We start from the raw sequence: 288,358 nt of genomic DNA, 5'->3' as shown, positions 1-288,358 counted from the left end.
TCATACCCTAGTCCCTTTGAAAGCCAGGTGCCCCTGAGGACAAGTACATAACTGTTTACACTGTCGGTATCATACTAATCGGCTCTGTAAGTGGCAGGAACATACTGTGCCACAGACTTCAGACCATGTTTTGCAGGTGTATGGCATGGTCACTTCCTGTGTAATCAAAAGCAACTTCTTCAGACTGTGGTTGACAACACCTCATTGTGAAGCCAGGTGGGTGAAAGTACATTACCTAGTTCAACAATGTGAGCACTTAGCATGATTGTGACAGTTTGTGGGGTGGACAATTGCTTCATTTTAGTTAACTGAAGTGTCCTTTTGTGAGTTTTAAATGAATAAATGCATTGACACATAAAATAATCCAGGGACTAGAGAAACATCTGCTAAGATCACACACTGTCCAAACACAGTTGATATAAATAACTGCCCTAATTTCAAGTAAATTCTGGTTTCGACTCACAGATTCATATACGTCATCAGTGTTTCAACCTACTTGTCACTTTTTAATTACATCTTAAAAACAATGAAGCATTTTGACCTAGTATCGATGCACACTGTCCTCGCCCACACATACTTGTGCACTACACATGCAACAGTGCTAATGATATGCTGCATGTGACCGCAGTGTGCCATTCATCATTTTTGTGACAATCCAACAGAGTTACACAAATATGAGTTCTGATAATTACAGATACAGTCTGACAAGCAAACAAAAATATGATAATTAAATAGAAGGACTGGCAGTGTGTTCAGAAGCCTTTATGTAAAATCTTTCAGGTCACGTTCAAAGGAGAACAACTTGTTTTCATGAGTACAAAACTAGGTTCCCTTAGAGCCCTGCAGGCTCTGGAGGACTTCCAGAGCTGCCAAGATCAAGTTCAGGGTCATTTCCCTAGCCTCCAAAGAACAATGACTGCAACTGACATTTTCCAAGTGGTAGTGTTAATTTTGACAGCTATTTTACATTACATCCTTGTCTTTCGACGAAAATGGCTGTTAATTTTAATCATATTTAACTCGTTGATGGCCCTTACATTTCAAAACATTTTAGTCGTTACTTTTAATCAAAAAAGTCTAATCGATTTAAACTCATTCATTATGCAGATCAGAAACTGGTCCAAGTGTTTAAACATGTGCACGTGTCACTCTTAAACTTTTAATAATTTAATAATAATATCTTAGCTGGGTAATTTAGCCAGGACTCTTCAATCAGGTCAATGCTGCTGTGCTTTCCCTGCTGAAAAAAAGTAAGGCAAGGAAACTGCATTACACACAGATAAAATTTGCAATATAGAGGAGTGATAGTTACAGCAAGTCAAGAAAAAAAACACTCTTTTTCTGACTTCAAATAGAAGTGCTCTGAACACATATGTATGTTCATAAAGAGAAGGTCTGTATTGCACTTGTACAACAGTCCCTAAATGTACTTACAGTGACAGAAGCAGACAGACGGTCAGTTCACTGCACTCTGACCTTTATCTTCATCTTTGATGATTAAGAGTTGATCAAAACTACAAAACATCTTACTAAATACATTTTCTTAACGTATTGCCAAACCAGGAACAATCAAGGCTTTGACACAGAGCTATTTACCGTATGGCAATTGTCAGCATTAAAGTGATATCATCCAGGTGGCTGGTTGTGGCTTTGTCTCTGACATACTTTGAGACAGAAGAAACATCAATGAAAAAGAAAGCTGCATGAAGGCACATAGAATATCACAGCACACTTGTAGTTAGTGCAGGTAAGTGGTGAAGCTTACAATGTGCCTCTCAACTAACTCAGCTTGTTACAAGAATGCATCGCTTGTACTCACACTGTTGGAAATACATCATGGAGTCTTTGACAATCCGCCACTAACATTTTTGTCTCATCATCGTCTTGCAATGAAAAACAAAACATGTCCATCAGAGTTTTTACCACTAGTTAATTTTTTTATTTTTTTATTTCGACAGGGGCAATGTACAGCCATTAAGCTGTACCAGAGTTAGCTATTGGCTAATTTACCTCTTTAGTCCCGGGGCAGGAGACAGAGACAATGCCTCAGTTAAAAACAAACAGTACATCATACGAACAGGTACACAACAGTACAAACAACAATACATTAGTGATGTATTTTTTTTAACTCATCATCATCTCATCTTCATTGTGGAAAAAAAAAAAAGACGATTCTTTTTTTCAATTTAATTTTGGTTGATGAAATGAACACTGCCAAGATGCCAAAAATAATGTTTAATGCAAGCAGTGAGTATGCTCTGTATCTAAAACAAAATGCAGCCAACGCCAAACTGTTAAATCTGTAGTTCCTCCAATGGCTATTTGAGGCTGGCTCCAAAAAGTGGCTCACTTCCCATAGATTCTGCACAATAATTAGACATTTCATTGTTACTACAGTAGGAGCATTCACATTTAAACACTATGAAAAAAAATCAACATTTATCACGATAGAGGAAGACAGAAAGAATATGGTATGTAGAAAAACAATTTTCTCATACCGTTTTGACGCCATCAGATGAAGCCTGACACCATGACCCAACGGTATGCGGCTCAAGTGACGGAACAATGAAAGTGACTTCGCAAAAAAATAGGCTTGATAACATTTTTTTCGTTCTGAAGTGTTCATTTAAAACAAGTGATGTACCAATCTGACCCAGATTCCGTTTCCCTCCTCATTCCTGCTGTTTGCAATTACAGAAATGATGAGCGGTTAATTCATAAAGTTCAGATGACGAGTGACCAGAATGAGACTTCCTTATTTGACTAAAAAGACCTAAATTAAGTGACAGCTGGCTGGAGGAAGATCGACAAGGCAAAAGGGCCAGTCATAACATTTTTGATTGATTCTTGATTTTGGCTTTTTTCTCACTCAACATAGCTTGTTAGCGTGTTTTACAAAGTACAGACACTGCTGCATTAACAGTGTACAGCTTGAAGTGTTACAACATGATACAACAAAAAATAAACTATAATAATGTTCTTTACCACAACAATTTCTTAATTATACTAACGCTCGATAAATCTATAAACAGTCACTAACAACCGGAAACACTACTTTGCACCATACAGTGTCCTTAATAGTTCATCTGTGTAGTTTCATTTTGTAGGTCATTCAGCATGCCACCCTTCCCCATATGCAGGCCATCACATCATGTGTAAGAAGGGATGTAATATGGGGGAGAGAAGGTACTCTAGGGGCCAATGACTGACATGGGCCCTAGAAAACAGTGAAACGATAAATTTTTTTTAACTTTTAGAATAACACCATGACAGAAAACTTTCCTCACACTTTATCAAATCCAATAACAGTCTCTTTGTCTTTTGTTGTTTTTGGCAATAAAGTAACCTCGCCCAAAACGTGGTGTATGAGAAGTGCCAGAGCACGTGTGCCTGTGTTGTGCCTTCACATGTGTAAACATTGGGGCCCGTACAGTGTACATATTAGGACACCTTCAAGTCTCAGAGTGAGGTGTCAGACCTCAGATGAAAAAGCATCATGTCTCCAGAAAAACTCCGTCATATCTCCGGAAAACCTTCATCATGTGTCAGAATTCAGATGAAATGGCGTCGGACTTAACAGCCTCCGACCTCACAGCATCAGGCAAAACGGAGTCAGACTAAACGGCCTCAGACTGAAAAGGATTTGATTAGTTGCATCTGTCACATTCAGCATGCCACCCTTCCCCATATGCAGGCCAATACTAGCATGTGTAAGTAGGGATGCCATATGGGGGAGAGAAGGTATTCTAGGGGCCAATGACTGACACGGGCCCTAGAAAACATTGAAACGATACATATTTTTGAACATTTAACCTAACACCATGACAGAAAACTTTCCTCACACTGTATCAAATCCAATAACAGTCTCTTCGTCTTTTGTTGTTTTTGGCAATAAAGTAACCCCACCCCTCTACCCTGCCCAAAATGTGGTGTATGAGAAGTGCCAGAGCACTTGTGCCTGTGTTGTGCCTTCACATGTGTAAACATTGCCTCAGACTAAAGGGCCTCAGACCATACAGCCTCAGACTAAACAGCCTCAGACTAAACTTAGTCAGACTTAACAGCCTCAAACCATACAGCCTTAGACTAAACGGCCTCATACCATACGGCCTAAGACTAAAAGGTTTCAGAAATAAATAATTTATCTTATTCTGAAACACAATATTATTATCCTTATTAGGACAACCCTAAAAAGGATTTGCCTAGTTGCATCTGATTCGTCAGATTTTGTCCATAGTAGACAAATCTCTATTTCCTTCATGACCGGGACCTTATGACAATAACACATGTAACCGAGCATTTTGTTGTGAAGCCAATACTTCTGAACACAAAAATATTAAATGAGAATATTCGTGCTATAACAAAAAATAACAAACTTTAAGTTGTTTTAAGAGAACAGGGGAGAGAAAGTCTCTGTCTTTTGTTGTTTTTGGCAATAAAGTAACCCCACCCCTCTACCCCGCCCAAAATGTGGTGTATGAGATGTGCCATAACACTTGTCAATATCGTGTCAAGATTCCAGAGAGAAAGAAAAGAAAAGAAAAACAGGAAGACCAAGAAAAGTGTGTCAGTATGCCACCCAGTATCTCGGAAGAAAAACAGATCTCGTAAGTAGTGTGAGAATTAAACCAAATAACTAAGTCCACATGAAATAAAGTTGTTATGCGCCCCTGAGAATAATTACCTCGTATATTAGCTTCCCTATGAAAAAATGGTTTGATGCTAAAATGATATTTTTCAAGATGTATTCCAAATTGAAAACAACAACAGAGCTTATTATGTTTGAGGGGTGCAAAACACTGAAAACCCCCCTTTTTGCTGTTTTTTTTACTGAAGCGGAAGTTCGGTTCTTGTCTCTTCAAAATAAAAGTGATTTTATCAAAACGTGAAATAAAGCAACCCAAGCATAAGACGGTATATACAGCTAAATAAAAGCATAACAAAGAACTGCTACATGAGACAAACTCTTTTAACATAGATAAGTGGGCTACATATTAATTCATTCACACAGATTCCTTGTGTCTGTTCTTTTTGGTAGATATTTGATCAATAGAGTCTGAACTGATACAAAGTAGGCTTTAATTTAGATTCTAGCCACACATTTAAAAAAATCTGCTGATTTCATACTTCTGTTGCATCACTTTAAAGATTATAATTCATTTGAATCAAATAGGTTAATGTAATTTCAGTTTTATTAACCTTAAGTTGAAAATATAGCAAAGTAGAGTTTTCCCATAAAAATCAAATCATGAAAATGACATTTGAACTAGAAAAAATGGCCTCCAGCACATTTCTTAGCAGCCATCAAATAATCAAATTGTGAACTAGCCGAATAATGCATCTATGTCTAGACAGTGTCATGATTTTAAGATTGGTGTAGAGATGGGTTTGGGGCCCAATTTAATATTCCTTCATGAGGCCCAAAATCCCTGGTGGCATCCTCTATGTGTACTTAGGTCGTTTTTTTACTTCCTGGTTATTCTGAACTTGTGCCAGTATTGATTAAGCTCAGCTGTCTGTCCCAGATGTAGTTCAGTAATGTTTCCACCTTTGGTTTGATCGTTTGGACACGTCTTGTAATTAATATCAAGCTTCCTCCTCACCTGCCTCAGCAGCTGTAGCCGATCACCAGTGAAATAAATGAAAACCCCAGTTTATGTTTCAAGATGATGTAAGAGTAAATTCAGCTGACGGAGGAAGTCAACAGGTGCACACAGAAAAGGCTCAAAACAAATTCTGCTGTTGGTCCCACTTTTGCCGGAGGCATCCCAGCCAACATATGTGAAATGCCTAGTAGCTGAGAGAACCTTTCCAAGCTGTCACACATACTTTGATGGTTCACTAAACTTTGGAAATTCCCTCTGAGAGAAGTTTAGTGTCTGTGTCTTCTGCCAAAAACTCATGAGCCTAAGTCCAGACGCTCTCTGAAAAACTGATGGACATCCAGAGACCTTAACAGAACTCTTTCAAGTGTTAACCCAGGTCAAATAGACTTTAATCCTTTCTTTCACTCTAATGCTGGGAGGCTGTAGTCTTGTGTTGGTGCTTGACTCTGTGCTCTGCTTTCCCAAAACATTCACAACTAGTGCTGACAGCTCAAGGAGGAGGGGATTTCATGGCCTCATGATGTTTTTGCATCATTCTGAATTACCATCCGAACATTTCAGAAAGCTAAGGGCGGCATAACCTCATGGTGTATGACAACACAATTTAGAAGATTTTATTTCAGCCTTTATAAAGAGGAAGCAAGTGAGACTTGAGGGAAGACTGTTCCTGAATAAAACCAGCGTATATTTCAATCTCAATGCTGAAAAAATCAGATACAAAAGACTTACTAAGAAGACAGAAATATGAATCAGTGAGCAAGCCAAAGAATCATGAGAGCTTTCAATTTACAGTCTGCATTGCTTTCATGTGAGTTTTATGAATGATCATTAATTATTATTTTTTTTAATTTATCAGCCTTCTTTGTTTTGTTGAGGTTACTCAACAAAACTTGTCACACACAAAGGGTATTGGGATGGATGTCAGTTTATTTGTCCATGACTTTGGCTGTAATGAGTAAAGAACAGTGTTCTGTGATCAGGTCATTATACAGATTATAATCCAGATAGGGTGAGCAGGACCCTGACGTGATAACCACTTGTTCTCTGTACACCAGAGGTGTCAAACATACGGCCCGCGGGCCGAAACCGGTCCACGGGCCGAAACCAGTCCGCGGGCCGAAACCGGCCCACCAGAGGTTCAAATCCAGCACACAGGATGACTTTTGAAAGATAAGACATTAACTGCAATTTTTCAATAAAAGTGACTTCTATTTCTAATTTGTCCTACAATCAAACAGCTGACAACGGGCACCTGAAAGGCACTCAGTGACTTTCTTCCTCAAAGTGAGGAATAGGAATATTTGCAGTTTGCATAATCCGGTGGAAATTCATAGATTTTTTGGACCCCTGCATACAACACCGTCCAGCAAGCAAACTGTTCATGCTGGAGCTTAGGGGTCCATATTAATTTTAATTGCTCATAACTTTTTAATAATTGGTATTTTATAGGCTCTTGTTTGCTTCATATTTTTTGAACTGTCTACTTTGTTACTGTGACACTTGAATTTCCCCGTTGTGGGACGAGTAAAGGAATCTCTTATCTTATCTTATCTTCTAATAGTCAACTTTACCTTCTTCATTATTATAATCTCTGTTCATTTGATGTAAACATTACACTCTGTGTCAGATGAATTGGAAACCTGCGTGCTTGGTGTGTTCGCATCAGGTTTCAGTGCCTAAAGAATCTCATATTTGGCCCCACTATGAGACTCATTATGGCGAGAAATACAATAGCTGTTTTTGTAAAACTATAGTTCATGTAATGTTAACATTTTCAGAATGTACTTTTTTGCACTTAAACAAAGGGAACAAATTGGAGTTGTCCTTCTCTATAGGTTAATATGTTAGGATTTTACAGGTCCGGCCCACATCAGATCAAATTCAACTGTATGTGGCCCCTGAACTGAAATGAGTTTGACGCCCATGCTGTACATTATGCTGCATTACGTAATCCTGCGGCTAAACCGACAGATTCCACAGACAGTAACGCTTATATGGCAACAGCTTCCTTTCAACGTACTTGTGAGACAAATTGACAGTAAACTGAACGTTTCAATCAACAGTCCAATAAAACATTAGCATGCTTATTTGTTATACTTACAATACTATACTTCATAATGAACTGAACATTTCCATTAAAGGTAAGGTTAGACAAGGTCAGCGGGACTTCTGAAGGAGTATTTATGTTGACACTTCTGTCCTCATTCAGCTCTCCTTGGTGTCAGGGCTTTACAGTTGACACACCTTTAAGTATAAATGAGGCAAATGTTGCAACTTTTGACAGTGTTGCTGTCACTACCTCTTATGGTTTGAGTAGACTTCAACTTAGAGATGCTCACCAGCTGTGCTGTTGTTGCCTGGATTGCAGGACAGGATATTTCTCCACTTTGCTTATTTCAATCAGGAGAGACATAGTTTGAAGATTAAATGTTATTTATTACAACTTAATGAATAATGAAACAGAAATCTTTGGCTAAAGGACTCTATGGGGATCATTTTGTGAGCGTAGGATATGTGAATTTGGCAGCAAAGGTGAGCTATTGAATGAGGAAGAGGAGAGTTAAACAACTGCTGTGATTGCTTTTATAGTCTTCCTGTCTGAACATTCGCTAGAGCTACATTAGAGGTAGTTGGGGTTCAGTACCTCCTCAGGCTGCTCTCACATCTGTACCCACTAACAGTCATTATTTCCCAACTCAAGTCTGGGAGGGAGCTATTGATAATTAATCACCATTGTTAGGGGGATTTTGACCAAGCAGAATGAAGTATATAACACAGCAAGATAATAGAACATTTTAACATAATTCCGGTTTGTACAGTCTTCATTACAAAAGGATGAACCAACCAATTTGGTAATCCAAACAGAAAGCTGGGCAAATTCTAAACACATTGTGGTGTGATTAACATCAAGTTTGATCAGTTTGGGATTTTCTTCTGGACTAATTGGATCACCTGACTTTCTGTCCTGTGTCACTATGAGGTTGACATTTAAGGTCTTGGTTAAATACTTGAGATTGGATGTATTGCTCTATGAGGGAGGATCATATCTATCATGCATCACAAGAGCTACCTGTAGGCCTACTTCGCCTCACAGAGAGAAGGGCTGAGCAAGGGAACATTTTAATCTAAAAGCTGACCTCTAGATATCGCTAAGTATTCCCATTTGTACACAGTGTACCTTTACAATTAGTGAGAATATTACTCCCATGATTAATTCTAATAACATTTTCCTCCTTCTTTCTGTCTGCCATCACTTGGTCAAAATTTCCTTCACAAACATTTTTGCTTTTAACTTTTTGCTTGCTACTTTCTTTTTATACACACAACTTATTACATGAAACATATAAGCATCAGCTTAGACACATAAGCAACATTATTCAGTATTTAACATTAATAAGTATTATTAAGATATGTATCCTCCTGTTGTCTTCGCTTTATTGTTACTTACATGTTTCCAATTCTTTGAGGCTTAACAATTATTTGCAGGTTTTCAACATCAATTACAAATTCAGAAATGAGACTCTAGAGACTGGAGGTGTTCCCGAGGTTTCAGGTGAAAGGTGTGCTCTATCACAAAGCAAACTAAACACATGATTGATTTATTGCTCTTGGAAACATGAGTATGATTCTTAAAAGAATATGATGAAAAGCTTGTACCCATTGTCCTTCGATTACTTCTGACATGGAAAAAATATTTTGATGTGTTCAAACTAGATTCAGACAGTGTTTTGGTGTTTTCCTTCTCCATCACAGATTAGAAATGATCCCAGGCGCCAAATAAGGGATTGTTTTAGCAGGTCTTATCAGAAACGTCTGCCCTGAGGTGATATGTAGTCGAACTTTTAAAAAAACGCAGTGACCTGACTCTACATTGTGTTAACAAACCACTGTAGTTCTTCATCAGTTTCAAATTATATTCTCATATGCTAAAAGAAAAGTGAAAGACAAAGATAAATATGAGAAAAATGATGGATATGCTGTCTTTCATTTACAGAAAAGGGAAACAGGCTTGAGATATTTTTCTTGCCAAGAATCATACTCTGTTGACTTTAGTAGAGGCCAAACTAGATTTATTGTGTTTACACATAACGACAAGGAAATCTAAGGTGAACACTGAGTCAGAAATGTGTGGCTGATGGGAAAAGACATACTCTTTTATTGTTTGTCACACTTTTTACAATCACAAGAGTAGTTTTATGTGTATATAACCTGTGTGAGTGTGTTTGCGTGACTTTGTGTGCGTGTGAATGAGGCTGTTGAAATTACTGAATTTACTGGAGCCTGCAGGAAGTGGCATGAGTAATGTTAAAGGCGTGGACATTATAGGGTCTATTAAACACAGACTATTGTGTACACTGTCATCATCTTTGTGTATAATTACCTTTGATTCCTATAGACATCCTCTTCTCACATCTCATGCAAAAGATGCATTGCTTTTATTAAATTGAATTGCATCTCAAGGAAGGCAGAACATTTTAAATGACTTTCAAATAAAATGCAAATTGCTGTGTCTTCAAAAAAAGATGTCTTTCACGTGTGTTGTATCTTGACCGCCCGTGATGTGTAGATGTAGAAGGAATCTTCGTGACACTGACTTGCTTTGTTTAGTAATGCATTTATTACAAGAAAACAATACCAGTATCGGACAAGCACTGCGGAATGCCTGGAAGACAGCTCTGCAAATCTGCTGACTCCCAGAATGCTGTTGACCAGCACCTTTTATAGGTCTTTGGGCCAATGACATAGCCTACTAGAGAGTCCAAACTTATCTTAACCTCTAGTTATTCATTGTTGTCCCCTTTGCTCTGCTAGCCTAAGGGTCACAAAACTTATCCATGCATGTCGCTAAATTGGAAAGGGGTCTCAATCCAATTTCCTTGAAAGTCTGGGGCAACATAGGTTTCTCCTTGACTTGCTTTACGTTAGTTACTTATTTCCTATCAGATACTTCACGTGCAACACATTCAGTCAATCATTTGTTTGATGATGATGATGATGATGATGATGATGAGGTCATTTAGTTTGAACAAATAAGACTTCACAGCTTCCTCCTTCAAGGAATCACTCTTTTGTATCAAATATCCTTCTTTGAACCCATGAATTGTAATTCTATTTATAGCTGCAGCTTCAGTATGAAGTACAGGAATTAAGTTGTGTTGAAGAAAAGAGGATATAAAAAGTTTTTAGCCTTTATGCAAGAGTTAGTACTGGGTATATCAACCAGGAAAGGTTTATAATCCGGATGTTATTTAGCAAGCAGTTTACATGTAAAAAATGACTTAAAATAAAAATGTTCTTTGCGGATGGATGTATCTAACAACAGATTAATATAAAATTTCTTCATGTGAAGAAGTATTCTTAACTATAGACCTTTTTGGGGTCCCTGAGCTCCCTTGTCTCGTAGGTTCCTCTGAGTCGCTGCAGTAGATGCCCTGCTGCTGTGGATGTGCCAGACTACAGCTGTTATGGATGTGCCAGTGGCTACAACTGCTACATCTCCCTCTCTCTCTTTTCAACTCCCTATATCTCTCTTTCCAACTCTAACGCGGTCGAGGCAGATAGCTGTCTAACATGAGTCTGGTTCCACTCAAGGTTGCTGCCTTGAAGTTTGTCCTTGCCACTGTAACTTGCTAAATACTACAAAGTGCTCTGCTCATGGTGGATTAAGATGAGATCAGACTGAGTCCTGACTGTAAGATGGGACTGGATCTTATCTTGTCTTCATGTTGGATCATTGTTAACTCTCAACTCAACTCAACTTTATTTATAAAGCACTTTAAAATGACCACAGCCGGAACAAAGTGCTGTACATAAATAGACAAACAACGCAGGCATAAAAACAATTAAAACACAGGATAATAAAACAATAAAAACAATAAAACAATAAATAAAAACAAGCCATAAAACACTAAAAACAGGAGCAGAGTCTCCTGCAGGGTTGAAAGCCAAGGAATAAAAATGGGTTTTAAGATGAATTTTAAAAATGGACAGTGAGGAGGCTTGTCTAATGTGGAGGGGAAGCTCATTCCATAATTTTGGAGCAGCAACAGAAAAAGCTCTATCCCCTCTCAGCTTCCGTTTTGCCCTCGGTACCTCCAGGAGCAACAGATCAGCTGACCTGAGGCGCCGAGTAGGAGCGTAGGGGTGAAGGAGCTCAGAGAGGTAAGGCGGGACCAGACCATTTAAAGATTTAAATACAAATAACAGAATCTTTAAATGGACTCTGAAGTGGACAGGTAGCCAGTGGAGGGAGGCCAGGATCGGAGTAATGTGCTCCCTCTTACGTACTCCAGTTAAGAGGCGAGCAGCTGCATTTTGCACCAACTGGAGACATGCGAGGGAGGACTGACTAACTCCAATATAAAGTGCGTTACAGTAATCCAGCCGAGAAGTAATAAAAGCATGGATTACTGTCTCAAAGTGCTGCTGTGCAAGAAAAGGCTTCACATTTGCCAGCTGACTAAGCTGAAAAAAGCTGGACTTCACTACTTAATAATATAAGACGGAGTATGGTCTAGACTTGCTCTGTTTGTAAAGCGTCTTCAGATAACATTTGATGTGATGTGGTGCTACGTAAATAAAGATTGATTGATTATGGTCAAAAATTAAGTTCCTATTCATTTTATTCCCACAAAATTATTATTTTCACCAGAATGAAAAAAATTGAAGATAAATTATGAGATGAGCTTAAAACAACTATTCAAAATCATTATAGAGCTCAAATATGAATAACATCTTGAACCTTATGACAAAATTACACACTATTTTTAAAATATCATTCATCCCATTGTTTTTTTTTTTTCTTAACATTTTTTTCTGTTTCCTTATCCTAAAAAATGTTGATTAAAACATATATAAACAATTTTCGGTATCTGAATATGAATATGACAATATTAATAATCATCAAAAACATGGCATGACACAAAACAAAATGATAAATTGTGATATTCTAGGATACCACACAATACAGTACGATACGATATAAAATTAAAAATTTTCGTCCCTTTTTTAGAACAGTCCTGTCAGACTACTCACATTATTCTAAGCTGAAATGTATTAATGCAGAAGACAGTATTTGTGTTTATATGAACCCAGGATTAGGTATCGTGAAGTTTCATATCAAATCCAGTTCTGTCTTGCTGTATTGTAGGTCATGGTGTCATTTGTTATGGTGTCTGTGGCATTGTGTCATGCATCACAGCGTATTGTGTCATATTGTCTTGTTGTCCTTTTCTTTCTTGTCATTTACTATAATATATTTTAACTTCCGACAAAAAAAAAGAAGGAAGGAAGTGAACAACAATAGATTGATGTCTGTCTTCAAGGTGAGTTACATAAGTTATCTGTTGGGGCTTTTTGTTCAGCCTGCTTGGATGCCTGATGAATGTAATGAGGTCAAAAATAACCCTAAGCTTAATTTGATGTCTGTAAGTTACACAACTACAAATGAATGATTTCACACTTGAAAGCATGTTCGTGTTTGAAGTCATTGGATCATGTTCAACACATACCTGTACAACTACATAATGACACCAGTCATAATGTACGCTAGTATTCCCGACATCCAGTGAACACATCACTAATGAGCCAGCAATCAGCCTTGACTGTGTTGCGCAACCTGTTGTGTAAAATGCTGATAAAAACAGAATTTGATAGTTTGCAAATCGTTTAAAGACAATATTTAATTGGAACCACAGTGCAAAGACAATGTATCGAACTGATTACACTGAAAAGTTGTATTGTTTGATAAATAAATATGCTCAGTTTAAATTCAATGCAAGCAACACATTTTTAAAAAGTTGGGACAGTACCGCCTCAGCACTGAACTAGTTGTGCAATGTTCAAAAACATAATTGGAGGAACATATTCCAACTAACAAGGTCAATGTGCTTCAGGCTAGTAACATGACTGGGTATATGAATTCCAAACTTTGAGAGCAAACAGTCAAGCAATTACAGAATAATGTTCCTGAGCGTACAAATGCAAAGAATTTCGGGACCTCCTCAATTACAGTACATGATATAATTTACAGTCTTAGAGAATCTGGAGAAATCTCTTCACAAAAGGGACAAGGCAGAGAATCAATACTGGAAGACTGTAATCTGCAGACCCTCAGACAGCAATGAGCGCACACAAAAGACAGAATTGTTCATGTTATAGGTAGCTTACTCATCTGGGACACACACATCTGCACCATTAGTGCTGAACAATATACCCAGACAATTCCTTTTGCATTCTGCACATATTACAACGTCATGTCTCTGTAGTGGAAGAGTGCCAATGTGGCCTGTTTGCAATCCTGACTTTTCACCCATTGAAAACATTTGGCACACAATTAAATACAAAATACATAAAAGGAGATCCTGAACTGTTGAGTGGCTTAGCCCCATATCAGGCAAGAATGAGACAACATGTCACTTTCAAAACTCCAGAAACTGGTCCCCTCTGATCCCAAACGTTTACAGTGTCTTTAAAGAAAAGGTGACGCAACAAAATCTTAAACATTTTGTCGAACCAAATTTAAAATGAACATATAGTTTTCACCAAACAATTCATTTCTTTCAGCTTCAACATTTGATATATTTTCTTTGCACTGTTTTTAATTCAATACATGTTTTGTAATTATTGGCAAATCAGCAAATTCTGTTTTAATACTTTACTGTCTGAACTTGTTTGAACTGGGGTTGTATAATTTATCATATTTTGATAAAGTAGTTGGTTTTTTTTAGCATTAGGGTCTATCATCAAACTACAGTAATATGCACTTATTTACATCAAGGGGCAGTTTGTTGCTTGTTTTAATTCTGTCTTCAGAAAGGTTTTAGGTTTCTTCAAACCTTTCCTTATTTAAAATGTATTCCTTTATTTAAGAGAGTATATTAAGACAATTATGCTGGAGGCAGGTAACACCTTGTTAATTAATGAACAGGTGCTGCCCTCTATTGCCTGCTTTAAACTCTACCTGGTTTAAGGTAAATGCACCCTGTCAGCAGTTTTAGTATCCATGAATGCCTCTTTATTTGCGAATCCCATCACACCAGAACAGTATGTGTCTGCAAAGGTAGAGACGGTTTCAGAAAGTGTTATAAAAGCTTGATCTTATTTTTAACTTTGACATGAAGACGACAGGTAAAGTCCAACTGTTAAAACATGCATCAACCATCAACTGTGTAAAACACTTCAGTTTAATTCCTTCTTAAAGGCTTTAGATATTATGAGTGATCATGGACTGTATATAAAGTCTATGTGAGTGTTTCAGAGGAGCATCCGATTAAAAACTATCACATTTTGGACAATGTACAAAAAGGTTATACCAGAAAACCACAACATAAAAACTATTAAGATTTAAATAGGTTGTTAAAGTAATATAAACATGAGGCCTTCTAAATATGAATATATAAAACATGATCAAGTCTAATTTCCTCACGCACCCACATGCAAGTCACAGCAGCAGAACGAGGTGACGTTTGATGCGAGGTCACTTTAGGACACAAGGTCTCATTTTTTTTTTTTTTTTTAAGTTATATTTTTGGGGCTTCTTGCCTTTATTATATAGGACAGCTGAAGAGAGACAGGAAATGTGGGGAGTAGAGAGTGGGGGAAGTCATGCAGGAAATGGTCGACCGGCCGGGAATCGAACTGGCGACCCCTGCGACGAGGACTGTAGCCTCTGTATGTGGGGCGCTTAGACCGCTAGGCCACCAGCGCCCCACAAGGTCTCATTTGCTCTAAGATAAGATAAGATAAGACACTCCTTTATTCGTCCTGCAACGGGGAAATTCATGGAGTTACAGCAGCAAACAAGAAGGTGTACAGTACAAGAATTTCAACAAGATATATATATGTATATATATAAAAGAAATGTTCATCAGAGATGACAGCTTGGCCATAATACTCCTGTCAGCCACCACCTCCACAGGGTTCAGGACTGAGCTGGCCTTCTTCACCAGTTAGTTCAGTCTTGCTCTCCTGTATCCTGTCCGACCACAGAGGGAGAAATCCTTCCAATGTGGCGTTCGTGTCTGCTGTTAGCTCTGTTAGCATGATGCTACTCTGGTGCTGGGTTAGCTCATCCCCAGATAGATCGTAGATAGATCTTACATTCCCCATCAAACAATCCCCTCTGAGGCCAAGGTTGTTTGATGAGAACGGCTCCCACTGATTCCTGACTGAGGAGGAAGGCTGATAGTTCTTATTGGAAGAACAAACCACATATGGCGTCAGAATGGGCTTCTCATCTTGCAGGATCATTAAGACCCACAGCAGCTCTTGAGACTGGCAGGGCTGTTGACCCCCCAGGAAGCGTCATGTACCTGGACCTAGTGTTAACTTACATTAGCAGGGATATCAAAACAACCTAGTTCTAAATCCTGAGCACTTGCCTTTGCATCTGGCAGGGCAGTGACATCCCCGGTATAGTGTCTTGCACCAGGTCTTTAATGGACAAACTCTATGATTTAGGCACGATGGATGATCGACATTTCTGGGATCATAGAGACCGGTTTGAGCGTCTAGCAAGATCGGTGTTGTCTCATGTAGCCCTTGTGTCTGGCAGGGCTGTTGACACCAAGTGCATGGAGACAGAAAAGACCGTTCAACACGAATCCCAGGACCCTCAAATATGGACAGACACGACCTTATGACATTAAGACTCTCAGAAACCCTCGACATGAAAACAGACAGGAACATTCGACATGGAACATTTTGGAGCCAAGGGATTTTTGTACCACACCAGCCTAGAGCAGCACTTTGGACTGCGTGCTTACATGTACTTTGACTACATTGACCACCTCTTCAGTTTAACATGACAGATTGATTGACATTTCTTTGACCCTGGGGACCGATCTCTACCTCTGGCGGAACCGGCGATGCCTCAGGTGGCCCTTGCGTCTTGCAAGGCTGTTGACAACTTGTGCATAACGACAGACAGGAACCGTAGGCTCGGACATCTGGGTAGACAATAAAGAAGACAGCTGCGACAATATAACAAAAAGACTATATGAGGACTGATGAACAACTGCTAAAATGCTACAAGCAGCCTTCCCAAACACAACCCAAATACTTGATTTCAAATTGGGTTCAACGACCTCTTACAAGATAAATAGCCAATCATGGTTCAGGTTTTTTGGTGGCAGATCAGATATCCAATTTCCTGGCCTCCCTGGCCCACACACCATGACTTCATGTAGTCCCTGTCTCTTCATCCGAATTATGCTGCAACAGAGCACATTTTGGCTTTCACTTTAATGGGCAGGGTTAAAAAACGTATGTTAAAATATAAGTTCTTCTTCCATAAGATACATCCAGCTCTATTTCCTGAGTTTTGGCTGTCAGGAACATTAACAATAGTTTAGATCAGCTCAGATAAGTTAGCCTCCATAGTCAGCAGAAGAAACTGAAACTAAATCTGTATCAATCATAGAACTCATTTTAAGGTACACAGGTTCAGACACAACTTTTGAAGAAAATGCAGATTGGATGCTGTTTTATTTTAAGACTAAAATATTTTATAGCAGTGTTAAGGGACTTTCATTATCATAAAATATTTTAGTCTGGGGACTTTTTTTCCACTGCTAAAGAATTACATCCAGCTCAGCAACGCATCACATCTTAAAACTGTTTTAAACCCTAACTGAGGCGCAGTTTAATGAACCATACTGCAAATAACTCAGCTGTATCCCACAGAGTGACATGGGTGCACACACATAAACACACACACACACACACACACACACACACACACACACACACACACACACACACACACACACACATCATCACACTCATTGCCCATGTGAATTCATTTTATGCATCAGGACGTTCTCTCTGCCTTTGCATTTCACACAGGCTGTTTTTGTATCATTTAGATGTTGTCATCAGCTTTTTTGTTTAAAGGCAGGCTTAAATTATTACTGAATGTGTCTTTTGTCATGTAACCTATCATGCAGAGGTTTGTATGTGGATAAATACTGAGGCTAATGAGACTTAAGAAGTTATTATAAGTATTTTGGGGGTCTTTAATTTGAGGCTAACTGAACAAAACTGTAAATGTCCCTAAAGACAGCTCTGAGGATTTTAGTTTGTGAAAATGTTACAGTAGCTCCCAGCATGACAACCATAAGGATCACAGAGGCGCATGACTTTTTCAACTTTTATTGATTTGTATCCATCTTTTATTCAAAGTGACACTAAGCTGTAAACATCAGAGCAGCATTATGCTCATGATATGGGTCATTCACATGTAAACATTAGCAAAAGGTTTCACTTATAGTTGTTTGTACAGTAAGCCTCTTACATCCTCAATCTGGAATCAAATCCTTGACTTTCCATCACATCTACAGCACTGGTTCCGATATTAATACAAGGGCTAAAAAAAGAGTCCACTTGCTTCGGTCCAGAGAGGCTCTGCCTCCCTTTCGGTCTGTGAATATAAAATGTGTTCAATCAGCGAGGCACTAGTCAGACTCCGCCCCAGAGACCTCAAGTGGGATCCTCTCGATGGACTCAGTGGATGAGCTCTGGGACCTCTGAGAATGGGAGGATGCACCCTGTGATGCCTGGGGGCCTTCCATCCCAGCATGCATCAGGGGCAAGTAGATGTCGTCCATGTTTGGCAGAACAAACACTTTCTGAAGGAGGAAAATATGATAGTGAGAAAAAGGACACAGTTCAGAACATGATAGTGTTGTCTGTTTTTCTTTCTTCTTTTTTACCTGGAACTCATCCTGTAGTTTCTTTTCAATCCACTCAGTCACATGACAGAAAGTCACCTCCCTCTCCCCCAGTTTTGGGCGAACATGCAGATCCAGCTTGGGCGGCACACAGAAGCTGTACCTACAGGGAGGAGATCACAACACCATGAAATCAATCACATCTTTATCTGATTGTGCCATTGTAGAACTCAGTCACGTTTCAGTCTCATGTTTTCTCAGCAGCAGACTCAGTACTGACCTAATATTGATTTTTAATAATTAATGAATGTTCTTTGTCTGATGACGTGGGAAGCATGTGTCACAACACAGAGGGACACAAACACAACCTGTTGCTTATCTGAATGTCGTCATTAAGAGCAGAGCTACACCGATAAATCAAACAGGCTGATACCAGCTTACTGCCGACATGCTTTAATGCAATGAAGAGCAAATACTGCAGAACAGGAATTTCAGGCTTTTTTCTGGGGTAGTTTAAAAACAGTGTAGCAATTATATAGATTGTCCACTAGAGAGTGCAAATATTTTACCATTAAAAATACACCATCAATTTCAACCCTTTAACTCAAAAAACAATGAATAAATTATAATTGGTACAAAATTCAGCAGCAAGACTTTGAACTAAAACCAAGAAGAGAAAGCACAATACTCCTGTTTTAATGGCCCTCCACTGGCTGCCCATTGCTTTTAGAATAGATTTTTAAGGTTTTACTTCTCACTTTTAAAGCACTTTACGGCCTGGCCCCTGAATATATCTGTGATTTGCTGTCACCCTACCAGCCCAGGCAGGAGCCTCCTTTGAGTTCCTGTCACAAAGTTAAAATCTAAGGGTGGCCGAGCGTTTGTTGTGCAGGCTCCACAACTGTGGAACGACCTGCCTGAGGATCTCAGGCAAGCTGCATCAGTATCTTCTTTTAAATCACAACAGAAAACATATTTTTATCGAAAGGCCTTCCTGTAATATTGTTTTATCCACAATGTTACATTTATTTTATCTACTTTTATTCACTCATTGTTTTATTTGTTTTACTGATTTTAATTGTTTTATTGTTTCAATTGCTTTTAGTAGCTTCTCTTTTCCTCTATTTTCAGCTCTTCCTCTTAAATTGCCTTGCCAGTCCATATACCCCCCCCCCCCCACCCCCCATGCTTTGTTCTCTTTATTGTGGGTTTTTATGGTGTAAAGCACTTTGTAACGTCTGTTTTAATAAGTGCTTTATAAATAAACTGTATTATTATTATTATTATTATTATTATTATTATTATTATTATTATTATTGTTGTTATTATTGTTATTATTATTATTTGTTCGAAAATATATTTGTGCAAAGACAACAGATCAAATGCTGAACAAAAAATTTTTTTTACGAAAACTATATGTTCATTTTGAATTTGATGCCAGCACCATGTTTTTAAAAAGTTGTGACAGGGGAATGTTTGCCATTGTGTCGCATCAACTCTTCTTTCAGCAACAAACTTTAAATGTTTGGGAATCAAGGAGACAATTTTTTTGGAGTTTTGAACGCAGTCACATTCTTGCCTGATATAGGATTTCAGCTACACAACAATGTTGGACCTCTTTTGTCATGATCTTTGTGTGTCATGAAAGGTCCAAAGGTTTTTAGTAGGTTACAAGTCAGCACTGCAGGCAGGCCAGTTTAGCACTTGGACTCTTCATACTACACTGTGCCATGCTGTTGTAATGCGTGCAGAATGTTGTTTGGTATTGGCACAAACTGTTCACAGTCAGTGGTTTTTGGATGAGATTTTGAGCCCATGCGGTGATTTCCATTATAGAGCCATGTCTACTTTCAATGGAGTGCCACCTGAGGGCCTGAAGATCACAGTTATTCAGTATTGGTTTTTGGCTTTGTCCCTTTTGTGCAGAGATCCGTTTTACTTCTGACAGATATGACCTCTCTGAAATGCTCTTTTTATACCCAGTCATCTTATAAACCTGTTGCAAATTAATATAATTAGTTGGGAGATGTTCCCTCAGGTGTTTTTTTCAGTGTTTTGTTGTCCCCTTGCCAACTTTTTGAAACATGTTGCTTGCATCAAATTTAAAATGTGCATATCTTTTTTCATACAACAATAACATTAATCAGTTTCAAGATTTGACCTGATGTCTGCACTATTTTCAATTAAACACAGTTTTTAAATGATTGGTAAACCATCAATTTCTGTTTTCATCAACGTTTATACAATGTCCAAACTCTTATGGATCTGTGATTGTATTTTGGTAACATTTTCAAAAAGGAATTCTAACTTTTCCGTATCAGAACTTTTTTTTTTTTTAAAGGTGACACATTATGCTCTTTTGTAGACATGCCAGGGAAACATATTTCAGGTAGAGAACCATTAAAAAGTTGATTTTGCATGATATGTCTCCTTTGATGCTACATATTAAAAATAATCACTATCGTCTAATGTGACATTATATTTTTTATAAACTCCCAAATATCAACATCCATATTGGCATGACATTTCTGGTAGTGGCTATTATCCAGAGCCATTACGTTTGGAAAAAAATCTCTGATTGTTATATTCAGAATTAAATACAGTTGTTATGTGATTTTGACCAATTAGTCAGAGCTCCATCAACCTACTCCAGCTAGTTCAGAAGGCTCTGCATATACTACTACTTGGTGTACTACTGCATAGTAGACATGTGTTTTGTTCCCCCAGCAGTTACTTCATATCGGTAAGTTTAATAATTAACTTAGATGCAGTGAAGTGTAATTATTTTCTTCAGTTTATTTCCTAATGATAAATAAATCTGCAATATGTGTCCATGTATATCTACTTGTTTTTTCTTCTGCTCTTCTGATTAATGTGTACTGTTAATGTTCAGTCTCCATGAATTGATTACCTCTTTGGAGCAACTACTGATGAATCAACACATTTCAAGGGTTGTATGTTTTTTTTTCGCTGTGTAATTATTTTACTCAGAGGCCTCATCCTTCTTAGTTTGAACAGACATGCTTTAAAACCATGTTCAAGCCGCTTTGTAGCTAAACTGCATCAATACTTGCCATATCCTGTCAGTAGGAGGTGGTGGGATGTTGACGACAAGAGTCCCCGACAGCTCCTGCACCTCCACTGTGAGCAGCAGGGGTGTGTTGGACATCTCCTCAAACTTCTTCTTAATGAACTCATTCTCCGCTGCCTTCTGGAAATACTTGGATTTAGCGATTTTGTCCACAAATCTTAAAATCCTCCTTCCCGTCTTTCCACCCCCTGTGCTGTAAAAGAGGATCAGAGGAGAAGGGAGGAGGAATTGAAAGTAAACATCCTTCTGGAGTGCAATGTCAGCACAATTTAGTATCTGTTCAAGAGAAATAAGCATTCACAACACAGCAGGCCATAAGTAACACCTCATGGTGTTACTTTAGTAGTACTCAAAATAAGAAGGCGATGGCACATTTTCATTTGTTATCTCTAATTAACTCGATTCCTTTTTTGGCATTGACTGAAAAAAGTAACACGATTCTTCTTTAATGACGTAACATTTACCCATCAGTAGCTGGTGCAGGTCCCTTCTCTCCTACCGGTCCCTGAGGCTCGGAGAGAAGCAGCTCTTCCTCATCTGATGAACCAGCACTGGAGGACTCCTCATCACTGTCGGCCAACACGCTGAAGATTGGCCTGCAGCCGAAGTAGGAAAGTGAAGATGGAGGAGAAAACTGATGTTCAAACAAAAGCATCTAATATTGATTTTATTTATCATTAAAAGTGGACATTTAACATCACAGATTGTAAACCCCCGTAAATACCTGTATGGACTTATGGATAAATTCTCATATATAAGGAAATCTTGAAACTGAAATTGTATCAGTGGCTTGAAAAGATCAAAGACATCAATAAACACAAGTTTTCCCTCTTTTTGCAAAGCCTCAGATGCATCACGGACAGCTCATGTAAAGCTCTGACTGGGCTGTAATCCCCAGCAGAGAGGGTCTGTGACAGGCGGTGTAACACTGATCAATGTAATGTGAAGCTTTACTTTAGGGATCAGAGTCTGCAGGGATCAGAGAAAGACAGGGAGGTGTGTAGGTGTGTATTTGTGTGTGTTATGATGAGACTGAAAATACAGGATTTTCCGTTATGTGGGCAATCACTCCTGTTACTTGGTCCGGGTAATATGATGGGATTAATTTAAGATTATGGAAAACTAACACTTAATGACTTGAAGGGGGTTTGGGTTTTTTTTTGTAAAATGAATCTCACTCATCACCTGAACTCAGCAGTGTAAATGTCTGTCCCTTTTAGAGGTACCTTTCCTTTTTAAAGAGAAATACCTCTAATGGTGTCATAATGAGCAAAAAAAAGACACCATTAAGTCCCACTGTCGGGAGGGTTTGCCTCCAGGATTTTTTCAGCCTGTCTTAGGACTTGCAGTCCAGATATATCATCCGTCTATGATGCTTCCATTTTTACCATCTTAATAAAAATCGGTCCCTGAGTTTTATTAAACTCACAGCTTTACAGTAGGCAATATCAAATAATTCATTTCATTTCCTTCAGTGTGTTTTGGTGTACTAAGACAGTGTGATCTTTAATAGAGATATCAGCTCCATATCAGTACCTCTCGGGGTACTTGGTCGTGCTTCAGGCTGTGTCTGAGAACTTTTTAAATGTTAACTTAAATGTATCTATCTATCTATCTATTTATCTATCTATCTATCTATCTATCTATCTATCTATCTATCTATCTATCTATCTATCTGTCTGTCTGTCTGTCTGTCTGTCTGTCTGTCTGTCTATCTATCTATCTATCTATCTATCTATCTATCTATCTATCTGTCTATCTATCTATCTATCTATCTATCTATCTAGAGAATAGAAGAGGAAATTGAAAAACTGTGAATATGATCTTTTAAGTTGCTAAAACTGAAATAAATTCCTAGTTAAAAAAAGCCATCTATGGGCTGAGTGAGCTGTTTGTCCTTATTCTGGTCTTAAGTAACTTTATTTGGCTACCTGAAGAACTCTGAAAGAAAGCTGGACACCATGGCTGTCATGAGTTGATCTTTAGTTTGGGACATTTCCTTGTGTTTCTTGCCTTGTTTCCTACCTGTTTGTTTTCTGTATTAGTTATATGTTATCCTATGTCTTCCTTGTGTTATAAGTGATCCATGTTTTGGGTTGTATTCCTCTGTGTATTTTCTTGTGTTTCTTAGTCTAGTCTATTGTGTTTCCTGTTTTATTTTGTAGTACTTTATCCTTGCTTTCCCAGTTTATTTTAATTTCCTGCCTTTTTGATTAACCTCATTAGTTTCACCTGTGACCTGTGTCCACACATGTTGCTCGTTACCCTGTGTGTATTTAGTTTCTCAGTTTCCCCTCTCCTATGTTGAATCATTATGTCTTCCTTGTGTTCTTCGTGTGTTGCTATCTCCCAGTGTTTCCTTGTGCTCGCAGTGTTTCCTTGCAGGCTTTTGGAGTTCTGTTGCTTGGACACTTGTTGAGTAAGTTTTTGTATGTTCTTTTGTCTGTCTTTTCCCAAATGTGACAGTGGTATGTACAGTTTACGCCTTAAACCCGGTTTATACTTCTGTGTCGAATCAACTGCATAGCTTACGCTGCCCCCATACCCAGAGGCCTACATTCGTAGCTGACTCACACCTTGTCTGAAATGTAACTACGTGTTGAATCGGCCCTGTGATTGGCCTGCAGGGCAGCATTGTATTTCCTGCATTGACAGCACTTCCTGTATGTAGTGTATGTAGTGTGTGTGTGTGTGTGTATGTATGTGTGTGTGCATGGCTGTACCAATGTAGTACTGACCGTGAGCTACCACTGTCAGTCGTACAGTCTGCCTCCAGCCTGCCATCTTTTCCAAGCTTGGACAGGTTAAACTTAGTCTGCAGGGTCATCTGCAGGGCGCCAGTGTAGACCAGTTGCAGCTCCACCCACAGGCCTACAGGGGACAGCACACAGAGGTCAACACCAGACCACCAAAATTAAGACAAAGCTTGTGAAGCCTCGCAGCCTAATCTGAACACACACACACCGTTTAGTGGGCAGATTAAACAGCTTTCAGTGTGATTATCCAGCCTTGAAATTAAATTTATAAAAAATTAAGATGGATTATAAATCCCCTCTGGAGCAAATGCACGGGCCGAGCAGAGGAGCTGGAAACAGGATAATTTGTTGACGGGCCGTTGTGTAACAGCAAAGTGGGCGGAGAAAAACATGCTGACACACTTAAATTATCCTTGTTGTAAGAATGTGGTCTGCCAGATTGCCTGATTTTAAAACACACACACACACATACACACAGACACACACACACACACACACACACACACACAAGCCTACATGCTTTAAATGTTGAACGCTCTGTGAGATTACGACGGGATAACATCGTCTGATCTGATGCTCTGATGCACTCAGATGTACGCACAAAAACAACCTCTCATCTTCTCACACATATTTTCTGTGGCACTGTTTGTGTGCTTGTGTGTGTTACTGTTTGTGTATTGATTATTTGTGTTTTAGCAGCGTTTGATCTCCAGTCTGCTCACCTCTGTGGTTGACCTCTGGTCTGGAGGTAGATGTCATTTCCGGCACAGAGCAGCCCATGTCCAGCTCAGTGAGCTTCAGCTCATTCATGAAATAAGGCAGCTGTGAAGAGAATTTATCACAGTCTTAATATATCACATTAAAATAAATTGATTTCTTGAGTGTGAATGAACTTTCAGCAAAACAGCTTGTACTTTGATTTTGCTCAGCTTCTTCTGGATCTTATGGGACACCACGTCAGCCCAGTGCCTCTCTCGCAGGAAATCCCAGAAGATTCGGCCAATTAAAGCGTTCACCCAAGCGGTCTGGCTTGTCTCTGGGTACTCTGATAGATCACAGGTACACTGCAAAAAAATATGTGTTGGTTAAACAAGGACAAAAAAATGAAGGCTTGGTTCAAATTAGATGTAGTGGTTACTGCCTTTTTTCAGTCTGAAATTATGACATACGTGTCCTTTTAAGGTGGGGCTTGTCTCTGTGCTGCTGACTCCAGCGCTTGAGAGGGGGGTCAACTCCTCTGTAGCCAGGAGACGAGCCATATAGCTGGGGTAGTCCAGCAGTGAAAGGCCCCTGGTGCTGCTGGAGGTCTGACTAAGAACAGGAGGGTTGGAGAGGACTGGAGGTGAGGACGGGGTGTCATCGTCGTTGCTGCCCACTCTGCTGGGGCCTCTGCTGCTGGGGACATTAGCTGAAGTGCTAACACTCTGTGCTGGTGCAGGGTCACCTGAAAGCATACCAAAATATTTACCTGGTTGTTAGACAATATGATCAAAGTGATTTTTTTTTCTTTATTTACCTTTGACATTAATAACCCCTACAGGTTGTAGGAGCAAAAGAGAAAACAGCATTACTTAGTGTTACGAGAAAGCGCCTGTGAGAAGCACTCTATAGTTGAGGTAGTTGGAGCTTCCCAAAACAGTGTTAATGGACACAGGCAACTAACAGAGCATCACAAGACAGGTTATGATGTAACCTACGTAGAAGTATAAACTAAGCTTTTGTGGTTAAATGGTGTGCCCCATGTACAAAGGGCTAAAGTTCTCAAAGCAGCCTTGGTCTGATTCTGGCCCACAGCCCTTTGCCTCCACATTCCCCACTCTCTCTCCTCAGTTACGCACCCTACCCCACTGTCCTATCTCTCTCAATGTAGGCAGAAAAAATCCCCCTAAAGTTAAAATAAACTAGAATGTGGTAGGAAACAGAAGGAGAAAATGTAACGGATGAAATAACAAACATTTGAATTTATAAAGAAAGAACATGAGAAACATGTCTGTCTTGCATCTCAGATATTCTCTCTGTATCAAAGCTTGTGCCTGTACTAAATGTTTTTCTAATCCCTTTGCCCTGACAGGTCACCTAACAACTGTGAGACCTGTTTGTTCCCTTGAAGGGGAATGGCTTAGGAATGCAAAGAATTGGAGCAAATAATCCATAATCCACACATATACAGCCGTTGTATAGATGCTTTATGTCAAAGCTGTCTTCGCTCTAATGCATTATTGACGTCTCTTCATACCCGATCTGGACACACATCTGCCAGGCCTCTGTCTGTCCCTCTCGTGTTCCCTCTCTGTATCCATGGACGCTAACAGGAAGTGATGAAACCACTCTTCTTTCTCTCGTCCCGTACGGCCGAAGAGGTACAGAGTGGTGGTGAGTTCATGGTTCTGTTTGGAGGAAGTTTGCTGTGGACTTGATGGTTCGGCTCCGGGCTCCTTTCCTCGACTCTCTTCTGACCTTCCTCCCTCACCCTCCTGGGAGTTCGCTCCCCCTGCCAGTTGGATGCAGATGGGGTACTTTGGGTTCCACACCCTCTTTCGAGCCAGCACAGATGGCAGCAGGAATACCTTTAGGGAACAGTGGCAGAGTTTTGTTGTGTCAAAGCAAACAACAGCTGTAAGATAGGTGATGCAGTGAGAAGTCCCAGTTATGAATTATTGATTAATGCAGACAAGAGAAACTGCTATGAGAAAGTTAACTTTAACTTTTTCTTTCCATGGATTTTTAAATTTAGATATAATACTTCATATTTTCCTACGAATTAACAATAATTTCAGGCACGTTACTAAATACAAATGTTTAGGTGCATTTCGACCAACAGTTCCAGGTTCTTTTAGCCCCCAGAACTACTTTGCCCGGAACAAGAATGTTCCTGTGCCCCCATTGTTGTCTGTGTTTCGACCGCGGGCTAAAGTCCTGGGTAGATTGTGCAAATCAGGCCAGTGTCGTATGGAGAAAAAAATAATTATATTAAATAATATTTTGAAATCTTAAAAAAAAACTAAACTAGTATGCATTCCCAGGAACTCCCTCTGTGTTTCAACAACTGTGTAAACTCCACAAACACCGTTATGTTCAACCGAAAGTCCCAGGACCTTTGAAAAGTACTAGCCCCCAAGCAGGGGCTTTTCAGGGGGAGATTATCTACCCCTGAACTAAATTTAGACCCTGGTTCCTTCGGTCGAAACGCACGTAATTCGGGGGTTAAAGTCCCTAGTTCCGGGGTAAAGTTCCTGCGGTCGAAAAACGCATTTTGTCATTTGTCCTAATTCTCTCTACATACAAACAGCAGGAGATAAATTCACACTGATATGTGTCGCTGTCACAGACCAAACAAGTTCATCAAAATCAATAGTTTCTGGATCAAAATGAGGAAACATGAAAATGAGGTCAAGTGCAAACATTGCTGGGTAAAACCAGCATAAAACCGGCACCCAGCAGACAAAACAACAATCAGTGGCAAACTTTGTCACCATACAAAGCCAACCTAATCCCAAAGATGATAGTGAAGGACACGGCTCGCATCACCTAGTGGAAGGTGAGGGCTTTTGTAGGTTGACTGAACTCGTTCAGCCAGAGTAAACACTCCCATCAAGAAAACTATTACTGTGAAACTGGAGAAACTGTGTGATGACAATGCACGAGAGCTTCACAATCGCTTAGAGGCGACGAGTTAAGTTGTGAAAAAAGTAAATGGGTCTCTCTCAAGTTCTTTACAATGCTACCTGACTCTTGCAAGTTTTACACATTTGCTTTATACTTGCACAGTTGACAATGACCGTTAAAAGGCTCTTGCTAACAGATTACTTTTTCAAGCATCTGATGAGTACCAGCTCCACATGAGTTGAACCTGAAATATCTAATCAACTTTTGGTAAAGTATTCATGAAGCCCAGAGAATGAATACTTGGTGACTTTTCCTTCAGTGATCATGAGTTCATGATTAAACAGAGATTTTTTTCCTCCTCAGTTTAACCTGTAAAGACTTGGGTGATACTCTGACCTGCCATCTAGCACAATCAGGTCAAAATATTATTTTTGTTACTGTACTGTACTTTGCATTTAGCTAGCAAAGCTTAGCATGCTAGCACACTAAATAAGGATGTAAACAGATGACATCACTTTGTAACCCTTACTTTGTCTAGGCCTTTTAAGCACCAAATTGCCTTCATCAAAAGTGGCTTTGATTTTGTATAAAACCGCACAACGTCCGACTGACTGCGGACAACTCACTACAGTTTTACCCTCCTTTCTATATCTCAATAAAACAACCAATGGATACAGGACACATAACACACACACTGGGATCATACTTTGCTCTTTGCAAGCTGAAAGGAGCGTGACTTGATGAAGGTGGCCTCCTGGACTCTCTCATCGTACGTGGCCCTGCGGCTAATGTTGTTGCGCGGGGAGTCCAGACGGAGACAGGAGCCCTCCAGGGTGGCTAACACAGAGTGAGTCATAGCTGGGTGGCATGTTTCTGGGTCATAATCTTGTATCTCATTCATCCAGCCCTGAGGAGGCAGAAAAAAGGTGTTAATTCAATCATCACCATGAACAGATATAAGTGAGTGATGAACAGTCCATCTGCTTTACTTTAAACCTTAAAAAACCTGGTTTGGCTTGTGGAATCGACTGTTTTCAATCTGAATTTGTTGATACATGTTAATAAAAAAGGTAGATCCACCTTAGTCAGATTTAGAATGAACCATTTTAACATGTATATTCTAGTTGTGTAAGAAATGCCGTACAGAAGGTGAACCGAGGATTTAGAGGAGTACTCATCCTGAATAACATTATTACCAGAGAATATGCATGAAACAAAACAAAAATAGCTTTTGTTTTGAGGGATATTCTGCCCTGGATTTGACTTTGCAGGCAACACATGCTTCCTGACTTCATAACTGTTCTCAACTCCACCAATCAGAAGCTTAGGTTACAGATGTAAAGGTCAGGATTAGACGCAGGGTCGGGATTAGGGTTAACGAATCCTTATTAACAGAAATCAAAGCAGATATCCTTCTAAAACTTAATATATTTACTGAGCACACAAGCTCCTATGAGAAACAAAAATCTCATCAGTGTTTATTTTAGCTGTCAAATGTTTAACTCATTTGCTGTAGAAGATGTTAAAGGTCCGTTTCTGCCGTAAGCTGTTGATCTCTTCATCTTCCAGTGTGTTGAGTTTAGTTTTACTTCCCCTCTTTATGATTGTCTACACCTGTGTCCCCTTACTCATTACCATGTGTGTAAATAGTGTCTATTCCATAGACTAAATAATGGACCTAGTTTACTTGACGTCACCCATTTGTTTCTGAAGCACTGTTCTGAGGCCAAACGGCGGCAGCTGCCATAGTGCTGCTGTCGACGTAAAGAGGCGGGCTTTGAGCCTCCTAGCCAACATCTACAGTGTACCCGCCTGTCAATCAAGTCAGCTGTGTCTCTCATTGGAAGACGCGTAATCTCAATATCTTCGAAATTGCAGCGTTAGAATTTGTGTGTATGTGGTTTCCGGTACTTCCAGAGCCAGCCCCAAGTGGATCCTTGATGAATTGCAGTTTTTAGCACTTCTGCATTGGACTAATATTTTTAGGCCGGAGGTTGCCACTTGGTCTGTTCTCATGTTTCTCATGTTTCCAGTGGATTTGTTTGAAATAAGTTTCTGTTTTTCTTTTGGTTTTTTTGTTAATTAAACCTTTAATTTTTGTCTGCACTTTGGATCCCCTTTTTGTTTCTGGGCACCGTGATAGGGTGGCCTGAAAAGGGTCCCCCTTGAAATATATAATACCCAGAGACCTAAAACCAAAATTTTTAAATCAACTTAGAAACTTGCAAAGAGGTAAAGCTGGACCTTTAACTTTCTGGCAATTACTTAAAACATGCCCACCTATCCATGAACTCAACCTAGCCTTGCCTTTATATGAACTTAACAAATGCATTATAAAACATTCATGCCCTGCTCAGTGTGTGAGAATAAAGAAATGAGTGACTTAGACCACAACCGTTGTTAAACCAGGCTGTACACATGTTTATTTCTGCTGTGAAGTTGGGCATTTTATCCTGAAACCTCATGGAGATTCCTTGGCTTTTGGAGACAGCCTCAGGTGGACACTTTAGGAACTGCAGTTTCTTATACTTCTACACTGGCTTCATTTTAAATATTGGGTGTTGCCGATTAGTCTTGTTTTACCCTGAAGGGCTTAACACAGTTGTGTAGCAAAGTAGGTTAACGAATGCCAGAAGCTTCGAGAAAACAATCCCATTATTTCTGAAATTAATTATATTATTATGACTCTGTAAATCTTAAAAGGAAGAAGCTTTGGTCTTCTGTCTGATATACATGCTCATTTAGTTTAATGCTCCCTCTTAATACTCTAATTAACAGTTCATCAATGCAGTACAAATAATTCATCTGAAAACACGTATTACTGGCAGTCACCCTCATCTTATGAGTGTGCCCACAATCACAGATTAACCTTTGTCATTCTGTCATCCCTCAAACACACCAGACTTAAATCAAGCTTCTAGTGATTAAACAACAGAATTTTCTTCACTCAGTGAAAGTAAACTCAGCCGTTGCCACCTCTTTTTTTCTGTAACTCACATTCTGACATTAAAGCTTCCTCCTGCCCGTATTCTCGCTAATTGCCTCTGGATCTGACAGTGCCGGCATGGTGGCTGTCCTCTCCAGTTGCTCTGAGTCAAACTCAGCCAGGAGAGGAGCAATAATTACCTCTGCTGCCCGGGCACTTTTATTATTGAAGGTTTTAATTGCTTTCTGGGCACCTTATGAAGTTGCATACCACTTTCTGAGGCTTTTACTTGTGAGGTAAAAAGTCACAAGAGGTGCTGCAGTGACAAGATTGATGCTGTTTCTTTTCAGAGCAAATTAGCATGGCTGAAAACCAATTACAAGAACCCTTGTTGCTGGAAACACCTTTTAAAATGCCTTTTAGAGTGCATTCAGACGTCATCATTTTCACTAAGTAGGCTTTCAGATGAAAATGGCAGTGTGTTTTTCTATGAAAGGTTGTAGGTCAGAATGATCTGCTGTAATGCTGTTATCGCACAGCCAAAGAGATTAAATGCCATTTTTTTTCCATCCTTTTTTCCTTTCCCTCAAAAGGCAAATTCATAAGGGCTCTCCCCATGTCCGTCATTGTTGCAGGGTCAGAGCATCTCTGAATAGGGGGAAAAAAAAGGTTGGTATGATGCATTAATATCAATATGCTATGGCAAAAATCTCACAGTGGCTGTTTCATCATGACCAGATAGCCTATGTTCTATAGCAGTAAAAGCATATCCATCTGCACTGTTGTATGTGCATTTTCAATTTGTGCATGAAGAAATCTGAGTGGAAAAAGCAGAGATTTCTTCTCTCGCTTCATCTTCCTCTTAGCTTCTCAAAATCTGCAAGGGAAAAAGTGTCCCCCAAGAATTACTTTAAAAAACAAGAACAAGTGCCACCAACTGTTCATCACGATTTCAAAATTTGTACTGAATTGGCCATCTAGGAAGAAACTCTACGGCTCTGTAATGTTCTTTTATATTTTCCCCTTCTGTTCCTCTACTCTTCTAATTCAGCACAGATCACTGCAGGAGCCTGCATTTGTCAACAGAGCCGTCAGTCAATCATCTTTTTAACATCAAAGAGCTGATTACGACTAAGCTTTTCTGAATAAATGAACACTTGCACATAAATTAGCATTATAAGAGCTAACAGCTGTGACACAAAGCATGTTTGAGAAAAAAAAAAAGTGCATGTCCATATGTATTTTAATTTTCTACTTTGACCCATCTGTTACAATGGAGAGAGCAGGCTTTAAGACCTGTAATGCAGCCAGTTACCAGGGCCTCACCGGGAGGGAGCTGTTGTACTGTCCGTATTTTATGCAGTCCATGGTTTTTAGTCCAAGTAGTAAACTGTGTTCGACCAGCTTTTGGATTTACGCCTTAAATAGTGTGTTTGGAAAGTAAAGAGGCAGAATACACTGCCTGCTTCTAGGCTGCATGAACATTAAACAGAAATGACAGCTGGGACAAAGGAGACAGCAGACAAAGAGTGCTGAAGTGACAGAGTAACTATTAGCAGGTCAAAAATGTGTGAATTAGAAAACACTAACCATCTTAACTTAGTCTCCAACTTCTACCTTGAAAATTGTTGGCGTTTTAAATTTTTTTATTCAGATACACCAGGGCTAGCTAGTTAGTAGGTTGAAAGGAGACAACTGGATGTGACGTAGCATATGGAAGTGCCACTGATTAAACTAATGTGCACCATTATTAAATATGGATCTTAATGCCAGTTGTGTCATTAAAAATGAAGAAAATGTTTAGTCATCTATGGGGCACCGTTTGAAAAGTTGTGCACACCCAAAATAACAGCAACATTTCTCCACATTTAGTTCCAAAACAAACAAAATGGAGTGTGAATTTTTAAAGGTCACTTTTTAAAAAAAAATCACATTTAAAGGAATATTTGTGATTTTCTTCACATTTAATCTTGTTGTGCAAAATATATTCAGTTAAAATCATTTTTAAATTCAAATGCTAAATATGAATTTAAATGTTAAATATAAATCTAAATGTTAAATATAAATCTAAATGTTGAATATAAATCTAAATGTTAAATGTTGCTCTGCGATCCTAAATATTACGCTGATATGCAAATTCACACTGCCGCCTAGCGGTAATACCAAAATAAAAACTTCATAAATCGATACAGACTTAGCAATAGCAACTTAGCTTATCCGTACCATAGACTGGGTCCGTTCTGTCTCTGGGCGCTGTGAAATCTCTTAATAGCCTTCAAAACTGCCTATCCAGCATTTCTACAGTGGTCAGTCCGGCTATAACCCGTAGGAGTCAGTACTGACCGACTATGGTTGGGATATCTGTATCGCTTTATGAAGCTTTTATTTTGGTACATCTGCTAGGTAGCAGTGTGAATTTGTATTGGGCGCTGTTAGTACCAAAATAAGAGCTTGGATCGCGGAGCAACATCTAAAATTTAGGTGTACATTTAATATTTAGATTTATATATAACATTTTGATTTATATTTAACATTTGGATTTAACAATGATTTTAACTGAACATATTTTTAACAACAAAATTAAATGTGAAAAAGATCACAAATATTCTCTAAATGTGATAAAAAAGTGACTTTTCAAAATTCACTCTACCTTTTTATGACATTTTGGAGCTAAATGCGGAGAAATGCTGCTGTTATTTTCAGTGTGCACAACTTTACAAACGGCGGCCCATAGTCATCTGCAGAAGATAGACCTTAAGCTTTTAACTACGAGCCTGTTAGAAGTCAAAGAGAGAGTGAACAGGACAGGAGAAATAATGACAACAGGAGACATGAAGATATTTAGCAATGAGACCCAGCGGGAAATGATGCAGGCGCGATGGTGAGTGAGTGGCGTTAGCTAACCATATCTAGTATTGTGTTCACGTCACAGGTTGTTAGTTCAGAATGAAGCAGTGAAGATACAGATGGTTTATAGAGGAGACAAGAAGATATAACATGGATCTGACCGTGTATTCGTTTTTGTCGTGCTTTGTATCATAGTCTGCAAAGGGCACAATCTATCCTTTAGTCCTGCATGCAGTCCACCACATCATTTATGACATGATCTACATCTCCACATGTTTTAACTGATACCATCAAGAGGTGAGACCCACGAGCGGTTCACTGTCGTCAATAATTACTCATTGTGGTGAAGACAGACATTTTATAACGTGGGCTGTGCTAATCACATTAATTATTATGTCTGTTTCTTGCCCTGTAATCAGGGACTACAGTCTGATTATGCAGCTCTTGCCTTGTGCATCAGCATCTCTGTCTCTTTTTGTGTATGTGTTTTTTAAGGCTGATGAAAGTGAAGTGAAAAGAGACAGACAGAGGGAGATACAGAGAGGGAGAGAGGGAGATTGATGACAGTGTCTGAATACTTTGCTTTATAGGTGTTTCTGTCGGAAAGTCAGCATGTATTTTGCCTCCTACTACTACTCATTAAGCAGAAGCAGAGAAGGACAACCTGGGTCCCCGATGAGACGAAATATGACACGATGTTGAAGAAAAAGCAGTTTCCAGTAGCATAGCTAAAACAACCACTTTTCTTGAAATCTGCACCCTTAAGTCTTGTGAAACATCCAGAAACAATGTAACTTTCTCTATTTTCAGACAAGTTATGTATCAAAAAGTTGTAAAAAATGTAACCTGCAAGTGGCTCTTAAAATTGATGGGCACATATCAAAGCAGTAATTATTTTTCATCTAGCTGTTGATCAAAAACTGAATAAACATACTTCATGTGTTTCAAATAATCTATTTAAGAGGACTCAATTTGATTAGGACATTTCAGAGTGCAGGGTAATAGAGAAAGGAGAGTCTGTGGATTTGCTATGACGCCTTTAAGTTGTTTTTTTCTCAACTGCTGTTTATAGAAGATCTGAAAAATACGTGAGTGTTGGAGTGAGACCAAGGTAGCAGGAAAGGTGAGAGCAAAGGTGACAATCTCTGTCTAAATGCTTTATCCATTTACCTTGAGGGCGTCAGGTCCAGAGATGACAGTACCTCCTGTTAGAGTTCCCTCTCCGAACAAAGTCTGCCCGGGTCTGTAAGATGAATCTGATCTGCAGCAGGACCTGGAGGATCCCATTCTGATGAGCATCAATCCTAACAAAAAGCCCAATGCTAATCCCAGAGCAAGGCCAGAGAAGTACGGACTGAGAGGTAGGATGAAATATCCGTAGGACAGCACCGCCACGCAGAACAAACTCATGCGGGGTAGAGGATGAGGGGGTTGAGAAAGGGTAGAAGTCCTAATCAGTGGGGCAGGTAGTTTCTTAACTTTCCTGTCAGTCTCAAGAGCTAATACTTGCATCGTATCACCATCAGTACATATTTCCAGTTCCACGTCTCGGTGACTTTGCCTGTTGGGATGCAAGGGGCACGAGCTACGAGACCTTCTCCCTGGAGATTTAACAGAGGGCCAGTCAAACACAGGCAACACATCAGCTTCGGGTTTTCTAGGGTTCCTCACAGGAGATTCAGAAAGTACCGTGTCTGTGCTACTTTCTCGTCCCAAACCTCTGGAGCTCCCCTGAGTCTTCGCCTGGTGTTTGGGGCTTCCTGTGCTCTCCTCTCTCCTGATTTTGCTGAACATGCTGCTCAGAGGCTCCTGCACCGCCTCCGAGAGTTTCCTCTTGGTGTCCTCTAGCTCCATTTTGAAGAACCCACCTTTTGAACCCTCACCACTTGGGGATAGTGAGCAAGGAGAAGGGGGAGCAGTACGGGAGTCGCCATTGCTGCGGGTTTTTGATTGGGTAAGCTGCTTCCACAAGTGGAGGTTGAGGCGGGAGTCAGATTTGGACTGTGATACCTCAGGTTCTGAGCGGGAAATCTCTGTCGAGATTGACTTTACGAGGCTAAGAAGGGGCCTGGGTCTAAGGGTCGAACCTTCTTTTGGTTCCAGTTCTGTGGAGAGGGACTTAACCAGACTTGCAAGGGGTCTATGACTGGGGGAAGACGGGCCCGGGGACAAGAAGCTTGGGCCAAGAGTGCAGCAGTTTCCCAAGGAGCCAGGCGATGAGGGAGAAAGTGGGACGTGGAAGGCTTGGGACTGGGAGTGTCTGTCATCTTCATCAGAAAGCATCCTCTCCTTGGAGAGTGATATCGAAGGGTAGTCCTCATCGCGATCAAGAGCGAAAATTAGTTCACTTTCATCAAGACTGTCCCACTCTCCTTCTGTCCCAGTCAGCTGGATCACAATCCCTCGAGGGAGGTGTCTCTTGTTCCCAATGGAGGAGGTGCCAACTGGAGAAAGACCAGGAGCCGGGATGTGGGGCTCCTGGAGAGTTCCTCCACCTCTTCTTCCTTTGTCCTGGCTTTCTTTTTCCCCATTTCTTCCACCCTCTGCCATTTCTTGACTTCACATCGCACAGCCAAGGCACCTAAGTGTCAGTCAACAGGAATAAATGAAGAACATGGTCAGCTACATTATTAAGCCTCTGGGGCAGAACAAATAAAAGCAGTCAGGGAATGAGCCGCTGAGTGGGGGTGGAAGGGCATCTTTTCAATGCTCGTGCCTGATTTTCACAGGAACTGCCTACCAGTGCAAACTACGCATTAGAGTGTGAGTGTTACGTGGTGTGGCTGTGAAGAGTTGTGGAGGTCTAAATGAATCCTAAGACTAGTGAATCGGATCCAAGCGAGCACCTCTCCCATCGCTGTCGTTCCACATCCTGAATGAGTTTCAGAGGCATGCAAAAATAGACAAGACAGGCTGTCTCCCCCAAATGTTGCACTAACTAGGGCAGCTCAGGCTTGGATCTAACATCTAATGGGCTCCTTTGATTCTTTTTAATGTTCAATCACGTGCAGGAGCTTTCTGTGCATGTGAGGAATCTAATGAAAAAGTAGAAATAGAGTAAAGATGCAGCATTTCACATTTCCACTTTGCCAAAACTCTCTGAACAAATATGTGATATTCTTATGGAAAAAGCCTTACAAAACTCACTGACTGAAGGAATATTCTGCATGTCATCTCCCAGAGGAAAAAGCGACAGTGTCTTGCAGAGTCATCCCCTGGAGAGCTTACTGTCGGCCATGAAAACCCAGAGGCAGAGGGTTTCTCAAGCCGTTTAAAGAGTTCCTTATGTAACCCTGAGCTGGGTGGCGAAGGAAGTTCAAAGATATTTTCTGTGTAATTCTCCCAATGTGGCTTTTGTGTGTCATCAGCGTGGCATGTTTCTGCAAAACACATTAGACATCCACCACCTACAGAGCTGTCAAAATACAGATGGCAAAAAACAGAAACAACAGCAGAACAGAGAGATGTATCACAAGCTGTCAGTGGGAAAAGAGCAGTTCTGGATCACTGGACAGAAGCAGGGAAACAGCACAAAGGCCCAGCTGGGACCCTGTGGTTTTTGTTTCTGTTTCTCTCTCTGGGTCAAGTGCCTTGCTCTATATGCAAGTTAAACCCTACCTCCCTGACCCTGTTGGTCAGATTTATGTAACTGCATTACAGCCATGTGTGGCACAATTTCAACCAATTCCACAGCAGCTGGTGGATTCTGACTAATCTGCTCGCACCCAAAATGGACGTTGGGGAGTTAAACCTCCCAGGCACACATGCAGCCAGGCGACATTGGACCTTCAGCATAGAGTTTCACAGGGTGGGAGGAGAGACCGGGACCTGGCACATAGATTAGACACGCTAAATTACTGTTAAGCTAACTATATTTTGTCCAAGCTAGCTCTGGATCACAAGTAGGACAGGCCAATGTTGGTGTAATGTAAGACAGGTTTGGTAACTGCTGCTGATAGACTCCAAATGTCACTTCAATAATCCATGTGTTCTCATTTCAAATCACCAGGTCAACCTTTTTGCAAAAATGACTCGCAACTGGTTATGTAATGTGTCACCTTCTCAGGGATAAATTAAAGTTGTACAAAGCTACATCTTTTGGTCTTTAGAGATACATTTTAAAGAACTTAATCTTGTTACTAGAGCAGATGTAGCACAAATTATTTTTGATTAACTGTAACAGCGACATTGCAGTGCTGGGTGAGATTGCTTTTAGGTGTTAATTGTAATTTCCTGCCAATGCAATTCAGGTGTGTAATAGAAGGAACTGTAGAAGGGAAACAGGTTTTCAAATAAGCAACAGGTTGATTAGCCTGTTTGGTAACGAAAGGAGCAATTACATCATCCTCATTGAGAGGATATGAAAGTATCTGATGGTCACTTGCTAGCTAGTAAGCTTTCAGTAAGTAGTAACAAATAACAACAGTTTTTAGCCAAGCTAGCAGCAAGCTGAGGCTATGTTCTGCACACAAGCACTAGTAAAACATGCCGATTCACACTCTATCTTATAGATTTCTAATTCTGAATGCTAACATTTTGAACTAGCACTTAACCAAAAGTTAAACCTTTGTTTTAAGCAGGTTATAAAAAAGACTGAAATTAATATTGAAGATATATTTCAAGCTACAAAAGCAGACATGACCATTAGTATAGAGATTGACTGTTTCCACAGGGTAGGTATCAGACAAGGGGCGTGGCCAGAAAGGTGGCTTTGGGATGGCATAGGCAACCCTTGAAATCTGAATATAACACATGTATGATGTCTTAATGTTAGAGTGGAAGGTAGATATGAAAGGGTAAATAAAGGTTCTCATTTGTGTGTGTGGGCCCACAAACATCGTGCCACATCTGCATAAATCAGTGCTTGAGTTGGGTCACCCCAGTCGAAAAAGCCTGAACACGCCCCTGTCTGACGAAGTAACAGACATCATGCTGCAGAAACAGCCCTTTTCTTTGACATTATCAAGGGCAAAGAGCTTCGTTTTACGTTTGACTGTTAAAAGATGGCAGAGATGTTTCTTGAAAAACACCTCTTTCACATGAAAAAACAAAACACAAAAAATTAGACACTGCTTTGTCCAGAGGGGGCACCAATATCACAGACCAACAGTTCTTGATTCAACAGAATCAAGAATGACCCATATCAGATAAAGATTGATATGTGAAAAATTAGGGGATCTATAATGTTATCATGATTTATGTTGTGGGGTCATGAATGAAGGTGCAAAATTTGAAGGATCCATTCAATAGTAGAGGCATTTCACCCAAAACCAGAAACCACACGCTCACGTTAAAGTCAAAGGCAGGGGATCAACCACGACAATTGGATTAGATTTCCCTAATATGTTATAAAAGGTTTGTGTGATCTCTGCTGACTTCCCCCACGCTGTCCTTTGGGTTTGGGTTTTACTCCATTCTTGAAAGTATTCCTCTGTGACAAAACCCAAGGTCATACAAAAAGGACTAAAGTGTGGTTTAAATGAGGACAATCAAAAGAAGGTGCAGTCTGAATGAAGAGTGGGTAAGCACAGTAAATAGGATACATGAAAATATTTGTTTTAACCTATATGCAGGCTCCAGAGACAGACGTTTAAGGTTCTCAAGCAGCATGTTATGTTTAATGACAATTTCATGTGTTGCATATGGAGTGATCGTGTGACAACTGTGGCACGAAACACATCACACATCTGCTCTGAGTGCACTGTGATGTGTTTGATCAATCCATTACATTCTAAATCAGTGGCGGTATCAGCCGAACATGCCTGTCACTCAGTGTGTGTGTGTGTGTGTGTGTGTGTGTGTGTGTGTGTGTGTGTGTGTGTGTGTGTGTGTGTGTGTGTGTATAGGGGGTTTGTATGTGTTTGTGTGCCGACCTCCAATCGGGCCTGGACAGTAACAATCTGAGATTAACATTAATGCAGGGTTTTACTGTGAAATCTGACAAATCACACGGCTGGATTATAGGCTAAACCAACATTTGGAGGGTTATGTTTCCAAGCTAGCTCATCTCTGTGACCCACTGTTGATAAGTTATTAGAGACCAAAGCATACTTCAGGGTCCTTTACTGTCTCTTATACTTAAGGTCATATCCCTAAGTATGTTTTATCCCTGAGTGGATAATCTGTATGAGTAAGATACAAATGAAGACAGTTCTTTACAGGGCACAGGGGGTCACTGAAACAGCCATGAGTTTGTAAAAAGGTTTTGAATGAAATCCTTTTTAACAGAAAATGAAGCTACAGAGTGTGTAGGCTCTACACTTAATATGTCACAGCATGTCAAAGGTAAATAATAATAATAATTCTAATAATAATAATAATAATGATAATATAATAAATTTTATTTATATAGCACCTTTTAAAAACATGTTTACAAAGTGCTTTACAGAGTGTAAGACATAGCGAGTGAAAACACAAAAGCACATGACAATGGTTTAAGAGAACTAAAATAAATTAAATAAAACACAATAATAAAGACCATGCAGAAATTAAAATTCAGTGATGAGTTAAGAAGTAAAAGCACATTTAAAAAAGTGTGTTTTTAAAAGAGATTTAAAAGAGGACAAGGATGTGGCTTGCCTGATCTCCTCCGGCAGGTCATTCCATAGTGACGGGGCCCTGTTATGGTTATGGAAGTAACTGAGTCTGGTCAATATGAATTTAAAAAACATTTAACATTTCATGGTTTTCTTTTTTTTACAACTTTATACGTCTTAAATTTAGAAACTTTGTCGCACTGCATTTATCTGAAAAGTCTGATTACTTTTAAAAGTAAATTTGTTGTATTCAAAATTTTTAAATTAAGTACTTTAACTTTTGCAACTTTAAAGCTCCTGTGCCATCTCCTGAACTTTTGTATTGTGCCGACTTTGGTGCTCCCTTTGGACAAAGCAGTATGATTTCTATGTTCTGATTTTGTCCTGTATGTATAAGTAGTGTTTCCCCTCTTTTAGTAAAATGTTTACAACCCACGCTGAATCTTTGCTGAAAGAATTTACAACACCCATTATGGGCAGCCTGTGCTTAAATACCATGTCTGACACCTACCCCATGGCAGGGTGACAGGCATGTGAAATGATGGTATATAAATGATATATCTTCTCTCTGATTGTGTTGTTTTCTTTTTTTGGTTTTATAGAAGCATTAGTGTTGATTTCAGACAGATTCATCAAAAGATAAAATGTCCTCACAGGAGCTTTAAGTGTATTGGTATTTTCACTACTTAAGCACAATTTTAAATCCCTGACTTAAGCTCAGTACAGAGTGTTGTTACACTTTGATGTCACTTCTTCATAATGTGAATACTTCTAACACCCAAGGGTGAAAAGTTAGGTAAATATATATCATTTATTTATTTATAGCCATTACATTTTGTATATAAAATCAGCCGTATCACAGATGCATCTTTTTGAATGTGTGCACCAGACAGTCCATCACACTTTGTAAAACATTAAAGCTTCTGTAAAGAATTTTCAACTGGATGTGAAAAACATTTTAATAAACACTGATGCAATTTCATTATCAACAATAGCAAACCAGACCGTCAGCAACTTACATTTTGCAAATATTCACAATGAGTTATTTATTCAACTGTTATACAGATGTATGATGATGAGGGGGTTTTTTTGTCAGATAATTATATTGGCATGTACAGGACAAGATCAGCAATGTGATAAGATGAACATCTTTGCCCACAGGGGCCTGTTGCACCAGCTCTGTGAAGCCGTGTCTGCATGCAAAGTCCGCACTGAAGCATAGTTGAAACTAGTTAGTTTGTAACTAAAGTTGTTTCATTGTTTGATTGCATAATGCAGAGATAAGGTTCATCTTAACTAGAATAGCATAGCGTCCAAACCAAAATATTTTTCAACCAACATAGGCTATGTTTGAACTTAAACATAGCTGCATGGTTCAACACAGTGTTTGCATGGCCAAAATGATCATACATGTTCTCTCCTCCCCAGTGACCAACTGTACCAGTTTTCGTTCTACTTTTTAATAATTACACTGCACTAGTAAATTTGTAATCTGCTGTCATGAATGATTTGTTGGAGCATCTCTTCAAATTTAAACGTGACGTCATCAGTTACCACTCTGTGCAAGATAACTACATGGTATTACACTGTACGCATTACTTTGAAAAATACTAAAACAATTTACAACTCTGAAAATTATTAAATCACTCAGGACTTCTCTGAAATACCGGTTTCACTCCATCTTTTTTAACAACCAAAATTGTTTAACGGTTGCTGGACCTTGTAAAATTAAGAATGTATTACTTTTTGTCACATTATGACAGTCTCGGTATGTTAGAGATGTGGCATAAAATAAAGTTGGTGACATAAGTTTATGTTTTAGGGTTCTGAAAAGTTGTAGGAGACACATTCTCTGTACTTTTTGACACATCACTGGCCAAATCATTTGCTTGATCACATTAATATACGACAAAAAAAACATTAGTTATAGTCCTCGATGTACGTGAATTGGTATACTGGATCTTTTGAAAAATGTCGACCGATTCCAGAAACGTTAATTATATCACACACATCAAGTCATACATGACAGCACGTGCTCCTTCCCGACTTGTGCAATGTCTACTTCAGTATTTTATGATATAGAATATAGACAAGAAGTACAACATGCATGCAATGAGTTGAAGCTTTAGTGAACAAGAACGTGTTGCAAAACGCTTGCAGTGTGCACTGTAGCATGTATGCATTTTATGCCCATACGTTCACATTTTTAGTTTTTGTTAAACATTTGAAAATATTTATAGGGCTGACGATCTCCTGCAGAGAACAGCTACATGCATGTAGATAAGGAAAGCATGCTTACCTGAAAAATTATTTTGTGCATGGAAATGTGGCTATACCCGCCGATCTGTCTGCTGCTTGTTCCATCTGTGTGCGTAAAGACCGCGGAGTGAGGACTATCAATGCACTCTCTCTCTCTCTCTCTCTCTCTCTCTCTCTCTCTCTCTCTCTCTCTCTCTCTCTCTCACACGCAGTCACACTCACCTCCCTTTAACCGACTGCCTTCATCCAGATGTGTCATACGCTGCCGAGAATCACAGCTCACCCAACTGATTATGAAAAGCATGGCCGCGCTGCATGATAATCCAGATTATGGGTCCTGCAGCCCCAACAGACGCGCATTCAGACTCACCCACACGAGTATGGATGCAGGGTTTAAATGCTGTCTAATTGCACTCAACATTGTCACAGCTGAAGCCCAGCATGAGGGTCCAATTCACTCTCTGTTGTGAGGAACATTCATGCAAAACTACAGTATAGTTATGAAGAGTGTCCAAAAGTATCTGTGGACTTTAACTTGAAATACTCTCATGACAGAGAAAAATACGGAGGAAAAGGGATTGATTCAACCCCCCACTCCTCTTTCTCTCTCCATCCCTCCCTCCATCTTGGCCTACATAAAACACAGTGAAAGCCCCAGAAATGACAATATGAAGAACAGGGCAGAGTGGTGAGCAAGCTGCAGCTGGGGTGAGAGACAACAACCCCCCATCCATCACTGACTGAAGGAGGTGTTCCTGAACCGCCTGGCTGCCAACCCTCAACACTACATAATAATGTGTACAGTGTGTACAGGCTGGTGTTTTAAATATTGTACATTTTAATATACTGCTAAAATACTCTCTTATTCTTGTTTTATAATCTGTTGCCATTGTGTTGTTTCATTTTCCTGCTGTCTTTATACTGATTGAATAATTTTTTCTACATGCAGAGTAGATTTAGAAAGGGAAATACCCAGAGCCCTAAAATGCCCCAGTCAGACCATCTCTTGTACACAAGGAAACCATCATATTACTTTGCTTTGTTATAATAATGCCATATATGATTAACAATCTCTTTGGCTGGCCGAAACATGACAAGGTAAGAGAGATTTAAGACCCCGTACAGGGCAACAACTCGATCCCTATACATCATCCTGTTTATTGCACGGTTACTTTCTTAAAGCTCCTGTGAGGAGTTTCTAGCTTGATATGAAACAGGCTGATATTAATCCTGATGGTTCTCTATGGGCTACAAAAGCAAACAAGACCATCAGCATCAAGACTGACCACTAAACTGCAGCCACAGTTGTCAGAAAAAGTGACTACTGTATTGACCCAAATATAAAACAGGGTTTTATTTCTTGAAATACATCTGAAAAAAGTGGGATTGTCTCATAATACACTATAAACCCAAACAGTACTTCTAACTCATAACCATTAAAGGTACAGCACTCAAAACCAGCTATTTAGTTGAACCAACAGTTAATTATTGAGTTATCCAAACGATTAATGTTGTTTTAATTATGTGTGGATCAATTTTATTGAGTTAATATCCATGTGCAAATAACAACTTTTGAGTGTACAGAGGGCATATGACGTAATCAACGTCACCACGTAAGTCTTCACACACTTGAAAAACCACAATGGCTGTGCTTCGCAAAACGGCAAGTAACGAGGAAAGACAATACCAAACCGCTGTACCGTTACAGGGAAGACGAACAAAGATCCAACAAGGGAAACATAGCAACTAAATACACATAGTAATCAACACAGGTGTGAACACAGGACACAGGTGAAACAAATCAATCAAAAAGGAGGGAAACACACAAGGGCATGACGTAAAACTAAACTGGAGACACAAGGATTCAGAGCTACAAAATGAAACAGTAAACACAAGACTGGACTAAGATAACACAACAAGAGACATGGATCAATAAACACAAATAGGCATAAAACACAAGGACAAAACTGAACTAACCAAACATGATATGTACTCAGTTTCATCTAGTATGTATGAATTAAAAATAAAAATGTAACAAATAAATTTGAGTTGGGGAAACTTGCAAATAAAAAAAAAGAAAGAAAACAATTAGGTAAACTGAAATCGTATTTTATATTTTCAGTTCTACTCAAGAAAATATATATATTTCCACTACTTAAAAACTCTTATGTAATCAGCTACAACAGACATTTTGAGTAATAACAACTTACACTACAGTGTAGGGGTTTAGCAAATACATTTCTGTATACATTACGACAGACAGTGCCTCCACTGAGGCCAGCCGCCACTTGCGTTACATTTCCAACGGGATGAAAGATGGAGTGAACCATAGGACAAATTAATCAGTAACTGAGATGGAGTTATGAGGCCTTTATTTTTTCGAGCAGAGACACTAAACAACAGTCAATCAGACAAGGAATATGATATCATAGACTTTGTTTAAATGAAAAACTGAAAAACAAATTAACGCTGTCCATAAACACACCTGTCATCCATCCAATAGACTGCAGGTTATTCTTATTATTACATGATAAAATACTGATACTGTAAGTGCTTCATTTACTCATTCCATTTAAATGTGACAATTCAAATTTAGTCATTCAATTTGTTTGTTTGATCATTATTGCAACTTTATTCACGTTTTTTCTTCGTAAAAAAAAAAAGGCCTTTAAAAAGTATTTTTTTTATGAAAGGGTTATTGTAAATTTGGTCCCTCTATATTTGGACTAACACTGTAACAGAATACAGTGGACACTGCCTTTTATACATTTTCAGTGACAAATATTCTCAGTGAGTGAAACATGATCTCAGTTATTTTATTATAAACTCTCTCATTAAAGTATCTACACTCACATAGAGGACAGAAACAAGCACAGTCTTCCCATGACACCTCTGTGACCAACCAAACATCAATTGGCTACAGCCCTGTCCCACCTCAGGTCCATGCTTTGCAGCAGACCTCTAGATTACAGTTATAGACTACCAAAAGAAGCAGCTCTCAGTCACACAAACTGGATTCAGACTGATTTCGATGATGTTTTATGTTCAGTCTGGAGTTCTTGGAAGACCACCTGGTACAAAGCATCAGAAGGCATGGCCTTATAATCAATAAAATAAGGCCATGCCTGGTGGAAGCAGAGAGCTGGCTACTCTGTATCCAGCCTATCCTGGAGAGTTGGACTGTGACGTACTGTGCAGCATCACAGATAATCAGTGCCAGCCTGCAGACCATTTGCTGGACCATAGAAATGGTACAGATTTTAACTTCCACAGACACAACGGCAGCCTGCAGCCCAGGAGAATTACAGCCTCAGTACAGCCTGGACATGAGATGAGTTCTACTCTCAGAATGAAAGATACATTAAGTCAGAATCTAAGAGACTGTTCAACTTAAAGCTTAACATTCATGCAAGAGTAATAACACAGAAAAGAAGAGTGTTGTTGAAAAATGAAACAAATTGCTCTTCATCGACAACCAAACAAAAATGTTTCCATCAAATAATCTATCAATAAATTCACTATCACTATCACTACCATGTCAACTACCTTGACATGTAGATTTGAATAGTCAGTATGTAAGGGATAATGTATAGTGAGCAGGTTACTTTCCAGGGAAACTATCCTTTCTTACATTATCTCTGTTGTATAATTCTTCCATTGAAAGTACTCTGATATGTTTACAGTTTAAGCTGTGTCCATAATAACAGTAAGCAGTGATATAATTAGTTAACCTACCTGTTATTACACATTAACATTAAACCAAACATTTCCACTGATGGTGAAGTAAATCAAGGTGAACAGGAACGCATGAATTATAAAGGCAACTTATTGAGTTTCACTGTCAGGGTTTGTGACATCATCTTTACATCTATCAGTCTTTCAACACCTCTATATCCCCTATCATGTTATGTTAAGCGCTAACATCAGGCGGCATCTTCAACTTTGCAGATTTCTCCTTTGTAGCCTCCAATTTATGTCTTGAACTTCTCTCGCCTTTTTTCCACTGCTTTCGTCTCTTTTCCACCGTAAACAAATTGACAGCAAGTTAACCAGATTTCTTACTGATATGATTACAGTTGGTCCACCAGCTGCATGTTCTTCATAGCAACAGAGTGCTATCTGGAATTAACAGAATGGCAATCTCCAGTCTTGAGAAATGAAGCCTATATGGAAGTGCTGAAAACTGCAGTTCCTCCAGTGTCAACTTGAGGCTGGCTGCAAAAGCACCAGAAGCCATACACACCCATTCAAAAAAGCCCATCTTTAGAGCCAGATTTAACATACAGACACACTGCAGGGGAGTGAATTTTTCAATAACTCATTAGTTTTTAAGCCACTATGGTTACAAGTTTTGCGAATTAGAGGCAGTGCGCTGACTTGACTGACAGGTGGGCACACTGTAGCTGTTAGCCAGGAGGCTTAAGTCCCGCCTCAACTCTTCCTCTTTGTCTCATGCTAAACGTTGGGCTGAGTCAGCATTTCCAATCTGGCAACTGTCGCCCAAAGGCTTCAAAACTCTGCTTCAGAAACCAATGGGTGACGTCACTCAGACTATTGAAATAACAGACTGTTGCTATGGAGTATTGACCAATCAGAATCAGATATTAAACAAAGCCATAGAATTTACCTCAAGTGTAAACCTTGAAAAATGGTATAATAATATAACACAATGAAACTACTTAATACATTTATCCAGTCTGCTGAAATTCAAGTGATGCAGTATGCAGCAACTGTAACTCTCAGTCACATTAAATGAACATAATGAAATGTCTCCTGGGAGTTCCCCATTCTTAAATCTAATGCCTCTTCATATTCTCACGCCATAATTCCATTATCAGCAAATCTCTCCAGACCTCTCTATCTTGGTGTATTACTTTAATTGCTGCTTTACATAATAATGGAATCCAGACTGTATTTTTTGTGGCAGGACTATATTTAGAGTGTAGCTATGAAAGGCCATATGGTGTATTATGATAATTATGCACTTATTACTTCAGTACATGGGTTTGTGAAATTGAATGAGCTCCACGGCCCAGGAGGCTTTGTTGCTCCCGCTAACCCTACTTCAATCTCTGTGCTTGTCTGGTGCATGAGAGTGACTGTGCATGTTGGCCACCCCCCTTGACACACACTCTCACACACGCATACCTTGCCATCTGTTGACACGTGCATCTGTTCAAAAATAGCCCCCAGCAAGAAGCTTCTGGAGTGGCCCACAGATAGGATCTTGTTGTGTGTATTCATTTTGTTGCGTCTCCACTGTGACCATGGGCCGGCCAGCAACAGTCCAGAAACTGTTAAAGACTGTTTAACTGGAACTTTTCGGTGAGTTCGGCTTTGTGTGTTGTGTTTTCGGCAGCTTTCCAACTGGGGATCTCTTGCTAATGCAGGTATCTGTTACTTAACCAAAGTAGCCCTTTGAATCAGTGCAAACTCAACCCAGAATGGAGCCATTTTCTGACCAATTCATGGAATTCCACCCAATCCATGGCACCAATGTCCAACTGGACAACTCAAAAACTAAAGCCACACGGGTGGAGAGCTTTGCTAACGGAGTGTGTTTCAGCCATCACCCTCTCAAGCCTGGTGAGATTTTCCTCATAGAGATTGAGGAGAAGGAGCTTGGCTGGTGTGGGCACCTCCGTGTTGGTCTGACATCCAGGAACCCTAGGGAATTAGAGGTGGTGCCTGAATACTCCATCCCGGACCTGACAGACATAGGGGACAGCTGGGTTTTCGCCATCACTCGCAACCACAACAAAGTCATAGAAGGACCTGCCGCAGGTGGTCAGGAGGCTGAGGAGGGAGGACTGGAAGGTGGACACAGGCTTGGTCGAGCGGAGGATGAAGGTGGAGCTCGAGATGAAGGAGATGCAAATAGGGAAGTGAAGGGCCACAACAGCAAACCAAAGACTTTCTTCACTGACACTCACCTGTACATTGACAGTATTCGAATCCCAAGAGACAAGCTTGTTGGTCGCAGCAGGCCTGGATGTTTCAGCCACATTCTGGACGACTTGTATAAGACCAATGCTCTTCCTCCAACAGCCAGACGTAGCAGGATAGGTGTTCTGTACGTTCCAAAAGGAAAAGACCAGGCTGACATGCACATAATCATCAACGGAGAGGACATGGGAGCTTCTGCAAAGGGAATCCCCGCCATTCGGCCTCTTTACGCTGTGGTGGACGTCTTTGCTGCAACTAAGTGTGTCCAAATCGTCCAGGTGGAGTATGGATGTAAGTGTCACAGTGGTACTTTTAGTCATAGTTGAATTATTAAATAGTGGGTCTCTTTGCACAGACAGTTTATGTGTTTTTCAGGAAGTTAATAGGTTTTCATCTAACCCTCCCTGCACGATTCATTCCCTGAGGCTGTGGCTCCATAACAGTCAGGATTTAGCGATATGTGTAAAACGTCAAAAGTCTTTCATTCAGTCCACATTATTGAAGTTACTCACTCGACAATGTGGACCTCAACTCTCCACTCGAAGGCAGCAGACTACACACTGGTGGTAGCCACCTATCATTAATTATGCATCTCTTTGTGAGTATGGTATGTGCAAGCTTTGTGTGTATGGTATTGCTATTGCTAATGCTAATTAACTTTAAAAACAAATATCACAAAACACAAAATAGGAAGTTATGGGATACATTAAGTAATCCATTCACAGTTTTACTTTATCCTCATTACTTCTTCTTAGTTTATCTCCATCTCTGAACTCTGTTAATCCCCTGTCCTCTCTTTGTGGTGCTTCAGTCTCGTCCTTGCAGACATTGTGTAGGAAGGCGATCCAGAAGCACATCGTCCACAGGATGGCCATTGACTGGTTGGAGCTTCCTGAAGCATTGAAGCAATACTGCAAATATGAATGAAGGATGCAGACCTGAAATGGACAAGTATGATCTCAGACTCCGAGCTCAACCCCAGTATTTAACAACAAGAAGATACATTATTTCATGATGGAACTGAGTGTTTTATTTATTGAATAAATCTAGAGGATGAAGGGTCTTCAAATATGCCTGCACTGATAACACTGACACCATTGTCTGAGGTGACAACTGCTGCTTAAAATAAATTCACAGTATTTTCAGGGGGCGTGTGTGTGATTCCACTTCCTCCTCACGATGTATGTGTTAGGAATAACTGTGAAATGAATCATCATGACTTTGTTTCAAGAATCTGTAAAGGTAAACAGTTACAGGGGCATGTCCATAGGGGTGGAGTAGGTGCCATGGGCCCACCTCGTAATCATGATTGGCCACCCCAAAAACTATTATCGTCTTTTTGCCTTGTCAAAGGCGGGATTCATGTAAAGATCAACAACTTAGGCTGAGTTTGAACAGGCTGGTTGTATTATTCTTTGTATTTGAATGTGGCATATTTTTTTGTTGTTACTTAATTGTAGAAAGAGTTCACACATCGATTCCTTAGTCAGGAGGGGAAAGAATTCAATGTTGCCACTCTGTTTCATATCTACTTTTTAAATTAAATAATTATACAAAGGAGTATGGCATCAGTATGATGATTCACTATCATAAGTCAAAGTAGATATGAATGATAGTTATAGAAAGGCTAAATACATGCCTGCATATGTCAGTGCCCCTTTTGGGCAACCCCAGTCAAAAAAGTCTAGACACACCCCTGTTTACCTCTATGGTATCAGTGAAATAACTTTGTATTATTCTAACCCCAGTTAACAATAATTGCTCATGTCTGTGGTGTTGGCAGATTTATTTTAATCACTTATTTTACCAGTAAAATTAAGTTATAGTGATGGCTTTGGCAATACATCAAAATAAGACATTATAGTAATCTCTTTATGTTTTACCAAATCATGATACTGTATCATTCACATCTTAAAGTTAAACTTATCCAAAAATCTTTATTTATAATGAAAAATGTATCGTAATCCCAGGGCGTTGGTATGGCTCAGGTGGTAGAGCAAGCCGCTTCATATATAGGGGTCACCATCCTCAAGGCAAGGCTGCTGGTATGACTCCAAGCCTTGTCCCCTGGATGCATGGCTATCCCACTCATGCTGTGGTTGCAGCAGATGACTGTTCACCAATGAGTCTGGTTCTACTTCACATAAGAAAGTCAGTATTTCCACATTTTTGCTTGGCATAAGTATAGTTTGGGCCTGCTTTTTATACTGTATAAATTGTAATCATATAATGTTCTGTTAGGGCAAGCACAAAAAAGTAAGACTATTTTTACTGAATAAAATCTTCATATGGGTGTTCTAACTTTCTGTCCAAAACCCCAGGAATATCACAAAAGCACATTTCTTTAACCCTCCTGTTATCCTTGGGGTCAATTTGACCCCATTCAATGTTTAACATCTCTAAAAAAATATGGTTAACATATACATATATTTTGCTTCATATTTCATGACTTTTCCTAATTCAAAGGGGACAACTGGATAAACAGAAAAATTAATATGATGGTATGTTCCAATGTCCTCCACACATTTTATACGCATTCGTGTTCCTTGGGGTCAACTTGACCTCTGGCTGTTTTAGCTGTTTAAAACATAAGAAATATCAACTTTTTAAACATTTGTTTTGGTTGTTTTTGGATGATACTGAGGTCCCCATAACATACAATTTTATTATCTAGAAAAACCTCCCTCTGCTTTAGGGCCCTAACCTGACATCACCATACCTGTCATACTGTGAGAACTTCTGATAGGTCAAACAACACGGGACTGGGGGAATTTCTTTCCCATGTGAACATTGATATTTGCTGTACTGTGGGGTGGGAAATATTTTCCTGAGAAGACATTGATGATTCACACAACATAGGGGTGGGGCTGACGTATGGAAGAATGCATATCTCATTAAAATGTAAGAATAACAGGAGGGTTATGATTGGACTTTGCATTGACTGTTAAAGGCTATTAGGTAAGTGCCTTTGGGACATCCACGTCCGCCTGCTTTCTGTTGTCAAACACCGACATCTAGCGTTGCAGCAGAGAGCATACAGGAGTGGGCGGAGCTTCCTGTAAATCTCCAGACAGGATAAAGACACGAGAAGAGAAAGACAAGAGAGAGTCCTGCATCGGTCCCGCTCTTTGAAGGAGAAATAGGGTGAATTTAAGGTATTCTTTTTCACTTCAGCCTTTCCGTGCACAGCCTCGTCATGTCTTTCTGTCAGTTTTTCGGCGGTGAGGTCTACAAGGATCATTTCAAACCAGGTGAGGAGGAGACGGTGGTGGTTGTTGCAGTCAGCAGTGATGTAACCTTAGCATAGGATAGATTATAGAGGACAAGATTAACATTTCATTTCTGCTTTCACTGCTGTGTGCTTTGTTATTTTTCCGTTGTAAACGACTATTATTACTCAGTTGTGTAATATCAGTGGTACATGGATAGGGCAACACCTGTTAATTTAAAATATACTAGGCTGTCACTGGTTGTGGATAAATCTTCCTAAAGTGTGTCTTCTGAAAATCAAACATCATTGGCTATAAAGTTGTGGTACAAAGTAAGTGGAACTCATTGCAGTATTTTCAATCTTCTTTTAGTTTGTACCCCCCCCCCCCCCCCCCCCCCCCCCCCCCAATTAAATAAATTTGGGACCCTTTTACAAGTGAGGGCACTTAAAACATGTTTATAAATGTTCAACCTTAGTGTTTTTCCCATTAAGATAAGTTAATGGCAAGACTTGAAGAAAAACAACTAATATATGAAGAAAAAGGACAAAATCTAATTAGTTTCCTTTAACAAATGAATGCGTAATACCTAGGTTAGGCAGATATAACAACAACAACAAATAATAATAATCACAAGAAAAATTTGACAAATTTAGAAGAGATCAAAACTATTTAAAAAATTGTTGGCTATAAAAATATTGCAAAATAGTTTAGATAAATGATATAAGATAAGTATCAATGCCATGTTGTTTTGAATGTTTCTTTCCCTCTCCAGGTATGTATGTGTGCTCCAAGTGTAACCATCCACTGTTCTCCAGTCGGTCAAAGTACGCCCATTCGTCCCCCTGGCCGACTTTCACTGACACCATCAGAGAGGACAGCGTCACCAAGATGATGGAGAGTCTCACTGCATTCAAGGTCAGACGTTACAGCTAAAGCATCACAGACCAAGCATTTGTTCAGAATATGACACAGGAGGATTATGTGACTGTGTCTCATGTGTGCAGGTTCTTTGTGGAAAATGTGGAAATGGACTGGGTCATGAGTTTGTAAATGACGGCCCAGAAGAAGGGGTGTCACGATTTTGAATATTCAGCCACTCGCTCAAGTTTGTCCCAACCAAAGGTAAGACGAAAACAAAATGAAACATCCCCGTTTGCTCAAGATGCATAAATTAAGGAGAAATCTGAAAATTGGTTCCAAATGGGAAGTTTTTCAGCCAAGAGCAGAGACAAGAAGGAAGTGTCTGGGGAGAGCTTCTGTTTCTCAGGATGTGTTTTTAGGATACTCAGGGCCCAAGTCACCAAAGAAGTTCCATTCACCCCTGTTGCTCTGAGGTTGCAACAACAGAGAAATGGCAGAGACTTGAGTAGATGAAAAATGATTCTTAAAATAGATGTTAAGCATGGCTAAAAAAAAGACAGGTGGGATGTGGAGATAGAGGGCTTGAAGATTGATCATGTTATTGTGAAGTTTTATTACACTGCCTTTTTAAGAACTTGATTCTGAAAAAGGTTCTGGAAATCAGACTGCTACCATGAAGAACACACTATTGCAAGGGATGCACAAACACACACTGCAGGACTAAGTGTTATCGTATAAATCCTTAGAAGGCACGTTCATTTGACATCAGTTTGTTTAACATGGGAAAACCAAGAAATGAGAAGAAAACAGCAGAGAAAGGGCAGGATGGGTTTAAGCAGACAGGGAAATATACAAAACTGAAGATGGTGCATGAAGTAAACACTAAGCAGACACAGTGTGAGATACAGTGGTGTTTAATGACTGATAAACAGAATAATAAATGTATCAAACACTGACAGGGATACAGCAGAAGATATGGTGTTCTAGAAGAAAGAACAATAAAGATAGTTGCCTCAGAATAATATTAATACAATTTGAATTCTTGGGGAATAAAAGAGTGCATTAAAATGTTGAAATATCTCCCTTACATGCCCAAATGAGCACAGCTTTTACGTGAAAAAATCCTGTAAGGGTCAACTTTCATCTAAAATAACTTATGTTAAATACAGATTATTTCCTCTGACCATAAGATGACGTTTTAAAAGCAAAGCATCATGTTATGTTCCACTTTTGGTTTGATTGTATTTCATTTCATTGAATTTTCTTCTTTCACCAAACATCCCTGCAAAGTAGCTGTGACTATGTTTCACTTCTGTCTCTTTCCCAGGCAAATAAAGAGCGAGGTTTGAGTTTTCTCTCTAACTGCTGCTTCAGTATCTGCTGCTGGGTCCAGGATCAGTGCACTGGTCAGTCAGTGTGTGACGTGGACAGGATAAAAGGCCTTAGAGGGACGTCCTGTCTGCTGATGTTTCTTTGACTGGCCTGTGATGCTGTAACTGGACTACTACCAATGTTCCTTCACCAAAAACATGTTGCATTCCTTAAATACCTCATATTTAGATACAAACTTAATGGGTCTCATTTTCCCACTCCTGATAAAGTATGTCTGTAGATTTATACAACCATAGTTTTATTCGCAGGCACTTACCAGTTATTGCTGCTATTGTATTTCACCGTTTATTGTATATGAAACTGCCCTTTACATTCCAAAGAGAAAATGTAACAATATTATCTATGCACTGAAAAAGACTGCCTGTTTTTTTTGCATTTAAATGCATGTTTATTTCAAGAGTAAGCAATAATCAAATCAGTAGCCTTTCATTTCCATCCCTTTCAGTCATGTAGTGTAAGCAGATTTACTTGAATAGATACTTTTTGCCTGTCTCTCAGATCTTTGGTGTATTTGCATTTTGTTTTAAAACTTTAACATTTTAGTCTACAGTTTAGAGTAGTAAGAAAGTATGATGTCATATATGTTTTTAATGTACAGATGCAACCAATTAAAATAAATAGTTTCATATATTTTGGTCTTTGCTTTCATAATTTATCCTTTATCAAGCATAATAACAATATATAGGTTCCCTGTTATGCAGATGACACACCGCTCTATACCATATTTAAGCCTTGGACCACAGATATTTCTCACATCATGTCCTCGCTCGCTGAAATCTAAACTTGGATGTCTCACAATTTTCTACAGCTGAATGACTCCAAATCTGAATCTGAAGTCATTGTCATCACCCCCCTCTGCTCCTCTGGCTACATTAATGGTATAGCCCGCGACCCCTAAAATATAGGTGCCAAAGGCTTGTGACCCCCACTATCCCTCAAAGTGATTTAATGTGGCTTCATTTAGCTGGTCTGCAGAAAATTAGCCTGCCTATATGAGCATGTGGCTATGTTTCCTGTGCTGTGTTATGAATTAAACTAATGATCCTGATGCTTTTGATTATTAACTGTTCCCTAATCCTAAACTTTGGATTTATCTGGCAACAAAGAAAGGCAGAAAACCCATTACATTTACTACTTTCAAGGTTCTATTTAAAGTTTAGCTACTATTTTTGTAGATATTTTTTACTATATTGGGTAAAATGTACTATTTTTGGATAACTTCAACTTTTTGTTTTGCATTTTTTCAATTAACAGTACAAATAAAAAAAGGAAGATAAACATAAGAAAACGAGGTAAATAAACTAAAATAAATAATAATAATAAATACTTTTAGATAACTTCAAAAAAAACATTCTGGAAGACCCCCCATTTGTGTCTCGTGACCCTCCATGGGGTACCGACCCACACTTTGGGAACCCCTGCTCTATCTGATAATGTCTGCTGTCAAAGAGGCCTGCAACCTTTGGCTCATTTTTGACTGACCTTTCCTTTGACACCCAGGTGACGATACGCAGTCCTGCTTAGCTCAGCAGAGACAGTTAACTTTACTCAGGTCATTCCTCTCTCCTGGCGATTTAGAAAAGGTCACCCATGCATTTGTTTCTTCCCTACTTGACTATTGTGTAATACACTTTTTTCCTGCATCAGCAAGTGCAACCTCAAAGGCTATGACAAATTCAAAGTGCTGCTTCGAGGCTTTTAACACATATCAAGCAATGAAATAACACCAGCCCTTGCTGCTCTTGGCTACAGGGTATACCTGTGATTTTCTGAATACATTTTAAGCAGTTATAGACTATTCTTACAGTGCTGGGTAGATACACAGGCTTAATTCATAAATCTTCCTTCATTGTTAATTTGTGAAATGTTGAGTATTTAGAACTGTCCTGGAAATGATGCTCCCTGAAGCGAACAGTAGATGGCAATCTTATCCTGCTACATCACATCCACTCCTCTATAAAAGTGAAGGTTCAACACTTTGATGTAAACAATATGTGATGCCATTTGTTCTTGTTGTTTGTAGTACAATTATCAAGTCTGCTTTTTTTAAACACAATGTGTTTATGTTTGTTGTCTTGCATTTCGCTTAATTATGGATGTTGGTGGTTTCTGAAGTACAGGGGGCTCAGGCTCCTTCTGTGGCCCAGCTGCAGGCCATACTCTCTGGGCTTTGGGGGTTGGCAAAGACCCTGAGGTTTAGATGAGTAGCCTGGCCGCCTAGAGAGAGACCAAGGGCTATCATTACAAAGGAAGTACTCGCACACACATGCAATCCCAGAAAAACACATACCAGTCAACACACTACCATGCTACTATAGCAGCCTCATATAAAGTATCTCTCACGCCTATTTTCACATTATGTTAACACGTGCATAAATGCCTTACATACAGCATTGAAACATACACACATAAGCCAAAGTACACTCAAAAACACCCCATGCTCTACTTTATTGGTCTCACCACAGACAAGTTAAGTTTAAATCATATTTTCTTTCAAAACATCGCTTCTTGTAGTGTGCAATTACAGAAGGTCATCATAACATTCATAGAAGTTGTTGAACTCTCAGCAGTATCAAACTTTCAATATTCTGCAGAACCACTCCACATTCATCCAACTTTACTGCTACACGCTGCCAAGAGTATTGAAATGAGTCTGAGCCCTCAGAGTGGCAGAGAGGCCTGACCTCACAGTGAGGTTGTTATGGCTGAGTAAATGTCTTCTTGTGTCGTCTTGGCAGGCAAACCTTCAGCAGTTTATTCTTTTAACAGTGAGTGAGTGTGTGCATTTTTAGCATAGGTGGTCCGTTGGTAAACTTACAACCTTGGCAGCATTGTTTAGGCTCTGACTGTCAGACTCTGAAGAGGTGGCTATAACAGATAATAATTAAGCAAATAAAGATGGGGATGTTATTACTCTATTAGAAAGCAGAGGCTAAAGAAACTACTCATATTCCATCAATATGAGACATTTGGTGCATCCCAACCATAATTTACCTCTCTGATTTACTAAACTTGAAATGTAATCAAGGTTGCAGTGGTTTTTCCCTTCAACTAAATTTATTTTGAGGAGACTACCTCCTTATTTTTTCCCCATTCTTCATTTTCTTTCTGTCTTTACTCTTTATTCTATGTTTTCTTTAGCTGCTTAACATGGACGTCCTTTAATTGAATAAAAAAATGTACAGCTAGTAGCTGCTACTTACCCGACAATGTTTATAGTACATTATGCTAACTACTATTTTCATCATAGCTTTGGGTAGTTAGGATGCATGGTAAGTTTTATGTTTTTACAACAGGCAGAGGTCACTAAGCCAAAGCTTTTTACAAATTATATAGCAGGCAACTGATGAGACACCAAGAAGAGTAATTTAAGAATCAAATTGTTAAAACCAAAAATCCCAAGTCAATTTAGGCTTGTATTTCTATGATGGCTAGCTCAGTTTTCCACCCTTCTTTAAGCTAATGCACCAATCAAAGTCAGGCATTTGTGTTATTTGTAAATGTTTAACTCTGGAACTTATAAACAGATTTTGTTCAGCTGTCAGGATATGGTGGAGAAACATGTTGCAAAGTGGGAAGACTATTTGAAATATTTTAGTAATGTGGATTAAGCTTGAACTCAGGCACATGTACTGCATAGAAGTATACCGCTGCTATGAAATTGAAGTAGATCATGGTGCATGTTTGTTTTTGTTTTCTGTTTTTTTTTTTTTTTTTTTTTTTTGCAGCAGCAGCAGCAGCAGCAGCAGCAGCAGCTGTTTTTTTTATTTATTTCTAACTATGGGTTTTGGTTTCAATTATTATTAGTTAAATTTGCTTATTTTAATCTATCTGTTCATTTATATTATTATTATTTTATTTTCACATATTGTTTCATGTAAAAAAAATGTGATAAGTCTTCTGTAAAAATAAATAAAATACTAGTTAAAAAAAAACACTGGAAAATTCATGTTTTTGGCCAAAACATCCATTTACACAGCAACGGGTGTGCAGATGTTAGCTAGTAAGCTAGCAGTCATGATAACTTGTGTTCAAATACATGGGTGGCATGCTTCAAAGGACCTAGCCTTTGTAGCATGAGTAATAAGTAATAAGTAAGTAATAAGTAAGTAATAAGTAAGTAATAAGTAATAAGTAATAAGTAAGTAATAAGGCTGAACTGAAATGAGACTATCTGGTCTGAAAAGGATTTTCTGTTTGCATCACCAGCTGTTCCCATCCCTACACTTTTGGTACTAAGTGCTACTCCTGTCCCTTAGCAACCTTGTCGGCTAAACCAGAACTAGCTCATGTAACTATAGTCTCATAACTCAACTTAAATTGTTTGCTATTTGATTGAGTTGGAACCACTTAAGTGGGGTACACGCTACAAGATAATTGGGATGATTTTGGGCCTAATTCCACCCTTCTGAAAAAAGTCAACAAAGACTCGCCTTTTTGGTGTGAGGTGATTTTACTTCTCCAGATCTTTTTGGAAGATTGTGACGGCACCGATTTGAAATCATATTAAACATGTTCAATATCTCATAACAGCCGCATTTGGAGGAGCCTTCAAAATGGGACCTTGAAATGCACTCTTTGAAGGGATGCGGCCCCTGACTTGTGACACAGCATACAGTATGTTAGCCATACAATATCTGCCCTCAGTCTCACCTTTGCTCTTCACTCTGTTGTTTTATGGAGTTGATTCATTCATGTCACCTGGTTAAATCTGAAATAAAACTTTATGATATGCTTCAGTAGATGATTCATAATGTTTCCAAAATGACTTCCTCTTATCTTATCACCTACCTCTTTAATTTCCTCTTTTTGCATTACCTGACTTTACCTGACTATATTTATTATGATGCATCATCACCTGTGGAAAAAGAAAATACAGCTTCCCACTCAGTGTTTAAATATCTTACTGGGTTTTGCTTTCAGAGTGTAGCAGATAAGTGATAGTATGCATGCCCTCAGTGGTTTACAATTCTAATTCTCAGGAATCCAGATTTGAAAGGAGTGTTTTGGCACTAACAAAGTGGAATGCGTCTGGACCACAAATACGCAAACTACCAAACTGGTCTGAAAATAAGTTGTGGTTCATAAATTATGCTTGATGACAACGAGACAGATACATCAGCGTTAATTTATCTTCCCATCAGATGTTACCTTCTGCATGAGTCATAACTATCTTCAGATCCATGCTGCATTCCAGTTTCCTCATGTTTGGAGAGTAGAAATGAAAGAGTGGACAGAGAGAGAGCAAAGCAGTGTGATCTCAAGACACCTTTTTTCACAGCTGAACTTGAGGTTAATGGTGAATCTCCCCAAAGAGCACTGACACTGCATTAACCTGCTGCCCTGAGACCTTTGAAAGACGGATTAAGTGTTTGATGCAGAGGGAGGAAATGCTCTTGGGTAGGCGTGAAAGGGTTACCTACATAATACAATGAAAGGAGAGTGGATTCAGTGGATAGCTGCACGTTTAAAGGGTCATTTCTGTCCTTTCCACTCTGGGCTCTGTAAGTGTATCTTCCATTGAACATGATCGGCTTGGGTAGAAACCCCCTTTCAGACAATGATTGAAAGGGTAAATGAAACCAAACTAGTTTATTCAATAAAGAGAAATGTTTTCTTCTAAAAAGCAAATACTTATTTAAGTCTTGATAATTGTTATTTTAGTGGGAAAAAAGTGGGTAAACCCCCGGAGTGTGTTGTTGTAGACGGCTTTTTACATTAATGTTTTGTAATATCTTTGGGTTTCAGCTCATGAACTCCAGATCAGATAAGATGATTATACAAAATTACCCCATCAGTCATCGCCACCCCCGGGCACAAAAACAGGTGGATGACATCACAGCGATTAGGGCATATTAGAGCAGCCTTTCATGCCAAAGCACACACAAACACTGGGAACACGTACACACACAGCTAAACACTGTCATCTAGATCAAGATAAGAGGTAAGACTAAACCATTAGCATTCAATAAACGCCTCCAATCCAACAGGCTGCTGCGTACACCATGATATTCCTATCCCACCAGACCAGGATGCTGCTCCTACCTTCGTTTGCAGGAGAAGATTCTGACCAGGTTAAAGGTAATCTGTAACCCCTTCTCTTTCTCAATAACAGGAAGACAAATTCTGCAAGATGCAACAAACATGATATAATTTGCTCAGGAAACCAGGCCTCAACTTGTGTGATGTCATTTTGCAGTAAGGTAATTATATGTTCTATTGCTCTGGCAGCCAACTAACTGTTTAACTTTGAGGTGTGTCTGTGATGCCAGTGTTGAACTTCACTCTCTGACATTGACTGTGTATACAGATGGATGATATAACTCCCCCTCCTTCATTTTAAAAATAAAAAAGAAGCCAAAATACCCCCCAACATGGTCACTGACATTCTGTGGAGCCTATGTCTGCATAGCAAGCATCGTCTGGTGGACATCCATCCCTGTTGTCAGTACAGTCCATAGCAAAACAAACTACTGCGTGCGTTTGAACAGGTACTCACAGTTGTGAAAAGTTAAAGAAATGTATTAATGTTTGAGCTGCCAATCATGGGGTTATAACTCTCTCCACAGCACCAAGTAACAAATCAGAACCATTGACTGTATAATGGAAATCCCAATAAAAGACCGTCCCAGTTAAATGCAGGGTGCCTTTGAGTATCCAGGTGTGGCTGTACATTATGAGATATAAAGGCTGGCCTTAAGTGGAGGTCCATATAAATTAACAGTTTTTCTGGCCGTAAAATTTATGATAAAAAAAGACACGTAGACATAAAACTGCACAATAAGAACAAATTATATTGGCAGAAACCATGTCTGAGAGGTATTTATTTATTGTATATTCAAGATTTTGAAGTTTAACTTTATCACATCTAGTAACGCTTAATGATAGTTGGACATTGGTGCAAATGAAAATGCTACAATGAACTTAAATTTTAGCAGTTTTGCAGAGCACTGATCAGAATCTGTGATGTAATGTCGTTACATATTTTATTAGCCAAATATCCACCAAAAAGTTTAAAGTTTGTAACTTCAGGCTTTTCAGTTTTAAAGGTGACATATTACACTCTTTTTCATCAAAATATATTGGTCTAAGAGGTCCCCGAAAGATGTCTTTAAAGTTTATGCTCAAAAAAACACTTTGTAATCAGATTTTGGCATGCCTTTAAAACCCTCTTCTTCAGCCCTCCTCAGAACAGACTGTTTTCTCTCTGACCACGCCCACTTAGGAAGTGGATGTAGCCTCGGCTCTCCAGCACGTTGATCTAATGTTTACATGTTGGCTGAATATACACGGCTGACAGACCCGCGTTACTTGAACCCTCTGAATATGATCCAGAATCTGATCCTGACGGAGAGGCGCCTGAAGCAGGATCTTTCTGAACGATTGGTCACAGATTTAGTGTTTCTTGTTGTTTTATTTGTCAGTATGTCGACGTGTGTCTTGGTACACAGCTACAGCTACGAACATGTAGCTATGTGGCTATGCTAACACTTCTCCATGAAAAATAAAAATTATCCACTTGATCTTCAAATCTGCAGACGTGCGGAGTAAAACCGACCTTTGTGTTTATTAAGACAGCCTACAACTAGCATGCCTCCCTCCTAAGCTCCTTGTTAGCCCACGTGTGCAGGTAATGAAAAACAGAGGAGGAGTTGAGTTGTATTTTATACAGTCTATGGGCTGAACAAGCTCCGAGCTCTGACTTCCGTTACAGACCGGATGTTGTTGTGACATAACAAAAACACGGAAAACTGAAACACATTTACAGAAATTATCATTTTCGAGGGGTTTGTAGACATGCCAGGGACACATATTTCAGGTAGAGAACCATTAAAAAGTAGATTTTTCATGATATGTCACGTTTAAAGTTTGTAACTTCAAGCATTTCAGTTTTAAGACTAAACAATAGAGCCAAATCAGAGATTATCCTAAAGGCATTATTCAAATGTTTTAGCTGGCTGAGTGCCACATGACAAATACATTTATTTACATCTCTGTCATCTCTAATAATCCTTGGAACCGCCTCTAACAACAAAATGATAAAAAAAAAATTTGTTTTATCACTTAGAAGTGGCTTTACTGTTTTCTTGCAGAGCTTCGAGGTCAGACATTTGGGTAGGAAATAAAGAAAATGCTGAAAATATGTCAGAGATTTTACAAATGTCAACTTTGTGACTGTAGAAGTGTGTGATATTAAGGTTTAAAGTCAAGCGGCAGACACTGTCCTTTTGCAGTTCAGTTACCAGTCCATCACTGAGACAAGGGACGCTCAGCATCTGGGCTGGATTATTCTCTGTCCTCTGGACACAGAGCAAATCTCTACCATCCATCTTGGCATCCTGACATGTGGTGCCTGTTGACTGTAGCGCCCAGGTCCCCAGGTCCCGCTGTGTGACGCCAATGTCATCTCTCATATCCCTGCAGACCCCAACATGTATCATGCATCATACTCAGAGATCCAGAGCATTGAGCTGCTGCTCAATAAGTCAGGTAACGGGCAGCACAGACAAGAGAGGTATCGACACCTCGCAGCTCAGAGGGGATTTGAGTTGGAGGCCAACAAGGGAACCTGACTGTCTTATTGCCTTTCTTCTGAAATCTGTCACAATGGTTGTATGGCAGTGGATGATATACTATTTTAAACAAGAGTTCAAATGTAACTAAACTAACCCTCTAACAGATAAAAACAGAACCAGCTATAACCTGATTCTAAGTTTACACAAAGCTTCTTGGCGTTTCAGGCAGCAGCAGGTAGAAGCACCTCTAGGTTTCAGGCTACTTTCGCACAATCATCAGCATCTGCTTCGCCACATTTCTATTTCACCACGAATACCACCTGACAGCAGGGCTCACTGTTTGTAAACAGCGTCTCTGAGCGCTGTCTAACTTTGTTATCGTCAATCCTGAGAGCAGATAACACGGCGACTCTGCCTTCAAAGCCGCTGAGCTCCTTGGGCCTGGTAGACGCACGCTCCAAAACTATTTAATCAGGAGCTTTTCTCCTGGCCTCTGCTGCAGACCTGAAACTGTGATACGCTCTGAAAGCAGCTCGACATTACTGTGTGTGTGAAGGTTGTTTGTGTGTGTGTGGTTGAAGTGGTTAAGGGGGTCATGTTTGTTTAGGCTGCCTGTCTCTTTCAGTGGGTCAGGCTAGAGCTCATAGAGGTATAATTTCGTGGTTAGGCTTCAGAGGATCTCAGTAGTTTTCAAAGTTTTTCTGAGGCCCCCTTCGTGTTACAGTTCATTCATTTCTGCTGTTTAACAGTTCAAGTAATCAAATAGTGAATTCAAAGGCATGTTGATGGAGTTAAAGCTCCTGTTTTTGAAGTTAAGGCATCTTCAACTGCTGGCATTAGTCATTTTTATTTTCTCCTTGGGTCTGAGAGTACCTATCAGATGGTCAAACAGCACAGCTTGCCTCCATATTTACAGCCCTGTTCGAGCCTTTAATACATCATCCTCCTCTGTGGAATTTCATCGCAGAGAGGCCAAATGACCAGGATGATTACAGGCCAGTCTTTGTTGCATGAATGACATCATGACTGTAGATCATGGAATAGTATGGTTTTGAAATCCTCAATACACGGAGCAGTAAATCGCAAGGTAACTGTAGCATGCACTCCAAGATTCTTGGCGAGAATGTTTGACTTCAATGCAGAGGAAAATGTAAGGTCAACACACATACCGAACTCGACTGAACTGGGTGTGTGCAGTAATGTGTGTGTGTGTGTGTGTGTGTGTGTGTGTGTGTGTGTGTGTGTGTGTGTGTGTAATCAGCACATTTTACAGGGTGGCCTTATTACCTTAAGTTACACCTGACAGATAAGTTATCGAAGAAGCTGATTGCTCACTGCTACAGAGTGCAGCACAGATCAGCTGATAGTTCTGATGTCATTAAAAGGACCTGACGTCAGCTGTGCTGTAACCTCATTCCTGTGTTTATGACCTAACTTGTTTTTGTCTTACTTCACATGAAGACTTTAATCTTAAAAAAGGAGTTTAAAATCTTACTAATTAAATTGATAAAATCTTGTGCTGAGTGTTTTTTTTGTAGTTTATTTTTAGTTTCTGTTTGTTTGTTTGTTTGTTTGTTTGTTTGTTTGTTGTTGTTTTTTCTATGACCCTTGGTAATCTATGTATGAATTTTACTGCACAAATGAAAATAAAAATTTGATCACAAAAAAATCTTGTGTTGAGTCAGGTGAGAAAATTATTTTACTGTCATAATCTGTTCAAAATTAAGATACAGCAAGGAGCCAGTTAGCTTAGCTTGAATCCTGAAGTAAGCACACTTACTCAGGCACTTCACAGCATCTTTAATCTATTTATTGATTTATTTTCTACCTTTTTTGTAACAAAACTCTTCCAATTCTTGCCAAAAGGTAGGCAAGAAGATGTATATCAATGTCATGTCTTCCAGTAAATTCTGAGTCACTGCCAGCAGCTAGTTTAGCTAATACAAGAAGAGAAAGCAGAGGGGGAAGAACTAGTCTGGTCCACAAACTAAAACTTAAAATGTTTACACATAAACATTCTCAATCTTGTCCCATCCGTACAAAAAAACTAATCAATACAAAAACAATGTGGCAAGGTTTTTTTTTCTTTTTTGAGCCAACATTAGTTAAGCTAGTCTTATTTTTCAGTCCTCTAAATTTGCCCAATCCCAATGATTTTAGGCCCAAATGTCACCAATTTTCTCAAATAATCCCCAGGTTTATGGTGTAAATACAACTATTTTACTGACTAACAACGGAGTTGGAACATCCCTAAACTGGGATTGTAAATATTGAACATGTTTACGATTCCAGATAAGACCGCCTCTGACGAAATACCTTCAATAACGAATGAGATCAGCAGACTAGGAAGTGTCACCAATCGGATATTGCATATGTTTACAGTTCACAAAAATGGCAGCCGACACAAACAGCTTGCACCTATAGCGTCTTCTCAGTCAGGAATTAACTTTTTTTCCCTCCTTTTTCTTTTGTATTTGCTGCAAAAAAAGAACACATGCCACAACAGAAACCTGGTGACGTCGACTGTCCTCCATGTCTGTTTGTCTTCTGTCATGGTTTCTGTGAGATCACATATCTGTGGAATGGCCACTGTGAACTCATTTCCAAAACATGAACATGTATACACATTGGAGAAATGCACCATTTAGACCCTATACCAATTTTTGTACTAGACTGTTCATATGTTTATTTCTGCTGTAAAAGAAACAGGCATTCTAACATTGGTTTCATTGGGGATTCCTTGGCTCTCAGATCAGTCTCAATTGGACACTCAAGGAACTGCAGTTTTTAGCACATCCACATTGACTTTTTTCACAACCAGAGATTGCTGCTTGAGAACAACACACATTTTGTGTCAATGTTTTGTTGAAGCTTGTCTACGTATTCTATGAAGGCAGGAAACTGTAATTGCCTAATTGTAATTGCGCCTCAGGTTACCCATTCTTTAAACACAGTCAGCTCAAAAATGCACACAGCTTGTGACTGCCGTTTCCTTCCAGTTCCTGAGAAGTTGAATCCTTGTTAACTTGTTTACTTGTACTAGCCAGTACCATAAATCTTCTATGAGAGACATACATGTTTTTTGTACAATGTTCGTTTCAATGTACTTTCGCATTGCAGGGAAAACTCTCCCTCTCCTCATCTACATTAAAGTAACATTTTTCCTGTAACCACCTTCTTCTCTCACTCTGGTAGCAACAGAAATGTCAGATGTTAAGAGATAAACTGATTTCTCTCCATGTTGTTGTGTCTGGATCTCAGCACTGCATGACACACCTGAAGACTTATCTCCCCCTGCATTGTTACTCCACAGGGTTACGAGTGGGTTCTAAAAGCTAGAAGCACAAGATCTGTCAACACAGATCAACAGATCAGTATGGATTTTACCCATACACATAGAGTACATTTACAATGACCGACAGGCTCAAATATTTGCTTAAGTGCAAAACCAGAACGTTTCCACTACGCAGGAACCATCTGATGTTCATTTGTTACCCTCTAGTTACTCATGTGCTTTTTTCCTCAAAGTTAGACCATGGAGAAAAAGTCTGCTATGGAACCCTATAAATAAGCAACACATGAAACTGTGAGGTTTAATCAGACACAACAGCTATGACGACCTGCTATAAAAGTCTAAATATGATATGAGGCATCAGGTTGGGTTTCAGCCTTTTCTCTCCGTAATGACTAAGCTTCAAATAGGTAAACAGTTTCATAATTACCCTCACATTTCCCTGTGTCACACAGTAAGACAACAATCCTGTGCAGGCATGCCTGGCACTTTTCGTGCCTTCTTCAATTGAAAACATTTTTTTTCAAGCAGCAAACTCGTAGCCACACCCATGCGATAATGTACAGTGCTGCCGTGCCCTATACTTACCCAGCTGGCCACAGAGCTCTGCCCTGCAGTTAAGGCTGAGGATATGGCCCTGCCACTGGCTTTCACACAACACACAGTCTCGCTGCACAGATGCTGGGTTTGTTTAGACTCTCTCATTGGTTGGTTTCTGTGCTCTGTTTATGTGTGTAGTTTTAAAATGGTAATCTGCTGGGGTTTGTTTTCTTCATACATCTTTGGTGCTGATCACAGATTCCTGCCGCGTTTTCTATGTTGAATGAGAGCAGCTGACAATAACAGTGTTTGTCCAGTAGTAGCTGTAATTTTTTTTCTCCCAGATGGAAAAAAGGGAAAGAAATATATCCAGAGAAGTCTATGTACCAAGTGTGACACAGGATCATACTGTAAAAAGGGGGTTAGAGCATTAATATATTAGAATCATTGGATACAACCAGTAAAACAGCATTTTGATCATTTTAAAAAGTTGGCCTCACTGAGCCACAAACATAACTATAGATTAGAAACCATAAAGATTTAGAATATAGTTTTATTTACAGTAGGCACGGCCAGAATAACATTTCCTGCAACTGTCTTCTGTACACTGTATAAAACAGGTTTGGAATGACATTACCCAATGGTTTCTCAACGATGGTGGTCGTCATATTGGAAATGCTGCTTTCGCCAGTAGGAGCTTTATATTCATTCTTCTGAGTATAACACTCTTTGTAAATACTTTTTTTAGTCTGCTACAAATACGTTGTTCTCTTGTTATTTGGATTGAATGTACATAGTCAAAGAGTTTAAACTCAGTTTATCTAGCTTGAGGATGCCAGCAAACAGCGAAAGCTAACATAAATTGACAGAAGCTACAGTATAATAAAATCTGTCACTAAATTTGTCTTGTCCTAACTGGCGATGCAACAACACTTTACGTTAATCCCTCATTCTTATTTTTTAAAGTTATATTTTTGGGGCTTTTTGCCTTTATTCAATAGGTAGGCTGAAGAGAGGCAGGAAGCGTGGGGACGAGGACTGTAGCCTCTGTATGTGGGGCGAGGACTGTAGCCTCTGTATGTGGGGCTCTTAGACCGCTAGGCCACCAGCGCCCCAACCCTCATTCTTTATTAATTTATTTGAACACCAAGAGAGTTGAAGCAACCAAATGATAACCATGGTCTCCACTGATGACTCGTACTATTCATGACTTTTGTTTTCTAAAATGAACAAGCTCTTTAGGTATAACAACTTTTCCTGAACTTTGAATCACTTTAACTGACTCTGACTCCTTCATGTAACCCATCCTTTAATCCATACTGGCCTTTCATGTTGATGATGATGATGTCTTTTGGAGTTTGGTGACGGGTTTCTGTTGTGTGTGTGAGGCAGAGACATTCCATCCAGGTGAGTTAACAGGGCATTTAAAGAGCAGCTCTTTAGCATCTAGTCCCATGCATTGTATCCTCAAAGATCCAGCACAATAACAGAAAAGTGCTTTGTGTTCTCCTGTGGGACAATGGTGGCTACACCCTTGAGGGCAACCTGAGAAGTCTGGTGTATTCATTTTGACCTGAACAGGGGATTAGCTATTGTGAGAAACAAAAACAAAAGGCCTTTACAGTAGGCACAAGCCAGAGAGTCCTTGAAAATCTGGCGGGTATCTTTGCTAGCCAAGTGGATGAAGTTGCTAATGCTGAAAGTGGTGTAAAGGATTATTGAGACTGTTACTTATAAAAAAAGCAACAACATTGTTCTCTATATAAACATCAGAACTAACACTTTCTCTCATTATCATCCACCATGAGGTTTAACTGCATTAACCTCAGGTATGACCAGTAACCTACGATTGTTACATTAGCTACATTGGCTAACGTGAGTCAGTCAGTGCTGTGTTACTGACACAAGTCAGTAGCTAGTTCTACTTGTGTGTGTACTGTTAATTAGTATTTGTGACAGGTGGTTACAGCTATCATTAAAATATAGCCATGCTGACAGCCTGTAGACATGTGCCGTCATTATAAATGTTTGACAGTGGTTCATCTCCAAGTTGTTTGAAATTCAAACTGATGAACTAGTCTAAAAGCAACAAATCACTCAGAAAACACTCAAAATTGAGCCCAATTTATTCAACAACATACAGGAGTACAGCGTCCGAAGGTAAATTGTTTCAAATTTGTTTGATGGGTGTTGCTAAAATAATGTGTGCTAGCACCACCAGTCGTCAGTCCTCTAGTGTTGCGTTCACACCAGACGGGAACGATCGCGCTACTTGTGTGAATACAGACAGAAGAATATTTTGTGTTTACACGCTCTATTCAAGTCAACATCGTGTGTATACGAGCTCTCAAGATGCGAATATTCGCGAGGGGGGGTCCCACGCCAAACTAGTCTGTTGTTATCAAACAAGGTTAAGCTCGCGGACATTGAATGGGGAAGCCGGTCATGCTAAAGGAGGCAGAGCTATGTTCCCACTACAACCCATAGCTGACAGACAAAGTTTTTCACAACTCACTAGATAATCCTCCTCACACTCTGTCCTCACAGTGAGCTCCTCTTTATTCCTGAGCCCATAAAAAGTAAGTAGAGTCATAGAGTTTGGGGAAGCTGCACAGAATGTCCCAAAAATTCCAGATGAGTGAATCTCCGCTGGTCCATAGGTCTTTTTTTATTGTAAATATTAACAAAAAACTGCAAACATATCCACAGAACCGGAACCAAGCTCAAGCAAACAGAAACAGAACCAACTCAAGCAAACAGATCCAGAACCAACTCAAGTAAACAGAACCAAACTCAAGCTAACAGAACCAGAACCAAACTCAAGCAAACGTTATTAATGTCCTCAGGTTGGCATTGAGAAAAATCAGATGCCTCAGCTTGGATGGGCTGATCCGATTTCTCCTCTCAGTGAGTATTTGCCCTGTCTTCGAGAAGACTCTCTCAGAAGGAACAGATGTAGCCATGATACACAGCCTCCCCTCCATCACCTGTATCCTATATCCTCACATGTGATTGGCCGCATGGCCGCCATGTTGACCAATCAAAACAAAGTTCTGCTGTGAGCAGAGCTGGGGCTGAGCACTGTGAGAGCTAAGCAGCGAAAGGATAAAACTGGGAGCCGGCTCTCTCTCGATGCGCCTCAGCTCTTCTGATTCACTATAAAGCATCAGCTCTCAGAGCTGCAGCTTTTGACCATGACACATCACTTCACTACACTACTCGTGTCTATTTGCATCTCTACATTGACTTTACGTGTACTTCATTCGCACAAATGATTTTATTCGCGTTTGGTGTGAACACCCTACTAACAAGTTAATGTCCACAAGCCTGTGCTGGTTAAAAATTGATCAGGTTCGGTGATTATATGCTAGTGAAACCATTCTACATGCAACTTTATCTCCATTTTGCAGATCAAAATTCTGCCAAACTGCACCACACTATAAGATTCCATCTCTGCTTGTTTACATCTGCGTAGTAGAGCATGAAAGCATTATGACAGAAGTCAGTAACTGGAGCTACAGCCCATCTAGTGTCTACAGTTATATATTTTCTTAATGATAGTTTGTTTACGTGAAAGGTAATTCTGGTGCTGACCAGACAATGTTTAATTGTTTGGTTAATTAACACCCACACCCCTAATTGTCAAAAGGTGGAAGACTTTTATCTTTGCAAAATAGTAGTCTTTTTGGAGGATAAAATCTCCCTTTCAAACATCTGATATTAGAACTACATTATTTTGTTACAAGGTAACAAAAAAACAGTATGTGTCTGAGTTGGACATTATTTATTAATGGTCCTCCAATCCTTTTGAGTGTTAGCTCCAAGAGTTTTCTAAATTAGTACTCCAAACTACTTGAATCTAAAACTGGGGTACTTTTAATACAGTATGGCTTCCTGTCTTTGAAGCCACCACAGGTCATCACAGGAACTTGAGAGAGAATTACAGAGCACAACAGGCACGGCTGAGCTTTGTACAGCTGTCTACCTTCCCACAGCTTCAGACCTTACACAGGTGGGAAGGAATTCAACACCAAGGATGTCACTCTCAGACACAGGTGTGTGTGGGAATGCCCAAGTTCAGGTGTTCTCCTGTAAACTGTCAAAGAGAGTAAAGTTCCCATACAGTAGGCTGTCATTCAGGATTAGCCAGGTACTGAAAGGGATACCTAAACATGGCAGATTTTTCTACTCTTTTTGTCTGCAGGCACATATTTATTTAATGTGATAGAAACCCATACTTTTTTCTTCCCTTTTTTTTAACTTTAATCATACATTTCTTTTTTTATCTTATGTTATATTTCTGCTAAAATTGTAATGCATGTGTTTCACATTATAGTTAATCGAGTAGTAGCTAAACTTAATCATGGTGTTGGAAAAACAAGAAAGAAATAACTCAGGATCACCAACTTTGTTTTGAAGCAGTTTCAGCTAACAAGGCAAAATGGAGATTGTTCATTTATAAAATATACATTTTGTTTGCAGGTTTGATTTTGCTCCTTTAATTGTAAAAAAAATGTTAAAAAGAGAAGAAATCTCAAGATTGTTAATCTTGCAAATGCAGTTAGTGCACTTTTCATGTAAAACTGTGAAAATAGCCAAATCTGATCCCTATACCTGTAGTATTAGAAAAACAGCTTTGTTTGGCACACATTAGAACAAACAAAGCAAGCCACCATTATTGATCACTTTGACTATAGAGTGGCACATCTCCGATTGTTTTTCAACAACACAGAGGATCAATATGGAGGAGTGCTCGGAGAGTACAGCAGGGTAAATGATGCCTTCTCCGTTTAGAGACTTCTGGAAATTGACAGACTGCCAGGTTAGGAGAGACCTGGGTCGATTGATACCGTCATCCCCTTCAGATTTATCATCCATATGGATGTGCTGCCATGTAGCACCTCACTTATATTTCAACATGTAAGATGAAGATGCCAATACAATTTGATTTATACTGTAACACACATATTGTCAAGGTGTATTTGGAGAATGGGTTTAATGTCGAGACGCATCCATTTCAGAAGAGTGAAGGCTCATTGGGTTCGTTATTAATAAATAACCAGAGGACATCAACATTTTGTAATCTTTTCAACTCTTACAAGAACCACAAATAGAAAAAAAGAAGAACAACTTAAAGAAGGTTTTTTTTTGTTACTGGCAATTTACATACATGAGTAGAAAGAGTTGCTGGCTGTTATAACAAAAAAAATAATTTTGTCTACATCTGCATGAATTGAACTACCATATGATCAAATAACCCGAAAGATTCAGGCTGCAGTCAAGTTGTTTGAAAGAAAAGCACTGAAAGAATGTTTTTCATGTTACTGGCAATTGACATACATGCAAATGCAAACGCCACAACACGAAAGCAAACGACACACACAAATGCAAACGCCATGTCACGAGGCAAATGCCACAGCACGAACAGAAACACCACAACACAAACTCAAATGCCACAACATGTTGGCAAATGTCACAACAAAATTGAAAATGCAGCAACACGAACGCAAACACCACGACACGAAAGCACATGCCAGGACGCGAACACAATAGCCACTACACGAACATTAACAACCCCAATATGAACACAATGGCCACAATACAAACGCTGTGACACAAATAAATACTCAAATATGTAAATTTAAAGACATTAAAAAAATTGCTCACTTGATACTACCAAAAAGCAATAGTCATCATAGTTGAAGTTGGCAAACAAAAAATGTTTTACTAAGTTTCACAATTTCATCCATGTGTCCATCGGGAATAACCGTCCCAGAGAAACACTGGCGTTAATTGGTTTATTTTAACTTCTGTTGAGGTAATAATCATGTTGTGGCATTAACATCTACGTTGTGGCATTTGGGTTTGTGTTTGCCATTAATGTAAAGTGTTTTTTTTTTCATTTTGCAAATAAATTTGGATAAGTAATTTGTGCTTGACCTCGAGGTCAGATAAGCCTGATGTGACATTCTTGTAACTGACACCAAACCTGGTCTAAACTTTTGATGATCTTTGTAGGTCAAGAAACGTCTTATCCAAATTATATTTGAAAATGTCATGTCAGGTTGTCCAACACAACCACTGTTAGATGGGCATGATTTTTCCTTCTTTTCCGCATCAGTAAGAATGCATTTTAATTTAATTAATTTCAATCACAAGTAGGCTTTACATCATGTTTCAAAATAATCTCCTTGTCATGCCAGTCAACAATGCTGTATCACAATGTGGTGGCACAAATTACAAGCCTTCAGGGCTCTCTGTCCGAGAGTTCATGCTCTTTCACCCAGGAGATCGCTGTTTGTGTTCCGTGTGAAACCAAAAGTCAATATTGATAGATTGCTCCAGCCAGAAACATGACCTTTCCCTAAACTCATGCAGTTTTAGGCACCAAAAGTACTTGATTAGGAAAAAACACTGTGGTTTGGATACATTATGTACATTAAGCTGGGTTTGGTAACTTTAGAGTAAACAGAGAGGGAAGGCTAGACATTAGAAGTTTTCAGTTGCAACATAGAACAAAAATATCTCACCTGAGTACATGAACATGTGCTCTTCCTGCGCAGATACATAGAGAATCTGGAAAGCTGGTAGATAAAACTGTATGGGAAGCAAATATCCAACTACTATGATTTTTCCATTGTGAGAGGATTTGATTTAATGGATGCTGTCAAGATGTGAACTGAAAAAGACTTAAGTTGTGTGACTGTACAAAAGTGTTGTAAGCTATGATGATTTTTGGTACAAACTAAACTTCACAGAGGGTCTCCTAACAAAATGACTGTTGATTATTCGACCCATGTTCACCCTCCACCTTAGCTGTGGCTGACGTCCCTCTTTATACTACAACACCAGTTTTAAAAAGGTGTTGGTGTTGAAGTATAATTTTAATATAACTCCAAGTGGACAAAAACGATTATTTCATATATTTCTCAATTAACACACAAAAAAATGCAAACTTACTGTTCTATAGCTTACAATTTGAATAGTCCAAAAAAAACAACAACATTTGCGTGGATATACACAACTCCATTTTGTGTATATTTGCACATTTCACAAACTGCCGTGAGAACAGGCTGTCCAAAACCACAGGCCACAAGTACTAAGCTGGAGTAAGCATTTTCAACATACCATCGTTGGGCATGACATCACCTCTTCAAAAACCAATGTAAGATGTCACTTAGACTACATCCATGTTGTATTCAGTGTATAGTTGAATAATAAAAAGGGGGGACCAACAGATTGACAAACTGTAAATGGATCAATATTTGTTTCAGACAAACTCAAACCTCTTTTTAAAACTAAATTATATGAACTCCCACAGCTTACTGAAATGGCCTAAAGGGAATGTTTCTAGTGCTTTTGATTAATTAATGTTACACTGCAGCCACACAACAAAAAGATGTTACTATAACTTTGTAGCTGCCTGAGAGTGAGTTCTAAGGTAAACATAGGGACTATGTTGTCTCAGGAGGCGGAGTTGTATATGAGCCTGGAGTCTTATCTGCCCGATGTAGAGTAAGAGTTCAGTTATGTAAACTTCCTGTGTGTCAATAAGCTTGAGGCGAGTCATAGTTGGGGACACCAAGAGAAAACCAGCCTATATGAAGACATATTTCCCACTACACAATATTCTAAGTTTCTGCATTAATTTAAATTTCCTAAAATGGCAGAAACCTTGTATCTCAAAAACCACTACTTTCCAGGAAGTAAAAAATACCTTTGTTTTTCATATAACTAAACACTGCATGAGATACAACCGCGAGCTTTTTTTAAATACTTTTCATCTGTTGAGTTTCAGAAAGCTTACTAACACACATAAAAGGAGATTGATTCATGCAAAAATTAACAATTATAAAACATGGAGATACAAGGTTTCTGTCCAATGGCGACAATATCCAAATTGTAGTGAAATTCATGTTGATTTTAACATTTGAACAGACAACAACTTAGAACACTGACATATTATAACAGCAGCAGCAAAACGACACTGATCACAGATGTGTCGTTCATGAAAAACTCAACTCTCGTTTGTGAACGTTATGAGCCAGCTTCCATTTAAGATCTGGTTTCCTCTATTCCCCCTTTTTGTTGTTATCTATTACATGACAGAATAATGGGACAATCTTCTCTAAAAAACAATTTGCCACAGGCACAACAAGTTCAGTAGACATGGGAATGGTGCTTGATGGTATACTATTTGAATGTTTTTTATACATCATGTTAAATGTTTTCTTCTTGTTTTTCTTCTAATTAAAATGAATGATTTAAGTTAAATTGATGCACACATATCAATCATAGGTCAAAAAATTGCAACAAATGACTGATTTGATAAAAGCCAAAATGGTACTATAAAGAGCTGAAGAGAGGTTTTGTAGACGAAAGAGAAAGCTCTTACTGCTGAGCAGAACAAAATGATCTGGATCAGTGAGAAGAGTAAGAACTCACTAAAACTAACACTGATGTCAAGTATGAAAACAACTCAAAGATGATGGGATAGTGAGACCATTAACACATTTCATTGATTAAACTGAGATACATAAGGGCTGGATTTTTTTCTTTTTGCCTGCCCCCTCGCTCGTGCTTATCCATATGGAGTTCCTCTTTTTTCTCTTTCTCTAAAATGATCTCTCAAATGATCTACCAAAACTCTACATTTTACAAATTATATAGAGATACTTTAAAGGAAATAAAATGAGAAAATAAGAGCTAAAACCACACTTCATATGCCAGTCTGTGGTGTCGGTGTACAGTTGCACTAAACACCACCTCTGACGTCATTGCTTACTTTTCATTCCGTAGACGAAACTCTCAGAACCCTCAATGTGTTCAAAGAATCTGTAAACATCTGACTTGCTACAGGTTGCATCACTCTGCAAAAATATTATGAGCTATTTATGGATGTTAGTTTAATTAAATAAATATTCTTATCAAAATACATAATGCAAAAAAGTTTGTGGGACACGGGATCCAGCAGTTAATGCATCCAGGTTTCAGAAAGAAAAAATACCACTGTATAATTTGAATGTTTTTTCACAGCAGGATCTCAAGAAAGCCTTCCAGACAATTGCTGAAAATATAATATGTATCCTCAGGGTTCATTGGAAAGACACAGGCTCAAATAGCTAGACTTTCTGGGGCCATGTACAGGTTTTCATTCTAAAATGGGCAGCAAATATCTCACAAAACTTGTGATGGTCTTAGTCTAAGTCAGGCCCTGATACACAGGGTAAGGAGGAAGAGAAAGCTGATTACACCTGTCTGCCCCTGTTTGGCCGGAGTGTAAAGGTTATATGTGGGTGTCATAGCTGGCTCCATGGGGTATGTGGTCAGGAGGGCTTGCAGACAGCAGGTGGCCACGAGTCCTGTAGAAAGCGAACATCTCAGGAAATGTAACCAAAAGCAGCAGGGCTAGCAAATAAAAATAAAGCTTCACATTAGATGTGGTGAATTAAGGGGAAATGAGAGGAAATTGCATCCTCAGCTTGCAATCAAAAGCTAATATTCCCTCTTCATCATGCTTCAAATTGTGCCTTCCTCCTCCAACGCATTAAATATAATCTACGTAACGACTTCCTAAATTGCTTTCAAAATAAAGTGATATGCGAGCTTCTCCTTCTCTGTCAAGTCAGAGAGGCTGTTAATCATTTTTGCTGTCATTACAGTGTCTCACAGGCTGAGGTTGGAAGAGGGGGCGTGTGTGTTTGATAAACAGGGCGTGGATTTGGCAGTGACAAGGGAAGGGGTGTTCAGGATTTTCTTACTGTAGAGACGCTGCCAAGGAGCCACAGGAGCGCACAGAAGGCACAGAGCGCTGCGGGGCGCCAATTCACAACCACCTTTAATGCCTTGACTTCGCTCGTGTTATTTGGAAATGTACAATTTGTCTGTCTTGCTTTGACAACTTGAAAGCGGAAACGGGATGGAGAGATAAGAGAAGGAACATGTGAAGCATTTTGACGCGCGCGGGGCAAGTTTTGCGCCACTTGCTGCTGTGGCACGAGCGCGCTGGTTATTTCAGAGCCCTCTTCGTTTGAGGAACTTTTAAGTGAGTAGTATGAAGTCCTGTGTCAGGGCATGTTTCCTGCGTTGTGTCCTCGTGCTCAGGATTGCGACTCATGGGATGTAGTAAATGGAGAGCTGCGTTCAACTTTGGACACCTGAAGGTGCAGTCCAAACTGTCCGTCTTCTTTACCATGATAATACTCTTCACTTACCTCTTCTACTGCCTCAACGGATATTGTGACTCCTTGCCAAGGCCAATTTACGACCGCCAAAGCAGTTACCAAAGTAAAATGGTCCTTAAAGATGGAGAGGAAGGGTCAACGCAGCAGCATAACGCGTCTCAGGTGTCATTTGTCCGGGGACAGCTGTCGGACTTATCCAACAGAGATGCGTCATCTAACATCTCTATAGCCAACACCTTCGGAAGCAAAAAGTTTCCTCAAGCTATCATCATCGGGGTGAAGAAAGGGGGCACACGGGCTCTGCTGGAGTTCCTGCGCATCCACCCGGACGTGAGAGCGGTCGGAGCTGAACCGCACTTCTTCGACCGGTTCTACGATAAGGGACTGGCGTGGTACAGGTACGAAGTGAGCTTCACTTAGTTATACAGCAGTTCTTCCAATGTTTACTTTAACAGTGTTCCTGCTGTAAATGGACTGGAGTTGACGTGAAAGGTTGGGGTCAAAGGTCAGGGCGGGAGTCGCGGATTGGAAGCAGCTTACTGTCACTTGCTAGAAGGAGATGCCAGGTCGAATAATCAGAGAAAATAAAAGCTGTAGACTTTATTTTTATCCAAGAAACATGTCAGGAAAGCCTATCATTCTTAAATATGGTTAAAAAAAATTTTTTTTTTAATGAAACATTTACTTTAGAGGAACTGAATCAAAACGTATGATTTTATTTCTGTAAACGACTTTAAACATCATTAATGAAGTAGTTCTTCACAGGAAGAACAAACCAGTTCAGACAGGTTAATCATACCAAGGCCCTGCTTCATGTCCTAAAAAAGTCCCCTAATTCTTCCGTAGATACTTTTAGGCTGCTTGTAAATATGCTTTGTCATTCATGTATGGCTTTTCTCCTTAAGTATTTTTAGTTCATCTTGTCAAACCAGTCTGATGAGGTGGATTTATGTCATTCAGTTAAACACTCAGAGTAACATAAGGTTTAAACAGCTTCATTGGTGTGTATTGGAACTTGAAATACATATATGACAAGGCTTTGAAAGTGAAAACTGTAAGTTTTAAAACTCTTTTTAGCTTTTAAGATATTGTTCCTATCTTCTCCTTATTCCATTGTAATAAAAAAAGATTGAAATGTGTTTTCTTAAAGCAGCAAATGCACACAGTGCTTCGACACTGGGTATTGGAAGTATTGAGGCAAGGGAAAATATATTTGTACAGCACATTTCAAACACTGGATCCATTCAATGTGCTTTGCCTAGAATTAAACCATAATAAAAGGCATAGATTTAGAATTTTTTTTTAAAGTAAAAGATTGTAAATTATTGAAACAAGTCATTCATTTAAGTATCAAAAGTGCCCATTTCAATTAAACATAATGTATTTTGAATACATTTTGTAGAAGGTAGGGTATGCAGTGAAAAAAGAAATGTTTTCAGCTAACATTTAAGGGTGGTCACACTCAGGGCCAGTCCAACATCATTAGGGACATTATTGCATGTCAGTGCTGCATAATCAAAAAATGCAGCATCACCTTTTTTGTCCCAATTTTGTACCTTTATCAGACCAAGTAATGAAATTTCACAAAGTAAAGCCGAGTCCAACATCCTATTTTTATTTTTTCCCTATGATCCAATGCCACAGTTATCACTCCCACTCTTCCTCTTCCTCATTAATAGCTCTCAGCACCAATAAGATCTTCTGCTGATAGATTCCAGGGATGGCAGGGATATTCAGTCCCCTGCCAATAAATTGCTGTTTATTGAGCTGACACGCTGCCTCCCTAAGTGTCCAGTGTTGGTCCCCTGAGGGCCTTCCTACAGGCTTGATCAGAGGGGGGAGGATTGGTGGTGGTTGTGGATGGTGGTAGTGTGGATGACCCCACGCTCAGTCAGGTAGTTTGTTTTTTAAGGATTTCAAGGATCAACTCGAAAAGACTACTGAAGGCTCAAAGTGACAACTAGCCTCTTTTTTTGAAGAAACACAGACAGCTCACATGGTTTATTAGTTTAAGATTACAATCTATGTGTTAATATTTAAATAAAACGGGTGAAAAAACATTTTCTGTAATACATAAACATTTGCACGTGTTTCTCAGCTCTGCATTTTGCTCAGAAATGACATCCTGAAATCGAATAGCACAGAGACAGAGGAAAACCATTACAGAGGAAGAATGAGGGGGGGAAGTATCTGGAGATCTGGGGAGTAAATGACACTGTGATAAAGAGACAAACAGAGGAGAGAGGAGAACACAGAGGTGTAGCAGAAAAATGTAGCGTGAGAGAAGAAGAAGGCAGAGACACAGGGGGAGATCAATACAGCTGGGTAATGATCGGTTCACTGTGAGGCTCAGGTGGAACAGCGCTAAGTGACAGCACAGATCAAAGCCAGTGTTTGTGTGCACAAGTGTTAGTTTGTCTTCTTAACACTAAGTTTGGTTTCAGGAAGAGGTTGAGGTGGGGGGTTTCCTGCTGCAAATGAAAGCACATCAAACTGTCTGATGTAAGAGTGATGATAAAGTTATGAGTGATGTGGGCAGCAGCATGGCAGGGCACTGTAACTCATGATTTAATTATGAATTAACTCTGAATTTCTTCAAAGCTGGCATGGGTGTTTTAGTCATGTTTTGTTAACTTGGTAGAAAAGAGGTTTCCCGTCAGATCTCAAAGATGAAAAAGCAAAAGAACAAATAAATAGTGGAGTTATGACTGTCACTTTAAGTCCTACATGTTAATAATGAAATAAGATATGGCTGAACAACTTACAATTATTTTCTCATTTAGTAACGTTTGCATTTTCATTTTCAGCACAGAGTTTGGAAAAAGAGGATAATCCATGTTATTACCCGGTTCTCTTACTGATCTTCTGGCTGTGTAAGATGCTTGATTTGGATTGGTCAAAACCCCTTGACAACCCCTTGACAACGGTTATTAACTTTCACTTACATGAGCAACGCCAGAGGCAAACTGCTTCACGTCGGGGTCTTGTCTCAACCTGTCTGGATTCTATTTCCCATAACCTGCTAACCATACATTATCCCTCACTTATTACACACAATCACAGGTGGTCTTAAATCCCACCATCAGTCCAAAACCCAGAGTTTTCTGTCACAGAGCATAGAAGAAGCGGCAAATCATCACACAGAAAATATGAAATATGAAACAAATATTCATTTTTGTCTTGACAGAGTTTTCTATTTATCTGAATATCTGCAGATCAATGTTGTCTTTGAGACAAGCAGTCTATCCATCGTTTGACAGCCCGTCTCCTCAAGAGCCTTTAAACAATTAATTTAATTTAATTGCAGAATTACAATAGTTAATTGCAGATTCAAATGCATGGTTAAAATGCCATTATTTTGCATTCCAGTCCTTTTTAGGTACGTACATTTTCTTGCCAGTGTTTTGATTTGGGAATCAAATGATTGTAATGAAATGTGTACAATATGTATTTGATTTTAACATTTATAGTTCAAATACATCCACTTCTACATCAGTGTAGTCTCGAGAGTACTTATTCTGCGAGAAGCAGTGGTTATTTTTTTAAAGGGTAACACTCTTACACATTAAGAAACATTAAGAAGTGAAGAGTGACGTAAAGTCGACACAATGAAAAACTGATGAGTCAGTTATCAAAGCTTGTATCATGAAACTAACTAAAATCTAACAGAAACCCTTCAATTTAAATCACAGGAATGAAACACTAGAGGAAGATTCGCATTTGGCTTATAGAAACAGAAAAGTTCAAGTCAGCTTTCACAGCTGGATATTTAACCTACAGTCAGCTCCCACCCACTTAGCAAATGCTGGAGTTAACTTCTCTGATTAAACTTAATCCACAGGTTTGCACACTCCCTAAAAATGCTATGACAACTTTTGTGATGCGATTTCTTGCTGACATCAGTCTGAGTAGCTGCACCTGCGTGTTAAGCTTATGGGTGGTAGCTCAAACTCAAAGTATTGTGGTGATATTTTAATTCCATTTGACACAAAATGCATTTTACCTTTGACCTTTGTCAACTGAGCCATGTGTGAGCTTTTTAAAGTGAAATGAGCCGTTCAAAAGTGCAGCAGAGACATGTTTCTCCATCACAACTGCAGGAGGCATGATGGCTTAACTAACACACTATTTAAAAACAAAAGACAGTGTGTTCATTTCTGAATTGTATTTACATTGGCAGCCCTACTTTAAATTAAACTATCTAAGATCCATGACAGATTGTTCAAAAATTAAATAAAATGTCCATAAAATGATGCACAAATATCACAAATTTCAATGTCACATGCACACTTGAGGCTTTAAAAAGGCAGAAAATTTAGATAACGGTTCTTGTTGTTTTTTTATGACTTTTATGTTTGTATGACTCTTCCTGTCTTTCATTACTCACACTTCCCAGCCTTATAATCTTTTCCTCACAAATGTTTTCAGCCAGGCTGAAGATTTTTACCCAAGTCTAAATAGGATTGGAGAGTGGAGGCACAGAACCCAGAAACCAGAGATAGACAAAATTAACCCTTCCACTAACTTCTTTACATCTTCCTGGAAAAAATGATTGCTGCCGTTTTCCAAATACACATGCTGCTCAAATCTTATTGGGCACATGCTTGCGATGTCAGCATATTTGGGTAAATGTAATACTGAGTCAAACCTTTGGCAACATAACTTGGTACAATATTTTCGTTGTGCTCACCACAGACTCCTGTAGCCATGTTGGAGGTGTATGAGACTGACTGCAAACTTGAAGGGGACTGACTTTTAGTGAAAATAAAATTACAGTTTTGTTTCTTTTATATAATATTGTGTTTAATTTCCAGGGTATCTGCTGCAGTTTGTTGGTATAAAGTGTATTTTTAACTCGATTCTGGGGTGAAAAGTGTAATTTTAGTGTCAGGGTCAAATACAAGTTTAGCACAAGTTTAGATAAAATCTGATGTAGTGTGAAACAAAACAAACTTTTTAGGACGTGTTTCTTGAGCTGCAACACTGCAGCGTCAGCTGAATGGTGACAATGCAGAAGTGAACACCAGAAAGGGTTAAAGGTGACAGAACCAGAGACCTTTACATGTTACTTTTAAAGCTCTCTGTTGTTGTGAAACTGACCTTACCTTGTACTCTCTTAACTCAGACATGACATGCTTCCTCTCCGTCTCTCCTTTGAAGGCATAATGAAACGTGCTTTCGCTCCGTCCTAATCCGCTGACAGCTCGTGTCAACACTGTGAGAATTGGACTGGTGTAATGACAGGTCAGGCATTAACATGGACTGCTCAGGGACATGCTGAGTGGCTGAGAAGGATTAGGCCCACAGTTGCTGTTAAGCAAGGCCTTATGAGGCATTAGTCAACACCCCCATCCACCCACCTCTCAGACCTTTTATATGTTCAGCACTTCAGTATTTCTAAACCTCAACGTTTAGTACTATAGGGGAAGCTTATTGTACCCAAGGGCTGTATAGTTCACTGGCTCACAGACAAGTAATAAGAGTTACACAGACTTTTTTATTTTTATGTGGGACAGATGTAAATGTACGAACAAGTATCCTATAGTCCAACTATTCCCAAGCAGGGATACTTGCACCCCAGGGTGTGCTTTTATGAGGTTGTATGTGAAAGATTTGGAAAAGTGGAAGGAATATAAAAGAACAGGAACTAAGATTTGAATAAAAAAATGCACATACTAAGTTAGCTCTGTAACCCTGCCCTTAAAGGAGGTTAACAAAATTCATAACTAATGCAAGTGCCATGTGACAACAAAAAACTCCACTGGCTGCACGATTTGGAGGCAGGCACATCAAGCTGTAGGTATTCTGCTTGATGTGCTTATGATTTTGGTCGATTTGGACAAACATTTCCCATTTTATTCTGTTACGGTATGTATTTGAATGCTCCATAGACATTTATTTGAACTTTGTTTGTATGGCTGTTCTAGGTATCTCAGAAACCCTGTAAAACTGTGCTGCTGCCCATCTTGGCCGGGACACTCTTGAAAAAGAGATTTTAACCTGGATGACTTTTTCCTCCTTTAACTTTACTTTCAGTACTGGTAGTCTTTGTTAAACTAACCTGATGTGTGGCTGCATTTAGATAACTTATCAACTGAAAAACAGGAATTGCTTTTAACAATGAATGAAAACTAGCAAGCAAGCTAACAAAGGAGCAGCAGCTAGCTAAGAGCAGAGGTGGGCACAGCCAATTAAAAATGTAATTGTTAACCGTTAACACATTTTTGTTTCGGTTTGTCTGTAGTTAACAGAGACGTTAACTTCGATAACAGTTAATCCGTCCGTTAGTGTTAAAACCAGTTGAAAGTCTGTCAGGTACTTGAGTTGAGTTCACCTGATGTGGTGGTAAATTAGGCAAAAAATGTTGGAAAAACCTTATCCAGTTTATCTTCTTGAATTCATTTCTTCCTTATCTCCAACTCAGTGTTTCACATGTTACATCATACATATGTTTCTAAAAATATGATTGATTTAGTGTAACAATATACTAAAGACTGTATGAGCAGATGGACAACATGACAGGTCCCCAAAAAGTGAAACCAAAAGTCTTAAAGCTCCCCCTGCTTACTGGTTGCAGCATATGTCTTAAAGCCCCCCTCCTTCATGTTGATAGATAGGACATGAGTCAAAATTAAAATAATACACACTTAATCATTTTTAGTTTGGTTTTGATTATTTGTTGAAAATTGGGTGTAGTGACATGATTGACAGCTCTGTTGACAAACACTAACACAAGAGTCATTGTGCTTCATAACTTGGAATTTCTTCTTCAAACTGACACAAGATCATATGACCAGAGGGATATGTCAATTGTGGGGGTAGTTTGACTTCCCTTTTGTACAACAGGAGGAGATGGAGTCACATCATCCATCTTTATATACAGTCACTGGGAATGCCACATATGCTGATGGCTTCTTAAAATTTGGTAAATATATCTGACTGTCTTACCTTATCTTCCCTCTCTGCCCTCTTGACTATTCTATACTTCCAGATATCATATTCTTACAAAAATATTGTTCATTTAGTGTAATTACACACTAAGCACCTAGTCATTCACATATATCAATTTGCAACAGAAGCGTTATATGTGAAGCCAACAACATCATTTGAGACTGGGCTGGAAAGTATCACTTAGGCATTTATTTTCTGACAGCGCGCTTCATTTCAGTGCTGTTTGTGTCTTTGAGCTCACAGAGGGCTTTGGCCGCTGATTTCAGTTGCTAACCAAGTAAAACACATGGACATCCTTAAAGGAAGCATTTGGCAAATTGTTTTAGAAAAAATGCTTATATGTGGAAAAGCCTCAGCTTTGCCATCTGCTGGAAACGATTCTGTGGTTTGGTGGTCGGGAACGAGGTTTCAGACAGCCTGGGTGTGCGAGCACAAGCGTGTGTGTGAGGTCGGACTCTATCACACTCTGCATCCAGCTCTACCTGAAGTGCATCCATTCCCCCTCATCTCCTGCCAGCCTTTTCTTTTCACTATAAATATCCCACAGATATAAATGTCATTTCCTGATATCGATCACCTAAAATAGGTCCTTTCTATTGATCTCTCTCTATCTGCCTTTATCGCGCTGTTGCAGCAGAAATGAATTAACTTCTGAATATTCCATCTTGTTGACAAGGAGCTGTTACTCCACTCGCCTGCTGACATTTATACCCCACTGCCTGAGTGTTGCTGGAGTGGATTTATTGGCTGGTTCGGGTCACTTAAACTGTGTAATGCAAAGCTGCAGCACAAGTCATCGCTCCTGTCTCCTTAGAGTTTTTTTTCTCCCTGTCTCTAAATCTTGCTCCTGATCGACTGATTTCTTTGTCTTTTACTCTCCTGTCTCTTAGGAAGCTTGTTGTATAATTCAGAAGAGTCCTGGATGTGCTACCCAGACAGGAATGTCCAGGTTTTATCTCCTGTTAGACTCTTCTACCAATCACAGGGGATTCTCCGCTTGAATTCCTCTGCTCACATTCTTGTCAGCGGCATGTTTTGGAGGATGTTTTCAGCCTGATGGAGGATTTAAGGAAAGATTTTGGGCAAATCGTAAATGTATAGATCTTAAAGAAAGAAAGAAGGCTTAGTGCAGATGACAGGGTTCAATGCTTTGTGAGTGTTTGAAGCTGCATCAGTGTAGGAGTGAAAGACTACTCGGCTACATCCATAAAGATGAGCAACACATCTGTCAAAGCTCATAAACATAACATGACAGGTGCTGCTATTTACATGTAAAGAGATTTTTGTCTGATTTAAAACAGTATGTAAATTAACCTGGAAAACTTTGAGGATTTAATCAAACCTGACTTGATGAATTGGTGCACGGAAGGTATGGATTTTAATTCAATATTTAAAAAAAATCCTGATCCAGCTCAGTCATCAATATTTTGATAGCTTGTCACTGGTCGACCTTTCCCCTCAGTGTGCCACGTCTCATCCAATCAGAAATAATGAAATCGAATGACTGGTTAGGATGGCACGATGAAAGAAGATCACAGGGGAAATTCTTCAATCACAGCTAAGAAATGCAGAGAAGGATTTTTAGTTTTGATTTTGTAGGTTCCAGACAGTCAGACTAATATTTACTGAAAAGACTTAGAGCATGTTGTTACTTTTCTTCTGCTACACACCCGTCAATGTCTGTTTTTCCTTCACAGATCACAGATAATCCTTCATGTGTAATGGGTGATACCTTCAACCTTCTCCTCTGTACATTATCCACTTGTATTTTCTCTCAAACTCTTCTTTCCTCTGATCTTGATAGAATGAGCAAACTGTAAATCAGTAAAAATGGAAAATAAGTCCAGGGAAATTTCTGTAATTTCAGAAAATGAGGAAGTGACAGAAAATATAAGGTAATCATGACTAATAAGGTGCCTTTAGAAAGATTGGGTGAGGTATCTGTGGTTATGGAAAGCAACTTTTCTAAAGTGCTGCAAAGTTATTTTCCAAGGGATCTTCAGCACTGATGATTAGTGGTCGACGATATCGGTTTTCAGGGGCCAATGCCAATGTTGATAATTAGAGAGCAGGTTGGTCAGTGGCTGGTATATAATAGGGATGGGACATGATTTTCTAATGCTCGAATATTTCATTTATTAAAAATTGCAGAGTTGATGCGAATATTATTTCATTTTGAAAGTATATTTACATCGTTTTCATCGGTGCCTGGTTGTAATAGGGTATTCCGACCGGACGGTGCCATAAAGCTGTTTGTTAACCGCATTAAATAACAGAAGAAGAAGAATGCTAACTGCATTAAATAGCGAAAGCAGTCGCAAAAACATTTTCATGCTGGAAATACGTCTGTAGTTGTGAGAGATTCAGAAATGGGGAACACTGCAGAGACTGAGCATGGCTGTAAATTATAAACACACACGTCACGCTGCTGCGTCACAGAAAGAACGGCAAGAAGGTCAAATAAGACGTTGCCAGTGCCCGCTTCGAGCAGTGCCTTGTCCTGTTCGATTGTAAATAATCACTGAATAGATGCCAGTGATTATCAAATAGTATTTTGGCTTGAAATACCAGCCCCAGTATACAGGGCTGATATTTTTTTTGTATTTGATAAAAAACTATATAATGATTATCCATCCATTATTCCACACACATAACAACCTAATATAGATGATAATAAAACATAATAATACAAATTATTTTCTCAGCTAGCAACATGTTTTAAATGGACTGTTAATTCATTCATGAAATACAAAATGAAATGAGGTTATGTTATAGATTTCAGAACATGACTGATATTTATGTCAGAAGCATTATTAAACTAGCCAGCAACAGTTTTAGATTTGATATGCTGTCATTTAAGGTTCAAGGTTCAACGTTTCTTTATTATCCCCGGGGGGCAATTTGTCTTTCAGTCTGCGGGGACATAAACAAAAACAATATAACAAATTACACAGACAATAAAACATTTAAAACAATAACAACATAAAAACAATAGCTATGTGGCATCATAAAACAGGCTAGCTGCTACCGGAACAAAAGAGTTCCTTTTTCCTTTTGTCCTGCTTTTTGGCATTGCGAATCTGCGGCCTAAGGGAAGACGGCAAAATTCACAAAATAGAGGATGGCACGGGTCAGCCAAGATGGACTAGGCCTTGCTGAGGGTCCTGGCTCGGTGAAGGCTTGACATGTCAGGCAGGGGTATGCCCGCAACCCTGCTGCACATCTTCACAATAGCCTGCAGTCTGTTTTTATTTTTCAGACTTGTCGACCCATACCAGGACACCGTTGAAAAAGTTAAAAGTGATTCAAGAAAACAGGAATAAAACATCTTCATAAAAGTTGTGTTTAGGATTGGAAAATGTCATCATCTGGAAAAGATGATGGTAACGGGGTAATGCAGAATAGCAAAATGGACATAAGAGGAAGTGTCAATATTGCCACCCTGATGAGGCTCCCTGCAGTGTCAGCAGACATTCTTTTTAATTTGTATTTATTTTTTCCTCCCTTTCCACCCAACAAAACACAGACAGCTTTCTTCTCTTTATACAAACAGCAGTGCATCCTGCCACGCCTCCTACTGTTTCCCTTTCTGTATGTGTGTGATCCTGACATTATCACAACAGGTGATATGGATGTGGAGGAAACTTGTTAAAGATGTATTGCATTTATCCCAATCTAAGATAGCGCAGAACAACATCAGCAGCACCTAGCTGCCTATAACTTTTAAACAGCGTTATGAGAAGGTTCATTTTTATAATGAGACATCACATAGACAGGAAGGATGTACAAAAGGACCTCCCTCTCTCTCCCTCTGATATCCTGCAGAGCATGTGTCAGGTGCTGCAGGTTGTCAGACACGAAGGGCAGAGAGTGACAAGAGAGCAACAAGATTATATTTTGGGGTATTTAAATGGATACATCTGGAGGACTTTAATGAGTATCTTTTGACGTAAACAGCTGTTAGTTAAATTGAATAGCAATTAACATAATGATGAAGCAGTGAATTGTTTCAGCAGTTCATGCAAGATATCAAGTGTAAACGTGTTGCTGCCTGCAGGCTCTGTTTTTCACCAAAAGTATCAGAATACACTATCAGTCACTTTCTCCACTTACATCATTTCCATAACTAATATTTGGGTCAGGAAAAAAGATACACACTGACGTCGTTTTATTCTGTTACATAGTTACTGCTGATTCGTTTTGATGGACAGAACAGATACTTAAACCCACACCCAGTTAACCATCACTGGTACGTCTGGAGAGACAGGTAATTATTGACTGTGTGTGTGTGTGTGTGTGTGTGTGTGAGTGTGTGTGTGTGTGTGTGTGTGTGTGTGTGTGTGTGTGTGTGTGTGTGTGTGTGTGTGTGTGGTCGTCACAACCGTCCATCTCTGTTTAATGTCTGACTGCCAGGGTGGGAGGGTCGTGAGAACCTGCAGCCACCCTGACAGTCCTGCTGTAAAACACACGTTTCTTTGTTTGTCATAAAACTGGAGCTGAAAACTCCTGAACCAGCTCAGAATATCTTTATATAATGTCAGTGGTATATGTGCTGTTTGAGAGGAAATTAGATTACTATTACTTATCTATTGTCCAGATATTTAGAGCTGCCCTCATCTTGTCCATCCAAACTCCACTCCATCCTGTGTGTTTGACGTGTGTGTAAACATACTCAAGGCCGACTGAGTCCACCCTGATGAACCTGATAGATGGCACTAATAGCAGACCGCAAGATGAACTATTTCCAGTTGTAAAAGCTGTGTGTCTGCCAGCAGTGATTTCCTCTTTTCAGCTTTAGATACTGTTAACAATGAGCAGACAAACCACAAGGAGTGGCTGGCTATGGTTGTAGGGAAGTGGGTTTTATAAGGACCGGACAGTATCAAGTGTTCTCATTGGTTGTAATCTGGGGAGTTGCCAGACGAACAGAAGTCCATATTGACATGATTATAGAGAAGGTGTGTTTGTGCATGTGTGTGTGTGTTTACTCATTTAGCAAGGTTGTTTAATTAGTGAAACATGGCTATTTGTCTGTAAACTTAGAGAGAGAGGGGTAAACATTGAAGTTTGTCTATAGTACATCATGTAAAATGTATCTATCTATCTATCTATCTATCTATCTATCTATCTATCTATCTATCTATCTATCTATCTATCTATCTATCTATTTGTTGACAATATGGCTGTATATCAGTTTATATCAATATAGTAGAATGAACATAACATATCATAGTTGCAATCTATTTGTAATACATTTCTAGATAAGTAACTATTGACATTTGTATCATCATTTATCCATAATATGTATGTAAAAGCATTATGTGATGTACAGTCAGAATAATTGCAGGTATTCATAAATACCTACAATTCTGGTTACTAATTTTTTCAGGATTTTGACACAAGTCTATATTTAAGACATATTCTCAGATGATAAACACACCCATTACTATCATGCTTGTAGTATATTTTGAATCAGAGACAATTCTATAGAGAAGAAGTAATGTTTGATGCACTATAAGCAGCACTTTTAAACTGGTTCTGAAACAGGCTGAAATTTAAATCTATCCCTTTTTACGGCCTACAAAATCAAGCAATACTATGAACAACAAGACTGACAGTTTTTGTATTGTAAATAATTTAATAATTTTGTGCCTAAAACCAATGCAAGGGGTCATGTGTTCGGCCCCTTGACTGACAGTACATTGAAATAAAATATTTTTTTCCAAAATGGGGGATCCATTTGTCCGTTAAAAGACAGCAGGAGAAAATGTTCTGTCAGAAAACAGTATTTACACAAATAAAGTACAAAATCAGCAAAGAGATTAGAGGTACTGTACTTCTTTGTTCATCGGGGGCGCCAACATTGACACAACCATTACTCAAAAAAGCTTTAAAAGTGACTTTTTAAATCTCACCTTGCTTAATTTCAACAGTAAAGTGCATTACTCATCAAAAATGGTTGCCTTAGAAAATGTAAAAAACAGGCTGTTTCATTTCCATGTAGTACAACCAGCACCTACCTCAGCCAGTGGTTTCAGTCTTAAAAAATAACTTTGAAAGAAATGTTTATGCTGGTAGTCTAGTTTGCCTTCGTAGGTCATAAAGAGGCGTCAATATCAATTTCAATCTGTTTTCTAACCAGCAAAAGATTCCTACCAGGAGCTTTACAATTCTGTAAGTGTTAGTTCATTATTAAAAGTATGCTTTCTTCCCCACTTCAATATCCTGTAGTTAGACCAATCAGGTAACTCACTGTTCAAGCTTTATGTGCTTGTTGCATAAAATGATCAACAGAATAAATTGTTAAATACAGACCATATACATAACAAATCATCCTTATTTTACAAACAATCCAATTACGTAACAGTAGTGAGGGCATCATGACCTTACAGGGGTCAGGATCTAACCCATCTGTACGTCTGTCTCTCCCACCGTCCAGTGTTCGGGAGAGCGGATGAAGGGGCAGGGTGCGGCCCCTGAAGCCTCTGTCTGCTCGGAGATAAAGCCACACAAGTAGGCCGCTATGGGCCCGGCAGGAACACAAATGCAGATTTTCCCATTTGATAAGTCAGGAGGGGTGGGAGCAATCAGTGACAACGCACACAGGAACACACACACATACGCACATTTACTTATATTCTCTCATAGGACCGCACTCGTACATAAATGTCCAAGCACACAGTAGGCTTTGTCTTATTTCCTTGGTCCTGTCATTAAAGATTGCTATGCAATCAGAGAGATAAAATCACTGCTTCCCTTCTTCCTTCCTCCCTGTAGTCATTTATAAGTATTAAGTATTTCAGGGACATGTTTGGTTATACATTATTGTTACTGTCACATTTTTGTACTTCCTGGAGATACAGTAACTACCGCCCTGTGATGCCTCCTCTCTGCTTATTTTTGTCTCTGGAGTCATTTTTGAAATGGTTACCTCATTTTACTGTTTATCTGCTTAAAAGCAGACTGAAGGCTCTTGAGGAAGATGCCTCCGTTTGTAGATGCTTTGATTGATGACTTTTGTTCTCAAACCCATAATGTATTGTAATGTTTTAGAATTATATGTTGTTTGTCTGTAACTTTTCCGGAATGTGCTGCTGCTGATTTTGGCCAGGACACACTTGAAAAAGAGATTCTTAATCTTAATGTGGTTTACTCCTAGTTAAATAAAATAAAATAAAAATAAAATCTAAAATGACAAGTTTAGAATATTTTTGAATAGTAAAATAGGGTAGTTTGACAGTTTTGGTGGATAAGCATGCTGGCTTTCCTGACTAAAAGTTAAATGAATGTGTGAGTGTAAAGCAAATACGAGGCAACTGCTTGCAGCTTGTTGGCTTTGCACTAGGAGACATAATAGGGGAGATGCTGTTACCTCTAGAAACTGTATAAAACTGTATTAATATTTTATATTTAATCTTTTTTGTAACCAATATTAATTACCACCAGAGATGTAAGGCTAGCTTACCAGTTGGTCTTTTCCCCTAAGCTAAGGTAATACCCACCGGCACTGGCTGGATATTTAGCATAAAGATGTAAGACTAGTATCAGTCTTCTAATCTAAATCTCACCTAGAAGCCTGTAATGTCACGTTCACACCAGTCGTGAACAATTGCGCTATTCATGCGAATACAGACGCAAGAATGTTTTGTTTTTACTCACTGTATTCACACGAATGACTCACTCAATTTTTTACGTCAAAATTGGGTGTACACGAATATTCGCAAGGGGGGGGGGCCCCGTTTCCCATGCCAGAGCTGTCTGTTGTCATCAAACAAAGTTGAGCTCGCGGACTTTGAATGGGGAAGCCAGTTATGCTTAAGGGGGCAGAGCTAACTTCCTACTACCACCAATAGCTGACAGACTTATTTGCACGAATGATTCGCATCATTCCTGCAAATCACGGCATTTGCGTTGCCCAATTCGCGCGATTCGGGCCACCAAACCTATTTGCGTCTCTACATTGACTAAACATGTAATTCATTCACTCGAATGAATTTATTACCGTTTGGTGTGAACGCCCCATAAGAGTATTTCCCATTAATTATTTTCCTGTTAGATTGATTGTAACCAAGTTTCAGAAAGAGCTAACAGTTGCGAGCTACTGCTAAGTGTTCAAGTGGTGTAAAATGAGTGGTTTGCTAACATTTACACAAACACACAAAAGCACACTCTTAGACCTTTCTCTGTCATTAAGGCTTCCCTGATTTCTGCAAGGAAACTTTGACTGACCATCCCTCCCTCACTCAGCGCTCTCAGGCCCTGTGATGTCTCTATTAACTGTTACGCCTCTATTTTCCCCTCAGCTGCACACATTCTTCAGCTCTTTCCTACCGACCTACCCCAGTGATGCAAACCTCCTGGGCAAAAAAATACTCCTCACCACCCTGGTGTGTCTGCCAAAGGGTAACCTTCAGAGTGTGTAATAGTCCGCCACACACACGGAAGTGAGCTTCATATGAGTTAATACAATACAGATATCGTGTAAAGGGCTGACGGATAATTATGTGTGCTGATATGTGGTGTTGGAAAGTGTATCTGCTGGCCTTGTGACATGTTACAAAGCATTGAAACAAGCTGTTAAAGGCAAGTAAAAATTATTGAATAGTAATAGTAATTGTAGCTATTAAATTTGACATACATGTCAGCAAACTAATTTTTAAGTAAATACATGCCAGCCTATTTAACAATGCTGCTTTTTACTTACTTTTGACAAAAATCCTTCCTTATTCCATCATATTGTATCATATCATGTTTTATCATCATATTGTATTGCAACCACCAAATATCTTCTTGTTTTTTTAAGGTAATATTTTCGGGCTTTCATTCCTTTTATTTGGAATCAATCCCAGGCCGCATGTGACATGCAACTTAACCACTATGCTACACTGGCACCTCCAAATATGGATATTTTAGAATAAAAATTAGACAGCCCTTCAAACAGATTTCTCTTCCAATTCTACTCATTGTAAGGCAAGGCAAAGCAGCTTTATTTGTATCGCGCATTTCATACATAAGGGCAACTCAATGTGCTTTACATCAAAAGATTAAAAGCATTGGAGACATTCAGACAAGCATAAAAGAACACAAAATGACAAATATAATAAAACAGAAAAGAAAAGGAAAATTAGAAATATAATAAAAATTACATTAAAATTTTAATTTAAGGTGAGTTGAAATAAGCTAAGATAGGAAGGCAGTGGCAAATAAAAAGGTCTTAGTCTTTGATTTAAAAGAGGTGAGAGTTGGACCTGCAGCTTTCAGGGAGTTTGTTCGAGATATGTGGTGCATAATGACTAAACGCTGCTTCACCATGTTTCCTTCAGACTCTCGGGACTGAAAGCAGACCAGTACCTGATGACCTCAGAGGTCGAGATTGTACCACTACTTCATGACTTATCTCAGTGGAGTTAACAACATTATCCTGCATGCACGTTACTTTCAAGGTCTTTTTGTACACTTAAATAAATCAGATATCATGATGCAACATTATATGACTGCCTTGTAACTTCTCAATTCTGGCAGAATTGCTGTATCGTGATATTACCGTTATTGTGAGTAATTTCTCAGGTGCTGTATCGAGTTACCCTGGGTTTCCAACCTCTGTTTAACAAGTCCAAATATTGTTCTGAAGCATCCCTAACTACTTCAGTGGCCAACAGACACAAAGAAGAGTGCTACTTTACCTCCTCTTTTATTGAGTCACTTACAGTCCGCCGACTTCTAATCAGCTCACAGCAGCTCCTAAGCCCTGTACTTGCCGTCAGTAATGACAAACCTCTGCCTCCACACAGCAGCTTTGACAGATCTCTGAACACACACAGACAGAATCTGTATTCATGTGTCCCTCTGTAGTGGTAAAAGACGTCAGTGTGTTTTAGATTTCCTTCACACAGGTCAAATGTACTCAACAGTTTTACTTTGAAGGATACAGCGGAGGTCGAGTTGAGGCTTTGGAGTTTCGAGAGGAAGACAGAGAAAAGTGGGGAAAGTAGAGGTGAGAGAAGAAGAAATGGAAAAGAAGGGGAAACCTCCCATGTACAAGGTAGAAATCTGCACATGATGACATGTTGCATTACATGATCCCCTGTTGTCCTCGGTGGTCTCGCCTTCCGAATCACAACCACATGACTCCGACCTTCAGGGTGTAAGAGTCCATTTCCGAGCGATGCAGGCTGGTGGGGATTAAGAGGGTCCGGGGGTCTGGCCTGTGGCCCAGCAGCGCCGGTATGGATCACAGTTTTCAGAGCTCCAAAACCCAGGGACCAGAGGGAAACTTCCTAAACCAGAAACACTTCCCTCATCTCCGCCATACACAGTCACACACACCAACACACATGCACATACTGAGGACTTCATTGCTCCCAGATGTGAATTCATCCTGTGGAAGGCATGTTAAGAAGATTAGTCTGTGTGTGCGCTGTGTTTACATGCATGAGTGTATATCATTGTAGAAGGAAAAAAAAGTGGTGTGTGTTCTTCAGATGCGATAAAAGCTGCTGTGTTTACAGTACCGGCAGGTGCCCTTTTTACTTTAAAATATACAGCCACATTAAAGAGGCACTTTGGTGGAACCCTTCATTGGGAGCAGCCATCTGCCCGACAAAATAATACAGCAGTGACTACAGCAACAGTGATGGAAGAAGCTGCAGAACAGAAAGTTAGATTACAGTAAATCTTTATTTTCCTCTTTAACTTGTTTAAGAAATAAGCATATTTTTAACAGTCTACCTTGTAGTTCATGGTAATCTCTGATTTCATGCTAGTGTCTTTTTTAGGAGGAAATGTGTGTATACATAACATTAATATCCAGACTTTCAGTGTTAAATGTCTAGTGTTAGTCATGTTGCAATCAAGGTCCAAAAATAACTCTTTGACTCTTTTGATTTTTTTAAATCACAAGCTCTTTTTCCCTCCTTGCACACCGTAGTTAAGCAGCCACCGTGTCTTCTTATTTCCTTCTACCAACATGATGGATTATTTACACAACCTCCCTTTTGACTGGCACATTTCACTTTAAAAAACTCCCAGATAGCTATGTTGACAAGTCAAAAGTAATATGCACATTATGTTAAACTGAATCAAAATACTACTGAAGTACTTCAGTAGCAGTAGTCTGCTCACCCATTGTCTGCCTTACTTTCAGTTCAAACACATGAGCTCATATGCATTCAAAAATGCTTCACTCAGGTGGAAATTCATTACTCACATTACAGAGTTAACATCTTAAATTTTCACAGGGTAGTATTTCGCATTGCCGTTGCTTGTTGTACATGACACTGGCAAGAATACCTTTATGTTGTTGATATAGACTTTAAAACTGTTTTGAAATGCATAATAACAGAAGTTTAAACATGCAGTTTAAGATTCAAGCAATGACAATCAATTATTGGAATATCATATAGGAGTGATTAATCATGATTGATACACTTAGTCATTTAAAAGCCCTAATTGAGATATAAATTACATATATATTGAACTGTTTCGTATGTTGTGTTTTGGGTTGGCTATATACTTTTGCATAGTGTAATGTTTTTTTCACACCACTTTGTTTGCCTAGTAAAGACATGGACTCTTTGTTCAAACTCTTCTGTTGGTAACGCAGACTTCATGTCTATGACATGTATGTGACGTGTGTGTCACATGTGTCTTCAGTTGTAAGCTAAGATAACCCTGATGACATCACTAGGGTATTTTTTGAAACCTTTTGGAATCTCCTTCTCAGCCTCAGGGGGTCACATAGTAATACTAATGACAGATAGACAGAAATATGCTAAATGTACGAAATTTCTTGAGTTTGCTGAATATCATACGGTTAGATAGCACCAAGCTACCTCTATTTTTCTGCGCTATGCTAGTTACTCTTTAGTAGGACTAGCCAAACTTGAGCTGACCTTCTTTCCCATGACTGTATTAAGCTATTTCAGCATTTATGTGTGATAGAGACCTGAAACAAAGATCTACATTTGTTCAAATCGACTCTCAACAGCACAGAAAAGTAAGTCCTACATGAGGAAGCTTAGCAGAACTTGGTTATGTGTGGCTACCTTACCACCGGCTAGCTTTAAGTAGATATAGCTGTTTCTCAGAGACAGAGAGTGCAGAAAGGGACAGTTAGCCATGCCAGAGTGTGGTCTGGCTTTTATTTAACTCTTGCCCTATTTTGTAGTAGCTGCAAATTCTGCTTAGTGTCTTTATGGAAATGTTAAATTTCTATGGCATATGCATTTTTCATATTGTAAAAATGTCAGAAGAATCTGGCGTTAACTCATTTTTGGCCAAATACATAGTTACCTCAACTTGGCTTTAGGAGAGAAATGGAAAATGCTCTTGAAATTATCTGTCTGCACGATTCAGCTCCTGTTTGTCTGCTACTGTTATTTTAATCCAGAGCCTGACATCGGTCTGAATTCCCTCATACGTCATTGTATTGTAGTCATAAACAGTAGCCTGTTAGCCTTCAGTCCTTTAAACAGACCCTAATAAAGTTCAGGCCACCCACACAGAGCACTGCTAAATGTGAGCATGTGAGAGCGTCTGAACACATTTGCATGCAGATAAACGCACATCTGTGTACACTCAAAGCTAACTGCATTCCTGCTCCAGATGCTAACGGTGAAGGTGTGATGAAAACAAACATCAGGTCCCTAAACCCTCTTTGGAAATCACTCATAGGCTGTGTGGCTAACTGCAACTAGTATCAGATACAAAGAACAAACACTGTTTTTTATCGTCACGAGAGAAAGAGATTAGATGCCTCTGAATGAGAGGATTTCATGCCTTCTTCAAGTTAATTCTGTTTTTCTTCTCTCCATCTGTGCTCTTACCCCTCGTTCTCCCCTTTCCAATAATTCTCACCCAATCTTCTCCTTTTCTGTTTCCCTCTTGTACACTCTCCTCTCTGTACTCCACCACTGTGTGGCCTCCTCCTGGGCTTTTTTTTTGTAGCCTGGCTATTCTGTGATCACAGGCTTGTGGTCCAAGATGTAAACACAAAGTCAATGGAAGTCCCACTCAGCCTGGAATGAAACACTTTGACTTCCATTAGACTGACGTTAGCTACAGACACTTTTACAAAACACTAAACAGTGAAAACCAAAAGAAACTCTTGCTGTTAGGGTTTTGTGTATCGCTGCCAGAGACCACAAAGGAACACAAAAACTAAAACATATTCTGCACTTTTGGTCCTTATCTTTTATCTATTCCTATTCGGATAAAAACAATTTTGAGTGTCACACAAAAGGGAGTGCTGGTGTTCTACATTTCTGCACTGATGTTTAGTAGAACAGCACAACCTAGAGTGTGATATCATTTTTATATAACAGTGCCAGACCAGCTTTTTTGTCGATTGAAAAAATAATTTGCTCCAAAAAGACAACTTGTTCAGCAACTTGACAAGACCAAGCAACACTAACAGTTTGCTCTGGTCTTTCAACTTTCTGGATATCTTCACAAGGGATGTGCACGTTTAGTCAACTACATGATTTAACGTTTTCACCCTCACTTGGTGACACCAGAATTACTAGAAGGTTAAACAACATCAGGCATCTATTGTGTCTGAGCTGTAGGGCAGCCAACCGCCATTAGCCACAACTAGCTTTGATTGATGCCGACTTCCACAAACAAGCACAGATGACAGATGGCACTCCTTAGCGTGGTGTTGTTAGGCATATTTTGATTTAGAAAATGGAGGTAAAATTGTATGAAAGCTTTTATCTGGCTGACCTGAACAGAGTGACTCGTAACAAAGAGGCACGTAGGTGTCTACCTGCAGGGAGGACTGATGGCTGGTGCTGCTACTTCTGCTGATGTTAGCCACACTTAGCAAGCCTGTTGATATCTTTACCCACTGACTTTGTGATCCAGTGTTTCGCCGTGGTAGATAAACTGTGCTCAGTTTTTTCTAACCTTTACACATGTCGACTTGTAGAGATTAAAATTTCCATTTAAACCTCCTGTTATGTTGCGTGTCAAATTGACCCTTTTTAAAGTCTATTTTAGGCAATATTTGCCTTCGAAACCAGCTAAATGCAGCATAAAAATCTGGGCAGCATGTGACAGATGAGGTGTCGTGTTAATTTATCAATATCACTTAATAAATATTAAAAAAATTAAAATAAAATGAACAAAAATCTAAGTCATGTTAAACTTTTGTATTTATATTTAGGGTTTTCCAATGTACATTTAAAAAAGTTTTTACATTAATTTTAATGAAAAACGAGTGAGTTATCCTCAATGAACATTGATCTGTGAGAATTAAAGAACACCAATGAACTGAATCTTAATTTAAACGGTTATTAATGGAGTTAAAAATTTGATTTAAAAAATGTGTATTGGGATTGTTTGGGGTTCTGACACTTTTGGATAATTGAATATGCCCCGGGTCAAATTGACCCAGGAACATTATTGCTGTTTTAGAGAAACGAACATAACAGGAGGGATAAATAACTAGCAAAGTAGTGAAAGTAGAACTTCCCTCATCGTCAAATAACCTCTTGACACACTCGTATGTATGTTGATTTATTTTCACTCACATTGCAAATATGAGTTTGTAGTTGCTTTGGTGTCATGTACAATTCAGAAGTACCAATTTGATCAACCTTGGTAACAACCGTTTGCTTAGATAAGACTCCAGACTCCTTTCGACAGAATGATTTGATGGCATGTGTGAGATCTGGTCTGTTGTGATGGCGTTTTATCAAATCCAATTCAAGTATTAAACACAACAGAATGACTAGTAGAAAAGCAACATTATAATTATAGTCAAACGGTCCTCCAGGATGCTCCTTGTCTTATCAAATGAATCTGTTGGAAATAACTTATACTTTATTAGAAACTGAAGTTTGACCACTAGTTTTCCAAATGACCATGACAACAAGTTTTGAACAGGAGAATAATGTCTCACAACCTAAAACATCAACGGTAACAGTCAGTTTTAATTCCAGTTTCTTTACAGCTGAGAGAGAATTTCTGCAGCAGTGTTTTGCACTCATGTTCACAAGCCACAGTGGGAGAAAATTGTCGTAAAAACGCAGACTCCACTGACAGTTCCCACATATCGTGGGACCCGAGTGTATTGCGGCCAAAAATATGCTGATTAAAGGATGCTACTCTCCCTCTGCCTTCACTGGAAATACTTAATTGCTCAGGCATGTTCTATCTGGTAATGTTGCTGAGAGTCTGTGAAATGTAGCAAACACAGGTAAACAAGGGAGGCTGAGGAGAAGTAGATGAAGCGAATCAGCATGAAGTTACCACAAAATAGCCTCACAGATTGATGACATGTGAGAGTTACTGTATCTAAGGGTGGGATTTCCTCTCAAAGCCAGCGTGGTTAAAGCTGTCCTTGGATCTAAATGAGAATTTTAGCTTCTTTTTTTTTTGGAATTGAGATTCATAAAATCTTTATTGCCTCTCACGTCATGCGGTGACCACAGTTGAAACTTGGCTCCAGACCTGAAGGTTGTAGCTTGCTCTTTGGAGTGGAATACTCAATGTAGCTCATATTAATGTTAAGAGTAATCACAGCGTTGTTCTCAATACTTTTTCCCCTTTGGTATTTGCTGTGATCTTCTCAGTTTTGTTTAGCCCTGGCCCTTTTCTACTCCTTATGAATACCATAAGTTGTATATTTGGTGTTACCCTCGTAGCTCCATGCCAGGGGACACGCCGGACTTGGATCCGACTGTGTGTTTTGGATGAGGAGAAGAGAGGAACAGAGTCAGCTCCATCACCGCACACCAGAACTCGGAGCCTCATAAGCCCTTCACTTACAGACCAACCACGAAGAGTCTGACTCCCAACCATCGCCACATGTCTGCAGAGGAGGGAGGAAGGGAAAGGGAAGGGAAGCATGGAAATTAGCTGAGGGATCTCTCACAGTTACATTTCTATAACACAAGCCGAGCTCGAGATTCAAAACTGCTCTTTATGCACAGAAACGGACATTTTTTGTTTTTGTAAAGGAGGAAAACTGGCAGGACATGTTTTTAAAGGGATGTTATTAGGATTTATTGTAGCGTTACACGAGCATTTGAACGAAATAAAGGACATGAGATAAATAGGTTTTCCTTTCCCTTCCATTTACCTCCTTCTGTATACAATCTGCCCTGGCGTGAAATAAAGCGTCTGAGTCAAACCCAGACTTCAGAAAGGGCTTGTTGAACTTTTTGAAGGCACTACTACGTCTTCTATGCCTGTGAGTCATCTAAGTAGGGGTGAAGATCAAGAGGAAGAGGGAAGCCCAGTCCTTTCAAAGCCAAACTGTGCCTAGAATACTCAACCACTGATGACAATAACAATCAGAGGGCCAAAGGCAATAACCAGGATTGAATGCGAACACATGGCTACCTTGAAAGCATACAGAACCAACCTATTTGTTAAAGGATACTTTTGGACCTCTGCCTGTTTTTAAGTAGAACGTACTTGTACGACGACTGCAGCCAAAATAGTCAATAAATTAAGAGATAATTTCAGTGAATTTCAACTTGTGTCTTATTTTTATACAAATGTCCATTATTTCTTCCAGTAAAAATAACATTGCACACTACAAGTTAATTCATGAGATAGGAGAACGAGGCAATAACTGTTGTAACAAAAACCAGCATGGCAGGAAACGTTGTAAGACAATCAGACAGGGTTCCAAATAAGACGAATGTTTGTCAAATTATCCAACCCAGTTTATTTGGAGGTAAATTTGTGCTTCGACCAAAGTTAGAATAATAAGAGAGATTTATTTTTAAGTTCCTTAATTTCTGATCAATTGTGTGGTGTGCCTTGGAAGACTACATTTTAACATTGTGTCCAAATTCCCAGGCATCTGCAACAGGTGTATAAGGAATTAACAAGGAAATCATGTTTGATTAACCTTTACAGATTCTCAAAACAACTGAATAATGTAAATACATTGTTGAGTCAATTTGCCAGTTACGTATTTAATTGTTGAATCCATACGCCAACATTGAACTATTTAAATCTCCTGTGAGGAACCTTCTGTTTGTGTTGATTTTGGCGCCCCCTGTGGACATAATTATACCTCTCATCTTTTTGCTGATTGTGGCCTGTTCATGCATAAGTCATGTTTTCTGACAAAAATATTGCATCCCAAAAATCACTGTGTGGCCAATCACCCTGTCTGACACCTACCCACGGTCTGTTTCAAACTCCTCACAGAAGCTTTAACTAAAATGGTATGCATATGATGATGTGATCTTTGCACCTTGTAACTTTGACTTTTTTACAGTAGGATGAAACAAGACAACATATTGCCAAACCTGCAGTACTGACATAAATCATTTTGAATTGAGTAGTAACCACTCTGCCATGCACTTAATCACCATATTCTTGCCTATGCACAGCCGAAGCAGTAGATATTTTCACTGAATACAACTTGACAGGTCCAGGAGGACAAAACATTAGTACAATTACTAATATATATATAAAATAAAAATGCCTTAATTCCATGTAGCTTTTTCTGTTTCATGGTCTACACATACTATGCCACTTGAATGTATAGAGTCAATTTAAAAGTAATCAATTCAAATAATTTTTTTTCTTCTATTACAAGTTTTTCTACCTAAAAAGGGACTGTAGCTTGAGGAGTGTAATCAGTACACTGTTTAAATATAATGAAGATCAAGAGCCAAAGATGAGAAAAAAAAATCATGGTTGCAATTTGCGTACTTAGTCAAATAAACGATTTAACATCGCCACCCTTGGTATTCATCAATGACTCATCAATGGTAATGTGTAACCAGCACAGGAATAGATACAGTCAACGTTTAAATATCTCTTTCTTGTAGTTAACCTGCAATCTGCTTCTATTATGTGTGAACTGTTGTAACATGTAACTTGGAATTCAGTAACTACGGGTTTTTTTTCTGGGTTATGTTTTGTTAGTTGTTAGTATTACTCAGGGGCAAGAGATTTAGGAAGACAGCTTATACAAAAGAGTTACGATGTGTCTCCTGGTAACTTCAAGGTTTGTACATTTTCATATAGCCCATTCTTAGCTGTCTTGCTAGCCAGGATTTGGGAATTACTTGGAGTAATGGCTCCTGGCTTTGGCTAAGTTAAATACATCCAGTCAAAGTTGATGTAAATTGCACCATAACATATGTGGTCTTCCTTTTTGTTGTTGTTTGTACACTTGTTATTTAAAGAATGCTGAGTGAGATGGTTTTGGAAATGTTTTGAGGTTTTAGAAATTTGTATCTGTTGCTGTTGAGTTACAGGAAAATTAGAGTTTATAATTCATCAATTAGTTTTCAATGAGTAATTTAGCAGTGACTTATTTAACAGTAGTGTTTTAGAGATTGGCCCACTCAAAGGGAATAGAAAGGAATTCAAAAAATACACAAGTGTTGACAGCAACTTATCCAAACACCAGTGGCATGACAGTGATATGGCTATTATTATGCAGACCATCTTCCTGCTTTGATGAAACAAGAGCAGAGAGAGTCTGGGCCGTTATGAGTGTGTTTAGAAGAAGGCAGCGGATGAGAGGAAATTGCTTTTCTGGGGTTAATATAGTCTTGTGGTTTTCCTACAGTAGCCGCTCACAGAATTCCCTCCCAGTCTTCGCTGACATGGTCACTCCATCAATGCCAGCAGCTAATGCCATGTTTATCTCGCTCTAATCATAGATTTAGCCCTTTAATTACAAGGAAAATCAAAAAGCCTTCGGGGCACTAAGGTACCATAAAAAGGAATGTTATGAAAACTATGAGAAAATGAAGGGAATGGATGTCATTTTTATGATACGGGTGTTATTTTTATAACATAGAAAGTACACAATGTGATATTTTCTCATGGAAATTTTAAGTACAGTTTTATTAATCGCAGTCCCTCTTTTTTTTTCTCTTACGCAGGAATCTGATGCCTCGTACTCTAGAGGGTCAGATCACAATGGAGAAGACCCCCAGCTACTTCATCACCAAAGAGGCTCCTCGTAGTGTCTTCTCTATGAGCCGCCATACCAAGCTCATCGTGGTGGTACGCGACCCTGTGACCCGGGCTGTTTCTGATTACACCCAGACTTTGACGAAATCTCCCGGGCTTCCCTCCTTCCAGAACCTTGCCTTCCGCAACGCCACCACAGGCCTCATTGACACATCCTGGAGCGCTGTACGCATCGGCATCTACGCCAAGCACCTCGAGAACTGGTTGCACTTCTTTCCGCTCTCAAGCTTACTCTTTGTCAGCGGTGAGCGCCTTGTCACGGACCCGGCAGGTGAAATGGGCCGTGTCCAGGACTTCCTTGGACTGAAACGTGTCGTGACAGACAAGCACTTCTACTTTAACCAGACCAAAGGTTTCCCCTGCCTAAAGAAGCCGGAGGGGAGCAGCAGGCCGCGCTGCTTGGGGAAGTCAAAGGGCAGGCCCCATCCCCAGATCCCCTCAGAGGTCCTGCTCAGGCTTAGAGACTTCTACAGACCCTTCAATCTCAAGTTTTACCAAATGACTGGCCATGATTTTGGCTGGGACTGAGCAGCTACTCACCAAAGCTTTTAAAAACTCTTTGTAGCGTTCTTGTTCAGCTAACTACCAAAACCAGACACGGATACCAAGGAAACATTGCATTGATCAAAGGTTAAAGTGTGCAAAACATGCCTTTTCTCTGTTTCCTTTTCTAGGACAACCCCTGATTTCCTTTCGATTTACAACAGCCATGCCAACACATTTTGTGAGTTTTGATCCTTTGAGCCACTTCAGAAAGCATTTCTAAACAAAAGCTTTGCAGAAGTGCTTGTTGTGGTTCACACTGCTGCACTGTGATGAGCACAAGCCATAAGCTTAGAATGGGAACTTCTAGTACTTGGCACCCCGAGTGGCAGAAGAATCCTAAGCTCTCATTGCTGTCCAAAACACTAAAAAGCATAACCTCTGTATTGCAGAAAATAACCCCAGCAAGATGCCAACAGTGCAAGGACTTTGGTTTAAAGTGGCAGCAGAGTAACAGGATGTGACAGCAGGGCAGAGCTACAATAAACCAAATTATATATCCAAGACACGCAAGCTGTGATACAAGCAGCATTGACGGTGAAAAAAGGTTTTGAATTATGCACAATCAAGCACAATCATACAATATATATATATACATACATGACTTAGATACTCTTACATACAGCATTGTTCGGTTCACCTCTGGGTAAATGTTCTCAAATGTTTATAAAGCAGATACCAGATTATGAAAGCCTTTTTTTGTCTTCTTACAGTGTACATTCTTTTTCTGGACTGTCATACCATTTTATCACTAAAAAGATGTAGCAAATGGAGAATAACAGGACAGCTGTGGCTGTTACAGAGAAAAGTAGCAGAAATGCAAAATGCAGACCATCATGTGCTGTAAATGTGCTGCCATTGTAGCTACACACATCTGTAAATGTGATGTCTTTCTTCAATTTATCAACACTCACCTCCACAAATGGTACTTACATGAAACTGTATATTTCTGAAAGCATAATTTATAAGATGACATAGTATTGTGAGACTTTTGTATTTGAAATTCTGCTGGAAATTCTGACTAAAACTTCTGTACTGAAACCCGTGTTTGTGCTCATTTAATCATCTCTGTGTTTGCTCCGAACAAGTTCATGTTGCTGCTGCTGGGAATACAAGATACATCTGTTTAGCAGATGACTTTAAATAGAAGTGACCCGCTGGACATCATTTGATCAGGAAATAAAATAAATTGAGTCCCTCTTGTATGTTTTTAGGGATGATTCATGGATGAATATGATCAATTACTGAAAGTTAACACACAACCATTCCTGTGGTTGTGTCTCCCTACAACATCTGCATGTTTGAATGCAAGATGCCCTTAGAGGTGAAACATTCTACTTTACCTTCACTTTCAATGTCACTTTACTTAATTTAGTCTCCTCTGTATGAAAGTAACCACTTTACACAGACAACTAAAATAAGCTTCAGAGATTGAAACCATAAAATGAAACTGTTGTCATTGATTTCGTCCCTCTCTGAGTGACCTGTAGATGGTACTTTGTTGTTCATTGCCAGGGGATACATGAAATTATCCTGTATTTAACATTCCTCTTAGTTAACTGCATGTAATCATTTCATTCCCCCTGCATCAGTAAAAGGAAAAAGGCTCTAAATGAATAGCTATAAAAAATGTATTTGCAATGACACAAGTCTGTGATGATTAAAAGCAGCTGTTAACTGACTAACGAAACCGCATCACTGAATAATGTTATATTACACAGCACTTCATCATAGATATGTGGCGGAGAGACACGTTTTTTCTCTGTTTTTCCATTACCAAAACGGTCTGATGTTGTATCCAGAATCTTACATGATGACTCCAAATAATATTTTTATCATCTGATTAAGGTACATTCATTTGCAATATTTCTGAAGCAGCAGACACTGAGTTGCCACCACAGTTATGGCAACTAAGCAAGACGACCAAATACTCCAAATGCTCGCTAGATGTGTCTTTTGGAAAGCTGACATTTATTTAGAGTAGCTAAAAAAACTGTTTTCTTTAACCCATAACCTTGCAATTTACATGTGTATAAAAAAACTGATTTTAAGAAAAATGACAGCATGGATACATACTGTTCTGATAAACAAGTGTTGCTATCATGGGCTAGTTGCTGCTTACAATTTATGTTATCTTAGATTAGCATAAAGAACTGTTGGTCTGGCTCTCTCTTGAGACAAAATCCATCTTTCAGCACTTTAATGTCTAGGTAATGACAATACATCCATAACATCCTTCCCTGTTTCTCAAATTAACCGTTACTTCATCAAGCTTCTGTTAGAACATTTAATCATTATGCTAACAAAACAAAGTGTGGTAGAAAAATCAAGATAAATATTGCTTTCATCAGAAAATTGACATTTTGACAGCATTTTATTATCAACCTTCCAGCTTCCAGTCAGTAAATGAATACAACTTGGTTAGCATACTTAACATGAAGCTATATCCAGCAGCTTGTTAGCTTAGCTTAGAGTGGAAATGGAAAAGCTAGCTTAGGTTTGTCCAATAAGATACGCTGCATAAAGATGTTAAATCCTGCTTGTGTTATTAGGGTTTTGTTACCTTTATGACATAGCTAAGCTTGCTACACTTCCGGTTCCTGAGATAAGCTTATTCTGAGCTAAACTAACTGGCTGTGGGTCAGTATTGAACAGACATATAGGAGTGGTATCAATTTTTCTCATGTTAATATAAGCAAGAAAAAATAAATGTTATTTCCCTGAATGTTGACTAGAAGTAATAAATGAGTGGTCAGTCAGCCCCCAGGGTGCAGAGAGGGGAAGGAGTTGGCAGTGACAGTGGGCAGCGTTTGGGGTCATGTAGCTGCAGGCATCCAGAGAGCTAAATTTGAAGTTAACGCAGTGGCTTTTCTGATGTGTAAGCAATCAATTCACTGTGGTGATTGGAGACCTTTGGGGATGGCAATCTTTGACCTCCTCGCTCCCCCTTGACCTGTAAGCCTGGTCGCCATAAACTGCTGACCACTAACACCACACTGGTTAATGGAGTCGCCCTGCATGAGCTATGAGTGAAGCTGAATGCTCTCACACACATGCACACACTCACATACTGATAAACACACACACACACACACACACACACACATACAGAGGTATACAACAACTCCCCCCGATCCATTAATATTGCATTCCTAACCTCTGGGACCTCCACTGAAGGGAGAAGGCCCGGATCAATAGCTGCCTGTTTAGTTTATTGGCAGCAGGGATATGTGCTTATACGTACCATGTCCCACTGTCACTTTGATTTAACTCAGGTCGAGCATGGGTTGATATCATACATTTGTAAAATATTATTTAACACCTGATATATCTTCCATACATTGTAATCGATGCAGGGCCCAAACACATACACAAGGATGAGCAAGGGGGGGCTCATTTTTCCATCACTGTGTGGCGGTGAGGTAAAAAGTGGTTCCTGTTTTCTCTTCTTGATCACCGTTGGGGTTTTGTGGCCACTGATGTAATCAAAGAAAGGACTGGGAATCTGGAATCATGGTGGCAAATGTATCTGTGAAGGTAAAGCAGTGCTGATTCTTCTTTTTCATTAACAGATCAAATATTTTTTACCAGATACACTTTCATTTTCCAGCCTACAAATGCACTGATTTGTTTTGTTATCTACTATTCTGAATGAGATGTGGGCTTCCAATTGTCAGTTCAGAAAAATATATGAAATTAATTAATATGAAACAACTTCTAAATACTGTAATATACTGTGAGGAAAAGGCAATTGTGCACAAAAATGACATGTCTGCACACTGGAAACAACGCCAGGGGAGAGGGAATGATTATGCATTTTTGGGGTCGACTACTCTGAATCCTATTGGACACAGGTGCCATAGTATGTTAGGAAAAAAAAGTCAGCATTAATAAAATTAATAACTTAAATGTCAGAAATTGACAGCAGCTTTCAGAATCAAACACGTTTCAGTTGTATGTTTTATCAGCGTTTCACCCTCAGCGTTTCACCTGCTTGGTGGGTGAAACGCTGATGACGCTGACGACAAGACTTCTTCACTTCACGTCGGGGTCTTGTCTTACCCTGTCGGGATTGTATGTAGTATAACCACCCATTCACTATACATTATCCCTCAAAAGGCTATTTCCATGTTTCTCTGAGATCATGTTGATGCAACTAGTCCCACACAAACAACAGACAGGCAAAGTCAGCAATGGAACATTTTGCCGCTAAAGAGATACACATGTCAAGATATTTATTTCACTGTAGGCGAAAAAGAGCTAGGAGATAGAATAATTGTCTAACATTTACCAGATGTCCAGACACAACTCCAAATGAATGATAATGTTGCTCTGTGTTTTCTGGATATGCAGATAAGGAACCATTTGCTAACAGTTTAATAATGTGTTAGTTGTGTTTTATGGCTTGTCCCTCGAAAGAAAATCAACAACATCAAGACAGCTGGGGTCAACAAAAGTTTTGTTTTGTAAGACTTAGGAGCCGCTTTCCAAGTCACCAACAATTTCAGATTGGACTCTATGTGATCCTTGCTGTTTTGGGGATTTTTCGCAATAACTTGCTCGTATTTGACAGGTGGGTGGTGTTCATTTTCCACCCCGTAAACCCTGAAGTTATAGAATATCCTCAAGTCACACAACTCTGTTCATTCATGGGTGAGGAGCGCGCAAAGGGAACCAGCCAGCTATATCGTTGAGTTTCCCGCTGGTGAAAAGTTTCCTTTATGTCTCCCTCTGCGCCAAAGAGCCCTGAGACTCGAGATAGCAGCAAATCTCTCTTTCATCAGCTGACTGAAGTTATTCAGGCCTGAAGGTATTGATATGCAAACAAGATGGTTCAGCCGCAGGTCTGCAGAACAGGCCTTTATCCAAAAAGCCTTGGCTCCATTCCTGATACATTTCTCTGTTACTCACACAATGACCCTCCTGTCGACAGTCTATGTGAGCCTCTGGCCCCACTGTGGGTGCAAAAGGATCCAAACACATACAGATTTTACCAAACCCGGATATTGGTATGGATGGGCGAATGTCACCCCTTCAGATCTTTACACCCCAATGAAAGTGACTGCTGACCCTTACTGAAGAGGTCAAGTGTCCTCACTCGGGTGAAAGAGGATTGGCTGCCAGGCTGCCAGCCTGCTAACAACACACTGCCAAGGTTTAATCAGGCATGGATCAGCTGGAGGAAATGGAGAAAAACATTTGCTAGGAAGTAATAAACTGACCAAAGCACGGACTGTTTGTCCAATCTCTTGCAAATTAATCTTTGTGTATTTGGTGAGATTTCACCAACCTTTCCAAAATGCAGCACTGTGTCAATAACAAAGCTTATTTGAGGATATTGCCTGATTAAGTGTCTTTTCCACATTAAAAAGAAAACCACCAAGTTACTGATTTATAGAAATTGGACGCCTCATGTCACGCATCACATGACCACAGTCTTTTCAGTTTTATCAGCAATACTGTAAACATCATCTGAAGACTTCTTTTTTAGGTTTTAAGCAGAAGCCTTTTAATACAGCAATTCAGCAACATCACTGTAATGAAGCTCTACTTTACGCCACGTTTGTATTTTTACTCTGAACCAAAAAATCCAGCCATATTGCTGCCAAATTGTTTGATTCAACACAGTTTTTCTGCAATAAAGGGGTTAAAGAGGCATCGTGTTAACAAGCAGTGTCAGAATCACACAGCAGTGACCCCATTTACCAGACATTTATTGCCTCTGTTAGCCTCCCTAGCCACCTCGACTACTGGCTTAGAGCTGAAATATTTTGCACTAACTTTCCTCAAAACCATGAAATCCCTGTGTAAAAGAGGCTAAAGACAGTTGTGGATTCCCTCCCTGAATATGGAGGGAATGACTAAGCTAACTTTGCTTACTGTTGAGCGTTAAGGCTGGTGAGTCAATGCTCTGAATTCAAGTAAATGTTAGCATTTGTTGAAAAGAAAAACTAAGATTGTTTGAGTGTTTGAGGTTAAAAGTTTATGAACAGGTCATCCAGTCAGTTTAGTGAAATTTTTTAATAACTGAGTGCAAAGGATGTGGTCAAAGTTAGTCCAAACAACGCTGATGGGTTTATATGGTTTAACAAAGATGCTAGCAAAGCCACACAGAGAATAAAATAAACACTGCAAAAATCTGAGATAGGTCAGACTACAGTGTGTCAATGTTTATCTTGGAGCCTTCTAGTTATGACTAAATAGAGAACAAAAATACACCTATTTGTCAATTGTTATCTCCAAAGACCTGGTAGTTATTTCTCTTAGTTTGCTAGGAAGTGGCTGTTGTTGTTAGCATGACATTACAGCGATTTGGTCTTAAAGCTGTAAAATCATTGCACTGAAGTTCTTTAGAACACTGAATAAGCACCAAAAGCAAGCCGGTTGTGTCCACACTGCAAAGCACTTCACATGTACCCAAACGATAACATAAGATATGAAAAGGTAGGGTATGAAGAAGAGGACCCAGTACATAGTATAATACAGTATAATACTATTCAATGCGATTTGATACGATGCAATTCGAAACAGAATGAAACAAAATAACACAAACAGATTTGAAACAAGAAGATCTGATACACAACAATACAACAATAATATACAATATGAAAGAGTAGGCTGTGACACGTTATACAACAAGACACAATATAATACGACAGGATACGATACAATGCAATTGGATACAATATGATATGAGACAATATAATTTGGTATGATTTGATAAGATACGATGAAATTGGATACAACACAATAGGATAGGATAGGATACGATACAATAAGGTTCGATATGATATGATATGATACGATACGATACGATACAATACAATAAGGTTCGATACAATAAGGTTCGAGATCATAAGACATGATTCCACATGATACAATACAATTTATGATACAATAAGAAACAATAAGATAAGATATGATACACTACAAAAACAATACGCTGTGACACAATACTATATGAAAAAAATTGATAAGAAAAGCTACAATTCAATACAAAACAACACAATACTAAAGTAATGCATTTAGTTGCCGCCACAGTTGGAATGATAAATTAAAGCAACAATCAACAAAACAATGTCCGTATTACCCTTCAATTACCAAAACAGCATCTCCTCCAGCTGAAGTGACTGGAGCAACTGGTCACTCGTCACTGTTCTGCTTCATGACTGTGGAGGTCAGGATCAGCCCTCTGGCCTTCCCAGGGGTCAAAGTTCAAAGTACATTCCTCTGCCAGTGTCACCTCTGGTCATTTGACCCTCATATTCAGGGTTGTTCCCAGACTGATGAGGGGAAAGTGATTATAATCTGTTACTGCTGCTGTAATGGACTCATTTATTGTGAATGATGGAGTTAAATTGGTCATTACTGAGGAAAATGTTGCTGGAGAACATTTCTGTCGACATTATCATGCCATTATGTTTCTTTAGATTATTCTTAGTGTGACTGTGGCACATCAATACATCAGTTTAATGACTCGGTGTAACATATCCTGAAAAGAAAATAGATTTAATGCAAACAACTGTCTAACAGGAGGCTGTCTTTGTGGGTGGGGTCTGTGCTGGTGGTCATTTAATAGAGGAGTCATCTGTTGCCCTTTGACCTCAGTGTATGGGGTAAGATAGTGACAGGACAAGGAGTAGTGGGCTTTCAGTTAGACATACCTGAGTCTGACACCTTAACTCCAGGACTCTCAACACTGTGATTATTAACATGTTCTACATGCTGTAGGTCACTTATCTACACACAGCCTGAATGATCTTCATTAGGCGAAGCTTGCTACAAGAACTCAAATGATGCAAATTGAAAAACACATGCAAAAGTACAAAAGAATGTAACAGCAGGAGGCCGCTGCAAATGAAACAATCCTGCTGCAAAAAACTGAAAGAACTGCATTATAGCAAACAAAAGCAAAGCAAATACACAAATAATGCAAGTAGTACACAAAGGTTGAAAGCAATGGCTAAAGATAAGCGCTGCAAATCAAGACTTTTTTATGGTAGTGCTCCAGGCCTGTATCGGCACTAAAGGTGCATTCCACGAGGTCCAGCCTGGTACAGTACGCAATTGTTGGTGTTCCACTATCAAAAGTTGATACCAAATAACAAATTGGTACCATCCTAGTTTTTTGGCATCCTTCTGTTGGGGTACCAAGTGTCCCCATCCAACCCTAAACGTGGAGCTAGAGGCACTGTTGATTGAGAGAGGAGAAGCAAAGAGAGATCATATTGGATTATATCTCTCCTAACCTGATATTACTTGATCAATAAAATTATGTATCGCAATTGATTATGATTCTGTTCTATGTATTTTTTATTCATACAGTATGAGGGAAAGCTTTCGAGTGTTATACTGGTGTCCGGGTTGGTCATGTCAGGAAACCATCTTGTTAAAAACAAAGGGTGCAGACACCAGCTGAGCATATTCAACCTGCTGTTAAATGATTAACATAGTTCACCTCCAACCAACGTAACTGTCCTAAGCACATCTTCAGAAGAAAAGCACTGTGTGAAATCAAAGGGGGCTCTTTCCACAGAAAAAAAGGATCGGGTGTTTGCTTTGAAAAACATTCCAGAAGCGTGTTCATGCTATATTTTCTATGCTTTTAACATAGGTTTATCTGATACAAAGCCAATACAGACCAGAAGTATCATTTTTTCTGACCAAGATCAGATTATGTGCAGCTTTCGGAAAAAAACAGGCTTTTATTCTCTTGATTTTCAGCCTTTGAGACACATGTGAGTGAAGCGTCGAAGGGTACATTTCGTTTTGGAAATGCAAGCAAGATTCAGTATTTAGCGGAATAGAATCTCTTCAGGGTGGAAAAGACCCCTTCGCTTCATGTCAGGTCTTGTCTCACCCTGTTGGGATTCGGTTTTGCTAAACCACCTGCAAACTATACATTATCCCTTACATATATATATTTTCTCACTAAATCTTAGCCTGTCTAACATTCAGATGATATTGAGCATAAACAAAACTTTTTTTAATCCAAAAATGTAAAAGGAAACTCAGTAATCTTACAGGTTTTGGCCATCTGTCGCAGGTCATTATCAGTTATTATATTGGCTTAGATTATGTTATGCGTCCCTATTTTAAACCCATTCAGCTGAGGTCATTTTGAGTTAATGTTTGGGCATCTTTTGACTAACAAACTGCAGGTATTTATCTATGTGTATTGTTTCACCTAGAGTTAAAAAAAAACTTTATTTGGCAATGATTAAACTACACAGAACTACAAAATCATATTTTGGACAGTGTTTATTTTTGCTAGAACTATGCAGAGTGGCCCCCCATTCATAAGCTCTACACACACTCATAGATGATCCACTCTGTAGTAAATAGTGGCCAGTCTTTCTGTTTGAAAAGACTGCTGAATCTCACCTGTATCCTGTTTACAAGAACTCGGTCAGCTTTAAAGGGAACTCAAAGCCTTGAACATCAAAAAGGTGTCCTTCAAACTCCCACTCTTGCTGTTGTGTGTTTATCTGGAAGAGGCCAAATCATACAGCCTGTGATTGCTTTAATATGAGGCCTACTCTGCTTTGACAAGCTAGCTTCAAATTAGCTGAAAACACATGGTTTTGGCTGCGAGAGCCACATTCCTCCAGTGAAGCAGGGAGGATTAGCACTCGAGTTTCCTGTCTAATTAGCAGATTGAGTCAGGAACAAAGACATGTAGCGTACATTATCTGCAATTAAGTAGGAAATAATCCGAGATCCTGTGTAACATGCTCATTTATGCTGTTTTCCATCGGAGCAGCCTCCTGATGACAGTTTTCCCTCATTGATTGCCCCATATGTTCAGCAGAGCTGGCTCAGTGAGGTTTGTGTTGGATGCAAGATGTTCGGCTATTTAACATTTCATAAAAAGAAGGATACAGAGACATTGGAGAAAAAGCCAGATGAGCAGATTATAAGATCTGGATCTAATATGCTTTAATGACAAAAAAACAACAGGTTGTCTGAGATAATAATAATAACAAAAATAAGCTTGAGTGAAGAAAAAGCAGGAGAGAGCACGGCAGACAATCTCCCCTCAGGGAGGGTCATTAACACCTAATGAAGCAGACCTCACAGTGGGTATCTATGGATGACCTTTGACCCTTAATGTGCACGTCAAACTCCTGAAACAAGCAAATTCTCAAAGAGGGGCAAGTTAACCCACTGGGAACATGAAGTTATTTAAGGTAATGAACTCTGGGTATTAATAATTAAGACCTTATTGAGAATTTTATAAGAAAACTTTATTTCTGATATCTTAGAATGATTATGCGAAACATTAAAAACTATTTGAAGTAAGAAATGTATCTATTTCTTATACGGTTGAAAACATTGTAGGTATAATTATACATCCACAGCAAGATTTATATTGTGAAAGGGAAATCTAACAATGTAATAACAACCTGTGTGTTATGTATGTTGAGAGGAATTTGATTTAACATTTTTACCCACAATTTTGACAACAGTATTGTAAATTAATTTCAGCTTTAGAGTGTCTGAGAACAATCAAATAAATTGATTTAATCGCCAAAATGTATTGAGAAAGGTGGGTTATATGTATGTGATTGCGTTTAATTCATTTAAGAATTTAATTTTTTTTTTCATTTTTCTCTCTCACTACCTCACCTTCGTGTGTGCATGTGTGTGTGTTTGTGTGTGTGTGTGTGTGTGTGTGTGTGTGTGTGTGTGTGTGTGTGTGTGTGTGTGTGTGTGTGTGTGTGTGTGTGTGTGAGGGAACTTCCATTACACAGCAGTTTTTTGGTCCTGTGCTCTGTAGCTCTGTAGGCTTAACTTTGATAATCAAACAGGCTATTCATGTGTGCACCAGAGACTCTCTGTGACATCTCCTTCAGTATCTTTTTGCCAAGTGACTCTTGAAGTTGTGTTTTTCAGGCTGTGATTGAAAGTGTGTCAGCTGTAACGTATTTTCAGCTATTACAGCTGGAGTTGCTTGACCGTCTTTGCTGTTTAAACGGATCATAAAAACTATCATTTTCTGTGTATGTTGAGTCACTGAATCACCCATAGCAAAATGTGTCACAGGCAGATGGGATTGTTAGGCAGAAGAACACATACACATAAAGACCTATATTTCCCAACCACAACCCCTCAGTTAGATTCCACCTCCTCCCTCATCATCTTTTGTTTTTCTCTCTGCACCGTGAGGTAAATTAGATACCATTCCACTTAACAGATGTCTGGGGACATTGGTCTCCTCTTGTTCTCTGGGGTGTCCCTCTGAAGGCTCTCTCAGGTCAGATGGAGTTTCCTCTCATCTCTGTTGTGAAGAGGGAGAATGTCTTCAGGGACATGATCATCTTTCAGCAGCCTGGCTGTCGATGCAGGGAGGAGAAGTATGAAGTGAAAAGTCTTGCTTGTATGGGAAAAAGTTTATTTTCTCAGGGCTGCTCATGACTGTAATTTTGACTGCTTTTACTGCTGCTGCGTTTTCTTCTTTCAGTGTGTAAAGAAAGTGGTTGGTGATTTTTTCATTTTGGAGGTTTTCAAAGTTGGCAATTATTTTTGGATTTTTATTTTAATTACATTATTGCGTATCCCTGACGAGAGTGAAATCAATGCTTATTAATTTGATCTTTTAAGACCACACAGGGAATCCGTATGGAACTGTCTGAGAACATTTCAAAATTCCTTTTTTAATTATTATTTTTTTTTTTTAAACTAAAGTACACACATACTAACTCATCTGGTCTAAATTTCAGTAGCTAAGCAAATGCTATCCTTTATCATGGTAAAAGTTAAGCTATCAATTCCAAGTCTGACAAAAATGGATAAATGTCAGAAATATACTTCATTTCATATAAATGATCAAAAATAGAGTAAAAGCAAACATAGCCTACAGTCTAGTTTCATACTCCTCAGCTTCCACTCAGTCTCTTTTTGCACTAGGGATTCATTAATTAAATTAACTGAAAAAAAATCTTTATTTCATTTTCAACTTCAAGATCCTGTTTGTGGCAATGTGTGTGTTTTATTACTAGAGCAGATGAGAAAATGTGAAGCTAACTTAGTTAAAAACATATGTTAAAAACACATGTACAGCACTAGTCTTTTAAGCTACCTAGCTTAAGCTTAATTTTGTCATAGAACGTAAGTATGTGTATAATGTTTTATTATGCTGTTACAGTACATATACTTTTGACGTAAGCTAGCATGCTGATGTTAGCTAGCTTACAGATTTGAACGTTCACTTTAACTATATGCCTTTTTCTAGTAATTTCTCTCATTTTCCAAGACATCTCAGTAAAAGGTTAAAAAATTGAGTTCTGTTCATTCCTAAAAACACATTAAAATATTTATTTTTCTTTAAAACTGAAGTCATTTAAAGTGTTCACATGCTACCTCACTGTTGAATGACTGTCAGTAGCTATGGCTAAACAAATACTAACCTTCATCATGAGAAAGGATTATCAAGCTTATTTATCCTTGGTGATTATCTGTGAACATTGGACACAGCATCTTCTTCCTGTGTACTGCTGCTGGCCAGACTTTCATTTAATTCCCACTTGGAGCCAGAGATGGGAACAATATCACTTCTCATCCCTCGAGGGGCCTGACAGGGGACCAGATCACCTCCCCGAGTCTCATTATTTAATATCAGAGTGCTTTACTCAGAGGCTGCATGGAGGTCAGAGATTTACAACCGCTGTTCAATAAGAAGCTTGTCCCACACACTAGAAAGCACGAACACACACACACCAGCCTGAGATTTACAGACAGTTTGGCTGCAGTGCGGGAGAGGAGATACAGATATTGATGCAGACTGAGACGGTTAAGGATGATTGGGAAAGAGATGGAGAGCAAAAAGAAGAAACAAGTGATTAGTAAGGGATGTAGAAAGATGGAGAGAGTCCAGTGTCCAGGTCAGGCCTTCAACACCGAGAAGAGAAATGAGAAGAGCCGTCCCAAGAAAAATAGAATTCATTGGCCACACACATTTTCCATCTTTCTTCTCCTTTCCCTTCATCACAGTAAATACAGACACTGAAATAGAAGTCACTAACTGTAACTACAAGCAGATGTAGTTAACATTTACAATTTAAATCAGCAAAGTAAGGATATGATGTGAAGACAGTTACTCTTCATCAGCTCTAAAATATCACAATGTGTCAAACTAGACTCTGCAGTTTAGGGATTTCTGTCACCGTAAGTGTTCAGACACTGTGCGGATGTTCTTTGGTTTGAGGGATTAGACAAACCAGGAATTAACACAGAGAGATCGTGTATCCATTTAGTTGTCATAAATCAAAAAGACTCACTGCTGTATTCAGCAGAGGAGAATGGGTTGGAAAGAGAAACATTACATGTGATATCATTATGATTTAATTATAGAAAATTATGTATTGTGACTGTTGAAACTTAGGGGTTCATGGTTTACTCAGTGAATTGAAATAAGTCATTGAGCAACTGTAGAAAGAAATGTTTGAGTTTAGGATAATATAAACAGTGATACAGCAATTATCAGGCCTAAATACACTGTTCATTTTTAAGTCTGGTCCCGTCAAGAGGTAAACCTTTTTCTTGGAAGCAGCAAACAAAAAGGTCATACAAGGAGAGAGTATAATACTTGACTAATATTCTTCAATTATACATGGATGATAAGATTTTAGTTTATTAATTGAAAAAAGACATGAGTTCCTCATTGTATCTGGATGTATCAGAGTTATCCAAAAAATGTACTCTATAGAGTTTGGTGGATGCTTCGAGATTCTTTCAGACTCTGACTGCTGTCTTGCCCTCCTTGTTCTTTCCACCTGACCTTTGTCCTGATGTCATTACATTGTTGGTGTTGCTGTAAAAAATAGAAAAATTGAGAAAAAAAGTGCTACTTTTGCTAGTTGTAAAGTCACTATAGGCTTTTACATAACCTGATGAGCTAACAGGAAATGTTCTTCAGGTGTGCATCATCCCCAGAGGATACATCCAAAATATGTACTTGTCATATATAGTGCCAAATTGAAGTCAAGCTCAGTTGGGTTTCTTGCAGCCTCATCTGTAGTATATTATCATATTTGTAAATTTGAAAATGCTAGCTAATTTTAAGGTAAGAATATAAATAAATTCTCAGCTGTATTAACCCTCCTGTTATGTTTGTTTCTCTAGAACAGCAATAATGTTTCTGGGTCAATTTGACCTGGGGCATATTCAATTATCCAAAAGTGTCAGAACCCCAAAAAATCCCAATACACATTTATTTAAATCTAATTTTTAACTCCATTACTAACCATTTAAATCAAGATTTAGTCCATTAGTTTTCTTTAATTCTCATAAATCATGGTTCAATCGGGATAACTCAATCATTTTTCATTAAATTCATGGTAGAACTTTTTAAGGTTTTACATGACATAGATTTTTGTTTATTTTATTTTGAATTTTGAATACATTTTTTTTATGGAGTGATGTTGATGAATTAACACGACACCTCTTCAGTCACATGCTGCCCAGATTTTTATGCTGCAATTAGCTGGTTTGGAAGGCATATATTGCCTAAAATAGACTTTAAAAAGGGTCAATTTGACTCGCAACATAATAGGAGGGTTAAAGAAGTGGACATAGCAGCATTTACAACCCCACTGGTTTGTGGAGTACCATTGGACAGCGCCATGTTGGTTTTTGTTGCCAGAAATGACCATATATGGACCAGAAGGTGATACAGGTGCTTTGTCTTTACATGTGTTGAGAGGATGTAGAGGTTATGACTTGTCCCTCACAGTAGCCATCCCCCAAAGCTTGCCTGATGTTTTGTCTAAATTGATCATAAATTTATAAAGTAAATAATGCTACACTGAAGAAAATAAATTTGAAGCCAGTGATTAAGACGATAAATATATGAACTTCATGGAAATGTTTGCTGAGGTGACCAATAAATTGAAATGCAGGGTCATCCGTTGCAGTTGCCCCCTGCTGGCCACCAGAAGGGATGCAATTTTTAGGCACTTCTACAATGATTCACATTTCAAGGCAAGACACCCTTTGCTCAAGACAATGCTCAGCTGAAGTACAGCTTTACAGAGCTACTATATAGACTCTTCATTGACTTAAAGCCCCATATGAGGAGTTTTTTACTGGTTCTAAAACTGACTGAAATTAATACAGATGCCTCCATGTGATTTACAATATTAAAAAATACGATCACAGACAAGATTCACAAGATTTATAAGGTAATATTTAGGGCTTTTAACTACTGCCACAGGGTAGGTGTCAAAAGGCTGCAGAAATGGCCTTTGTTTACATTTCCACAGAAAAGACTTGCAGTGATGTATTTGACCCTCAAAAGAAACCAGGACGAAATATTTTTAATCTGAAAACTCTCTTTTCACATGGATAGAGATTCAAGAAATAAAAACTATTGCTCTTTCAACAGGGGACACAAAAATAAATGCAAACACAGTTCCTCACAGGAGCTTTAAAAACCAAAAATGCAGTTTGCTTAGACATGTTAATGTTAAATTGTGCAACGCTGCAATTTCTGGAGCAAGATAATGGTGAAGGGGTTGGAGTGTTTTTATGTTTTGATGATGATCCAGGGTGTCATTTTAAACATAGCTTTAAAATGAACTCTTTAGGGTATTTAAACGTGAGAGTAAAATTTTACAATTTGCTTCCTTCCACTCCCTTTACTATCAGCCTTTATAGATCCAAACCTAATCCATACATCCAGTGCTGGCCACCATAACATGCTCCATGAGGCTATAAGACGTCCATCTGTACCAAAGACACTTCACATTCCCAAAGATCAATGGAAGCCTGGACAAACCATAATAAACCCCCCAAAAAACCACCCCCACCCCTTCCATGGTGCACAGTCAATCCAGCACCCGGTGTTGAGAGGCTGACACTAACACACAGGTAATAGAGTACATCGTAACCAGTGCATGAACAGGGGCTGCAGGCGTGATCAATAGGCAGCTAAAGGAACAGGTAATATGATATTGATGGAGCTGCAATTACAAGGATGGTGAGCAGATGTATGTGGTTTTATGTCTGTAACCCCCCGTGCATGCATGTGTTTCTGAGTTAATACATCTTTGTACAACACAAATGTATCCTTGGCCAAATTGACATGCATTTGCATCTGATACAGACACTCTCCTGGCTGCAGCTCACTGGGGCTGATCAGTCAGACACACTGTATAGCCATGAGGCCTAAAGGAAATCAATCACACAGAGACTAGGTTGTTGATATCAGGACTGCATCCGCACTTATCTGTACATGAGTTCCCATTTACACATATATTGGTCATTATTGAGAAGTAAACAAGCAGAGCAAAGATGTATTAGCTGTCAAGCAATCTGTATCAAATTACAGTGTAACTCTTGTGTTTTATGTTCGACTTAACTCGACTTTATTTATAGACCATCTTTCATACAAACATGCAGCTGGGGGCTCCCTGAATAAAACAAAAAGACAGATAATAAGAACAACATTTATGACACAGTGTGCTGGTTTAGCTCAGTGATTAGAGCACGTGCATCACCTGAACTCCCTCGTCCCATATATCTGATGTTATTCCATGTTCCATCCAACAAAGGCAGAAGCAATTGGAGTATGAAAATGGGAGAGAGAGAGAGTGGCACACAGTAAAGGGACGTAGGTTGGAATTGAAAATGGGCCACCTGCTTGGATGGTGCTAAGAAGTGATATTGATAAGTGCAGCAGTGTTGCAAAAGTTGAATTATTTTAAAGTGACTGCTCTGTACATGTACTAATTTTTGCGCTGAGGACACTGAGTGCTGAGCGCCGAATCGCTTTTGATTTGAATGAACATAGGCACTGTCAGCACAAAAAAATGATGTTAGTGGACACAGACTCACAACAGAATAACATTTTTAAAACAACAAGGACAAGCAGGCAGATGAGAGCCTCTTTGCAACTGTATGTTTACAGTGAAACCGAGACTCACCCGAAACAGGTGAATCGACACGACAGTCTTGGGGGATGTGATGAACCAAGAAATTATGCGCTTACTCTATCTCCAGATATATCAGGAGGGGTGAATTTTACTTCACTTTTGATCCGAAAACACCAGTATGAAGTTTCAAGCTACTTGCAGGGCTTAAAGTTAAAAAAAATCCTGATCCTGAACTTTTTTCCGGGGAACGGGGTTGTAGTGGATACGAGACATACGCTAGGCAATTTGGCAAACAACTTTTTCAGCGCCATTTATTTTTAAGGCCCTTGTCAGTTCAGACACCAGTTTGGATTGTTGCGTTCAAGACCACTCAGAGATAATTGAGAACTCATAGCGTTCATGCTACAGGTTGACAAAGTGTAAAAGTATATTTTTTACCCATCAGACACATTTTTTGCGGGTGACCCTCTTGTACCGACCCGTTGCAGGGCTCTGTTTGACAATATCCCGCATCAATTTTTTATTTATTTATTTTTTGTTAGTGTTTACCTTTTTTTTTTCTTTTTTTTTTTTCTAAATCGCCGTCAAACGCCACACCTGGAGATCCGGCATGGTGCCGGAGTACTTTAAGCCCTGTAACAGTGCATGGCACAGGAATGACAGCTGCTGGCTCCACTGGATATAACAACACGTTAACTATCTTCCCAGTTTTATATTGATGATAGCCTAGGATTTTCCAAGATTGATACCTTGGTGACCTATCTGGAATGTACTAAAGACAGATTTGCTTACAGTTCTAAGATTACATTACCCAGTGTTGTTTCTTTACCGAATGCGGGAATGAACCTTTTTTTTATTGAATTAAGGATCGAGCAGCAGCATTCTAAAGTTGCTATAGTGTTTTTCACAACTTGCAGACCTTTCAGGTAATCCAGTTAAAGTCTACAAACACTGTACAAGTTAACCATTTCATCTCACAGTGCTGAACTTCAATGAGCCCTTTCAGTGGTAATCCTTCTAGATGTAGTTATTCCTACATAAAGGTATGTAATTCTGGGGCCAGAGTGAAATACCAGAAGTCCAACTCTGGTGGTCTGAGGTATAACGTCACTGACAGTGAAGGGGAAAACGACTTAGAGGTCAATATAAATGTCCCAAAAAGAGAGCGGGAGAGCAAATCAGGCGAGCTAATCCAAATATAACAGACGTCTGCATAGGTTCAATGAAACTGATCGCTTTTAAAGACAGACAGAGACGGTGAGTCGGCATGGAGGTCCGTATCAAGTCGCAGTAAAAAGGGTGAAGGAGACAAATTGTCAGATTTTTGCTCAGAAATAACCCAGGCAGACTCCGGTCAAATACAAGCCAGCTGCCTCCACAGACTGAGGCTGAAGCAGCGACATACAGGTCAGATTAAGAGGATGTGATGCCACATATCAGACGCTACACTTGTCCTGATGGAGCCATTAGGATTCCCTGCATTGCTGTAGGTCTGAACTAACCTGTCATCTCCTGCTCCTGACGTGTCATTGCATGCTGAGACAGGAGTTAGGGACAGGCCCACCCACCCACAGAGCCACCAACAGCGCCCACTTTTGACCTCAACCTCTCCACTCATGTCTTCTTCTGCTGTGTAGTTCTCTTAATTGAGCTAAATTGATTTTTAGCTTTTATATAAATAGACAAGAGGCAATTAAGATGGTAAGTATTTGAGTGACACTCCAAGGTGGTCTAAGTGTTGGGGTTGAGACCCCCACCAGAAGTCAAATGCAAGGGTGAGGCCCCTTAAGTGTTGAGACAACTTTGTTAAATGGGTTAAATTGTTGTATTTAAATGTGTTATAATACATGTAGTTAATTTTATATCTCTGCCTCTGTCCTCTATATGTAGGCGATTTTTCTTTCCATATGAAAAACAGCAAGAGTCCACTTACAGAGGAAAAGGGGACCCACACAAAGACAGGAAGTGAGTGTGAGTGATCTCTTTCTATGGTTTTAAAATGAGATAGAGAGTAAAACGTTTTCTAAAAGTTTGAGTGCTTTTTTTTGTTTTGAAACATTTATTCCTGGTCAGTTTGTTTGAGAATAACAAGTGCTGCTATTGACTTTTCTGAAGAAAATTGCAAAAAAGATTGTGTTCACCCACTTATATGTGATTTTAGTGCATCTTAGCTTTTGACTTCTTGCACTTGAAAGCAACATGTCATCTTCTTTCCCCTTAAACAAAGTATCAGGTGCTTTTGACACCTCACCACTGAGATGCGCTGCATTCAAACAGTGCTGCATTGAAACACTGTTATTTTGTGTTGGTCAAGACTTGTTTGTACAAAAGAAGATCACGGCCACATGAAGGATGAAAAAAATGAGAGTTGTAATATTGGGAGAATAAAAATGTAGGAAATACAAGTTGTATGCTTGTCGTAAGTCGTACATTTATGAGAAAAAATATAATTAATAAGACAAAAGCTATAATTATTGAGAATTAAGTTGAATTATTTTGAGGAAGAAGTTGTTATTAGAGTCTATTGTTAATCCATTATATAAAAAAACATATGGGGGCTATCAGAAGAGCAGCCAACCACCTGCACCAAAATAAGGAACATAAAGTTGTACTCAACAGCTGAGGACAGACAGCAGTTGTAGAAGCGTTCACAGGCTATGTATAAGCCTGCCCTGTTTCAGAATTAACTCAATGTTTTGCACAATTTATTCATAATCTTGATACTTAAACAATGTGGTGCTGATGTGCTAAAATATGGGGTATTCAGTTGTCTATAAACCTGAAGTAAAACATTACAAGATGCTTCATGTTCCTCATTTTAGCACAGGGGGCTGGCTGCTCTTCTGATCTTCACATTCAAATTTACATATAGATGAACCATAGTCCAAAACTATGGCATTCTCATAATATTATGAATAAATAATCAGAATCTCAGTTATTGTTTCTTCTCATATTTGCAAATGCTAAGTGACTAGAAAAATAAAGTATATTAAGTTAAAGAATATATAATGGTGCAGTTAACCCTATTGTATAGAAGTCTGTCTTTACAGTCAAAAAGCGTTACCATTTGAAGTCTCAGAACTTGTTTTTGGTTCTTTTTGATTCCTTTTCTTAACCATTTTTCTTACTACCTCTTTGGGTGATCCAAATCTCCAAACATAGCTCCACCGCTTGAAAGGACTTTAAAGGATTTTACATAAAAACACCCAGCAGAGCAATCTTCTAGTCTCTTTGATGATTATACAAAGTCTCTAACTTTATCAATCACTTACTCTTCAAGTTAATAAGCCGTCTTCCGTGTAATTTCTCTTGTCTCCAGTTTTACATTCCTGCAGCTCTACATCTTCCTGTTTTCCTCTTATTTCCAGTGAATTCTTCTCTATTTAATCCCCAGAGATTCTGCTTTCCCATTATTCGCTTATTTAGCTGAGCATTACATACTCTAACTTCCATTCTAATCAAATCTCAGCTTTACAGTCTTTGTCGAACTGCTGTTGACGTCCCCTTACCACGAGCTGAGTCTGTCTCTGTAATGCCCACAGGCTAACTCTCTCTTTTATATCTCTCTGTGTGTTCCCCCTCTTCACCGAAGCATCAAACCCTCAGAGTCTAACTGGTCTTTGGTGGGCCCTTCTCAGTCACATGCTCTCTTTTCTCTCCCAGTTTCTGCTGGTCTGGACTAGCTGCCGAGGCCACGCTAATGTGCTGCAGTTACATGATGGTCCTGGCTGGGATGGGGCCATAATTTGTTCCATTCCTTTTTATTAAACCCATAGCCGCACTGTTATTAGTGCTCTCTAACAGCATGATGTCTTCCATATGGGAGGTTAGTACCATCCTAAGGAGAGAGGACTGGGAGACACAGATGAGACTGAGCCTTTTTCCTCTAATGGTGGATTTGGGTTTGAAGAAGGCCTAAGTGACATCCAACAGGATACGGGTTCAGAGCAGCAAGGCTCTTACAGGCGTCTAATAAAAGACTCATTATGACATTTTCTACTGTAGCATTGTTAAAGTCTGCCTTTGATGCATTTCCTCTGCATCTGTCTTATGAGTGTTCTGAATTCAATTTGTGTTTCAATTTTAGCAAAAACTCTACAGAGGGAGTTCAGACAAGTTCTTTTTATAGAAGTTTAGAGCCGCTAGTCTCTTTCCCCTGTTTAATTTAATCTCAGATGGGTAGTTACAATTGTTTTTAAGGTCTATTTTCAATTTGTGATACAAGAATAACAATAAGTTTCAGGAAATATGCCATTTCTATCTTTTTACCTTGAGTTAGCTGAGAAGATAATCATCACTTTACTTGTTTTGCATATGAAGCTAAACCAAAAAATAATTAGCCTAGCTTAGAAAGATAAGTTTATCCTAAGAAAAAGCTCCTTTGTTGACACTTTCAGAAGTTTATCTGCCAGGAGACATTAGATGTAAATTAGCTCATAGCTAAATTCAAAGCATTTTAATGGCTGTACACTGTCAATTTCAATTCAATTCAATTAATTTTGCTTCATTGGCATGAACAAAGACATGTTGTTGCCAAAGCACATAAGATTCATACACATATACATTACATATTATATATATTACATATTTTATACGCATTAATGAACAATGGTGTCACTCATACAGCATATCTCAGTGTCCTCACTTGATGCGGTGTGCTCATAAAACCTTCACCTAAAATCAGATATTATGGGATGGTGCGTCCCTCAGGCTGCTAAAGCAGACACATATTTAGCAGCCAGAGTAGCTGCTGACCCTTCCCCCAGGAGAACTGACAGTTTTTCTTCTGGGGTTATTGTTGGGAAGTTTGTTACTATTATAGTAATGTCCCTGTAGTGGGAATCTCTTAGTAAAGAGAACTTGCTACAGTGGGGGAGGAAGTGCATCTCTGTCTCTATGTCCCCTGTAGAGCAATGAGCACATAGACGCTCCTCTCTGGGCAGCCATGTCTGCCTGTATCTCCCTGTCTCTACAGCTAGCTAGTGGTCACTCAGCCTGTATTTGGTCAGGATACGTCTTTGTTTTGAATCTCTGACACTGTATAGACATTCAGATAATTTATAATCACGGTTTAGGGTCAAATAACAATTCATTCTACTTTGGGTCTTTGTTTGGTTTCTCCAGTGTTCTAAATACAGATCTTTGGAGTGCTTCATGATGAGTTTCATTTGGTTGTGTTTTGGATCAGTGTTGATGATAGTCTGGCTGATTAGCTTCCTCACCAGCTGACTAAGGGGACCTGTCAAAATGAACAAATTAGATTAAATATATGACTAAAAACTAAATGTCTCAAAAACACATCAAAACTCTGTTAACTAAAATGTCTCTGATCCATCACTGTCTGTGAGTTACTGTTACTGTCAATGAATGACTCTTTCAAACGTCCTTTGAGTAGCAGCACATGGTGTTTTGCAGAGGACTATTTTTAATGGGCAGAATAACCGAGATCTTGAGACATCACACAATAGATCTGGTTGTCTCTGTTATTCTGCACATTAAATCTCTCAGTAAAAATATCATTACTAAGATTATTAAAAGGGAAAAACTGAGGGGAAGGGAAACCAAACAATGAGCATAAACAATGGATATGTAATAAAAAAAAGACGGATCAGATGATTCATATTTAGTTTAATGTTGTTTTATTAGATTCTTAAACCTCCACTGGGCACTTCTAGCCATGGCAGCAGTAAATTAGAGAACAAAAAAATCTGTGTCCACATATTTGAAAATATACAAATGATTCATACTGAAATCTTTGGACAAACAAAGGCAAAGAACAATCCAACATAATGGGTTTTAGTAAGCATATGACCTGATGTCAGTACCGTTAAAATATTGCATTTTTCACTGTATAATTAAACTCTCCTGATACAATATTCTGCAGTAAATAATGGAAAAGCAGTATGTCTGTGTGTTGAATCTAAACAGATAAGGCATTTACATGCATCCCACATGCCGTTAAATCATCACCCTAATGGAGCAACCTTGAAATCATGAAACAATCAGCTCATAAATGCCGTTATAGCGTGAAACTGTGTCCTGCTTTGTATCACTTTTAGAGCTGATGCTCTGGAGTATAAAGATTTCATTGTTCAGCGCAACACATGCGTGAAAAGAATTGAAAGCTTCTGTTTCATAGATCACTCAGTAATAATTGAAAAAATGTGCTTCTCCCCTCATTTAAGGCAGAAGAAACACCTCAAAGATATATTTTTTAACATGGAAAAAAGGCTCCAGAGGTCATATCTAGTGAGAGATACTTCTGTCACTGCTGGTCAGAGAGAAACTACTGGAGTAGTGGACATTTGTGAAGACATATGTGATGGACTGAGACACCAGAATTGGCTTTGATGTCGCTGAAATACAGCTCATGCAACTTCCACGGTTAAAATGATGAATGAATGAAAGTGTCTCTGGGTTACATTAAACGGACAGAGGTTGTACAGTATATCAGCACTGACTATGGATTGAATGCTGCTCTGTGACTCCATTTAAACTCCAAAAACACAGACTGGAAAATAGATAAATGCAGACACGTGTACAAACCACAATGAGATACACTAACTCTTAAACAGAAAATCTGATTTATGATGACGAAAACATTACCCCACAGTTGTTTCTAAAATATCTCATATAAAATCTATACTTAAAATTCAGATCAGAAGGTATTGATATACCGCACAGAGCTTCATTCAATGAGTTTGTTTGGAAAGAATGTCCGTTGAGTTTTAGCCATGCTCATAACGTAGCCCCAGGGATAGCATAGCTAGCTGCAGGGCATTAAGGGGTCACTAAATATAAATAATAATGACTACAGTGATCCAGTGACTGATTGTAATGCGTTTTCACAAAGGCACCAATGTATTCCTCCTAATGAATTACAAAAAAATGGGTGATACCATTATCTGGTCAAATTTTACAAAGCGAACAATAATACCATTAGCATCATTTGTACTAAGTTGACGCTAAAGAGCCAGCAAGGTTAGCTTTGGACTATTATATCATTATACATTTGAGCATATTATCAGTGACACTGTGGACATGTTAGCATGCAAGCTTTAGCACTAGTCAAAACCATAGACTGTATAAAATATGGACGTAGTATCCGTGACGTCACCAATCTGTTTCTGAAGCGCTTGTCGAGCGCTTGTGACGTAAAAAGGCAGGCTTTGAGCCTCCTAGCCAACTGCTACAGTGTCCCCGCCTGTCAAGTCAGCTGTGCCTCTCATTGGGAGACTCGTAATTTTAATATCTTCGAAATTGCCGCGTTAGAAAAAAATTCAACCCCTGTACAGTGTGTGCCGATCGAGAAATTAGCTATCCAGACCACACTCGTCTTTTGTACCAGGCTGTAAACATGTTTATTTCTGCTGTAAAGATCGGCTTTTTTGAATTGGTGTGTATGTGGTTTCCGCATTGGACTCATATTTTTAGATTGGAGGTTGCCGCTTGGTCAAAACCTAAATCTTTGTCCCAATTTAAGAGCTGCTTGCTTGGAAAGGTGTTAGAAGACCAATTGCATCACAACAGCATGTCAAAAAGTGTCCCTTTTCTAAGGCTGCTTCGATGCAGCCAACAAGTGCGTCTTACTTCTCTTAAGCTGTGAGGGATGCTGCGTTCTTTGAGGCCCAACGTATCCATCGCACACAAATTATAGGTTGAGTTTCGTCATGTTAATTATGTTGCTAGTTCCAGTGCAGCTGTTGAGGTTGCTTGGTGACAGAAGTGGCTCTTAGTACAGAGTTTAGAGTTGGGACAGCTGGTAATCAGGAAATCCTCTGCAGGCCACATTGTCGTATTTCAGTTAGGTTCACTCAAGCTACAAATGCCAGGTTCTTCGAAGGATGCTATCTCTGAATCCCCAAGACACAGCTTTAGTAAATAGCATTTATATGCATTATGCTTAGTTTAAATATGCTTTTAGTCCAATGTGAACACAGTACATAACTCAAACCAGATATGTGGTTATCGATCATATGTAACAGGGACATGCTGATGGGCTTGAGGTTTATACAATTTTTCAAATTTAATAGCTTGTGTTACTTGCTACTGTCTGTGCTTGGCCAGAACTTGACATTTCATGCATGATGGCACCTGCCAAAGCAAGGAAAGAGATCTTATTTCTCTACCCATCCCCGATTGGCTTTAGTTTTGTATGAAGACACCGTACGTTTGGATTAAAGCCATAACTGTGCGAGGTAGACAACAGAGGGATAGAAAATATGCCTGGGTTGGGTGTGTAGGTGGTGGTACCTGTTTTGTGCTCATGGCAACAAAAGCGCTCAAACCACTGCAGCATAATTTATTAGTATATTTGGTAACAGCTTGAAAATGTTCTCAGAAAACTTGTTCCAACTGAGGACAGTTTTTTTTTTATTTCTGTCATGTTTGTTTACCAAAAAGTATTTTTTTCCCCATCATTACATTTTATTTTATACAACTTAACATTTCCTGTCTCAAGGGTCACAAAGAGATTTCTAGCAATAACATTTAGAGTACTCCACCATTACCTCAGTATGATGGCATAATGATGGGAGCTGACATCATGCATACCACTGATTTCTTCCTTTCAACAGCATGTTATTAACATCATTTAAGGTTTCATCCACAGTTGTTGGTACACCCCCCCTTCTTACTGGACATGTGGATGAGGAGACAGACTGCATTGTTCTACCAGAGCCCAGCTGGATCCAATGTCTCTGCAGCAGCTACACAGTGTACTCAGTCACACAGGTGGCAGGGAAATTACAACATACACATACTCCCAGTTTGGACGTCCTCCACCTCTGGAAGCCAATAAAGACTGCACAAGCCACTGCCAAGGACTGCAAAACTTATACTGTTGAAGTTCAGGCAGTGCCAAGATATTGCTCATGAACCGAGGAACATATTTTAATGATCCGATTCAATAAAAGAATGATGATTGGTTCCATTAGATCCTAACAAAGTGACAGAACTTATTTCATATTTAACAAAGGCTTCTTTGTCCACTGAATGTGTGTCTGTGCACTCAGTAGATATGTGTGCATGCTTGCATGTGAACTCAAACCTTTTCAGACACCAACCTAAATACCACGACTTCTCTGCCTACATCCTATACAGTAAATAATCCTGCAAAACCTCAGTGTGTACTTCCTAACTATAAATGCTCATTTGAATTAAACCATAAGCAGCTCTTTTGTGACACAAAGAAGGAGCACACAGAAAATGAAATATGTTGCTGTCACACCAGTTCACTTGCTGTGGCTCTCAAAAAACTGTAGCTCTGTGTTGTCTTTGTGTTGCCATGCCTCTGAGTAGTCACCGGTGTCTATACTTCTTCCTCTCTTCTCATGTTTTACGCAGAGAGTGCAGCCGAACCGCAAACCTCCTGTCTGGTGCCAGCGTGGAGGTCTAATGGATGACTGCCTGCATAAAATAAAAATAAAAAAGCTCCAAGCACTAGACCAGCAAAATGTACTCAAAGTATCACAAGTTGAAGCACAGGTGGCGGAAACTGAATCCCTGAAAGATTGAAGTTTGCTGAGGTTTGAATCATGTTGTTTTTTTTATTATTGGTCGATCAAGAAGTTTTTAAATTTTGATTTGGGCTATTTTGTAAGCAGCACTAAAATATTGTTACTGTTTGAACTGTTTTAGTTAATTAAAGCTCCTGTGAGGAACTTTCCATTTGTGTTGATTCTGGCGACCCCGGTGGACAAAGTGGTGCCTCTTATTTCTTTGTAGATTTTAGCCTGTTCATGTGTAAGGAGTGTTTTAATCTCATCCAGCTTCATTTTAAAGCAGGATAAAATGTATGACTCATATATGAAAAATGTAAGAAATAAACTGTTTGGCAGTGTGTAGTTAATCACTACTAACACCTACACCACGCCAGCAGTTTAGACATTAAAAATTAAGTATAAAGTAGTGCTCAATCTTCATATGATGGTCTATTTTGCTTTCGTACAGCATTAAGAGGTATCAGTGTTACTTTCTGCCTGGTGCGTAATGAGCATCAAACTCCTCACAGGAGCTTTAATCAGTTTTGTTTTGCAGCAGTGTTCTGTAACGCAAAGATGCACTTAAATACATTAAAAATAATATCTATGAATTTAGTAAGTAAATTATATTTCCCAAATTTGTATTTATATAAAAGTTCAAAGGAAACACCCATAATGCGCTTCAATACACTTTTTTTTAAATGGAACCACTACATGGTATTTAAAAAAGAATGTATTACCTGGCTGTGTTAAATACTTGATGCTGTTTGGTTAAAACCACATAACAACTGTGATAATTTCTCAACAGCAAAAGCAACATAAGGGAGAGCCTGATCACACACATCGTATCAAATCAATCAATGGAAAGGATGCAGCACATTTCACCTCTGCCTGTTGACACTGTGGCAAAAATGTTAATTTCGGTCAGCATTCTAAATAGGTAAATCTAGAATATAACCACAAGGACATTACTATTTGTTTCAGGCTGGTCTTGAACATAGAGAAATAATGACAGTAACCAGGCACTGGTATGAGAGCAGCCTGAGGAACTACTGGGCTCCAAATGTCTTGGGGAAAAAGAAACCTGGAAAGAGATTCTGTCCTGCAATCCAGGCAACGGCAGCAGAGCTGGTGAGTGCAACCTCTTCTAACATTCTAATTTGTATAACCACCCACTATTCATTACCCCAACATAATGACATAAAAGAAAAGCACATAATTGTTTCAAACCGTCTTCTTCATGTAAGATATTAAATGTAGCAGATAAACATCTGGTGAGAAGCTGATAATGTGTTTCTGAAGGTAGGTTTTCTTATTATTAAAAGAAGCTCAGGTTGTGCTCTCTAAAAAAAATCCATAAGTATGTGCAATACATGTCCTCATTACAATCCCTCTGTTTAATTAAGTTGAAATGGAAAGGGTTATAATAACCTACTTCTATCAGCTTAACTAAGTGCTTGGAATCTCCAATATGGCTGCTTGAAAGGCTGAAGGTGAGTTATTGTACACTTCAAGGCCCTCCAGTATTTCACAGCCTCGAGAATATTACCTCTGAAGGCCACAGTGTAGCCGCAAACAACACCTAACATCCTGTATGCTCTGACATGCAGATCTATGAAAAGTAACAAATAACAGCACTCTCGCTCACACACGATGAGATGATGTATTAATAGCAGAGGAGTGGTCAGACGGCTGCAGAGCCTCGTGGGAGCCGACCTGCAGCAGTGACGCCGCCCAATCACATCACCTTCCTGTGGTTTGCAGGGCTGCAGATATACTGTGAGGACAACAGGAGAAACAGGGAAGACCTTACAAGTGCTTACCATACAGATTATTTAATATGTTATTTAAACCATTTCAAAAAGTCCAACTAGGTATTGGATTAAAGTATGATTGATGATGTATCAACAGAGGCCATGAATTCATTATGGATAAATCACTGAAGCAAAAGTAACTTTCACTTGATTTATCTGATGATGCTTTACATTCCTGCTGTGATTAATGGACTCACAAACTGTCGTCAGAAACAGCAAATGAAATTAGAATTTAAGATTTTCTTTCATTTGAATAAGCAGGCGCTGGTGCAAACAGCAAATCAATTCCTCTGCGTATAGGAAAATGTATTTAATCAGTCCTGTTTCACATTATACAACATTATACAAAGTCCATCAATACATTGATGCAACACACCCTGATGTCTGCTAAGGAATAAACTCAACATGCCGACTGTGTTGTTGTGTGATGGCTGCCACTGCTTTAGAAACATATTAAGTGAAGAATAACGCCAAAACACACGTTTCCTGAATATCAACATCAGTCACAGGGGCGAGATGTAAGATTCAAAAGCCTGACTCTGAGGATTAGTCACTGTGTAGCAGCTGAATGAGGGTTTACTGTTACACCTTTTGATTCCAGCCCAGGTGAACGAGGCAGTATCACATGTCAGAGCCAGCTTTGTGCCTTCAAAACAAACCAGGAAACTGTCAGGATCATCCCAGCAAAGCCGTCTGATCCCTGCTGTGAGTGACGACTGGGATGGATTATCAAGGTGATGTCAAAGTCTGAGGTGAAGGGATATTGAAGAGATAACACACATAATGTACAATGTACAAACATGTATGTGTGTGTGTGTGTGTGTGTGTGTGTGTGTGTGTGTGTGTGTGTGTGTGTGTGTGTGTGTGTGTGTGTGTGTGTAACTGACAGCTCCCTGTTTGCTGAGCTGTAGAGATGTGCAATGTGCTGGATCTGTGTTTTGTTTAAATTGTGGATTTCATTACATAGACAACGTCAAATGAAGTGAACCATAAAATAGAATGATTCCAAACCACTTTCTGTAATAGCCTTGTTTTAAAATATCAAAACAATAAAAGACATTTAGCATAATAAACAGATATATTCTTATTTTAATATTTGTTCTAGCATAAAAAACGTATCAGAAAAAACACATGGGGCTTACACAAAGACTGTTTTTCCCTGGATAAATGCACTTGAAATATGAGTTGTGTTGATCTTTGAATGCCTCTCATAGATTTAACCCCAAATAAGCCAGCACAGAGCTTATAAAGCAATAAGGACATAGTGGTTCAAAAGTATCTGAAAAGCAGTTGCTAGGTTTTGTGAGGGGCTGTGTTACGAAATAATTCAACATTATAATTGACAGTGGCCTTGTTTTTTAGTAGGAAACATTTTTTATGAGGATGCTGCAATATACTGGCTGAGTATGGAATCAGCTCTGTTGACAGATATCGGCCTATGGGCAAATAATTTGGCATTCATGGGTTGCAGTGGCTGTAACTTGTAGGTTGCATCATATTAATTTAATGATGGGATTGACAAGCTAGGAAATCTCATGTCCACTATAAAGATTTTGCAAAAAATAAGTGAAAACAACACAAGAGCCCCATTTAGGTTTGTAAATGTTTAAACACTATATATTTTTCTTTATTTGACAGTTTTTTTCTAACCATCTGTGCATTAACTTTAATTGTAACACAACTATTTACACTTTCACACAAGCTTTTTGTTGAACCTTGTAAGTAATGCAAAAAGCTTCTTGCTGGGGTTGTGATTGAAAACTTTGCAAAGAGTCTGTCATAGCAGCTTTTTTAAGTAATATCGTCTATATGATGGAAGGTTGCTTTGTAGGTTGTTTGTAAATTTGGATTTTTACTTTGTGCTCCCTCAAAAAAGGTATTATGAATACCTGAATGCCTCTACATAATTTCACTTATGTTTTCTGGGTGTTTTTAAAAGTAAATTTAAGACTTACCTTTTTAATCTAGCTTTTAATTTGGAGTCATTTATTTTTAAGCCCTGGACTGCATTATTATTAGTATTATTTGTATTATTATTTTAATCATTATTGTTTTAACCATTGCTTTAACCTTTATTTATCTTATTCAATTATTCATTTATCTATTTTATTCATCTGATCTTGTTAACACTACCTTATTTTTAACTTTTCTTTCCACTTTTAATTGTTTTATTAATGTTACTGTCTTGATTTGATTTGATTTGATTTTTAAGTATTTTATTTATAATCGTGACTTTTTATAATTTTACTATTGCTGTTGTTTTCTGTCTCTCTGTTATTCTGTGAAGCTCTTTGGGCTGCATGTTTTTATGTATGAAAGGTGCTATATAAATAAAGTTGAGTTGAGTTGAGTTGAGTCTAGTTGTAATGATAATTAATTTGGGTCCCTGCTCCAGATGAGGAAATTAACAAAAACATTTATTTTAAAACAAAAGCAAAAACTATTTATAATTGAAAAAAATGGTCAGCTATCTGCTTAATTTTTGTTTTTAATCTCTTAATCTGTATTGACTCAAATTGTCTTAATCAGGTTATCCTTAATGTTATTTAGACAAACAAATATCCTGCATAACATAAGATATTACACAAACGAGTTTATATTATGAAACACTTTGCATTCCGGTCAACCTCCATACTTTCACCATGACCTTCACTTAAGCAGTAGGCAAAGATGTATATCCTACTGTCATTGAAGGCAGCATTTGAGTCCCTCGGTAGCTCTCGCGTGCTGCTAGGACCTGTGGTCGCGTGCAACAGCTTTGCCGCTAAAACTTGACTGAAGCGAAGAAACCGAGCCAGGTAAAAAAGAAAGAGAGGCTTGAACAACGTCTAAGTTGAAGTGTTTATTGCCTATTTTAATCAAACTAGGCGTAACAAATGTTAAGTTCTCCTCAAAGAAGATGAAGAATCAATAATGCTCAATATCAATGTTAGCCAGTAATGCTAGCTTACTATCAAAATATGTGCGTCACTTTGAAAGTTGCTTCCTCTCAGTGATAACGTGTTTTCCTTTTTTATCTCATGAAATAGCTTCACAAACGTTAACTTTAATAATGTTGTCTTGCCCTGTTTAACAGAGTCTGTTATCCCAGTAAAGACTGACCTAACAGATGTGTTATAATTAGTAATGGCTGCTCAGACCTTCATAGCCATCTCCGAGCTGCATCCCAACTTCTCCCATCCGGTGAGTTTATCATCATTTCAACTTTCTAAAGCGATATTTAGCATTTCATATTTTTCTTTCTCTGTCTATCCTCTGGGTCAAGTTCTTGAGACAAAATTAGTGTCTAACAGTGTCCAGGAATAATTTTTTACTTGCTCTATATTGCTAGAAGTGGATGTATTAAACCCTCCTATTATCCTTGAGGTCAATTGGACCCCATTCAATGTTTAGCGTCTCTAAATTAATGACTAACATCATTTTTTTGGCTTCATATTTCATGACTTTTCCTAATTTAATGGGGACAACTGGGAAAACGTAAAATTAAAATGTTGATATGTTCCAATTTCCTGTAAAAAACATTTACGCATCAGTGTTCCTTGGGGTCAATTTGACCCCAGGCTGTTTTAGCTGTATATAACATAAGAAATATCAACATTTTACACACATTTGTTTTAGCTGTTTTGGATGATATTGAGGTCACTATAACCAAGCACACTTCCGCATGTGACTGCAGGAGTTGGGATCAAACCGCCAACGTTGATTGAGATATAATATTTCCAGCCACCTTGTCTCTAAAGACATTCAATGAAGTGTCCTGTGTCATACGTTTTGATAACATAGAAACAAGGCAGGGCTGATGAGAGCATGACAATCTCACAGCAGTTTAATGTTCTGTTTTACAAATAAAGTCCTTCTGAATGCTTTAAATTGTGTTTATGCTTGAAATGTATTTTATTTAAAGGGCTGTTTAGGCAGTCAACAAAGAAACATGAAGTACCTGACACATAAACCTGGGTAACAATCAGTTTCTGGAGGTTTAAATTGCTGGGGTCAAATTGACCCCAAGGATAAAAGATGTTAGTACATTTGAGGGTAACAGGAGGGTTAAGGCATGGTTAGGAAGATGTTTTGAACTATTGAAATATAGAAGTCCTCATATTTTCATTTCTCCTTGAAATGCTTTCAGAAGTTGGCAGGCATCATCATTGGGAAAAGTGATGTCAAAAGTTTTCCTGACAGAAAAAGTAAGTATCACTTTTGCAAATGCACCTTTGCTCTTAATTTGTAAAGACAAACTGTTCCTTGCACCTTTATATCTTGAACATCGGCTCCCTCTTCTGGAGAAAAATAATAACCGTCTTTCCTCTGAGCTTTTCTCTCTGGTTTCCACAGAACTGAAGAAGTAACCCGCTTGTGTGTTTGAATTTCAGATATTGGTGAAGACAGATACACATTTAGCTTCACTGTGAAGGACTCAGCTGACTTCTTCATAAACGTGACAGCCTGGGGACATGATGCGTACATCATTGGGCTCGCCAACAGCTTCAACGTTGGAGACTGTGGTGAGGAAGTTCCCACAAGCCTTAAAAAACATGTGGATTTGTGGATTTGAATACAGAGCCAAAGAAGAGGTACCATTTTTTAAAATTCATATTTGTGTTCCAGATTAATAACAATTATAACATATATATTTTTTCAGTTGTCATTGAAAATCCTTTAGTCACCAACAAAGACCCAGAAAAGGGGGATAGATTCTGTCCTACAACACCAAGGTATTTCAAACATGTTTCATCCTAACCCTGCTTTGTTGTTGAGATTCCCGCAGTGTAGTGATGAAAGCAAGTTACAAAGCTTTTTTAAATACGATGTAACAGTGTGGTAATGTGCAGTGACAGTATATTGTATCTGCTGTCTCAGCCTCTACAGACTGATTGTGTCAGAGGTTCACTCTCAGGTGCGTCTCTGTGCTGACATGCCCACCATCGACAGGCTGCTGCCTCTCATCCACCTCCCTGTGAAGGACCCTGGAGACTTCTACTCTCTGGGGGACATTGTGGCCAACGGGCAGAGTCTGGACGGCACAGTCATAAACATATTGGCTGCTGTGAAGTCGGTAAGGCTCCCTCAGGCCACAGTCTCTCTGGAACATTCACCTTTGAATGTGTTCACACTTAAATCCATTTGAGTTTCAGTGTTGAGGGTGAGATAATTAACTTGTTTAGTTTACCTACATTCTTCTCAACCTGTCTCGTCTGTTTTAGTTATGCAAGTTATTTTCTACTCTCCAGTGGAGAAAGTGCTCCAATAGATGAGAGCAATCCATCTGAGTACTTAGCCCTTAACTTGTAGCCTGAATCCTTTTGGGAGAAAGCAGTCCATCTAAAAGGACTGGCAGTAGATAGAAATCTGGAGTCTTCGGTAATTTGATGACCTAAAACTAGAAAACTGTATTATTTAATGGCTATCAGACAAGTATGAGAAGCTTTTATGTTAACCCTCCTGTTATGTTCATTTCTCTGGAACAGCAATAATGTTCCTGGGTCAATTTGACCCAGGGCATATTCAATGATCCAAAAGTGTCAGAACCCCAAAAAATCCCAATACATTTGTGTTCTCTAATTCTCACTCGTTTTTTATTAAAATTAATGTTAAAACAGTTTTTTTAATGTACATTGGAAAGCCCTAAATATAAATACAATAGTTTTACATGACATAGATTTTTGTTTATTTTATTTTAGATTGTAATTTTTTTTATTTTTATGAAGTGATGTTGATAAATGAACACGACATCTCTTCTGTCACATGCTGCCCAGATTTTTATGCTGCATTTAGCTGGTTTGGAAAGCATATATTGCCTAAAATAGACTGTAAAAAGGGTCAATTTGACCTAGCAGGAGGGTTAATGTAGATCTACTTAAGCCAGCAAAGAGTTCATATTATAGTCATATACATGAGAACTGTAAATGCTGCTGTTACACAGTGCTGTGAACAGCAGCGTGTAAGGACAAAACACCAGAACCAAAGATTGACACATTTATCCTCTTACAACCACAGGGCTTTTCTTTTACCACCCTTTGCTCTTTGAGAAAGAACAAATTAATTTTTTTATTGTTCGATGTGCAAAATGCTGTACAACAGTTTACAGTCATGGTTTCTTATCTACTGCCAGTACTTTATGAGCACTTGTTTGCACCCAAATGGTGATGCAGTTGCTCTTGCAAGGGGGAGGTGATGTTTGCTCTCATCCACGTAAGTTTGACAAAAACAACAGTCTTTATGTGTGAAACCTGGAAAAAGAGACAGAAATAGTTCCCCCATTCATGTTGTTGATTAGAGTGTGCAATGTGAAGATCATTTTTGCTCTCATGACTGTTAATGTTATGTATTAACCAGCATGAGCTTTGCCCACCACCAATTCTTGCACCAAATAACAGAAAACTATGGTGTTTGTTTAGATCTGCAAGCACTTAAAGCTGCTGCTGGGACTTTTATTTTGTGTACAATTTGGCACCCCCTGTGGGAAAGGATGAACTAAATACTTTGCTCATCTTGTACATGCACAGGTATTATTTCATATCATCCTGCTCTCTTATAAACAGTCAATGTGTCCCTCACTGTGAAAATTTGCAGTGGTTTTGGGCATTAAAATTACAATATAGATATAGACAACCTTGTTGCTGATGGCTTTTGTAAATGGGCATTAAGTAGTATAAATCTTAATCTGTTTCACAACCAGTTAAAAAATCCTCACGGGCTTTACTGTCCAGGTAGAAATTTGAAGGTATCACTAAAATGCAAAATAATTGTGTCAGCACTTTGCTCCATAAAAGCTTATAAAGACTCTAGAAGTAGGGGTAGATACTTTATAGTTGCCTTTTTTAAGACTATGATTCTTTTAATGCCACAAGGCCGTGTTCTGAAGTTTACAAAGTAATGATATTATTTGTTCTTTTTAAAATTCTGTAATATAATTCACTGAGTCTTATTTAAAACAATATTTGTTTGGCTCCTGCTGCGCTTATATCCGAGGGCCAACTGTCATCATTATAAAGAGTAAATAAGAGCTGGTTATTTGATCAAACTGAAGTTCAAAATGGAAAAGAAATAGTCTGAAATATCTCTGACTTTTAAGAGATGCTTTTCAGGAAAACTAATGGACCGATGAAGGAGGAAAAATGTCTTTGCAGTTTTTTCTCGTGCTTGTTGATTTAACTTCTGATCTGTTTTTCCAAGTTGTCTTGGCTTTGTTATATAACAGACTCTGGAGTTTACAATCAAATTTACAAGAAGGAAGGAAGGAGTTATAATTTAGTCCGATGTCCTTTTATCAAAGCCAGCTCTAAATAAAGTTATGGAACCAGTCTCTTAAGACCCGATAAGGATGACGTGGGCTGTTTTTAACCATGCTTGGAGGCACTCAAGAATTATCACTCCACGTTACTTTCATAACACAAGTTTGATAATCAGGTGTATAAGTTCATTCCTTACAATGGCCTGATAGACGACATTGTGTCAGTCGCTCTCTGTGTGTTTACGTGGTGCTATGCTTGTTTGCCTGGAAAATTCTCACTCACCAGAACAACCCTAAAGACTGAGAGTTCTCAAAGAGGCCAACGTGTGCTCTCTAACTCGCTGTGTTCTCACAGGAAGGGCAGATATTGAGATTGAAACTTTATATGATTGTGTTTACGTTTTCAGATCGGAGAGCTGAAGCAGTTCACCACTTCAGACGGACGCAGAGGGCAGAGGCTGGAAGTGAAGCTCTTTGACGACTCCGTCTCTTCCTTCCCTCTCGTTTGGTGCGTCACACTCCTTTCTAATTTGGAAAGTGAATAAAGATTTATAACCCGTGTTGCTTTTGTGCCTGATTCCAGCTCATTGGCCCTTGGATCACCGCTGTGTATCTTTAAGTTACCGCAAATTTTCTCTGGTGGCAAGAAGCTTTAAATTAACCTGCTTGAACTCCATGTGTGTTTGATTTTCACCACACTCTCACCCGCTGACCTCTGCTCCCCCTCACAGCTGGGACAGAGAGGCCATTCAGCTCGTCCAGACGCTGATACCGAAGGAGACGGGTAGGTTAGCAGCTGCGGCTGGTTCTGGACCACAAAATGAATTTTTATTTAACTGTTATTCCAGTCTGTCATGTCGCATTAGCGCACTGTACCGAGAAACATGGAGGTGGATATCTGAGATGAAAGTGTGTGTTTATGTTTCAAATTACTTTCTGTTGTTTTAACTTTTAGTCTTCTTTTTAAAGTGCTCTTCGTAACTGACGCGAAGATCAGCTTTGACAGTTTCCGCAACGGCATGACAGCAACAGTTAACTCCAAAACCATTATCACTGTCAATCCTGGTAAGACATCACTGCTCCATTCATAGGAATAACAGATCTGATACAGCTAGCCTCTGTGCAACAGCAATGTTTAAACTGTTTGGGAAATCAGCAGATTAACCCAGTTGTTCAGTGTAAAACAATATAGGAATGGAAGTTTTGTCCTCTGAAATCAGACACCAGAGAGGCCAGCCTGCTCTTCAGCTACGCCAAAGAAGCGGCTGAGTCTGGTGCTCTGGATCAAGATGAGAAACCTGAGGATGTGCCAGGTAGACTACAGTGAACAGTTCTTCCTCCTTCTGATACTGTCTCACTTTGACTGTCTCACTTTAAGAGGATCATAGGAATTTCATTTTTCCCTATGTCAACAAAACCACAAAAAGGCTGAAACAAACAATCAGTTGATTGACGCATCAGATTCAATTCAGTCAAAATAGTTGACTACAGTGATTGAGAAAACTTTTAGAGTCAGCAAAGTACACAAAAATATTCTGGGGAAGGTTGAGGTCGGATGCAGCAAAGTGTTATTCTCTTCCAGCGAGCAAAGGCAGCAGATAAATCCAAACAAACAGGGTTCCCACGCGTCCTGGAAAACCTGGAAAACCGTTGACCAGTTTTCCAGTACTGGAAAACACCTGTAAAATGGGAGAAAAAGTCAAATGTCCTGGAAAATCACATATAGTCCTGGAAAATTATTCCAACATGACTGCGTGCGACCTGACCCTATTAACAAAACACATCCCCATTCATTGAAAGTTGAGTGCATGCTGTGCTGGGAAAGACAGCGACACTGCACAACTTTTTTCACATCTTTTCTCCTTCACTTCATAATCATGCATTCACAGAAAACGGGGGTATATTGTCTAGTTTTATGGTACATGAACCTTGTAGAGTGCTCTTTTGATTCAAAGAGTCTTATATTTAAGTTATAGTGTGACCAGTGGAGTCGGGCAGAGAGCTTGGGGGTCTGTGCCTCACAACTTTCTCTGCAGGCTGAGAGCTCAATTACCGTGCTCCAGCTCAGTTGTTCTCAAAGTGGGGTCCTGGGACTCCTGGGGTCCGCGAACCATAGCATGGGGGTCCGTGAAATAATTTGAATACATTTCAAATAAATTGTCAAATTGTGCTGTCATTACCAAACAGCATATACACCATTGCTTTGATACCATTTGGTGGGGATATATGAGTCTTGCTAATGTTAATTTTCTGAAAGCGTTTAAGATCAATTACTTGAAAATAATAAATGCTGTCATGTTGAGTCCACAAGGAATGAAATGACCCTCTGTTTTAAAGTATTCAAGTGGTATTTACTTGATTCAAATTGAAGGGTTATCTGTTTATCACTATGGTACAGGTCTGAAGTATTTACATTGATACGTTTTACAATACAAATAGTTCCAAGGGCAACTAAGAGTGCAATGGTAGTAAGCATGTGCTTTAGTGATGGGAAGTTCGGCTCTTTTCAGAGAGCCGGCTCTTTTGACTCGGCTCCCAAAGAAGAGCCGACTCTTTGGACTCCCGAACGGCTCTTAATTTAGGATCTTTTGTAGCCGTATATTTTACCTTAACTTTGCAAAAACTAATGGTTTGTGTTGAAAACCCTTTTATGTACAGTGTTTTAATGAGCAGCCTTATAATTGCCCAATTTTGTGCATTTATTCTTTTACAAAACCATTCTTACCCTGATCCTAGGGTTAGGGTTAGGATTATGATTAGGGTTAGGATTAGAGTTAGGGTTAGGGTTATCATTAGGATTAGAGTTAGGATTAGGGTTGGGATTAGGGTTAGGGTTAGGGTTAGGATTAGGGTTAGGGTTAGGGTTAGGGTTAGGGTTATGATTAGGGTTATGATTATGATTAGGGTTAGGGTTAGGATTAGGGTTAGGGTTATCATTAGGGTTAGGGTTAGGAATAGGGTTAGGGTTAGGGTTAGGATTAGGGTTAGGTTTAGGATTAGGGTTAGGGTTATGATTAGGGTTATGATTATGATTAGGGTTAGGATTAGGGTTAGGGTTATCATTAGGGTTAGGATTAGGGTTAGGATTAGGGTTAGGGTTAGGATTAGGGTTAGGATTAGGGTTAGGGTTATGATTAGGGTAAGGATTAGGGTTAGGATTAGGGTTAGGTTTAGGATTAGGATTAGGGTTAGGATTAGGGTTAGGGTTAGGGTTAGGGTTAGGGTTAGGGTTAGGATTAGGGTTAGGGTTATGATTAGGGTTATGATTATGATTAGGGTTAGGATTAGGGTTAGGGTTAGGGTTAGGATTAGGGTTAGGGTGAGGGTTATGACTAGGGTTAGCGTTAGGATTAGGGTTAGGGTTAGGATTAGGGTTAGGGTTAGGATTAGGGTTAGGATTAGGGTTAGGGTTAGCATTAGGATTAGGGTTAGGGTTAGGATTAGGGTTAGGGTTATGATTAGGGTAAGGATTAGGGTTAGGGTTAGGTTTAGGTTTAGGATTAGGATTAGGGTTAGGATTAGGATTAGGGTTAGGGTTAGGATTAGGGTTAGGGTTAGGATTAGGGTTAGGGTTAGGGTTAGGGTTAGGGTTAGGATTAGGGTTAGGGTTAGGATTAGGGTTAGGGTTAGGATTAGGGTTAGGGTTAGGGTTAGGATTAGGGTTAGGGTTAGGATTAGGATTAGGGTTAGGATTAGGGTTAGGATTAGGGTTAGGATTAGGGTTAGGGTTAGGGTTAGGGTTAGGATTAGGGTTAGGGTTAGGGTTAGGATTAGGGTTAGGGTTATGATTAGGGTTATGATTATGATTAGGGTTAGGGTTAGGATTAGGGTTAGGGTTAGGGTTAGGGTTAGGATTAGGGTTAGGGTTAGGGTTAGGATTAGGGTTAGGGTTAGGGTTAGGATTAGGGTTAGGGTTAGGGTTAGGATTAGGGTTAGGATTAGGGTTATGATTAGGGTTAGGGTTAGGGTTAGAACCAGAACTAAACATAAGCAAACAGAACCAGAACCGTACCAGAACCAAACTCATGCAAACAGAACCAGAACCAGAACCGTACCAGAACCAAACCCAAGCAAACCCAACCAGAACCAAACAGAACCAGAACCAGAACCGTACCAGAACCAAACTCATGCAAACAGAACCAGAACCGTACCAGAACCAGAACCAAACCCAAGCAAACCCAACTAGAACCAAACCAGACCCGAACCAGTACCAAACCCAAGCAAACCCAACCAGAACCAAACCAGAACCGAACAGAACCAAACCAGAACCGAACCAGAACCGTACCAGAACCGAACCAGAACCGTACCAGAACCTTACCAGAACCGAATCGAACCAGAACCGAATCGAACCAGAACCGAATCGAAACAGAACCGAACCAGAACCATACCAGAACCGAACCAGAACCGTACCAGAACCTTACTAGAACCTTACAAGAACCGTACCAGAACCGAACCAGAACCGAACCAGAACCGACCCAGAACCGTACCAGAACCTTACCAGAACCTTACCAGAACCGTACCAGAACTGAACCAGAACCCAACCGAACCAGAACCAAACCAGAACCGAACTCAAGCAAACAGAACCAGAACCAGCACCAAACTCAAGCTAACAGAACCAGAACCAGCACCAAACTCAAGCAAACAGAACCAGAACCAGAACCAAACTCAAGTAAACAGAAACAGAACCAACTCTAGCAAACAGAACCAGAACCAAACTGGAGCAAACAGAACCAGAACCAAACTTGAGCAAACAGAACCAGAACTAAACTCAAGCAAACATTATTAATGTCCTCAGGTTGGCATTGAGAAAAATCAGATGCCTCAGCTTGGATGGGCTGATCCGATTTCTCCTCTCAGTGAGTATTTTCCCGGTCTTCAAGAAGACTCTCTGAAGGAACAGATGAAGCCAGGATACACAGCCTCCCCTCAATCACCTATATCACCTATATCCTCACATATGATTGGCCGCATGGCCGCCATGCTGACTAATCAAACAAAGTTCTGCTGTGAGCAGAGCTGGGGCTGAGCACTGTGAGAGCTAAGCAGCGAAAGGAAAACTGGGACTCTTCTGATTCACTATAAAGCATCGGCTCTCAGAGCCACAGCTTTTGATCATGACACATCACTAATGTGCTTAATCTGTGTTACAATTATGAAGAGGCCATGGACAATTTTCTCCCTGGCTCCAAAAAGTTTGAGAACCCCTGCTCTAGCTAGGAGGAGTGCAAACTCCCGATAGTGAAAACAAACGGAACAAAAAGAGCAACACAGCTGCACAGAAACTCCACGTTGTAGACATCGTTGATCATAATAGACATCGCCATGCAGGAAGACAGTTTACATTTTTTTTAAATCTCAGAGAGATCTTCAAATACAGAGTGCGTCTTTACACGGGTGCGATTTTTTCAGAGTTTACGGTAACTCAAAAGAAAAAAATGTGACATTTGCTTTGTTTTATATCGACCACTTAGCAGGATGAATATCATGATTAAGCAGGTATATTTTGAGTTTGATCTGAGTTGAGAAACATTTGTGGCCATTTTTGTCATTCAGTTCTATTTAGGTCATTAAAGCACTGATCCTCTGATCATTATTATTATTTAATTATTTCAGTAAGGCAGCTTCCTGATTCCTTTGCAGGCTCTTTTGTTTTTTTTTTAGCTCATTTTATATTTTTTGAGAAAAGAGAAAGCTGGAATGTTGCCCATCATTGTTACTTGGTTGCACTAATAAAGTGAAGGGCTGTACATCTGTGGTTGCATCTATTATCAATTTGCCATAATTTTTAAGTATGTAAGAGATGATTTCATTGATAGCCATAGACTACATGTTTTTTCAATGTAGACTTCCACTGAGAGGAACATATTAGACTATTTAGGAACTAAATTAGGAACTAAATTTAGACTGTCATACCAGCTTCATCATCAATGAAAATGTCCTGGAAATGTCCTGGAAAATGATCTCTGGAAAAGAGTGGGAACCCTGAACAACGCTGTGAGTCAGCAGATTGACAAACATCGTCTAGACTGTGGTTTTTTACAATTTATATAACTGTTACTCTCCATCTCCGGTGGATGCTTGTGTTGGAGGATCGTTTCACAGCACTACAACATTTAAAACGGATCATATTTATGGGACATTTTGTGAAAGTGAGACGTCTACAGAAAATGCTGAGTCAGAAAAACAAATCCAGCTGTATCACGGTCTAACCACTCAACCCCTCTCTGTGCACCTGCTCCCTGGTCTTCTCTCGATCAAGTCCTACCTCTTTCACCCAGACACTCAGAACCATCTGATTTTTCTGATTATCCTTCAGCCTAAATATGATGCATTGACACTCAGTATAATTTCGTCCCACAATACAGGGATTGTTATAGTTTCAATCATGATGAATTACCATTGTGTCTGAAAACTGACTGAAGAATCCATTGGTTATGATAGCTAGAGGTTTTTTAAGACACTACTGTGAATGATCATAACAAGTACCATCGTACATTTATAACTTAATGTGTCTTATTCTCTGTCTGTAGTCTGGATCTGATTTGTTCCAAAAGCTACTGTAATGAAAATTAATCAGTGATCAGGCTCTTTAATATCAGAGTTTTTAACTGTGTCCTGATGTAAGTCATATCTGGGATATAATGTATCCAAGGAATATGAGGAAACTTGTTATTAATTTCCCTGTTTACATGATGATGACAGCATTCACCTCCATTTTCATTAGTGTGCAGTCATTGCTCAGAACTTGACAATTTAAGTCACTATGCTCTGTATACTTGAACAGTAGGGGTGCAACGATACGCAAAATTCACGGAACTTTCCATGCCTTTTTTTACTTACCAGACATTTGTTTCAGCTCAAAAGCACAGTTTCTAAATTAAATTAAATGTATCAGGGGCAGCTATATCTGACACATGTTCTGCTGTGAATGGGGGGTTGTGTGTGTGTGTGTGTGTGTGTGTGTGTGTGTGTGTGTCTGAGTGTATGTGTGTCTGTCTGCGTGCGCATCTGCTGTGCGCGATACAGAGTGCAGAGAAGAATTGTGAACGCGTGACCATGTAGAGACAGAAATGACATCCCGTCATGTAAATAAGATAAATGACTTAAGGCCATTTAGTCTGTTAAATAAAAGAACAAGGTATAGACTTGATCTATGAGAGAGGAAACCTTAAATCACTTCTGCTTTGACTTCCAAGGGGGGGCGGGACCCGGCGGGTGCTCCCCCGATATAACGGCAGGGAAAACACTGTCCGGTATCAGGCTGAAGTCTTACACAGCATGCAGTATAAGACCACAAGTAATGCATATACGAACTTTAAACCATATCACCCAGTAATAACCACTACAGGACCACGGAACAACTCTGCTCTGCAACCAAAGAGGAGGTGCGCCCTTCTGTGGGCGCGTGCTCACACACACACATACATGAACATATGAACCCAGCAGACCGTCGTATGGTGAAATATATATTTCCAGATGAAGCACAGTTAAAACAAACGTGACCAGCTTGGACTGAATGAATGTGGGAGGAGCCCGCAGTTCAGTGGACCTGCGCTCGACAATGCGTCAGCTCAGATCCACTGAACTTTCAGCACAGAGCGCCTCGTCAGAAGTTGATGAAATAAATATAAAATTGTGTATTGTTCGGTTCATAGAGCGTACCGAACTGTGGCCACTGTATTGTTGCACCCCTATGGAACAGGTGTTTATATGCCACAGTATCCTGGTTTCTTTTGGAACAGTCCAGGCAGCATACCTGCATTTTTTTATCCATGATTTGATGTTTAAATGCTCAATATATCTCACCTGATCATAAGAAGGATAGTTGTGCAGATGTAATGTAAAACTCACTCAGCCACACTCTTTGTTTATGTGTTTAGAGATTGAGTCAGTCCCATAATACCATAATATGCAAATAATCTGCAATGAAAATAATCCCTCATAAAACACGCTGAAGTCCTGTTGCAGTGAGGTTGGTATAACTGTATCCTGCTCTTTTAGGAAATTATAACCTCTTATATAAGAGTTTTAAATGATTGATAACTTCATTTGGTCCATATGGATCTTGGTAGCTATAGATTTTTTATTTGTAATGCATGTGACTTCTGTGAGTGTTAATAGTCAGACTTTCAGCATTACTTTCGGTTTTTGATTGAATTTGTTGACAAATATGTATAGATATATATCCCTACCGACTTTCTTTTTCCTGATATCAAATCAAATTATTACCAAGTGCAACAACAAAGCTGAAGATATAAACGTGGTGCTGCTCGTGTCTCTTCAGTGGACTCCATCACTGACGTGTACACAGTGAGCCAGCTCAAGCAGAAGGCCCAGGAAACTCCTGAGGCGTTCTTTGGCATCACATACAGCTTCATCTCCAAGCTCGACCTTGACTCCTCTGTTTCCAAGGTCATCAAGACACGCTGGTGAGCTAACATATTGTGTAGAGAGAGTGATTTGTTAGATAGATCCTGTTAAAATTTATAAAAGATAAGATTTTTCATTTTAGTCTGTCTGTTCTGTCATCGTCTCAGCTCCAGGTGTAAGTTTCAGGTGACCGAGGACACACAGAGCTGCACCAATCAGCTGTGCCCAGGGAGGGATCAGGTCTTTTCAGCCTCCACGGGCTTTGACCTCCTGGTGGACTTCACCGACCATACAGGCACTCTGCACAGCTGTACCATGAGAAGCCCTGTAGCAGAAAAAGCACTTGGCTGCTCGGTCAGAACCCCCTCGCTGAAGGAGAAATACAATCACTTACTTTGCATCGTCCATTTCAAGCAGACAAACAGCATTTCCACTTCATGTGTTGCAGACAGAGGAGTTCACCAGCTTGACTGATGATGAGCGGACTGCAATGAAGTGGAAGTTTCTATTGGAGAGATGCAAAATATATGTCAAGGTATTGTAGCGTTTCAATTCAGTGCTATGTGTTTAAAGTATAAAAGCATTCAGGCATATATTTAAATGTAAACTGTATTATTGTATATGTATGTATTTTAGATACTGCCCTCCACTAAAACTAAGTCATGGGTGAGGGGGGTTGTCCTGGCCTACTCACTGGCTGACCCAGGAGAGGTGAAACAGCACATGTCCGCCCTGCTGCAGCCACTGTGATCTGACAACACACTGACTGAGCAGAGAAGAGCATGTTACAGTTGACAACTGTGTCTGCTGTGTGGTACTGTTCTGATGAGTTAGTTTACTGTTCATTGATACATGCTAGCTTTATGTTTTCTCTACACTATTTATTTATTTATTAATGAATTTATTTATTTATTTATTTAACTTACTTGGTAAGATATAAACATGCATATTAAAGAAACTGTTTGCTTTACTGCTTGATGAAACTCAAATAAACAAAATTCTGAATTAAAAATCTTGTTTATGTAACTATGTTTTGTATTCAATAATCAGTCATTACATAGACCAAGGGGTTAATCCAGGTTTTTCCAACAACTGCTTGCATTATAATTTTTAACAAACTTTTTTTTCACATTTTCCTTAAGACTTATATATTTGAAATACAATTATTTTTACCTTTTAATAGTGCTTTTTTTTTTAAATAGGTACACAATCAGTATCATAACTAAATTAAAATTCATGCTAGTATTTTTTTCTTAATTTAATGTAAATGTAAGAGTAAACTATTTTCTGTTTGGACCTAACATCTTTTTTATTTAACCATTAATATATCCTGAATTATTAGAATTAATCTAAGAGCTGAATGAGCACTTATCCGTCACAAGGTTTTCAAAATTAAAGACCATTGTACAAGCACTCCTGCAGACAGTAGTGCATTGCTCTTGCTATTAAAAAACAAGTCAGTAGATGACGGTAAAACGCTATTGATCAAAGCGGAACCTTTTAAACATAGTCTCGCGTTGCTTGGGGACACATAACGGGAACGTACCGATTAGTCGTCAACATCAGCCAGTGGAGGTAATCAAAACTTGTCATACTTTGATTGTTTTGCGTCGAATAGTTACGAAAAGCGTCCTTTGGGTGAATATCGTTACAGCCTTTTTGTGTTAGCAGCTAAACCAGAGACGTTTGCTAACTTTCTGAATTGCATAGCCTTGAAATGTAGCTGTGTTGCGTTGCTAATGTTAGCCTTTGCGTGTGAAGTTGAATCTCTTATTTACTGTAAAACAACAGAATAAGTTATTCTCATGATTATTTTATACACGTTATAACTCTTTTAAAGTAACTGCAGCTGAATGTCTCCCATATTTACTTGCTGTGTCGTACATTCCTGTGCAGAGGTTGTGGTGACAGCCAACAGCAGTGAAGCATGAATGTGAACCAGGGGACGGTGGGCAGCGACCCGGTCATTCTGGCCACGGCTGGATACGACCACACGGTCCGCTTCTGGCAGGCTCACAGCGGGATCTGCACCAGGACGGTCCAGCACCAGGACTCTGTATCCTCTCTTTGACTAACAAAAAGTGTCTAATAATTAATGGAGTAATGTTGAAATTATTTTGAAAACTCTTACAAACAAAAACATTAGTGCAGTGTCCATATTTTGTCATCTTACAACTGAGAACCGATATCAGGTGTACCAATTACCCTTAAGTGAACATGTGCCTCCAACAGATGTCTGCTTTCTTTTTGATATGGCTCTTGTTTGTTAACCAAACAATAAAAGCTCACATAAATCTACTTCAATTTCCAGCTTGTGATGTTGTTAAATCTTGACATCACAAGTAGTGTGTATACTTATGTAAGGTACTCTATGTCCTTGTTTGAAACGGTAATGTGATTTTCAAATGACAGGCTTTGTTTTGTTTTGGTAGTAGGACAAGTGACAATTTGACTACTTTTTGTTGAAAATATCAGAACTAGTGTTGTGTTCATAAAAGAAAACATCCCCATGTCTGTGTAAAACCAAAGCAGTTCCAATTCTCGCCTGCTGATGACTTCATCCCTACATTGTTAGAGAAAGAGAGACTAATTCAAGTTGACAGATAATGAATGAGTAATAAAATGGTGCAAACTTCAACCATCTTCTTCCTTAACATTGCTTCCAGCAAGTAAATTCACTTGAGGTCACACCTGATAGGAGCATGATCGCAGCTGCAGGTTGGTTCAGGAACCTTTTAGTTAAAGTAGTTCTGGGGGGCTAAAAGACCCCGGAACTCTTGGTTGACATGCACCTAATGTTTCCTCACCCTTGTCCTCATTCTTATGTAATTACCACCTCCGTCTATTTTATAGTAGTTTACACTCTGTGTCTTAGGTTATCAGCACATCCGCATGTATGACCTCAACTCCAACAACCCCAACCCGGTCATAAACTACGACGGTGTCAGCAAGAACATCACGTCCGTTGGATTCCATGAAGATGGACGCTGGATGTACACAGGAGGAGAAGACTGCATGGCTCGCATTTGGGATCTTAGGTATGACGGAGGATGGTCATGGTGCTAAAGTATAATCATTCTGCTTTAAAGCTAACTTTGATCCCTGCTGCTCTTTCTTCCAGGTCAAGAAATCTTCAGTGTCAGAGGATATTCCAGGTCAATGCTCCAATTAACTGTGTGTGTCTGCATCCAAACCAGGTGAGATGTTAATTCAGATTCCATAATTGTCCTTTCTCACTGAAAAAGTCATTCAACGGTAAGTATTTTGTGTTTCTTAGGCAGAGCTGATTGTTGGAGACCAGAGTGGTGTCATTCACATCTGGGATCTGAAGACCGACCACAATGAACAGCTGATTCCTGAGCCAGAAGTTTCAGTCAACTCGGTTCACATTGACCCAGATGCCAGTTACATGGCTGCGGTCAACAGCTCGGTCAGTATCCAGAGTGTCTGAAAACAATCTGTTGAAGTTTTTTGGTTTATATATGCTATGTTTATACTGTACCTTTTCCATTCCTTTCCTCTATCAGGGAAACTGTTACGTTTGGAACCTCGCAGGAGGCATGGGAGACGAGGTGACTCAGTTAATCCCCAAGACAAAGATTCCTGCACATAAACGCTACTCACTCCGCTGCAAGTTTAGCCCCGATTCCACGTGAGCATCTTCTCTTCCCACCATGAATCTTTATTCCCTGAAAGCACAGTGGCATTTTAAGATGTTAGGGTTTTTCAGATGTTTTAGGAAAAGTGACTATATAACGGTAAACTTCCCCCCTGCAGTGCTCAAATGTTGCTGATCTGAGATTTTGTGTTTGTCGTCATCTCCAGCCTCTTGGCCACCTGCTCTGCAGATCAGACCTGTAAGATCTGGAGGACGTCCAATTTCTCACTCATGACAGAGCTGAGCATCAAGAGCAACAATCCAGGAGAGACGTCCAGAGGCTGGATGTGGGACTGTGCATTCTCTGGAGACTCCCAATACATCGTCACTGGTCAGTACAAAAGCCTAAAAATAACAGGTTAACACTTCAACACAGTGTCAACATACTTATTGAAACAAATCTGATGACTCGTCTTCAGGCATTACCAAAAAGATCTTCCATAATGATCTTAAAAATAAGAGAGATACAGTCACAGTAACTGAGTCCTGGAACAGTCATGCTGACGAAAATCAATCACAGATTAAGTAGCTGACAAATTCAGTTTTGGATAATTTGCCTGTTAAGTCTTTGCACATGTTGGGCGCTGGTTTAGCTGCGGTGGCAGAGCAAACAACCCATGTACAGAGGCTACAGTGGTCCTTATTGCACTGGTTGTAGGATTGATTCCAGGTCCCAACGTAATTTAGTGCATGTCACCCCCCCCCCCCATCCTAACGTGTCCTGTATGTCTTTAGCTGTCCTATCAACTCAACTCAACTCAACTTTATATAGCACCTTTCAAACATGCAGCCCAAAGTGCTTCACAGAGTAACAGAAGGTCAGAAAGCAACAGCAATGGTAAAATAACATTATAAAAGGTATGATTAAAAAAAGAAATACTTTAAAAAGAAAAAAAATCAACACAGTAAAATTAATAAAATAAGTAAGAGTGGAAAGAAAAGTTAAAAATAAGGTAGAGTTAACAAGATCAGATGAACACAAGAAATAAATAAGATAAAGAAATACATGTTAAAACAATGGTTAAAATGATAATAAAAATAAATAAATAAATAATAATAATAATAATAATAATAATAATAATAATAGTAATGCAGTCCAGGGCTAAAATAAACTACAAATTAAAAGCTAAATTAAAAAGGTAGGGTTTTGATTTCCAGAGGCAGAGTGTTCCACAGCCTAGGGGCATAAAAACAGAAAGCCCTCTGGCCCGTGCCTGTGTGAGACACACAAGGAACATTTAAAAGGGAAGCATTCAAATAAAGGCAATAATCCCCCAAATAGTATTTAAAAAGTCATCACATGTTTATTATGCTGCAAGAGGACATAACATTTTTTCCGGAGCTGAGTTGTTAAGGTGTGAGCCATCGAGCATTCTTACTGTTGCATCTGAGAGTTGCGCAAGCAAAACAGCAATCAGGAAGTAACAGGTAAACAATATGTAGCAGAATGAAGAAAAGGATTGCCTACAAAATTTAGCAGAACTTGGTTTTCATGGAGGCATGTCGAGCATGTGCCTTACGTGCATTTGAAAAGGCACGTTGAATGTCCCCCTTTAAACCGCAAATGTGCCATTCAGCTGAACTGTCCAAAGCTACGGCCATGCTGTGAGATTTTTCTCTCATTAACATTTTCAGTTCCTTACCTTAAAACCTTTTCCCTGGAACAATTCATCTTTTACTCTCATCTCCTTTCTTTATCCTCACCTACCTCTGAACAGTAGAGCAAACTCTTACCATACTACTAGAGTAACCTCACTATACATTCAACAAAATCACCTTTACAGTAGTTACATTGGAAGCCAAGGAAAGAAGGTGGCTTGAACTAAGATTTTGAATTGCATGTTTGAGTTTCAAATCAAAAAATGAAATAATAAAAAGGATGTTAGATGCATCCCTTGTCTGGAAATAGAACATCATAGTTTTTTTGTGTGTTTGTCTTTTTAACTGGAAATGTGTCAGAATAATTCATTGCATTACATGAGCTTAAAGCTGCTGTTGGTAAGAATGGTGTAAAAAAACGTTACTTTATTTCTGCTGGGTTTAGAGAAAAGGTCATAATGCCCATCGGTACTCATCGGTAAGTGGAGTAATTTGAGACTATTGCAAAATCTCTGTGCTTTCCAATGCTTTTGTATCAATCAATGTTATTATTCCCCTCGTTCCCGTTATGACGGACCAATCATAGCTAATCTCCAATCCTCTGTCCTGATTGGTTAAGGGGCGGCCCCTACTACGTCCTCTGATTGGTTATGAGTCCGGCACTATCATGACTGCACATGCCGATCTGTGTTGGGGGGCTAAGAGGAAATCTGGTTGGGAGGGATAGTGTTGACATTCAAAGTCCCTCTCTCTGAACAGATGTCTGTGACTACAGACATCAGCTTTAAGTTGGGCACCAGTTTAGGTCAGCTGTCAAGTTGCGTTCTATACAGTTCTCGTCGTAGCAGTCACAGGTTCAACTACCAGCCATGACTTTTTTAATCCACCACTGTCTATTCCTCAGATTTCCTGCCTCTCTTTAGCTGTCCTCTGTAACAAAGGTGAAAAGGCCATTCAAAATGACTATAAGAAAAGAAAGACCTTAAGTTATAGTAATGTGAACTTAGCTTTGTGTCAAGGTTTGGTATTGGCTGACATTAAAGCTGCAAAATACTGTTGAATATTGAAATGAGCACTTTTTTAATGCTACAATATTCCGTGACTTAGCTGACTTCATCCTTAAAAAAAAGCAGCTGACAGCAACCTCAGTGTTAATTTACATCCAGGCTGACTCTTGTTTCCATCTTCTTCTAGCTTCTTCAGACAACCTGGCTCGCCTGTGGTGCGTCGAGACCGGAGAGATTAAGAGGGAATACAGCGGCCACCAGAAGGCCGTGGTGTGTTTGGCCTTTAATGACAGTGTGCTGGGCTGAAGAGGAGGAGGAGTAGGGAAGAGATAATGAGAAGAAGAGACAGGAGATCACAGGCAGCCTGTGTGCAGAGGTGAACAAGGACAGAAAAGAAAACAGACTCTTTGAAAGACGTGCCTCTGTTCCTATAAATGCTGTTAGCATCATTAGGAATGATTAAAAGTGTTCCCCTTGAATGAGTATCTGGAGAACAAGGAGGCTCTTCATCGTGAGTTGTTTGTAAGTATTCAGCCTAACAGCCAGGCTGGAATGTGAGTTTATGAAGCAATCAGAGGGCAACACTTGTACGCCAACAGTCTAGTTAACGAAAAAATTCATAGCCTCCCCTTTATGTTTGACTTCATCACTCTGTGCATTACAGGAGACTTTACAGTGTTTTAAAGTGCACCATATTTATTGAATCAAAAGGACCACGACTTTAAGAGTAACTTGGATGTGCAGCTCTCCAGTGAAATGTATAATTAATTTGCTTGTTTAAACTTATAACTTGTTGTTTTGGTATACATCTCTTGGTTTGTTCCCCTTCAAACAAAGGTTTTAATCTGAAGGGACACCCTGATTAATAAAACAAGTAAATATTCAAAGTTCAGTTTTCATTTTTCTATTCTGAACAGTCTCTTATGATAGGAGATGATCAAGTACATTAAAATGTCTGATAGTTTTCTTCAGTCTACTAAGAGTAATCAGCCAAAACATACCCAACAGTCCTTTATTGGATGAAGCATGAAACACTCTTGTTGCAAAAGGAACAGTTACACATAATTACACTGCAGCAGTAGGTTACAGGAAACACAAAAAAGGGGGATCTTTCTTCTGTAATCTCTGAAGCGTGCCACCAGGGAGGGTATTACACATGAAGGGAGTGGTGAAGGGGCTCTGGCGATAGCTGTGACAGCCTGTCTCCATCTCCTCTCTCTCGGAAGGATGGAAAGTGGACTGGGAGTGTTGGCTGCTTCACTGGTTTACTGGCAGCTGTATGGCACAAAGGAAGCAGTCAAAGCTGCTTTTTGTTCTGTCTCCCTTTTTTCTTTTTTCTTTTCAAAGAGGGGCTAAAAAGGCAACTTTGTTTCCCTGATCTTTTGCCGGGAGGAGAGGGGGAGAGTAGCTCAGTCATTCTGGTAGGTAGTAGAAGCACACAGAGACGCAGATGTTGCTGGGGAAGCAGATGTCGATGCAAAAGTAGACCAGCCTCTGTTTACCTGGACCTGAAACGACACAAAAACAACAGAGGCTCAGGAAAAAAGCGACAGAATCATGGTCATGTAGTTTCATGGGGGTAGTCATGAGTTGAAGAGAATAACAGCTCAATGCAGAAAGATACTTTTTTTTTTACATTTCCCATGGCAAAGATTTCTGACAAATGAAACATATGTGCCGAGTCAAAAAACACTTTCTTCACAGTGAAGAGATTTGTCCAGAGGGGGCGCCAAAATCGACAAACCAAAAGTTCCTTCCAGGAGCTTTAAGTACCTCACATCTCTGTTTCTTAATACAATTAAAGCTTTCTAAGTGTCAATGGTTTCCACTGTTGAGAAATATCTGATGGATAATTTTAGTAACTTCTCTGGGAAATTACTGGTTTCCACTCCCCAAACATGAGGATTTGCTCCTTTACTTCCTAACACAAATGACATTTAACTAAATAGCTGTTTTCTTCTTTTGGTCAGAGCAGACAATTACTTGTAAGATTTCATCCTGGGCTCTGGAAAGTGATAATGGGCACTCTACTGTTTTCCAGCCATTTTTTAAACACAACAATCAATTGAATTCATAGTAAGTAAAGTTATTATCCAAATTCCCTGACTTATTTTGCCTCTTAAGCCTCTGTGGGTAGTTTTTGGCTGGTTAAGAAATAGACTGGAATTAACAGTGATGCCTCCTTGTGGCTGACGAAAGAGAAACGGAGAACGTCTCGTTCAACAAGACGGACTGTTTCTATACTCTGATTTTAAATGCCTTTGACCAAAGTGAGGGAATAGTTGAAGAAACGGCCTTCTTTTGCATTTTCCAAAGCACATGTTCATAATAGGTCTGGGTGATACATTCCAGTTTTTCATCACTACTTGCACATGTACACAATTACAATCAGCCCAAGATGTTAGAGGTTCCGCTTTTCAACGGGGACGCCAAAATTGACTCAGAAAGTTCCTCACTAGAGCTTTAACTGGAGGATTTAGCATCTCTTTCAGTGTTAAGTCAGAAGACAGAAAAGCCCATTAGTAGACCAAAACTAAAACATAATACACACTAATAAATGCTATGGCTAATGACCATTAGACACTGAAGATTTTGGCAAGCATCTGTCAAACATGAATAAGTAGTGCATTTCCACTGGTGGATTAAATATACTATTATGCTAGTGCTCCCTGAAGTATTACATCATTTAGACAGGACAGTGTGTGTCGGACTAAATCAATAGCCTGGCTGTTCTCACCTTCAGCTCTCCTGGTCCAGTGGATGGTTCTGTCCTGACACAGATCCTGGAGTGGCTCCTCCAGCGTGGATACGTCCACCTGAGTGTCTGCTAGCACTCCCAGGAACTCCCTCTGTCTCTGCGTCTCATTTGCAGACAGCTGGAACTGACTCTGCAGGTGAGAGTATCGTAATGGAAAATGAGTTGCTGTTTCATGTACTGTAAGTGTGGGAAATTATACTTAACCCACAACAATAAGAACATTTGAGTCAAGAGAAAAGGAGATGTAAAGACATTAAAACAAGTGAACTTAAGCAGGTATTATCCTGTTATCTTGGTTAATGACGTCAACATTTGCTCCCTTTTTGTCACATAGTCTGTGTAATTGCAGCACTTAGTCCTGATTGGCTCTGATAGTGAACCACTTACAGTGCTTAAAGCTCAAGTGGGTTACGTAGCAACCAGTTTTCTAGCCAAGAGGACCATTGTGCTGCAGAATAGAGGGACTATCCTGATTCCTTCTATTATTGATTAAATGACCTCAATCAACAGCTGGGTTTGAATGCTGAGGGGCTGTATGAGATATGGGACACCACGAGAGAGGATCACAAAACTGAAGCTTTTGATGCGTTGACATGGACCATTGTACAAAAAAAAAGATAAGGCAGGGTAAAGACCTCCCTGCAAGGTTTCAGATCACATCTTTAGTCTCTATTTAAACCACTGCAGCTGCCATTCACGTCTCCTTGCCCAATCACAATTAGGAATCAAGGCTGCCACACACAAATCATATCCTAGGGTAACTGGGCTGAGTACAGATCTAATTGTGGACTTTAGTATCAGGGATCCAAGTTTTGCCACAAAGAAGACCCTTCCCGGACTAGCCAACACACCAGGCTGTATTTGAATCAAACAGAGGCGTCTCAAAAGCTGAAAAGCCCTGACACAGAGCAGCCATTGTGCCTGCTTTGGTGCTAAGGCTCACTGCCGCAGTCTCCTGTAAGAAGATACCAGGCACGCCGAGGGGGTCTGGAAGGATCAGATGTGTTGAGGAATTCAGCCATGGAGGCGAGAGAGGAAGACTATACTGCTCTTTAAGGACCTGTACGCTTAACCTCCCTCTTTGTCAGGAGCAGCAGGGAAGTCAGGCAAAACCTATGAAACCCAGCAGGAGTTGGCTCAGTGGGCACAGGTATGAGTCACAGTCAGAAATGCCAGTTCACACATTAGTGAGGCTGGGGCTTGAAAAACACCTGGGAGAGGCAAAAGGGCAACTGCTCCTCTCTTACTTCATTTGCCCTTTTCATGTGTAGCTTGGTGGTCTCAGATATCCTGAATGTGATAAGAGAGAGTCATGGAATGATTTGTAGAGAATGGACCCCTCACCTGCATCAGAAAGCCCTAAAGTTGCATTACATGTTGCTATTTTCTGGCTGTTTTCATGGTGTTGTGCATTATGTGATCATTTTGTGTTAACATTGTAATGTGGTTGTTTCGTTTCTGTTTGAAGTCAGTTGTTTTTCATTGTTGTCGTTTCATGTCTTTAAAGTTGTTTTCTGCCTCTTTTCAGTTGTTCTTTGTGTCTTTTTGTAGTTTGTCTCTGGTTGTTTTTGTCTCTGGTTATTTGTGTCACTTTACAGTTTGGGGCAGCTTTAATATATGTATTTATATGTATATGTGGACAGTTGAGTGTCATTTAAAACTCTTTGTTTCTTTGTTGTCATTGTAAGTGTCTCTGAAGTAATTAGTGTCTTTGAAGTTGTTCGCGTATCTAGCGAGTTTGTATTTCTTGGTAGTCTTTTTTTGTCTCTAATGAAATCATTTTGGTTGACTTTTGTATCTTTTTAGTTGTTTCTGTTCCTTGTAAAGCATTTATTTAATTGTTTCTCACTCTGGCTGGTTGTCTTGTGTCTCTTTGAAGTCATTCTCTGGCCATGTGTGGTGGTTTGTTATCTATTTGAAGTTGAATGTAGCTCTGTACCTACTCTTTTAGGAGTTGCTTGTGTCTCTTTGTGGTATTTTTTGCCTGTCTTTGAAGCAATTTGTTTCTCTTATGTGATTGTATTTTATATATTTTAAGTTGTTTTGGATCTTTGTGTAAGTTTTATCTTCTCTTTTGTATTGTATTTTTTCCCTTGGTAGTCATTTTGTGTCTCTTAAAGACCCTGCAGGCAGTATTTCTCTGGTTATGAAACAGATTGAAATTGATACTGGTGCCTCTTTATGGCCTATCAAAGCAAACACGGCCAATAGCAACAAGCCTTACAATTTCTATATTCTCATTTGTTATACTTAAAAGCACTTCAAAGGGGTCCCTAACACGCTAGATATTTGACAACTTGTTGAAGAAGCAGTCTCTCTTGCATTTTCAACAATCAACATTTACAATGAGTGACATTTGACCATTAAAGATAGCAAGATGAGATTTTATTAAAAAAAAAAAAAAAGACCTTTCAGTTTACCCTCAGAGGGTGCCAAAATCAACAAACCGAACCAACTCTCCTAACAGTGACTTTATGTTATCTTATTATGGCTCATTTGAGTATACTGGAGGTCACTTGTGACTCTGTTATTAATTTACATATCTGCATTGCTGTTTTCTGTCTCTATGAGGTCTTTAAGTGCAAGGTCCTTCAAGGTTTTTGTGTCTCATTAATATTTCTTTTGAGTCACTATGAAGTCATGTGTGTCTCTTTGTAGTTGTTTTGTGTCTCTATATGGCCATCTTTTACTGCTCTTTTGTGGGGTTTATTTATTTTTTAAAATCTTTATCTGTTGTCATTCTGCATGTCTTAGAGTTTTGTGTCCCTTTGTGGCAATAGTAATTTTGCTTGCCTCTTTTCTGCTCTCTGGTACTATAGTAGTCAGTAAACCATCTATAGGTGTCACTACTTAACATGACAGTGGAATTCGTACCTGTTGCTGCCTCTTACCTTGTGTGTTGACTCCTGGAGAAGGGAGTGCACGTTGTCATAATCAGACTTCTCCATCTTCCGCAGAAAGCAGCTCTGCTGATCCACAGGTTTGTAACATATCAAACCCTAAAACACAAATGCATTTGATCAGTCGTCATACTCTCTGGGATCTGATGAACTTTATGCTTTTTTTTATGTTAGTCAGATAAACCTGGACGTACATGTTTGATATCAAAGAGCACAGTTGATGTCTGATTTGCCAGTGTGGTCACAGAAAAAGTCACCATGTGATTCTTTTTGTCCACAGCAGCTGACTGGTTGATCAGAGCTCCACTTTGATCTGGCATTGTGATTCGGACAATCTGTGAAGACTTTAAAAGCAGACTCTGGTTAACATGACCAAAGCTTAGCTGAACCTTGTGAATAAATACTGCTGGGTGCTGCAATGATCATATACTTGAGTGTGAGGCGTTGGCAGTCTGAGGTTCCCTGTTATGCTGAGGACAATGATGATGAGAAGCAGAGAAGCAGAGAGGCTGAACCAGAATGCCTTGTGTGGAAAGCGGGACTGGGGGGACACAGTAGAGCCCCCGTCCTTTGGACATACACATAATAACCAGTGATGAGCAAGTTGAACAGTACCTTATATCTAAAGTGTCTCATTCTTTCATGCAATGCAAGTTGATTAGTTTGCATGCAAGTTAAAATCTTCACATTCCCTCCTCAAACCTGCCAACAAACAAACACCTTGTTGCTCAGTCAGTAGCTGACGTTCCGCTTACCGTGCACTGTGCATCCTCCAAACGGTTGTCTGAATGTTTCCAGCACTTCACCATCCTGTGTCCCGTGACGGCTCCTCACTCGGTCTGCTCCCTGCTCGCAGCTATCGGCATGGAGCTGCAGTCATGACCAGGGTGAATGAGACTCTGTCCACCTGGCCAGCTTCTCTTTGTCCCTGCAGACCCCCCCTCCACCCCACCTCATCTCTCTCTTTCTTCCTCCTCCTTCTCCTGCTTTGGGCTCACCATTCCCTCCCAAAACTGCACCCACTCCACATTAATCTTGCCAAACTTAATTTTCAAGTCCTGTCTTCCTGCAATTTACTCCTCTTCTAAGCCTTCCCTGGCTAATATGACATAATACTCCTCAATAAGATGGCCCATCTTTTCATTACCCGTCCCCCCCTCCTCATTCAAACGTGCAGTTACACGGGAGGAATTAGCTTCCCTCTCTGGACCAGACAATGAACAAAGGGGTGAGGCAGGCGCAGCTTGGAAACCTCTCTCATCAGGTGAGAGGTGATAAGGGAGTCTGGCTGTTGCAGCGTCCAGCTGACGACAGACCAAGGTGACTTTAAGCACAGGATTTGGAGGGAAGCTTGCAGTCTTTGAACTTAAAGTCACAGAGAGAGCGAAGATTCAGTGAAGATACATTGTGTTTTATTATGGAGTCAAGTATTGCTTTCAGTGTTTTGACAAGTCAGGAGGAACAGGTGGTTTAAGGGAATGCCCGTATGTTTACCATCCCAAGACAACAAACTCACTGCACCGCCCCATGAGATACTGCAAATGTTAACACTTTCTGCTGAGTGAATAAAATACGTAAAACATAGAGAGCTCAAGTCAGACCAGTTCAGTGCATCTCGCCCCATCTCACCTGTTACCTATAGACCTCAGATAGAGCTGTAAACTTTGAAGTACACACATTAATAAACTGTTTGCACAGTGTGTTCATTTCCCTTCTTGAGTTTGTGTAGTTTAGAGGAAACTGCATCAGACAGGGTAGAGCTAAAAAGTACCTTACTACTTCCCGAAAAAAGTAACATACACGCCACATCTTACGTAACTTTAACACTTAGCACTGAGACAGTGTTGGCTTGTTGATTGATGTTTGACTGTTGTTAGTAATAAATCATTAATAACATTTTAAAATAGGATTTACTTAGTTTAATAAGAGTCTTTGTCTCCTCTGTCACAGGTCTGTTAGCTGCTAGGTTGTGACTTTGTTATAAAGATTTTTCTACTCGTATTGATCTTACAGACAAAAATATTCCCTTTAATAGCAAACATAGAGGACATGTGACAGTCTCATCCCTGCAGAGCAGGAAGTAGATCTGCGATGCTGTCCACATAATAATCCGGCACCATCCCCTGCCTCTCTGCGCAGCCACTCTTTTGATGGGCCTCAGCATCCGCAACCGTGCTTACTCCAGTGAGGGTGAGGAGGGTCTTCAGGCCACAGTTGGAGCCCAGCATGATGTCTGTGTCAAGGCGGTCGCCCACCATCAAGCAGCGGTTACGATCAATGCCGTACTGGGAGGACAAGCAGTCGAACATGAAGTGGTTTGGTTTGCCCACTGTCTCCGCCTGGCGCTGGGCTGCGACCTCGACGGCCTTGAGGAGGCAGCCTGTGCCTGTGGGAAGAGTGAAGGGAACTTTTGAGTCATTCAATACAACTTTATTTACATTCCTCTGTTATCAAAGAACAGTTTTATTTCACTTTGTTGTTTGGATCCATCATCAGCATCATTTAAGTTATGTCAAGTTACACTCTTTCAGATTATCCTACAGAAATATTTGGATTTGTTTCATTCTACTCAATGTCATCTAGGTCAAATCTGAATACAGTAGTTTATGGAAACTCCTGAGTGTGTTTGAGTTACGCAAGGCCTTGTTTGAGCAAAAGGAAAAAAACTCTTTTTTAATAATCTCAGGCCCATGATGGTGAGATATAGAGCACAGACAGAACATCAAATATTTACAAAATGATAGCACATGACTAGATTACCGTCATTGCTTCTTAGTGAAGCATATTTTCCTGAAATAATACATTCAATGACCTTTAAGTAATGCTCTGAGGAAAATCAAAACAAGAATACTTTATTAAGCCAAACATTTAGGTTGAGTAAGTGTCAGAATAAAAGTGTGTAAACTTCTAAAACTCTTGCAAGCACATGTTTACATTAGTTTTCAGAGTGAGGTGAATTTCTTTTTTCTTTTATATGCAACACTGCAAAGACACAAAAATGCTCGATATTAAACAGACAATTAAAGAAAAGAAAAGGCAGTTTTTTGAAAGCAATAATCATATTAAGTTATCCATTATAGACTACCTTACATAAAAAAGAGTTTAGAGAAAGGAAAAAAAGACGAAAAAAAGGGTTAGGCTATGTATGACGATCACAAAACAAACAAGACAAAACAAAAGAAAACAGAACAAAATAAAAGAATAGACTGTAAGGGAAGGGAGTAAAACTATTACTCAGTTATATTGTCAAGAAAGAGAAAAGAGAAAGACACAATAGAAAGAGAAGATAAAGACTAAATGAGAGAGAGAGAGAGAGAGAGAGAGAGAGAGAGAGAGAGAGAGAGAGAGAGAGAGAGAGAGAGAGAGAGAGAAAGGAAGTTTTTGAGAGGGAGAAGAGAGATTTCTGAAGGGGGACTAGAGATGAGTTTTCCTACCTGGAACAGCCTTGCCCCCCTCCAGTGGCAGCCTGGTGTCCCTGTTGGTCCCCACAAACAGACAGCCCGGCTGGCTCAGGTACTGCAGGGCCCTGTTCAGCTTCATGTAGCTGAAATGTTCATCAAAGCCCACCACCACCGCCTTCACGTCACCATCTAGAGGCACGTTGGCCCAGTCGAGCTGCTTCCCGGAGATCAGATCAGGTCCCACACCGGTCTGCTGGATCCCCACCGCCTCCAGCTCCTGCTTCATCGCGTTACTCCCCACCAGGTACACTTTATCCTCCAGCTTGCACACCGTCTTCAGGTACATGGCGCAGCAATACGCGGTGCCAAACACCTCTTCTTCCTTAACCTCAAAGCCCATAGTTGTCATCTTGTCTGCATACATAGTCCTCGTCTTGGTGCTGTTGTTAGTGACGAAGAAGACCTTCTTCCCCTTCTTCTTGAGTAGGTTTATGACTTCAGGGGCTCCAGGAATGACCTGGTCCCCCCGCCAGATGACCCCATCGCAGTCAAACAGGACGCTGTCCACCGAATCTAGAAGCTGCTTCACCAAAGGTCCGCCCAACCGTGAACATTTAGACCCAGACATCAGGGAAGACTTTACAATCTGAGCTGTCAGTCGCTGTTAAAGTTTGAAGAGAACACCTTGTTTCAAAGGGACAGTAACTGTTACTGCACGTTGTTTCAGTTCAGTGAGCAGCGTTAGATCTGGCAGTCATGTAGTTTGACGGAACTGAACGTTTAACGCCCAGCTATGTCTTATAGGCAAGTATTGCCTGTTCAAGAGACCGGTTTGGTAAATGTAGTGTTGAAATTCGCTGTCGATAAACCCTGACCTTTCACTGAGTGTTACATCAAATCTGCAGTTACTTCCGCACCGGCTTAAAGTGACAGTAACCTCCGGAAGTAACACATGAGGAAGCACCGCCCCCTTTTCGGTCAAACTTCCCACTACCTCTGCCAACAAGTGGCACTAATATCACCAACCATTGCAAATGGAAAATGAATTTAGTATTTTATCATATCAGTTTAATTTAGCTTCTTAAAGTACTGCTCTCTTCTTCAGTATAGTTATCAAAGGCTAATGGGAGCTATCTGAAATGTGGCTAAACAGCTTTAAAACATACAAAATTACAGCAGAAGAGATGTATGTACTGATACTTATGTATGTTCTATGTCTACTTGTATTGTCTACTAGTGTCTATAATACGACGGTCGCTAATGGACAACTACCTTAGGAAGCTGGGAGGTTGAGGGTTGGCAGGGTAAATGGGGATTTGTTTTTCTATCGTCTTCTTTGTCTTGTTTTTCTGTTTAATTGGGGATTTTTTGTTTTATTCTATGCAGATACTCAGATTTATTCTTTCTCTTGTGTGACATCATTTTGTACTGTCTGCGAACATTTAATAAAAAATATGGGAAAAAAAATTACAAGAGAAAATTGAAATGTAATACTTTGAAAATGCCTCATTCCATGTAGGACAAACATACAGATGAGAACATAGTTCTCATGATAACAATCATTTTCTGGCAGTCTAATATCATTGTCTCAGTGATGTAGACCAGACCACCGCACTAAATGAGGTCATTTTAGCCAATGTTTAGTTTGAGTTATCTGACATCAAGTCAAGACCTTAAGAAAAAAGCTTAATTCAATGTATCATAAATATTATATCTTTTTGTAATTTCTACAGGTAAGTCCCCAAAGCGAATCAAAGCTATTTTTAATAATGACATGAGTGGTGATATTAATCTAAGCAAAGAAGTATATTCCAAATTATTTTAGAAAGTGTGCATACAATATTGGAACCTGCATCACTTCTGATGCTGCTTGGGCCTTTTTGTTAGTTTGTTCAGCTTGATAAATGTCACTAACAACTTCTATTCTACGCAAATAAAATCGCAAAAAGAATTGTAACTTAACAATGTGGGAAAAAAAGCAGAAGAGCCACCTGTTAAACTATGGCTGGGAGAAAAAGTAAAACTCTGATTAGGAAAGAGTTAGGCTTTGGCTCTCATTAATCGAACTGAGGCATTTCAGCAAGATTTGACCCCCTTTTTCAATACAACCGTGATGCACACTCAGAACCCTCTTTTTTCTCTTTGTTGAAAACCTTATGCCATGGTATTATATAAAATTTAAAAAAATGTCTGAACATCTAAGACACATGTTGTCAGTTTGGAAAAGTTGATGATTTAGATGACAGGCAAAGGATAAAAAATGATTAAGATGTTCAGAGCTTTCAGCTATCTCATTTCATAAATATATCATGGTTTGAGCCTACAGAGGTCACTTTTGTTGAATCTCACGGTGCCATTTCTAATTCCTTAAAGTAAACAGACGGACACCAGAGAATTTTAAGAAAAGGTAAACTTGAACTTTATTTCAGTCTGCAGCAGTTTCAGGGACATTAACCCCAATGGGGGGAAGGTACAGGACAGTTGTAAATGCGGTATAACATAGAAGGCAGTATTTTTGTCTTAGTTATCTTTCTTCCGAGCCGGTTGAAGGGGGTAGAAAATCTCTCCCAGGTTTCGGCGTATCCCCCTGCTGTAGTAGTATCTTTTAGAGTGGTCTGAAGCCGGGTTACAGAGAACGTCTGCTGCTGTAGTTGGGTGACAGTGCTGGCAAACGTAGCCTCGACTTTTGTACCACTCATTTGCGGTCTGGTTTACAAGAGCAAGGTAAGAATGGAACAGAGCATAACCCGCCAGGAGTAAGAAGACAAACACCAAAAATCCAAGCATGAAGACGATTCGTGGGAAGGTCAGGAACAAATGCTAGGGGGAAAAAGAAAAAGATTTCAGTATCAAATGATGAGATAAGATGAAAATAAACATGACTACAGCAGATACATATGTAATTAAGTATGTCAGAAGAATTGAGTCTCACCTGTACAACAAACATAAACCCTGCTGGCTGCTTCTGACCAAACTCATCGATATAACTGGATGCCAGAAGTCCTGACCGTATAACAGCATGAAGCAGCATGTCTGCTGTAAGCAGGGCGATGTCGCCCGCCATGGCGCACACACTGAAGAGGTAAAGCAAGAAGTATCGTGTGTTCTGAGCACCGATGCAGTTGTTCACCCAGACACAGTGGTGGTCAAAACGTTGCACACACCTGTCGCAGAGCCCTGAAACACAGAAGGTACATTTTTACAATGAGCATGTACAATTCTGTTCTCCTTCTTCTAATGTAATACACTCAGACAATATATAAATTAGTTTGCTTATTCAACACTGAAATAAGTTAAATGTTTTCACAAATGTATAAGTTCTTACTGCAGTGTTTAGAGCGAGCCGGTTTGACGAGTTGGCAGGTTGGACACGAGACTCCCGGATGAAACAGCCTCCTGTCATACGGATAGATACTCAGCTGGCCAGAGAGTTTCTTTTTTGTCACCGTGCCTGCCAGAGTAGAAAGACAATACTGAGAAAATATAAAGCAGTTACTGTGTAACAACTCAAAATACATACCAGTACTTTTGACTTCGATTTTTTTTAGCTACTTCTGTAAATCACTAGCTGAATACATCTACTTGAATTTAAGTTTACAAGCAATGTATACTATTTTAACTGTTTTTCTGCTGTTAACTGTTATCTAGTAATGCAGCCAATAGGCAGTATCATATAATAAGCTGCAGCCAATATTATATTAACCTGGATCTCTCTTAATGCAGAGGTAGAAGAAGAAGGTCTTGAAGGCTAGCAGGATGTAAGGCACAGACAGGCTGGTCAGGGTGGTGTCCATCTCCCTGCAGAATCCAAACACCTCGTAGGTGAACTCTGCATACACAGCTCCCTCCAGCAGGATATGCACATAGATGAACAAATTGTTCCTGCAATAAGAGGAGATGACAAGCATGGAGGAGAAATATACAGAAAGGAAATTGCTTCAAACCAAATTCCCAGGCAAAACCACAAAACAAGGCAATATAATACAAAAGTGTAAGTGCAAACCTTTGATGAAAAAACTTGTGCAAGCTCCACCGTGTAATCTTCTGGAGCCATGTTGGCGTAAATGGTGCAAGAACCTGAGAAGAAAGTTTTGAACAGGTCTAAATGCAGTGGCCACTTCGTCTTTGTATCTAATCACACGGCGCCACATAGTGTCGTATTATGGAATAACAGACATAGTTTTACTTTCCTTACCTTTATTATAGTGTTGAAGAGGGTATTCAAAGGAGTTTGTTGTTGACCTGAGTACTTGCAGACTAGGAATATACATGTCAGCACCACCACGACGTAGACAGCAAACAGGGTGAGGAAATCCATGTCTCATCTGGCAGCTTCAGAGACACTGAACAACAAGTGTTCATGGTACAAACTCTCCACGAGCGGGTAGAAAACTCAAAAATAAACCAAAGTCTCATCGATATAAAGTGATAAAGTTAATTGAGATAGTTTATTTTGAATAGTGTTAAGGTTTCTTTTCTAAAATAGTCCCTGGCGTTTCTTCTAAAACCAAAGCTAGCAAACACAGCATCTCCAGCCCCGCGTTATAAGCCATTTACTCATTAATTCATCCTTACCTTGTAGTTGAGATAACGCATAGCTTCCTTACAGTCTTTTATTTCACGTCAGCATTGTTGGTTTTAGTAGTGATATTGCTTCCAGCTCCACGTTTGGTCCACGAAAATGCCACTTCCGTAGCATTGACGCGACTGAAAGCTAACAGCTGATGGGCTGTGCTAACATGCTGCAGGAGGAGCATCTAACTGAATGTGAACTTTATCATATTTCTACTCTTCTGTTATCGAGTTGTTTACCATATCCACACCTATTCAATCATGCATTTATTGTTATAGCCTAAAAATAAGTTTGCATAGTTAGACTGACGGGTTATTTATAATTTTGGAGTGTGTACAAAGTATGGAAGCCATAAATGGACATGCATACATACATTTTATTTACTCCGTGAATTAATTATGTATTATTTAATATATATTTGAAACATGGAATATCGCGGAACATGCTAAAATACAAATCAGTGTTTTTCCCAGCGCCTGAGCTAAATACTTTGCCTCAACATACTCAGGGTTCCCACTCTTTTCCAGAGATCATTTTCCAGGACATTTCAAGGACGTTTTCAGTGATGATTAGGCTGGTAAGACAGTCTAAATTTTGTTCCTAATTTTGTTCCTAAATAGTCTAATATGTTCCTCTCAGTGGAAGTCTACATTGAAGACATGCAGTCTATGGCTATCAATGAAATCATCTCTTACATGATTAAAAATGATGGCAAATTGATTATAGAATAATGCAACCACAGATGTACAGCACTTCACTTTATTAGTGCAAACAAGCAACACTGATGGGCAACTCTCATCTCAGCTTTCTCTTTTTTCAAAAAATATAAAATTAGCTAAGTAAAAAACAAGAGAGCCTGCAAAGGAATCTGGAAGCTGCCTTACTGAAACAAATAAATAATAATAATAATCAGAGGATCAGTGCATAAATTGACCTAAATAGATCTGAATGACAAAAATGGCCACAAATGTTGAATGGGGATGTGTTTTTTAACCTTGTTAGATTGCACACAGTCATGTTGGAATAATTTTCCGGGACAATCCGTGATATTCCAGGACATTTTATTTTTCTCCCATTTTCCAGGTGTTTTCCAGTACTGGAAAACTGGTCAACTGTTTTCCAGTACTGGAATTTTTTTTCCCGGTGCCCGCATCCTCACCAGAACCCCCTCCACCAGCCACATCAAACATGTCCAGCAGCAACTCCACTGGCTTCCCATTAAATACCACATCATTTTTAAGTTTCTGCTTCTCACCTACAAGGCCATCAACAACTTAACTCCTCAGTACCTCATTGACCTCCTCCATAGAAAAATACCCACCCGTAGCCTCAAGTCCTCCTTTTCCACCCAACTCACCCTCCCACCTGCTTGCTTGGCCACCATGGGGTCTAGAGCCTTCAGCCACTCGGCCCCCACCTCTGGAACTCTCTCCCAGGACGTACAAAATTCCACCTCTCCCAACACTTTCAAATCCCGCCTCAAAACTTACCTTTTCCGCCAAGCTTACTCACTGTAATCTATCTCTTTAGGACTGGAATCCCCCCCCCCCCCCCCCTCATTTTATTAGTATTGTGTTGTTATTGTTGTATTTATGTATGTTGTAAGGTGACCTTGAGTGTCCAACTATGTTGAGGGTCTTTACTCTACTTGGCAGTTCCCATCAACCTGTGTGACCTGTTTTCACCTTGGGTGGAAATTTCAGGGCCCCTAGAAAACTACTGTAAATTTGGCGTCATCACAGGAAAACAGAGTAAATACCTTTATGCCTTTGCCTCTCAGATGATCCTTATTTTCCCATCAAGTGTATCTGTAATCTTTAAATCTTTAAAAATGTGTACCATAACAAATGGACCAAAGGTAAATCTTAACAAGCTCACATTTTTTATGTGTAGGCTATATTAGGAATCTATCTTTTGAAAACAAAGGAGATACAATACTTTTGAGCATTCACAGGGGTCTGAGAGGTCTGTTTATAACATTAGAACAGCATTCAATTCACAGAAATACAATCAGACCACATACGCTGACTGCACTGTTTCCACATTTTGGCAGTGTGGCCAACATAAATAACTAACTCGCAGTAACTAAGTATTGTTTCTCTCTGTCACTACCATCCACAACACAGAGGCATCACAAGACACCTGCTGGATCTGGTTGCCGACATGGCCAAACACTCATGTTACAGCTCGCAGTGCTGGAGGTTGCAGCATTACTCAGGAGCTCTGCATGCACATCTATGGATGCTGTTTGAAAAGGTACGGGATGTGTGTCTGTGCTGGACTTTTGTTGTGTGGATTATATTAGGTATGTCTTGTATTTAACATGTGGTCAGTCTCAATTAATGGAGTATAATAGCAGTGACAGTTCTGGGATGAGAAGTTTTTCTTAATACTTTGTTATCCATTCATGACTGATGAAGTGAAAGTTTTGCTTGTCATAAAGAAATTCTTCCAAGTCCTTTGTCCTTTCCATAAAAGCTTTCACAGATATATCTCAGTTATTCTGTGTATATAAAAAATATTTATTAATGCTTTTCCAGAGGGAGGATGTTTGATACATTTACCAGTGAATGAAAAGCCTCAAACACCTTCCTCAGACTCAACTGTCTGTGAAAAGTAATTTTATGTCTGACATCTTGTCATGCACAATTGACTGTCTTGGCTGTAGTGTAAGAGGAGAGTTTGATTGAAGTGAACTCTGTCTATTCAAACATACAGCCGTTTGTGTTTAATTATTCAGCTGGTGCGGGACTGCCTGTTTCTTATTGGGTACTTTGCCACTAATGACAGTTTACACTACAGTAACCTGCAGGTTTTCCTCAGTAATCTCTCCTCAGCATGTTAACCACTGTTATTAACAAACCTGCAACTGACGTCCAATCGTAAAATGAATCTATCTGCAGTGCCAACTTTAAAAGTGCAAGAAAAACATCTTGCACAAGGGTGAGAAAGATTGTTTTCCAATCCAGTCAGCATACACTTTGTCTCACAAAGTCAACTGAGAACATCTAATTATCCAAGATTCATCTGTATGGGTTTGTAATAGATGTGTGGGGACCTTGAACAACTTTACCTACTTCTATTACTTTGGGAATGTTTTGTGGAAATTTTTATGCAAAACTTCATGGCTTTAAAACTTCAAATGGCAAATGTGTTTGCCAGCATTCAGATACAGTATACTTATAAAGCCGCCTTATAGTGATTTCAATATCTGTTTGGTTAAAGGACTTTCTTGACTTCTCAAAGGGAAATGTCAATGTTGACTCTTTTTTTTAGCTCTGTTTTGGTCTCAATCAACTCTCGAAAAAAAAACATCTGGCTCGTTAATTTCTAAATCCTTAACAAGGTCCAGAAAAGAGTAGATAATCTAACTATCTGTTGGATAGGGAGAGTACAGTGTTCTATCATGGCTTTGCTTCATTGGCAAACAAGCTATGAGATAGATGCCAAAATGAAAGGGACAAACTTGCTTTTTTCAGAATTTGGGAAACTGCAGAGTCTGGTGAAAATTTGTACTTTATTTTGTTGCCATAAGTTACTAGTTCTAAGTAGCTAAATTTGTGCCTCTGCTCCTGCTGAACATTTGTAAAAAAGCTAAAAAGACCATGTCTATTTCAGGAAGCCTGTGCAAACAGCATCTGTGTTCCAGTTGTGTTTGCGTACATTTCAATGAACCATTATTTATGATTTGGAGCAAATTATGCCCCTCTCTGTGTAATGTATTGTAAAAAAAAACAACAAAAAAACATCTAATTCACTTTTACTGGCCCGGGTCTTTATTTGAGGTTTTACAGTAGTTAAAGCTTTCCTGCTTGAAAAGGATACATGACTCGTCCCCTTCAAACTCATACACATAGTTCCTTTGAACCATTATACTTTTGCAATGTCGACATTGTAACTATTTATTCCAGTCTAAACTCCACGATTGCAGACTATTTTGTCAGTGCAGGTTATTGTTATAAATCCCTTTTATTACTGATAACACCTGTCCTCAAGCATTTTCAGTACCTGTATGGTGTCACCATAAACAGTGTATATTCATTCAGAGAGGGGCATATGTGTTCCCTCAGAATTATTTACAGAGGGGTAGAGGTAGGCTGAAGATTCAGCTTATAATCCTACTAATCCCACAGGCTGAAGTCTTAAATTGCCCCTGCTACTGTCCCTCTCAATAGACTAAACAATGCTGTGTGTTCACACACACGGACACATGGACAAACTAATTCCCAGGCAAGCAGACGCTCCAATTAGTACTCATCAGGCTTCCTTGAATCGACGCAGAGTGATTCTGGGCCAGCAGTGGTCCCTCGGAGAGCCACCTAGCCAAGAGAGGAGGAGGAGGAGGAAAAAAGACACATTGGTGTATTTATAGAAAAATGAGGCCTCACAATACCCTTTTTGGAGAGAGAATTATTAAGGAACCGAGGTGCCCGGGTGCATGCGTCCCAGTTTTCTGATTAACACTGTGCAAGCAGGCTGGCCTCAGGATGAATCAGGGATGAGACGCAGGACTAACTCCTTGACACACTCGCTGAGAGACTGCACTCACTTCTCATGCACACTCACCCTTTGCTCATGAGGACACTGCCGGGGTTTCAAGGAGGAAGAATGGGGCAGTGTTTTCAGCTTGTCACCCTTTCTGTTTGATTTTTTGTTTTGGGGTCATCAGGGGGGGGAGTTGGTTTTTTTGAACGCCACTTTAAAAGGACATATTGGATATAAGGCTGCTAGCAAGGCAGCCTGCTATCTGACATTCAAGATGAAGAAGTTTTTGCAAAACAAAAAAGGCAGATACTCTTTTCGGCAGAGCAAACGGGGCTCTCGGTATCCATCCAAAGATTTCTGTAAGTCTTTTATCGGCTTCATTCACTGTGTGAATCCTGCTGTGGCACAGCATTAGCTCCCAGCTGTGCTACAGGGCTTACAGCTGATTATATTTAGCAAAAACCAACATGTACATTTTTTGTAAATCTGTTTCAGTCACATTAGGGATGCTTTTCAAAGCTGTCTCATTTGGGTTAAATCATCCTCTTGAATATTTCAGTCCAAAGTTTGGCCTTCATCCACTTCAAATGCCTCTCTATTTGCAAGTTAACCTTGTAGTTGTTATTTGATGCTATTTTGTCTCTCTTACCTGCTCAGAAGTGTAGCCGGTAGTGTTCTCTCTTGCTTCATTACATAACTTCCATTCAACAGGATGGGCCGGTGTGTGCAATGAATAAAAAAGTAGCTGGAGGACCTCTCCCCTCCCAAGCTAATTAAGGTCACAATCTCTGCTATGCCTTAATTTGATTGGCTGCTTTGGAGTCTGTGAACCAGGTCAGGGACCTGACAGGGTGACATGGTTCAGGGGAGAGGGTTACAGAGCTGAGCTCCAGAGTACAACTTGAGACACAGGAGATAGCAGATAAGCAGGAAGAGAGACGGGTTCAGATGATTTTTACTGGAGCTTGCTGAGGATAATTTGATCCAAGGGTCCTGTTGCAATGTCTACTAACTTGAATGTACTGGCCTCAGTGGGTAAGTGATAAATACTCCTGCTTATGATGATTTGTTTGCAACTTGGCAAAATTTTCTTACAGGTTTCAGAAAGGCCAGTATGAGAGGCCGTTATGGACATAAATCATTTTTATACATGCTGTCCAATCACATGGAAATATTTTGTCTGCAGTGAATCTACAAAGTGCAGCACTTGTCACCTGTCCTTAAATCTAACATCCTTTTCATGTCTCTTTTAGTCCTCAGCATGCCGTCGTCCAATCAGGGCTGGCCTGAGGAGTTCGGCTTCCAGCTGGGTGGGAACGGACCAAGCTACATCCTCTCTGTGGAAGAAGGCAGTAGCGCCCACCTTGCAGGTTTGCAAGCTGGGGACCAGGTCCTAGAGATTGAGGGCCACGATGTCTCAACGCTGGGTCCTCAAGCTGTCATGGCCATCGCTCAAACTCAGAAGAACATTCCTCCAAGTATCGGAGTGGTGTCCCGAATACAGCAGGTCTCACAGCATTTATATCTAATAATGATAATAATAATGCATATTTAGTAAACAAATGCCTGGGTAAAATTTATGTATCTGGGTCTGGATTTTAATATGGGTTTCGGTTTGTTGAACATTTCTAGTCTGAGTAGTACTGACCAGTCATGTATCAGCAGGATTTTTTTCATCTATGAATAGATTCCTTTATGCATGTGCAGTTTTCATTCTAATGTAAATGATAAATTTCAACTTGAGCAACTAATGGGTTTGATGCTGTGTTGCAAAGGTCATTCTGTGTTAAGATTCCCTAGCCTCCTGGAATGCATCAGATAGAATTGACCTCCATTCAATAGACATTTTTAAAGAGGTTTCTTTTCCTCTTGAGGACTGCATTATTACTTTTTACAAATCTGAATCATGGTGTCATTATTTTGACTAACTTAAAACCAATGAACTATCAGTATATCACAAGAAAATAATTTTCCTTTTTGGCTTTATACTGCCATAATCCTAAGTGAAAATGTCTGTACTTTACTATTTACAGTGAAACTGAGACTAATCAAAAAAAGATGAACAGATTCTATTCCATGTGATTGAATCAATCAAGAGCTAATGATGTTCACTTTGCACACCTGCCTGGAGAACTGAATTATCTTCTGTTTAACTTTCTTTTAACATAGTTTTTACAGGGAAACTGAGACTATTCAGAAGAAGCTGAATAGAGGGATCCCCCTGGGGATATAATGAACTGTTAAACAATGGTGTTTACTTTACATACATATCTGAAGGGGCAAATTTTGCTGTGCTTTTGATATGAACACATGGTCACTGCTCAAGTTCCTTGGGCACATGGCAAAGGAAGTCTCAGCTGGAATCTGGTCAGAGACACACAGTATACCATCATCAAAAGATAGCCAGCGAGTTTCAAGATTCACGCCTTTGAAGTTTTTTCACAAATCATTTCTATTTTTCCCTGCTTTACAGATGGACATCATACCTGGTCCAGATGGCCGTTTTGGCTTCACCATCGTGGGAGACTGCCCTCTACTGGTAGAAGATTGCTCACCTTGCTCTCCAGCTGGCCGTGCAGGTTTGAGGGCTGGGGATTACGTCATGGAGGTCAACGGCATCCCCGTCAGGCAGCACGAGACAGCAGCAGCGCTGATCAAGGCTTCCCAAGGGAGGACGCTCCGTTTGGGGGTGCTGTGCCTCGGACAGAGGCAGAAGCACAGCATCAGCATAGAGGACAGTCAGATGGGAGGAGACGGGGCGAGACTGGACCGTAAACATAAGGCTTTGGAGTTCAACAGGAAGGTAAATTCAAAGTGATGGATGCTTCCTGGTTTATTCCAATGACTGTTTCCGTTTATTGAGAGTTCAAAAGCCTGGAAAATGTTTCAGCATCATACACATATGTAAATGATATACTCAATACCATTCCCTTTCAACTAAAGTTTGAACAGTGCAGCTTTTCCCAGCAGTTTTTACATGTTAATCTTATTTGTTTAAGGTTATGGCTCAATAAATTGAAATCTAGGCATTTTTCTTGAAAACTAAGCTGCTTAAGCCTTTGAAAAGCTCATTATCTCAAATATATGAACATAAAACAGACTATTAAATGAGAAAAATGAAGTTATTTACCTCCTAGTAGGTATTTTCTTTTTCTGAATCACATATGTAATGCTGTGTATTATAAGGTAACAGAATACATTTTCCTATTAACTATCCACAGCCTTTTACATCATTGTCCACTTTCTGGCAGGTGGACCAGATTTTGGGCGATGACCCTGAGGTGAAAGAGAAACTCTTTGCTGTACTGAAGCAGTACGCTGCTGAGAAGAAAGTTGAGTGGTTGGCCTCGGTCCTGCCCGACATACTCACCACTGATGAACATCGACAGCTCATCTCCAGCATCAGGTAAGAGTCAGACCTTCAACTCATGTTACAATAGGCTGCGAAACACAGTATAGAATAAGCCGCTGGAAGAAAGATGGCTATAAATTCAACATGATCCTCAGGTCTGGCCTATGAGGGACCTATAGGGATATTATTTTTACATAAACATATGAGACCAAAGCAATCACCAACCTTTTATGATTTGTTCACTTTTGTTGAATATTGAAGCCAATGCAGAGGTCCCAAAAACTGCTCTTCTTTAAGTGCTCACTTGAGGCTGGCTGCAAAACCCAATAAAACCCCTTTACAGACCATTTCTAGTGAAGCCTGACACAAAACTAGTTTTGGTCTCCGATTAGCCAGAAGTTGGTTAAAATCAGTATTTCCAATATGGAGACCAATGGCAGCAGTTCCATGCATTACAGTTTACTTTATACAGTAGATTAGTATTGCCATTGGTTGGTCATTGGTCTGACATGCATTTGTAAGCAATGAAGAGGCTTATGAATGGTATCAAAGCATGACTCTGAGCAGTCTGAAAGACATTTTATGCAGCCAAGTCATCCCTTGTTTTGATTTTGCAAGAGAAGCCTCTTGCATGCCACGCCCCTCAAGCTTTCTCTACGTTTCCTGTATTTCTTTGCTGAAGAATTTTACAAAGAAGACGTTAGCAGCAATGTGGCAGCATTAGCAGTTGCTCTAGACCAGGAAATTATACCCTCAGAAAAACAAGTGTGGCGAGTTTCTCTGTTTTGACTTTGACTTTAAAGTCCCACCCTTTCTTGACTTTGAATGGCGGGTGATGGAGATGTGACCCTGACAACTGTGGTGGTGTTCTAAAAGTTGAACTTATTTGATCTGAGAGTGCTGAGGGCGTAGCAACCGTAACAGCTGACTTTGAGGGTGTTATTGTCGCTTAAAACACTGAACTGCATTGGATGTATAGAAAAAATGAGGTGCCAGGGCAAAAAAAATGCTGTTAGTGGATAAAGGCCCTTATACTTCTTGGAATCGTATCCCACACACATCCCAGAGTAAAGTAAATAATCTTGACAGATAATAACACCGAAAGGCCTGATTTTAGAATGTTTAAATATTCATTAATTTATTGTTGTGACTATTATCTTAAAAATAATGTCTTTCCACAGTTTTTGACCTTGTCTGGTTGTAATGCCGCGAAATGATGGCTTTAGTATTGTTGTTTGATAAGCACGTTAGATAACCAAAGAAGAGTGCTTATCACATTAAAGCTCAAAGAAGGATGCCATTTGCATTAAATTTCAGAAGAAGAAGAAAACATCACGGACAGTTGTTGGAAATAGGGGTGCAGCGCGGTGAGATTTAAATGTAAAATTAAAACATGCACGCCGCTGCGTCACAGAAACACCGTCATGAAGCTCAAGACAGATGCTAAACTGTGCCAGTTCCTGTTACCATTGTCACCTTATCGGTGCTGGTCAACACTGCTGCCACATAAACAGAGCGCCAATGAGTGTCAGCATAGACTGCATATTAGAATGGATACTGCAACTACAGTCAATGGTCTGAACAGTGAAATGTTGCCAACCCAAATGATGAAAAGTATGAATGTATGATAATATTTCAGTTAATTTAGATTAAAAAAAACACTACATTTATCCAGTACACAGTTCTGTTATCGTATCAGTATATATGTCAGAAAGAAAAAATATTGCAACATCAGTTTTAGTCAATGTTATTCAGCCCAATTGAATAATAGGGTCTGAATACGAGTAATCCTTAAATAGATCCCAGTGACAAGCGAATAGTATTGCATAATAGTCGCCTATTGATATGCCGGTCCCTAATGATAACTCAGCAAACAGGCTTTTCCCGAAGCTCATTCTATCACAGGGGGGATTAGTGGGGGGGTCCCGCTTGTTGCCAGTCATTCCTCAGCACCACAGTAGGTTTAGGTGAGCCCCATCTGTCACCCAAGGTACATCCACACTGACCCTCAAAGTCGCTTAAAGTATCTTGAATGTTAGTGAAACTGGGAGGCTAAACTGACTCAGAGGAGCCCCCAGCTTAGAGTTTTTTAGTGTTAAATGAGGATTGGCAGCGTGGACTGAGTTCACAGCATGGAGGTGTGTGTGATGACGAGCCACAGACAGATTTAGTTGAGTGCTCACTTCATGAAAACATCATTTAATACCGGTGGCCGTGCTGCTCTGCGACCACAGGCCATTCCAAAATATGAAAAAGACAAATAAATGGAGCCACAGGAAGGGAGAGATGCCAGATAAGTGAAAAAGTGCAGGTAGCCAGAGTTCTGCGGTTGTGTGAGTGCCAGAATGACCAGCACTCCTCTCTCTCTAAACCCCCTGACAGTTTGTACACAGATTGCACTTCTTCCACAAGTACAGCCAATCAAACCTTTTCATTCCCTCACTACTGGCTTTCTGCACGGCTAAACCCCTTCTGAATAATGTTTTTAATACACCGTAAGAAGGTCTTCCAGCTGCACAAGGCCAGTGTTGAGGTAGTTTGGGGAAATAACCATGAAGCAAGATTTCCTCTGCCTTAAATTGGTTATGAATAATTCAAACACCTGAGAACACCTCATTGGTGTTATGATAATAAAGGGCACTCCTATTTGCACGAGCACCAATAACAACCTTCCTGCCATTTCCCTATTGTCTCTCCTTCCCCCTACCAGTCTCACAACTCTCTTACCTCTCTCTCTGTCCCTCTCTCTCTGAAGGGGGTTTGTGTTTGGCTCTGATGGATTTTCTTCTCATTATTCTGCTCAGAGCTCGAGCTCTTCCCCACTCACTCTCTCTCTCTCTCTTCCTCCCTCTTCCTGTGTGGTGACCATTTTCCCTTGACATTTTGCAAAGACAGCCTCCTGCATGCACCAAGTTCCCCCCTCCCGTTGTATTTTTTTATCCCCCTCAGTGAAGCAGCAGGGGTGTCATGATGCAACTTAGTGCATAGGTTTATTTCTGAGCTATGGGTGACGGCTGAAAAGATGAACTGTCTGGGGTGAGTATATCTTTTCTTTCTCTTTAATCCCATTCTGCTTAATTGTTCAACTTTGAGGAATTTAGGCATTTTATCATCTACTTTAGACATTTTTGCAAAGTGGCATCAGTGTTATTAAGTATGCAAAGTGAGTGAATATTTAATGCTGGTGAGCGCAGCACAAGACGATTGCTGCCGTTGATATTTAATATCTGATATTTTTGCTTCTAAATCCACTATTCCTTGGATGTTCTTTAAGCTTTCTCCAAAGCGTTTTCCGAGCTTTAAATCCATAATTTATGAACTCAAATTAAGCGTCAACCGTGTGTTTTTGTAGTTTAAAGTGTGATGCAGACACTCTTTGATAGGCGCAGCTGGATGTAACGGGAGTTAGGAACCCAAAAAACAAACAATCGTGTTGTTGTCTCTTAAGGACTGAAGTCATTAGGATGAGTGATGCTCTGTTTTTAGGATGTAATCTCTTTCCACGTGTATGAGGGTGTGCGTCTGGGTTTTGTCTTTGTGCAGATGTGCTGTGGAGCTCAATGTGGATTTTTCTTATTTATTTATTTTCTATTTTTCGGGGGATTACATCAATATTAATTTCAAACCATATCTGCCTGTGGAGTCTGGGTTTTGTTTCCCAAATAGCATGCAAGCTTGCTGGTTTCTATTCCTGCCAAAGCTGCACGGTAACATTACAGTCTTTTTGGAATAGCTCTACCTTTAACGCTCTGTAGAAATCAAACCAACACATACACCTCCTACTGCCAAACCAAACTACTTCACCTTTCTTTATACTGTTGATGATATGAGCCTCGTATTGGAAAGTGAGTGATCAGAGGCTGTTCATGCTACGTCTAAATAATCCACTTGTCTGTATTTATAAGCTCCTCAGGGCATGCTGTGCACAAAGCTTTCTTTCCAATAGTGATGATAATGATGGTGTTTAATGTTAACTGCAAGAGTCAGTGGCCGCAGGGTGCTGAGCTGCTATCAGACAAGAAACATTAGTGGCTCACAAATGCCTCACACACTGTATTTTATTGAAGCTGGTAGAAGCAGCTCTATAAGCCAGTGCTTTCATAAATGGGAGTGTGGAGTTGGACATTTTCCATTGGCATCAATGTAATATGCATTTATCTTCAATAGCAGCACACCTGCTGTGACCAGCATCAGCTTACAGAGACTGAGGGAAGAACCCAAATTACAATAAAGCTTTCATTGAGTGACTGCTGTCGGAGAGATTGCCTAGTTAGTTGCAAATTTAAAATGATAATGTCCTTTTTTTAAACAAAGCAGGTTTACACTACTCTTAGCTGTAGATTCATTTTTATTATGTGCTAATTAGCAAATGTTTGCATGTTTAAATACTGAATGAAGACGCAAACATCGTAAATATGGTAAATAAAGACCATACAGTTGAAGCCTGTTGCTTTTTAGAAAAGTGAGGGCGATGTTAGCGAAGACTTAGACTGTTACTCTTTCTAATGGCCATCAGTGGAAATTTCACACCATCCACTCATCTTTTTCTTTTGCTTTTGAAAACACTTTTAAAGGTTGTTATTGGGCTGTTATGCCTTTAATTAGAGACAAGACAGTGGATGAAGCAAGAAACTGGGGAGTAAAGGGCAGGAAAAGGCTGTTTGGAGGATTATAGTCTCTGTGGGTAACTGACTCTCCAGCTTTTGAAAATAATAATAAGAATTTTATCTTGATCATTGTCAGCTATTATCTTTCTGTATAATTTGCCCTTATTTGTGAAATCCTTTGGTCAGCTCATGTTGTTTTAAATGTGATATATAAACAAATTTGACTTGACTTGACAAGTTGCAGAAGAAGGCTTAATTGTATGTAAACAGATGTAATAGATGAACCTTGCTTCTCAGGTAATTTTGTTCTTCTTTTAACATTTTCCCATATTCTGCATTCATCCTGCTGTGATTAAAATAAATGATTGCTCAGGATAGTCTTAAGTGCATCACTACTTCTGATTTAGAAGCCCTTTGTTACAACCACTGACAGTGTAAAACATGGACGTAGTCTCAATGACGTCACCAGTTAGTTTCTGAAGAGGAGTTTTAAAGCCCAACAATGGTGGTTGGAAATGCTGACTCAACCTAACTTTTGATCGAGATACTTGTCAATAGGAAACCAGCTCAGCCCCTTTGTTGAGAAAGCAGCTGGGGAACTGGAACAGAAGGCTAACAACTGCTACAGATGGGGCCAGGTCTGCCAAGTAATTTAGCTCATTTAAAGAAACTTCAATGAAAGCACTATTTGTCAAATTAAAATTTAAAGAGCTTTACCCTTTAGTCAGAAAGCCTATTTGTTTTGCACTATTCTCAGACGTGACACATACGTGTTCCTCTGCCTTCAGCTCAATGTTAAATTAATCAGTTGATGATAAATGAGTCACTGATATATTGTTAATGTTGACATATTGCATCTCAGTTTGGCATAATTCTGAGCATTGAATGCCTAAGATTACCTGTTAGACACAGTAATGGCTGTAGAGTTTGTTATTTCAGCTGTGTCAGCTTGTGTCATTATGCAAAAATTCACTCCTATTTTTACAAATAAAGAAACTAGTTATTGGAAGCAAAACCTCTTTTATAGCAGGCTGTGAACATGTCAATCTCCTGTAGAAATGTTCATTTTAATATGAACTTTATTGGGGTTTCTTGGGCTTTTACAACACTCTGGGAACTACAGGTTTTAGCACTGGTTATATTGTTTCAGGTGGTTACTAACTTCATTTTTCAACACTGAGGTCGCTTCTTAATTGCAATGCACATCCACCTTCCTTCTAAATGCTGTCACTTCCATCTCTAAATAACCAGGATGGTGTCCAGGAGCTAGTTAGCAGTGAGATCAAGGCAACACTATTTTAGCCTCACATAGCATGCAAGTGGGCTCCTCGTGAAATAAGACAGGTTAAGGATTAAGGCACTGATGTTTCAATTGTGTCAAATGTTAGATTGGAAACTGAAATAAAGTGTAGTTTGTTGGGAGTTTTAGTGCTTCTATGGATGTTCTTCAGACTCAGAACACCAATCTACACCCACTCTAATCAGGCTGACTTAGAGAGCTCTGTAAAGGCATAAAACTTAACTTTAGCACCATCTGCACTGACACCATTAAGCACAACAGAGCTTTGATGTGGTTATCAAGTGAAGTCAGAGTGTGGTGTTGTGTGTGTGTGTGTGGTGTGTGTGTGGTGTGTGTGTGTGTGTGTGTGTGTGTGTGTGTGTGTGTGTGTGTTGTGTGTGTGTGTGTGTGTGGTGTGTGTGTAAAGAGGCATACTGTAATTTTATATTATCTTATAAGAGGCAAATGACTGCCACTTTACATTCTGCAGTCATGCTTCAATCTAGGACTGGTGTTATATAACCGCTCATCAGAGATTCACCATTTTATTTACTTCAGCTAATTCTTAAGGTTATGTTCAGTTTCATTATTATTTCATTCCAGTGTCAGGTCTGGGGACACGGTTGTTTATTTATCCCATGTAAACTTCACCTCACTGATCCAGTGTTACTCAGTGGATTATCTCTGGTTGACTTATTTTCAGCAGTGTTATTTTTAATTACCTATTTTTGACAAGTTTTTGGGCACACACCAGAACACCCAGTGATGCTTGTGACATATTCAGAATCATATCTTAATCTTTTAATTCATCAAGCTTTAGTCCTACAGTATGTGAAAAGCTAACATGTTCACTTTCTGGAAATGTTGACTAGAAAATGGGGAAAACAGATGATGCAGGAAAGATTCTCCCTCGAAAACATTCCTCTTTATTTTTGAGCTCACTCTCCCGCATCGAGCCACATCAGGACACTCGAAATGAAAACGAGGTCCTCCTCATTGTAGTTTTCTGCTTGTCATTTCTCCCTTTTGAGAAATCCGTCCCTTCCTCCCTGCTTGCTACCTCCTCCGCAACCCTCCGTCAGATAATTATAGATCTCTGTTCCTTATAAATGAGGTCAAATCAGAGCACTCATTTAGTTTCAAAGAGTCGAGGCAGAAAACTTTTTTTGTGATGATGCAGCTGTTTCAACAGATGTGCCTCTGAGGGTGGATAAACTCCTGAATCTATAAACACAATACGGCTCATACAGGTCTGTACTGTATATATATGTCAAGAGAGAACATTTTAGCGCATGTGATTTGAATAGATGACAAATAGCAGGAAACGTGGACAGCCAGCAGAGAGGTAGTGTGTGGGATGCTACACCTACATCACTATAGAACATTTATTTTTATCCCACGAGTCTTTTTAATGTAACCAGTAGTCTGCGCTCAAGCATTGCTGTCTCAGGCTGCAGTCAGATACATATGCACATCTAGCTTAATCACAATTTGCAGAGACAGAGACAGGAGCCTGAAATTATGGGGCACATATGTTTAGAATAACAGATTTGTTCCAACATATGATAACAACCTTAGCTGTAGAGTGGTAGTGGAGTTAGGATACTATAAAAACTAATGGTGCATTATATTCAGAGGCAAGTTAGAGAATTAAAGTCATTATGTGAATATTTCCTGATAATGTATAATAATGAATGAATGAATGAATGAATGAATGAATGAATGAATAACCTAATCCCCTAATTTAAGGCTAAAGTTTCTGCTGGATTTGGATAGTAAAATTTAGAGATGTTTGAAACTGCAATTGCACATTGTACCCACTAGAGGGAGGCCATATGTGAGGGAATGTCAGTTAAATAACCACATCATCTGTGACTGTGCATGAGCTCTTTAAATGTCAGAGGCAGTATTTTGTTTGTCCTTAAACTATAAATCTTTAGTGACTGAAGTTCACAGGTTATTTTAAAAGTAACACATTGTCCCCCTAGAAAGACTGGCAGAAGAGTTCAAGCACAAGTGATGCCTCAGCACACCAACACCTCAGCCATTGTAAATGCAGGTGCTTTCCAGGGATTTGATTATCTACTGATCAGGGCACTGGATTAAAAAAAAGAAAGTCCACGATGCGGACTTGGCCTACTGGTCAAGTTGCACGCCCATGTAGCGCCTGCCTATCCCCCACCCCCTCCCAGCCTCCCACACCATCCACTGTCCTCTCCCTCTATCAATAAAGGTGTAAAAGCCTCAAAATATAACTTTAAAAAAAGAAAGAAAGTCCAACATTGTAGCACCAGAGGCTGAGGTATTCTGATATTTAGCCTGCTGTAACTCAAGACCTTAACCCTCCCATAATGCATCTATATTTGAACCTTCCCTTTTCACTTCTTTACAAGCCCACACCCTCAGTTTGCGAGACAGGCTTTCCTTCATAAATAAAAATAAAAATTAAAAAAACTTGATGACATCACTCTGATACCATCAGGGTTTTCTCCTCAAACCTCTGAAAGCTCTCTCCAGAGCCTCAAGAGCCATTTTCATAGGAGTGGCAGATTTTCACGAGACAACTACACTCAGGTTAATGGGTAAACTTAGTACATTTCTCTTCTTCTAAGCATTTAATTGGCTCCTTTAATCATGATGCACTGCAGCACACCTGCTGCGAGAAACCAGGAGAAGTATATATTTCAAGCAGCAAGTGAGGAAGATGTGTCAGAAATAATTGGCTCCTGCATGTTGGTGGTGTTGTGGTGCTGAATGGACAGCTCCTCTGAGTGTGGTGGCTGCATCATGGCTCATCAGTGGATGTCCTTAACTGCCACAGAGAGCTGGCTTAGTTGAATGTTTAAAGGGGTAGTTAGATTGTTTTGAAGTGAGGTTGTATGGGCTACTTGTCAGTATTAAGTGTACTGTGTAGAGATGATCCCGGTTAGCTGGGCCCCTTTTTTGAGCAACAGACAGGGCATGTCAGCTAGGCTATCAACTGCTCTGGTTGATAGCCTATCTTCTGTTTCCGCTCTCTGGGCGGTTTCTCAACAAAGGGGCCGAGCCAACCTGGATTCAATGGGTAATGCACTCACTATTCACAACTGTCTTACAAGCCGCTTAAAAAAACACAATATGCCTTGTAGAGTAAAATTTGTCATGTTGCAAAGAACTGTATCTTCAGTGTTTGATCACCTGCAGTATATAGTAGTGGACATATTTCAGCTTAACTCTAGTGTCTGTATCTGCCTCTGTTGCAGACAAAAACAAGATTTGGCTTCAGATTATTTGAGTCAGTTTAATATTGGTGTGAATTTTTTTGTGTGTTTTGGCAGCATCCAAATTAAACAAGGAGAAAAGTTCCCAAAATGAATGATCAAAAAGTTGAAAACTTTAATAAAAAATGCAAATAAGATAGAAATATGATTTGGAAAATAGAGGCATGTGCAGAAAATATTATTGGTCAGAATGACAGATCTTTATTAGTCAATATTGGGGCTCACTGTAACAAGAAATCGAATATTGCCTGCCACATTAATTCTAGATTTTTCAAACTCTCCAGTATTAATATTGATATCACACACACACACACACACACACACAAAGGCAGAATTGGTCAGGCTTTTGATAGGACTTTCTTTCTCTGTAGAGCTGTCTGTACAAATACTAAAGATTGGACATCTGATTTGCTGTTTTTTTATATAATAAAAGGGCTCTTCATACATTAGATCGGTGCTATTTACAGAATCTGAGACCTTTACGTTCCACATGCAAATGATACTTCTTTATTGGCCTCACAGCAGGAACAGCACGGGGCTAGAGGTGTTCTGTATTTACCTGAAACCATTAAACAAAGAGCTGAAAGAACACTGTATAATGAAATGAAAAGGTCTGACATCTGCTGTGAAGTTGTTTATCCTCCCCCTCTCTTCTTCTCTCCTCACAATAAATGTGCCCTAATTGCTTTATTTAGCTGTCAAAGTTGTTTTTTATACAGCTTAATTAGCTTCTAGTGGATATGTACAGTGGTAGCTGTTATCTCATCTCCATCAGCAACTTTGTTGCTAATTACTCCACTGGTGCAGTTTTTCACAGACTCAGTATGCTTGTGGCTGATTCATCTGATCAGCAGATCAGCTGCAAATTGAGCTAGTCAGAACACAACAGACTGCTGGAGGTGGAATTTAAAATGGTTGTTTGTGCTGTTAGATTTTAACCCTACTGTGATTTATGAAACAAAATATAATTACCTTGTGACTGACTTGATTTATTATCTGGGATTTGGGTTCCTCCTTTTAATTTAACAAGTACTGCAGTCTCAGCACTTCTTATTGTACTAGTCTGTTTAAAATACACATGCTGTGTGTATATATTGTAGGTTTTATATTCTTGTTTTCCTTTTTTTAGTATAGATAAACAACTGCTAAACTATATTATTTCATTATTCATTAAGAAGGGACAATGTCCAATACACTTTTCAAAATAGATACAGCTAAGAGCTAACCAAATGTAGTTCCTGGGCAGAGCTTACAAGGAAAGCATAAAGGCTAAATCATTGTCCTCCAAATCTGTTGATTTTGTCCAAGTTTCACTTCTTCCAGGAGTAGTGTCGTCAGCTTAAAGAAAAAGCTTGACATTTTGTGAAACATGCTCGCTAAGGGTTATATAACAAGATTCTTAAGCAGTTTTTCCATATCTACCTGCATTGTAACCTGGTAGCTATGGTAGCAACCAGAATATTGTAAGCTCAGCTGAGCACAAAGACTGATAAAATCTTGCCTGACTCTATCCTAGGGTCAAAACACATGATTATGAACAACTCTTTAAAATAGGTGAATAGCTCAGCAATAAGCTATCTGTCAGCTTCTTCTGTCTGACTTTGTATACAAAGTCTTTCAGAATCTCATCTAAGCTGTCGAATTTATAACAGGCTGTGAGAATCATGTTAGCCTATGCCCTAAGTGTCAGAAAAACTAGCCTTGTCAAGCTACTAGCTTTCTCCAGAAACTCTTAGAGGTAGCTAGCTTTGAGCATTACTAAGCTTGCAGTTAGCTGCCTGTTTCCTCTCTTCACGCTATGCTAAGCTATGTTTACAGGTTGTATGTGGTTGTTGCATATTATTCTTTTAGAACCTCATTTAAAGCTGCTGTTGGTAGGAATGGTGTAAAAAACGTCGCTTTTTTTCTGCTGGGTTTGGAAAAAAGGTCATAATGCCCATCGTTACTCATCGGTAAGTGGAGTAATTTGAAACTATTGCGAAATCTCTGCGTTTTCCAATGCTTTTGTATCAAGAATGTTATTATTTCCCTTTTTCCCGTTATGACGGACCAATCATAGCTAATTTCCAATCCTCTGTCCTGATTGGTTAAGGGGCAGCCCCAACTACGTCCTCCGATTGGTTATAAGTCCGGCACTATCAGGACTGAACACGCCGATCTGTGTTGGGGGGCTAAGAGGAAATCTGGTTGGGAGGGATAGTGTTGACATTCGAAGTCCCTCTCTCTAAACAGATGTTTACTCTGTGACTACCAACAGCACCTTTAACTAAAGTGTCCCGCCTGAAGCAACTAACTAACATAAACTAGGAGGCAGTCGGAATTTGTTAGCCCAGCTTGGCATAAAGACCCAGTATAAACTGTCCTGGTTCAGTCCAAAGGTCATAAAATCATACTCAACTCATTGCTAGGGTTAGCTAGCTCTGAACAGCACTGAGCTTGCTGTTCGCTGCCCGTCTCCTCTCTTTAGGCTGTGTGAAGCTATGCTAGCAGAGAAGGTGAATTTGCTAACTTTCACTAAAGAGAAGTATCTAGCTTCAGAAAGCGCTTAGCCTGCTGTTAGCTGCCTGTTGAGGTTTCAGCATATTTTTCTGTCAAACTAAGATGTCAGAATTATAAGAAGAGGTGGACACCAGTTTGCTACTCTGGCTTAGCATTAAAAACTCATAAAAAATAGCCTGGTTCGGTCCAGAGGTCACAAAATCAGTCTTAACTCTTTCTTAGAGGTAGCTCATTTTGGACAGCACTAAGCTTGTTTTAGATGCCTGTTTCCACTCTTTAAGCTATTTGCAGAATCTAATTTAACTAAGAATGCTTTAAGTAGCTTCACATTCATCTTGAAGAACATTTTGAAGCTGTTTAACTGTTATAAGAGAATTTAAGTCTTTGGGATAACTGAAAAAAAAATCTTCCTTGCACACACACACACAGTCTGTTAACATCTTTGATAGTAAACAAACACCAGATTTATTGCTTTATTGCTCCAGTTGGGGAATTATTTTAACCCCTTCACTCAAGAATCATATCATGCCTTTATTTATATTCCCGATTTCCTGTAGTAGTGCCTACTATGAAAACAGGTAGACATCTTTAAAGCTTGGACATGCCTGAGAACAAACAAAGAGTATCGTTAGAGGGGTAGAGCATGAATATCCTCACAGTTATAAAAACTGTTTGAGCATGGTTGTGTGGGTGTTTGCTTTGTCTCCTGGCAGCAGTTCTGATCACTTGAATGAAATGTTGTTTCTGTTGTCCTCGTGTGTGGGGGAAGACTCATTTGTTTTGTTCTCATAGTCTGCACTGCTGCCTGGTACACAGCCAGTATGTGATACAGAGCACCATGTACAGTTCACATTTATCCTCATCTTTGACATTTTGCTGGTTTATCATGCTGCAAAATGCATGTTTTAGTCTTTTTAGCAGGTCCAGGTATCCAGCCCAGGACGTTTTTGGTGTAAGAATGTATCATTAACACAGTGCCAATCACTTACTAGCCTACGTAACATTCATAGTGCTTTATACCGTACTCTTTAATCAGAAAGTTCTCAACTCAATCATAATTTTGCCTTTTAAAAAACAAATTTTCACGAGGTTAAGTTTCTTTCTCTTTTCTTCTATTATATGCAAAAGTGGTTATTTAGTTTTCCTCAATGTAAGATGGCAGGAAAAGTCTTGGTATCATTTTTGTAATAATATTATAAAATTTCAAAGGATTTCCAACCTTTAAGTTTAATGTAAAGTCTCAAATGATCCTTAAATTAGTATCTAAACAATAATTTTAACACTGGGAATTTTCTTTAAAAACTATTCAAACCCTTTGTCCAAATGTTAGCTTCATTTTCTTGATTGTATAGGTGTTTTTATGAACATTTTTTGATGAAAGTTTGACAGGCAGATTGACAGCACTCATATCTGTGTGCTTAAACAGCAAAGAGACTGTTAGCAGCCCAAAAGTTTGCAAAGCTAAATGTCTGGAAACGATAAAAGAAGCTAGCCTGGCTCCATTGTTTTCAGCTAATAACCTTCTGTAATAATACAACCTTAGTTTTTGTATGAGTTAACAAGAGTGTCATTATGTTTGTTAGTTAGCTGCACATGCTGTTCAACTTGTACAGATTCAGACAAGCTGTGGCTAGCTGTTTACTATTGCGTCCTGTTTTTATGCAAGCTGTTGCTAACTTTGAGTTAACTGTCTCCAGGTTTAGGCTTTATTTACACTACAAAGACATGAACCAGTCATCAATCTTTTTATCTAACTCTGAACAAGTGAGGCAGGCATGGAAGAGTGAAATATTTGATCTCGCTACATTACAGGAATCATACTAGCTAGCATTTTTGACTTTGGGCTAACAGGCAAAGTATCTCAGTTTTTACTCTTCTAAATCTACGTTTAAGATTTCTCTCTCAAGAATCCCCTAAGTGTAGTTAATGCAGCATCTCGTTTTTTTTAACTACCTCTTTGATAGTTTGTGATGGGTTTTTTTTCCCATGTTGTAGTTAGTATGTAGTAAAACATTCATCATCTGACCTTTTAATGACGATGTGAGCCGTTTGAAAGATCTCTTTCAGATCAGGATGATTAATTTAGTTCAAACCTGTCCACCTCCTGAGTTCTGATGAGGTTAATGAGCCTTATGTTTAAATGCATGAACCTGGAGTCGTGAGTTGAGTTTCTCTTAAAAAACGGTAAAATGGCAAGGTTCCCAGGTCAATAACATGATGACAGCTTCCTCCTCTGAGCTCACACCGACAGGTTGACACGGAGGTGAGGCGTGGACAGAAGTGTAGGGGAGTGAGAGTGACATAATGTACATAGCTAAGAGAGAGAGAGAGAGAGAGAGAGAGAGAGCAGTGGAGAAATCCCATGCTCGCTCACTCCCACACCTTTTTTCTCTTGCTGTATTCTGGCTGTGGTACCTCACGCTGCAGCAGTGAGACTTCAGTGAGCAGCGTGTGGCACTGAGATTTCCTCACTCTGTCGCTCCTCAGAAAAAGATCTTTTCTCTCTGACTTCCTTTGAAAATTATTTTCTTTTCTTCTCTCTGGGGAAATTAGTCACCTCTAGGTGGACTGACATCTCACCTGTCCATCAAAGCTCTTTTCTCTGAACCTCTTGAAGAAGGAAGCCTGTTGATTGCATTAGAGTAGACTTGGATTGTGGGGATTCTTTTTTCAGAAGACGGAATTGATTCTTACTTTTTGATCTCTCCTCAAACTGGATGTTTGACTTCTTCTATCACTCTTTCTTGGCACCCAAATCTAGTTTTTGTTTTAGATTTCATCAAGTTGGATCTCTGATGTAGATCCTTCTTCTTTTCTTCTCTTTCACTGAAACAACTCTGAAAGACAAAAACTAATATCACCCCTTTTCATTTTCCTCACATGCCACCATGTTTGCCAGAATCTTCATCCCTAAGAAGCACCGGCAGCGCTTTGATGATTCTGTCCAGCAGAATGTGATCAACCGACTCTGTCGCAGCAAGAGCATCAGTGAGCCGCAGGGTAGGATCCGCCGCAGTCGGAGCGAAGATCACTCAGATCGCCACCACAGGTCCAAACGGGCAAGTTCGGTACCCAGAGATGGAGAACCAGGAGGGAGAGGGGACGGGGAGAGAGACAGGGGCCAAAGGAAGTCTGCCTCTGGGATGCCTTCTCATCCCCCCATTGGACCCAATCAGAGGTGAACGCACATGTACAAACACATGACCAACAGATTGTTGTTTTTAAAGATGCACCGACATCTTTAATAATCCCTATACATATTCGTTATCAGCCAATACTGAGTATCCCTCTCACACTACAATCTCAATTTAAGACAAACGCTGATTATTGACAGTGGGTGCTTTGAATAACTTTACACATTACACTCAAATAACACTATTTGTTTGCACAGTACTGTTGTTGTAAATTCTAAATGGACTGTGTTCATATAGCGCCAGCTCTAGTCTTCTGACCACTCAAAGCGGTACATGTTACATAATGTGTCACATTCACCTGATCACATCATTCATATACTGATGTTAGAGGTCACAATGTAACAGGACTTTGGATCAAACTCCTGACCCTGTGAGCGAGGGACAATGGCTCTACCACGCTAAAGTCATCCCTTGTTTGTTGTTGTCACATGATTATTTACCAAAAACCAACAGATTTTTGGTTATAAATTTTATTGTCATAAAGCTGAATTAACTGACATACTCGCCAAAACCAATCAAGGTATTTTAGGCTGAATCTAAAGTCAATACTGGTGCTGCGCTGGTATCAGGTACCAGTATTGGTATTAGTACAAGTACTAATACTGGTAACAATATTGAACAACTATGCTACATGAACATCTTGGCTCTATTTAAATTTGTGTTTAGTGTAAAAAAAACTGGCTACAAACATGTGATCCCAAAACATAATGAAGCAGCTAAAGATTAGCTTTATTTTCAGACACTTACAGTCACATTTTTTTGAAGAAATGCATTAGAAAATGTGGAGAATGTATCTAATTTATGTTCTTGCTGTTTTCCATTGAGTCCTATAAAAAGCTGCACTCATAAATACTAATCTACATAATAAAGGAGATGTTTTTACACCCTGTTACATAAGCTGGAAAGTGCTCACACTCATTTTACATTTAGCCAGATAACACCTCTTTAAACTGAACTATAGCCCCCACCTTTGTGTATCTCCTAACCTATTATACATGTTAATCTTGTATTATTGTAGAGCCCCTGACCACTGAACCCCTGCTGCTCGTCCTCCACCCACTAACACACTGATTACACCACTGTCCAATTAATAACAGCACAGCAGACTCAGTGCAGGATTACAGGGAAGGCAGCACACTCCCTCACGCCCACACAAACAAACTAAACCCAGAGTCCTGTCTTCATCCATAGAGAAGTGACAGTGTAAAGGCCGATCATGTCAAGTGGAATCATAAGGACAGGTCACACAACAATAGGAGGTGAACGTATGGGAGAGTTTTATTCATGTTGAAGAAGTGATACAGTCACGGTAACAAGTTGTGCTGCAGGCGGGCGTCTCTCCCGAACCTCGAGAGTGTTGTGTAACACTGTTATGTCTCCACTACTAGACAGATAGACAGACAGACAGACAGACAGACAGACAGACAGACAGACGAACAGACAGACGGACAGACAGACGGACAGACAGACAGACAGACAGACAGACAGACAGACAGACAGACAGACAGACAGACAGACAGACAGACAGATAGATAGATAGATAGATAGATAGATAGATAGATAGATAGATAGATAGATAGATAGATAGTAGATAGATAGATAGATAGATAGATAGATAGATAGATAGATAGATAGATAGATAGATAGATAGATAGATAGATAGATAGATAGATAGAAACAGAAAGTATGAAGAAAAGTGGAGATAGAATGACATAGATTAATAGAAATGACATGAACTTCTTTAGATTAAATGGGAAAGGATTAAAAGATAGAGAATGTTAGCATAAAGAGAGATACAGATGAAAGATAAAGATGTATAGATGGACAGAACAATGGGTAGACAGATACACAGCTAGTCATTTAGCTAGAGTCAGGTAGCTATTTAGTTTGCTATCTAGCTATATATCTAACTGAATCACTTAGCTTGTGAGTTAGCCAGTAGTTAGGTCAGCTAGCAAGCTTGCAAGCATCAGAAACCTAATCTTATACCACTCTTCTAAATTACAACTTTGCAGAGATAGATTAGATAAGATAAGATAAGATAAGATAAGAGATTCCTTTACTCTTCCCACAACTGGCAAATAAACTCTTATTACAACCTACACAGTCACAACTCAGTTAAATTCAAACCAGTGTGGATTACTAGACTATTTCAAGTATACTGGATATTTTACAAAAATGTCCTGCAGCCTCTATAGCAATTACCATAATTCATAAATTCAAAGAATTATACATAACTTAAGAGATACTTTACTTCCACTCTTATTCAATGCTAGGTAATATATTGACTGTTATGAACTAATGCATCATTATGAAGCACATTTCTTCAGTGAACTTATCACTGCTGTTTTCAAAGAGCAGTTGAAGTGGTTGGTTCTTCATTGTGGCCTGATAACAAATAGTCTAATCATACAGATTCTCAAAATCAATAACTAAAGATTGGGTATTGTGTATTTCTTCTTGTATCAGAGCTTTAGCACAGTGAGCCGACGTTATGTCCCAGTGGTGTCATTAAGTAATGAGTGACTCACGTGAAGTTGTGTAAAAGTGCAACGTGCCGTCATTGTTGACTGAGGGGAATCTGGAGAGGCCTTGAGCATTCTGATAATTTGAAACACCAAGATTGTCAAGTGTGCTCTAGGCTGATGCTGTGTATCTGACACCCTCCTCTCTGTCTCACTCACATACACAAAAACACACACACACAAACACATTCACATACATGCAGCACCCAATGTGCCCATCTGCATTTAGCTCGTCTTACATAACAGCCAGTGAAAGCATCTATAAAAGAATAGATCTGTGTTTTCTCACCCCCCTCCATCTTTTTTTAGTCCTCCCCACTGTTTACATATCAAGGCAGTGGTGCTTTGAGTCGTTTCCATGGCAACGCACCCTGGATAGACAGCTCGAGTGTCTCAGCTTTGATGTACAAAGAGGTTCCAACGTGTTCCCCTCCACCGGGGTGAACGAGAGCAGAGCACCACCATCAGCAAGATGTCAAAGCTTTTCTCTCTGTTGTGTTTGTCCTGATTTATTTACATGGAGGTTGGAAGCCTGAGAATCAAACAAACACAAAGATCCATAAAGTGACGTGGATCGAGGCTGAACTAGTTTAGATCGTTATGTAAAAACAAAAACTGCTATGTCATCCACGTAAATCACTAAGTGAGATAGCAGTCAAGACAAGCGTCATTTCTCCACTTGTTCCGACTCCCACACGCAGGAAGTGACGGATCAAAACAAGAGAGAGGCTTTGAACAGAGCAGAGAGTTAGCGCTTCGAATAGAGACAGCTGGGCTCCCTGTCCATTCACAGGAAGAAAAAAAACAGCAGTGTTAAAGCATCACTGTAGTTAACGATGTCACAAATTAAACTGAGACAATTCAGCGGTGAGTGGTTTCAGAACAACTGAGAGCTATTAACTGACTCATCTTTAAATCAATCAAACACAGAGCAGGAAACAATTGCTCCCAATTAATGAAAGGCTGGCAGTAAAAACCCTTTCATTTTGTAGTGTTTTTAGAACAATTTGGGGAAGCAATGTGGGAATGTTTCTGTCTTATCAAACATTTTATTGAACAATTAACTTATGATTTAAAAGAGAATAAAGATGATGATGATCATGGGAAGACAAACATACTTAAGTAAGTTTCTCAAACATAAAACGGAGACATGAGACAGTAGAGATTTCCAGGTCTTATTGTGAAAAGTCTTGTTACATCTTACACTCTCATGATTTGGGCTGTCATATGATTCATTTTGTTGATCCTGATTAATAGCATTGGTTGTCTGCCAATCGTAAGGTTAGGGGTCTGGTCCTAGGTCCGGCTGTACACATCAGCTGTGGCTGTGCCATTGGTTTGTGAATGGTATTAGTTAACACTGATGGGTACTTTCCACAGCAGCCTCTTCCATCGGTGTGTGAATGTGGTGTGATTGGGTGAATGTGACGTGTACTATGAAAGCGCTTTGAGTGGTCAGGGGACTAGGGAAGGTGCCATATAAACACAGTCCAATTAATGTTTAACTTTTTTTTTTTAGCATTTCAGAACAGCTTTTTAGTTCATATTAACAATGTAAGACAATTCTTACCAGAGTCTTGATTTGGGAATTGAATGAAAGCAGTGATATAACACTGCTGCACTGCTACAACAGTGTGGTCTGAAACCAAGAGTTCCAACTTCACAGTGTTTCATCCACAGGTCTGTGGAGATGCGTACTCCAAAACACTGCTCTGCTGGCTTTTGTGATGCCGTTACCTGCTGCACCTGCATGCTTAGCTCGTCAGTGGGAGCTCAAACTCAACTTAGTACTTTGGTGATATTTTGATTCTGTTTGACACAAAGTGTATATTACTTTTGAATTGTCAGCTGAGCTGTCTGGAAGTTTTAAAGTGAAATGTGTAACTCAAAACCACAGTGGTGTAGTTTTCATCATTGCAGCAGCATGAAGAAACTGCAGCAGCTTAACTCCGGTGTTCCTAGAGGGACAAAATAGCCCTGGATTAGAAAAAAAGAATGCATGAATTTTGGACCTGAATCACACTGGGGTTAACATGTTAGTGATGACTGTCCTTCTAAAAACCCAAATGTAAGAAGATGTTTGCATACAGTGAATTTGTTAGTTGATGATAAAGATAAAAACTTAATTCAGTCCTTGTTACACTGTACCCTGTGATTTAGAAAAGTAACCATGTAGGGATAATATTCAATTCAATATTCATTTCAAGGTGACATTCTCCAACTTAAGACAGTTGGACAAAAAATATTTTTAGGAGGTTGAATCCCATTTAACTGGAGAATTTGCTGTCCCCTTATCAAGCTAAAATTTGGATCATGTTTTTTCTATGTAGAATGAAAACCCAAAGCCTTCATCGTTAGAAGCAAAAGTTAAACTTTCTGATATTGTGAAACAGTTAAGGATGGCAATTTTTGCACTTGTGTATTTTCCTTGGTTCTATAAGTCAAATGTAACTCTATGATTTGCTGTCTAATGTATTCATCTCACTTCCGTCTATCCTCAGGATCATTCGCGTCTACAGAGGGAAGAAGAACTTCGGCTTCACGCTGCGAGGCCACGCCCCCGTCTCCATTGACTCTGTCATCCCAGGTATCTTCTTCTTATTTAAAAACCAGAACAGAACAGCCTGATCAGTGCCTCCTCTTTATGTGTGTGTGTGTGTGTGTGTATGTATGTGGTGGTGGATTGCTACAAACATTGTTCTGTGTTGGCTGAGAGGGGTGGATGCGTTCTCTGTGGGCGAGTCTGTTGTGGTGCCAGCCGCTGTAGGTTGAAGGTGATCAGGAGGTGTTTGTGTGTGTGACTATGAGTGTACCAGGAAGTGGTTTTTGCATGACTCACCAATGAAATGTTAAGAGGAAAACTCTCAGAACAGGCTGTGCTGTGCAGTAATCGACACTTATAGCAGTCAGTCAGTGCCTCACAATTACATTCAGGGAGCTCGAACAGACTTTTATCTGGAGTTGGAGTTTTCTTCATGCAAGCTTTTAAACTCTTTCACAAAGTAGGAATAGAAAAGATGTTGAACTAAATATCACATAGCTACAGCATACTTACATAAGTTGTTACTTTATATATTATACATGTGCCATTACTTTATTAACTAATTCTGCTTAAATGTTATTATATCTCAGAAAACCTTTCTCTTTGAGCTTTATAATGGTCACACTTAGAGTAACATTATCTGTTCTTCTTGTAATAAGATTCACAACAGACAACCAATATTTGACAGCTGATCCCTCTATATAAAAAGATCAAGCTAGTTGATACTAAAGCCAGGAGTAAGCTTAACTTGGCATAATGTTTGGGCAGATGGGAAACACAGTGAGCCGTAGCCAAACTACCAACTTTATAATGTTATTTTTAATAACTCTGTATTTCAGATCTTAAAGGCATATGTCCAATTTCCAGATATATGAAAGTCTGATTAGTCCCCTTCTTTTGATTGACAACAGATGGTAAAACAAGTTTCAATCCAAGGAAAGAGAACCAGAGTTGACGCACAGGTGGTGCCACTGTGTCAAGCTACACAGGCCCTATGTGGACATGCATCAGAACATTTTATGTTCTCTGTTTTCCCATGAATAAAAGCGGTCTCCGGTTGTTTCTCGACATCTCAAGTTATTTGTCTTATCTCAAGATAACAAAGCTGAATTTTTTGTGAAATTGAGCATAGCGTTAGTTCAGGCAGGCCTCGGAGTCAAGCTTGCAAAATGGGCATTCTATCTGCCTTCTCTAACTGCTTCCCCTGCAAAGTGCTTTTCAACCTACCTACACCCTAGCTTCTCCTTTATGCCTTGTCTGAGTTTACCATTGTCATATGTATTGACACTGATGTCTATGATTTATTCTTTTGACAAGAATGGTCCTGACTGAATGTCAGTTGTTTTCTCAGATAACAACTTTTCTTATCTTGAAATAAAAAAGCTGCCTTTTCGCTTTGAAATGGATTGTTTGTCTCAATATCTCGAGATAATAAAGATTGTTTTCCTCTAATAACGGGATCATTTTCTAGTCGGGACCCTCTGGGGGGTCGTGAGACATAAATGGGTGGTCGTGAGATGTCTTCAAGAATGTTGTTTTGTTTAAATTATCTAAAAATAGATAGTACATTTTACCCATTATAGTAAAAATATCGACAAGAATAGTAGCTAACCTTGAAATAAAACCGTGAAAATAGAAAATGTAATGAGTTTTCTGCCTTTCTTTTGCCATATGACTCCTAAGTTTAGGTTTGGTGAACAGTTAATTATCAAAAGCATCAGTAGCAGTAGGTTAATTCATAAAGGAGCAGGAAACACAGCCACGCGCTCCTATAGGTAGACTAATTTTCTGCAGACCAGCTAAATGAAGCCACATTAAATCACTTCAAGAGACAGTGGGGGTCGTGAGTCTTTGGAATCTATATTTTTTTGGGGGGGGGCTGAAAGTTTGGGAACCCCTGATCTAGACAACTTAACAGTGGGCTGGTCACTGAGGTCAGCCTTACTAGGGCACGCCATATTGCTCTTACCCCCACTGATGCAGAGATGCCTGCTAGCTAGTTCAGGCAGGTTACTCAAGCTGCACCATCCAATAAGGTAGTGTATTAAAGCTGCCTCTCTGCCTCTGCTGTGGCAATGCCACCGTTGCCCTGAACTAGGCCTGCACTCAAAACTTTCAGCCGTATCACCTCCCCAGCACCCACCTGCAGGCTCAGACTATAAGGGGTTTAAAATATTATCCCATCACTCCTCAATTTCTGCATGTTGAGTCAATCTGTGAGGAGTGATGAGGTCGGGAGCCTACATGCCAAACACAAACAACGTTCTGCTGCTGCAATAAAGTTTTGATCAATACAAAGTGAGTAGACTGGCTGAATTGAGTTTAGCTCTGCCTTTTGTTAGGTTTGTTCTGTGCTTTTGCAACTCCAGAAATATGAGTTATCATCATCTGATGTTGAGTGAAGATTTTGAGGAAACAGCTGAAAATTATTATCAGAGGAAAGTTGAGAAAATAAAATGGATGGATGCAAGTCCACTTAGGGCTTCCATATCAAACAGTCACAACCATCATTGAGGATGTTATTTGACCTACTCTATTAGTGGGAGGTTGAAAAAGCACAACTGCAGCTACGTAACTCTAAGTGCAGTCACAGAAAACTTGACTTTTTGAGATTTTACTAAAGATTCCGAATTTTGGCTTTGGTAGTAAATAATGTGCAGGATTAGTTCTAAACAAAACCTCCATAAAACCCATATGTTTCTTTTTTTTTTTTTACATTTGAATGCGTCACTTTTTATACAGATGAATCAAGCAAGCTCACTTGTAAGCTTTTGAGATGTTGGTAGGAGGAATCAGCCAACTATGGACAAAGCCAGGCTAGCCTCTTCCCCTGGTTTCTGATCTTTGTGTTGAACTAATCAGCTGCTGGATGTAGCTTCATGTTGATTACAGATACAAGAGAGCTATCAATGGTTTCATGGGACTCTAATCAAGAATTGTGTTATTCCTGTAATGAAAGTTTATTGATCTACAGTTTTTCAAACTGTCTACAGTTTTTCAAACTGTAGATCAATGCTAGTGTATGGTCTCACATTGAATTTCTTTAACAGTTTACCTCCAGACATTGAACAGCTGCACAGCTCTGTTCATCGGTTTCCTCAATCAGCAATGCAGATTTGTAATTGTCCAGATTTTAATCAAAAATCTTGTAGTAGTAAGTTTTTTTCCTCAGCTGAATCACTGTTTGGCATTCAAATCAAACACTGTGTAATATTTGTGAGAGTAATGGCTACTAAGAGCTTTTGTTAATTACTTTCTTTTTTTAATTTGCCGCAGTAAAAGGTTCTTTAATTAACTGTTATTGCTTACACAAATAAAAACGAGGACATGTGAGGTTGCGAAGTAGCTGTGGTGGGGAATATGCAAGGAGGGAGGTGGTATATGTGTGTGTGTGTGTATTTGAAGATGACGGCGCTGTTCCCCGCCCACCATTATCTCCCACCATCATGTGCTGGAGCGGCCAGAGCGGACTGACTCAGTGGGCCTTATGGAGGTTGATATGGAGATGGTGGGGGTGGATAGCATGTCTCTGATCGTGATCTGAATACTGACAACTAGAAAACCACAAACACAGATTGAAAGTCTGCCTCGTGGCCTGCGAATGTGCCTGCGTAACATGAAGAGTTTGTTACATTTAAACTCTGAGTAAAAGAAAAGACAGCATGACATTCAATGTGAGGAAAACAGCAGTGAGTTGACACATGAGTGAAGCGATTGTGAACGGTGCGGAGCAATCAGAACAGATTCACTGAGGTTTGTTTTGACAGCACTGTTTTCCTTATGTAATAAGATTTAGCGCAGAGATCATCTCATTTGTTGATGGTCTTTGTTGGATGTCATACACAGATTGACAGCACCGCATTAGTCACCATCTATTCCCTCTTCCACCAGTCTGCTCAGTGCACCTTGTTGGCAGGTTAAGTTGTGCCAGGATCTGTTTTAAAATTCTGATTGATGTGTGATTTCTGCCATCCTCCATCACAGATAGTCCTGCAGAGGAATGTGGACTGAAAACCAGGAGACCGTATCCTCTTTCTCAATGGACTGGACATGAGGTTGGTCTTTAAAGGATAAACACTATCATCAGCAGCAGTAGTGGTAGTAGTATTTTGTCTGTGCCTGCTATCCAAGTTCTTGAAACTCAGGTAGAATATTAGAATAGAAATCAGGGCTTGTTTTTCTCCAGGAAAACCATCTGCTGCCACTATAAAAAAACATCTTTTATACAGTGCCAGAATTTCCATCACAGAACACATGAAGCTCCTGTTTGTTTTTGTTATGGGTTCCATTTATTTGTTGTTTCCCTGTTTTGGGCTGAGTTCACTTTTTTAGATTGGTATTTTTTTCATGTGTCCCCTCTGCCAACAATCTTAAGGAGAAAAACAAAGTCCCATACCGACAAAATATAGGCAATTTAACAAAATAGTAACATTGAATTTCTCTGATATGATAATATCTGAGATCCACAGGAAGCCAGAGGGGATGAAATCCTACATTTCTTAAAATAGAATAGATGAGATTGGGGTTGGTTGTCAGACTTTTTACTCCCTAATTGTGGTTGGTCAAGCTTAAACAACTAATTCAATTATTACAGACAACAAAGATAAACAAAATGAAGCATATTATATTACTATTAACCTGAAATAAAATGTTCAGTTTTCTCTTTCACACACAGTTTTTAATAGATTTTGTACATAGATTGGACGCTATAAAACCGAAATGTTAGCCCTACCAAAAAAGTGAGTGCCATTTCAAAAAGGTATATAAGTACAGGCAAGGAAAGCAAACATTTTAACATTTTATTTTAGTTCTCTGACCAGGAATTTGCTGGTGCAAACAAGCCCTCTTTCCCCGGATGCTTAGTGGATTCCTTGTCGACAGTTAGCTAGATTGAAAAATGAGCTGCAGGACATTAGCTTACCGAAACAAAAACATAACAAACAGATGAGCAGGTAGCCTGACTCAGGTCAAAAGTAACAGTGGTTTAAAGCTCATAGAAAGGTAACAATTTCAAAAAGTATATCTTCTTTCTTTAAATGGTACAAAGTAAATACAAGTTTAAAAATGATAAGTAGTACTTTTACTGGTTATTGTTTGCTAGGATATATTTTTTTTTGTCTGGTGCAATGCTAGCAATGACTAAATGACTATGAGTTGGCTTCAGTCAACAAAAAGCTAGCTAGCTGTTTTCCAAATTCCAGTCTTAATATAATGCTAAGCTAACTAGCTGCTGGCTGTAGCTTTCAAGCAACAGACCTTCTTGTCTTGGCTAACCGTTTACCGAATAGCTACAGAGGAAAGCTAACCTCATTGCTCTTAGAGCTACACAAATCTGCCATAATACTCTGAACCTGATTATTACACTTTCAACTTTGTTTTTTTTACATTTTTTATTACATATTGTTCCATAAAGCAATGGACCCACATAGCAAAATTGGTCTGGCCCGGTTCTGGCCCACAATACACTTAGACTCGACCAACATATCGCAAAGAATGACGGCCCTTTAGTGGCCCGATATAGTTTGCCAGAGACGGCCCACACATGGGCCAGCTTAATAACAAGCTCAACCTTAATCGGCCCAGATGCGGCATGGACAGATCTGGGCCACATAAACCAAGCCACAATTGGGCCAGATGTGGCATGCCATCATATATACAATGCCATCATTGCCAGACCTGGTCCACATCTGGTTGACATACCACTTGCCATGCCAGCAGTCAGCAAGCAGTGCCGTGGCAGTGCAGTGGCGTGACGCCAGATCTGGCCCAGACCTATCAGTCCAATTTTGCTATGTGCGGAGTATAGTTAACTGTTTCTGATCTAAGCTAAGCTTGCTGAATTCTAGCTATACCTATATAATTAGCAGTCAGACATGAGTGGTATTGATCTCCTCATCTAACTCAAAGTGAATAAGTGTGTTTGCCAAAAACACTTCTATTTTCTATCTGAGTCCTCCTCAGCCATTGACTTGTGTGTCTATGTAGGTTCAGTGTGTATGTACGGGGCAAAGTACGTGAACTCAGCCTTTATGTAAACTGCGCTCTTTCTGTGGGAGTAGTCATCGTACTTTTGTGGACTTTACAACTTCTTGACCTTCTGTCTCTGGAGCTTCAGCAAGTCAGTGTGGGCGTTCAGATAAGAAATTCATCATGGATGAAACTGAATCGCACCTTTACGATCTCACACAGCAAATACAGCATGAGCCAGTGTATCCAGTGCAGTGCGAGGAAACAGTGTTTTCATTCTGCCACCTTGACTGCCACGTGAGAAGAATTACTGTTCCCATGGCTGCCTGATGCACTGATTTGATTGGCGCAGTATAATTTTGGTGCTCTCTGATAACATGGTGCAGGAGTAGGAGGTAAACAGCAAAACAGAATTGCTGTCAGAGAGACAAAGAAAAGTACAAGAGAGAGCTTACAGTGTTGTTTATAAACTGATACTGTGTGCCATCAAACAAGATGTGGAAAATGAAATACTTGAATTATTAAGAAAAGCATGTTTGTAGAATATCTCAGTTGAATCTTTGCTCTACCACAACCCCACGTTTTCATCTTGGTGTTTAATTTAAAGCAATTATATGAAATCCAGCATTACAGCTTGACTCTTTGTCTTCTCTTTGAAAGAATAAGAGGTCTTCACTGTTTGTAGCATGATCAAACATGAAGTGTAAATTAAATCTTAAAAGGATTTTGCAGGGGGCTGCCACAAAACTGAACATTCAGCAGCACAGTATATTATAGTATCCCTTGTGCTTTCACATCAAAGTACGTACAGTATGTTATCTTCTCTCCTCTCTTCCTTCATAAACATGGGGAGCAGGGAGAGGTAGAGTGTACAACCCATAGGGTGAGCTCTAGCCCAATCAGGCTTCTATTAATGTTACATGATTTGGTTAGTATGTTTAAAGTCATGCTGATATGACTTCAGTCCATCCGCTTCAAACTAAATATCTACCTTTTATTTCTCTATCTCTTTTAGAAACTGTTCCCATGAGAAGGTGGTGTCCATGTTACAGGGCAGCGGCGCGATGCCTACTCTGGTGGTGGAGGAGGGTCCGTCTGACTACTCGTCAGAACAAACAGACCCAGAGGAATCTCCTAGCATGCCCCCCACCTCGATACCCCGCTCCAGGTCAGTACACACCAACAAACCTGACATTTTGGACTGACATTTCCTGCAAGTCACAGTCTGCAGGGACAAACAAACTTACATCAGACCTCCTTGTTATGACAAAGCATGTTTTCAATAAAGATGCACATACAAAGGGAAAATAATTATGAAGCAATTATAAATGTATGCATACAAAATCATGCTAATCTCTTGCTGTGTCAATATCTAGGTCTCCTGCCCTCAGCTCTCTGCAGTGGGTGGCAGAGATCTTACCTCCCAGCATCAAAGTCCATGGGCGGACCTTCAGCCAGCAGCTGGAGCACCTGCTGACTATTCAGGAGAGGTACACGGTCTGCAAATCCCTGGAGACCTTCTTCCAGCACAGGTTGGTGGGAGGGAGGAGCGGAGGAGGTTTTCTAAATGACAGAAGCCAGAATAGATGAAAAGATGTGAGAGGAGTTATAATGTGGATTCTACTGAAGTTTTCTGGATCTGTCAAACTTTCTTTATGGCAGGAATAACTGGCCAGCTTTCATTGAGAAATAATTTAACTGTAAATGAGCTGTTGCCTGGGAAACTGTATTTTTAATATACTCTAATAACTGGTTGCCAAGGAGGCTGCTTATGAAGGTAAAAATGAGAGAGGAAGGAAATGTATGATGGAGTGAGAGAATTAAAAATGTAGGAACAAATGCACAAAGCTTAGCAGGGACTTTATTCTTTATTTCCAGTTATTTTTTTATTTTTTTTTTTTTATGATAAAATCTTGACCTATATGATAAAGTATTGATCATAATTGCAACTTAAAATCTCATAGCTATGACTTTTGTAATTTTATACTTTTATCTTATAATTGTGACTGACTCCTTTATAGTTATATCTTATTATGTCATATTTTAAGTCTTTTTCCTTGTTTTTTGACTTAATATTTATGATTTTACTTTTAATTTCATAATTTTGACCTTGAATACCATATTTTGTATATATACAAATAATAAGTATGATTAACTTTCTCATACTTTCAAATTATATTTTCATGACTTCAACTGACCGACTCATAATAATAATTTATTATGTCAAAATTTTGACCATTTGCTTTTGATTTTGACTTTTTATGTCACCATTTTTACATGTTATCCTCTATTATGATTATGTGTCTCTTGATGTTGACTTATCTCATAAATATGAGTAACTTTCTCATTATTTAGAAAATAATTTTCTTATAGTAGTTACTGACTCTTTGATAATTAGAATTTATGTATCATAATTTCAAGATTTATTGTATTTTGTCTTTATATCTTCTGATTTTGACTTTTTATGTCAAAATTTTGACCAACTATTTCATATTTTTGAGCATATATCTCATGTGGAGTTAAAACTCATAAAATATGGCTTGTCTCAAACTTAATTTTTTATCCTATAAACGAACAGAATCTCCCATAATTATAAGTATAACTGTCATAATTATGATCTTCAGTCATGATTTTTAGCTTTATATAACGTAACATTGACTTTATATGTCATCATTTTACCTATTATCTTGTAGATTTTAAAATGTTCTCATGATATTGACTAAACTCGCAATTCTTTTAAAATCTCATGATAATTGTGACTGTCTATCATATCTATAACTTATTACATCAAAATTTAAGCCTCTTTTCTTTTATTGACTTTATATCACATGAGTTTGACTTTTATTTCACGATTATGACTTACTTTCTCATAATTTTACTCTTACTCTATATTTTTATTTGTGTTAAACTGCAAGACAGTATATGACCAAAAGCCACCACAGTGATCTGTCACAAAGTCCCCACATTGTCTCTAGCAGTAGTTCTGTTTCTGGCTCTGAAAGTCTCTTCAAGTTGAACTTTGTTATTTTATATTCATCATGTGAGTGAAGAGAGACATTTCAAACGTGATGTGACTGTTCTAATGTAGTCTGTTAAACTGTTCCTCATCAATAATAAACTAAGGACACGGGTCCCCAGTGATCTGTCTGCTGGTTCAGAGTTTTACACTTTAATAAACATCAGAGGGTTTACTCGCCTCTGTTCCTTCACATCTGTTACATAATCCTGACGCATTTCCAAGTTTTTGCAAAAAAACCCTGCCACCCCCCCCAAAATCTTGCTTTGGAATATTAACTAGACATGAATATAGCATTATGTGATGCCTTATGCTTTATTATTGTAGAGGGACATGTAAACAGGATGAAGAAGAGAAGAGAGCTGAAGCTGTAGCTCTGCAGATGATGCAAACATGTGACGCCACAGGATTTTGAGCAACATAGCAACTGAATTTTACAGCATGTGTGTACAGTAAAAAACACCCAAAGGCCTGAATACTACTGTAACTCACACCCCCATTATCCTCCCACCTCTTCTTAAACTGATTCCACCCTGTATCTCAGCTGCACGTGCCATTACAGATGCAAAGATTCTTTGATGTAAGCTTAATCAATTTTCCAGCAGCAGACAGACGTTTGTCTATGCTAGAATTTTTGTGTACATGTATGAGTGCAATGATGTAATGCGTGTGTCTCTTTGCTTTGTGTGTGTGACGTTTGCAGGAATGTGGACACTCTGATAGTAGACGTGTTTCCGGTGCTGGACACTCCAGCCAAACAGCTGATCTGGCAATTCATATACCAGCTTCTGACGTACGACGAGCAGGAACGCTGCCAAGGCAAGCTGTCACGCTTCCTGGGCTTCAAGAGCAGTGGTGAGTCAAAATCACAAACATGCAAATGATCTGCATATACTTACAGTGTCAGCTGTAAAGATGAGGGTTGGATGTGAAAAAAGAAAAAGTGACCTGTAAGGTGTCTTCATCAATAAAAATATGAGATGAATAAATTGAAACTTAAGCTTTCATTCCCTGGTGTTTTATGTAACCAGTGCAGGCACAAAGGAGCAGCTGTGCATATATGGCTTGTCAATAAAAAATATATCTCTAAATGTGTGTTTGTGTGTTTTTACAGCAGTGTTGGAGCCTGAAGTGGGTCCAGGTCCAGGGCTTCACCGGCGGAGCAGCTCCATGCGGGTGACGGGGACGTCATACCGCAGCAGCATGCGAGAAAGGAGCTCTGATGACTGCATCATTGGGACTCACCTGGGAATGGGTACGCTGCACATGACAACAACAGGCAACACTATTATCCCTGTAATCTCTGTGGGTTTTATGTCACTTTTTTATAGCAATCCAGCTTTAATCTAGGTCACAAACTCCAGGGCTCTCAAATGACACTTTGGCTATTTGCTCTTGAACATCTTAATTATCTCTTTTCATGAAAGTTTCACTGACTGGCTCTATGGAGTGTGTCTGGTTTGGTACTCAATTCTTGAGAGGCTGTGATACGTCCATTTATACACTTCACCAAGATGATTAGCTGAGCCTAAATAGCAAAATCAGGACAGGAGTTCATGCACATGCTAATCAATCTGTCGGGATATTTTTTAGGTAATGAGAAAGCATCAAATTACACAATTGAAGACTTTTTTCTCCCTTGAAATGCATCTGAAAAGCAGAATTGTCTTAGCAGTTAAATCCCATCATTTGTTAACAACAGTGGACTGCATCACTTATCTGTAAAGTGAGTGTACCTCTCATGGCTGAGGCCAGCCGTCGCTCACAGCTACTGTGCATTTAAGTTTGTTTTAGTATTTTCAATCAGAATTGCCTTCAAAAAGCATTTTACTAAAAACGTCTTGAAAGAGGGAATGATCTTAGAATAAGGGTCATCATGATCAAGCCAAAATGTTGAATTATGGAAAGACGTGTTCATAGCTATGAACCTAAAGAGACTATTAGCCCAAATCTTTCAGCTCCTCTTGAGCTGGCTGAGCTGTTTCTACTCACTATTTATCCATCCATCTTGCAGTTTGTTGTTTTGGTTCGCCCTCGCCTCTAAAAGTATTTCTCTATGGTGGTAAAAGGCAACACAAACAAACCTGTAAGAACCATCTGTGCACTACCAGCTCTGCAAGAATTAGCGGCAACTAATTTAGGTGCTAAGGAGCAAACTATTTCTGATATATTTGGTAGAGACCAAAAGCAGAGCTAAAAGGGATTGCATATAAATGCTGATACATGCAAGTATTGCTCTCCAACTGCTTTGATGCATTTTATTCTTACTCATTAAACTTGATACTGTTTGTGTATGATTACAGGTGTTGCATTAACTTTATTATGGAAGCTAGAAAACCTATTGAAGAAATATTTTCCTCATTTATAATTTAGTGCTCAAGATGATTGCATGTTATTTGGTTGGAGTCTGGATAGACGTAGACAATAAGCTTCTTTCAGCAGTTAATTTACTTTAATGCTTCCTCAAGCAAGGCAGCTAACCCTCAGTGACTCCACTTGAACTGCTCTGTAAAGAGGCTGTTTGCACTGGTCAGCTCACAGGAGATAATGTGTATAATTAGAAGAGCGTGCAGTAGACTGTTGCACATCCTCCGTGGATACTTGGAGTGACGTGACAAACTTCAGCAATTTCTTGCTCATGTATTAAATCCATATCCCTGTGTAAGGTGACGGGTAAATCATTCGTGGTGTTCATCTTCATTGCTAACTCCTGCTCAAGGAGCTATGCTGTTTACCCTTCACTCCTCCATGCTTTCCCTGCTCCTCTTCATCCTCTCCCTCACTGGCTGGGGGTGGATGGAAGAGGGAGGCTCACAGACGTCCGTGTGTCACTGTTCATGCCTTATTGTGCTTCAGGGATTCATGTGGATGAATCTGGGAGCCCGGAGGAGAGGCAGTCTGGAGACGGAACCTCCTTCCCTGAGTCCCCTGACCTCAATCATGTAGGTATAACTGCAGCTTTCAGCGCCTTGCTACACAGCGACTGGCATAATGTGTGCTGGTAACAGTTTCTGTGCTCTCTGTCCTCACATCATTTGAAGGTCTGCTCATAATTACTGCAACTCAACATGCGCTATTAAATCTGATTTGTGGCTGCAGTTGACCTGCAGTCTTCAAATTATTCCTGAGATCAGCAGACCTTCAAAGCTAATGTGATTGTGTGCTAACCAGCTGATCATGCCTCCACCCGTAGATGACAGGTGTGTACACGGAGCTGGAGGCCATGTACACAGGGAAGCCGCCACAGCAGGGTGGCTCCCCAGCAGAGTCCGAGGGCCCGGGACAGACTGAGGGCTACGGGCGCCCTCTCTCCCCCCTCACACTCCCCCCTCTTACAGGTACTTACGTGATGACACGCCGACCAAATACTCAACTCATGCTCACATGCTTTTATCAAAGGTTCAAAACCATGTGCCATTAAATCTTTGTGCATTTGCAGTGAGAATGACTGTAATCAGGCAGGAGTGAAAACTGCAGCACTTAAGGCCTTGATGGCACATGACTGATGCCATGTTCATATTAGTACAATGTGGATCAGTACAGGTGACAGCTATTGCTACCCATCGGCATCTTTTGTAGTTATGGTTACTTACATTTGTAGAGTTTGTTTAGGAGTTTAAAGCTCCTGTGAGGAATTGTTTTGCTTGTGTTGATTTTGGCGCCCCCTGTGGACAAAGCAGTATGGTGCATTTCTTTGCTTATCTTGTATAAGCTTTAGTCATGTTTTCAATCTACTACCCTTAAACAACAAAGATCCCTTTTGTGGATGACAAAGAGTCATCAGTATGACTTTAAGTAGATTTCAAACCGCTTAAAAACTCCTCCCAGGAGCTTTAAAATTGCTACTTTTTGAAAACAGATGTGAACATGGCATGAGAACCGCTGATCAATAAATGTGTTTAAGATTTCATTCATTTTCTACACTCTATGTGCATTTATGAGCCTCCAGTTTTGTTGTTATGGTAACCTCTCAGGGAAAGAATTCTCAAGGCAACAACATGACCAAGAAGTCACACATCCTTTCTTAAGGGAATAGGAAGTATACAATCGAGGCCAAGTTAACCACATAGAAGACCTTGATGTAAACATCACATGTAGCACAGCTGCTACAGAACACCTGTAACACGCTGATGGCAGCCATCTTTGATTTCTCTTCTTCATAGGGAGCCGTAAATCAGGCCTCTCCCTGTCCTGGAAGGAGCCACTCCCGACTCCGGTCTATGAGATCCAGCACCAGAGCAGCATGGACTCCAACCCCTACGTCAGCCTGGAAAGCCCCCCTGCGTCCCCCGAGCCCTCAGATGTCGGCCCCAACACGCTGAACCGCCGCAAGAAGCTGTTCACCTTCTCCCGCCCACCTCGCAGCCGGGACACGGATAAGTTTCTGGACGCTCTGAGCGAGCAGCTGGGCCACCGGGTCACTCTGGTGGATGACTTCATACCTGGGGAAAATGACTATGAAGAGGTGAGGATGACGTGGCTGTGTAATCTGATGTGTTTTTAAGTTTCTTTTGAGCAAAACATCAAATTTAAATGTAGTAGAATAAATATACTCTGATACATTGTTATTCCTTGCTCCATGATACCTAGTATGAAGTAGAGGTGCAAACTGAAGTTATCCTTTTCACTGAACTGGTGGCTGTAAGAATCAGTAGTGTGTTAAAAGAAGTTGAAGCTATCCATCCTACGGGGACTTTAACAACAAATGAGTAGAAAAAACATACAAGTTGAATTTGAAGTCTTAGACTTGCAAACATGCATCCATCCATATTTCCCTACATAACAGTTGCACAGACCTTCACTGTAATATGAGTTTAAAGGTGATGCTAATGTGGAAGTTCCTTTAGTATCCAATAAGACATCTGACTGTAGAGAGGTCTGGGAGAGAGTTACATGAGACCACTGTCTCAATCACTAGTTTTAATACTTGTTTAATACAGCATGATGTTAGCTTGATAAAGTACGGCCCCTTTTAGAGTAACACTGATGAAAAAGCAGGGTCTGTCTGCCTAGCTAGTGATAACAAACTAATGCCACGATGGCCCACAATGAGGATACAGTCCATGCATTTGTAGTCACCCTCTTGTTCAAATATGGTCACTTCTGGTTACAAAACACCAAGACTGTTTCGTCCATAATTCCAAACTTGAAGCTGCAAAACTGTAGCCCACCAAAGGATAACAGCAATTTATCCAAACACATACATTTATGATTAAATTCCAATCTGCGGCCCCTTTCCCGCATGTCACTCCCCACTCTCTCTTCCAGTTTCCTGCTCTGTCCACAGTCCTATCCTCTCCTAATAAAGACGTAAAAGCCCGAAAAATAGCCTTAATAAAAAAAAAAACACTTTATAGATAGACTATATTTTCCAAATTTAAGGATACCACTTAGGAACAAGGATGCTCTGAACACTTAAAGAAAGCCCTTTCTATTACAGGTGATCAGCCCCACTCCCAACTTTAAGTACTCCTATTGGCTGGCCCTTAAGACTGCAACAAGCCACCAAAAATGAGTATTAAAAATCATCTGTCCAGAGTGCAATTACATTAATAAATTCTGAAATTGGGACAATTAGTGAACTTTAGCTCCCCCTGTATACCTGAGAAATTATGATGTATATAAATCTAGATATGTTATAAACATTCAAAAAGTTTTAAAAAAGCAAGTTAAAAAATAAATATTTATATTTATACAGTATATATAGTTAATGGTTTTCTTTTTTATGAAGTCAAAAATATTTTTGCTTATTGTAAACGTATAAATTTTTACTCTATTCTGTTATGTTCTATTTTAAAAATAAGTATAGACAACTGCAGCGCACTGATAACTCCCACAGCGTTGTGTTCAGTGAAGAATATAACTGTAAGCTCTGCCCATAAATAACACAAGGTTTCATGGAGCTAGGAATAACACAGTTATTTAACGTTTTTCTATTTCAAATATGAAGCTGTTACACGTTTAATCTATAAATATGAATACATGATTTAAATACATTTTGACACCTTAGTATAAATACTGTGAACAGTAGAGATTGTGACTGAATCATTGGCAGACTCGGTGTGGTTCCTGTAAGGCTATTTTTGCATTCACAGCTACAGAGTATGAGAGTTCAAGTTATGTAGAGGGGAAAGGAGAGGGTGATTAGTCTCGTGTCATGACCTGCACATCATTAAGTTTTTTCATACAGCACTTTTAAATCATGAGGTGCTTGACTTAGTCGAAACATACAGACAGGTGATTAAAATGAAACACATAGGCAACATAAGATCATTGACACTCATTTATCTACCACCCAGTCTGACCCGTGTGAACATAATGTAAACTAGAAATGAGCTGTGGCTCTATACGATGTGTTGTCCACAGTAATTATACTAATGTCTCACAGTTACTTTGGTTCTGCAGTAGAAACGTTGTAGTTGTGCATGTTGACATTAGAGCAGCTCTAATGTGCGCTACAATGAACACTTGTGTCACATGAACAGATATATCAAGGTGGTTGTCATGGTTTCAGAAGAGGAGGGGTGCTTGTAAGTAAATCATGATACTCAGTTATATGGTAGAGTCTATTTTTATCTGCTTATTTCTGAGTAGAAATCTAAGTTTGTACTGGCTGTTTCATCCAATCACAGCGCAAGCATTGCTGTGTTTGTCATTAGACAAACAGAGATGAGAACATTTTGCATAAATAAGTGGGTTTACAAACTTTTACAGTCATTATATTTCTAGAACTCTAGTTGGGTCGGGGTTTTTCTGATATTAAAGTGCATGTGTGTTAAAAGTAAGTAGATAGGAAGGTTTATTTTGTTGCTTTTCCGTCATATGTAGGTAAAAAATTTAGTTTGAACCTGCAGATCGATAGACAAAGTGTTTAAATTGTAAGGCCCACAATGCATTTCTCATCCTTATTAATAATCAGCTCTGTGTCAGTGAAGGTGGAGGTAACTTTTTTGGTCTGATGGTGTTCCTCTCCCCCCTCCAGATGAGTTTCCAGGATGACCAGGAACTCGGCTTCATGCCCCGCAGGCTCAGCAGCGGCAGCAGTGAGGAGCACAGCAGCAGCGAAGAGGTCTCCTCCCCCACCTACTCCTCCGAATCCGAACCCATCCCACCACCTCCCACTATAAGCCCACCTCCCCCACCTCCGTTCCAGTCTCTGATCCCCCCTCCTGTCCAATTTACAGACCCTCTGCCACCTGTCCACTTCTCCCCTGAGCACATGCCTCGCAGCCGGATGCCCTTCCACCCGCACCACCCCATCATCCCTCCTCCCCCGCCGCCTCCCAGGACCCTCCTCACCAGCCGCTCCCCTCTACACAAAGTCCTCCCCACCAGAGAAGAAACAGAGAAAAGTCACCAGCGCTTCCAAGCCACCTCCAGCCGCCACTCTACCGTCCACACCATCCTGGGCTCCTCCACCATGCGCTCCTCGCAGCCGTCCCGTGCCAGCTACCTCCCCCGGCAGCTCAGCCAGCCCCAGCCCATCCTCCATCAACCGTCCCCTGAGCCGTCCCCTCCTCAGCCACTGAGACCGAGTCAGCTAGTCCTCCAGAGGCACCACCAGCTCCACCACCAGCACAGCTACCAGGGCCCGCTGCCCCCATCTTTGCAGGATCACAGCCCGACAAAGTGTCCAAATAAAGGGTTACACTCCCAGACTCCAGCCTCTCGCTCCACCCTGCCTGGTCACACCAAAACTTATGAAACCATACGACAGGAACACCAGGCACCACAGGTATCATCTGCATGTACTGATGATAAAATGATGGGGAAAAAAACTTACAAGGGATCTCCTTTTCTTCTTCTTCTTTTTATTCTTCTACTTCTTCTTCTACTCCCACTTCTACTTTTCCTCCTCCCCCTCTTCTTCACCTCCTACTCTCTATGCTGAGAAAACTGCCTTCCATGCTTAACAGTAGACCAAACTTTGCACACAGGTTCAGTGCTCTGCCAAAAAGTCCTTAACTAGCTTGCAGTGTCGTAGCCCAGATGGTGGCGCTGTAACATCAGCCTGAAATTGACAAATTGGAAAACTCATAACTAATCAGTGATAAATGTGACAACTGAGCCACCTGTTACATAGAGTAGTCTTCACTTTTAAAAGTTTTTATAATAACTAAACAATGAAATAATGATTGACAGGTTTCTTTTTACTAATGAACATGTATTTATATATGTAGCAATTAGTTTGAGTTCTGTTTGAACATGCATAGGCAGCCGTTAATATAACCATGACGGATGCTTTTGTCTTTGTGTGACCCATAATTCCTGCATCAGCGAGCACCTTTTATCTGCGCAGAGCTTAGTGCTGTGTGAATTACAGACATGTGACTAAATGGTTAAATGATAAACTTGGTCTGTACAGTTCTGCCTCAAATGCCCTCGGCTCACTGTAATTTTCTTAAGTATCACGCCGGCTTCAATCTGCTGCAAACCTGCACTTACTGAGAAATCATGGAGAGTACATAGAGTACAGTGCAATAATGAGCACCCAACAACTCAACAGTTTTTTATTTCTCATCACCAAGGCACCACCGCCTCCGCCTCCACCCCTGCCCCCACCATGTGACCCACCTCCGCTGCCCAAGTCAGACCTCAGCGCTTCGGACATCAACCACATGAGCGTGAAAAGGCTGCGCTGGGAGCAGGTGGAGAACTCTGAGGGGACCATTTGGGGTCAGGTGAGCACTAATCTACTGTTCCAAAATAATTTGATAAGGGGCGATAAAAAAAAGTATGGTGCACGACTCAGCCTGAAAAAATCAAGAATCTCCCAGACAGTAAATACAGTGAAGGATAACTTGTGAATGTTCACGCTTTGGCTGTGAGTTTTCTCACCCCTCCTACAGCCCTCGTTCTGTATTTGGAAAGAGCGACTCATCGACTCTGTTGTGTGTCTGATGAGTCATGGCAGCGTCAAAGCGAAAATCTTTGTAAACAGAATATGGTGGATCTCATCTGTTCAAATACACCGCAATGTGGACTCTATGGTCCTGGTTCAACCCTATCAGACATGTGTGTTTACTGTGTATATAAAAGGAACTTTCCACATCTACTTCTGGGTTTTAAATCAGACTGTGTCTGCTGAGAGCACTTTATTGAATCCTTGTCCTTGTCTTTGTCCTTGTTTAGCTCGGCGAGGATTCAGATTATGAAAAGCTCACTGACATGGTGAAGTTCCTGGACCTTGATTTGCACTTTGGGACTCAACGCAGATCCAGTAAGTAATGACTTATCATGCACTTGTAACCACTTTCTATGTTGTATTACCCTGTATTGCTTTACATGATGCTTGATTGTAAATAATGATAATATTCCACTGCGCTAACACTCAGAGTTTGCAGTATACATGTGTTTATGTGCTCACTTTTCCTGTTTTGTTTGTGCTTTCACAGTTATGATGTTCTCCATAACCTGTTTTTGGAGCTGCTCAGTTCACCTGTTCATCACTTCCATTCTCCATAAGGCACCAAACACCCCCTGTTACTCCTCTCATAACAGATCTCAGTAATAACACAGCTCTGCCAGAGGAAACATACACCTCCCTGTTATTTATTGAAGATATCTCAGACCTTTTGGCCCTCCAGAGGCTCAGCTGACAGAGCTGTGTTATTAACCCATACACCTGCCTCCTGGTACCACAGTATGTGTGTGTTTGTGTGTTTAAATGTGTGTGTATATGCGTGTGATTGCTGACCCCCCCGGTGCCTGGAGAACCCTTCCTTACATTGTTGTTGAAATTATCAGTGTCCCCATCAGAGCCAGCTTTCCTGCCCGACAACTTTAAAAAGAAAGACGTGATGGAGATTCTGTCTCATAAGAAAGCCTACAACGCCTGTGAGTACCACAAGAAACGTTCAACAGGTGCAAATCAATTTTAATTTGCAAAATTCTCACTGCAAAAAAGTCTTACTTTTAAACAGAAAATTAGTCAACAAAAACAAGTGCAAGAAAATGGGGTATTGAATATGGATGCACGATATTGGATTTTTTGCCGATATCCAATATGCCGATATTTTACAACTTATTTAGCCGATTACTGAATACTGGGATTAGTGTACAGTCTTATTATAAACAAAATTCATACAAAAACATACATCTTACTTAAAACTTGGATGATGCTCTCCCTGAGACCCTGTGATCGTAACAATACCCACAACCAGGGCAAATTTGGCCAATTTCACATTTGACATTGTGAGAAAACCTAACCTCTGTTCACAGGGAACATGTGAAAAGTGTAACTGTACATCAATTAAACCCAAATTAAATTAAATGGTTTCTCTTTGACAGTAAATGTGCGTAAATTAGTCAGCTACATGTACCGTACAGACTGTTGCTTAAATTCTAATTTAACTTAAAACATGAGCCCAACATGTGTGCAGCAGCCCATTATCTTATTGGTTAATTATATCGGCGGATATCGGCATGTTGGCCGTTATCTGATAGTTCATTTTAAAGCCAATATCTTCCGATACCGATAATGTGCCGATAATATCGTGCATCCCTAGTATTGAATATATGAGATAACAGTTAGGTCACTTCATTTGCACCTGCCTCCTCACACTCTATGTCATGTACCTACACTAACATGATCAGTGCTCAGCCAATCACATTAGTGCTGACGATTGTTTTAACACTCTTCTCATCTCGCCATCTTTTCAAAATAAGAACGTACTGGAATCAACAAATTAATCCTCACCAAGAACCAAACCACCTGAAAGAGGACGAATTGTTTAAACTTTAAACTTGACCACAGCTTGCTATCATAAATTCTTTGATTGTACATAAATAAACGACATGCCTCCACATAATTGCGTTGTAAAAAAAAAAACTAAGTAAATAAATGAAAAATATATACTTCCTCAATGGGCGCTGAAATATTGAGCTGATGGCTTGTTTTAGAGCCAAGGCATCATGGAATATATCTGGTTGGTGGGGCCACAGAATTAGCACCTCACCTTTTCCTCTAACCAAAGCCCACTTGAGTGAAGTCCACAGCAGAACAGATTCTTGTGTTGATCTAAATCAGACACAAACAGTTTACTCACTCCTGTATTAGTGTTCATAATATATTCCTTTACTATCCCTTCTCTACATTAATAATTCAGTATAGAACAGTGCAGGAGTCTGCATAACTTATTAAAGCTAAACATCTACAAAAATGAACACATGCAAATACATCTTCATGACAAGATTTAACTGTTATGACTAAGCATGCTCAAGAAAAAAATATTCGTTATATATTTTTATTTTCTATGTTAATCCATTACCCATCTGTTTCAATGGGACGGCTTTAAGACCTATCCTGCAACCAGTCACCAGAGGGCGCTCTAAATGTTTTGGTTTCCCATTTTGATGCTGTCCTTGTCTTTATAAAGTCAGTGTCTGAAGTAATTATTTCAATTTCATGTGAAACAACAATAATTAATGAGGGACTAATAAAATTAAATTTACAGACGATTAGATTAATAATGTATCGGTTATTAAGACACAGATTAAACAGTGACAGTGACAGGCTGACTCATAAGATCTGCTACAGATCTCTTTAAGAAACCACCACTGCAGTTGGTGCTGATGATTCTGTTTTATTAAAACCAGTTGCTGTTTGGCAGCATTATGTAATAATGAGTGTCGAATTTTAAATGTAACAGTGGCTTAAAGGAAGTGTTAATAACTTAGATAATTTGCATACAGTGGGTATAAGTAGCAGACAAATTACAAAAAGAATATCTAGTTAGCAGAGTCAAAGTCCTGTTCGAGAATATTAGACCTGGTCCTTCTGAGTTGTTTTTCAGCAGACTTTAGGAAACTGGTTCACTTATTTGAATGACACTGTTTAAGAGCCTGTGTCCACTAACAGCTTATTTGAGCTGGCAGTGACTAGTTTCAACTAAATCAGTTCAATTAAGTGTTTTTAGCGCTTTCAGAGTCCTGAACACAAAAGTGCCCTCACATTGTCATTTTTTTGCACTCTCAGTTGAAAACAAAGCAGTGCTGCTGAATATCTCATCTCCATCAGCAGCCAATCAAATTCAAGAGGTAGTGGGACTTCTGATATCAACTTTGTCAACAACATTAGCAGTCATAACGTAGGAGAAACTAACCACACTCGTTTTCCAAATCTTGAACTGCTGCTAAGGCTGTCAGCATTTCTGTCAATTGTTTTTGTTTTTTATTTTTAAAACTTTATTAAAGAAAATGAGACAAGTATGAAGTACACATAGCCATTTAAAATAGACTAAAAGTTCACTACTAAGGGAAGCAAGAGTGCCTAAATCGAGAAGCGCTCTGAAATTGAGGTTGTGGGCGTTGTCAGTGCAGAAAATGTGGTTGGTGGACACAGGCCCTTATTCTAATATAAAACACTTTAACTTATATTTGTAAGTAAAATGTTGACTATTGTCAATTTTTAAAAAGTACTTTGCACGTCCATATCAAGAACTATTTCTTATTTTTCACAACACTTAGAGGAAGAGGAGGAGAGGAGCAAGTCCATTTGAAGTCACAAAAATAACTTCCAAAAATGTTTTTGGGGCACAACAAATCAGTGCTACATCAGTTAACACACTGTAAGTCTAGTAGCTAGTCTAGTTACATTGTGTCAATAAATGCATTTTTGCATGTCACAGTGTGTGGGGGTTTGTTTAAAAATCAATATTGTAAAAACGGGCTTAATCCTCTTTATCTTCCCCTGCTCGCTTCCTCCTCTTCCTCCTTTGCAGCCATCCTCATCGCCCACCTGAAGCTCTCCACCTCTGAGCTTCGTCAGGTCTTGATGAACATGGCGACTGACAGGCTGGAGCCGGCTCACATCAAGCAGCTGCTGCTCTACGCTCCCGACGAAGAGGAGGTCAAACAGTACGAGCAGTTCGACGATGACCCGGCCAAACTGAGCGAGCCCGACCAATTCATTTTCCAGGTAGGAATGCAAAATAAACTCCAAAAGTAAAGAATACTTGAAAAGCAGGATTGAAGGATATGAGATAATGAGCCCTTTGTGTCTCTCAGATGCTGATGGTACCTGAGTATAAAACCCGTCTGCGGAGCCTCCACTTTAAGGCAACCCTGCAGGAGAGGACAGAGGAGATGAAGGTTGCATTTGACTACATCTACAAAGCTTCAGTGGAGCTGAGGAGCAGCAAGAAACTGGCTAAAATCCTAGAGGTAAACATTCACAGCAGAAAAACTAATGTGAAGCAACAAGCCTGTATGGAAAAAGTGGTTAATACGAGCTTTCTTTGCCCACAGTTTGTTCTGGCGATGGGGAATTACCTGAACAACGGGCAGCCAAAGAGCAACAGAACGACCAGCTTTAAGATCAACTTCCTGACTGAGGTGCAGCATTGACATGTGTTCAAGCTTTCTCATTCTCATCTGTGTTTTGTTTTTTAGTCATCCATTTTTCCTTGTGTACTTTGCAGCTAAGCACGACCAAAACAGTGGATGGGAAATCCACCTTCCTCCACATTCTGGCCAAGTCTCTGTGCCAACACTTCCCCGAGCTGCTCAACTTTTCCAGAGACCTGACAACAGTGCCGCTGGCTGCCAAGGGTACGATGACGAGCTGCAGCAGAGCTCTGAAAGTCTAATTTCCTTCCTGAAAAATCATTTAGTAGCAGAATGTAGTTCTACATCTTTACAGTACACTGGGGTCTGCATGCAGGGTTGTGGTTCAGTCATTTAATTTAGTGTTTATGCTGTGTTTATTTAAATAGCTCTTATATAACTCTGTCACCTTAACAACTAGACAATAATGACTGCAGTTCATTTCACGGTGTAAAACATTACTCAGACTCCCTCAGACAGACCGGATCTGTTTTACATTTAATACCATATCAACCTGTTAGATAACAGCAGCATTTTTTGATGACTCATTATTCAATACCTACATGTCGCTTGTTCAGTGAACCAGAAGGTGATCACAGCAGAGCTGAGTGATCTTCACTCCACCATCCAGGACATCAGGACGGCCTGTCTGAAGATCCCGCCCACCTCTGAGGACCACTTTGCCTCCGTCATGAGTGTATGGACACTGTTTTTCTTTTATCAAAATTAAATGTCAAACACAGAAATGTGTGCTTTTAAATTGTATTAAAGCTCCTGTAGGGAATTTTGAACTAGTTATGAAACAGGCTGAATTTAATATTGATGCCTCTCTGTGACAAACAAAAGCTACCAAGACCACCAGGAAGAAGATTTACTGTTCCTAGTTAGCTTTTTTTAATACCTGAAACCACTGCTGCAGGGTAGGTGTCTGACGAAGTGATCAACAACACGCTGCTGACACAGCCTTTTTAAAATGTCATGGCTAGTATTCACAGCGAGTGATTCCTATGAATGTTAAAAGATAGCAAGATGAGATTCTTCTCTAGAAACCATACATATACATATACAGGCCAAAAACAGCAAAGAGACCAGATGTACTGCTTTGTCCACAAGGAACGCCAAAATCAACACAGACCTAAGGTTCCTCACAGGAGCTTTAAATGTGAATATATTTGAGTTATTTGAGTTGAGAATTTGAGTCATGAAGAGATTAGTTTGACTTTCTGGACCACATTATTCAATTTTATCTCTTCTCTGTTACCAAACCTGTAAGCTTAAACAACTGCAGTCAAGGGTCGCTCATGCAACTTGCTGAACTGGAAATCCAACATAAACATTCCCAAACCCTGACTTTAGCCACCAATGTGTACCGAGTGGCAACCCCCAATGTTGAAAATTAAGCCAATGTGGTAGTGCAACAAACTGCAGTTCCTCAAGTGTCCACTTGGCTCACCGCAAAAGCAAACAAATCCCCTTTAGCACCCGTGTTAAAGTGCTACAAACAATGGTTATGGTCTGAATAGCAATTTTTATTTGTTCACACACAATGTATGGGGAGATCTTTTTTTATAACTCATCTAACTTGATGAAACTGAGAGTGAGGCATATATTTACATAGTAAGGGGCGCGGCTGAGTTGTCTGAGAGGAAGGCTTGTTTTAGCTGTCTGCCAGGAGCCAAAAGACCAGTGGGAGATGTTTAATAAAGTCTATCGTGTGAACTACATTTCCCATAATGTAACTTGCAGATTTTCTCTGCGTTGTCAATTAATGACAAGAAGAAGCTCCTACATTAACAGCCCAATATTTATACTGCATGTTTCAACTTATATAGAATAAATGAGCCATCCACGTTCCTTTCCCTTGAATTAAATACATAAACTATACTTGTTTTGGTGTGTTGCATATGGCAGATTGCATATCATACACTTTAGATTTCCAAGTATTTAAAAAAGAATGTATGATATACTGTACGAACCTGTTTTCAGTAGCCTATAGGATACCATAACACGATAGGTACAGTGTATAAAAATATACAGGAGCGAGAGGAGCAGAGCATAAGCACTAATCAAATGACCGTGGCGAAAAAAAGATTAATAGTAAAATGGGTCGCCAATAATCTTGGGCAACCATTAATATAACAAGGTGTGCAGCCCAGGTATACATATATGTGTAGGTAACACTGGATGTTCATTACCACAGTAATAGTCACCATATTGCAGACACTCGAGCCTGATGTGTTGACAGCTTCTAGTGGGCCCTAGAAAAAATGATGGACTGTATCTGAACCACATGCTGCCTGTTTAATGGGTGTGGCCTCCAACTTCTCTACATCTGTAGTTTGTAACAGAGGCAGTGTGTGTGTGTGTGTGTGTGTGTGTGTGTGTGTGTGTGTGTGTGTGTGTGTGTGTGTGTGTGTGTGTGTGTGTGTGTGTGTGTGTGTGTGTGTGTGTGTGTGTGTGTGTGGAGGAAGCTGATAAATTATATCAAGTATTAAAGCCACAGACTCTAAACATGTCTTATGACAGACTGATCAGTACTCCTTATGCAGAGTGAACTGATTTTGACACTCGAATGAACACCTCCTGTGACTTTCTGCACCCACAGAGTTTCTTGGAGAACAGCCACCCTTCAATCCAGTCTCTGGAGTCCCTGCAGACCAGAACCATGGAGGAGTTCTCCAAGGTGGCATCCTACTTTGGAGAGGACAGCAAGTCCACCAAAACAGAAGCCTTCTTTGCCATCTTTGCAGACTTCGTGTCCAAGTTTGAGGTGAGTGAAAGCAGCGCGGCTCTCTTTAACTATGTGAACAGAACCAGCTGGGATGAATTTGTCTTGTTCCTGAAGGTGTGCGGCTCAGCTTTTTTGTCCTATGCAGCAGGTGTTTGACGGATTCACACCTCCAAAACAATTAGGTGTTCTGCTGACAGCAGCCTGCAGCTAGGAAGTGATTAAGCTGCAAAGTGCTGCTGTCTTTGGAATAACCAAAATATGCTGTGCAGATGAAAAATGAAAATGTCAAATGAGCACAAGTGAGATGACATCATTGTTTTTTTCTTGCAGAGAGCTCTCAGTGAGACCCAGACTCCTGAAAACCCCAGAAGCCCCAGACTGTCTTCCCCTCTGGCCTGGTAGAAGCAAGGATATGTTGTGCGGTGTATGTCAGGCCAAACTGACGAGGCCGGTCAGCTCCATTTTCACTCTGCTCTCCACAACCAAAGTGCCAAGATCACACACAGACACTCAGCCCCACGGGAACAGAGAGCACGTCACTTAAAGCAGGAAAGAAACCACTCTGTATCTCTCTGTAGAGAATAACTGATGTTAACGAGTGTCCTGTGTGCAGCGTCGCTGTTATTTCAGGTGCTGGAGGAGCAGGAACATTCAGGTGTCCAACAGTCATCAGGATCTCACTGCACACTGACTACTCACACCAGTCTGAACATTATTTACATCTCTTTTTAACACTCATTATTTCGTCAGTAGGAAAAGACACATAAGTGACACCACCAATATTTATTCAACTGTTCCACTGTGTCTTGTTACGCCACTAAAATGAGATGTAAGTACTTCAAACTACTGGTCTGAATATTTACTGATTATCTGCTATGTTTAATAAATGATTATGTATAGATTATATTTTCTATCAGATCATATTTAAAAAACTGTAAAGATAAAGCATAGATGTAGACTGACGACAGAAAGCACAAGTGTAGTTCAAAGTGTAGTTAAGTTTAGAGTCAGGCCGGACCGCTCAGAGTGTTTGATCGCACAGAGTTAATCTCACTGCCTCCCATACAGCATGGTCTGATTAGATAAGTGATAATGTATAGTGAACAGGTGGTTAATTTAGAATCCCAATGCAAAGTAACTGTCATTATTTCCTGATTTGTAAGACCATCCTAAGACGGGAGCTAACATTTTTGCCACAGTGTCAACAGGCAGAGGTGAAATGTGCCAGCCTTCTTTCACAGGAATGATGTTGATGTGATGTGTGTGTGATCACGTTGACCCTGGCATTGCTTTTGCTGTTGGGATTTTGACCTATCAGAATCAAGTATTTCACACAGCTGCACAGTCCAAATTACTGATCTAAACTTGCAGGTGTGGCACATTTCTTGTAATTCACCCAAACCCACTTCTCTTTCAGACACATCCCATCTGTTGTTACTGATAATGAATGTCTAGTGATTCTATTGAGGCCAAATAAGGTCATTTAGGGTTTCAATTTTTTAAACAAACGAAAACCAAAAGGAGAATTTGTAGAACTACTGTAGTCTTGATTCAAAATTAAAATGAAAGTATTGATTTAATATTTGAACACTTTATAGGAATCAAAATATTTGATGTCCTCTCTTTTTAGAGTGTGGTCAGTTTTGAGTTTTGTCATTCCAGAGTCCTTTTTTTCATAGTTCAAGTTGTTTGTGTGTTTATTCATCTTATTTTTACTTTTGTTATATTTTTTTGTAACTTTTTTAATGTAACAAGACAAAACAAACACAATCAAACAGGGGCTCAGACATGTGAAATGAAATAAAATAAAATTGATAATAAAATGAATAAAACAAACACGTAAATAAATTAATAGAAAACACGTAAAGAAATTTTTAGTTGAAAAATAATTTTAAATGACAAAATAAACAAAGAGAAGTAATAAAAATAAATAGAAATAGATATATATATACAAACAAACACACATGCACACACATGCATACGTATAGTATTTATTCATCTTATGCATTAATCATTCATTGATTTTTCCCGTCATGTTAGTAAAGCCAAGCAACATAACATTTTTTTCTATTTTAATTTTTAAACCTTGTGAGAAATAATTAACAAATTGAAAAAAATTTGGATCTAACAGAACATTAAGAAACCAACATATCGTCCCTGTCAGGCAGAAGCCTTGTATCTTCAAATCTTCTACTTTCCAACAAGTAAAAAAACAACATTATGTTTTTCACATTACTCAACACGGCATGAGAGTCACCCACAAGCTTGGTTTAATACTTTTCATCTGTTCAATTTTAGACATGCATTAAAAAGAAATCAATAGCACTGATTAATGCAAAAAAAAAAAAAATGATGAAATATAGAGATACAAGGTTTCTGCCTGTCAGAGGTGATATTCAAATAGCAAGAAGTATAAAAATACTTAAAATTATTTGGTAAGTGATCTCTAAAATTATATTTATCGTATTAAGTTATGCGGCAAGTTGCTGAATTATTTTTTTCCCTTTCTTGTCCTTCATATTTTTCAGCCTTACCTGTTGCTGGAAGTTGACAATAAAACGTTCCCACAGATACAACTCATATTTTCATCTTGCTGCTTGTGAACCAGCAGGTGCTCATGGGTGATTTGGTTTCATCTCACTGTCAAAATGTTTTTTAAATCAAATTTGAAACTCGAGCCTTCAAATGATCATGACACTGTCACAGAAATCTTTCCCATCAGGCCTGTTTGCTGCACATCAACTGAGATGCTTATTAAACAGGCTTGAGGTTTTTTTTTTTTCCTCCTCCTCATTCATCCAACATCAACATTATGATTCTATTGCCTGTTATGACTCCACAAAGTCAATCACACTCTTTTATTTGCAAAACATCCTTCAGAAAACAATATTGCACCTTTTTACAGCGAGGTAACGCCGACTACATCAGCACATGGAGAGATTTGGCTCTAAAATCATCTGTTTTGAAGCGAGTGTGGGTGGAATTGCAAATGTTCATTATTGGTGTCTTCTCGTCAGCGCAGAGAGATAAAAGGCTGCTGAAACGTGAAAACAGGCTGAGCTGGTGCTGGCAGAGAAGACGACTAATAGTTCTGCACTTTGTTGAGTATTTCCAGAGTGTTGTGAACGCAGCTTTGTTCAAATACGTGGGTGGCTGCTGAATGAATGAACCTCAAGTGCATGTAGAAAACAACATCCTACTGTATATGGTCATTTCCTGCTTTTCTGGTCGTCATGGTGATCTGATGACTCACCGACAGTACAGTAGCTGTGTTGTATTTATGTTGATGGACTATTGTTGATATTGTAAATTGACTGTTTTTGCTATGCACATGCCGTATGCTTGTCCATCCTCCATGTCCGGGTTTCTTTTCTTATTCTCGAGTGTCATCAGGAAATTCTTGTTTTCTTCCTTCTTTCTGCGCAGCTTCCGTCAGCCGACTATGATCTGTAAAAATGCAACCCTAGCTGCTCTTAGTGCAGTAACAGTGTTTCTCGTCTGAATCAGTTGCATGTTGGTGCAGTAAGTGTATGAAAATGTGCAGCTGGTAGCATCTCCCCTCCCTGGATATTTAAGTTAAAAAGAAATGCATTTATGTTAGTCTCATTAGGTTTATTTATTGGTTGCTTAAAGGTTCCCTTTTATAACTGTTTTATATGTTTGTTTCTGGGAACCCGCTCATGTTTTGTGATTGTTTGACTTTTCTGTTTTGTTCAATGCTCTCAAATGGAGGATTTGTTTTTAATCGATAAAAATATCATGCTTGAAAGTAAAAACTTCTGACTTATCTTTGTCTCTTTGTGTGTGATCTCTAATGTGTGTGTTTTATCTTATAACTATAAGTAATCCCTTTGTCTTTATAATTTTATTCAGGTCTGATTTCACAGATTGTTCCATAGATCAGAATATCTCAACAGCTTACATGGCTTATCATCAAATTTTGAACAACCTAATCCTAAATAAATGTAATCAAATGTCACAATCAGCTCAAAATGATAATTTGGCTGCTGGTTTGTGACCTTAGCTGTGATTTATGTCATACACACAAGCACATATTTTCATATTGTGTGCAATATACAGAACATTGAAACTAGGACATTTCATTGTTTTCATAAAATCATACGCCTGTTTTTTTTCAATGCCAGCAACATGTTTCAAAAAGTCGGGACATCTGTAACAAAAGAATGGAAAAGTTGTTAAATATGCTAAATATAAATCTAAATGTTAAATATAAATCTAATTGTTCAACGATAAATCTAAATGTTAAATCTAAATGTTAAATGTTGCTCTGAGATCCTAAATATTTAGCTGATATCCAAATTCACACTGTGACATATCAGCTAAATATTTAGGATCGCAGAGCAACATTTAACATTTAGATTTACATTCAACATTAAGATTTATTGTTGAACATTTATATTTAACATTTAACATTTAGATTTAGATTTAACATTTAGATTTAGATTTAGCATGTGGATTTAACAATGATTTCATTGTTTTCGTAAAATATGCACGTTTTTTTTTATGCCAGCAACATGTTTCAAAAGCGTCGGGACATCTGTAACAAACGACTGGAAAAGATGTGAGATAGTAGAATAAAACACCTGATGAATTTAAGGCTCCGAATAGAACTGGGAATTTCAACGTCTACATAATCTGTAGATTACAATACAAGATTTTGAGACTCTTAAGAAATAGTATTGGATGATCAACTGATTAAAAGCAGACATGGCTCTGTAGTGGAAATCACTGCAGGGGCTCAGAACACATTAATAGACCACATCCAGAAATGCCACTGCCTTCTCTGGGCTCAAGCCTGTTTAATATATGGTGAGGTGAAGAGGAAAACTGGCCTGTGGTCTGACAAATCAAATTTGACATTCTTTTTGGAAATCATGGACACCAGCCAGCCTCCCTGATGGCATGGGTAACCTACATTTTTTGAAGGCACTAGTAATAGTGAACGATACACAAAGGTTTTGGAGCAACATGCTGGCTTATCTGGCAAGACAATGCTAAGCCACATTCTTCACGTGTTACAACAGCACAGCTCCATAGTAGAAGCAGCCTTGACTTGCCAGCCAGTGAAACGTTCATCACATTATAAAGCATAAAATATAAATCAATCAGACTTTATTTATAGAGTGCTTTTCATACAATGACATTGTATGACAAAGTGCTGTACAAGAAAAACAACTTAAAATAGAATAGATTAAGAAAAAGATCCCAGCCCCAGCCCCGACCCCAAACCCACCCCACAATCCTAAGGTTAACAACACAATATGCAACAATAGTAATAAAAACAATACAAATTAAATAAATAAATAAAAAATCTAAATAATTTGCTGAACAAACTGAGGAAACGCTCTGATGATATCTTAATGAGGAAACACTGGAGGTAAAATAAGATGTTAAAACTCAAAACAGGAAATTAAAATCACCAAAGTAAAATACATTTCTAAGATAATAAAAGACTAAAATATTAAACCATTAAAAGAAAATAAGATGTGAGACTTAAAATAAATAGATAAGTAAATAAATAAATAATAAAGTAGAATAAAAGTGACTAAATTTGAAATAGATAATAAATAAATAAATAGATAAAACTATTAAGAATAAAAATAAAACTTAGTTAAAAGCAAGACTAAAAAGGTAGGTATTGAGTTTGTCTTTAAAAATATTTATGCTCTGGGCAGCCCTCAGATCCTCAGGCAGGGTGTTCCACAGGCGTGGGCCGTAAAATATGACAAAGGAGACCCAAAATGTTCAGCAGCTTAATTCCTATGTCAAGAAGAAATGTGAAAACACTACACTTTCAAAATCACAGCAATTGGTCTCCTCATTATAATAATAATAATAATAATAATAATAATAATAATAATAATAATAATAATAATAATAATAATTCATAGGATTTATATAGTGCTTTTCTTAAAACTCAAAGTCACTTTACATAAGATAAAAATAAAAATAAAACAGGTAAATAAAACAGAACAAGGTGGGGTGGGGTTAGAGGTCATGTGTTGTATGCTTTTTTGAACAGGAAGGCCTTGAGGTGGTTTTTGAATGATTGAAGTGAGTCAGAGTTGCGGATGTGTGGAGGGAGAGAGTTCCAAAGAGTGGGGCAGCGATGGGAAAGGCTCTGTCCCCCAAGGTGCGGTGCTTGGACTTGGTGATGGGGACAGGAGGTTGGCATCTGATTATCTGAGGCATCGAGATGGGGAGTGGCGTTTGAGGAGATCGGTCAGGTATGAGGGGGCGAGGTTATTGAGGGCTTTGTAGGTGATGAGCAGGATCTTGAAGTGGATTTGGTGCAGTATGGGGAGCCAGTTACCAAGTGTTTTAAAGGAAGAGGTGATAACAGAGTGGTAATCATTATCCTGCTGCAACTTTTTTGAGATGTGATGCTGGCATCAAAATGGTCATATCATTTTTCAATTTTAATGAAAAGTCTGTTTCAACATTTGATGCTGTCTTTGTGCTGTTTTCAATTAAGTGTTGGGTTTCAATGTTTTGCAAATCATTACTTTCTTTTTTAACTGACATTTTACAGAGTGTCCCAACTTGATTTGGAAATGGGGTGTGCGTGCTAAGTGTTAGCATGTTCAGCACTGTGCCTGTAAGCATGCACACAGGTTAGCTAACTTGTCATACATTGTTTACAAATAAACAAAAGTGAACAGACCATCCTTTAGGACTTAAATAGAGCCCATTTGTTATAACGGAGCACTCCGCTGAGCTGGACAGGCTCAGCATGGACATGTTTTTGATGGCCGGTTTGTGTCAAATCAGGACATTCATTTTGAAGACATCTTATATAAGATGCTATTAAGTTTCCTTATGGGAAATGAAGGATCAGGATTGTTGAACCAGCTTGTTCTATCTTTACATGTTAAACTGAAGGCTTAACGGGAATAAGACCATTTAATCATCCTGGGCCTGATACTGATGACATTACAGTTTTACATTACATTGCTTAAACACGATTTTGAAAACAGGGCCCACTTTGTCAAAACTCTACACACAGTTCACACAACCACACACACAAGTAGCAGAACACCTCAGATCCTTTGCAAAATGAAACACTCTTATGAAAACTATACACTAATTTATCAAAACCATATTTTGTTACCGTATGAAACACACATTTCATATGACTTCATTCTGTTTGAACCAGTTACACACTGCTGCTGCTAACCTAAAACACTTTTAGCAACTCTACTTCTCAGTGATAAGAGTACTGTAAGTGAAGTACAGAGAAAGTGCAAATACACAATAAATTCACCAACACTACGCAAGACCAATGCTACAGACTGATGAAAATATCATTTATTTCTCTCTATATAACCAAATCAGTCAAAATGTCAACATGGAGAATCACAATAAAACATGTCCCAGTTTTCATGCTACTACAGTGACGGCATAACACTGTAAGCTCAGCAAATTACAGACAAACGTAAAATACTGGATCCAGTTGAAGACAGGTGAACTCACCTGCTGCATTTGTATAGTGCTTAAACCTGATTGGTGTGTCTACAATTAAGCAATCATGTGTTTGTGCACCTGATGGCTGTGTTTAACCAACTGGCTCATAGGTGAGGTCATGTGACAGTCAGTGCTTTGGAATTGAAAGAAGTGACATCATGATATACTTCTGTGTCTAATGTATAGAAGTGTGTTTAGTGCAAATCACTGTATGTATTGTTTTGCAAAAAGTGTGAGGCTGACATTGTGCTTATAGTGGTGCAGATCTGGGCCGATGTTTTTCTCCTTGAGTGTAAGGTTTTGATAATTGTGTAATACTTTTGATTTTAGTGTTTATGTAGTCGTAAAAAACTGTAATGCACCTTCAAAATAAGAGCCCTGACTTCTACACATTCATAATTTTTATCTGTAGAAAGAAATACAAACCATGAGACCATTTCAATAGTTCTTCATATACTTTATTTTCTTTGGAAAGGGGGTATAACCAAGCATTCATATAACATGTCTTCAGCTCACCAGACAGCATACATACAAAACTATGGAGCTTAAAAATGCAGCATTATCACTTCTAGTTTAATGGCATTTGTTCATCTTAAAGAGTCCTGAAACATCAAGCTCTCTTCAAACACAGGGATAAGGCAGCAAGGTACAGGAGCAAAGAGAGAAAGGAGGGGATCATAACGCTGGATTGTCTCTGAAAAACAAAACAAAACTCGTTTTCAGGGAAACTGCAGCATCCCAGACTTTCTCCATTGGTACCATGTTTAAGTTCTCTGGGAACCAAACTGCATCATAACTGAGGCAAAAAAAGCATAGCTTACAAAGGAGAATCAATTTGAGTCATCTTTTGACCTTGCAACAGTCTAACACCACTTCACTACTGAGGCTCCACAGCGCTGTGTGCTCTCAGCTCAGTGGGGAAAGACTGAAAAATCCTCCAAAACCAAGTTGAATGGGAAACCGCTCGTTGGCCTGTGCTCAAGTGCAACATCAGCTGTTTGTGAGTCTTTCTGTTGGGCTGCTCAGAATTGTCCTTTCACTACATTCACTCAAACACAGCCTCTTTTTTTTTGCATTGAATCTACTGGAAATGAGCGGGAAAACAAACATTGATGGAAAGGCAAAAATACTGACTGACCAGGATGAGACGGCGGCTCACCGTGTTGCACCTGCTCATAAAACCCAAAGAAATCAAGCAAAACACATTTAAATACACAACCTCTGAACCATACAAGTACGCTGTGCCCCTTCTGTCGCCCTGATACACACGTGTTGCCAAGACAGCTTCTTGGAAATACTGTAATACAAGGAGCCAAGTATATCCTCCGTACAGTAAATATAGAACGCTTATTAGGCGGTTCTGGCAGGAACCGATAAGGCATGATTTACATTTAAAGACTGCATTTATTCTGTCAAGCCACAGGGAATGTGTTTCTGAAATCGGTAAATAAATACAGGAGTGAGAGGAGGAAAAAAGGAGGATGGGGTTACTGAAGAAAAATAAAAGATCAAGTGTTTGACGACTGGAAACCTGCAGTCACCGGCGACACTTTGAGCAACAGTTTTGGTTTCTATTTCTACCGTCTGACCTTTGCCCCTCCCCCATGTGAAGTAAAAAAAAAAACCTCTCTCTCTTTTTAACGCTCATCCTAAGATTGTTTTTGACTTCAGAAGAAACAGAGAAACACCACCCACAAAGTTCCAAACGAGTCTCATCTGTCCATGTTTTTGGCCTTCACGCCCGCTCACTGTGCCGTGCTTCTGTGCACTCACCGTGCCTCTGTGGCCCTCTGCTGTTCGCTGCTTGATTGTCTGGAGCTTCATGTCAAAGGGAGCACAGTGTGAAGATGGAGGCTGCAGATGGTGCGTGATGCAGTGTAGAGAGGCTTTTTGTCACACCTGGCAGCATCATGGAGGTCACGCAGACTCTCTGAGAGAGCTACAAAAAAACAGCGAGGCAGGAAGTGAGAGCTGAAGAAGATTGTGGGAGTGTGTCTGTTTTTAAAAGAGGAGCAGAGTTGATTTGCTTCATGATCAGGTCTGATATTACAGATTTGTCTGGCGGTCGTTTTTTTGAGTGAACATTTGGTCTCTAGAGTCTCTCAGAAAGTGTAAGTTTAGATCTTAAAGTTCTTTATTTCGCCTGAAAAACTTCTCATCGATCACCAAAATAATCCCTCATAAGGCTTGAATTAGGATTAGTGCTTGTTATGAAACATAAATATTAAATCTATCATGTAATCTGATTTTTGCTTTAACCTTGAATACACTAAATTAAGTCTTGTAGTAGTCACTGCTACAATTGCTGGCCACATACATTAGCTAGAATGCAAGGAACAGTTCAAGTTTTTTGAAGAGGGGCTGTAAAGAGGTGCAGTTATGGATATTTTTAAGACGTGAGCAACAGCGAAAGTATCCATAAATACTGCGCACACTTTAACTGAAATATTGTTTACATGCAGGACTCTTTTAGTGTCTCTCTTGACCACTTCTGCAGCGCTAATTAGCTTAGCTCTAAACCTCCATCATGGCTGCCAGGGAGACTCATGACATCACACTAAAAATCCTTCAAACGTCCTGGACTGGCCGAAACAGGAATAGACTACATGAGCTACATGAGCTGTGTGTATGGTAGGAGGATGCAGTGAAATAGAGGAGGTGACAGGGGCCAGAGCGTGATGGGTGTCGTCTCCTTATAGGACGGTGCTCTCAGAGTCCAGGTCTAAGTCTTTGAGAGGAAGCAGGGTGGAGGAGGGGGATATCGCTGGCTGCTGCTCGACAGCGAGCTCAGGGACAAAAGCTCGACTCAGGCCTTTGAAAGACATCGCCGGGTCTGCAGAGTGAAATGAGAGATGAGGAGGAATTAGAAGTCATGGTGCAAACTTTAAAAAAGGATACATGAAGTCAGACTAGTATGCCTTCAGATAAAAATCCTATGACGACTACTTGTGTTAATAGGTGGTAAAAATATGTGTCATGCATGCAGGACTTCACAAACAACACTGCTTAAATACCCCACAAACACATAAACCATCAAAACACACGTACAAACAACAGCCCTAAACACAAACATGTGCAGCTTCATCCTGGAGTCAGTAAACAGTCAAAGCGGCTGCCACAATGCCATTCAATGCAGCTCTGTCAGTTTTTCCATAAGCTTACAGAGCAGCAGGAGCTCAGCAGACTCAGCGACTACTGCAGCTCTGTCAGTGAGTGTGTGAGCAGCAGGGGGCAGTGTTCACCAGGAAACTGTGAGCAGCAGGCAGGGGACGTGAAAGTGGGATGGAAAAAGTGAAATCTGAAGAAGAGTGAACTACTTTAGAATTTAGTGTGAGTACTTGTTTGTGTTTGGGTGCATTGGATCAAAAAGGTGAGTTAGAAATCTTGATGAGTGGCAGAGTGAAGATGATTACGTGCTGGGAACATCAGTGACGAAGCACAAAAACATGCAAGTGATAAACAGATATCAGAGGCAACATTCTTGATACAAGGACTCTATATATGTAACTACAAACACAACAAACAGTACTGAATGTCACAGATTGAAAATAAAAAAAACTACAGTTTCAGACACGGGACAACAGTTTGTATATCAGATCTGTAAGTTAAAGATGGTGTGAGTCATGATATGAAATCTGAGTGACGGTGGGATTACGTGATGAATGGTCGCCCTGATGGATGATGTGTCACTGTCGTCCTGTCACCTGAGTGAAGTTTTATATATATATTTAGCATAATCCTGACTAAAACAACCAGATATTTACCTCAACATTCATGTTTTTGTTCTTCAATGAAATAATTGATTGTTCAATAAAATATTTAACACTTGATAAAGTTCTACTTACAAATAATCTGTTTTAATTGTATTATTTTGGATGGATGTCTGCTCATAACAAAACAAATATTTATGCTTGGATATGATACTTTTCCATTAAATTACCCTCAATTCCCAGTTAATTCCCATCAATTCCCATGGAAAGTTTCCAATTTGGAATATTTCCAAAATTCCCCAGCTTAACTTCCCATAGAAATTTACCAGAAATTTACCGGAAATTTTCCACCCCTTTGTAACCCTAGCTCCCACATATCCTGTCTGCCTTCAGCTGTCCTATCCAATAAAGGCAGCAATCCCCAGCAACATAACTGTACCGAACAGCAATGTGAAGGATGGGGAAAGTATATCAAGATACAACAAAACTAGACTTTAAAAAAAAGATGCATCGCTTTGTCATCTTCAAATATCAAAATATTAATTTCACATTCCAAAGTATGAGATTTAATCTCTTCTTAAAATAGCGCCCAGATTCTGGACAGCAACAATGGCGTGGTATGAAATAAAACAGAAAGGATGTGATGTAGCTTTCTGTATCAACCTACTATCAATATAGTTGCCTCCAAGAGTTTGGGCCCTCAGCATTTGTCCAAAAGGAATGTAGGAATATGAGTATTTGACAGGGCTCTTGCACACAGTTTGACAGTTGTCCATCAGGGCGAGATGAATGTCGTCTGATAGAGGCAGCAGGCAAAATAAAATGTCTTGTGGTGATGGATAAAAATTCTAGAGGTGACTAAAAGTGCAGGAGTGCTGCTAGTGGAAATATCTTTACCAACAAACCTCTGACACGAGCCTCTTTAACCTGTGGAGGTGTTACAAGGCGAGAGAAGTATTAGAGCTACAGTAGGTTAGTATTCCGCTGCATCACAGCATCACAACGGACACTCACCCATCATCTTGTAGGCGGTGGCACAGATCCCGTTGGTGTCAGTGGGCAGCGCGGAGGGCTGAGGTGGAGGAGGTACGCTGGGTCTGTTACGAGGTTTGGGGACGGGCCGCGGCCGAGGAAGCGACCCGGTCTGGTAGGGAGACGGGGACGGAGGAGCGGCAGCATCCTGGGTGACAGAGGAGGGTGGCGGGGTGTCCGGAGGGGTTGGGGTGCCTGGAGGTGAGGGATCAGCGTTGTGGTGTTCTCCTTCAGGCTTGCTGGGGGAGGAGAGCTGGGTGGGAGAGCTTGCCTGTGTCGGAGGCTCAGGGGGCGGATGGTTGGGTGCTTGGATGGGGGGCTGGTTACTCGAGTGGCGTCTGGGTGTGGCACACGGCTGTGAGGTGGGAGAGGTGGGTGAGGCTGGCGGATGGCCGGAGAGAGGTCTGGAGGTGGGGCTGAGGGACTGTGATGAGGAGGAGGCGTGGTTAACTGAGTTACAGGGCTGGCTGGGTGGAGGGTTTGTTGGTTTGGGGGGAGCAGGAGCCTGTTTCTTGGTACCTGAAATATGATGATAAATCTAATGAGCATCATCTGAGGTACGCCACTTTTCTGATTGAGTTACTAATATAAAGCTAGAATTAGCGATTAGGGATGCACGATATTGGATTTTTTGCCGATATCCGACATGCCAACTCATTTAGCCGATAACTGATACCGTTTTTTTTTTCCGCACACCTAATTGCAGAGATCATCAACTCTCTTCTGTATTGGAATTAGCACACAGTATTATGGTGATAGTCTTATCACATTTGTTATGTAATATTAATTTCTTGTGCAAAATAAGAAAAATACTTAAGGCTTAAAACTGCATATTTATTTACGACAACTGCTTTCAAACAAAATTAATACAAACAGATACATCCTACTTAAAACTTGGATGATGCTCTCACTGAGACAATCATAACAATCCCCACAACCAGGGCAAATTTGGCAAATTTCATATTTGACATAGTAAGTAAACCTGACCTCTGTTCACATGGAACATATGAAAAGTGCAACTGTACAGCAATTAAACCCAAATTAAATAAAATGGTTTCTCTTTCACAGTAAATGTGCCTAAATTAGTCAGCTACATGTACCTTACAGACTGCTGCTTAAATTCAAATTTAACTTAAAGCATGAGCCCAACATGTGTGCAGTAGCCCATTATTTTATCGGTTTATTATATCGGTGGATGTTGGTGTGTTGGCCGATATTCGATAGTTCATTTTAAAGCCAATATCGGCCGATACCGATAATGTGCCGATAATATCGTGCATCCCTAGCAATTAGCCTAGCTTAGCATAACAGAACAAAAATGGTAGGGCATCAAATTGACAATCTGACCACAAACTTTTGCCAGAATGAAACAAAATCAACCCAAAATGAAGATCTTATATCTCAAAGAAATCATATCAGCTGGTCACCTCTGACAAAACATGTTGTGTTTTCCGGGGATCAAGTCTGCGTTCCCGTGAGCACCATCACCCTCTGTTTTAAAGATGTGACTCTTTTCAAAGCTTGCATTTGATGTGGCAGCAAAAGAATGGAGTACAGATCTTATTTATAATACTATTTTTTGCTGTTCAAGACGACTTTCTGCATGATGCAGTGTGATGAGGTCAAGTGTTCATTTGTAACTATGTTAAAGTTTTAACTGTAGGGTAATGACGACAAAACTTTGTAAACTCTGATTTATTACCGTTAGTTGGCTTACAAAAAGTGACCAAATTCTCTTCATAGCCATTTTTGCTCTTTACCTAGCAAAGCCCTTGTTTTGGAGTTTCTCTGTCTGAAACCAAAGTGTAAAAGAATACATGTCCTTTTGCCAATCCTGCTAAAGTATCATCCTCAAGTACAAAACATTGTGCAAAAAGAAACATATTGAAAGAAAAAAACACTGGTCTTGCTTGCTGACTTACTTCTCATGGCCAAACTTTACCAGCAGCGCTATAAACATGGACACTTCATTGTAAGTGCTGAATATCTATTGGTCTTTTTTAACAGAAACTAAGAGTCCCCATCAGTCAATACAACTTAGCATAAAGAAATAGCCCATCTTGTTCATGTTGATCACATTTTACTATGTAGTTCATAAAGAGGAATTAGTGTAAGAGTGACACTATTTTAACATCAGTGAAAAACTCCTTACAGTGCCTTTAAAGCTCCTGTGAGAACTGGTGAGGAAACACTCATATTAACGATGGCTCTTTATGAGTTACAAAAGTATACCAGATCATCAAGGAGAAGATTGATTATTTCTATACATTTATTACTCAACTACATAAACATGCAGGACAAGATCTTCTTAGTTCTGTTTTTTCCACAGTGGGTGCCAAAATCAACTTGATCCAAAAGTTCCTCACAGGTGCAAAAAGACAATAAGGTGTATAAGGGAGTAGTGAAATAAAAAAAACATGCCTGCAAGCTGTGCTGGCTTTTGACTTGTTTGGGTCTATGAGAGCAAATCAATAGAGACTACAACTACACAACAGGCTAGCTTTGCTGGTGATCACAAAAAGCTCCAGAATCAACTTCCTGTGTTGAAAGCAGGAAAAACATGTGTAAAAACAATAGTGAGTTAAACATCTGAGCACTTCATATCCCACTAGCTGTGAGTTTGGGAGAATTAATAGATTGAGCAAAGTGTTTGGTGACTCATAACAGAGCAGCTTAGGTTTAAGTCAAAGGAGGGATTAGCATTCTTGTGTTCTTCGAAAATGTTAAAAATTTAAGAATATTACCCAAAATGGGAAAAAAAAACATGTTAAAACCTTCAGGTCCAGTTTCCTTAAGCTTCGTACTTCACATCACTGACAATCTGTGGAGACATGCTTTTTTTGTAGCAGATTACTTGAGATGAAGACTTTAAGTACCTCTGCGCATCAGATGTGGACTGGGCCCCATGGATCCAGCCCCGGGGTTCCCAGTGCCCAGCTGACCTGCAGCCTGGCCCCCTGCTGCAGAGCCGTTCCTCTGGAGGAGAGGGGTGGAGGTGGGGTCACGTAGCTTTGGGTTACTTTGGAGAAAAATAAATTAAAGGAAAGTCTTTTCATTCAAATCACTTCCTGAATCTCCAGGATAGTTTACACACAACATCAGACACTGTTGTTAGTTAGTGAAGGTTAGAGTTTAAAATTAGGGACTGCATCATTTCTAAAAGCAGAATGATAGATAGGATAAAAGCCCCAATTCAATCTGGGTATCTCATGTGACTTCACCTTCCCAGTGCAGTGTGTAGGACCTAAAGAATGCTGATCTGAATAGAGTAATCTGTGTGGAAATGAATGTTGTCCTTTCAGCAGCTAAATCAAAGACACCCTTCAGTCGTTGCATAACAGGCTGCAGAGTCTTGGCTTCTCAAAGCAGTTTGGGCCAGTTTGTGTAAGGTTCCTGCTGATTCCAGTGATTTGGGGAGGAAAGCGGAGGCTCTGCGAGTGACTGTTAGAAGAATGACAGCAGCCATTGTTGTGCTGAGTCTGCGGACCGTCTCAGAGCAGTCTGCATAGCTGGAGCTGAGAAAACGTGTGTTTTTTGCAGAAGAACAACAGAGAGTGAAGTAGGAGGTGTCGTCTGTGTGATACCAGTGAAACATGCATTAATAACACTGATCTAATCTGGTTGTCTGTGGCATGCTGTGTCATTCTCCACCAGCAGCAGAGACGCAGCTCTCTTACCTGAGCTCCTCTGTGTGCTGCGCGAGAAGCTGCTGAGCCGCAGCCAGAGCAGCCAGACTCTGCGCCAGGCTTTGCTGGGAGGCGTCAGGCCACGAACCCCCTGATGGAGCTTGCTGCTGGGGCTGGAGCTGGGGCTCGGAGGAGGGCTGAGGGACCTGCCCCGGCCCGGCCCCGACCCCGTGCCCCTGCCCCGGAGCCTCCACAGGGGGTAAAGGAGGCTGGAAGGCGGGTGAGGTGTGCTGCTTTCTACCTAAGGTGTTACTGCCTCTACGGAGGGTGTGGTCCGAGTGCTTGTTAGGGGTGCTACAAGGGGAGAGCAGGAGGGAGAAAAACAAAGAAACAAAAAACACCAAAGCTTTGATCAGGAAGTCACCGATTAGAGCAGAGAATCACCAACATCACCCTGATTACAGAGAAATGATTAAAAACAGAGTTAAGGGCGATATTTAAAGAATTCTATTAAATGCACAGAAAGAGGTCAGCAGGATTAAAAGACAGATTAATTCTTGAGCGAGTAATTAACAAAGATTTAGGACCAGACAAACGATGGAAAAAGGAATGCTGACGAGCACATGCACAAGTTAACTTCTGGTTCATTACTTGTCTTTGCGCGTTGAGTCGTTCTCAGGTCCCACCATACTGCCAGGCCTCTTCCTCTCGATGGTGCTGCTTTCATAATCAAGGTGGTTGTTGTGGTTGGATGCAGGCGTGGGCATCGCAAACATGCCCGACACATTGAACTCCACATCTGTGGAAAGAGGGGAAGAACAAGTCTTAAAGCAGACTCATAAGTTTAGCTTTAACTTCTGCTTTTAAAACTTGAGACTCTCTGATTAAAATGTTCTCTGAGATATGGAAAGAGGCTGTTTGGCTTGACACAAAACATGTTGATATATGTTAATGGTAAGATCACTACTGTGATTTGTAAAATGAACTAAATGCAGAAACCAGGCCAATAAAACTAAGCAGAAAGTCAACAATCTTTCTGGATACTCGTTCAGTCTAATCAGAAGTCTTAAATGTCTCTAATTGATTAGAGTTCAGTGAAAGGAGTTTTCCACTTAACCAGCCAGCAATCAGCTGAGGTCCTTATTGTTTTAACAAGACAGCAGAAGCTGCTGACACATCGTCTCTCTGTCTGACTGTTAGCTCCAGAGACGGTCAGATATGCTGACAGCAGTGTGGTCAGATCATCATCATGTTGTCTCTAGACATAGGGAGTCCAGACAGACTGGTTATGATGAAGCAGCTTGATTAGCAAAGACGATAATGCAGACAAAAAGAGGTAAAAAGACTAGAAGGGACAAGAAAACTGCAGACATCCTTCTTTAAAGTATGTTAAAAAACAGAATGTTTTTCTTATCATTATAAATATTTATGTCTATCCCCTTCTTGATGTGTACTCAGCTTATTTGATTAACAAAATATAAACTGATTGAAGAGGATTCATGACACTTAATGGTGATGTCAAGAAATTAAAGGAGTTAATCTAAATAATTACAGGCTTTGCGAAGACATTAAAGTGGATTCTTTACAGCAAATGAGTCACATGTGGAGGAGGATTGTTGCTATCTATGTATTGTTCCAATCAAGATGGATGTTATAGAGAAAGTCATCATCACTTTTTACAAACTTTTATAACAGCTCTTAAAAACTAGATATACATTAATGGGAAATGTTGCACTGCAACCAACGCACTTAGAATTAAAACAAACCTTCACATGATGTTTGTGTTTGTGTTTGTGTTTGTGTGTGTGTGTGTGTGTGTGTGTGTGTGTGTGTGTGTGTGTGTGTGTGTGTGTGTGGTCTTCTCTGCTATGTTTTGAATGCAACATTTCTTAAAGCCACACTCGCATCTTGTGGCATGTGTTTGTTTATGTTAACAAAGCTACTGTGAACACATATGATCTGTGATATATGATGCAGATAGGAGTGATCTGAATTCCTTTTTTGGACATGCAAATGTGTCTCTGATTGATAAACCTAAATCAATGTATTATATCATTCTGTTTTTACATTTTCATGGTCGCCCTCAGGCTGATGTCCACAGTGCAGCCGATCGTTTCAGCCAGGATAGACACAGCAATGACTTTAACTGCTTCAAGGCTTGATCATGCTGACTTTATTATTAATACATGTCAGTTTGTATTGATTGACAGGTCTTGATTGGCTCTGTTGGGGGGAAAAGTTGGACTGAAAAGACTGATGAAAAATGTACCCTCAGGAAAGAACCAATCAGCGTGCTGGATGATCGGCTCCACAATAGCCACCACATGCACAGAGGTCGCTGCAGCCATCTCAGCCAGACTCCTAGGGTGGATGCAAACAGATGCGTTAAAATTAGAAGCTTTCAAACATAATGTATAAATAACAGTTCAAACCCCAACTTTGCAATATCATCATCTCAAACCCTTCTCACCCCTCTGTCTTGGCCCACAGCAGGTTGGGTCCCAGGACGATGGCAATGTTGCTCGGAGTCATTTTGTTCACCTCACTGTCCTGAGCCAGTTTGGCTAAAAACTTCACCAGATACCTGCAGAGACACAAAGTGAGCATGATGTAAACACTGCAAACTCATGCAGGCATCATTGTCCCAACGTTTCTCACAGAGGTTATATCACTAACCTCAGGTTGGTTTTGTTGTTCTTTGGTAGCTTATCACAAACAACCCAGAGTGCCTGCAGCCTCTTGTCTGGGTCTGACACGCTGGAAGAGAGAAAATCAAGACATGATTGAGAGCTGAGGATATTATTAGTCCAGAGTCCCTCAGGCTTAGTGTCCTAAATTACTTTCTGGTCAGTTCTTCTTCCAGCACAATGACAGATCATTCAATATCAGTAGATTTCACTCCACATGATAATGCTGTGAGTCTTACCCCGATGCCTGGATCCAGTCATCATAAAACTGATGGCTCATTAGAGGTTCAGGTAGTTCTCTCAGGTAGGACTTCAGGGCTCCTGAGACAGTGACACATTCACAGAGCTTTGTTATATTTGCAACATATCAAATAAATCATGATGATCTTTTCAGGTTTAAAGACTTTACAAGCACTGAGAAACAAAACCAGAGCTGGGTGATAAAACAATATCTCTGATAGTGTTGATATTTATGTCATGCAATGATAATTCGGTACGTTTTTTGAATGATCTAGGTAAGCGAAAGTATATCAGGACTAAAATAATTCTGACTGACTACTATTCTTGCAGTTTAAAGTCACCAAGCCATTAACTTTTGAGATCCTGGGTATTTTAACCAGAATTTTTATTCATCTGTTGTCTGTTGGTTAAGAGAGAGAAGAAAAAAAAAGGTCCAACAGCAGCTCAGCTCACAGCTCCCAGGGCCCTGCCTAAGAGCACCGGATCCACACTGATTTTGTAAGTGCTTTTTGAAAGGTTTTAACATCTTTTACCATCATGTTTGTTGTTTTGGAAAAGAATGAGCCACCTGCCTAAAACTGGACTCCCAGTAAAACCTCTTGAACATTGACCCAAACCCTGAGCTAAAGCTGGGAAGTGCCGCTCACCTCCTGAGGTCCTGTCTGCACTGTTGTAGTATTCCATTCCAGGACTTTGACCAGAGTCTGACTCGAGTCCTGACTTTTAAGGACTCCTGAATCAGCCTAAACTCGAGCACTGACTGCATTCTGACTCAGAAGATGGAGTGCTGGATTAGGGCTTACTTATTTATGAAGACTGTTTAATTTTTTCGGTAGATAGGCCTCAATTGAGAAGTGTAACATGTTTGATATGTAAAAGAAGCATCAAGGACAACACAGCACAAGCTCAAACTAGGGATGTACACAATTCATCGATTATTGATTAATTGATTGTTAAGAAATTACTTGAAACACGCATTTTTGTTTTCAATTTTCCGTCATGTGGAACAAACATCATGTGGTCTCATATTACACTCAGCTATCAGGGAGGTGTTTTAAGTTTAAAGAATGTATGGATGTGAATCAGTTGTTAAAGGTGTTACGCATGACGGAGACGCTCAGCGGGCGGCTGCGGCTGTTCGTCAGGTCTCCATGAGCGCTTTTTAAAGAGGATCAATGCGCAACTACTGCCAACAACGACACAGACTCAAAGGTTGCCTACTTTAAACAGGACATTTCCCCAACTTTGGATACAAAGCCAACAGACTGGTGGGAATTGCTAATACCCTATGTTTGCAGACCAGCAACATCAGAGCCGTCTGGGTTTTTCTGCTGCTTGACTGATTATGACCCGGTTGCGCTCCCGGCTGACACCTGACCGAATACACATGTTTATTTTTCTCAATAAGAACGAGTAGACAGAAAACTGGACACTGTGAGTCGTATTTGGCATTGTTTTTGACATAAGAATAATAATAATGTTTTCTTTTTAATTGATTAATCGATAATTGATCGTTAACATTTCCAAAAATCGATCATGGAAAATACTTAAAATGTACATCCCTAGCTTAAACTGTAACAGGATGAAGCCAGAAAAGTAGGTCAGATGCTAAAGTTGCTTTGACTGTAATGTAACATTAATGTAGCTAGCTGCTAGCTGACATTAGCCCCTAAAGCAACTCAACCACTGGGTCCACTATATTCAGTTAGTTCATTTCTGATTAGATGCAGGGGGTTGCTGGTATTGCCAATATTGATCAAAATAAGAAACCATACTGTTCCATCCTCATATTACTTTATTGAATTTTCAAAAGAACATAAATCAGCGGTTTTGACTATGATATAGAGCAAGAAACACCAAAGTGGTTTGGGACGTACCAGCAACAGCGTGGGGGTCAGAGTAGAACTCCTCTAGTTGTGACGTGGAACAGTCCAGCGCTGCCTTTAGCTTCTTTAGCTTGGATGCTCCTGCTGCAATTCTGAATAGACCCTGTCACACAAACACACACACACAGGGACAAATAAACCACAGTAAACCTGCCAGCAAACAAAAACAAAGATACATGCAGGCATTCAGTGTGTACACAACACTGCTTTCACTGAACATACACACTCACACACACTTCTCTTATAGTCTAGTACACACAGACTCACACACTTCCCCTGCCAGCTGCACATAATGAAACCTTAAAGCAGGCAAACAAACACACCCAGCACTCACAGCACAGTCTTTACTTTGACACATAAACAAAGACTGTCTTCACGCTGTAATGACACACACTGAACTCAGGAGAATGAATAGAGCGACAAATAATGAGCTTTGCAGTTAGCACTTGCACTCTCTGGCTCTTTTTCTGCACAGACACGTACACACACAGCCAGCAACCTGATTTATGGACAGGAGACAAGTGCATTCTATTGTATTCTAAATTTGTTTTGAGGAGGGGGACATCACAGACGTTTCATAAATCATCAGAGCAGACTGGGAGACGGTTTCTTTGGAAAAGCACCAGAGCGACTCAGGAGTTTCCCCTGTTTACAGTTCCTCTAAATCCGCCCTCACAATTAAGATGTTCATGTGAACCAACAATCTGCAGCTTGGTTTCAATTATGCCAGTGATCAGTGGAGCCGCTAAACACAGCCAAAGCTCCATGTGACTTTTAATGAGCCACGCCAGCACTTCTTCTGCTTACATGGTGAGACGAGGACAACTGGTGTTTGATAAGAGGTGATCTCTAAATTTTCTGATTGTCATTTAATGTTGAACCTCAGCTTCAAAGCCCTGACCTGAAGAGCAATATATATAATTTTAAAAGCTGCATCATCAGTGGGTGGCTGCAGCAGAACTTTGACACATCACTCTTACATTGTATGCGTTATAAAGTGCTGGCAAACAGCTGTTGTGTCTCTGGCCAGCTAACGAATCAAAGTCCAGTCTTCCTGTCTTTGAGCTATGTTTTGGTCTCCACCAGCTTTTGAGAAAATATTAATTCCTCAAGTTTGGAAGTGTTTGGACTTTTTCCCTTCTACAGATTAGGATACTGAACACGAAATTTGTATTGAGCTTACAATGCTTGTCTGCTAAGAACAGCTGACTTAATTAGGTGAATGAGACTTGTCCAAATAAATTATAGCCCATAAAACGAAGTGATGAGCTGCACCAAAATTTGGGGGTCTACTTTATCTGCTACTTACATCCATAATTAACTATCTGTATAGAAGTCAGGAAGAGAACAAACTCAAGTCTTTAAATATCTTTTATTTCCAACAAATTATTTAAATCCCAAAATATTTCCTATCTGATAATTGGACTGCACTTGTATAGAGCTTTCTCTACTAAATTAGATGTCACATTCTCCCTTTCACACTCTCATATATACACTGAAGGCAAAGGGTGCTGTACTAAGTGGCCATCAGTATTATCCAATCCCATTCACGCACATTGTCATGCCACTTGACCGGGAGCAATTTGGTGTTCAGTGTCTCTCCCGAGGACACTTTGACATGCAGACTGTGGAAGCGCGGAACAAAACGCCAACCATCTAATTTAGAGATGACACCTCTACTTTCACTGAAGCACAGCCACAGGTAGAAAACCAGGAAATGTTCACTTCTAAGGGGCAAAAGCGGTTTAATTTTTTAGTTATTCTTTGATAAGCTCCTAAAAATACCATTTTAATTGTTGAAACTGTTCTAAATGTAATCTTCTATTGATTGACTGATAGATTACACACTTCAGCTCCAATGAGAAAATGAAAATCAATGAGTTGGATTATAATAAGTCTCTCTCTGCCTCCGTTTTCACACCCTTACCTCTTCCTTCATGCCGGTTTCCAGAAGCATCATGACACAGGCCTCTATCGGCAGAGCAATCTCCCTTCCACTCCTTTTCAGGTGCTCCTCCAGCCCGGTGCCGAACGCGGGCTTCTCTGACCATGAGTCTAAACACAAAAACAACAAACACTTATCAGCTATAGCAATGTGACCACCTGCCTGATGTTGTGTAGCCCCAGGTCCCCATCTTCCATCTCTCTGGGGTCCAGCTCTGACGCTCTCGTGTCCGTTGTAAGCACTTTCAGTAGTGTACAGGAGTCTGCATGGCACCCTGACCATTATATGGATATCCAGCCCTGTACTCAACAAACTGTGATACACTGTGTATTCTTTTGACACCTTTCTATCAGAGCCAGCATTCACTTTTTGAGCAGTTTGAGCTCCAGCAGCTCTTCTGGTGGGTTAGACCACACAGCCCAGCCTTGGCAAGGCTTGGCTGCTCATGACCATGTCGCTGGCGGTGTTGTAGTCAAGACCACATTAACTGAGACCAAGACCTGTGCGAGACCAGAGTGCACCAAGACCAAGACAAGACCAAGACCAAGGTGGGGCAAGACTGAGACAAGACCAAGACCATATATATCAATAAAAAATCATCATGAGTTAACAAAATAAAAGACTTCTGTTTATTTTATATAAGTTTGCTTTAAATACAGTCAAAAGCAACAAACAAGGTTTGGTTTTGTCTTTGTTGCCTTTCTTTTGAGGCATTGTGAGAGACTTTTGACTCCTTAAGTTTAGTTTTGGTTGTTGTTAGTTTAACTTTCGTTCTCTCTTATCCCAGCAATGACAGGGACACAGAGTTCATCAGTGGTGGTCGTGATCGGTCTTCATATAAAATACAGAGTCCGTCCTGTCTGAGAACAAGACAAGTCAGAGTATAAATGCTTTCGATTCCAAGACGAGGTCGAGACCTTAAATAAGCGGTCTCGAGGCTGGTCTCGAGGCCGGTCTTGAGGCCAGTCTCAATACCAAGACCGGCCTCGAGTACTTCAACACTAGTTGCAGGCTCACCAGTTTTCCTCCCTTGGACCACTTTAGGTAGGTTCTTACATTTGCAGACCGGGAACACCTCACAAGAACTTCAGTTTTGGAGATGCTCTGTCCCACCTGTTGACCCATCTCAGTTTGGCCCTTGTCAAAGTTGCTCACATGCTCATGCTTGCCCATTTTTGCACCCACAATCTAGTTGTCAGTGGTCACCCTCTGACAGAGCGGTCGTAACAGGATAATCTGTTACTCACTCTTGTCAGTGGTCTTAGTGTCATGGCTGATCTGTGTATATGTGAACAGAAACAGGACTGTAGTTTCATTCACACTGTTTCCAATTTGAGAAGACATAAAACATTTGTGGCAATAAAACTGTTGCAGATTATTTGTTGACTCATGTGTTGCACCAGTATGTAATAAAAGAAATCTGCAGGATTGTTTGTCTGGATGGCAGATTTCTGGGTCAAAAACTCTCTCTTTGGGCCGGTTCCTAACCCATCCTCACTCCCCCTACAGGGTGGCGTAAAATAATAACCACATGCTCCTAGCCAGCATGAGCGACTGTGCTGCCTTCTCTCTGTGTTTGTGTGAGCTAATGTGCATGTGAGCGGGTCGGCAGAGGAGCGAGGAGGGGGAGAGCTTGCAAAACCCAGGTGGGTGTGATGTGAGAGGGGGTTGAAGGGGGAGTGTGTGTGGAGTTTGTGAGTCATCACCACATGCTGGGAGACCAGGCTTGTCTGCTTTAGACCACATGTGTTTGGTACAGGGGGAAAAAAAAACCTTCAATATGAAACACACATAATAAAAAAGAACGAGTGATGTAGCCTAAGGAGGAGAGATTGTGTTCTCAAAATGGAAAAGAAGTGAAAACAAAAGAGTATTCTTTCCCATCTTGGCCTCAGAAACTGTTACCGCAACTGGGGCAACTTATGGAAGTTGAGATGTTAAACAAAACAGCTGGTTTCATTTCTGAAGCCAGTTAGGGAAAAAAAAGTGAATGAGGAACTGTTTCTCCTCGGAGCAGCACCTCTGGGGAAGCTTCTCAAACTTCTCCAGGGCCTCACAGGGAAAGATTTGTTTCACGGGACACCAAACAACAGGAACCAGAGACAAACAGAGAGTGCTGCACATGCATTCTCCAGGAAATTAGTAAAGACTTCCTAAATCATGCGCCACACAGAGGCTTCTTGTATGCTTTTCTTTTTGAACAAGGCTGTAGTGTTTTTTGATTGTGTGTGTGCATAAAGGTGTGTTTGTTTTGTGCGTATTTTACCTTGCTGAGCCTGGATGGTGGGCAACAAGCTCTCCAGAACAGTGAGGGACTTTCTGTGATAATCAGCCTGAGCTTCTAAGAGCTGTGCAGACACAAAAAGAAAAACCACAGATGGAAATGAGTTGTGGGGGGGAGAGATGAATGAGGCAAACAATAAAAATACATGACAGCAAAGTAAATAAGATGGCTGGCCAAGTCTGTGTTCCCCCAGTTCCTCTGCAGCTGTGAACATTCCCACTAAAGACTAGTACAAACATGTGTGGCTTGTTTGGCTGTACTCACTGTTACGAAGTAGAGGGCATAGTCCCCTTCTTTGGAGAAAAAGCTGTACATGTCTGCAGCCAGTTGATCCTGGGTGACAAAAATTGAAAGTGTTAGATCACTGAGAGATATTAGCCATAGTTCAGTACACTTTACAATGCAACACCAGTCAAAGAGCTTAGATTAATCCATTAAAAATCTTCCATCTCCTCTGCACACTGTCATCTATTAATGATCTATTGTGTATTCCAAGTGGCATAAGTACAGACGTCAGCGGTCAGCTAAGCCGCTGGCCTGTGTGCTACGTGAGTCATAAATCCTCCTGCTGCTGGCAGGACTCAGTGGGACTGGGAGGGAGAACCTGTGAAGGGGAAACACAAGGGCTCCGCGCTTCCTGAACTGAAAATCCTGACACATCAGGCAGCCGCCGCACACTAAAACTCACCAGCAGTGATTCAGTTTAGTGGATGCATTGCGCACACACACGCGCACACACACACTCACGCTGCAAGCTGACTCGGCATTTTCGGTCATTTGTGCATCAGGGAACTGGGTCAGAGGGCCCGAGGGTCTTTAGAAGACCGGTTGTGTCCTTCCTTTTCCCGGTTTTAATGCCTGGTGAGGTTTATTTCCTCTTGCTTTAACACATAAATAACCTTCAGCCAACACACCATTCACCATCAAACACACTGTGACAACAAGAGACTGTTTAAAAGGCTTGTCCACATGTCAGCTTCACAAAATTGAAGCTAAAACACATAGAGCTTCCCCTACTGACTGGCTGCAGTATAGATTATGAAGCCTTAATATATGCTATATGAACATTAATATATGCTAAAAGTTTCTGTGAGGAACTTTTGTCCTGATTTGCCCCCCCCCCCGTGGACAAAATAGTACCCGTTATCTCTTCACTGATTTTATCGCATACATGCTAACATTTTTTGATTATTTCTTTAAACTCACCTTGTATTATTTTAACAGACAAAGGTATGACTTAGTTTTAATCTATGCTCCATGAAAATGTGGAGAAAAAAAGGCTGCTTCTGCAACATGCAGTTTAAAACTACAACTAGCACCTACACTCTCACCAGCAGTTTCAGACATTGAAATAACTTCATAAAAATAATTATAGTGATGTTCTGGTTTGATTTGTAGCTTGTATAGAGGCATCAGTACTAATTTAATCAATCTACTTTTTGATAAGCCAGAAACTCCTTACAGGAGCTTTAAAAGTGTGTCATCTGCATATTATGACATTCACTGTTTCTTTCTGTCAGACAGAGCTACAACGTAACATTGACAGTAATTAACAGTTGCATGACTGCAACAGTTACCATATGATGAGTACACAATGCCATTTACCTTGCAAAGCTCCACTTTGTTCGTGGCCTCATCCATCTCCTCCTTGAGTAGGTCTGCCTTCGCCGTCAGTGCATGTGTGTTTGTTCCTGAGATTATTGACTTGGTTGCCTGCAACCATCTGAGTTCAAACAGACAAAGGAAAATAAAAACATTTCAAGTAATATTCAGTAAAAAAAAAAGACATCAAAGTAGATGGGGGCAAATGCAGGATGACTGTGAAGAAGCACCATAATACTGGGCAGCCTTGGTCAGGAGGGGTGTGTTTGCTTTTCATAAAAAACGGTACTTATCAGCATCGTTTAGGTTTATAGTTTGGATGCATCACCTGATGCAGCATTAAACACAACACTTTGAGAGAGTGAGCTGCAGATGGACAAACCTTGCTCTGGCAGAATCGTAGTCCAGCACTAACTTGGCCAGCTGTTTCCTCTGCTTCAGGATGTTGGGAATGTCCACCTGCAAAAATGACATCCAAGACACACAAGAGTTGAATGAGGCTGATAAAAAGAATGACATAGAGCTGGAAACCTGACACATTACTGTGATTATTCTTTTCCTCAGATAACAAAGACTTTTCCTCTAGTTTACATTTTCCATAACAAAATTAAGAGAAACACCAACTGTTTGTACTGGGAAAACTCTTGGAGCATTTCCTCTTATTATTTCCCTTTATAAATATTTAACTACTGTTTAGTTACTGTTAGTGACTACAGGGTGTGAGGTTTCCTACCTCTGCTAGCTGACTGAGAGGATCAAGAACGTCTTTCTCGATCTGCAGCTCATGTTGCATCAGCTCTGAGGCCAGACGGTTTTCTGCATCCCCACACACTTCCATCATCTTCCTGTGAGTCAGCACAAAGAGAGAGGGGTGTAAAATCACATCTATGCGTCATTATAAAAACAGAAGCACTACTGGGTCGGGGATGTGAGGTCTTCTACATCCATAAATCTTGCTGATAAATCATTATCCTATAAAAGCAAAGGCTCCAGCTCTTTTTCTAGTAACTGTAATCCTAATGAGGTTATTGTAATGTTATAAGTTCAAGTTGCCAAAAACCAGAAGCACACAGCGGCCTGGTCAAGGTTAGACTCAAACCAAAAAAACAGGTTTTGGATTAAGCATTTAAGAGCCCTCAGCTTGGAGATCTTTATCTGGGACATGTTCTGATCATTAAATAGAAAATAGATACAAAGCTGCTGCAGGCCCTGCAGAAAGGTAAAGTTGACTAAGAATATGTCTTCTTTGACCTCAAAGAACAAAAAATTCAGAAGCAAAGGGAATAAAAAAAAAAGATGGCAGCTTTATAAGGCTCTGCTTACATCTATTACTCTCTTTCCACTTCATAATGTAAACACTAAAAACATAAGCTTTAACAAAACCTTTTAACTCCATATTTTAGATTGACTGAATCCCATTCAGTGATTTATTATTTAAAAAACACAGTTTTTAAAATTTCCTGAAAATCTGTAGTTTTGAAGATATGGGGTTTCTTTTGAGCTGTCGTTTTGGATATATGAGGTTTCTTTAGAGCTGTAGTTTTGGAGATAGGAGGTTTCCTTAGAGCAGTCGTTTTGGGGATATGAGGTTTCTTTAGAGCTCTAGTTTTGGAGATATGAGGTTTCTCTAAGTCGTAGATTTTGGAGATATGAGGTTTCTTTAAGGTGTAGATTTTGGAGATATGAGGTTTCTTTAAGTTGTAGTTTTTGGAGATATGAGGTTTCTTTAAGAGTAGATTTTGGAGATATGAGGTTTCTTTAAGTCGTAGATTTTGGAGATATGAGGTTTCTTTAGAGCTGTCGTTTTGGAGATATGGGGTTTCTTTAAGTTGTAGTTTTTTGAAATATTAGGTTTCTTTAGAGCTGTCGTTTTCGAGATATGAGGTTTATTTTAAGCTGTCGTTTTTAGAGATATGAGGTATCTTTAATGCTATATTATGGAGATATGAGGTTTGCATTAGTGCAGATTTTTTTAAACTAAGGGGTCTAACAATACAAGCCTGAAGAGGAGTCTTATCTGGAAATAACAAAAGGGGTTGTAAGCCTTTACACATTTCTGCTTCATGGTAAAAATAAAACCCCATTGTAAAGGCTTTAAGTCCACAGGGAAACCCCTCAGCTTTTTATGAGAGCAATACAGTTGAAGTTGAAAAAGTTGATTGCGTCACATTTACCAACCTACCACCTGACTGCGCTTTCCCTTCCTCACTGTTCCCCAGACAGACACGACAGCACTCTTTCACTTTCTACGTCGTAAACCACAAACTTTGCGTGTCTTTTAGTCACAAGAAATGATCTGTGGCTCACATAAAGGATACATCTGAAAGTCCTGTCTACAGAAAACGAAACCAGGCAGATTGCTTGTCCTGGATGCACGGCCTCATATTTCACGCTCTCTGGGGTGCATCTGCTCCACTAGAGATGGCTGCTAAAGAGGAGCGATTGGTTTTGGAGCCTGTCGATCAAAACCAGAACTCACCCTATTAAGGAGTCCTCTCCCAACTGGTTTCCGCCCTCCACCATCGCCTGAGACAGCAAAGTCAGAGGAAGCTTTTTCTGTGGAAAGAGGATGACGATGCATCGATCAGACTTACACTCAGAGGCTCAAACTGATGCACAGACAGCACTCATTTCTTTACAGTAGCTTCAGTATTTGTAGGGAAATGAAAAATTCATCAAAGACTTTCCATAGAGAAGTAAATTCAGGAAGAGGAAGAGAGCTTTCTGAGAAAAGGAGGGAAAATACAGATGTTGAATAGGATTAAAGATGCAAACTAGGGAAGTGAGACATCTATCAAATGACACCCCTGGAGTTTATTTTCACTGTGGTACAGTTTATATTTGAACAAAACATTCTTGAGAGTTCAGCTTCCTGTTTTTACCAGAGAATCCCAAAGGCAAAGTGTCATGCAGAGTGAATAAAAATGACAGATGTCTGAATGGGAAATGGAGCAGGTGGTGTTTAGAACCAGAGAGTCAGAGTAAATAATCAGTGTTTTTACCTGACCGTTTCCTGTATAGAGGCGTGGTACAGACTGTGGTGCATTTTTTGGGTGGAAACACAAAAGAAAAATCATGGACTGTCGGCCTACTGTGGATACTTTGAATCAAAACAATAGAAGCTATGTGTACGGAGTGAAACCAAAAGTTAAGTAACATAAAAGCTGGTTATTTTGTTTCTTATTGTTCTATTGTAAGAAGATTAGTGTCTCACATGTCTCTTCTCTGCCTCTGCTCCGATGTGTCCCTGTAGACAGGACACCATCCGCTTGTGGGTGTTGTGGGAAACCACGCGCACCAACTCCATGCGCCGTTCAATCTGTGAATACACAAGACATGCAGGAACAAGCTTTATGCAAACATCTTGTATTTACGTACAATATGTCAGCATCAGTCATGACAGAGCAGGGTGCAGGACATTTATTCAAGCAGTGAACAAGATGACTATTTGATTTTGTTAAAGTAGTTGTTGTAGTAGAGAGCTTTCTGTTTTGTGCCCCTAAACTGTGTGAATATCTGCATATGGATGACAAAATGGCGAGCTCTCTTGGTGTTTTTAAAAATAAATTTAAGTCATACCTTTTTTAATCTGGCTTTTAATTTGCAGTATTTTATTTTTAGCCCTGGACTGCATTATTATAATCATTTTCAACAAAATGTATTAATTTCTATTTAGTTATCCATTTATTTCTTCTATTAATCTGATCTTTTTAACTTTAACATATTTTTTAAATTTGCTTTCTTGCCTTACTTATTTAATTGATTTAATGTATTGATTTTATTTTATTTCTAAGTATTTTTCATGATTATGTATTTTATTATTTGACCCATTTCTGTTGTTTTCTGTCTCTCTGTTATTCTGTGAAGCACTTAGGGCTGCGTGCTTGTTTGTATGAAAGGTGCTATATAAATAAAGTTGAGTCGAATAGACGCGGCTTTCTTGAAAATGAAATAAATTGACTTTCGTTTTGGTAAACCTGACAATTTGGACTTCAGGGGGCCGTCATGTTCCAGTTCAAGTGCACATGGCTGCAACCCTTGGTCATAACAAACACTGCGTGAACTTAACCTCATTAACGCCATATCTCATCCCTCTTGAGAAACACAACACACTGTCTTCAGCGTCGATGGTTGATGGGTTCCAGTCGCACGCAGAGATTTGATGTGAAGCTGCCCTGAGAGAGTCGAGGGGTCAGAGTTCACATGTGATTGATGAGCCCCGTCATTTCAGTTCAACGCTGGAATGTTATCTTTCAAACACATGACTCATCGGAAGTGTCGCCACAGCAACGGGCGCTGGTCTGTGACCGTAAAGTGAGGGGGTTCTTCGGCTTTTTGATTGCACAGGCTTTCTCCTGTCTGCTGGACCAACTACACAGATCCACTCTGTGCTTTAAGCCTGACAACATATAATACTGTCATTGATGGGAGGGAGGCACAGAGAGCGACTGAAGCTCTGCAGGATGACTACTCACTGTCTTTGTCAGGCCAGGTGCCTCACTGCGACTGACAGTGTCAACTTTGGGCTGGCTGTCACCGCGGCATGAATAGAGCTGATGATTGCAAGTTACAGTTCAAGGCCGAGTTATAAGTTGATGATGCAAAAAAAACTGGTTTAAGTTGGCAGCACTTGTGAGAAAGTCAACAGCAGATCGTGTGACCGTAAAGGTGTGTCTTCTTCTGTGTTTTTAAAGATTATGAGAAAAAGTGGGAGTCTTGGTCTGAGCGTGTCTGACAGAGATAAACATCTACTCATGAGCTGGGACAACAATGTGCCAAATATAACTGGGAACACAGAGGTCTGGGGGGTAAAAGGCGCAGAAATGGAGGCAGATGAATACAGAGGGAGGATCAACCAAATACCAGACAATTGTGTTCCAAAAACAGAACAGAGTCGGAACTCAGGAATTCCACAGCAGATATCCGCCTCTGTGCTCCCTCCCTCTGCTCTCTCGCTCTTACGTCATCCCCGACCCGTGGTGGCCCCCGGCATTCCCCAAACAGCTGGGTCAAATACAAACCTATCAAACGCACACTCAGACGTACGAACGCTTTGCTTCTACGGGCTTGGGAACGCTTCTCAGACTCAGCCAGAGCCTTGCATGAAACAAGTCAGGGATTCCCCTCCTGGTTCAATGTTTTTGAGTGGGTGTATTGGAAATGTTTGGGTTCCATGGCACTGGGAGTGTTCCTTTTCCTTTAATTGTAACAGAATGGGGTGAGAGGCTCGACACAATACAGTCCGAAAACAAATAATGTGAAGGAGTGGAGGGACCTCGGAGTTGAGAGGACAACAACGCAGGAATGTGGGAGCGTTTTTCCGGCTCTGTGATGAGGTCAACATATGGTCAATCCCATGATGACGCATCATGGAGCAGGGAATCCCAGTACTGAGCAGGACATACAGTCAGAGAGGATGTCTGTGTAGGTGCCAGTGTTTGTTTATCGGTTCCTTAGAGAAAGGATGTGAACATGTCTGGACATGTCTAAAATGAACAAAAATAACCTAATATGACGCATTAAGGGGGAATTAGGCAGGGAGCCAACAATGGCAAACAAGCTCGTCTTTGTTAGCCTCGGGGAAATGTGACAGAGGTGTTTAAGACAGCTGGTTGCTACCTCATAAAATTCCCTCAGCTTTAAACACAACTACAAGGGTGTGTGCATGCAGGCATACTGGTACTGTAGGCGTATTTTGAGGTTGCTATGTAAATGATGGGCAGCTAAGTAGAGGAGTAGCAAAGAATGGACAGCTGGCATAAGAATGCTGACACTCTTTGGCATCTTAAAGGTCTGTATTAAAATAAGGAGCTGCAGAGATAAGAAGGGGCTAAGAATACCAAGCTCACACTTTATATCTACATGAGATCAAATGAAGAGAGCTGCTGGTTGATGACAGAGAGGTGTTTAGTTCACAGAATGCTCAGAGGAGAGATGTTGCACTGGGGGTAATTTCCTACATATGTGTCACGTGGGTTTCAGCACTGACCTGCCCCTTTGCAGACCAGGATGTATGACCTTGAGCTCATACATTTGAGCATAGACTGAGGATGTTTTCGAAACCGCCTACTATACTAGCAGTACCTACTGATTTGGCCAAAATTATGTCCAAGTATTATGTGAACAAAAGCAAAATCTGCAGTATACCAAAACTCCATGGATGTCGTACTGATTCCGGAAAATTTCACAGTATGCATCGTACCAGTCTGCCTCACGTACTGTTTCCCACAATGCACAGTGCTCGTTCTGCTTTTTCTTTTTTCTCCTTTTTTTTAAGGGGAGAACTCAGTTTGTAGGTGCTGTTAAAATTATTAAATTACATATAAACCACTTCCTAACTTTTTAAATCATTAGTGATGCTAAAGAAGCAGTTTCGCTATCAGATGGTCGTTTTATACTTCCGCTTTCCGAAACTGGAAAGGAAATTCAGTGACGTCTGGCCCAGCGTACTGCAGAACAGATCAAACAGAACAGTCATACTACATACTAAATTCAAACGCAGTATGTAGTAGGCAGTACCTAAAAAACAGCCTTAGTGTTTCCCATAGACCGACGCTGTACATTCTTTTAAGTTCACACACACCACACAGACAGATTTCCTAATTTTTTATTACCATAGACTGTACCATAAATGGACATATTATCTGTGACATCACCCGTCTGTTTCTGAAGCGCTGTTTTGGAGCCAATCGTCTGCAGGTGCCATATTGGAAATACTAACTCAACCTAGGCTGTTTTCGAAACGGCCTGCTACATAGTACCTACTAATGTAGTAGGCAGTAGGTACTGCCTACTATATACTGCGTTTGAATTTAGTGTGTAGTATGACTGTTCTGTTCGATCTGTTCTGCAGTACACTGGGCCAGATGTCACTGAATTTCCGGTTTCGGAATGCGGAAGTAAACAACGGCCAAGCTGATAGAGAAACTGGAAAAGAGGAAAGAAAAAGCGGAACAAGCGCTGTGCATTGTGGGACACAGTACGTGAGGCACACTGGTCCGATGCATACTGTGAAATTTTCCCAAATCAGTACGAAATCCGGGGAGTTTTGGTAGACTGTAGATTTTGCTCTTGTTCACATACTACATACTACATACTGAATTTTGGCCAAATCAGTACGTACTGCTAGTATAGAGTGCGGTTTTGAAAACAGCCCTAATGTCTGTCGAGTTAGTGTGAGGTAAAGGAGCAGGCCTTTAGCCTCTTCGCTAACAGCTAAAGAGTGCTTGCTTCTCAATCAAGTCAGCTTGTCAATGATTTAGCATTTCTTTATGAGCGTAGTGCAGCTTCACATCGGCAGCAACCACTTGAATCTAACTTTGATAAAACATTAGATGCTGAACTTCAATCAATGCATCAACAGAAGGGAGGTGATGAAGGACCTCTTCCTCTGTCTCTCTCTCTGATCACCTGCAGCAGAGTGTTGGTCGGGCACTACAGGTTATCACACGGAAGGAGCAGAGTATTGATTTAGGTGAGCACTCATTGCTCTCTGCTCCTCATGTCTGATAACCTGCAACTCCTGAAAAACCACTTGGCTGCAAGTGGCCGGTGAGAGAGAGAGTGAGAGAGAGAGAATGGTGGAATGATTCTTTGGCCCTTCAGTCATCAGAGAAAACACTGGACCCATTTTTACCTGTCACACATCTTCTGCCCATTGTGACATTTTTGGACAAATATTTGCCAAGTGTGTGCTGGTACTGACTTAAAGGTGGCACAGAACTGTCTTTCCAACTGCATTAAGTAGAAACTGAAAAACAGAAATCTCTCTATCTCTAACTTCCTCCTACTATATCAGACAGAAATGTCCCTGTGCATTGATAACCAGAGCCCACAGAGTTCTAACAGCTGATTTCCAGAGAGAGGGCAGAACAATCGAGTCTTTGATTAGGAGTGAAGGTCAATTGTTTAACATGATAGGACATCCTCTCCTCAGCAAAGACTACCTCAAGCACAAATAAGTGGCAAATGTTTGCTCATGCTAACTCTTTATCTAACACGTATGTTGTAGCTGTTGCTCAAATATATTTTTGCCCATAAAATGTTCATAATTCCTGAGAGACAGGAAGGTTATGTTTGTTTATGTACCTGCTTCAAAAGAAGGTCGGGAGAAAGGAATAATAGGAATGAGAGGGTGTCAGACGTTTTGGTCTCGGCGTCTCTCAAAGAGAGCGCAAAGCCAGCTGAGTTTGTTTTCACGTCTCTGACACATCCCCTTCAAACACAAAGGCAATCCTCATCACTGGAATGTCTTTGCTGAGCAGCCAGAATCTTGCAGCCCCACCTGCTGTCTGCCTTAGACGGCCTCAGAGGATGAAGAGTTTCTCCAGGGAAATCCATGCATCAGCAGCTCTCACACGCACACACACACACAGAGCTACACACACATACTTTGAATGTAGACGCATTTACACCCACACTAATCTGCGTGCAGCTTTTTGAGCTCTTAATGTAATGGCTTATAAACAATGTGTCAGCAAAAGCCCCATGAGTTTACAGGTCTTAAATTGTACACCAGCTGAACCCACTGATGAAGAACACTTGACCAGAGAGGAGGATCTAATAAATGATATCAGCTGCTGTTTGGTTGGCAGGAAGATGTTCATATTTTTCAGCAAAAAGTCCAGCTGCTCCTTAAACTTCAATGAGAGTCTTTCCTTTCTAAGTGAGTAAAGAAATCAAAACATTATACTCTGTGTCGTGCTTTAGTGTTTGTTCTGTGTCTGATACGAGTCTGTCAGGCTTTCATATAAAAACAAGCCAATGCAGAAGTATGGCGGGTTCCAAAAACGAAAGCTGCAATGTTTAGTCAGATAATTAGAACAGACAGATTGTCCTAATTATTGGCAACCAACTAAGTCACTTTTTAAAGGGCAATTTAAATCTTTCTTTAATCTTAACTTCCAAAATGTGAAGATTTTCTGCTTTTCTTTGTCACGTTTTATATCCAAAGAGTCTTTGTTCTGACAAGGATTGTAGGCAAAGTCGAAAATTGAAGACTTTGCTTTGGATTCTAGAAACTTGTGATGCATTATTGTCACATTTATTTGTAATTTATAGACTACTTAGTTAACTGATTTAAGGAGATAACCATCTCAGAACTTATCAGATATCATCCGACGATAATATATGTCTCTAGGAATGACGGCTAACTTCTCTGTATTGCATAGCCAGCAACTAGTAATAAACGACTTCCAGTGAAGTCTGTTTTTCCTGTGAGTTTTATTGTTTGCATTCTGATCAGCAACTTGATAAGTGACCATGTGTTCAAATCAACCTATAAATTCAAGTTTTGTTACATCCAATGGAAAAGTGCCAGTAGTACATCTGTTTCTAGTGAGTCTCAGTTTCACTGTTAACAGAAAGTTACACAGAGGATTTATTCGAGCTTACTTCAGCAGAAAAAAACAAAAAGGAGAACAATTTTCTTGGAATTAAGGGTCCTACATTTGCAAAATATCAACATCATAATGCAGACTTGTAAACAGAACAACAAACAAGAAGTTTCTTCTCCCATCAAGTGGAGGGGAGAAAAAAAATTTAACTGTGCCTGTTTGTTGAATGGGGATTGAGTCCATTGTCTCTGATGCAGTTTAGGAAGGCTAGAAGTCATCACTGATTGGTCGATGTGACATATTGTAAAGAATATTTGTCACTCAAGTTGACATTTTGATCTTGAGAAGATTGAAAGCTGCACTTGTAGCAGATATCTGTTCATAGCAATGACTAAAACCTACTAATGAGAACCAAAATCATTATAGCAAGTTGCATCCCGCCTGTTTTTTCTCACCAAACTAACTGTTTTCACAGCATACACCAAAGCCTACTGATTCATGATTGGTCAACACTACTCAGACCACTAATGATCTACAGAGTGAGAAAATCATTTTGGGTTGCAGCCCTATTGAGAACAGACTCTAAAAAAGGCCTTCATGTGACAAATATGGGTTATATTACTTTTGTATGACTCAGTACCAAAGCAGGAAATCAATGTAATGCGAAGCTGCAGATTATTTCTAAGGAAAACAATCCAGTCATGTGCAACAGAGGACGACACGGCACAAGGTTTCAATCTGACTAAAAACTAAACCAGGCTTTAACAATGATTAACCCATCCACCAGCATAGTGGACAGGCTGAAATGTTTAATTACCTGCTGTAGCCTTGAATTGTCTCGTTAGAGCAGTTTTATGGGTCATTATGCTGCGTGTAAAGATGTGCTTTCTTTGAGTTCAAGGGGACTGAAGCTGTACACAAAAGATACTGTAATGTGACAGTGACTAAAAAAACCTCACATCGTCTATTTTTGTTTACTATATAATTTCAATTGAATTATGTGCACACTGTTTCTAAATTTCACATCAGAGGATTTAGCACACACCATCATGTTGCATAATTACGCACAACTGTTCCGCTTATTTAGATGACGCATTGACATTTAAAAAAGCTGCTTAACACACATACACTATTGTTTTAACCAAGATTAAGAGCAAGATTAAAGACTTCCCTTTTAGCTTACAATCGAAGCAGTGTAAAAATACTTGAGCAACAACAGGATTTTAATCAGAAGACAAAAGACCTGGTTCATGTGACCTCAGCCACTGCCTGACAGATGCAGCCATTCCAGTGTGGAGAGCTGTTCACAGCCCTGCAGAGGGATTAATCATTTACCTGTAGGAGGTCATCGCTGAGGACTTCTGTCTTCTCCGCTCTGTGGGTGACAAAAGACAACAGAGAGAGTATAGATTAGCTCTCAGGGACAGCATTAGCAGATCAGGGGCTGTATTTCCCACTGAAAATATCTTTTTGACTAATGACATCACTCCTGAAAGACTGGATTCCACACTCAGCTGCAGAAAGGAATAAGCATCAGGAATTGAACCTCTTGCATCAGATGGAATTTTTCAATGAGGTTGGGTCTCTTTAGTTTGTTTCCATGGCACTACAAGCCACTAACGGGGCTGGTATCCAAGCAAGAGGCTCTGCAGCTGCATGGATACCTCTGTGCATTTATTGAGTTAGCTTGAATTGTATCTTAGAGTAAACATTGTAAATGCAGATACTCAATAAAGCTTGATGAGAGAGTGCATGTCCATCTGAAGGCCTCATTTGTCAGCTCAACAACTTCTGATTTCCCTCGGCCACAGCTAGCCAGTCTCATGGTGTCGTGCAGCCACACAGCCCTGCTCTGCCTGAGCCTATTAATAGTAAACTAATAGTTGGACTCAGGGAGGTCAGACAGATTAGATTCACTTAAAGGGAGAAGGCTGGGAAACACGGAGTCAGCTCATGCTGCTTATTGACACCTTCACTCAGGCTGTAGGCTTCTGGGACGAGTGGTTAGGGGTGCGAGCTGGGTCAGTTGGTGGAGATAAATGCTACAGTGACTTTGCAACTATGAGACAAACTTTAGCAAAATGAAGCAATGTCAAGATTGTGTAATGGATAGATGCATACTCCTGATCAGTTTATTTTGAGGTGCAGATTTGATATAAGGACGCAAATAAATCCAGGTACAACAATTATGAATATGGGTCTAGAGAGGCAGGTAGTGGGGACTTTGTGCTTCCGCAAACCTGTGTTACAATGTGAAATCACACACTTGAACACCAACACAATGCTGTTGATGTGTATCACTATAAAGGTGTTATGACAGAGGACTTCATTATGGCGCTGTTGCATAATTGCAATGTGTAAGAGGCCATGAAAACCATGCACCAGCTTTTACTAACAGAATGTAATACTTGAACTCAGGGTAACTGCCAATGCACTGACCAATCAAATGGGAGTGCTCTTTTCCCCGAGTATTTCCTGTTTGGTATATTTAATGTCTAGCAGCAATGGACAGTAGTTAGACCTTATGATGATTGATTGTGACTAAAGCTAGATATAGTTGTTCTAGTGTAAATTTGGAAGTGTTGTGTTGTTTTCTGGGCCCAAAAAATGATGACATAACAAAATGTCAACTAAAGCACTTTGTACTCAAACATCTCAATTTCTACAGATTTAGAAGCAAAATGATAGGAAGAATAAAAGCAATTATGTTACAGTTTTAAGGTTTATGATCAAGATAAATAAAATGAAATAACTTTATTATTATTTAACAATGGCCCTGCTCCTCCTTTTTCTAACTGGGCTCTCTGGTTGTGCTGGCCTCACAACTCTTCGCTGTATACATGATAGTAATGCTGCAATATTCCATATTGATGTGGATAAGCACTATTACACTCTTAAAACATAACTCCTATTTGGGCCTGTTTTTGTCCCCTATATGTGAAATGATATATATATATAATGATAAGTATTATATCACTATGTATTTTACAACCCTCACTCTGAAAAGTTTGGATGCTGTGTAAAATGTTGATAAAAGCTAAATTTGATAGTTTGCAAATCAGTTAAAGTCAATCTGTAGTTCAAAATATTGCAAAGACAACATTTCAAGTGCTGAGACTGTTGCTTTATGAAAAATAGATGCTCGTTTTAAATGTGTTGCCAGCAACATTTTTCAAAAAAGTTGGGATGCTGACAACAAAAAACGCTAAATAAATTGTGTAAAGCTAAAAAAACACACTTGGAGGAACATCTCCTGACTAATTGGGTTAATTTGAAGTAGGTTAGTAACATTAATGGGTAGAAAAAGGGCATTAAAAAGAGGCTGAGTCTATTGGAAATAGAATGGGAAGAGGTACAACACTTTGTGAGAGACTGCGTGAGCAAATAGTATTAGTATCCACTACTGTCATCATGATAAATACTTTAGGGTTCGTTTGCCCCCCTCTTTTTTATTATTTTCTGTCTATCTTACATATAATTGTTTCTGCTCATTATTGATTTTCATTTTTTCTTCCCCCTCTCTCTCGATATCTCTTATGATCCTTGTATCCTTTACGCTCAACATTAACAGATTTCACTACTTCTTACTTTTTCATCAATGCAAAGATTGTTTCCACTCCCTTACATGGTCCATACATTATTGTAACCATTACTGTATGACCATTTGTGTCTGTTACCTTATTCGTCTGTTGTGTTACTTGTCAAGTTATCTCTCAAATAAAGGGGAAAAAGAAAATGAAATTCACAAGTACTAAGAAAGTCACTTTATACAGCAATTTTCTATAAATATGATTGTCAGTAGAGTGGGAAGCGTGATATCTGAGCTCCCTAATGTTAGTTTCATTTCACTAGAAAGGAAGCAGAGCTTATGGGCAGGCGTCCAGTCATAAGCCTCCATCCCCCTTTCTCTCACATCCTTCACTGTCACGTGACTCTACTGTCTCTTCCCTGTAATGCAGAAAGAAGACTGTGCTTGTATTGTTGTGTCCAAGTAGTGTGTAAACTTTTCCAAGTGGAGCCCTCCAACTGGAACAACCTGTAGACAGTCGCCTGCCTTCATTTTGGGAAGCCAGAGCTCCAAATGAAGCTCGGGCCTCCCTCCAAAAAGGACTCAGTATGAACTATAGTAACCTCATCACAGCTGCTTTCAATTACAACAGAGGCAGACACACAGAAAGAGTCTGACAGAGAAGGGATGACTGTTTGGGGGTTTAAAGGAAAGATTTTTTTTTGGGGGGGGGGGGGGGGGGGGGGGGGATTGAAAGAGTTCACAGAGCGCCAAAGCAGAATAATGCAGGAGCTGGAGATGAATGGAAAGAGTTTCTGTAGAGGAGAGCCAATGTCAAGCTGGTGAGGTCACACGTGCAGAGTGAGGGGCCACAAAAACCTGCATACAAGCCTTTCAGCTAGTTACATGCAAACACACAGAGTTTCATCATTAAGCCACAATATGGCATCTGTGTTCTGCTGTAGTTTACATGAGGAGCTCTTTATGTGGTCCTGTCAATGGCAAGGAGTAACAAACCATCATATAGAAGGTTATATTTTCCCTTTGTGAATAAGTAGTTAAGTTGATGCACTCAAAGTTTGCATATGTGCTGTGCATACTGATGTTAATGTGAGTAACAAAGCCTGGTGACACTGGTTGCATGACCCTCCCGAATACAGCCCTGTAATCATATGATCACAACACTTTCACACATGACCTACACTTATATCAGAAGCTCTTGTTATAGTAACACTCGTGCAGACTGTGTTAAAAAAGCCCTGTGTCATTGCAGTAAAAAATAGGCTGTGAGCCGCCTGGTCAGAGGACAAACAACAACAAAACAAAACAACAATTGTTTAGCTGGCATCAGCTGACCCGCAGTGAAAAAAAGAGCTGACCCCACCGCGCCTCACTGAGGCTGCAGCTCTTTTGGAGAAAGTGTGTCACTGTGCGCCGCATGTGACTCCTTAACAACAAGAGAGGTCCTGGCCGCGCAAACCGTGGCTGCTGGGTCAGAATGGTTACCATAGCGATTTACAATCAAAGTGGAAGGGGAGTAAGTGAATACTGCACGGGTAAGCACAATAGAGCGGCTGTTAGCAGCCACTCAACACAATCAGCGGGGCTGAGGAGCGGGGAGGGTCTGCAACAGTTGGCAGCTTAAGGCAGAAGGTAATGGATACTGGACTCGGATGAAAGGAGCCCGGGAATAATTGAGTGACTCAGCCCAGACGACCCCGCTTATGTAGCTGATAATGTGCTGTTGAGTTAACATTAGACCTGAGCGAGAGTGAGCAGAAGATAGAGGTTATAAAATACACGGACATTATACAGTTTTAATAGTGCTTGTAAGAAGATTAGCATTACAACGAAGAAAGGTGCTTGCTTTCCTTCTGTATTTGTATTCTAAGGTTAAAGCAACCATACATATACAACAAAATCGCTTCCTTTACACGAAAAAAAGTAGAAAATAGTGTTAAAAAAGGCCACCATGGGCTCAAATTTAGCAGCCCAGGTTCACTTCCAACCTGCAGTCCCTCTCCCACATGTCATCCCTCACTCTCTCTCCCAGTTTCCTGCTCTGTCCACTGTCCTATCCACTCTTAATAAAGGTTTAAATGCCCCCCCTAAGAAAAAATAAAAAAAATAAAATAAATCAGTCATTATATCCTAAAAACATCCCAAGGTGTCATTATAAAGTTGTTTTGCTGACAGCAGTTTATTGCCATTAAAGACTAGGGGTGAGTATTAGCAAGAACCTCACGATACGATACGCATCACGATAATTAGGTCATGATTCAATAGTGTCACGATATATCATGATATTACAATATTGTGATATATTGCGTTATTCTACAGTTAACTTAGAAACAAATAGAGATGGTGTATATGTAAATCACACAATATTACTCAAATTTGAAAGGACAAATTAAGTCAAAACTATTTGATTGAAAACAACTTTTCCAGTTTATTGTTTTTGAAATACTGAAGTCGTATTTTAGTTCCAACTCGGCTAAAATATGATTTTTTATTTTTTTTTAAATCGATAAAGAGTTGAAATATCAATATAATATCAGAGGTGAAAGTATCCCAATATATTGCAGTATCAATATTTTTTCACACCTCTATTAAAGACAGTAAAAAGCAGAAAATTCTCACACTGGAGAAGCTCTTTTACTTTAGCTACACAACTCAAATGACTCATCAATTATTTAAAAAAGGCTGCCAGTAAATGTTTATCTTAACTCAAGTATCATTTCAGCTCTGCAATCGTAAAAATAAATCCTTTAAAAGTCCAACATTAGTTATTAGAAGTGACATAAAATCCCAATTTTGGCCATGCACATGCTACATTTCTGTCTTCCTTCCTGTCATTATTTTTAAGTAAACAAAATATGACTTCAACAGCATAATCGTCAAACATTTCCTCAGAGATAATGCTGAGTGGACCACTAGCAGTCTCACAAAAGATCCCGGGCGACACACCTCTTTGTCCTTAGGGCACTGGCCTGATGAGACACGGGGAAACGCCCAGAGTCACCTCTCCTTTTAATTCAACAGTGACATTAAGCTGATCCCTTTTGGGGAAGTGTCTTTACAACATGACTCCCTCTCGGGTGAAACAAGGACCGGCACATACAATAGGTTTACATTAGATTGCATAACAGGACACTGGCCAGTAAGATGATAGTTGTTGAAAGTTGAGACCTCAGTGAGGATTATGTAATGCTTATATTTACAGTGAATGATAAACAGGGAGGGGAGAGAAGCGCTGATGAAAACTGTAAACATTTGGTCACTTCTGGGGGTTGAGTATTGATTGATTCACCCCAGTATTTTAAAACATCAGTCAGTGAAGAGTTTCAATGTCACGTGAATTGATTCATTGATCGTCGTTACTCTGGTTTGACAAAACAACTACAATACCAACTCACAAAAAAATCACAATGATGAGGCAATTACATGAATGCAATGTGTGTTATATCTGGGTTTCCCAATTAAACGGGTGACAGGGGGAGGAAGATCAGCTGTTTGTCTCTGCTTTTCTCTACTCGGACAAAGCATTGGGCAGATCTGGTTAGCTATATCTCTTTGTTTCCAGTTTTCATGCTAAGCTAACTGGCACAGGCTTCACAATTACCAGAAAGATATGAGTGACATTGATGTGCTTATCTTGCTGATTAAATAATTGTTCTAATAATATAATAATAAAAGTTGATTTTTTTTTTACAAAGTTTGTTGAGGAAACCAGATGTAGGAGTTGAAGACAACTCTGCTGCACAATTAACCGAATATTAATTGCGATGAAAATTGTGGCTTTCCCACGATTAAAATAGTATGGTTGATTGTAGGGCTAGGTATTGCCACCGACGTTACGTCATGGTACGATACGATACGATACGTTACAATACGATACAATACGGTATGAAACAATACGATACGATCATAGACTGTATAAATAATGGACGTAGTATCCGTGACGTCACCCATCTGTTCCTTAGCGCTGTTTTGAAGCCATTTGACGGCGGCAGCCATATTTGAAATGCGGAACTCAACCAGGCAGAGTGTGACGTAAAGAGGTGGAGTTTGAGCCTCATAGCCAACAGCTATGTGTTCCCGTTTGGGAGTCAAGTCAGTCATCTGCTTATTTGGGCAAAAACTCGTAATCTAAATATATTCTGAACCGTCGCGTTAGAAAAAAATGTACCCCTCCTTACAGTGTGTGCCGATAGAAAAATTAGTTACGTAGAGCCAAGCCGTTTTTTGAACCAGGCTGTAAACATGTTTATTAATGCTGCAAAGATAGTCTTTTTGGTATTGGTGTGTATGTGGTTTCCAGTGTTTCTGCAGCCAGTCTCAAGCGGATTCTCGATGAATTGCAGTTTGTAACACTTCCGCATGGGCTTCATAGTTTGAGACCGGAGGTTGCCCCTTGATTGCAACTGACAATACGATTGCGTACGATACGACACGATTGGATACAATATGATGCAACAAGATACGACACGACATGATATTATATGATACAATACGATTGGATATGATACAATACGATACAATACAATACGACATGACAAGATACGATGTGATATGATACATTTTGATTTGAGGCATCTCAGTTACAATATCAATTTCTATTCCAACATGAAAGAGGTTATCTGCGAAATAATGCTGTTAGTTGTACAAAGAACCTTCTAACCTGGTGCATTGTTAAAGAATAAGAAGGTTTACATTAAAAATGGACCCCAAAGCATAAATATAAATGTTCTTTGTATTTCATGATGACCAACAAACATCAAAATAAGCCTAATTTCAAACACTCTCATGCAGGCTGTTCTGTAAAACTGTGAACACTTATTTGATGAGGTTGCTTTAGACTGCATGTAATGTCCTTCCTTAAAAGCATCATAAATATTGTGCTGGACTTTTGGTGATGTACAAGCATTCCCTCACTCGCTGTATTGTTTACTGATCAGACGTTGATGATGTTGCACCCCATGTATTTGTTTGGCGACTACACTGTGTTGTAGATATGTAAAACATGGACATAAATTACATCTACGTTGTAAATTTAATGTGCAGAGCCATGCGAAGAGTCTGCGTTAGGTAGCAACACAGCCAACATTTCAACCACCTGAAAGAACAACACAAAGTGCGGTATGATGAGTGTATGAAGGTCAGGAAGAATAACGTCACTACTCAACGTCCTTGCACAGAGTTATGTCGGACATACAGAACAGTGAATAGCTCATTCTCCCAGCTCTCAAAGACAGACTGAAATCACCAAGTCAATCACTGTCCAATACACCAAAGATTATGTCCCATTAATACTGTGGGTGATAATGGCTTGGCGTAACTGGGAAATATATTTTAGCTTAACAATTAAGTTAAATAGGAGCTCTGAATTCAGGTAGCAAACCCTACTCTAAGTTTTACTTTGATGCAAAGATTTTATCATATTGATAATCCTAAAATGTCATTGTGGTCATAATTACACAGCCTTAGCTTACAAAGCTCCTTCTGGCTTCATCTGATAAGCCAAATGTCTGTGAATGTGTCGCCCTCTACTCTGTGCTGGACTATATTTAATAAAAACAATTACATTATTTTCCACTGTTGCAGAAGCGATCTTTATCTTAGGTGAGGCAGGCTGGCTCCACCATAGAGCACCAACTAGCAGAGCAACTTCTGCCAAGAGCTTTTGGCTGAAATCACTGAGTAAGCTGAGGTCAGATTTAAAAGACTCAGGGCTTCCTTCTTCACTCGCTTGTAATCTTTAACCCCCCTTGTTATTCGTGAATGAACTGCCATGTGACCCAAAACTTATCAAACGCCTTCCTCAGCCACTGACAGATTTATCTCAAACTGATTTCCAGACAGTCAGAGGTGATGTCATTATCTCAAGCAAAACAGAGTGTGTCAACTCTGAAACGCCTTCTGTAAAATGCAAGATGTGGACGTCACTCTGTATCTGTGCAACATTAGTGTTGGGTTATCTTTGTTCAGATTGGAGTTAAATGACACTCTGTTCAAACATGAACTCCTTTAAAAGGTGTAACTGACCACATCAACCTGAAGCAAACATTCATGCATAAGGTTACAGAGTGCAACGATAACACACTGAAAATATCTTCTATAAACAGCGACATTCTGTTTCCCTGACATGAATCACGTAGTCTCTCTCTCTCTCTCTCTCCTCTCTCTCTCTCTCTCTCCTCTCTCTCTCTCTCTCTCTCTCTCTCTCTCTCTCTCTCTCTCTCTCTCTCTCTCTCTCTCTCTCTCTCTCTCTCTCTCTCCTCTCTCTCTCTCTCCTCTCTCTCTCTCTCTCTCTCTCTCTCTCTCTCTCTCTTCATCTACTGCTTTCTAGAAAGCACTAGCACGTCTCTGGGAGGCAGTTTCCTGTTTGTAGGAGAAGAAGGAGAGATTTCCTCAGAGCGGCTGCTTGCTGGACACAGTGTTCTGCCCTTGCACAATCACAGGAACCCAGGGGGCAGCGCAGAGGGCCTTTTTGCACACGCAGATCTGTGCAGACGCGGATGCATGAGGAGGCATAAACTTGAAGGACTGAGTGCAGTTATCCTCATGCTGAGAGATCAGACATTCAGAGGGGTATGCATATTAATGCATTAGAGGTTAACTGTACATGTGCATACAAAGAGAAAGTAACCACTCTGGGAACGCATGCGAATGTCTGCTTTCTGCATCATACTCTCTCCACTTCTAATTTACTGCCACTGAGGATCGTATGAGTATTCCAGCTGCCCTGTTTCTGCTGGCCTGCAGGAACATTATTAGGGCACAGTCTCTATTTGGACTCTGCTGATAGTGTTGCCATTAAATAAACACTGGACAGACTGGTGTTTGGCACATCTCTGCCAACTGTTTTCCTGTTTGTGTGTGAAAAGTTCCTCCAAATTTGTCTGTTTACCTCAGATGTTTTTTTATTTTCAACTAAAGCTGTTTTGGTCAAATCAACAAGTACTCTATAATATGAAAACAGATGATTCATGGTACAGTTTGGGGTACAAGGGTCTCTGTAGGGGTCTGAGATAATACTTACATCCTTAAAGCTGACATACTTTGATATTTTACTCGTATGTAAGAGACAAAACAGCTAATCACATAGCAAAAAAAGCATCAACAAATTGATGTTCTGAGGTTTTTTCCTGACATGTGAAATTGGGACTAGAGCACACGATCAATTTAGGACCCGTGTCCACTCACAGCATTTTTTGCACTGACAGCCCCTGTTTTCTTTACAAAACCAATACAGTTCAGTATTTTCAGTGCTCAGCATCCTAGGGCAAAATGACCTTGAAGTCAGCTTGTTTATTGTCGTAGTGCTCACAGCACTCTCAGCTGAAAATAGTTCAACCTTTGGAACACCGCCAAGCTCGTCAATGTCACTCCTCCATCACTGACCAATCAATATCAGGAAGAGACAGGACTTCTGATATCAACTTTGTCAACAGCAATGGCGGAGGACAAACTAACCATACTCGTTTTTTTGAGGGTGCATGTGAGCTGTTGTTAATGCTATGACACAATTTCTATAATTTGTTTTCACATTTTCTTAGCCAAACCCTGTTAAATAAAAGCACATACAGGGAATAAAGAGCAATTTAAAACATGGTCTCTACTAAGGGGAGCTGAAGTACCAGGGGGCAACCTTCGTAACATTATAACAGTAAGGGCTGGTGAAAAGCACTGATATTGAGGCTGTGGACTCTGCAAGAGCAAGAACAGCTATAAGTGGACACTAGGGATGGGAATTTACAGTAATCCTTGTACTTGATTACTCAAATTACCTAATGAACAACTACTTGAGTAACCACTCTCGTAGTTGTTGTTCTCCGTGATGGTAGATTGTACTCCGGCTCGACAAACACGATCAGCTCTTTGAAGCCTTCTCCTCCAACAAAACTTAATGGGAGCATAGCTCCAGTTACCATTTTGGTTATTAGCAGGTTAATCTTCTCCGCTCTGGTTTCATCAAAACAACGTGTGCTAACAGGGCGAGCAAAAGATGTGATGCGAGACTGCCTGTTAACTGTCTCCGCTCTTTTCTCCTCGTGCTTTAAGCGCATGTGGTTAAGCATCAAACTAGTATTTCTATGGTATGCAAGTTTAACGCCTCACATCTTGCATGCACATTAACTTCATTGTTTTTTCGAAGTACTTCCAGACATCACTTTTATAATTGACATGTCGCAGGTGTCGCATACGGTTCTGTATTTGTTGTGCTTTTGCTTTCAGTGGAATAATATGTTTCTGGAGAGTTGCCGTAGCTGCCGTAAAACAGTTCTTTTTGCTGAAATCTGACTCGGTGTGTACTAAAGCTGATGCCATGGTCGGAGAAGTCATACATTTATATTTTTATTATTTTCCTACCTAGTGCATTCAGTTAGGCGAAAACAAAAAGCACATGGTCACACATGTAACGCTTTATGAGTTCAAGTTATGTTGGCAGGTGCGTGAGTAACAATATGCTACTTGAATAATGGGGTCAATGGCGAGTACCAGAGTACTTGATATTCATACCCATCCCTAGTGGACACAGGCCCTTACGCTGCAAAGCAATGTATTGAAGAGGTGGATGTTTCTGTCTAAGTGGGGACATACAAGTTGAACCAAAGAGCACAAAAAATGGTGAACAAGAACTCTTCTTTCCCTCAATGAGTAACACAAATTATGGCAAAAACAAAGAAAACTGTAACATGGCTTCAGTTATTAGCATCTTTGCTAGTAGCCCATCATTTTTTAATCAAGCTAACTATCACACAATACCGCCTGACAAAATGTGACACATTTTTTAAAGTTTTTTTTGGGAGGGGGGGTTTCTTCTTCATTATTTAATGGGACAGTTTGAGAGAGACAAGAAACATGGGGAGAGGGAGGGGAATGACATGTACCAAATCATGCTGGGATCGTTAATCAATCCTAAAAGCAGTGCAACTGTAGCCTCTGTAAATTGGGCAACGACTCTACCAACTGAGCTAACAGGGGCCCCCAGGCCTCCATCTCTATTAAGATACTCCTAGTGTGAATTTCTTTGTATTTTTTGGATAGACTGGACTGGCAGAAAGCATGGTTATCATTGGAAGACAGGAAAGTACAATTTTAGCTTAAACTATTTAGACTTACTCTTATGAATATACAACTCAAATTCAACCAAAGCTGGGGTTGGTAGTCAGATTTAGATACACTTTTTGTTATACTGGTTAAAATTATCTTTATGTCCCGATGGCAATCAATACAAAATGTGTTCTTAAAAAAAGAGCGAAAAAATATGCTATCTACAGTCGGAGTAAACCTGGGAAAACACCAACCCATACCTGTCATCAGGATCCAATTTATGAAACCAATCAAATCCTGTCCTTCAGTTCTGCCCGCCTCCTGTGCGTACATTTTATGTTTGTTTGTGTTTTTAACTTTCACTGTGATAATGTTTTGGTGTTTTCTTTCTGTTGAGTGAGACATGAGTTGACGTAGTGCAAAACACAAACGATGTGCTGAGGACCGGTTTTGAATCAGTCACAATCATATGGTCGTGAATCAGCGGCGCTCGTGCATGTGAGTGGGGGCGTTGTTTTGGAGGAGCTCTGAGGGGAGGGATTAGACAGAGTCCTGAGGAAATGCTACATTCAAATTCATATTAGTTTTCCGTGACTACCAACCCTAGCTTTAAGTGTGAGATGATTGTAACAGTGGACAACTCTACTTTTCTGGTAGTGCTTTCTTTGCTTATTAAAAGATGACATGTTGTGTTTTCAGCCTGTCGGAGGCTTCATCTGTCACTTTCCTGTACTGGGTGCAACCTCTCTTGGCCTGAAGTGCCAAACACTGTTGACTACCACTGACGCACTAGTTAACAACTTACAAATAAACACACTAAATGCCAAACATCAAGAGCCAATCTCCCATAAAGAAAATATTCTGACACATCTCACCCTTCCTTGTAAACAAAGCCAATTCTCTGCTATAGCTTCTTGAGATATCTGATTACACAGGGATCCTGTGTGTCATCCCACAGCAGCACAGTGGCACCAATTAACAAGGCTAAACACTTTTTCATTGTCCAGACACTTTTCCGGAGGGGGAAACGCTTACCTAACAGAGAAGACATTTCAGCCTGTTTTCAAGTATTGAGGAAGTAAAGAGGAAGAGAATGAGGATTGACAAGAGGAGAGCAAGATAGTCATCCATCTTTACGCATCCATTCATCTGTTATGTTATAAGTTTAACCCCTGATAGGAATTGAGTGGTGTTTTACGAATTTGGAATATGCCATTATATTAGCAACAGTGTGAGCCTTAATGTTGGTTGAAAAAGTATAACAGGTCATCTAAAACAGATTAGTCTTGTTGCACTGAATCCTCTGTTTTTTCTGGATGTCTGTATTTAGTTGAATAGAGGCGGGACAAACCAGACACATCTTGCCATGAGCTGATATCAGCATTAAAGCCTCACTTTTGTAAGCCTTACAATATTTCACACATCTTAATTTTCCTTTTTGGAAACCTAGCATTTCTTTTGCAGATCATGAGGGTACTGCCACATTAAACCCTGACATGTCTGTACAAATTCATACATCAGATACTTCTGAATTCTTTATACTCTTCTGCAGCTATGCATACAAAGAGAGCTCTTGCAAAAGGCTTTAGGGTATCAGTGGAAATCATGGGAAAATATCCTATATCCATGCTGCCTTCAAAAAATGTGTATGCTCCTTTGCTTGGCTATATGCCTCAGTGTACTTTTCCACACGTTTCCTAGTTTAACTTGTGATTTTTAAAGCTTGTTATTGGACAAGTAGGGGCAGGGGATCGCAATGTAACTCACAATATGATATGATACGGTAGGGTACAGTGCAATGAGATACTATTGAGTTTGATGAGATATGATAACTGATACATAGCCAACAATATGTGCTACTGAGTAAAGTAAGGTCTTTAAATAGTAATGCCAGGTGTTGAAGTTGAAGGGAAATCTCTTTAGAGTGTGGCTAAATTACAATTTCAATCTTTTGTGACAGTGATAATGTATTGCACAAGTCAGGACTACAATCGGTTGCTGTTGCCACCCCTGTATACTGACTTCAACTTTCAAAAAAATGTGCACCATCATTGTGCTCCACTCTTCTGTTTGTGGTAGTAACACCTTGATGATGGCTGATTCAGGCTTTTTTAATGGACATCTGGTTGAGTTCAGAGTGCAGCGTAAATGCATCCAGAGACCCAAAGAGAGCATTGAGTATTGAACCCAATCCAACCAGTTCTTACCAAGAGTAATGTGTCCCTAATCCTGGCTGTCAGACAATGAAGGCATAGAGGCTACTGATTAGATTTGTTGGATACGATTGGATACGATACGATTGGATACAATACGATGCGATTGGGTACAACACAATACAATAGGATGTAACACGATATGACACGATATGATATACTACAATACGACTGGATATGATACAATACTATACGATACAATACGATACGATACGATATGACATGACAAGATACGATGCGATACATTTTGATTTGAGGCATCTTAGTTATACTACCATTTTTTATTCTAATATGGAAGAGGTTATCTGCAAAATAATGCAGTTGGTTGTACAAAGAACCTTCTAACCTGGTGCACTATTAAAGAATATTAAGGTTTACATTAAAAATGTTTGAGTTCAGACCCCATCCAAACAGTTCTTACCTGGAGTAATATGTCCCTAATCCTGGCTGTCAGACAATGAAGGCAGATTATTCATCAGTTTGAGACTGTTCTTGTCAACAAAGGCTACTGATTAGATTTGTTGTTATAATCAGGTCATCTTTTTTAACAATTCATTGTCACAGCTGCTGGATACCAAAGCGTATTAGATGTTAAAGGGCTATTAAAATCGAAACATGTCATTAGAAAGCATGTCAGAAAGAGCAGAATAAAGTGAGTTTGCTTGAAATGAGTAAACAGAGCTAACTTCGATACTTGCCTGCCAACTGTTTGATTGGCGAGCTGTTTCATCCGGTTGAACTGCTTCTTCATTTTCGGTCCTTTGCCAGTCTAACCTTCCGAAGTTAAGCTTCAAAACCGAGCTTTGGCTTGTCATGAAGTTCACTGGGGCCTCTCCCCGTTTTAATTTCCCAAGCTGTCGCTATGACAGGGCAAAACAAGCGAGAGCCATTGAGCCCAAAGCCAATTAAAAAGAGTTTGTAGCCTCGCTAGCCCCTGAGCTAGCCTTTCCCAAGTGGAACTCCTAGAGAAAAGTTCCCGTTGGGGGCGACGGCATGATCCGCGAACCTCCTCTTTTTTATATTTCCGCACATTAAAGTCCCAAAGTCAGCCGTGACCAACTTTCACTGGCTCTTGCGGCTTTGCATGGCTCCTCTCGGTCGCTGTCTTGACCCGTTAGCTGGTGAGCTAACGTTACCGAGCTGGATAATCCGACGGCCGCTTTTTTCCCAGGGCAGAGGAGAGAGCTGGGAGCTGAGTGAGCAGCAGCAGGAGGAGGATCACCACCACCTCTGCTCTCTGCTAACCAGCACCAAGAGAGAGAGAGAGAGAGAGAGAGAGAGATAGAGGGGGGGGAGAGAGAGAGAGAGAGAGAGAGGGTACCGCAGCAGCATCTGCCTGCACAGCAACACCTCCCCCTGGACACTAACAGGAGTAAAACCTGCTCTCATATGGAGCTCTGGAATGAAGGACAACAACATTTACAACAATTAAAATCATGATGCCATCATACATTTCCTTCTTACCTTGCTCAACCTGTCATGCTACACAGTCAGAGTACCTGGAACAATAATCCGCTAATAATCAATCAGTTCTGCATCTGCACAGTGGCGTGTCACTGTCCAGAGGGGTCGCCAAGGGTGGCACTGGCACCCCATCCAATTGGCCACCAAAGGGTCCTCCTCGAAATCCTAAACTATGATTGACTGTTTGCCTTATCAGAGGTGGGTTTCTGTTACAATCTATAATTTGGGATGAGTTAAAAGGCTGACAGTAGATTTCTTTATTAGTGCCCTCAAATGTGACTTTGAAAAAACATTTTTTGTAAGACCATAACAAATTAAGCTTAGAAGATTTATGCCACCTTGTCATGTTTTTTTTTTAAGTCAAAAGGAATATAACAACTGTTTAATAATTTAATGAAAGTAGGTTGTCAAGACAGAAAGGGTAAATGTTATTTATCTGTAAATGCACTGGCCACCACTGCCTATGTGAGAGCCTCAGTTGGGCCACCCCAGTCAAAAAGTTCTGGACACGCCCCTGCATATGCATGTGAAATGGATAAAAAAAAATAGGAACTACCACCACTGTAACATCATTAAGAAATATAACTTAATGACTTTTGACAGTTGTCTTTGTTATGCAGACATGTGTCTGATGTATAAACTAGCTCATGATCAGGCCCCACCACGACTTAAACAATGTGTGTTACTCTACAGGAACAATCTTAGGGAGACCAGGACATCAGCAAAAGGAGACTGTTCAGCTAAACTTAGGAAGACTGCATTTGGACAGTCTGCATTTTCAGTCAGAGCAGCAGAAAAATGGAACTCAATTCCTACCCACATTAGAGACTGTACAAGCCTCAATGTTTTTAAAGGTAAACTGAAATTATGGCTCAAGGAAAATGTGATCACTGAGTTAATCCTCTGAATACATCAAACTAGCGACAATGAAATGTAATTTTAAATGTGTTGAAATTAGTGATGGACAGGTGTTGAGTATGTATTGTTTTAAATGTTAGTATGTTTTTATCATTTGTATTGTAAATTATTTACATCTTCCTGCCCAGGGACCACAGATGAACATTAGCTTATATCTAACTCTGGCTTGACAGTTTTTGTTTTGCATGGCCCCTGTGAAATAAACTAATACAAACAAAAAAATATATACAAAAAAAAGTCTACGGTTCAAGTGAAATATACTTTATTATTCATTGACATTGTTTAAAGCTCCTGTGAGAAGCTTTGGCTCTTGTTGGTTTAAGCACCTCCCTCAGACAAGCAATATTTCCTGTTTCTTTGGAGATTGTGTGCTGTAAGCCTCCATGCATAAAATGTATTTTTTTCCTATAAAAGAAAAAAAATCATTTTCCTTTCTTTTAACCATAAAAGTTATCACTCATTGAGAATCTTAACCATGGATATTTAACAAATTAAATAGTTTGTCTGACACCTACACCCTGGCAGGAGTTTGTGGCTATAAAAATAACTATAAACAAATAGTCTGTCATGTTGCTATCTTTGCCTCTATTGATCTTTTAAGGCAGGGGTTCTCAAACTTTTTGGAGACAGGGACCCCTTAGAGATGAGTAAATTGTCCAAGGACCCCCTCATAATTGTAACACAGATTATGTGCATTAGGGATGTGTCCCAAACACAAACTCTAACCCTAACCCTAACCCTAATCACAACCCTAACCCTAATCCTAATCGCAAACCTAACATTAATCCTAACCCTAACCCTAATCCTAATCATTACCCTAATTCTAACCCTAACCCTAATCATAACCCTAATCCTAATCCTAACCCTAACCCTAACCCTAACCCTAATCACAACCCTAACCATAATCATAACCCTAACCCTAACCCTAATCACAACCCTGACCATAATCATAACCCTAACCCTAACCAAACCCTAATCACAACCCTGACCATAATCATAACCCTAACCCTAATCACAACCCTAACCCTAATCACAACCCTAACCCTAATCATAACCCTAACCCTAATCACAACCCTAATCACAACCCTAACCCTAATCATAACCCTGACCATAATCATAACCCTAACCCTAATCACAACCCTAACCCTAATCATAACCCTAACCCTAATCACAACCCTAATCACAACCCTGACCATAATCATAACCCTAACCCTAATCACAACCCTAACCCTAATCATAACCCTAACCCTAATCACAACCCTAACCCTAACCCTAACCCTAATCACAACCCTAACCCTAACCCTAATCACAACCCTACCCTAACCCTAATCAGAACCCTAACCCTAACCATAACCCTAACCCTAATCACAACCCTAACCCTAATCACAACCCTAACCCTAATCACAACCCTACTCTAACCCTAATCAGAACCCTAACCCTAACCATAACCCTAACCCTAATCACAACCCTAACCCTAATCATAACCCTAACCCTAATCACAACCCTAACCCTAACCCTAACCCTAATCACAACCCTAACCCTAACCCTAATCACAACCCTACCCTAACCCTAATCAGAACCCTAACCCTAACCATAACCCTAACCCTAATCACAACCCTAACCCTAATCACAACCCTAACCCTTATCACAACCCTAACCCTAATCACAACCCTAACCCAAATCACAACCCTAACGCTAATCACAACCCTTCTGCTTCTGTTTGCTTGAGTTCGGCTCTTGTTCTGTTTGCTTGACCTGGTTCTGGTTCAGTGTGCTTGATTTGGTTCTGGTTCTGTTTGCTTGAGTTGGTTCTGGTTCTGTTTGCTTGAGTTTGGTTCTGGTTCTGTTTGCTTGAGCATGGTTCTGGTTCGGTTTGCTTGAGTCTGGTTCTGGTTCTGTTTGCTTGAGTTCGGTTCTGGTTCGGTTCTGGTTTGCTTGGGTTCGGCTCTGGTTCCGGTTCGGTTCTGATTCGGTTCTGATTCGGTTCTGATTCGGTTCTGGTTTGGTTCTGGTACGATTTTGGTTCGGTTCTGATTCGGTTCTGGTTCTGTTTGCTTGAGTCTGGTTCTGGCTCTGTTTGCTTGACTTGGTTCTGGTTCTGTTTGCTTGACTTGGTTCTAGTTCTGTTTGCTTGAGTATGGTTCGGTTCCTGTTCGGTTCTGGTTCGGTTCTGGTTCGGTTCTGGTTTGGTTCTGGTTCGGTTCCAATTCGGTTCTGGTTCCGTTTGCTTGAGCATGGTTCTGGTGCGGTTTGCTTGAGTCTGGTTCTGGTTCTGTTTGCTTGAGTTCGGCTCAGGTTCTGGTTTGGTTCTAGTTCGGTTCTGGTTCGGTTCTGGTTCTGTTTGCATGAGACTGGTTCTGGTTCTGTTTGCTTGAGTATGGTTCTGATTCTGTTTGCTTAATTTAGGCTCTGGTTCTGATTCAGTTCTGGTTCGCTTCTGGTATGGTTCTGGTTTGGTTCTGATTTGGTTCTGGTTCTGTTTGCTTGAGTATGGTTCTGGTTCGGTTTGCTTGAGTATGGTTCTTCTGTTTGCTTGAGTTAGGCTCTGGTTCTGGTTCGGTTCTGGTTCGGTTCTGGTTCGGTTCTGGTTCGGTTCTGGTTCGGTTTGCTTAAGTCTGGTTCTGGTTCTGTTTGCTTGAGTTTGGTTCTGGTTCTGTTTGCATGAGATTGGTTCTGGTTTTGTTTGCTTCAGTTTAGATCTGGTTCTAACCTTAATCATAACCCTAACCCTAAACCCTAAACCCTAAACCCTAACCCTAATCCTAACCCTAACCCCAATCATAACCCCAATCCTAATCCTAATCACAACCCTGACCCTAATCACTTTTTCTGTTTGCATGAGATTGGTTGTGGTTTTGTTTGCTTATGTTTAGATCTGGTTCTAACCCTAACCCTAACCTTAATCATAACCCTAACCCTAAACCCTAACCCTAATCCTAACCCTAACCCCAATAATAACCCTAACCCTAACCCTATCCCTAAACCTAACCGTAAACCTAATCACAACCCTAACCCTAATCCTAATCATAACCCTAACCCTAATTATGACCCTAACCCTAATCACAACCTTAACCCTAACCCTAATCACAACCCTAACCCTAATCCTAACCCTAATCATAACCCTAACCCTAATCCTAACCCTCATCATAACCCTAACCCTAATCATAACCCTAACCCTAACCCTAACCCTAAACCTAATCCTAACCCTAAACCTAACCCCTCACCCTAACCCTAATCCTAACCCTAAACCTAATCACAACCCTAACCATAACCCTAACCCTAATCAGAACCCTATCCGTAACCCTAACCCTATCCCTAACCCTAACCCTAACCCTAATCACAACCTTAACTCTAATCACAACCCTAACCCTAACATAACCCTAACCCTAACCCTAGGGTTAGAGTAAGAATGGTTTTGTAACAGAATAAATGCACAAAATTGGGCAATTATAAGGCTTCTCATAAAAACATCGTATGTAAAAGGGTTTTCAACACAAACCATTATTTTTTGCAAAGTTAAGGTAAAATATACGGCTACAAAAGATCCTTAATTAAGAGCCGTTCGGGAGTCGAAAGAGCCGGCTCTTCTTTGGGAGCCGAGTTAAAAGAACCGGCTCTCTGAAAAGAGCCGAACTTCCCATCACTAAAGCACATGCTTACTACTATTTGCACTCTCAGTTGCCCTTGGAACTATTTGTATTGTAAAACGCATCAATGTAAATACTTCAGACCTGTACCATAGTGATAAACAGATAACACTTCAATTTGAATCAAGTAAATACCACTTGTATACTTTAAAACTGAGGGTCATTTCATTCCTTGTGGACTCAACATGACAGCGTTTATACTTTTCAAGTAATTGATCCTAAACGCTTTCAGAAAATTAACATTAGCAAGACTCACATATCCCCACCAAATGATATCATAACAATGGTGTATATACTGTTTTGTAATGACACAGCACAATTTTATAATTTATTAGAAATTTATTCAAAGTATTTCGCGGACCCCCACGCTATGGTTCGCGGACCCCCACTTTGAGGACAACTGCTTTAAGGGCATCAGTATGTATTTCAGTCTTTTCCATAATCAGCTTGAAACTCCAGATGAATGCTTTAGATTCAGAATCTTTTCAATGTAACTAGTACAACTCTGTACAACTAGTATCACATCCTTTGTAATACCGTAAATACTACAAGCATTTACTTGTATACAGCAACCTGATCCATAAGATTGTTCATGTCAGCACCTTTGCACTCTTAAGTGAACTGTTGTCTATTGTCTCTTTTCTACAAGTGGTGCTGTTGTGTTTTTCTTTTTTTAAATGCACATATACAGTATGTGTATGAAAAGTTTTTAACACGTACTTTTATCCATATAGCCCTTTGTATATAATAATGCATTTTTAGTGTTTAAGGCTCCTGTGAGGCAGGGGGCGGAGCCACACTTTCTGGCCAAACTAGGGCAATGACTTTTAGAGGGTTCGTAAGTATGTGTATGCAAGCATGATGAGCTTTATTTATTAACTCTTTATCACCACTTAGAAAAAGATGTCATGTACTTCTTGTATTTACTGTAAAATGTAACACAATCTTCGAAGCGAGGACTAAAAAAACAAAGCTTTATCTGTGCAGGGGTGTGTCCAGATGAGTTGCCAGGGATGGCATGGGCCCCCTTGAAATCTGATTGGTCGTACCAGGTGACACCCCATAATCAGATATAATCTCCTCACAGGGGCTTCATTTGTTTGTGCCACCTTTGTCTAACTTTTCCTTGTTTTAAGCATAGCAGGTCAGTTTGTTTATCTGCTGCACAATGAGAATAATGTAACACCCAGTATGTGCCATTTACTTAGCAAATAAAGCTCATTCTGATTCCAATATAAAGCCATAATGCCATAATACTGCGAATGAAACACGCTATTGTGTCTATATAAGAACTACAGATACAATGTAACTTTTATTCAGCATTACAGTGCAGGACCTCCAGATTGCTTTAATTATTTAAGTAGCACTTTCAATGAGATCGTTCAGTCAAGTTCTTCAAATCACTATCCAAATGTTCAGAATTAATGTTTTAAATGTGGAATGAAATAACTTCTTTTACATGAAGAACCTAATACATTTAATGTCTTAGGCTGTTTTATTAGGACGATGCAATTTGACGGTTCTGAAAAGGAGGTCTTAAACACAGATTTTATACCTTTGCTAATTTTCAACTCTTGTTCCCAGGTAGGCAAATGAAACTAACATATTACTTTGACAGAGAAATACAATAGTTGAGTAGATGTATACTTTTACGTTGTAACCCTAAAGAATGATCAATGCTAATTTGTACAGCACTGTTAATGTTGTCCTGTCGTGTACATGTGTATATATACTTTAGTAGGCTATACTGCCTATATGTTTTTACTAAGACCTGTTTAACGCTCCTTAATGTGCTGCTGCATGCTTTGCTATATAAGTCATAGTCCTTCATGGATGCCTTTATGAATATCAGCCTACTTCTGCTTCTTGTTTGCCTTGAATGCTTTGTTTTTGTTTGGTTTTTTTGGGTTCATGTGTGTCCTGCATGCTTCATGTTTTTTTTTTAACATTTCCTCATTGCTGCTTCCTGCTTGTCCTACATGCTTTGTGTATTGTCTGTCTAATGCTACTTACCAACTCTCTCTAATACTGTTATGTTATTTCTTTATGTAGTTTTTAGAAATTATTAATCACAAGGTGTAATTTGTACTCTAATAATTTGTCTTCTTCTTTTGGTTCTCTTAGGCAGCCTAACATCTGGCAAGGGAAACTAACCTTTTGGCTAACTCTGGCACATTTACAGAAATGTTAATTTTATGCACTGTCCTTGTAAATGAAAAATAAATAAGAATGCGCAACACAATTGCCACTGTATTGTATCAGACAACATTTGCTTAAATTGGTGCCATTATGTTATATAGCTCCCTCCAGGAACAACACATGGCTGTGCGTATTATGAGCCCAAAGTTTTTGTCAATGTGTGTTTTAGCCATTACTTACATCATTTCCCAGTTAATCTTGAAATCATTACACTAACTTTCTTCACAGTTGTAATAGACCATGCACCATGTTACAGTCAGCATCTCACAGAGAAACTTTTAGAGATCCACTAAAAAATTGTGTTAGAAGAAAACTTTGAGTAAAAGTAGACATTCTGAATTTCAGAAAAGCACATTGGGATTACTGTGAAATGGCTTTAGCTGAATATCTAAATCTGAAAAAGCACTGTTAAATAAAAAGCACAATCAGCACATTTTTTGCAGAAAGAAGGCACAGCAAAAGAAGACAGTCAGATTTGATAATACATCAGGTTTTAGAGTCCTGCGACAAATTTCAATCAAATTGAAACATTAACCTAGAAGCTACAAATTCACAATGATCATGTCCTGTTTTAATCAGAGTATAAATTGAATATAAATCTGATTCCCAGCAAGACAAGATATGAAGGAGCACATTTTTCTTTACAGGAATCAGCTTTTAGTATATACTCATATCCATTAAGCTGTAGGGCAATAAGGCTCCACTTACCCTTAATAAGTAACCCACACTTTGACACAGATTGAGTTCAGCTTGAAACCAAATGCATTATCTGTCTGTGAGATCATAGCTATAGATCCATGCTGTGTAGATGTTGAGGTTAAAATCTAAAGTCACAGCTGTTTATGTTCCTTGAATGAGCCACGATTCAAATTAAATTCAGTCCAAATGGATCTGATCAGTCTTATTATAAGGTAAATATTACATTTACAGGGCTTCTTTCCTATATAATTCTGCATGAGGTTGTTTGAGCTGATGTCTTCAAAGTTCTCTGCAGCAGACTGTGCAGCTGTGCAGTTTCTCCCCCCATGTGGTTATCTAATGGATTTCTAATACATCTGCTGAGATTCCTTTCACAAGTAGGAAAAGTCTCTCACTTTTATGTAACTTTCTAAAAGCTGCATTAGATTATCAGAAGAGTTCAGACACTCTTTGGATACTGCAAAGGAACTCTTTGTAGTTTGAGTGATATGAGGCACCATCAAAGATTGTGTAGTTATAGTCCAAGAGTTTTCCTCAAAATGTATGTGTCACATGGACTTTGGATTCTGTATTCCACATGGGACTTCACAGATGCTCTGTTACTGTTCTGTCTCACATTATATTATCCTCCCATGTTAAATGATCATTTTTAACTCTTATGGGTGAAACATTGTAAAATGATCTTGATCTGGTGCTTTTAATTGTGTTTCTTCTTTCATTTCATACACCTCAGCAGAATCTCAGAGGGACCAGTTATAATTCAAGTAATTAGTTCAAAGTTATTTATTTATTTATTTATTTTGAAGTATAGCATCTTATTTTCTTTTAATGGTTTAATTTTTTTGTGTTTTATTATCTTAGAAATGTATTTTATTTTATTTTGGTGATTCTAATTTCCTGTGTTGAGTTTTAACATCTTATTTTACCTCTACTGTTTCCTCATTAAGATTTTCTTTTTTAATTTTTTTTTTTAAGTTATTTATTTAATTTTTATTGTTATTATTACTATTGTTGCATATATTGTGTTCTTAACCATAGGATTGTGGGGTGGGTTTGGGGTCGGAGCTGGGGGTGGGATCTTTTTCTTAATTTATTCTATTTTAGATTGTTTGTATGTACAGTACTTTGTTTTACAATGTCATTGTATGAAAAGCGCTTTATAAATAAAGTCTGATTGATTGATTGATAAACGATGAAAAGGCCATTAGAAAACTTGAGTACAAAACAAGCATTGGCTGCGTTCTACCAACCTATGTAGTTGTAGCGTAAATTTAATGAATTTCAGGTTAAAAGTCCGCCGGTGCAATCTATTCATTATCCAGCAAAGCACAATGTTCTCAGTAATGTGCAAATCAGGAAACAAAAGTATGGGAGGAGAAAAGGGCTTAAAATCTGGTCTTAAAATCGTGAGAAATGCCACTGCTCATGCTTAAATTGTGTAATTTACAAATTTTGCGGAAATACTTTTAATTTGAAAATCACTACCCGGAAGTGTCAGCTGGTCGGAACTGTTCCTGCAGATGTATCGCCGTGCATGTTTCGCGTAGCAAGCAGAATATGATAACCTCTTTTAGTACTGCTCATTTACATTAAAATTGCATATTGCAAAGTGTACTTATATGCCGAAGCAACCCGACTGTGCTCATAGTTGTTTTGACTTTCCTACCTGTTTTGTTAAATAAAGCCACCTGTCAAACAGAGCTAGCTTGCATTAGCTTGTAGTGTAAAGCAGGGGGACGGTTTTCTGCAGAGTTTCCAGATCTAATGTTGACTACATAAAGATCCAAGAAGGACGGTCAATGGCAGCTCGACAACCATTCACTGACACGGATACTGCCGACGAGGCCGTGAGGGCGACCTGTGACGATGCAACGACATGTAAAAGGTGACACCACTACTAAAGCACCATTCATCAATTCATGTTACATTGATGCAGCCTTGGATTGTTCTACAAACTGCTGCTTTAACTAGCTAACCTACTGTATTTTATTACTGCGTCATAGTTACAGGCGAACAAGCAATTAAGACGATATTAAAAGAAAGGCTTCTTTCGGTTATGTAGAAAAAGGTCGAACCATACATTTTATCAATAAGGTATCTTAATGTTTTTGTTGCTCTATAGACAAAACAATACAGGATGAAGCAGCAAAACAAAATGGAGCAGAACAATGCAACCTTTTCTCATTCCAGGAGGTCATTTCATTATTTAATTCAATATTAAGCTGAAATGTTATTACATTATAGCTTTAAGTATATACAATATGTCACCTTCTAACGAAATGTGTTCTAACCCCAGATTTGCTACCAGCAAAAACTATTGGAAAGACCCCTACATCCAGTATTTCGCACGATCTATAGGGGAACGAAAGGCACCTGAAATCAACAGAGGTAAGACAATTTCTCTAATACACCTCTTTTTTTAGTATTCAAACTAACTTTTTAGCTTAGGTTGGGAAGTTGTGGTTGAAGTCACACCAGTCAACAACAGATAGCGAACATTTATTTCTGCAGCAAGTGACTCATAGGCAGCATATTGTAGAGATAAAAGAATGTTTCCAGTGCTTTATGTAATGATGATTGTTTATCACCTGCTAACAACTCAAGTCACTAAAGTCATGATGTTTACAAATACTTCTACAGGCCTCCATGTTTACCATTTGAACATGCTGTATCATTTCAAATGCTGCATGACAGAGCCACTTTGCAAAAAGGATGCATGTGACATATGCCAAGTAAATTATATTTAATTGGTTCTTATCTCATCTGACAGGTTACTATGCCCGTGTTAGAGGAGTGAACCGTCTGCTTGATGCGTTTATAAAGAAAACAGACTGCGACTGTCAAATAATAAATCTAGGTGCCGGGCTGGACACCACGTTTTGGAGGCTAAAGGTGAGCACTTTCACTACAGACTGTCTCACACTGATCTAAGTGTGGTTCACCTTTGTTCTTTGGTGGCTTTTCTCCCTGTGATTTGACCATTTTAATAAAAATATACAAAAATAATTGTTTTCATACAATGAAAAAAAATACAGTACACAGATCTTGGGTGTGTTAATAGGTAACTAATGGTGTGTCTGTGTTTTACAGGATGAGAACCTCATGCCAAGGAAATTCTTTGAAGTTGACTTTCCAACAGTTGTGGCCAGGAAGATACACAATATAAAGTAAGACACTCTTCGTATAAATTATTTACTACAAACTCTATTGTATTTTATATGATAGAAACAAATCATGTGCATTTCATAGTTCAGAGCAGCAACAAGTTTCTCTCACTCATTAGAGGATCTGGTGATGATACTGTAGACTAAACGTGAGAAAGTGAGGCAAGTTTATTTAGAAAGCACCCTTCATACAACTAGAAATTCAAAGGGCACATTGTCATTATGAGCATTTAAATAAATACAACATTGAAGCAAAAGTAAGACATCTGAATTGAAAAAAATATATAGATAAAAAAGACTTTCAGCGATTGCAACTGAAGTGCTTTGATCATAAAATATAAAATCAATTCAGAAAGAAACAACATATTAAGTTAAAGTCAAATATTTTAACACAAAATAAATAAAAAAGACAGTAAATAACTATTTGATCCAAAAAATACAGATAAGAAAGGATTGACCTTAGGGGACGGCAGCAGTAAATTAAAATGTCTTAAGAGCAGTTTGAAAAGAGTGTACAGATTGAGAAAGCCTCAGGCTCTCTGGTAGCTTGTTCCCTAGTTTAAGAGCATAGAAACTTAAAGCTGCTTCACCCTGCTTGGTTCTGATTCTGGGAACAATGAGAAAACCTGTCTCTGAGGTCCTGAGGGGTCTGGATGAGAACAACAGATCTAATAGCTATTTTGGCCGAGGACCATTTAGTGCTGTAGAAAACAGGAGTGTGATTTTGAAGTCTATCCTACGATTCAAAGGAAGCCAGTGGATAGATCTGTGAACAGTGTGTCACTACAGCAACATGCATATTAATTAGAATATCAATTCTAATCGAAGAACAAATATTTAGACTTAAAGGCCATAAGAAAGTATTTAAGCTGCACAAGCTTCTGAGGCTTTTTTACTTCTGTGGTTTGTTGCTGCAGTGTGGGGCTGAGACCTGCAGGGGGAGACAGAGGTCTGTTTGAACAGAAGTCACAGCTCTGGTGTTACAACTGTTGTAAAGAGTTCAAGGAACAGTGAGAGTATTTGTATTGTATGTCAGCTTTTGATATGCATCAGGATGCTTGCCAGATTTATTTAAAGATATATTTTGATAGATTTGTGGCGAACAGATAGCCGGGGCTGTGAAGAGTCATGGCCAGGAGTCGGAGCAACGACTACTGCCACTCTCCTCTAAGCTAAATTGTCACCCAGGATATATTTATGCCATCTATGTGAAATAACTCCTTGTATTAGATTAAGCTCTATAATACTACAGTTCAGTCAGTAGCATCTTATATTCCTCAGTGAATGTCTTATAATCACTTTAATACTATAGTCACAATACCTACCTTTTGTCTAAACATACAAATACAGTCAAATATATGGCCTACTATCAAAACTTTTTCAGCTCCTAATCTAATGAGGATGGCGAAAAATGTAAAAAACTGTTTTGGGTTATAATTAGATTATTGTTCTATGTATGCTGGACTTTTATCAATAAAACTTGATAAGGAAAATAATGGGACTTACTTTCTTGTGCAAGGTTAAGTAAACCTCACTCATAACATACAAAAACTGTCAGGTGAGGAAGAGAACCCACGTGGAGAAATGTACAAAAAAACATACTTAGACAAAGTCCAAAATGAAATGTCCCTCTAAGAAAATCCATATAAACACCAGAGAAAGCACTGGAAGAGACACAGGGTACATGGGAGAAAACACAACAAACCAACACATAGATGAAATACACAAAGGTTAATCAAACACAGTTGTGACATGAGACACAGTTTTTATATTCTCTGCACTGTTTGCACTATCCACTTTGCTGCAGTAAAATTGTATATTTCCCCATTGTGAGACAAATAAAGGATTATCTTATCTTATCTTATCTTATCTTATTTTATCTTATCTTAATCAAGGTTAGGGCACACAATTACTGAAGAGAGGAAAACTCATGAAGTAAAACTAGACTTGACACACTTGGGAAAATACTGCAAAATAAAACTGGAAACATGACACACGGAGTACAAGAACACAAGGGTAAAGAATGAAAATACAACACAAGAAATAACAACTGAATAACACCAGGAAGACTATAACAAGGAGGATTCAAAACGAAACAAAAGCAACCCATAACAAAAACATTATTACTCTCATGAAGTTAGGGCTGAATGCAGGACTGTTAGCTGTAGTTTAGGGTCCCTATATAAACCTAAATCTTAGCATATCCATTACATACTGTAAGTGGAGTCTAGTGCATACATTATAAGAGTAGGGTATAAGTCCCTGATTGCAGCTTTAGGTTTGTTGTTGATGCTCATGTTGTTCATAAATTATAACTGGGTTCTTTTTTTTCCATCAGGACAAAACCGCCTCTATCCAAACCCCTCATCGAAACCCACTCCACAGACTCCTTACTGCTAGGTAAAGCACTAAAACATTACAGACATAACAGATTTGTGTTCATGAAAATATATCCTCATGTGGAAATCGATCAGTATCTCTTTCATCCTGACAATGTATGTCCTATTTTGCTCAGATGCCCACAGCCTCGATTCAGATCGGTACTGTATCATCGGAGCAGACCTCAGAGACGTCTCCAGTATGGATGAAAAACTTAAAAAGTTCCAGCTTAATCCAGAGTACGTAGATATATCATTTCCTCATCTTGCTTTAGTCTCTGTGTTACTGCTGTGTTTAATACTTGATTCTCCACCATAACATCAGTACTTCATTCTGAATAGATAAGAGTGACGCGAGGGATAACCAGATCACACTTGGCATATCAAATGAATCCGCGGAAAGAAGTTCCAGCACATTTCACCTCAGCTTGTTGGCACTGAGGCAACAAAGTTGATTTCCTTAACGTTCTGAATCAATGAAAATCGTGACAAAACATACGCTTCTGTTATCATGATACATTGGTCAGCTAAACAACATGGAGGGTATATGAATAGTCCTTCAACTCAAGCAACGGCAGCAGAGCTGGCGAGTGCATCTTTGAGCTGCTGATCTCTCCAAAGAAGGGATAGACTGATTATTGGCCGGGCCGATTATCGGTGCCGGTATTCAGCATTTTGACACATATCGGCATCAGCCTTTTTTAAAAGTCCGACAGCTGATAAGAGATCAATTTAAAACGGGGTTATTTTGGCTCTGATGCAGCCGCACCACCAGGTAACTCCAAGTAGAGCATACACCTAAACCGAAGTGAGTGCTCGGGTTGAAATCTTTCAAAATTCGCTAAATCACATGGCAGAAATGACCACGTCTGCAGAAACCGTAGCCTAGCTTGCGTTCCATTTCCCCCTGCAGTTTCTCTTTGCAGGGGACGAGCTGAGCAGCATCCGTTGTGGCCCCTACAATTAATAGTGATTTAAAACTCATACAACCACACTTCAAAAAAACTGAAATATTCCCATAAAACAAAGATAAGTGAAAGATTAACATTTCAGTTATATTGACATTTTGGAAAACTTAATTTACCGTAGAAAACTGAGAGCTATTTATTTGTTTAACTTTTCATTTAACTTTATAAGACAAGCTGCTGAGCCTGGGAGCTCCCTGCACTTTTTTTTTTTTTAATTTTAAAACAAAGATGTCTACTGTCTAAGATAAAAAAAAAAACTTTAACATATTGCAAATCCGAAAAGGTGTTTAATAAACATACGCTTAAAGGAAGTTAAGTGTTTGAGTATGTATTATTCAAATTTTTTACGCCAATATTTTCTCTTTTACTGCAATTGAATATCAGCTCCAAATATTGGTTATTGGCCTCCTTGACTACTAATAATCAGTATCGGTATCGGCCCTGAAAAAAAGATATTGGTCTATCACTACTCCAAAGTAACTTCAACCATGAGGGGTAGTTATAACATGCAACAGTTAAAAGTTGAGACTTTTGATTCATTTGTTCCTCTAAAGGTGTGTCCACTGCAAAGCTCACAGAGGAAGGAAAGCCAAATGAGGACAAATTCCTGCAGAAGTCTCATTCACTTGGTTTAATGTTACCTTTGGTTGAAATGTTCAGTTCAATGTAAATTAGAACAAATAAGCAGGCTAATGCTGGTCAAGACTTTACAGTGAATTGAAATGTTCAGTTTAGGTTTATAAGCATTACCAACTTAAAAATCAGAGGAAATATTTTTTAAGCTATATACATAAATACTTGTTCTGACACATGAAGCCAAAGTACTGCCTCAATGCACACTAGGGCTGAACGATTTTGGAAAATAATCTAATTGCGATTATTTTCCTTAATATTGCGATTTAATATGTGATTATTTTTTCAAGGTCCTCTTCTCATGTATTTTTCAACAAACACAAGCAATGACTCAATCTGTATTAGGATAAACAATATCAGATTTATTATACACAAACTGTTCTTTCTCATAGACTAGACTTATGTTAAGATAAAGGCAAATGAAGCATGAATTAATATGAAAGACTGTTTATTTATCTACTTGAATTACAGTTGTAAACTTACTAAATACTTTGACTTGTAGTCTTGTAAGCGTTCACCACAACTACTTAACAAAATTCTGCCAAACAAGTGTTTTAAGTTTAAAGAATGTTTTGATGTGAACCAGCTGACTGAAGGTGTTGCGCGCAGCGGAGACGCTCAGCTGCGGCTGAGTGACAGGTCTCTCTTTTTCTCTGCTGCCGGACTGATTATGACCCGGTTGCACTCCTGGCTGACACCTGACCACATAAACATGTTCATTTTTCTCAATAAGAACCAGCAGACAGAAAACTGGACACTGTGAGTCTGAAATATGATTCTGTTTAGTTGTCCTGTTGCAGTAAAACCACATGTTGTCTGGGTTTTCACTGACTCTGCAGAGATTATTTATAAGCCTGCTCCACATGCTGATATTCAGTGTGTTGATTATTTTGTACGCCTCAATATGATCAGTTCTTCTGCTGAGGTCATTTTTAAAGATTTAGTAAATATTTTGAAAAGCTAAATGAAATTATTATTATTATTATTATTATTATTATTATTATTGTAATTATTATTGTTATTTTTATAATTTTTTTTATTATTCTTTTTTTTTTTTCTTCTATACTTAAAAAAAATGGTAAAACTGCACAGCTCTGTTAGTTTAACATTGATCTTTGGTATTCTGTAATTGTTTATTTTGTGTTTTATTTCTATTTAAGCTTTAGCAATGATTACGTATGTTTTCCATGCTAATAAAGCCTTTTGAATTGAAAAAAATTGAGAGAGAGAACCTAAATAGAATTTTTAGTTTTAGTTGTTGTTGAAAGTTAACCAGAGGTCAGCCGTATGACAGTGGAACATCCCTTCATGCTCTCTCCGTCTGTTATCTTTAGTTTTTCTCAGCATACCACAAGACATCTAAGAACTGAAGCTTATCTCTGCGTCTTCTCATTGAGAGGAACTTTAGATAAGAGTGTCAGTACACAGCTGTAATGACGACGTGATGTCTGTAACAGGATTTAGAGGGTACCCCCACCCAAAATGTATGTTTTCAATACCAAACACTTTTCCCCCTGTGAACTTGAAGTTCCCAGTGTACCCATGTTAATACAATAACTCAATAAAGGTCCCAGCTTTACAGATATGGAGTGGATCCTGTAGGGTTTGATCATCTGTGTCATTGTTAAACATACTGTAAATGACCTCAGCGTGTTGAGAAGACTTTGGGTGGGTTATCATTTTGTTGGTAAGACAAAGAAACATCCCCATTCAGGGAAGTTGGAGGGCACACACATCCTTTTTTTGTGAGATAGGATGTTTTCTTTGGTGAGCCCAACTCAAGCTGGCACAGCCTGTCACCTCAGCTTGGCACTGACACATTCATTACCTGTATTTATCCAGGGAAGTTTGACAAAGAGCGAGGCACGCTGTCAGGAAGCTGCTTGATGGGACGATCGGAATTTAAATCTTTTTTCTTTTTATTGTTCTTGATTGTTTAAGAGCCAGGGGACATTACTTTTACCCTCTGCAAAGGTTTGTATAGAAGCATCACTTTACTATGGGAATTACATGAATTCATGGTGCAAGTAGTTCAAAGCCCACCGAGTGTGAAGGGCTAAAGTACATGAATGAAAACAATTGGAACGCCTTGTTCACCTTAATGCATTTCTAGATCCGTAGAATAGAAATTTTAATGTTTTTAGATTAAGTGATCACTTAAAGCTCCAATGAAGAGTCTTTAGCTGCTTGTGAAGCAGACTAAAATAAATCCAAATGCCTCTTTATGACCTACAAAAGTAAATGAGGCCACCAGACAGAACTTCTAGATCATCATATTAAATGCCTGTCAGCACTGCCAATGGGTTCGTGTCAAACCAGTATAAGATCAGCATCATGAAAGTTCCTCATATTTGTTTAAGTTGTTTGTTTATGCCTTGGTTGAGGTCAGGCTTCACTGTGTGCTCTCTGTCTGTGTTGTTTTGGCTTAATTTGTTTTTTTACCTCCCAGATTACCCACATTGCTCCTCTCCGAGTGTGTGCTGGTCTACATGACACCCTCCCAGTCCTCCAACCTGGTTCACTGGGCAGCAGA

General features: G+C 39.6%; 12 protein-coding genes and 2 long non-coding RNA genes across 27 annotated transcripts in view; 8 read left to right on the top strand and 6 right to left on the bottom strand.

Annotated features, from left to right (window-relative positions):
- Window positions 1-17,743: 17,743 nt before the first annotated feature.
- Window positions 17,744-42,631, bottom strand: tex2l (testis expressed 2, like). Of its 2 annotated transcripts, XM_034707247.1 has the most exons (14): window positions 42,521-42,631; window positions 42,339-42,403; window positions 36,651-36,918; window positions 34,674-36,084; window positions 28,437-28,637; window positions 26,361-26,691; window positions 25,294-25,568; window positions 25,039-25,188; window positions 24,847-24,946; window positions 24,107-24,239; window positions 21,833-21,964; window positions 21,352-21,561; window positions 18,320-18,440; window positions 17,744-18,235 (listed from the first exon to the last, which is right to left on the bottom strand). In XM_034707247.1, exons 4-14 carry the CDS (start codon window positions 36,051-36,053, stop codon window positions 18,062-18,064), a joined length of 3,207 nt encoding a protein of 1,068 aa, XP_034563138.1. In that variant the 5' UTR covers window positions 36,054-36,084; window positions 36,651-36,918; window positions 42,339-42,403; window positions 42,521-42,631; the 3' UTR covers window positions 17,744-18,061. The 2 variants fall into 2 exon arrangements, with proteins under 2 accessions (XP_034563138.1, XP_034563137.1); XM_034707246.1 differs by lacking the exon at window positions 36,651-36,918.
- LOC117829650 lies at window positions 25,060-26,904 on the top strand. Its single transcript, XR_004634653.1, has 3 exons — window positions 25,060-25,183; window positions 25,307-25,466; window positions 26,196-26,904. It is a non-coding gene; the product is annotated as an uncharacterized LOC117829650 (long non-coding RNA).
- Window positions 42,632-47,704: 5,073 nt separating the features above from the next.
- neurl2 (neuralized E3 ubiquitin protein ligase 2) lies at window positions 47,705-49,731 on the top strand. The gene is made up of 2 exons (XM_034707266.1): window positions 47,705-48,535; window positions 49,056-49,731. The coding sequence occupies exons 1-2, from the start codon at window positions 47,743-47,745 to the stop codon at window positions 49,169-49,171; spliced, it is 909 nt and encodes a 302-aa protein (XP_034563157.1). The 5' UTR covers window positions 47,705-47,742; the 3' UTR covers window positions 49,172-49,731.
- Window positions 49,732-51,223: 1,492 nt separating this feature from the next.
- On the top strand, window positions 51,224-54,339 carry msrb1b (methionine sulfoxide reductase B1b). Of its 2 annotated transcripts, XM_034707268.1 has the most exons (4): window positions 51,262-51,495; window positions 52,229-52,371; window positions 52,461-52,578; window positions 53,645-54,339. In XM_034707268.1, exons 1-4 carry the CDS (start codon window positions 51,441-51,443, stop codon window positions 53,650-53,652), a joined length of 324 nt encoding a protein of 107 aa, XP_034563159.1. In that variant the 5' UTR covers window positions 51,262-51,440; the 3' UTR covers window positions 53,653-54,339. The 2 variants fall into 2 exon arrangements, with proteins under 2 accessions (XP_034563158.1, XP_034563159.1); XM_034707267.1 differs by lacking the exon at window positions 53,645-54,339 and having other exon boundaries at window positions 51,224-51,495; window positions 52,461-53,636.
- A 21,406-nt stretch (window positions 54,340-75,745) lies between these two features.
- On the top strand, window positions 75,746-103,733 carry si:dkey-121b10.7 (heparan sulfate glucosamine 3-O-sulfotransferase 6). The gene is made up of 2 exons (XM_034707196.1): window positions 75,746-76,639; window positions 102,059-103,733. The coding sequence occupies exons 1-2, from the start codon at window positions 76,173-76,175 to the stop codon at window positions 102,675-102,677; spliced, it is 1,086 nt and encodes a 361-aa protein (XP_034563087.1). The 5' UTR covers window positions 75,746-76,172; the 3' UTR covers window positions 102,678-103,733.
- A 29,790-nt stretch (window positions 103,734-133,523) lies between these two features.
- Window positions 133,524-147,468, top strand: meiob (meiosis specific with OB-fold). Of its 3 annotated transcripts, none has more exons than XM_034707098.1 (14): window positions 133,524-133,660; window positions 133,939-134,045; window positions 134,992-135,049; window positions 135,236-135,367; window positions 135,505-135,577; window positions 135,795-135,918; window positions 138,504-138,604; window positions 138,828-138,880; window positions 139,066-139,161; window positions 139,317-139,409; window positions 146,381-146,525; window positions 146,634-146,820; window positions 146,915-147,001; window positions 147,103-147,468. In XM_034707098.1, exons 2-14 carry the CDS (start codon window positions 133,989-133,991, stop codon window positions 147,214-147,216), a joined length of 1,320 nt encoding a protein of 439 aa, XP_034562989.1. In that variant the 5' UTR covers window positions 133,524-133,660; window positions 133,939-133,988; the 3' UTR covers window positions 147,217-147,468. The 3 variants fall into 3 exon arrangements, with proteins under 3 accessions (XP_034562989.1, XP_034562988.1, XP_034562990.1); XM_034707097.1 differs by having other exon boundaries at window positions 135,723-135,918; XM_034707099.1 differs by lacking the exon at window positions 139,317-139,409 and having other exon boundaries at window positions 135,723-135,918.
- A 443-nt stretch (window positions 147,469-147,911) lies between these two features.
- mlst8 (MTOR associated protein, LST8 homolog (S. cerevisiae)) lies at window positions 147,912-153,617 on the top strand. Of its 2 annotated transcripts, none has more exons than XM_034707576.1 (9): window positions 147,912-148,041; window positions 148,363-148,522; window positions 149,133-149,184; window positions 149,342-149,504; window positions 149,588-149,663; window positions 149,744-149,896; window positions 149,994-150,118; window positions 150,292-150,455; window positions 152,918-153,617. In XM_034707576.1, the coding sequence occupies exons 2-9, from the start codon at window positions 148,394-148,396 to the stop codon at window positions 153,034-153,036; spliced, it is 981 nt and encodes a 326-aa protein (XP_034563467.1). In that variant the 5' UTR covers window positions 147,912-148,041; window positions 148,363-148,393; the 3' UTR covers window positions 153,037-153,617. The 2 variants fall into 2 exon arrangements, with proteins under 2 accessions (XP_034563467.1, XP_034563468.1); XM_034707577.1 differs by lacking the exon at window positions 147,912-148,041 and adding an exon at window positions 148,047-148,104.
- Window positions 153,618-153,728: 111 nt separating this feature from the next.
- Window positions 153,729-159,666, bottom strand: bricd5 (BRICHOS domain containing 5). The gene is made up of 6 exons (XM_034707579.1): window positions 159,144-159,666; window positions 158,819-158,956; window positions 158,583-158,732; window positions 158,380-158,487; window positions 155,468-155,618; window positions 153,729-154,238 (listed from the first exon to the last, which is right to left on the bottom strand). The coding sequence occupies exons 1-6, from the start codon at window positions 159,195-159,197 to the stop codon at window positions 154,144-154,146; spliced, it is 696 nt and encodes a 231-aa protein (XP_034563470.1). The 5' UTR covers window positions 159,198-159,666; the 3' UTR covers window positions 153,729-154,143.
- A 117-nt stretch (window positions 159,667-159,783) lies between these two features.
- On the bottom strand, window positions 159,784-162,722 carry pgp (phosphoglycolate phosphatase). Its single transcript, XM_034707578.1, has 2 exons — window positions 161,823-162,722; window positions 159,784-160,774 (listed from the first exon to the last, which is right to left on the bottom strand). Exons 1-2 carry the CDS (start codon window positions 162,415-162,417, stop codon window positions 160,449-160,451), a joined length of 921 nt encoding a protein of 306 aa, XP_034563469.1. The 5' UTR covers window positions 162,418-162,722; the 3' UTR covers window positions 159,784-160,448.
- Window positions 162,723-164,184: 1,462 nt separating this feature from the next.
- Window positions 164,185-166,652, bottom strand: zdhhc4 (zinc finger DHHC-type palmitoyltransferase 4). Of its 2 annotated transcripts, none has more exons than XM_034708067.1 (7): window positions 166,365-166,652; window positions 165,985-166,159; window positions 165,793-165,866; window positions 165,493-165,671; window positions 165,115-165,240; window positions 164,722-164,966; window positions 164,185-164,609 (listed from the first exon to the last, which is right to left on the bottom strand). In XM_034708067.1, exons 2-7 carry the CDS (start codon window positions 166,105-166,107, stop codon window positions 164,310-164,312), a joined length of 1,047 nt encoding a protein of 348 aa, XP_034563958.1. In that variant the 5' UTR covers window positions 166,108-166,159; window positions 166,365-166,652; the 3' UTR covers window positions 164,185-164,309. The 2 variants fall into 2 exon arrangements, with proteins under 2 accessions (XP_034563958.1, XP_034563957.1); XM_034708066.1 differs by having other exon boundaries at window positions 165,985-166,132; window positions 166,365-166,648.
- Window positions 166,653-166,864: 212 nt separating this feature from the next.
- On the top strand, window positions 166,865-221,495 carry grid2ipb (glutamate receptor, ionotropic, delta 2 (Grid2) interacting protein, b). Its single transcript, XM_034708065.1, is given in 28 exon segments — window positions 166,865-166,939; window positions 168,489-168,618; window positions 172,101-172,354; window positions 173,321-173,650; window positions 174,099-174,253; window positions 188,744-189,022; window positions 194,065-194,150; window positions 198,090-198,121; window positions 198,123-198,160; window positions 201,088-201,240; window positions 201,449-201,604; window positions 203,792-203,943; window positions 204,203-204,343; window positions 205,945-206,030; window positions 206,282-206,426; window positions 207,252-207,553; window positions 209,574-209,618; window positions 210,071-210,823; window positions 211,617-211,769; window positions 212,221-212,308; window positions 212,836-212,925; window positions 215,811-216,007; window positions 216,097-216,252; window positions 216,337-216,423; window positions 216,510-216,639; window positions 216,993-217,111; window positions 219,020-219,184; window positions 219,476-221,495. Coding segments are annotated over 26 exon segments (4,356 nt in total). The 5' UTR covers window positions 166,865-166,939; window positions 168,489-168,618; window positions 172,101-172,108; the 3' UTR covers window positions 219,548-221,495.
- LOC117830113 lies at window positions 190,308-201,740 on the bottom strand. Of its 2 annotated transcripts, XR_004634730.1 has the most exons (5): window positions 201,493-201,740; window positions 201,064-201,297; window positions 191,853-192,095; window positions 191,570-191,639; window positions 190,308-190,419 (listed from the first exon to the last, which is right to left on the bottom strand). It is a non-coding gene; the product is annotated as an uncharacterized LOC117830113 (long non-coding RNA). The 2 variants fall into 2 exon arrangements; XR_004634729.1 differs by having other exon boundaries at window positions 191,570-192,095.
- Window positions 221,496-227,066: 5,571 nt separating the features above from the next.
- On the bottom strand, window positions 227,067-271,044 carry arhgap17a (Rho GTPase activating protein 17a). Of its 6 annotated transcripts, none has more exons than XM_034707714.1 (22): window positions 270,454-271,044; window positions 256,313-256,352; window positions 248,857-248,961; window positions 248,645-248,677; window positions 248,122-248,198; window positions 246,376-246,487; window positions 246,025-246,101; window positions 245,646-245,763; window positions 244,305-244,373; window positions 244,023-244,104; window positions 241,739-241,866; window positions 239,803-239,914; window positions 237,925-238,006; window positions 237,675-237,755; window positions 237,469-237,582; window positions 237,268-237,359; window positions 235,650-235,797; window positions 235,050-235,352; window positions 234,249-234,391; window positions 231,355-231,891; window positions 231,246-231,267; window positions 229,353-229,463 (listed from the first exon to the last, which is right to left on the bottom strand). In XM_034707714.1, exons 1-21 carry the CDS (start codon window positions 270,504-270,506, stop codon window positions 231,263-231,265), a joined length of 2,511 nt encoding a protein of 836 aa, XP_034563605.1. In that variant the 5' UTR covers window positions 270,507-271,044; the 3' UTR covers window positions 229,353-229,463; window positions 231,246-231,262. The 6 variants fall into 6 exon arrangements, with proteins under 6 accessions (XP_034563603.1, XP_034563604.1, XP_034563607.1 ...); XM_034707715.1 differs by having other exon boundaries at window positions 229,357-229,463; window positions 231,238-231,267; XM_034707712.1 differs by lacking the exon at window positions 231,246-231,267 and having other exon boundaries at window positions 227,067-229,463.
- A 9,110-nt stretch (window positions 271,045-280,154) lies between these two features.
- lcmt1 (leucine carboxyl methyltransferase 1) overlaps window positions 280,155-288,358 on the top strand; it is a 10,779-nt gene continuing 2,575 nt past the window's right edge. The window contains exons 1-8 of one of the 2 annotated variants that reach the window (XM_034708751.1): window positions 280,155-280,567; window positions 280,805-280,875; window positions 280,979-281,070; window positions 281,453-281,574; window positions 281,773-281,849; window positions 284,185-284,246; window positions 284,362-284,464; window positions 288,275-288,358. The exon at window positions 288,275-288,358 is cut by the window's right edge and continues 37 nt beyond it. In XM_034708751.1, coding sequence (XP_034564642.1) covers window positions 280,820-280,875; window positions 280,979-281,070; window positions 281,453-281,574; window positions 281,773-281,849; window positions 284,185-284,246; window positions 284,362-284,464; window positions 288,275-288,358 — 596 coding nt within the window. In that variant the 5' untranslated portion in view covers window positions 280,155-280,567; window positions 280,805-280,819. The remainder of the gene's footprint in view (window positions 280,568-280,804; window positions 280,876-280,978; window positions 281,071-281,452; window positions 281,575-281,772; window positions 281,850-284,184; window positions 284,247-284,361; window positions 284,465-288,274) is intronic. The other variant, XM_034708750.1, reaches the window with a different exon arrangement.

The sequence above is a fragment of the Notolabrus celidotus genome, chromosome 18 (genome assembly GCF_009762535.1).
Source record: "Notolabrus celidotus isolate fNotCel1 chromosome 18, fNotCel1.pri, whole genome shotgun sequence".
Classification (NCBI taxonomy): Eukaryota; Metazoa; Chordata; class Actinopteri; order Labriformes; family Labridae; genus Notolabrus; species Notolabrus celidotus.
This window is presented reverse-complemented; position numbering and strand designations above follow the sequence as displayed.

Excerpts from the sequence above, each read along its gene's own strand:
- pgp (XM_034707578.1), bottom strand. The coding sequence starts at position 162,417 with ATGTCTGGGTCTAAATGTTCACGGTTGGGCGGACCTTTGGTGAAGCAG. Across the intron at positions 160,775-161,822 it reads GGGGGGCAAGGCTGTTCCAG|GCACAGGCTGCCTCCTCAAG; the intron begins GTAGGAAAACTC and ends CTCTTCCCACAG.
- mlst8 (XM_034707576.1), top strand. The coding sequence starts at position 148,394 with ATGAATGTGAACCAGGGGACGGTGGGCAGCGACCCGGTCATTCTGGCC. Across the intron at positions 148,523-149,132 it reads CGGTCCAGCACCAGGACTCT|CAAGTAAATTCACTTGAGGT; the intron begins GTATCCTCTCTT and ends CATTGCTTCCAG. Across the intron at positions 149,664-149,743 it reads TGTGTCTGCATCCAAACCAG|GCAGAGCTGATTGTTGGAGA; the intron begins GTGAGATGTTAA and ends TGTGTTTCTTAG.
- meiob (XM_034707097.1), top strand. The coding sequence starts at position 133,989 with ATGGCTGCTCAGACCTTCATAGCCATCTCCGAGCTGCATCCCAACTTC. Across the intron at positions 135,368-135,504 it reads CTTCAACGTTGGAGACTGTG|TTGTCATTGAAAATCCTTTA; the intron begins GTGAGGAAGTTC and ends ATATTTTTTCAG. Across the intron at positions 146,821-146,914 it reads AAAAAGCACTTGGCTGCTCG|ACAGAGGAGTTCACCAGCTT; the intron begins GTCAGAACCCCC and ends CATGTGTTGCAG.
- neurl2 (XM_034707266.1), top strand. The coding sequence starts at position 47,743 with ATGGAGCCATTTTCTGACCAATTCATGGAATTCCACCCAATCCATGGC. Across the intron at positions 48,536-49,055 it reads CGTCCAGGTGGAGTATGGAT|TCTCGTCCTTGCAGACATTG; the intron begins GTAAGTGTCACA and ends GTGGTGCTTCAG.
- tex2l (XM_034707247.1), bottom strand. The coding sequence starts at position 36,053 with ATGGCAGAGGGTGGAAGAAATGGGGAAAAAGAAAGCCAGGACAAAGGA. Across the intron at positions 24,947-25,038 it reads AGAAGCTGAGCAAAATCAAA|CTGCCTTATTTCATGAATGA; the intron begins GTACAAGCTGTT and ends TTCTCTTCACAG. Across the intron at positions 24,240-24,846 it reads ACCAGAGGTCAACCACAGAG|GCCTGTGGGTGGAGCTGCAA; the intron begins GTGAGCAGACTG and ends TGTCCCCTGTAG.
- zdhhc4 (XM_034708067.1), bottom strand. The coding sequence starts at position 166,107 with ATGGATTTCCTCACCCTGTTTGCTGTCTACGTCGTGGTGGTGCTGACA. Across the intron at positions 165,672-165,792 it reads CACAAGTTTTTTCATCAAAG|GAACAATTTGTTCATCTATG; the intron begins GTTTGCACTTAC and ends CTCTTATTGCAG. Across the intron at positions 165,241-165,492 it reads CTGCATTAAGAGAGATCCAG|GCACGGTGACAAAAAAGAAA; the intron begins GTTAATATAATA and ends CTACTCTGGCAG.
- arhgap17a (XM_034707712.1), bottom strand. The coding sequence starts at position 270,506 with ATGAAGAAGCAGTTCAACCGGATGAAACAGCTCGCCAATCAAACAGTT. Across the intron at positions 248,199-248,644 it reads TCTATACAGGAAACGGTCAG|AAAAAGCTTCCTCTGACTTT; the intron begins GTAAAAACACTG and ends CTCTTTCCACAG. Across the intron at positions 235,798-237,267 it reads TGATTGGTTCTTTCCTGAGG|ATGTGGAGTTCAATGTGTCG; the intron begins GTACATTTTTCA and ends CTCTTTCCACAG.
- bricd5 (XM_034707579.1), bottom strand. The coding sequence starts at position 159,197 with ATGGTGAAGTGCTGGAAACATTCAGACAACCGTTTGGAGGATGCACAG. Across the intron at positions 158,957-159,143 it reads TGGAGGATGCACAGTGCACG|GACGGGGGCTCTACTGTGTC; the intron begins GTAAGCGGAACG and ends GTATGTCCAAAG. Across the intron at positions 158,488-158,582 it reads TGCTCTTTGATATCAAACAT|GGTTTGATATGTTACAAACC; the intron begins GTACGTCCAGGT and ends TTTGTGTTTTAG.
- si:dkey-121b10.7 (XM_034707196.1), top strand. The coding sequence starts at position 76,173 with ATGGGATGTAGTAAATGGAGAGCTGCGTTCAACTTTGGACACCTGAAG. Across the intron at positions 76,640-102,058 it reads AAGGGACTGGCGTGGTACAG|GAATCTGATGCCTCGTACTC; the intron begins GTACGAAGTGAG and ends TCTCTTACGCAG.